Source organism: Phoenix dactylifera, unplaced genomic scaffold (assembly GCF_009389715.1).
Source record: "Phoenix dactylifera cultivar Barhee BC4 unplaced genomic scaffold, palm_55x_up_171113_PBpolish2nd_filt_p 000026F, whole genome shotgun sequence".
Classification (NCBI taxonomy): Eukaryota; Viridiplantae; Streptophyta; class Magnoliopsida; order Arecales; family Arecaceae; genus Phoenix; species Phoenix dactylifera.
The window spans coordinates 957,519-1,245,876 of NW_024067667.1; the positions used below are offsets into that span (position 1 = coordinate 957,519).

General features: G+C 39.3%; 13 protein-coding genes across 21 annotated transcripts; 5 read left to right on the plus strand and 8 right to left on the minus strand.

The window, feature by feature from the left end:
• Positions 1-6,992: 6,992 nt before the first annotated feature.
• LOC103721226 (T-complex protein 1 subunit epsilon-like) lies at positions 6,993-25,571 on the plus strand. Of its 3 annotated transcripts, none has more exons than XM_008811343.3 (9): positions 6,993-7,386; positions 8,097-8,415; positions 12,763-13,111; positions 13,529-13,661; positions 13,751-13,803; positions 17,145-17,247; positions 18,818-18,984; positions 19,064-19,177; positions 25,049-25,571. In XM_008811343.3, the coding sequence occupies exons 1-9, from the start codon at positions 7,188-7,190 to the stop codon at positions 25,217-25,219; spliced, it is 1,608 nt and encodes a 535-aa protein (XP_008809565.2). In that variant the 5' UTR covers positions 6,993-7,187; the 3' UTR covers positions 25,220-25,571. The 3 variants fall into 3 exon arrangements, with proteins under 3 accessions (XP_008809565.2, XP_026665877.2, XP_038971801.1); XM_026810076.2 differs by having other exon boundaries at positions 7,018-7,382; positions 8,126-8,415; XM_039115873.1 differs by having other exon boundaries at positions 7,239-7,386; positions 8,126-8,415.
• Positions 25,572-28,745: 3,174 nt separating this feature from the next.
• LOC103721225 (AP2-like ethylene-responsive transcription factor SMOS1) lies at positions 28,746-37,655 on the plus strand. Its single transcript, XM_039115874.1, has 8 exons — positions 28,746-29,104; positions 29,818-29,900; positions 30,221-30,229; positions 30,339-30,427; positions 32,043-32,116; positions 32,198-32,248; positions 36,399-36,475; positions 36,583-37,655. The coding sequence occupies exons 1-8, from the start codon at positions 28,860-28,862 to the stop codon at positions 37,194-37,196; spliced, it is 1,242 nt and encodes a 413-aa protein (XP_038971802.1). The 5' UTR covers positions 28,746-28,859; the 3' UTR covers positions 37,197-37,655.
• A 16,710-nt stretch (positions 37,656-54,365) lies between these two features.
• On the plus strand, positions 54,366-90,350 carry LOC103721223 (RRP12-like protein). 3 transcript variants are annotated; one of them, XM_008811338.4, is made up of 18 exons: positions 54,366-54,947; positions 59,652-60,198; positions 61,874-62,122; positions 65,331-65,422; positions 68,743-68,953; positions 69,035-69,216; positions 69,388-69,630; positions 75,537-75,727; positions 78,127-78,220; positions 78,320-78,376; positions 78,460-78,594; positions 81,178-81,243; positions 82,974-83,087; positions 83,904-84,065; positions 84,149-84,277; positions 84,388-84,489; positions 89,371-89,450; positions 89,541-90,350. In XM_008811338.4, the coding sequence occupies exons 1-18, from the start codon at positions 54,375-54,377 to the stop codon at positions 89,914-89,916; spliced, it is 3,603 nt and encodes a 1,200-aa protein (XP_008809560.2). In that variant the 5' UTR covers positions 54,366-54,374; the 3' UTR covers positions 89,917-90,350. The 3 variants fall into 3 exon arrangements, 2 of the variants coding, with proteins under 2 accessions (XP_008809560.2, XP_026665876.2); XM_026810075.2 differs by lacking the exon at positions 89,541-90,350 and adding an exon at positions 84,705-84,764; XR_005506938.1 differs by lacking the exons at positions 89,371-89,450; positions 89,541-90,350 and having other exon boundaries at positions 84,153-84,277.
• Positions 90,351-91,965: 1,615 nt separating this feature from the next.
• Positions 91,966-99,485, minus strand: LOC103698525 (sm-like protein LSM5). Its single transcript, XM_008780553.4, has 4 exons — positions 99,344-99,485; positions 99,133-99,256; positions 92,746-92,818; positions 91,966-92,247 (listed from the first exon to the last, which is right to left on the minus strand). Exons 1-4 carry the CDS (start codon positions 99,375-99,377, stop codon positions 92,215-92,217), a joined length of 264 nt encoding a protein of 87 aa, XP_008778775.1. The 5' UTR covers positions 99,378-99,485; the 3' UTR covers positions 91,966-92,214.
• Positions 99,486-100,431: 946 nt separating this feature from the next.
• Positions 100,432-149,739, plus strand: LOC103702580 (DNA repair protein RAD50). Of its 2 annotated transcripts, XM_039115875.1 has the most exons (27): positions 100,436-100,762; positions 100,888-100,974; positions 101,084-101,251; positions 101,355-101,530; positions 104,747-104,861; positions 107,825-108,053; positions 108,577-108,755; positions 108,840-109,010; positions 113,756-113,860; positions 113,952-114,059; positions 114,157-114,368; positions 114,492-114,584; positions 122,227-122,354; positions 127,194-127,308; positions 127,417-127,546; positions 127,674-127,883; positions 130,644-130,852; positions 136,939-137,140; positions 139,933-140,102; positions 140,190-140,514; positions 147,144-147,269; positions 147,356-147,408; positions 147,876-148,026; positions 148,102-148,164; positions 148,716-148,849; positions 148,936-149,064; positions 149,228-149,739. In XM_039115875.1, the coding sequence occupies exons 1-27, from the start codon at positions 100,640-100,642 to the stop codon at positions 149,265-149,267; spliced, it is 3,951 nt and encodes a 1,316-aa protein (XP_038971803.1). In that variant the 5' UTR covers positions 100,436-100,639; the 3' UTR covers positions 149,268-149,739. The 2 variants fall into 2 exon arrangements, 1 of the variants encoding a protein (XP_038971803.1); XR_005506939.1 differs by lacking the exons at positions 148,716-148,849; positions 148,936-149,064; positions 149,228-149,739 and having other exon boundaries at positions 100,432-100,762; positions 147,356-147,424.
• A 3,782-nt stretch (positions 149,740-153,521) lies between these two features.
• On the minus strand, positions 153,522-157,292 carry LOC103702495 (CTL-like protein DDB_G0274487). 3 transcript variants are annotated; one of them, XM_008784947.4, is made up of 5 exons: positions 156,648-157,292; positions 156,244-156,555; positions 155,237-156,148; positions 154,923-155,156; positions 153,522-154,818 (listed from the first exon to the last, which is right to left on the minus strand). In XM_008784947.4, exons 1-5 carry the CDS (start codon positions 156,663-156,665, stop codon positions 154,639-154,641), a joined length of 1,656 nt encoding a protein of 551 aa, XP_008783169.2. In that variant the 5' UTR covers positions 156,666-157,292; the 3' UTR covers positions 153,522-154,638. The 3 variants fall into 3 exon arrangements, with proteins under 3 accessions (XP_008783169.2, XP_026658555.2, XP_026658556.2); XM_026802754.2 differs by having other exon boundaries at positions 156,244-156,552; positions 156,648-157,291; XM_026802755.2 differs by lacking the exon at positions 156,648-157,292 and having other exon boundaries at positions 156,244-156,641.
• Positions 157,293-164,509: 7,217 nt separating this feature from the next.
• Positions 164,510-168,606, minus strand: LOC103702496 (phospholipase A1-Igamma1, chloroplastic-like). 2 transcript variants are annotated; one of them, XM_008784949.4, is made up of 2 exons: positions 167,139-168,606; positions 164,510-165,022 (listed from the first exon to the last, which is right to left on the minus strand). In XM_008784949.4, the coding sequence occupies exons 1-2, from the start codon at positions 168,455-168,457 to the stop codon at positions 164,779-164,781; spliced, it is 1,563 nt and encodes a 520-aa protein (XP_008783171.2). In that variant the 5' UTR covers positions 168,458-168,606; the 3' UTR covers positions 164,510-164,778. The 2 variants fall into 2 exon arrangements, with proteins under 2 accessions (XP_008783171.2, XP_038971804.1); XM_039115876.1 differs by lacking the exon at positions 164,510-165,022 and adding an exon at positions 166,130-166,426.
• Positions 168,607-180,299: 11,693 nt separating this feature from the next.
• On the minus strand, positions 180,300-182,183 carry LOC103702497 (microtubule-binding protein TANGLED1). The gene is made up of 4 exons (XM_008784950.2): positions 182,045-182,183; positions 181,781-181,923; positions 181,585-181,643; positions 180,300-181,322 (listed from the first exon to the last, which is right to left on the minus strand). The coding sequence occupies exons 1-4, from the start codon at positions 182,123-182,125 to the stop codon at positions 180,520-180,522; spliced, it is 1,086 nt and encodes a 361-aa protein (XP_008783172.2). The 5' UTR covers positions 182,126-182,183; the 3' UTR covers positions 180,300-180,519.
• Positions 182,184-184,477: 2,294 nt separating this feature from the next.
• Positions 184,478-215,906, plus strand: LOC103702498 (probable transmembrane GTPase FZO-like, chloroplastic). The gene is made up of 11 exons (XM_008784952.3): positions 184,478-185,126; positions 188,430-188,986; positions 189,112-189,180; positions 195,271-195,468; positions 199,625-199,756; positions 203,281-203,367; positions 203,515-203,952; positions 204,090-204,257; positions 208,423-208,653; positions 211,771-211,886; positions 215,268-215,906. Exons 1-11 carry the CDS (start codon positions 184,637-184,639, stop codon positions 215,548-215,550), a joined length of 2,769 nt encoding a protein of 922 aa, XP_008783174.2. The 5' UTR covers positions 184,478-184,636; the 3' UTR covers positions 215,551-215,906.
• Positions 215,907-227,563: 11,657 nt separating this feature from the next.
• LOC120104572 lies at positions 227,564-231,421 on the minus strand. Its single transcript, XM_039115911.1, has 2 exons — positions 228,198-231,421; positions 227,564-228,005 (listed from the first exon to the last, which is right to left on the minus strand). The coding sequence occupies exons 1-2, from the start codon at positions 231,419-231,421 to the stop codon at positions 227,564-227,566; spliced, it is 3,666 nt and encodes a 1,221-aa protein (XP_038971839.1).
• A 5,002-nt stretch (positions 231,422-236,423) lies between these two features.
• LOC120104564 (protein FANTASTIC FOUR 3-like) lies at positions 236,424-237,959 on the minus strand. Its single transcript, XM_039115905.1, has one exon. It carries the CDS (start codon positions 237,635-237,637, stop codon positions 236,741-236,743), a length of 897 nt encoding a protein of 298 aa, XP_038971833.1. The 5' UTR covers positions 237,638-237,959; the 3' UTR covers positions 236,424-236,740.
• Positions 237,960-255,410: 17,451 nt separating this feature from the next.
• Positions 255,411-257,432, minus strand: LOC103702499 (probable inactive patatin-like protein 9). Its single transcript, XM_008784954.4, has 2 exons — positions 255,993-257,432; positions 255,411-255,904 (listed from the first exon to the last, which is right to left on the minus strand). Exons 1-2 carry the CDS (start codon positions 256,971-256,973, stop codon positions 255,662-255,664), a joined length of 1,224 nt encoding a protein of 407 aa, XP_008783176.2. The 5' UTR covers positions 256,974-257,432; the 3' UTR covers positions 255,411-255,661.
• Positions 257,433-278,745: 21,313 nt separating this feature from the next.
• On the minus strand, positions 278,746-286,968 carry LOC103702562 (probable glycosyltransferase STELLO1). The gene is made up of 3 exons (XM_008785047.4): positions 284,699-286,968; positions 279,835-279,961; positions 278,746-279,738 (listed from the first exon to the last, which is right to left on the minus strand). Exons 1-3 carry the CDS (start codon positions 286,402-286,404, stop codon positions 279,262-279,264), a joined length of 2,310 nt encoding a protein of 769 aa, XP_008783269.2. The 5' UTR covers positions 286,405-286,968; the 3' UTR covers positions 278,746-279,261.
• Positions 286,969-288,358: the final 1,390 nt, after the last annotated feature.

The window sequence follows — 288,358 nt, forward strand, 5'->3', positions numbered from 1 at the left end:
CGGCCGGTTTTACTCATACCCTCCCCACCTGTGGGCCTGGCTCGTTACTTCTCTGGGTTCCCGCACGATTACCTTCCGTGTGAGTACGTCACACCTAGCACCACCGAGGCTACCAGCAGACTAATAAGCCCTCCCAGACCACGTGTCTGAGCAGGGAGCATCCGGTCTCCATAATTTAATGGACGCCTGCGTGTTTCGAATTCGGAACCACTTGGATGGAAGTAAGGCCCAGTTCCACTGAGCTATCTCCTCAATGGCCTTTATTCGGTTTCTTTGTTACAAATCCATGTATCGGTGGACATAGGAGGATGTATTTTTTACTAAAAAATGGAAAAAATGATTGTGGGGCCGCATAAAAAAATTGTATTGAAATAAGTACAGAAAGTAAATAGCTAAGTTGAGATAGTCATAAAATATTATATATATTAATTAGTTGGATAGATTTTGAATACTTATATAAAATTAAGAAATCCAAATAATACATTCTGGCTAGGTTTTTTGGGTGAAATCATTGATTATTATAAATGATATCAGGGCGGATCCGGCCTATAACCTATGTAAACTAGAAAATACTGTAGCACGGATATATTTGAGCTGATCCTAAGTTGATCATGGCGTTTGTGATTGAATTTGAATAGATTTGAATCCTTATCCTGGCGAGGACGCCAAGGCTTAAATTAGGAAAGTGTGTAATGATCTACTAGATCCAAATAATACTTTCTGGCTAGTCTTTTTGGGTGAAGTCTTGGGTTGTTACAATTACAAAATTAGAGATTACAAACTAGAGTTAGATAAGTCAAGTCTTATCTATTTCAATTAAACTTTGATTGTACTTGGATAAGGTTTAAATTTGGATTGTGTCATGAATAATTTAGGTGCATCTTTGGATGGATATTTGATTTATTGATTGGGGTTTAGCTCAACCTTTTGTCTCGTAGAAGAGCTTTGGATTTAAATCATATGACATTTATGTTAGATTTTTAAATTCAACTTCGAAATGGACATGTAAGGCAAAATCCGAGATCAATTTCAAACCAAAATTTTCTAGCAACTGAAGAAATCTATATAGTCTTTCGAAGCCACACATGTTCCCAAAGAAAAGCAATCAGCTGAAAGATTGGTTGGCTTCAGTTATTCCTCACTTAAATATGAGTTTCAAGAACCATACTATTGTGTAAACCCAACTAGCCTATATATTGGCGGCTGTCGGCTGATGCTTATGGTGCTTCTATCATTTGTGCTTAATTTTGAGGTTTGCAGTCATCATATGTACTAAAAGTGTGCCGTAGAATTTGAATCGAGGTGGAAATACGGACGACCTCGAGATCGGCTGGAGACGACTGAGCAGGTTGAGATGTCAGTGTTGGTCTTCTTTGCTGGGTGGCCTGTAAGAAGTCCACTTGCCTGAGAGTTTTCGTTGGAAGACCCTCCAATGCCTAAGTGAAAACAATAAGGCAATAGTATAGAAGAAAGAGAGTTACAGCAAAGGATCGCTTTGGGAATAGGGTTACATGTGTATTGTATACCTGAGATCCCCGGGTTGCTCTCCTTACATAGAAAGCCAGTTAGTCGTTACCTGGGCTAACGTGGCATGTAATGATGGCCAAGCAATGGCTGGTGGTATGGCCGCGGCATAGGTACCAGTCCACGTAGGCGGCAGAGTGTGCTAGTGGAGCACAAAATGTGATGCCACTGCGACTGTGGACCGCTAGAACTGTCGGTTATTGGGAGTGTCAGCCCTAGTCAACTCATGCCAATTGTCTTGCCCGACCAATGACTCCTCGATCGATCGGTCGAGCAGTTCACATTGGATGGTCGGCTGCTTGGCTGTGGCTAAGGTAGTTCTCTTCGGCTTACATCCAAGGTAAAGGAAGAAATCTAGTCTGAGTTCGAGGTACCTCATATTTCTCCCATCACTTGCCCCCACTTCCAAAGCTGACCTCCACTCTGGTTTAGACGATGAAAGTTGAGTGGTTACCTCAATCAAAGGCGACGCCTTTGTTAGAGGCATTGAGTGAGTCATTTGGTCTTTTTGAAGTATCGCCGGGGTCTAGGCTATCTTGAAACATCATCATTGCGGGGAGACTTCGAGGCACCATTAATGCGGTGATTCGATGAATCGCCCATGCCATACCCTTGGTTGACACATGGTGTGATCTACCTGAGAAGATCAATCGGCAAAAATATCAAGGTCGTCTGCACCCCTATATATCGAGTGCTTGAATTGTTCAGGCACCTTGGCGGTGCTCCGGCATCCTCCGTCTCTGGCTTCAGCGTCATCCATGTCTCTTCTTTCTTGGTAGACTTTCGCTCTTTGGCTGCTCGGCCCTTTTCTCGTCTTCTTCTTCTTCGTCTTTCTCCTGTCCCCATGAGCGGGGTTGGGGTTAGTGCCTCGGAGGAGAGTCGTCCATCTAGGCGCTTCTCTTGAGGTCAACAGCCTTCGCCCTCAGGGGAAGCCAAGTCTAAGGTTCGGTCGGGCCCAAGCTATGAAGTATTTGTCCTTACTCAAGAGGAAATAGACCTCATCCAAGCTTACACATCGCGCCCCCCAAGTTCACCTATGAGCTCGTTGGTCCCGATGATCGAGTGACTAACCCGCATCCTTCTTGGCTCGGCTTATATGAGGAAACTCTATGGACCGGGCTAAGACTTCCACTCCACTTCTTTTTCGTGCAACTAATGAGGTCCTACCGTCTTGTTGATGGACCAGCAACAATATGTTGGCTCTTCTTAGGCATATGCTCTTTTTACAATGCAACAACAAAGACATGAATTTTTTTGTCAATCATAAGTCATGATTTTATCCATAATCATATCACACCTTGTAAATAATATCGAAATATGTACAATTTACATACATATAGATTACGTACATATATACTTACATACATATCTGTTGCGGGAACGGCATTCTGCCGGAGCCTCACACAACAGCCTAGCCCACATTAAGCTAGCAGAGAAAGAGGACTGCATTCCTCCCGAGGTATTGTCCGCTTTGGGCGCTCCGGCCCGTGCGTCCAGCGCAGACGGGGAGAGACCACTGCCCTTTGGGCGCTCCGGCCCGCGCGTCCAGCACAGACGGGGGGAGACCACTGCACTCACGGTTTTGCCCTTCAAAAGGCGCCTCGAGAGGAAAGGTTTTCCAACCCCCATTTAAGGCACAGAATCTTCCCGCTACTAACCGATGTGGGACTAAATTCAAGGCCCCTCCCCCTCCCGCAACATAGCCCCCCCAGCGGGAAGGTTATTGAGCCTCCACAGTCCTGAGGGGTAGTCAACGGTCGAAGGAGGCGCCCCTACCTGGCGCGCCATCTGTTGCGGGGACGGCATTCTGCCGAAACCTCACACAACAGCCTAGCCCACATTAAGCTAGCAGAGAAAGAGGACTGCGTTCCTCCCGAGGTATTGTCCGCTTTGGGCGCTCCGGCCCGCGCGTCCAGCGCAGACGGAGGGAGACCACTGCCCTTTGGGCGCTCCGGCCCGCGCGTCCAGCGCAAACGGGGGGAGACCACTGCCCTCACGGTTTTGCCCTTCAAAAGGCGCCTCGAGAGGAAAGGTTTTCCAACCCCCATTTAAGGCACAGAACCTTCCCGCTACTAGCCGATGTGGGACTAAATTCAAGGCCCTTCCCCCTCTCGCAACATAACCCCCTCCCGCATCATTCTGGGCTGATACCTCGAGTGCAGAACCGAGGCACTGTCCCATCGGATCTCGCGGCCTCATCATGGACCTGCTACATCGGATCGCCTCGAAAAGCGAGCAAGTGTCACCCCCGCTCCCCTCATTAAAGGAGCCCCGGGACGCGCGGAGCGCCGACATAATTGTCGCCTCCCAAGTCCCCATTCGGCCGATGCAAGACTAAGTGCGTCCGACTTCAAGCAACTGGCCTAATTCTCAGCCCCGGACGACCGGCTTGGCTTTAGGCCCCGAACGGCTGATCTAACATCCGACCTCAAGGCGTCCGGTTCAATAAATGTCCTCCGCCCAGATCACACCACATGTCCGCCTCGAAGATCGAGACAGCGTACTTATTCAAGAAGGACGCCTCGAATACGGAATCAAGGCACCGCCCCACCAAGTCCCAGGACTCCATCATGAGCTCACCATACGAGATGGCAACGAAGGGTCGAGAGGCGCAACCCCCCGCCTCCCTTCCGTTATAAACGCTTCGGGATGCGTGAGGGCGCCAGCACAGTTCAACTCTCCTCGATCCCTGCCACCATAATAAACACTACTACTTCCCACGTCCGAGCTTGCGAGCAGCTCGAACTCGGAAGTCAGAGGGTAGTGTTGAGGGAATGCAAGTCCCCCCGAGTACATGAGAACCTTGCCGGTACGGAGCCGGATGACGGCCGACCCCGGGCGGCCGAACTTGATGCCCGACTTCAGAACGCCCGACCTCAGAAGTCCGACCTCGTCGCCCACCTACCGCGGTTGCGCCCTTCTGAAGTCCGGTCAGGGGCCATGCCCTGCCACCGCCTCCAGCATTTAATGCGCACGATCTCTGCAAACCCCCTCCTCACTCAACAATTAATGCATATCTCCGATTCACTCAACAATTAATGCATATCTCCGACTCACTCAACAATTAATGCGCGTGGCTCCGGTTATCTACGGATCGTTAGCCCTCCGCGGCAAATCAGCTCGGCAGCGTTCGGTCAGCTGTGACAACTCTATGATCCCGGCCTTACCTCCGACATCAAGACATTAATTCACCTGGTCACGCGCCGACTCAAGCGACGTGCTGAGTCGTACGGCAACCTCGCCCTATCACATCACAGGTAATCCGACCCCTCTATAAAAAGGAACCCCTCCCCTTCAGTGGGGGGTTGGACCGAGGAAAAGGCCCAGCATAATATATCTTCCTCCTCTCCCCTTCTCCAAAATTAAGCCCTCCCTCTGACTTAAGCATCGGAGGGTCGGCGCCGGAAACCCCGGCCACCGGTTTTCTTTTGCAAGCCCCCACGGAGGACGCCGCTCGCCGACGGATCGCCACCCGCCAGTGTTCGCCGGAGCTCCACCTCCATTTCTTGTACATAAATAAAATTACTTATGCATTCAAAAATATATTCAATAGGTAAATGTATTGTATAGATTCTATAGTGGCCACTAAAAGTAACAATATACTACAGAATCTAAGGATGTCAATTAAATTAATATTATATATATGAACTATCAACTTTATTGCAAAATAAAGTTTTATAAGAACCTAGATATATTGAGCAATGACTTTGTAGACATAATGATTTGGGCTGGAATTAGGATATTGAATAGACAGGCAAGGTCTTCATCACCTAAAAAAAATATTATGGAAATAGTGTTATAGTACTCTAAAGCAAAACATGATTTTGTAGAGATGGCTTCTAAACTAAGAAAAAAGTTTAGAAACTGTAGATGACTCTTTTGCCTCTAGCACTCCGATATCCATAGGTATCACGGTCCATGATTAAAGGTGGACTGCGATGTCATGATCTACTATTAAAGATGGATTATGATGTCGTGTAACATGATATTACGATGTATCGTGGACTGCAAGATAAATCTTGAGAGATAAACAGAGAGAGGGAGAGAGTGGGTGGATCGCGATGTCATGGTCTACATTAAAAGGTGGACCGCGATGTCACAGTCTATGTTGAAAGGTGGACCACGATGTTGCAGTCTACGATTAAAGGCGGACCGCGATGTCGCGGTCTGCGATTAAAGGTGGACCGTGATGTCACGGTTTGCGATTAAAGGTAGATTGGAATGTTGCGTACCACAATGTCACGTTCTATGCTGAAAGGTGGACCACGATGCTGTGGTCTACAATTAAAGGTGGACCGTGGTGTTGTAGTCTATGCTGAAAGGTGGACCACAATGTTAGGTGGACTGCAATGTCGCGGTCTACGATTAAAGATAGACCATGATGTTGCGATCTACGATTAAAGATGGACTGCAATGTCACAGTCTATGATTAAAGGTGAACCGTGATGTTGCTTATTGTGATATCATGGTGTACCGTGGACCGCAAGATCCGAGTGCTTAATACAGAGAGGGAAGAGTGGGTGGACCGTGATGCCGCGGTGTACTATGGACTGCGAGATCGAGGTCGGCATTTCTAGCACAAGAGAGAGAAATAGAGAGAGGGATAGAGAGGGAGAGAGTGGGTGATGGAGGACGATGAGAAAGAGGGGGAAAAGAAGATGAAGAGAGGGTTTTGAAAGTAGAGAACGAGAGATCGATTGGGTGATGGAAGAGAGGGACGATGATGAGAAGGCTTTGTCTATCTCCATTACGGATTGTTGTTAATACTATCAGACTCTTTGGGATAAAATGAAGAACAAAGCCAAAAAATTCTCTCCTCAAACCAAAATTAAAATGATGGATAATAAATGAAGGAAAGAAATACCTTGATCACGCGGCATGGGAGAAAGCCAAGGCCGATTAGGTTCCTTATTTGTTGGAATTCATGATTTCTTTCTTCGTGCATTATAATATAAAGGGACACTTTTTATAATTTTGTGATTTTATTATGAGTATTTTGATCTAAAAAGAAAAATTTTATAAATCTAAAACAACTTTCCAATATATACTAAAAATACTTTTCCAAATAAGCTTTATTTTAGAGTTTCTTCTAAGTAGACTTTTTTAGTTTTCTGGCAAAACTAAAACAACTTTTCGATTTTTTACCAAACACTCCTATTCCATCCAAAAATACTTTTGGAGGGTCGGAAAGTAGTTTCTAGTTCACCAAAAACTCTGCTAAATGGAGCCTAAATATGGTCTATAAAAAGAGTGAGATAGTCTGTGTGGTAAGGAGGAAGTCCTGTGGAATAATATTATTAGAGTCGTATCCTGGGCAGAGATGTGCAAACTTTCTGGAACAAAGAAAAACCTAACAGGACACGGAGATCACAACCGTCCGTTCTCCACGTGAGTGGCACGGGATATGCACTAAGCCCATTACAAATGTTTTAGCTTGGGTGCTTGGCTCGCTCAAATTGAGTCCGGACGAGTTCGATCGACCGAGCCCCAGCCCGGTTCGTTTACAGCTCCATCGGGCCGAGGCTCCTCGACAAGAAATGCAAAAAACCCTCGTCTCTTCTGGAACCTACCGCTGCTTCCGCCCGCTCGTTTCCCCCTTGCGGCGGTTGGTCTTCCTCTTCTCCGTTTCCGGTTAGAGGAGGAGGAGGAGGAGGAGGAGGAGAATGGCGTTGGCGTTCGACGAGTATGGGAGGCCATTCATCATCATTAAGGAGCAGGAGCAGAAGAGCCGGCTGAGAGGCTTGGAGGCCCAGAAAGCCAACATCTCGGCGGGGAAGGCCGTCGCTCGGATCCTCCGCACCTCCCTCGGTCCCAAAGGCATGGACAAGATGCTTCAGAGCCCCGACGGCGATGTCACCGTCAGTCAGTTCTTAGCCCATTGCTCTCTCTCTTTCTCTATGTTTGGTTTCTGTTTGTCGTTAGGGCTTTAAGAGTTTGGAAAGAATGAAGGAAAAATGTTTTTTTGTTCTCTTTTGATGCGTATTTAGTAGCATTTTTTTTTCTTCTTCTTCTTTTTAAATGTTTATGTGAATGGATTAGTGATTGATGAAGGAGTTTGGACAATAATAGTGGGATTGAGCGGTACTGCGGAGAAAGATGGAGAGCGGGAGAGACGGTGGTTTTGGGTATTTTGGACCGATCTGGTGCATTTAGTAGGTTTCCAGCTCTAGTTAGGGTTTTGATCGATGGTTGATATTGAGAGGTGGTATTTGTTTAATTGCCACTGATCTATACTTTTTTCTTCAAATGAGTTTTTTTTTCAATTTTTATAGAAAGATTGGTGGATTTAGATGTTAATATGGAGAAATGAGAGATGGGGGTTTGTGGGATGGGTGAGGTGATGGGTTTTGTTGACTGAACTAATGTGACTTGCTAGGGTTTTGTCCCTTCTTTTTGGCAGAAGAGAGGAAGGGAGATGTTGTAGTATCCCTCTGAAAACTTTCTGACTTAAAAGAATCATGAAAATTCGAAAATGTTGCTGGAGTTGTATTTGTTCCTGTGGCAGTCATGACCAGTGGCATTACATAATTTTCAATTTCTGCACTTTCCTGAACACTTTTTTTGTTATATAGCAAATGATGGGGCAACGATCTTGGAGCAGATGGATGTTGACAACCAGATTGCAAAGTTGATGGTGGAACTGTCCCGGAGTCAGGATTATGAAATTGGTGATGGTACCACAGGAGTTGTTGTTATGGCTGGTGCACTTCTAGAACAGGCTGAGAAGCTTCTGGAACGTGGCATTCATCCTATTAGGATTGCAGAGGGCTATGAGATGGCCTCTAGGATAGCTGTGGAGCATCTCGAGCACATATCCCAGAAATTTGAGTTTAGTGTTAGTAATATTGAGCCTTTGGTGCAGACATGCATGACCACATTGTCTTCAAAGATGTAAGCTTGATTAATTATTATTTTTCTTTTTGTTTTTAAGCAGAATGGTTTGCAATGCTCATGTGTATGTTTCATTTCGAGTCTTTTTCATATTTAAGGAATTCGGAGTTTACATTTGGAATATTGATATGTATACCAATATTGTTCTATGAGTATGGTAAAATCTCTCTCTCTCTCTCTCTCCCTCTCTCTCACTCTGGTTTGTGGTGCAATCAGTCAGATAATTATTGCTTTGGTTTGGTTTTTCTTATCAAAGTTTCTTTTAGATCATAATGCCAAGGTATAATATAATTAGGTTAATTTAATTTTATGTTGATGCATTTTTGAGGTTCTGATTTGTCCGAAACTTAAGTCTGATTCATTTTCATCTTTCAGATCATATAAAGAAATCATAGGGACTTTCAGTTATCTTCCTGCTATGGAAGTATGATTTGATGACCAAAGCATACATAGTGTCTTTGTAGAAAATAAAGGATTTGGATCATTAAGGATTATATTCTTATTATGGCAAAAAAAATTAGATTTATCTTAAAAAAAGAAAAAAATACACACTAAAGGAAGAAGGGGCTTGGCGTTTCTTGCTATTGCTGCAGTTATATTGTAATGCGAAAAGGCATTGGACTAATATAAAGAAGGAAAAAACTGGGGTGGCTTCGAGAAGATAGAGATGTCTTCATTGAAGGGAATACCTAATTATTATACAAGAGAGTAAGGTAAGAGAGAAGTATAATGGTGATGCAAGGAAGAAAGATTGAGGGGATGTTGGAGAGAAATTTTATTAAAAACTAAAATTCAATGCCATTCATAGTTCTAGTATGAAACTAAAATTCAATGCATTAAATCAGGTGTTTATATGTTGTTAATTACAACTAAGGTTCACCATCTTGATGCCGGACTCTGTATCGGTACCATTCTATTACAGTGTCGGTATGCGGTACCATATGAGATGGCATTGCGTACCGAGTGTCAGCACGGTACGGGATTGCATACCAATTTAGTACTAGAATGGTACCAACCAGTACAACAAACCTTGATTACAACTGGCATTTTGATTTTCTTTGTTAGATTTATTCACTTTGTAATGGATCTAAATTGTACACTCTGCATAATGACTAGTAATGCCTCAGATTTATGTGCGATGAATAAAAGGGACGAGGTTAATTGACTGATCTTCATGTCCTAATCATGATGAATAAATTTTGTTGGCATTTTAACATTACAATAATTTTAGAACTTGCAGCACTGATAAAGATCTACTTCCTCATCTACACACCAAGATTTCTCACAGAAGTACAATCTATGCACATGAAATGAAGCAAAATTTGATTTCTTAAAGATGTTAAAACTATACTTGGCACAAGAAAAGCTGAAGAAATGCATCTTGCAACAGAAATCAGGAGGGCAGTTCCCTTGCAAGTAATAATGTAAATGATCTACATGCATATAAAAATGTTGAATACAATTAATATGCCTGTATTATAATAGATTTAGATCTTTAATTTTAGTTTGAACAAAGGTTCGACTCGTCTTCAGGCAAAAACACAAACAAATCAAAATTTCACTTTGAATTTGATTAGCTACATCTATTGGAGTTGATTCTATTCCTTTTCCATCAAAGTCAAACTGATTCTATCTTCTTATTTAAATTCCATTCATGTTGCACATAGTTTCCACGATATGGTTCTGTATCATAATTATCATGTTCTAATCCTTTGTACAATAGCGATTGAGTTTCAGTTTGGTTGTCTAGATAAATTTTTTTGTGCCTGAAGATGTGCATTCAGGCACTTGACAAATAGGTATCCAACTCTACATCAGCAGAATAATTCAGTAGCTGAGTTTGTGTATTGATTTCTTATCTAGTCGATGTGTAAATTTTGTAAAGTTGGGTTAGAATCTTAATACGCTTGACTAATAGACATCCAATTCTATGTCATCAGAATAATTTCATTAGCTGAGAACATAATTTGATTGCTCAGTTGACTTGTAAATTTAGACAGTTGGCTCAGTCTTGTTATAGTTAGAAGCCAGGTAGTAATCCTTGTTTGTCACGTGCAAACAGCAACCAAATATTTGAGTTATCAAATATAATTCATGATAATTGAGGCACATAATAAGATTCATGTGTTAACTTAGTAGGCTCTTCAATGTCTCTAGAATCATGCTAGAGAATCTGTTCAGGGCTTCAAACCATAAAATTATGGTTTGTCGTTTAGGCCATGAAAGAATTTGGGCCAAGATTTATCTTGTTTATGGTTTTTTTTTTTTTGTATGCCAAAGGCTTTCAAGGGTCCAAGGCATGGTCTGCCATACCGATCGGTACGGACCGGTACGTATCGGTACCAGACAGAACCGGTACGGTACAACTATATTTTTCGGTTCCGACTATTCGCAACCCGTACCGGCCCGTACCGACCTCAAATTTTATTTGTGGCTTTTGGCCCGAACCAGCCGAACCGGTACAGTACCGGTTCGGTTCGGTATGGTACCAGTACCGTGTGTACCGGTTCGGTTCGGTATGGTACCGGTACCGTCCCAGTATCCACCGGTACTTCAGTACGGTCGGTACAGCGAACCTTGGTCTAAGAGTTATTATGTAGTTATAAGACAGCTGAAATTTCTAGTTTTGAGTGCTTGGCTGGGAGTTCATCTTCTTTTGTGACAGTGTTGTGCCACTAAATCCTGTGGTGTGAATCCAAGGTTGCTCGTCCCAGTTGTGATTCCTTGGGATCCTTATATGAAGATAGGTGCCACATTTCAAGTGTGGTATGAGAGAAGACTTGTGAGATTCTAGTCTAAAGGGACTCATGTGACAGAAATCTGATCGCCCTTTATCTAGATATAATATCTTACTAAAAGCCCATAGGTCATCTATGAAATAATTTATATCTTTCTATCTCTTCAATTTTGTTCCGCTATATATAATTGATTTATAATTTGCTTTTGTGCCAACCCTGAACACCACTAATTGCATTTTCTTTAATATAAATTTGCATCTTTTGAGTCTTTACTAGTTTTGCTTGCAAACTAGTCTGCATACTTTAAAAAATGCGACATCCAAAGTCCGCCGTACCGGTACCGGTCGGCGTACCTGTGGCGGCCCGGACCGGTATGAAACCGGTGGTGTACCGGTCCGAACCGGTCTCGTACCGGTTCTTCAACAGTAAACTACCGGTACCGGATTCCACGCTGATTCGGTACCGGTCCCAGACCGGACCGGTACGTACCGGCCCGTACCGGCCGGTACGGACCGGTACGGCAGACCATGGCGACATCATTTGTGAGCCTTCACTAATATTGTGAGGACCTCTGCGAGCATATATTTAGTTCCACATCGGCTATGCACTAGATAGATCTTGGATACTTATACTAGGCTAAGGAATCTAAATAATACCTTCCGGATATCCTTTTTAGATGAGGTCTTGGGCTGTAACTAATGGTATCAGAGTGAACCCAGTTCGTGGCCCATGTAGATAAGGGGAGACTGCAGCACGGGCCCATCTGGTTGACTATGGGCCAATCGTGGTATTTGTGATCGGATTTGTAGTAGTTGCGAATGGATTTACATGGATTTGGACCTTTAGCCTGGCGAGGATGCTGAATCTTAAATGTTAGGAGTATGTAAGAACCCGTGCGAATGTGTTTAGTCCCACATCGGCTATGCAGTGGGTAGATCTTAGGTACTTATATAAGGCCAAGGAATCGAAATAATACCTTTCGACTAGCCTTTTTAAGGTGACATCTTGGGTTGTGACCAATATGCTGCATCACTTTCTTGATGTTGCTTTCATCGAGTTGTTTAGTGGAGAAAATCTTTGGTCATTGGCAGTTGTGAGTCTTAGTTGCTTATTTTCTTGCTATCTGATAACTTTTCCAACTTTTTTTTCTTGGTATTTACTACTGAAAATTGGAATTGCCATCTATGTATTGTCAGTGAATGCATCTACTTGTACTCTAAGGCACCGACATTGGGTATTGTACCTATTCTTCATAGGTTTTTCAGCTGTATCTTTCATAATCAGGTTGTTTTTATGATCTTTGTAATGCATTCACCATAGGATATATTTGATATAAGGTTATCCTTGATGTATGGTTTATCCATTTTGGACTAAAACTTATCTGTATTTGTGAATTCACTTGTACTATCTGTACCCACAAAGCATATGGTATCTATAAGATTGAGGAACTTGTCCTTTGCTTAAGGAATAGGCCTCATTTCTGTACTAATATTTTAAAGGACAATTTCTGCTTTGAACGATAACAGCCTATGTAATTATTTGTCAGAGTCTTTGTTCTGTCATTCTATGATCTTGTGTGAGTTAGAAGTTTATTTTGGTCATGGTGCAGTGTTAATCGATGCAAGCGTATGCTAGCTGAGATTGCTGTTAAGGCGGTTCTGGCAGTTGCAGATCTAGAAAGGAAGGATGTAAACCTTGATTTGATTAAGATAGAAGGAAAGGTTGGAGGTAAGTTGGAAGATACCGAGCTCGTCTATGGAATAACTGTTGACAAGGATATGAGCCACCCTCAGATGCCAAAGAGAATTGAAGATGCGAAAATTGCTATTCTGACTTGCCCATTTGAACCACCGAAGCCAAAGACAAAGCATAAGGTTGACATTGACACTGTGGAGAAATTTCAAACCTTACGTCAGCAAGAGCAGAAGTACTTTGATGATATGGTTCAAAAATGCAAGGTAAATAACCTGTGTAGTGTATGCCCAATTTAATGTGTTAAAACTAGTACCTACTGATTATGGAACTGATCTGTCTAAGCAACCTTCAGAATCTCAAGGTTGTGCTGATGGTACGAGATTTCTAGATCAAACCATATTTCATCTGTCCATTTGATTGATTATTTCTTTCCAGACTTAGTCAACCTGATCTTGTGCCTTACTCTGTTAAGTTGTTTGCTTCTCCCGTTTTTACTTGACTTTGTTTTTGTTAGAAATTTCAAAATTCAGATTCTTTGATTTATTATTGTTTCCATGCTCATTAATATGAAACAAGCTGTCTCTTAGTATCCTATCATATGAAAAGCTGAATTATTATGTATGTTTCTGCTTTTTAAAAGAAAATTCATTTTTATGTAGTTTTTTTTGTGATACATACAGGATGTTGGAGCAACCCTAGTTATTTGTCAATGGGGTTTTGATGATGAAGCAAATCATCTTTTGATGCACCGGAATTTGCCTGCTGTCAGATGGGTTGGTGGTGTTGAGTTGGAATTGATTGCCATCGCTACAGGTTTGCTGTAGTGCTTTGTTGTTCCTGGGCAGTGAAGTGGTTGCAAAGACAACCATTCAAGTTGACTGATGATTTGTTTATTCCAACAGGTGGAAGAATAGTTCCCAGATTCCAAGAACTGACACCTGAAAAGCTGGGAAGGGTATGCTTTATTTGAATTTTGTAAGCATAAGGGGTTTATAATGTTGGAATTTTCAAAGTTTGCTTCTATCATATCTTGATCAGCTAAAATTCAAAGTTCAGATTAACTTTTTTTAAATAATTTTAGTGTCTTGTTTTTTGTGTCAATGATCAGTGAACCACTGGTCTTCAAGAGGTGGTGCCTTGGTGGAGAATTAAATTGCTTGGAGTAGGGTGAGGCAAAGTGCTATAATTAATTTCTGGATAATGCGTATAAGACTTAGTTAACAGTTTAACTAAATAGAGTGCATAAAAAGACTAGGGTAAAGTTAGTAGGACTCCAGCAATTTGATGACCAGAATATATATCAGTGACTTGTTCTATAATTTTGCTTTCCTATTTTATAGTGCTATAGATATGCTTTTAAGCATATTTAGACCAAGTCAAGGGTAGACTGTGTGGGCATTTGTTTTGGAGCGTTTTTGGATTAAAGCAAATTGAACTCAAAAAGTGTATTTCAAATTTCTAAATAAGAGAAATAGAAATATAGAAATATGACTTTATGGAGAGTCAATAAAGTAATATGAGTTCATGTTTGTGGTCATTGTAGTGACTGGCTAAATTCTAGGTCTTCTAACAATTTAGGATTTAGTAAACTGAAGAGCATTAAATATGTTGGAACACATATATACAAACTTTTTAGATGAAGAATACTTTAAGTAAAATTTGTGATTAAGAACTAGGGTATGTAAAGTCATGGATAATGCTGTCCTAAGCACAATTATATTTATATCTTTATGGCGAAACCAGCAGGCTTTGCTTCAAAGCATGTGGGAATGAAATCAATCTGTTTTTTATTAATAACTTACTGATAGGGCTAGAACCAAAATATTTTGATGTTCATTTCTATGTTTTGTAGGCCACAACAATTGAAATATTTGTTATGCATGTACAGATAAACTCTGTAACTACCAAACATGTTTATCTTGTGTGTCCATGAAAGGGTGTTGATGACATTTTTCACCATGAAAAAATGTGAAGTTTATTCTCTTATCAACCAACTGCACTTGTTCTGCATGATTTTTCATTGAAAAATCTACGCAAGCAATTTATCAAGGAAAAACTAATGTATGATTTTTTGCCAATTCATGCAGAACCACCTATAAAAACTAAAAGTGTAACTAAGACTTCTTCATATTTTTTTTTCTTACTTTTAATTTTACAAACAAAATTTATCACCTATGTAAAAACTTCTTAAGTTGGCCTGGAATTTACAGTATTATCGTTTTCTTGTCATAGCAGTCCAAACTCTTTATTTAAATCAGGTGCATATATATTTAAAAATAAATTTGAGCATATATTATACATACATTATGTACACAATGCACATGCTGATCACTCAGAGTTCTCAGATATATCAAGTTGAGATAGAATCCTGTTAGTGGGATTCAATCTAGAAACCAACTAGTGCAAAACTAATGATAGACCTGAGTAAATAATATATCATGACTGATCATCTATAGCATTCAAAATGCCCGAACCGAAGAGATATGTTTTCACAGTCTCATATGTACTTATTATATGAAAGCACATGGGTGGTATTAAAAGGGCTAGTGTGTCAAAATGTTTCCAGGCCTTATAAATTGAGAATCCACATTGTAGATCACTATCTACACGTTGAAGTGCATAAGAACCAAACTTAAGGAAGATGCTTCTAAGTTGCAGTTCAAGTTCAAATAGTTGCTTCATGCCTCTGTGAGTGTCTGTTCTATGACCAGCCAATGCACAAGTAGGAATTCTATCAAAAGAAAAGTGATTTTCAGACATTTTAGAATGTTATTAGTCATTGTTGATGAGATGATCCATGCATCCATGTTTGTTAGTCATTCTTAATGACTAAGTCTTTAGTTTGGATTGCTCATCATTGATTTGCACTGATAGAATGTGGGCTCGAATCTTGCTTCTAGGGTTATGTTTCACATCTGCATATTATTTGTGTATACATGTAAGCTATATAAGAGATACACTATATTTACAGATATATGGAATCATTATTAATGCAAGGCCCTAGGGTGAATTGAACAGTTCCTATAAAGCTATTATAAAGATGATCCTTTTGCTTGAAGTTCTTTAGGAAGACCAAAATATGAGAATTACACTTACTGAAAAAGGTATATATTTCAGGCCCCATAAATAAACATATAGTCCCGTCATCCCCAGCATTTCATCAGTTGATAACCTTTTATCTAATACTCCTTTATCTTGAATCACAACCCTTGTATGCACAGAATGCATCTCCCTCATGAAAGGAGTGAGAGTTCACCTTAAGATAACATAAAATATGCTATCTATAACAGCATCTAAAAGAGAAAAATTCCAGCACTCAACTTGAGGTCTGTGAGATATGATAGTCGAGTTTTCAAATCATTTTTTCTCCGATTTTCAAATCATTGGACTATTTTATGAACTCATGAGAAGGACCAAAGTTATCATCAAAAATCTTTTCATATTATATTTTTATAAATTTAAGTTACTTCACATTATCTGCTTTATACTACTTTTCCCCCCTTTTTGAAGTTTTTTCTCATTTATAGACATGTTTATGTATTATCTATATTGTTTGTATTTTACTTTTCATATTAGCAATCAACTTTTTATGTCTTTGCTATGAATCATTTTGCCGCTGTTCCTGTAAAGGGCAATATCCAATGATACTGCCCGTTTTACCAAACATTTTCTTACAATTTCTTATGTCTTAGATCACTTAGATGCTGCAATGCTAATGTCAGATCTAAAGCGTTCCATATTTAGATGCATGGGAACAACTAGAATTCAGGTCGCTCTAAATGCTTCCTTTTAAGCTTGCAAGTCAGACCTTCTCCAACTTTTCCAAATCTTATTTTCCCATTTTGTTTGGAGAAGCTTGCTTGCTTCTCATTTTCAGTAGGCTATGCTTCATCAGCTGCTTTGGGTTGTTTCAACCAACTTTTGGCAATTCACCACCGAAGATGTAGGTGCCAATCCAGTTGAATGTCTACCCCTTGGCATGCTTTTAACGTGGATTGTCTGGTAGATAAGACATTTTGAGGGACAACTACCAACCTGACATTTAGACTCAAACAGTGGGCTGATTTCAACATAGAGTTAATATCCACCTGTGGGCATGAGCATGATATCATGCAGCATGGTCCATCATGTGTCAGAGGCATGGGATGATGGTGGATCCTTTGCCATTGCAATGTCTATATGAATCTTCTGCCCTCTCTCTTACATTGTCTTTAAATATTGTTACCATTCATACTTTATTACTTGCATGCATGTGCTTCCTGAGAGAATTGTTTTCTACTTGTTGCGACTAACCAGGCTGGACTAGTTAGAGAAAAATCATTTGGAACAACAAAGGATCGCATGTTGTATATTGAACAATGTGCAAACTCAAGGGCTGTGACAATATTCATTCGTGGTGGTATGTAAATATGCACCATATCTGCCTTTTTTTTTTTCTAATTATTGATGAAACTGAGTGTTGATTTGCCTTGTCGTTTATATAATGTCATATAATTTCCAGGCAAGCATTATTATTGGTTCATTGCGAGTCCAAATTTGGTTTTATCAATGTCTTCTTTGCAGTTTCTTCTTTCCATTCATCACTGATGAATGAATTTATGACATTGGAACTTTCATATTAACTAGTAAATCAGTAAACGTGCAAATGCATGTGGAAGAAAACAGAAAATGATGAGAAACTAGAGATGGATAGCAATACAAATTGAAATGCATTTCAAATTATAATGATATGTTGTCCAAAAACAATTCTATAATTTTTTATACTGCAAAATATTTAGAATCAATCTTGTAATGTCTTAAATCAATTGAAACCAAAATCTGAACTTCTTGGCCATATCATGGTACATTGATCTTTTATATTGGAGAGTGATGGAATGCGTTCAATTAAGAGAATCCATCTCTAACCAGATTAATGGATTAGAAGACTTTTTAATAGGATTGGATGAGTTATAATATGAACAAGGTTGCTGCGAAGATCATCAACCTTGTAAATATTGGATGAGTGCTGAGAGGTCTCTTATCCATTCTCTCCCTCCCTCTCTCTTTATTTTACTGTATCAGGGAAGCAAGTGAAAGAAAGAGGTGGAAGGAGAAGAGGACATGGGAGAGAAGAGGTGATAGAAGAAGAGAATCAGGAGTATCCAGGCTATAGCTTGCTCTTGTCCCTGGGCCTAGGACCCAACTTCATGTAATTTGGGTGACCTAGCTGTGGGCTGGTTGGTCTCAGCCATGCATGCATACACGCATGTATGCATGCATACATACATACATACATTCATATATACATGCGTTCTTACATATATAAACATTGGCTAAATTTTAGGGAGTGCCACAAGAACTCCTCTTCACAGTTGGATTATGCGCATAAGATCAACATGATGTTGCTTTTGTGGTAGGATTCCTATCTTTGTTTGGGATTTGGCACATGGTGTTGCATGCATATGTATGTGTATGTATGTGCAAGCTCAAGTTTATGATGTAAATCTGACTAACATGAATACTTGATCTGATTGCTTAGGCCTTGATGTTGTTCTCAGCTAGTTCAGCAACTACTAGCAAGACCTGTAGCTTAGTTGAACCAGCCCAGCTTGTAGAACTTCTAATGGCATTGTCCATCTAACACTTTGTTTTATTATGTATTTGTGGGTGCACTTGCATAGTACACGTGTATATATATGAACCACTGAGAAATGATTCTGGAGAATAGGTCTCTACATCTTGTGTAGCGGAGTGGTGTGTCTGTATAGGCACATCTCAATGTGCAGGTACACCTTGAAATGTTATATTTGTTTGAAATGCCTTCTTCTGGCCATGGATTTTGAGATTCTGCTCTAAACATATGTTTATGATCCACTTAATGCTTGTCTTGGAAATTAATCTATTTTTGATGTGCAAAATGGTTGTAAAGAAATATAAACTTGAGGAAAGATGCTGCTAATTTATGTGAATTTTCAATTGTGGTTGAATAGGTAACAAAATGATAATAGAGGAAACTAAGCGTAGTCTCCATGATGCGCTATGCGTGGCAAGGAATCTGATCCGTAACAATTCCATTGTTTATGGTGGTGGTTCAGCTGAGATATCTTGCTCAATTGCTGTAGAAGCCGCTGCAGATAGATACCCTGGAATTGAGCAAGTAAATAGCTTTTGGGTTTTTGAAATATTTGTTAATATATGATGATCCTACCTTCACCTTTTTCCGTCTATATCTGCAGTATGCTATCCGGTCCTTTGCTGAAGCTTTAGATTCTGTACCGATGGCTCTGGCTGAGAACAGTGGTCTCCAACCTATTGATACTCTCACTGCAGTCAAATCTCAGCAAATCAAGGTTTGTTGTTAATTTTACTGTTTCTGTATAAGTATCTTTACTGTATGAGAGTATTAAACATTGGGACTCTGAGCCTTTATTAAAAATGGTTTGCTCTGATTTGCTACCCTTGTTTTTGATAATTTATCAACTTGTTATGTTTTAGCTGAAAACCCCATGATTCACGTGTTCTCCAATTTTGATTCCATGCACTTTCTAATTCAAGGATATGAGATACTGTACCAATATAAGTCATCTTTTCACAGTGTAGATCAACCAGTATGGTGTGATTGTTGAGAGCCGTATAATTCTTTTTCTTTAAAAAAAAAACTCAAGCTAGTCCTGGAAAAATCCAGCAAAAAGCAAGTAGGGAAAAGGTAAAAGACTTAGAAAAGACTGTTTGCGCGTTAAAAATTGTCCCCTTTTCCATGTTCTCACTATTATGGTCTACTTTCAAAAAATAATACTTTTTTTATTGGAATACTGGTCCTGGTGTATCAACTATCTTATTTTCCACAGTTGAACAGCATATTAAGTGATTTAAGTATATAAATTAAGAGAATTACTAGGTACCAAGTCTTAAAATTTTAAATTTGCTACCATTTAAGTTGTAGATCTCCACATTGTCATCCTCATGATCCGTAGCTTGGCTTATGTTTTTCCCTTTCAATATTCTGTATATCCTTGGGAAAAAAAGCAAAGCAAAATGTAAGAGTTATAGTTTCCAAAGTTTAAAAATGCACATAAGCATTACAGTAAAAAAAACCCTTCGTAAACTTTTATTTCCAGATGTTTTGTATCATTTATCCATATTATTTTGTATGGAGGAATATAAATGATGTACATGCCCGTATGAAATTTCCATAAGTGAAGTAAAAGATTTTGCTTCAGAAAACATGGACATACCTAAAATTTCCGAGACAGCCTGGATACGTGTTGTGTACTTTTTTTTAAGTATTTTTATTAAATAAATATGGTCTCAAAATATTTTCGATATATGCTTGGGATCAAGGTTTGCAGAACCGTCCCGAACTGTCCTGTTCGGGGCGTTCCGAGCCATGGCGGCGGCGGACTAGAACGGTTTCGGTATTGAAACCGAGACGCTGTCATCGGAGGGGGAGAAGAAGAAGAAGAAAGGAAAAGAGAGAGAGGGGGGAAGGGATGGAGAGGGAGAGGAAGGAAGAGAGGCCGGCCGGCTGAGATCGGAGAGTCTCCGCACGGAGGAGGTAGAGGCCGGGGAGACGTTGAGGTGGGGCTCCGTGTTGGCCCGTAGGGCTTTGCGGTCCCAAACCCCGCACCAAGGTCCAAGGATGAAGATGTTGTTGGGATCGACTTTGATGTGGGTAACGCGCTCTCTTCTTGCTGCCTTTGGAACCACGCCTATGCTATTCCAATATAGGTATCGGCGGTGGAAAAGAATCAAAGTATTGGGGCTCAATATGAAAGAAAGATGACTCTATTCCAAATAGCAATGAAATAACAAGGACTCCTAGCAAGATCGGGAAGGGACTTTGCTTTGCCTCGAACAATCTAAGGAGAGTTGGTTTATCCCACCCTAGTCCAAGCCTTGCGGCCGAAATTTCCACCTAGGGGACCTAAGGAGTAACCCTTAACAAAGAAGAAATATGACAAGATGCCGTGGAAGGGCCCTAATGGCTTCTTTATATAGGCCTAATGCCCTGTCTTATTTGCGGAATGAATTCAAAATTCAAAAGACTCCTAAATCAGCCGCAAGGGGATCTAACTAAGTTTTGACCCCCTTCGACCATGTGCTAAATTCCTTGGACGCACGGGATGCGTTGCCCGGTTGGCCGGGGCGCGTGTCCCATGCGGATGCTGCCACTTGTCCGCGGTTGACCTGATTTGGGATCTTTTTTGGTTGGCTGGATAGGCTCCTGGGATGGCTGGGACGCGGTTCCTGGTTGGCCGGGACGCGGATCCAGCTGCTTGCTCTTCCGCGGATCGGTGACTTGGCATTCTGCCCTCCATCCATCTTGCGGCCTGATGCATCTTGGCCGCCTATGCCTTCGCTCGCCAAATCTCTATGGAAGAGCCTGCGGGCTCCTCCTTTGATTCTGCGCGTGATCCTTGTTTGGCCGTGCGCTTGTGCTGGAATTTTTGCCATGTGGCTCGGCCTGCTGTCTTTGGCCAAGCGCTACTTTGCATAGCTTTACCTTGTTTGCTGTTGCGCGCAGATGGTTGCCACTTGTCCCTTGGCCAGGCTTTTGGCTTGGCCGATTGTGGCTTTCCTTGTTTGGCCTTTGAGCGCGCATGCGCTGGATGGTCCGGGTTCAATGTGCACGGGCTTGGACTGATTATGTTGTCATTGGCTTGACTCGACCCGTGCGCTGGCTTTGGACTCGATTGGCTTGAATGCGCTCGGCCGAATGCAGTATTGACCGAGCCTTGCGCTTGCTGTCCCTTCTGTGTGTGCGCATGGGCTGGTGCCCCTCATTGCTGCCCATGTCCATGCTCACTTCTGGCATGCGTGCGACAAGTCGTGCGTGTGCCGGGTGCTAGCGAGGTGTAGGCTGGCGGCCTGGCGCCTGGGCGTTGGCCAGCCCGACTGTTGATCATGCACGCGGAGGTCCGCGCGTGTCTGGGCGTCGGGCGCGCGAAGGGCCGCGCGCGTTGCTGTGGGCACGCGCTGGGGTCCGCGCGCGGCTGTGGCCGTGCGAGCATGCGGTTTGTTGCTGTTGGCTTTGAACCTCGCGCGGGTGCTGGGCAGGGCCTGCGCAGGGCTGAGCCGGCTGTTGGTGAGCTTGGCCACTGCTTGGGCAAGCCTCCAAGCAGTGGATTTGTCCCGCTAATTAGTCTTGGCTGAGGTTGGCCTTGGCCAATGCTTCTGGATTTTGGCTTGGCGGAGCTCTTTTGCAGCACGACTGTCTGGGGTCCGTAACACTCTGCCTCTGGACCCCTATTTCGTTTGAAATAGGGGCCCGGAGGGGGCCCTTTTTATTTTTGCATTTTTTAAGTTGAGGTCAGCAATGCTTCCGCCGGCCGATCTCTCTTTCTTCCTCTCCCTCCCTCCCTCTCCCACTCTCTCTTTTTCTCTCTCGTTCTCCCTCCCCCGTCTCTTCAATTGTGTTGGTATAGGCCCGACACGACATGACATGAGCCCGTATTGACTCGTCCCGCCGGGCAATTGGTACAATGCTTGGTACCGGTTCCGCCGATGTTGCTTAGGATGCTTTGTATACACCATGCAATGACCCAAGACCTCACCCAGAGAGTCTATCTGAAAGTTATTTTTTGGGTTCCGTAGTTTTATATAAGTACCCAAGATATTCCAATGAATAACCAATGTGAGACTAAACATATGCTTGCATGGTCCTCACATATTTTCTCCATTTAGCCCAGTCGTCCTCGTCAAGCTAAGGATCAAAATCCATTCAAATCTATCACAAGCACCATGATCGCCCCGTAGTCAGCCTCAATGAGCTCGTGCTGCAGTGTCCCCTAGTCCACATGGGCTGGGTTCACTTTGATACCATTTGTAAAACTCAGAATCTCACCCAAAAGGACTAGCCGAAAGGTATTATTTGGGTTCCTTAATCCTACATAAGTATCTAAGATTTATCCAGCGAATAACCGATATGGGACTAGACACTTACCCACACAGGTCATCATATACTCATGTTTAAGCCCTAGCATCCTCGCCGGGCTAAGAATCAAAATCCATTTAAAGCCAATCATAAACACCACGATCAGCTCAAAAATATACCGTGCTGCAGTGTCCCCTAGTTCACATAGGTTATGGGTCGGGTACCTAGGATCTCACTCAAAAAGGCTAGCTGGAAGGTATTTTTTTGGTTCTTTAGTCCTGTATAAGTACCCAAGATTTTTCCGCGAATAACCGATTGGGACTACACACACGCTGCCACGAGTCCTCACACACCTACGATCATGGGAGTCAATGAGCCGAACATGAGCAAGCTAAGCCCTATTCGAGCTTAGCCTGAAATTTGTTGGGGCCAGCTCAAACTTGGTTCGAGCTTGAGATGAGTTAGGAAGGACCAACTTGAGCTCAACTCACTAATTTTGAAGCTAGCTCGAGCTTGGCTCTTTAAGCTTGTTTAAAAAGAAAAAAGGGGAAAAGTTGAAAACCTTTGTTCTTGGATGATCTAGAGAGAGGGGAGGGGGATGAGGGAGAGGATAGGTTGTTGAGATGGTGGTCGGTGGTGGTTTTGGTGGTGTTGGTAGGGGGTGTAGAGAGAGAGAGCGGGGGGGTTCATGGAGTGGTTGGTGGTGGTGCTAGTGATGTTGCAACGGCTGGAAGAAAAGGAGTGAGTGAAGATGGGAGAAGGATGGGACCCTGCCGCCCTCGATTGCCTTCATGTCCACTGCAAGGCTTTCATAGTGCCATCTCACTTGGACTGCCGTCTTCCCGGCAGTCCTTGCAGTGATTAGATCTCACCACCTGTCCTTCCTCTCTGCTTTTATTGGTGGTGTCATATCATTGCCACAATGTTCTCAAAGGCTTTCTCCACCCTACTCTAGCTGACCTCTATACTGCTGCCACCGACAGCATGATGATGGGTGAAGATTGGGGGTGATGGGAAAGGGTGGTGGGTGAAGGTGGTGGGGCTAAGTGGGGCATGGTAACGTGGGAGAGAAACGGAAACTAATTAGGGCTTCTCATTTATCACATTCACCCGACTGAGCCATTGGATTAAAATCTAACAGCTGATTATTTATAACATAAAATTATAGGTAATATATATTTATATAATATAATATATAATAAATATAATATTATATGTAAAAATATATTTGAGCTGGCTCGTGAGCCGAAATCGAAGCCGAGCCCAATGTGAGCTCGACTCATTTATGTTCAGATGTCGAAAAACTGGCTTGAGCTCGGTCTGTTCAATAGTCTAGCGAGCCGTGTTTGAGTTGAACGCAGTTTGGCATGCAAGCAACTTGCTGGTTTGCCAGCCCTAATTACAAGGATGGGGGGGTGCGAAATTTTTTTCCCCCTTTTTTTGATGAATGTTGATCTTTTAATGATGGATTGTTTATTTTAGAGTTTGTGATGTTGATGCTGTTGTATGGATTGCAGTCTATATATTTGATAGTTCATTCTTGGGGTGAATAAATAGAGACTACTGCTACGGGATAGACCAAAACTTCGGGATCGATATTGATGTCATTGCCTGTAGCATGAATTATCAATATTGTGACAACCCATTATACTACATGTTCCTTTTCACATAGAATTAATGTGAGTATATATACCAGCTGTGTAGTATTTTTTTTTTATATAAGAGATTTGTCATGTCTGTATCTAGAGTTGTCGAAGATGTAACCTGTGTCTGTGGCCATCCTTCATAGATTTTGCTAAAGATCAAAGTTCAGCAATGGACGTATATCATCTCATTTCGCTTTGATTCAGATTTCTTTCAGACAATTCTAAGTATATTTCGGAAATTAGGAGGTGTCTGATACCCGGCCTTGGATGTACAAGGCTAAGATGGCCATAGTATCAGGACTATACCACAGAACTGATGGACAATATTTGTTGGGCATTACTTTTTAATTGACAGGCATGCGGAGGGTTGTAATCACTTGTAGGGATTGTCAGGTTGCTGGTGTTTCTTGTATTTTCTGATTTCTTCCTTTGACTCTTTTTCCCTGTTACAATGTCATGATATCCATGTACAGCAACCCCAGACATCTAAATGCCCCTTTGAACCCTCTGTTTGATGCCCTTCTCTGTATGCGTCATATAGGTCTTCATAGTTTGAAGTAGGTATTCCATTAATCAACTCTATGACAGGAACCAGTTGCTATCTACAGTGGTTCTGACAGATTTTTACTTCTACCCTGAATTTTCCTAATTTGGCTCAGAGATGTATGTGGTTCTTAAGCTTTTTTGGATGCTTTCTGCAGGACAGCAATCCATATTGTGGCATAGATTGCAATGACGTTGGGATGAATGACATGCAAGAGCAGAATGTATTTGAGACGCTGATCGGAAAGCGGCAACAGATCTTTCTGGCAACACAGGTGGTGAAAATGATTTTGAAAATTGACGATGTGATCGCCCCTTCTGACTATTGATTGTATTTGAGAGGCCAAAATTTGTGGGCAGGGTCATGCTTTCATGACAACCCATTTAGCTACGTGGAAAAGAAGCTTACAGTTGTTAGATGAGTTTGGTGTCTGAAACTGTTATTCTCTTTTGCTCTGGGTGTAACGCTTGTGCCAAGGTTATGATTTATAGATTGACTTGTGACCTAAAAATTTTCTATTGCCTCTTTGGTGGCTTATTTAACTGATATTAAAGCATCTTTCTTTTCCACTGAGATTTTCGTATGAACTTATCATGGGATGGTTTGTAACTACGAACTGGAGGAAGATTTGTATGCATGGCAAGTAGTTTTTGAAATGACAATCATCTGGTTAGTCAGGATAACCATGGTGCCCATCAGCGGAGAGAGTTATATTCTGTTTCTTGGGTGCTTCAAGGCTATTATCTTCAATCCTGAATCTGTTTCAAAATTGAAAAGCTTTCATGTTTGGATGGCCGATAAAGGCCAAGGTTCGCACTGTAATCAATAGTTCGATTTCCGCCACCGTGTAGTTGATGGTGGCAAAACCTGTGATCTAATGGCTGGTAATCTTATGTCCATAAGTGTTTCTTGCATTTGAACTGTTAGTCTAATTCCCTCTGCATTCTGCGGTCTGAATTTGGTTTTTATTTTTTTTACCTGTATGCTTTCTAGATACGCTTCAAAATGCTCGTATTAGCATGGTGTGCAATAAATTTTGGAGCTAACAAAGTTAAATCCTCTATTTTTCTTTTATGCTGAGATAATCATTCCTGGATCCGTCCCCGAAAGTGGGCTTAATGCACCTTGGATGCTTTGAAGGATCGCCCAAAACTTTGCAGTCATGAAGAAGGGGATATGTTTTTCCAATCATGCTATGCAACATAAGCTTGGAACACCATTTTCAGATCATACTAATATAAGAGTAGTTACTCTTTCGTGATTTATTTATTTATTTTATCATCAGATGGGGCATACTGCAGCCTCATTTCACAAAAAAAAACAATAGTATTTTTTATTTTGATTTTTTTTTGCATGAATAACTTTCTAAAAAATTAAATTTGCATTAATATCTTTCTAAAATTTATATTTATTTCCGTATTTTTATAAAATACTATTTTTTTCACAAATGTTACTAATATAAAAGTTTTCTAACACTGTTAATATAAATTATATTTATTTTAATTTAAAAATAAAATTAAAAAATATTTTATATTTTTAATATAAATATTTTTTTACATCTATTCATTAAGAATATTTTAATTATTTTAATTTAAAATTATTATTTTAAAAAAATAAAATAATAAAATAAAATATTATATATATATTAATTTTGAAAAAATATTTATGCAAAATTTGATATTTAATATGATATGGATGGGAAAAAAAAAACGCACGGGGCGAGATACCAACAAGAAATCTTTGGAGGAGTCTCATCAGAACAAACATTACATTAACCACCTGAGAGATGGGTGGTTCTATATACACCCCCCCTATTGCTCAGGACACCCCCCAAAAATTAAAAAAAAATTAAATACTCTCTACACCCCCCCATTTGCTAAGGACACCCCTAAAAAATTAAAAATTCCTAAATTACCCCCCACCCTCCCCACCCCCTCACCTAAATTGCTCTCTACACCCCCAAACCCCCCCCACCCCGCTCTTCCCCTCCAAAACACCCGCCGGCTTCTCCCTTCCGCCCAAAAAACCTCGCCTCAAGCACCTCGCCGGCGGCCAAACCCCCTCCGTCTCCCTTTAAACTGTTCCGCCCAAAGCACCTCGCCAACGCCCAAAACCCCCCTGTTCCCCCTTCTCCCTCTCGTCGCCGGCATTCTGTTCGGCTGCACAGAGCCGGACAGAACCCTTCTGTTCGGCTGCACAGTGCCGGACAGAAGCCTTCTGTTCGGCACTGTGCAGCCGAACAAAAGAGTTCGGTTGAGGGTTGCCGAACAGAAGGCTTCTGTTCGGCACTGTTCAGCCGAACAGAAGCCTTTTGTTCGGCGATCCAGTGCCGAACGGAGCACGAACCGTGAAAAAAAAAAAATTTCGAAACAAGGTGGAACACGTACCTTTGCGGCCGATTCTTCGTCCCAAATCACTAGTTGCTTGTCCATGCTTCGAATGGGGCTTAAATCTCCTTCAAAGATCGCCTAAACGATGTAAATGGATCGAGGGGTTTAAGGGTGGTTTGAGGGGTGGTTTTTTTTTTTTCTTTTCAAAACGAAACGGAGGAGGAGGAAGGGGGTGTACTGAGAAAATTTCAAGGGCAATATGGTAATTACACTAAAGGTTAGTTTGGGTATTTTATTTTTGGTTTTTGGGGGGTGTTCTTAGCAATAGGGTAGTTCTATATACACCCCCCCTATTGCTCAGGACACCCCCCAAAAACCAAAAAAAAAATACCCAAACTAACCTTTAGTGTAATTACCATATTACCCTTGAAATTTTCTCATACACCCCCCTTCCTCCTCCTCCGTTTCGTTTTGAAAAGAAAAAAAAAAAAACACCCCTCAAACCCCCCTTAAACCCCTCCTCCCCCGTTCCCCCTTCTCCCTCTCGTCGCCGGCATTCTCCCGATCTCCGACCACCTCGCCGGCTTCTCCCGGAACCACCTCGCCGGCTTCTTTCGAAATTTTTTTTTTTCACGGTTCGTGCTCCGTTCGGCACTGGATCGCCGAACAAAAGGCTTCTGTTCGGCTGAACAGTGCCGAACAGAAGCCTTCTGTTCGGCTGAACAGTGCCGAACAGAAGCCTTCTGTTCGGCAACCCTCAACCGAACAGATCTGTTCGGCTGCACAGTGCCGAACAGAAGGCTTCTGTCCGGCACTGTTCAGCCGAACAGAAGCCTTTTGTTCGGCGATCCAGTGCCGAACGGAGCACGAACCGTGAAAAAAAAAATTTCGGGAGAAGCCGGCGAGGTGGTTCCGGGAGAAGCCGGCGAGGTGGTCGGAGATCGGGAGAATGCCGGCGACGAGAGGGAGAAGGGGGAACGGGGGGGTTTTGGGCGTTGGCGAGGTGTTTTGGAGGGGAAGAGCGGGGTGGGGGGGGTTTGGGGGGTGTAGAGAGCAATTTAGGTGAGGGGGTGGGGAGGGTGGGGGGTAATTTAGGAATTTTTAATTTTTTAGGGGTGTCCTTAGCAAATGGGGGGGGTGTAGAGCGTATTTAATTTTTTTTTAATTTTTGGGGGTGTCCCGAGCAATAGGAGGGGTGTATATAGAACTACCCTTAGCAATAGGGGGGTGTATATAGAACCCCCCCCCCCCCCCCCCCCCCCCCCCCCCCGAGAGATGGATTTTGCTCCCATCCCATCAGGATGATGGATTGTGCTCCCATTTGAGTTGCATCATGAGATGACGTGCGAATATCTTAAAAAAAAAAAGAAAAGGCTGACGTTTCATCTGCAGGAAGAAAATTTTCGCATTGCAGAACTGCTTTAACGTGGGACGTGCCGGAAGTTTCCGATGCGTCCGCACGAGTCTGCTCCGTGGACCCCACCACCCCCTGTCCCTTTTCTCTCAAGTTTTCTAGCGGGCGGTCCGTCCGTTTGAAATCCCCCCTGCGAGTCGACTACCCCATCACCGCATTTGAAATGAAATCGAACTGAAAAAAGAATAAAAAGTTCCCCCCTTGGATCGGCGAACTCTATTCTCATGGCGACGGCTTCGTCGTCTTCGGCCGAGCCCGGGCTTCCGAAGGCGGAGGCCGCGGCTGGCGGAGGAGGAGGAGGAGGGGAGGGATCGTCGGAAGGGCGGCGGGGGGCGGCCAGCGACCAGCTGAGCTTCGGGGGAATGAAGAAGGTGAGGAAGGAGAGGGTTTGCACCGCCAAGGAGCGCATCAGCCGGATGCCGCCCTGCGCTGCTGGCAAACGGAGCTCCATCTACAGAGGAGTCACCCGGTAAAAACTAAACCTCTTAAAGTGAAACCCTCGTCTTCTTTGTTCTTTTCCACTCATTGCTCGCGAGTCGAATGAATCCATCCCTTTGATTCAAATGGAGATCCCGGTTCTATATCGTGTTTAATCGAATGCTTGGTAAAAGGAAATTAAAATGGTTGACCTGATCCTGTTAAATTTTTTCTTTGCTGATTTGATACTAGAACTGCACAACTTGGAAGGTGAGATAAGAATGATTATGAAACAGCACTTTCTCGCCTCCTAGCTGCTATAATGAATCAGATAATTCAAAAGAACCATTTCATGGATTTAGAAGTTGGTGAATTTTTATCATGCAGGGTACCGTGGATCACGCTACCACCTTCTTTTATCTATAGTTCTTGGATGTTTTGGTCCATTTCCTAAGCTTCCTTCTGTTATTTGATTTTGCATTATTCGATTCTCTTGCAACGTATTCTGTAGTTTTGTGGTGATTTATGGGGCTTTTCCATTTTTTACTTAATTTGCAATATGATATTGAAATTAACATAATTTGCAAGTTGATGTTGACATAAGTTGACCTCGTAAACTATTGATTTTGGAGGATTGAAACAGCTATTGGATAATTACCTGACTTTATGATGAGTCGCATCTGATCCTTGCAGCAGCATAGCTCCTTTCATTTGTACTACCTAGAGTTTAACTGCTTGCTGGATATTTTCTGTTTCATATAATAGACACAGGTGGACAGGCCGATACGAAGCTCACCTTTGGGATAAAAGTACCTGGAACCAAAACCAAAATAAGAAAGGGAAACAAGGTAATTCTGAAAAAAATTACATTTCTAGTGTGATATATTGCATGGAATACTTGCACTCAAATTGAAAATTATATGAACTACAGTGTTTATTTGTATACCATGTCCGTACGAAATTAAGGTTGTAACAATAAACATTACATTGATGGATCTCGTGCAGTTTTTCTAGTCAATTAGTCTTTGAGGAATGTGGACATATCCTGTAAATCAAATTATTACCTACAATGCAATACGGGATCTTCGTTTGTGTTTTCCTTAAAAGTTCTAACTTAACCTTTCTTATTTTGCATGGGAATTGGTTGGCACGCGAATTGTTTATTCAGTATACTTAGGTATGTCAAGAAACTTTTAGTAGTCAAATCCTTTATATGGTTGTTAACGATTAACTCCTTTGGAAATTTCTTTCAAAATTATTTATTTTATCATTCTGATGTACTATAGGTGCATATGATGATGAGGAGACTGCTGCTAGAGCTTATGATCTTGCTGCTCTGAAATATTGGGGTGCTGGGACACTCATTAACTTCCCTGTGAGATATATAAATCTGCATTTTGATCGTTAATTGTAGGTAGTTTTAGTTAGGGAATTCTTGAGTGGTTGTGGCCACTTGACATCATGAGTGAATGCAGAGTTATGCAGTACAATTTTTCTTTGTTGATAATAACAAGCATCTCTAGCGCTATAATTGAATAATTTGAGTATGTAGATCAAAGTTCAAAATATTGCGCATCTTGCCCATGCTGGTTAGGAACTGCCATACTGGCATAGCATGCAAAACACCTTATCAAGGAAGGCCGAACCGTCCGGCCGATCTGGTGGGATACCAAGTCGGTTCGCCTATTGAAGTCGGTTTCAACCCTGAACGGCCAGAAAAAATTTGAATCGGACCGAATTGGCCTAGAACCAGCCAAAACCATTCAGAACTGGTCAGACCCATTTGAACTCGGTGATTACCAAATGGTTCACACCAAGTCGCCCCGGTTCTGAACCGGGCCCCCTCCCCTTTCCTTTGTTTGCTGATTAAAAGAGAGGGCCTTCCCAACATCATTTCTAAGCTCTCTGGCTTTCCCCCCTTCCCACCTGGCGAAAATCACACTGATTCAGCATGATTGAAGAAAGATCTAAGCCTAAGTAAGGTATGTTTCCTCTCCCCTATCTCATTTTCTCATTTTTTTAGGGGGCTTGAAAAAATAGCTCGAAATTTCCAAAATAAGGGAAGATAATGCCAAATTTTTTAAAAAATTAGTATTATGTATTAGATAAATCAAATGTATTTTTTGACATAAAAAAAATATCTTCATCGTAACGAAATTATCTTTATCATAACGAAAATCTTAAGCGGCTAAGCGACTAGCTTTTTGGATCCTCTCCTAGACGGTCTCCTCGAGTGGCTGTGAGCGCAACTGGTCTACCTTCGCCCTCATCCATAGCAACCAGAGAAACCGTTTGACACATGAGCTCATCAACGACCTTGTATATATTCACTAAAATCTGAGAGAGAAGAAAAGAGAGAACGTTCGGGAAGAAGAAGGAAGAAGAGAAGGAAAAACACAGAAAAGAAAAAAAAAAAGAGAGCGCCCGCATGCGGGGCAGCCCGCCCGCATGGGGGGCGTGGGGAATCGCGCGCCCAGCTCGCGCCCACGCGCGATTCCACGTGTAGGGAACCGCGCCCGCGCATGGTTCTCCAAGCAGGGCTGTGAGCCCACACGAGGCAGCCCGCGTGGGCCATTTAATGCCACAGAGTGGCTTTAACGCGGACGCAGTCAGTTTTTTTTCCTTCCCCAGCCGAACTGGTACGGTACTGATTCGATTCGGTACTGTACCGGTACCAATGCCCACCGGAATGTCGGTACGGTCGGTACGGTGGACATGGCTTGAGATAGTGAAAGAACTCTGCATATAAACATATACACCATTCTACTTTTGAGTGGCAATCAGGTTTTAGATGCTTGGATGTCTGTGACAAAAAGTTACATGGTTTTGTATTTAACAGCTTATTATGGAAGTTCTAAAGGTTTTTGACATATGAACTTGACTTACAAGGCATAGTCATTGAAAAAACTGTCTCTAGGCTTCTTAATTTTGGTGATTGATTTTAGCATGCATCTGCTGATCACAGATTATCCTATAATTCACATATATAGGTTAGTGATTATGTGAGAGATCTTGAAGAAATGCAGACGGTTTCAAAGGAGGAGTATCTTGTGTCTCTTAGAAGGCATGCATCTATACTAGAAGCATGGGTATTCTTTTTCTTTTGTCATTGTTATCACTAACATAAAATGATCAATTCCTGCAGAAAAAGCAGTGCTTTCTCAAGAGGGTTTCCTAAATATCGTGGACTTTCCAGGTATGTAATGTTCATCTAGATTATACATGTTCCCTCAGTTTCTGCTTAGAAAAACCTAGAGTATACCTCTTGGCCTCTTCTTTGCAATTCAACGATTTGTCTGGTGGGCACTAGTCCATGCATATGGATCATATTAGGTTGACTTCTTATTTTCTATCGCTTAGGATGCTATTAGATGATCATAAGTTTTTTGTTATTAAGCAGCTGATGGTGGTGTCTCTGACATTTAGGAAGAAATAAAAGGAAGAAGAAACTAACAACTATTATTATACAATGCCGGTTGAGATCCTTTAGTGCAAGCAGAATTAGTTTAAAGACTACGCATTTCTCTGGGGCATCAATTTGCTGAAGACTATAAGGTTGATTTATGGCTATGAAACAAGAAGCTATATGCAAAAGAATTCCTAGCCTCGTGTTACACCCTATGTAGTTTGTGATGTGAAATATATTTAGCCACGAACTCATCTCAGATACATCTACAATACCATTCATGATTATCAGGTGTCAGGATCAAGGGACTCCATCATCTGGTGCTGGATTCTGAAGAGACTTCTCATGAAGTCTGTTTTTTAAATGCTGAACTGTGGCAGTAAAAGATGTGCTGCTTGCTCAGAAATTTTGAATTTGATTTCGTCTCTCAAAATTAAGGTCTTTGAGTGGCATGTATCTAAAGTTAGGATGTTTTCAAAGGACAATATCATGAAAATAGATATCCTACTCAATCTTACTTGTGTTGTGTGGGGTTCAAGATGGAACATGGAACCAACTTTTTCTCTGGTGTAGATTCATTCTATCACTTTGGTAAAAGCTTGTGGTTGTGTTTGACAAGAAGTTTCAGTGCAAAGTTCGAATGTCTTTTGGTCCATGTGGAGGAACACTAAATTACATTCCAAAAAGGAAGCATTCGGGACAATCCAACACAAACACTATGATTCCGATGTGTCTGATGGAGAGAAATACTACAATGTTTGATCATAATGTCCAATTGATTGAGGATGTTTGGAAGTTGACATGGTTTTTATTCTAATCCTGGGTCTTGATTCAAGAGGACAAGGTATTCCAGGCCCTGGATCAGAGATCTTTGGTGGACATGCTGCTACCATTGTCTTCATCTGTAACCTTGGCATCCCCGACTTAGCTTCTCATGTGGAACCTCTCTTCTGTCTGCCTTTTGATGTCCACCATCTTTTACATCGTAAGCTAAGGGGTTGCATGCTTTCAACTATACGTTGGCAATTTTAAAAAATGGAATGAGGACAAGGAAATAACAGCTTTGAGGAAATGATGGTTAACAACATGAACCATATGTTGCAGTCCTATGCTTACTCAGAAGACAGTAGCCTGTTTGTCTTCTCAAATTTGTATTAGGACCAATAAGAACTCCTAAATCAACTAGATGCTCTGAAGTATTGCAATGAAGTATCACTTGGAAAGGTTTACAATGAAGTATTACGTAGTATAAGATCCATCAATTGGCATTTGGCTGTATACTCAAGATCTACATTAAGGTTGCAAAGTGCAAAAATGCAGTGCCGTGCAAGCAGTCTAATTAGACAAACAACTAAACATTGGCAGAATGGGGTAATGACAGCATCTAGTCACATGCACAACTTTTCCATCAAGCTGAGACATGCTTAAATGAATGCCGCTAGCTCTGAGCTCAGGAATGATGGTAGAAGGAGGCTAACTATCAGCAGTTTCAGGAGGGCAATTTCCGTGATTCATGTTGTGCATAATTGGAGGTTAAGACAGCATTAGTAGTAATTAAGCAAGTAAGAAGAGTGCATTACTGGTTCCTTCTCCATAATGGTAGATGTGCACAGGGCCCATAATCTACCTTAAAGTATAGGGAAATTAATGTTAAGGACGAAAAATGGTCAACTTAACTGACGCTGAAGTGATTGTTCATTATTTAACTATTAGCTAACTCATGTCTTAACAAATAGTATTATTTACATTGAATATAAGAATAACACAAAAACTTGGTTTGACAAGATGAATTACATGCTGTAATAGAAAGAGAAGGGTTGTTGAATCAGTCCAATTGTGAGGGCACCTAGCTAATTTCTCAGATTATATATGGGAACTTATTTAAACCATAAAATCACATAAAGTATGTGATATATGTTCAGATAAGGGGTGTGTTCTAAGTGTGAGAGGAGCAATAAAGCTTGTTAATTACCTAGACAGCCATTTAATCTTGATTGGCACATCTAATAAACAGATTGTGTACATGATAATTTCACAAGTGCTTTATGGTATAAATAATAAAGCTAAATATTGAGGCATCAACTTGATACTTCAGAAAAAGACTCATAACAATTGCATATGTGAAAATCGTGACCCATATTGAAGACACTGATTGCTGAGGTGGCCTTGATGATTCTATTTGAGGTCCATCAAACAATATTTGGGTGAGTAATATGGAATGCATTTAAAAAAAAACCCTTCAAACATGGGGAAAAAAGATTTGCTTCAAGGTCCTTTTGTGTTCTCAGTTTAATCCTCGTTAACCAGTTTCCTAGCAGGAATCCAACAATTACATTCTTTTTATCAATATTTTTGGTCAATGTCTCTTTGGTTTAGGTTGTTCCTCTTAAATACCTACACTAGGAATTGTTATTTTTCCTACTACTATTTTAAAGGATGTGTGAGGAACAACTCATTGTAAGACAGTAACCGAGAGCCAATTAAGTGATTTTTGACAAGGGTAAGTTAAATCCGAATCTGAAAAAAATCAGGTGTATCTGTATCCAGGAGATTTTTGAACTGACTATCTGAATCCGTATCCGGATCCGATCGGACCAAAAAAATCATATCCGAATCCGATCCAAAAGGGATACGAAAACAGATACGGTCGGATATAATCTGACCCGCTTTCAGCCCTAGCAAAACATATGAATCTGATCACATTATCCAACTTATCTTCAGTTACTTGTTAATATAATAGTAATGTGGTTGTCTTGGCTTGTTCCCAAGTTTATTAGGACTATTACATCAAATTGCTTGAATCTCTGTTGGAGGGTTAGACTAATGGAGGGGAAGGTCTAAGTTGACATGGATGAAAGTTGTGTGAATATCTTCCAGCAATGCTACGGACAGCTTGTAAATGATGATTAGCAAATAGGATTGATAATGCTGACCAATAGATGGGAAAAGCCTCGATGGTTACAACTACATTATGCTCAAGGCATCAATATGTTGCAGTAGGAACTTGCAGTCTTGCATACTACTTCTGTATTGTTGTTTGGATGATGTAATTTACTTTCTAGATTTTATTATCATATACCAATTTATAACAGCATTTGGGTATATATATGTGTGTGTGCGCGCGCGCGCGCACGACCATATGAATTTGCACATCCATGGGGCACCACATATTAGTGATGTTGAAGAAATAAATCCTTAGTTCGACCATAAGCTGAGTAAATAATTTTCATGATTATCTTCTTGTCCATTGTGGCATATATACAACATAATTACATATATGGGTATATTTACAATTCTCCCATGGACTAACTCTGTAAGTTGTTTAGAGTGGCAAAAAAAAAAAAAAAAAGAGAGCGACCGGTGCACAAGGCTCCCTTCATTGTAGGGTTTATGGAGCGTTAGATGTATGCAGCCTTACCCCACGTACGAAAAGGACCTGTGACCTTCATGTTACAATAAAGCAATCTTACCATTGCGCCAAGGCTTACCCTTAGTGGCAAATGACAAATACACCCCCATATATTTAGATAGATTTGCGTGTGTGGGGGTACTTTTTGTCATTTGGCTATCGGTGCACTAAAAAGTGAGGCAACCATTGCTGCAGGAAAAAAAAGGGCATCGGCAACATGAGCCAAAGGGCAAAAATACCCCCATGCACATAAAAATATCATGCAGTACAGGGCTCACTTTGTCATTTCTGGTAGAAACAACCTACAAAATTGCTCCAGTGGGGGCATTGTAACTCTCTTACATGCATTTATATACATATGCATCTGTAAATTCACAATTAAAATTGCTGCTATTGATGTATTGCTTGTACTTCATAAAAGATGAGCTAATTTAGCAGCTTGTCCTTTGAATTGTTAGACCTCAATATTGCGTATTTTGTCTTGCAAATAATAGATTCTTCCCAGTCGTTTTACTTCTGTTTTGTTCTTAGACAACCTCAAAGTACCCGATGGGATGCAACCCTTGGACAGATGATAGGAAATGAATATTGCAACAGCTTAAATTGCAGTAAGTCCGTAAAAGATCTACCTTTGATTGAGATTGAACAGGCCTCTTAAAAATAAACTCCAATATTTCAATCTTGTGGATGGATAACTAGATTACTTCCTTGTAAGGTACAAGTAGGGATGTGGCTACAGATGGAAAATATGCTGGTAGCTTTGGCATGGAGAGAAAAGTTGATCTAACAAGTTATATCAGGTGGTGGATTCCCAAGAAAACACGTCAGTCAGAATCAACCTCCAATGCAGAAGGTGCTGCTGGAGAACTCAGAACTCTAGAATGCTCGGTACGACCCACTGAGCCATACCAGTTGCCTTCACTTGGGCTTCCTCGCAAAGGAAAGCCTCATGCACGGGGCGTGTCTGCATGCAGTATCTTATCACAGTCAGAAGCCTTTAAGAATTTTCTTGAGAAGTCATCAAAGACATCAGAAACAAAGGATGATGCTTCTTACAAGGACATGGAACATGGAAAGGCAGTTCCTCGCTTCTTTTCTGGTGGTGGTCTTGATAGATCTGGAGTCAGCTTAGGTTTGAGTGAATTGGCTGTCCAAAGAACTCCATACGCATTTGCTCCTCCTGTCTCTGCACCATCGAGGGCCACTTGGAACTCTGTTGATCCTGTTCCTGATCCTGTTTTTTGGACAAGTCTTGTTCCACCATCTGGACAATCTCTGACAACAATGGTTCAGACTCTGCCTGCAACTTCTTATCCTTCAAATACCTAGTGAAAGTTGACTATTTTCTCTTATCATATATATTGCTAAGTTTTTTATCCTTTTTTATTTACTTATGCATTTTAGGAAGAATGATATAAGTTCTTTATATTCATACAAATGCTTGGACTGAAGCATCAAGGAACTGTGGCAGACACTAGTCTTGCTTTTCCAGGTTTGGCATCAGCAGAGTGATGTTACCTTGTTGCAAGGATACACGCCAGCTGAGATGTGTAGATTAGCTGAAATGCATTTGTGGTGTATTAATGGTAGCAGGTATGATTTTGAGAGTGGCATTTACATCTCCAGTTTACATTCGCAAAGATTTTGACTTGTCCTTGAAGAAACTACAGTCAGCCTGTTTATAAAAGCTGAAAGTCTCAAGGAATTAAAATGTTGAGTAAATAGTCAGTTAAATTCTGACTGAACCTGAGTTGCGCTAGGAAGAGACTTGTTGATATTTTTGGTGAATTCAGTTGTTGGTTCTCAATGACTGATCTGATTTGTTGCTGCAAGTAATGTCCTTGATACTGTGTAACCTTGTCCTTCATTCAGTACCTCTCTCTTGTTCTGAAAGTTTGATGGATCCCTTTGATATACTCCTTTTAGTTGTAATCGCCAACAGATTTTGGAAGATGAGCTTGATTTTCACTGCCTGTTGTTCCGTCTCTGCGCATCAAGAGGTTAAAGCCTAATGGAGATGTTGCAGAAAAAGAAATATTATGTTATCATGTTTGTATAAGAAGGTATTTCTTTTTATCGCCTATGCTCAAATAATAGCAAATGATCCCAACCAATGCATAATGGATGTACATAAAATACAAATCGAAGCGTATAAAATAATTTCTTATAAATGGTATAGGGGTATAACAATCCGGCAAGGATGAAAATGGATTGCTTGGACAAGAAAAGAAAACAAAAGAAAAAAGTGGCTAGTTTGTTTGGCAAATATGAAGATAAAGCGGATTTTCCTTCAAACTTCCAATGATGCTTAGAGGGAGGTTTTCCCGTTCTACTTCACTAGCCAAATTATGCAAGATAAAGGGCTGATTCCAAGAAGAGTAATGGACCTGGACTGAACCCAAGGGTCAGATATGGGTCCAGAGTGGCCCCACAAAAATGTGCAGGTGGAAGTCTAGGTGTAGCAAAAGAACGGCTGCCCTACACTTCCTCCCCTAAATCATACAATGCTAAGCTACGCTGCAGCTTTCCTAATGGATTTTAAGAGAACAGAGAGAGAGAGAGAGAGAGAGAGAGAGAGAGAGAGAGATTTAGCTGGTAACATAAAAAAAATATATATGTTGTTACAATCCAAACCTAGAGTATAATAGATGTCGCTTGACTATATAAGCATACAAGACTACTGATCAAATTATAATAATCTCAGACAATAATAATAATTCTTCGATCCTTGAAATTAATATCACCAAAATTGAATCAAATTATTCTCATAAAAAGATATCCCAAAGTAACATGAGTCAAAATATTCTAGCTAATTATTATTATTCAAATCAAATAAAATATCCAATCTAAACTAAACTAAGTTAAAAGTCCAAATAATCATAAATAGCTTCAAAAGATCTTACACACTCTCCCAAGTCCTGCACAATCATGATTCAAGATTTAAAAAATAGAAAAGAAAGAGAAATGATCTACACCAGCCTAGTAATTAAGCAATATGACACATCAAAGTGGGGTCTAAATATGTCAAGCAAATAAATTAACAAACAGCATGATACCGACTGAGAATAAATTAAATCTCAAATAATACATATCTATTTCTTTTTCAAAAAAAATTAATTTTTCATAAATTGACACTAGACCGAATATTAAGCTGTGCCCACGTAATCTAGTGGCATGGGTCGAATAGTAGATACAAGGTGCACCATATGCCAAATAAGAGATACCATTATTCTAATCACTAGTGGTTGGGGGTCGAAACTAGTTTCTCATATTACAAGATGACAGGACCAATGCATAATTCTCATTGGTGGAGCTAGATCATAGATGTGCTAAGAAAACATAAATATATAACAAATTTCATAATTTATTTGGTCATATTTTCTAAATTTCATCTTACAAGAATATTCTAATAGGAAATATTGTTTTAAAAATAATTATTACCATAATAATAACATGTATGATTCATTTAATCAAATATGAAATAGAGATCATAATTAAATTTAATAAACTAATTATAATCTTACTAAAGGTTAGAATATACTCTTTGAAGCTTTAGCTTACTTACCTTGCAAGCGAAACCAAACTACAAGTCCAAATAATTTTGAAATTGTCTCTCCGAATCTAAGATTCCAGCAAGTGCTCAACTGAAACCTCTGGTGAGCACCGAAAGTGAAGAATGTTGGAAGTCAAAAGGAGAAGGAAAAATAAATTAGCGGTGGTCTAGCGATGGTGATTGGAAAAACTTGTTGGCGGTGAGGCGAAAGGAGACGTAGAGGTTTTTAAATAGCCATTGGAGGCTAGGTTTCCTAGCTCTCATAGAAAATTGGGATGAAGGAGTCCAATCGAACAAGGCTCTTGTTGCTGGAAATTGGACCCGGGGGCCGTCGTGAAGCCGGGGAAGGAGGAGCTCCGCTGCTGCAGGAGGCGGACGGCGGTGCGCTGGCTTGCTGCGTCCTCCGCCGCGGGGGGTGTGCGAGTCCTGCAAGGAAAACCGGTGGCCGGGCTCTCCGGCGCCGGCCCTCCGATGCCTAAGTCAGAGGGGGCAAGTATGTGGAGAGAGCGGGGGGGGGGAGAAAGTGTATGGAGAAGACACAGTATTTTATCAGATCAAGAAGACAAAGAGAATGATGTCATCTATTGTGTCTGTGCTTCCCGGAGGGTTCAGTCTCGGGGATCTGTTTCCGTTTTTGTTGTCGTCCCTCCCCCTTGGTTCTCCCAGGTTCCCTTTTATAGGAGGGGATTACGTTACCTGGGAGGTAACCGGGAGATTTGTCCCTGTCTGTAATAATTGGGCACGATTTGGCCCATTTATGGCGTAGTGGAGAACGGGGCCGAATTAGACCGGAACCAGGGAGTTGTCACGGTCGATCGGACCTGTTGGAGTAGTTGAACCGCCGGCCGTAGCGGGCCTGGGGTCTGTGGATGGTGAGTGCATTTATTACCGAATGAACCGGCGGTCAGGTAGAGCCATGCGCTCTGATGGTTCAGCGATCCGGAGATCGTCTTGGGCCGTGTTCATTAAATGCCTGAGTGCACCGGAGACTTGAGGGAGTCTCATACATTAATGGCAGGTCGTGCCGAACGCCTGCGGAGATCTTATGCCTTAATGGCTTGGAGATAGTGGCAGGTCGCAAGCTGTAGGAGTTGTCAAGTCCCTTGGACTTTAGGCGGAGGTTGAACATTTGGTTAAGGCATCGGCTCGGCAAGGGTGCCGAGCCGAGTTGGTCGCCCAATGGGGCGCCCTGTGGCGGGGCTGTTTTGAGTACTCCTGGTCGGCGCCCTTTAGGCGAGCACCTTCTAGCAGAGCGCCTCGGCGCTGTCTTTGGTCGGCACTTTCTGACTGAGCAGCTTATTTTGGTTGGGCACCTCTTGGCGCGCACTCTGGTCGGCGCCCTCTAGTCGAGCGCCTTCCTGGTCGGCATCCTTTGGCCGAGCAGCTTTCTGGTCGGCGCTCTTCGGCCGAGCAGCTCTCTGGTCAGCACTCCTTGGCCGAGCAGCTTTCCGGTCGGCGCTCTTCGGCCGAGCAGCTCTCTGGTCAGCACTCCTTGGCCGAGCAGCTTTCCGGTCGGCGCTCTTCGGCCGAGCGCCTCCGTGGATGTATGACTTGGGATTTTTCCCCCAACACTATCCCCCGACTTCCGAGTTCCAGTTGGCTACCAGCTGGGGCGCGGAAAGTAGCTTTAATTGGGTCAATTACAAATTCCGAAAATTTCGATTTGCTGCGCGTTTTGAGTTATCGAACGCTTCGAGGTGCCTTTAATAGGCGGCGTCTCTTCTTTCCCGAAAAGCCTCATTATTGGGACACCTTTTGCGAAGCGTCCTCGCGTCGTGGGCTCATGATGGGGCCGCACGATCTTCGATTGCGGACGCCTTTCCGCACGATCCGATGGGGCGCTTCGACGTTCGAAGCGCTAGCCCTAATTAAATGCGTCGTTCTGTCTTTTAGACCGACACGTGTTATCATCTAACCAGGATGCAGCGCCTTTTTCGCTGATCCGGGCCGTTGGGGAGGTCTATATAAACTCTCCCCCGGCCCCCTGTTCTCTTTCTATTGCTTTCTGCTTCCAGCTTCCTATTCTCCCAGTCTTCCTCAGACCGAAGTCCCTTCTCTCCGGCATCTTTCCCAGGTCCCCCTTCTTTTTGATTTTCCTCTCTTGCAATGGGTTCTTTGCCTAGTGAAGTAGTGTCCACCATGAGTGTCCTGGAGGTCGAGATGGCCGAAGAGTGGTTTTTCCCTCTTCGCGGGTTCCGTTTGGAACCCGCCAGGCGAAGGGATCGGTTAACCGATCCTCCGGTAGGCCGGATCGGAGTGCACTCGGAGTCACTCTGGGCCGGCCTCCGATTTCCTCTCCACAGCTTTGTGAATGAGTTGCTGGCGGTGTGCCAGTTGGTTCCGGCGCAACTCACTCCAAACGCTTGGAGGACAGTGATGGGTTTCCTGTCACTATGTTTACTGCAGGGGATTCCTACCTCTGTCAACGTCTTCCGGCGACTTTTTATTTTTAAGTCGAACCCGGGAGACGGGGAGTGGCTCTACATCGCCCTCCGGGCGGGTCGGCCACTTTTTCATGGTGCCCCCTCATCCATTCATGGTTGGAAGGAGAAATTCTTCTTCCTGGGCTCTGAACGGTCCTGGGGGTTTGACCCCAGTGGAGGCCGGCCCAGCTTAAATCCATCAATAGGCTCCCCCAGCTTTCTCCGCGTGAGCAGGAGATCTTCGATACCATCCGCAGCCTTGGGGACAGGATTTTGCTGAACGGCCTCATCAGCGAGGACGCCCTGGTGAACGTGGGCCTGAGCTCGGCACGTCCTCAGGGTAAGGATAGTTACAGCAACTTTTATTTCCTTATTGTTCTAATGTTCTAATTTTGTTTATCTTTGCAGACATCGCAAAAATGGTGACCAAGAGCGAAGTCCTTTACGCCCGCTTCCAGAAGAGGGCAGCCGAGCTCTCGGGGGAGCCTGCGGAGCCGAGAAAGAAGCAGAAGGTCTCGGCAACCTCGACTCTCTCGGCGGCAGTGGTGACCGAGGCGGGTCCTTCCCGCCCTGCGCATCCCGAGCGGGGCCTTCTCAGCCCGCGCGCCCTGAGGCTGATCGGAGAGAGGGCGCGGGCTCCGGGGGCTCGGGCTCCAGAGCCCCGATGGCGCCCCCATGCCCGGCGCCCTTGACGCAGGTCCCTGGTCGGCAGGACGCTCCAGTTGCCGACCAGGGGAGAAGTTCAGCGGGTTCCGTGCTTGCACGCCCCGCTATAGTTGTGCGGCGGTTAGATCGGCTGCTCGCCCGATCCCAGCCCCTTAGCTCCCAGCCGGGGAGCAGTCAAGGAGCCTCGGGGTCGGCTCCACCTAGGCCAGATGGTGCTGGCCTCCCGGGCCCTTTGAGCTCGGAAGAACGGGTGCCCTTCGCACCCACCTGGTCGGTGTTCGAGGGCGATTCGGCCCTTGAAAACCCGCAAGTGGCGCGCGAGGTTTTTCGGCTCGCGCTGCTCCCGGCCGACCGGGCCATGATGCAGTCCATGAGCTACAACGCTTTCATGGACGCTACATGCTGCAACTCCGTCCGGGTAAGTAAAATTTTTCGCCTATGTAATCTGTATAGTTTTTCTACTAGCGGCGCCTTATGTTCTCCTTTTCGTCTCTTTTACAGTATTTGCATGAGACGGAGATGCTGATGCACCTGGTTCAAGAATACCGGGAGAAAGCCCGGAGGTGCCAGCGCAGCTATGAGGAGGCCCAGAAAAGGTACATGGCCGCCGAGGAGAAGTACCAAGCCTCCGAGGAGAAGTACCAGGCCTCTGAGGCCGAACAACGGGTGCTCCAAGAGAAGGTCGGAGCATCCGATGGAAGGATTCGAGCTCTAGCCGCCGAGCTCGATGAAGAGAAGGGCGCGCACGCATTGGCGAGGTCCGAGCTGCGCGCCGCGGAGGCTCGATTGGCCAAGGCCGAGCAGGCGTTGGCCTCCCGCGAGCAGGAGGTGGGGAATGCCCGCCTCCGACACTCGGAGCTCGAGCAGGAGCTAAGGGGCCTCGAGCGGAGAGCTGCTTACCACGAGGCCCGGGAGATAGAGGCCCGGGAGAACGCCCAAAATGCAGTGAAGCTCTTCCACGAGTCGGAGGAGTTTCACGAACTCATGGCTGAGGAGGGCGTGAACGGGCTGATCCAAGGCTTCCGGAATTTCCGCAACCAGTTGCGGCGGCTTCTCCCGGATTTTGACGTTAACCTGCTCCAGCCGGGAGCAGGGAGGGCGGAGGCAGAGGCAGAAACTCCGGAGGCGGAGGCAGAAACTCCGGGAGCCGAGGCGGCCGTAGCTGTCCCCGAAGTGACCGAGGTCGCCCCCGAGGTCGTCCCCGAGGCTACTCCTATTGCTGCCGAGGCTATCGAAGAGGTCCCGGCAGCCGAGCCAACCACTCCTGGTACTGCCGAGGCCGAGGTGGTCGAGCTCGAGCCTTTGATGTAATTTTTGTTATTTCTTGTAAAGTCGGGATGGCCTCCCATACTTGTAAGGGCCAAACCCGGATTTTGTACTTAGCCTACGGGCCCTTTTGAAATGAATATACATTTCTTTTTTGGAAACTCGTCTATCGTAGCCTAAGTTTTTCTGCTCGGATCCGTTTTAGATTCCGAGGATATGGGCTCTAGGGCCTCAGTTTTTCCCGCCACAGGGTTTGAGTTTAAGTTTGCCTTGCCGAGCTCCATTGCTCGGTTCTTCGACTAGTGGTATAGCAACGCTTGTGCTTATACCAAGGGTTTGGGCTCGGAAAGTTTTTCCGAGCCTAGTCCAGAATTCGTCCAAGCCCTAGGGCAGTCGCTAGAACTTAATTCTTAATGCGGCGAATTTCGAATCCGAGCCTCGGGTTGCCGGGGCGAACCGGATTCTTCTCTTACAGATGGATTGCATACTCCTCAGCTCGTGACGGGGATTCACCGGATTTAGTACAGTGTGTCGGTGTCCTGAGCACTTCTTCGCCGAGGCAATCGAAGACGCTCCTCTGTTCGGTGTCCGTTCTTTGAGGACATCGGCAGAGAAATAGATAAAATGATGTAGAAACATTAAATACATGGGTACCTTGTACCGTGTGCGTCTTGGCGCCGAGGCGACTGAAGACGCTTCTCTGCTCGGACTCCGTTCTTGGAGGGCGTCGACAGAGAAATCCAATAATAGGTAATGTAATGTAAAGACATTAAATAGATAGGTACCTTGTACCGTGTGCGTCCTGGCGCCGAGGCGACTGAAGACGCTTCTCTGCTCGGACTCCGTTCTTGGAGGGCGTCGACAGAGAAATCCAATAATAGGTCAGGCCGGACTCGTTGGCTGAAGCCGATGGAGCACGAGCCGAGCTCGTCCGGTCAGAGAGGACCGCTAACTCATCTCGATGTCTCGAGCATCCCTATAGTTGGGGCATCCCGACGTCTCGGGGCATCCTGACCGTGGTCAGGGTAGGAGCACGAGCCGAGCTCATCCGGTCAGAGAGGACCGCAAACTCATAGCCGATGGAGCACGAGCCGAGCTCGTCCGGTCAGAGAGGACCGCTAACTCATAACCGATGGAGCACGAGCCGAGCTCGTCCGGTCAGAGAGGACCGCTAACTCATATCCCGACGTCTCGGGCGTCCCTATAGCCGGGGCATCCCGACGGATCGAGGCATCCCGACGTCTCGTGGCATCCTGACCGTGGTCAGGATAGGAGCACGAGCCGAGCTCGTCCGGTCAGAGAGGACCGCTAACTCATAGCCGATGGAGCACGAGCCGAGCTCGTCCGGTCAGAGAGGACCGCTAACTCATTGCTCGACGTCTCGGGCCATCCCGACAAATCGGGGCATCCCGTTGCGGCAGGGCATCCCAATATATTGGGGCATCCTGACGTCTCAGGGTAGGAGCACGAGCCGAGCTCGTCCGGTCAGAGAGGACCGCTAACTCATAGCCGATGGAGCACGAGCCGAGCTCGTCCGGTCAGAGAGGACCGCTAACTCATAGCCGATGGAGCACGAGCCGAGCTCGTCCGGTCAGAGAGGACCGCTAACTCATTGCCGATGGAGCACGAGCCGAGCTCGTCCGGTCAGAGAGGACCGCTAGCTCATTGCCGATGTCTCGGGCCATCCCGACGAATCGGGGCATCCCGTTGTGGCAGGGCATCCTGACCGTGGTCAGGGTAAGAGAAATAAACCTGACATCATGAGATAATCAGGAAAAATTGGTGAGCTCAAAATGAGTATGCGGACCGTAAGTTTATTATAAAATGGAATTCATAAAACGAGGTTCAATAATTGAATAATGGGAAACCCCTTAGGGTTCTACTGATGGTACACGCGGAGGTTTTCAGAGCTCCAGCTCCGCAGAATGGGCGTCCCGTCTGGGGACTCCAGCTGGTAAGTTCCGGGCCGGCGAACGCGCGTGACTCGGTACGGTCCTTCCCAATTGGGAGCCAGCTTTCCTTGCTCAGCAGGTCGGGAGGCTTCAGCTCTTCTGAGGACAAGGTCCCCTGGTCTGAAAGATTTGACTTTGACCCTGGCGTTGTAGTACTGAGCTGTCTTTTGCTGGTACCTCGCCATACGAACTCGGGCGGCCTCCCTTGTTTCCTCGATCAAGTCAAGGTTACTTCTGAGCTGCGAAGAGTTGGAACTGGCATCATGACGCTCGACTCTTGGAGAGGGAAGCCCAACCTCCAGTGGGATGACGGCCTCCGTTCCATATGTTAGGTTGAAGGGAGTCTCGCCGGTGGGGACACGGAACGTGGTCCGGTAAGCCCACAGGACATTATATAGGTCTTCGACCCATTGTCCTTTGGATTTGTCGAGCCTGGCTTTAAGACCCTGCAAAATAGTACGATTTGTTACCTCGGTTTCTCCGTTCGTCTGAGGGTGCGCGACCGAGGTGAAGCGGTGGTCAATGCCAAGCTCGGAGCAGAACTCTCTGAAGTGGATGTTGTCGAACTGGCGACCGTTGTCAGAAATAAGGATGCGGGAAAGTCCGAATCTGCATATAATGGACTTTCAGACAAAATTCCGCATCTTCTGCTCGGTGATCCGGGCAAGGGGCTCGGCTTCTACCCACTTGGTGAAGTAGTCGATGGAGACGACCAGAAATTTTCTTTGCCCGGCGGCCGGTGGAAATGGCCCTAGGATGTCAATTCCCCACTGGGCAAAAGGCCAAGGGGAACTGATAGAAGTCAAAGGAGCCGAGGGCCGGCGCTGAACATTGGCATTCCTTTGGCACCGGTCGCATCTTTGGACAAAGTCTATGGCATTCTTCTGGAGTGTCGGCCAATAATATCCTTGGCGCAAAATTTTGTGGGCCAGCGCTCGCCCTCCTAGATGGTTTCCACAGATCCCTTCGTGGACTTCACGCAGGGCATAATCCGCCTCTGTTGGGCGGAGGCATCTGAGGAGTGGAGAGGTGAAGGATCTTCGATAGAGCTTTCCCTCGTATAGTATGTACCGGGTGGCGAGGCGCTTGATTCGGCGAGCCTCTCGTTCATCAGTGGGGAGAACTTCATCTTGTAGATAGCTGATGAGTTCGTCCATCCAGCTTGGCTCGAACTCAGCGCAGAAGGTCTGCTCGGGCTCGTCTGCACTGGGCTTTTGAAGATACTCCAGTACTGCCCCCTTGGGAAGCTCGCTCATACGGGAGGACGCCAGCTTTGACAGCTGGTCGGCCCTGAGATTCTCCGACCTGGGAACATGTTGGATGTGAAAAGAGTCCAAGGTCGAGGCGAGATCCCGTACCTTCTGAAGAAACTTCTGCATGGTCGGGTCTCTGGCTTCGAAGTCGCCCATAATTTGGTTGACGACGAGCTGAGAATCACTGAAGGCCCTCAAGTCCTTCACTCCTAGCTCCTTGGCTAGTTTGAGCCCGGCAACGAGCGCTTCGTACTCCGCCATATTATTAGAGGCAGGAAACTCCAGGCGCAAGGCTTGCTCGGCGACCACCCCTTCTGGGCTGGTGAGAATGAGCCCTGCTCCGCTACCCCCCGAGTTTGAAGAGCCGTCGACATGCAGAGTCCATGTCAAACTCGGAGTCTGCTCCATGGGTGGCTCTGGCTCGGGTTCGACCTCGTCCGGTATGGTGCACTCGGCTATAAAGTCTGCGAGTGCTTGTGCTTTGATTGCCGGTCTGGGTCGGTACTCGATGTCAAATTCCCCGAGCTCAATGGGCCATTTTGTGATCCGGCCCGCACGGTCTGATTTCTGCAGGATCTGCTTGACCGGCTGGTCGGTCAACACAGCCACTGTGTGGGCTTGGAAGTAGGGTCGGAGCCTCCGAGCCGAGATGACCAGAGCATAGGCGGTCTTTTCCAGCTTGGAGTATCGGGTCTCGGCGTCCCTCAAGACCCGGCTGGTGTAATACACTGGCTTTTGAAGTTTGCCCTCCTCTCGGACCAAGACCGAGCTTACCGCAACAGGGGAGACAGCTAGATATAAGTAGAGAATCTCACCCTGTTGCGGCTTTGTGAGCAGGGGAGGGGAAGCCAGGAGATGTTTGAGCTTTTCAAAAGATTGCTGGCACTCGTCCGACCACAAAAAATTCTTCGGCTTCTTGAGGGCCGCGAAAAATGGAAGGCAGCGCTCAGCCGAGCGGGAGATGAACCTCCCGAGAGCTGCAACTCGGCCTGTAAGCCGTTGTACCTCCTTGACCGTCCTAGGAGGCGTCATCTTTTGAAGGGCTCGGATCTTCTCTGGATTGGCCTCAATTCCTCGCTGTGTAATGATGAAGCCGAGGAATTTGCCGGAGGTGACTCCGAATGCACATTTAGCTGGATTGAGCTTCATCTGGTACTTTCGGAGCGTGGAGAATGCTTCATTAAGGTCGGCTATATGGTTTTGTGCCACCTTGCTTTTCACTAGCATGTCATCCACGTAGACCTCCATGTTCCGGCCTATTTGATCTTTGAAGATCCGGCTGACCAGCCTCTGATAAGTTGCCCCGGCATTTTTTAAGCCGAATGGCATCACCTTGTAGCAGTAGGTTCCCCCATCGGTGATGAAGGCTGTCTTCTCCTCATCTTCTGGCGCCATGCGGATCTGGTTGTATCCGGAGAAGGCGTCCATGAATGCTAGTAGCTCGTGACCCGAAGTGGAGTCCACGAGCTGGTCGATGCTGGAAAGTGGAAAACTGTCCTTCGGACAGGCTTTATTCAGATCGGTGTAGTCCACGCACATACGCCACTTCCCGTTGGCCTTCTTGACGAGGACCACATTGGCGAGCCACTCCGGGTAAGCTATCTCCCGGATGAATCCAGCTTCAAGGAGTTTGCTGACCTCCTCGGCTGCTGCTTGCTGTCGTTCAGGGGCGGCGCCTCGTTTCTTCTGCCGCACGGGCTTGCTGGTTGGCTTTACTTGGAGCCGGTGGACCATGATCTCTGGATCTATCCCCAGAATGTCTGCAGGCGACCATGCGAAAACATCCATGTTGTCTCGCAGGAAGTTGACGAGGCGACCCCTCTCGTGCTCGTCAAGGCCGGAGCCGACCTGCACGGTTAGCTCGGAAGAGTTCTCACGTAGAGGAACCCGAATTAATAACTCACCGGGCTCTACCCGCTCTTTCTGAGGGTTGACCCGTGCCTCCATAACCTCGGTTGAGGGCTGGTTAGTCGCTGGGGCAGGCACCTCGGCGGGTCGCTTTGCCTCGTGGGTCGCCAGGTAGCATCGCCTTGCCACCATTTGGTCTCCTTGGACTTCGCTGACTCCCCGGCTGGTGGAGAATCGCATGAGCAGATGGTGAGTGGAGACTACCGCTCGGAGGGCGTTGAGGCCTGGCCTCCCGAGGATGGCATTGTAGACCGAGGGAAGGCGTATCACGAGGAAGCTCATCCCCACGGTACTTTCACGAGGGGCGAGCCCGGCCGTGACCAGAAGGTCGATCTCGCCCTCTACTGGGACTGAATCCCCAGTAAATCCAACCAACGGAGCATTCATCCTCCGTAGCTGTTCTTTGGTCATCCCCATTTTACAATATGCACCAAAGTACAAAATATTCGCCGAGCTTCCATTATCAACTAAGATGCGCTTTACATCAAATCTATTTATGATCATGGAGATGACCACGGCATCATCATGGGGAGTTTCAACTCCCTCTAAGTCATCGTCTGAAAAGGAGATGACTTCAGAAGCGCGCGGGCGCTTTGATGAGGTTTCTCCCTCCGAAGCTTCTCCAGCCGAGGCCCCTCGGATAGTGTTGATGACGCCGGCAATGGGCCTGTTGGCATTCGAACCTTCAGGCTGTGCTGCTCCTTCGGCGGGCTGCTTTTCTTCACGCCGGCCTTGCACAAACCGATCGAGCACCCCTCGGCGGATGAGTGCTTCGATCTCATTTTGGAGCTGGTAACACTCCTCGGTATCATGACCTTTGTCCCGGTGGAAACGACAATACTTCCGGTTATCGCGCCGAGTTCGGGTATCAGGCTTCGGAGGTGGGAGCCGGATAGGATCTCGACTCTCGATCTCCATGAGGATTTCGGCCCGAGGGGTGTTGAGGGGAGTGTATTTTTCATACCTCCCTTCGGGTGCACGGGCCTGCAGTGGGAACCTCGGGCGGAGTGGTGACCTCTGCTGTGGCGGCCCCCTCAGTCGGGGTGGACTCCTCGGGCGGGGCGGATTCTTAGCTTGTCGCGGAGACGGGCTTCTGGGCTGGCCGCGCTCCTCGCGGCGCCTCTTCTTGGGGTTCTGCTCGGTCCCGCCCCGCCTGACGGCCACGGCTTCCTCAGCCTTGGCATATTTCCGGGCCCGAGCGAACATTTCGGTAAGGTCCGCTGGAAAATTCTTCTCGATCGAGAAGAGGAATCTGTAGGACCGGGCTCCAGTCTTCAGCGCCGACATGGCGATTGACTGGTCAAGCTCCCGGACTTCCCATGTTGCGGCGGTAAACCGGTTCAGGTACTCCTTGAAGGACTCTCCCTCCTTTTGTTTGATGTCGAGGAGGGAGTCGGATATCCGCCGCTGGGGCTGGCTCGCGGCGAAATTGCCAGCAAACTGTCTGCCGAGCTGCTCAAAGGAGGAGACAGTACTCGGCTTCAGCCCGGTGAACCAAAGCCGGGCTGGTCCTCGGAGCGTCGCCGGGAAAGCCTTGCACATCATGGCTTCCGAGGCTCCTTGTAGGGCCATTAAGACCCGGTAACTCTCCAGGTGGTCAAGGGGATCAGCCTTGCCGTTGTAAGGCTCCACCTGGGGCATCTTGAACCGGAGGGGAACCGGTTCATCTTCAATCTCCTGGGAGAAGGGCGACTTCGTATTGAACTCGAAGTCGCCGTCACGTCCCGATTTTCTCCCGTGGAGTGCCTGGACTTGGCGCTCCAGCTTCTCGACCTTCCTGTCGAGTTCATCATTCTGGAGGATCGCTACAGCGGTTCCTCCGGGTGCAGGTTGCCCTGGAACCGACTCAGCTTCTGAAGGTTGTGGCCAGCCTCCGTGGCCTCTGACTGGGTGCTCTCTCCAGAGGGAGGCCTGGATTTGAGAGTCCTGACCTCGATGAGGAAGCCCGCTTGTAGGGGGCTCCGGTTGAACTGGAGCCGGGGGAGGCGGTGCTGCTGGAATGCCCCTGGGTTGCAAGCTTTGGACGGCGGTAGCCAACGCCTGCACTTGCTGCACCAGGGCATCAAATTGTTCCGGTTGAACTTGAGGTGCTGGCTCAACCGGGGGTGGTGAGTTCCGAACGGAACATTCTGGGCTTGGTGGAGGACGTCGAGAGGCGTTGGAAGCCCCTTTGATTCTTAACTTCATGGCGGCGAACTCGGGCCCTTCCTCTAGCGCCAACTGTTGCTGGAAATTGGACCCGGGGGCCGTCGTGAAGCCGGGGAAGGAGGAGCTCCGCTGCTGCAGGAGGCGGACGGCGGTGCGCCGGCTTGCTGCGTCCTCCGCCGCGGGGGGTGTGCGAGTCCTGCAAGGAAAACCGGTGGCCGGGCTCCCCGGCGCCGGCCCTCCGATGCCTAAGTCAGAGGGGGCAAGTATGTGGAGAGAGCGGGGGGGCGAGAAAGTGTATGGAGAAGACACAGTATTTTATCAGATCAAGAAGACAAAGAGAATGATGTCATCTATTGTGTCTGTGCTTCCCGGAGGGTTCAGTCTCGGGGATCTGTTTCCGTTTTTGTTGTCGTCCCTCCCCCTTGGTTCTCCCAGGTTCCCTTTTATAGGAGGGGATTACGTTACCTGGGAGGTAACCGGGGGATTTGTCCCTGTCTGTAATAATTGGGCACGATTTGGCCCATTTATGGCGTAGTGGAGAACGGGGCCGAATCAGACCGGAACCAGGGAGTTGTCACGGTCGATCGGACCTGTTGGAGTGGTTGAACCGCCGGCCGTAGCGGGCCTGGGGTCTGTGGATGGTGAGTGCATTTATTACCGAATGAACCGGCGGTCAGGTAGAGCCATGCGCTCTGATGGTTCAGCGATCCGGAGATCGTCTTGGGCCGTGTTCATTAAATGCCTGAGTGCACCGGAGACTTGAGGGAGTCTCATACATTAATGGCAGGTCGTGCCGAACGCCTGCGGAGATCTTATGCCTTAATGGCTTGGAGATAGTGGCAGGTCGCAAGCTGTAAGAGTTGTCAAGTCCCTTGGACTTTAGGCGGAGGTTGAACATTTGGTTAAGGCATCGGCTCGGCAAGGGTGCCGAGCCGAGTTGGTCGCCCAATGGGGCGCCCTGTTGCGGGGCTGTTTTGAGTACTCCTGGTCGGCGCTCTTTAGGCGAGCACCTTCTAGCAGAGCGCCTCGGCGCTGTCTTTGGTCGGCACTTTCTGACTGAGCAGCTTATTTTGGTTGGGCACCTCTTGGCGCGCACTCTGGTCGGCGCCCTCTAGTCGAGCGCCTTCCTGGTCGGCATCCTTTGGCCGAGCAGCTTTCTGGTCGGTGCTCTTCGGCCGAGCAGCTCTTTGGTCAGCACTCCTTGGCCGAGCAGCTTTCCGGTCGGCGCTCTTCGGCCGAGCGCCTCCGTGGATGTATGACTTGGGGTTTTTCCCCCAACAGCTCTATCTTTTTTTCCGTCTCCTACTCTAAGTTGAATATAGTCCTATCTTTTTTTTTCATTTTCCACTCCAACTCTTACATATGGGCCAGTCAAATGGACTAGGCCCTGTTTCTTATTAGCAGGGCCAGGTGTTACATACACACACACACACCCACCTTGATAAACAAATGAAAAATATAACATCAAAAAAATGAAGAAGATGGGACCTAGTCCAACAATAAAAGGAAGGAAAATAAAAAGGAGAGTGAAGAAAGAAGAGAGGGGGGGGGGGGGGGGGGGGGGGGGAGGGAATAGAGGTTGGAGAAGCCTTTATAGATTAAAGATCTTCATTGCACTTGAAATGAAGCCAAGCCTTAAAATTTAAGGGCTACCTCCTAAGCTCTAATTTTGTCCTTAATCACCGATGATGACTTTCTCCTAGTTTGATAATATAGAGATAATTAGACTTAGTAAAGAGATGGGTATCTTATGTCTTCAAGGTTTTGGTAGTTTAATTGAGGTTAACATTTTTGGTGGAAGAGGGTTAAGAGCTTTAGGATTATTAAGAAGGCTAGAAGACATAATAGAACTAAAATTACTCAAAAATTTGGGTTTTTTTGTTTAATTTTCTTTTAATGAATGGAATAGAGGGGTTTATATACAAGTGGTTATGAGCTAGAAATACTGCTAGTGTAAAAAACTAACTAGATCGAGTGAGCTTTGATGCATAGTTAGAACTCTGTTCTATTAAATTATAGATATATGTAAATTGGTAAGTGTTACTTAAGCCAACTAAAATAGTGATAGTTGAGCAAGCTTTTAAAAACACCATTTGAATGGATTAGAATACATGGCTAAAATTGACTCGTTTGAATTAAGAGATGGTGACAAGGTAGTGAATGCTTGTCAGGTTCATATAGGTGATAAACTTGAATGGTTGAGTAAAAGTGCGAGGTTAGCACATGAAAATTAGCCTTTATAAATGCTAGTGGACCACATTAGTTTTTCGAGCAATTTCATTCTATTGGATCTGAAAAGCTATTATGAGCTTGATGTTATTATGCTTGTTAATTTAGAATACAAGAGGGGTATAATTGAAGTATGTTTGGGATGGTCAATGAAATGATTACGTAGTTAAATTTTTTTAAGACCAAAATGGTTTGTGATATATCCTATGAACTTAAAGTTTGGCTTAGATAAGAGTACTGGATTGGGTTTAGCTGGGTTGATTATGGGTTGGATTTAATTTCGCGCTACTTTTTATTTAAGGAGAAAATTGTTAGATCAAAAGGAGGTGCATGGTTGCCCTAGAGTATCTACGCTTACCATCTAAACTGCCCCTTTTCAACTATAAATAGTGGCTAATGAGGGCTGGTTAGGAGAGAGAAAGGACAATGTGAGTGGGCTTGTATTTGGAGGAGGGGGGAGGGGAGTTTGTTAAGTGAATTCATTTGAAGACTATCTCATAACTTTTTTTTTTTTTTGAGAGAAAAAGACCTAGTGCTTGAAAACTCAACTCCAACAAAAATATAATTGCTCATCAAAGCCAAGCATATAATACCCAATTTACTTATTAGGCCTGCACAAGTTTGATCCCAAATGGTTCAGAATTCTGCTAATGTTCTTTCAAATTTTTGATCTAGCTCAAAGTTGGACCAGCTCAGCACTCCGAAGGTTTCACTTGGGATAATCTATTCTCGGTCCCATCATCTTTGTATTCTCTTATCATTTTTGATCTTATGGGTTGCATCCATACTCGTTGTGTGTGAGTTACGGTTGTACCAAAAAAAAAAAAAAAAAAAAAAAAAAAAAAAAAAAAAAAAAAAAAAAAAAAAAAAAAAAAAAAAAAAAAAAAAAAAAAAAAAAAAAGAGAAGAGGAGGTTGGACTCGCCCCTTTCCGGGCCGCATATTGAGACGGACGTGACTCCTTGCCCGGATCCAATGATTGCACCAGTTTGAACCCCAAACCTAAACTTGTTAATTGGACAGACCAGCCTTTCCTTCGGCAACATGCTCTTTCGCTCATAAACCCTAAAACCCACCACGTCCGTTTTGCTTCGTCGCGCTCTCCAAACTCATGAAGCGGAGGGCCGAAAGAGAGCCCACGGCCATGGCTGGAGAAGCCGAAGAGCACGAAGAAACCAGGGAGGGAGAAGCTGAGGAAGGCGAAGAAGACGCTGACCTCAATTGTCGTGAGGGTTCCGACATCTGCCAGGCCCTCATGGACCGCTACGCCAAGTCCTCCGCCCCCCAGCATCGCCACCTCTGCGCCTCCGCAGCCGCCATGCGCTCCATCCTCCAAGAAGAAGGGCTCCCCCTCACCCCGCCCGCCTACTTCGCCGCCGCCTTCACCGCCGTCCGCGATTCCGCCCGCGCCGACACCAGCGCCACCGCCGCCCTCGCCTCCTTCCTCTCTATCCTCCTCCCTCTCCTCCCTGCCGGGTCTTTGCCCCCGACCAAGGCCAAGGACGCCGCCTTTGTTCTCGCGGCTTTCCTTCGGGACCCGCCGAGTGGCCTGGCCACTGGGACGGCGCGCTCCTTGGTCAAGTCGTTGGGTTTGCTGGTGCTGCGTGTCGATTTGGAGGACTGGGGAGCGGTTGAATTGCCTTTGGAGACTCTTTTGGCTTTTGCTGTGGACCGACGCCCTAAGGTATCACTTTGCTGCCATTTCTATGGACAATGCTTTTATTACTGTGAATTTTTGGTTATCTGACGCTGAAGTGGAGTTGATATTGTGCAGAATGCCTAATAACTGCTGAAAGCAATGACATTTCATATTAAGTTAGAAACACTTGCCTCTACATATATAAGACTTAAATAATAAGTGATCATACACATGATTGGTGTAGGGAATTCCTAAATTGTAGTTAATGGAGAATTTTCTTTACTTCCTAAATATTTGAGCATGCAGATTCAGCCGTGAGTTGTAAGTAAAAGTGAAATGATGCCTGATAAAATGTAGTTTTCCTGTGACTCTGTTTTTGATTAGGCTTTGTGGGTTTTTTTTTTTGCAAGGATTTTTCCTATATCAACATTGAAGACTTACATACCAAACATTTTGAGTATTTCATCTACATAATTGTACTGATTGAGAGAATAATATATTGGTACAAGCTACCTTTGCCACATGGAAGCCAAGTAATGAAGTAGGCCAAGATTCTGTGTTGGTTTTCAATGCAGGCAATTCTTGCAGGCATTTGCAGTGAACTTCACTACTGCTGATGGGAATGTTGACATTGACATAAGTCCATTGCCAGGAGGAACAATTTGGTGAATGAAAAATAGCATTATCTTGTGAGGTACTGTTGCCATAGGATTGCAGTCACATGGATGGTGGAATTGCCTTGGGCAAAAGTTAGTTGCTAGTGGTTTGAACTAATTCAGGGAGAGGTAGAAATCTCTACTCTCACAAGAGATCGAGATCAAGAGTAGCACGACAAAAGCAAGAGAAAAGCTAACATTAAATTTAAGGGTGCAAAAACAAATTGAAACATTTTGGAATCTTGAGACAAACCTAAAGTTAACTAAAAGTCTGGTACTGCTCTTCCTGTTGAACCGTTGGCCTTATACCTCTACTTGACAAGGCCTTGGTAGAAGTTCACTAGTTTCCTGGTCGAATGATAATGTTGCATCATAGGTGTTTGAGCAGCATGTTACCATCAAGATCTTTAGAGAACTAAAAGGACAAATCTATATTGCTTGATTGCAGATTTTGAATACAAACAGGTTATTTATAGGTGCTGGGCTCCTTAGTTCCTTTTAACTCATTCTCTGTCTCTATAGGACTCAAATATAATGAAAAATCAGATAAAAAAGTTCCTTTTCTAAGCCAAATAACTATAGATTTTAAAAAAAGTTCCCACAAAGCTGAAATCTGGCTGACTAGAGATCTGGAATATCACATTCTTCTCAAAGTGATCCGTGGTGGCATGGTATATACTACTAACCAATTCATCCAGAGGGTCACCATTTCTTTTAACAAAATTGATAGATGCGAAAGAACAGGTAGCACCGGGATTGAAAATAGTATCAGCATACATAGATGATACCCTGATCATACCTGCCAAACAACACAATTCATCTTGTACCCTATCATAGGCCATGCTAAGACATGCAAATCCATTAAAATAATCATTTAACATTTGTAACATAGAAAGAGAAATGAGAAATTGATCATAATACAGGTCATCACAAAGTTAGAAGCCCCTGCGTCCTGTTGGGTGAGTGCATATACTTGTCCATGGGTCTTGGGCTTCTACTCACCTCTCCCTTGCCAAGATCCTGCCTGAGTGAGTTGAGATGCCGGCTGCCCCTATGGATCTTTATCGTTGGGACGCACAATGGTCTTGGCGCCTTGTCGACCACATGTATAATAAGTCCCTCCAGATCATTTGCAGTCTCGCTGGTAATGAGGTCCACCGCATCTGTGATACTTGATAGCACCCTGAGACTGAGCTCTATTTCCTGTAATAGCAGTTTTCGGCCTCTTGGCCTTCAATCTAGCAGGTCTATTGCTCTGGCTTTGAGAAACACTCGGCTAAGATCTCTTCTTTAGACGCCTATCTCTCTCTACTTGGGTGTCATTGAGCCCCTTCTCCACCACTAGGGCCTTGTTGACTACCTCATTGTAAGTAGAGAGCTTGAAGGTTCTAATTCGGGCCCTAAGGCTATTCTCAAATTTTCAGGCTCGATCACTTTTTTTCTCTACTAGCCCTAGCGCATAACTAGCCAACTCCTTGAATTTTATTGCATATTGAGCAACTGTCATGCTGCCCTACTCTAGCTAACAAAAGTCCTAATACTTTGAGTAGCGAACATTGCGGGAAAGAAGCTTCTCACAGAAGGCTTTCCTAAATGCCCTTTGGTGACTGGATAGTATCTGTCTCCAGCCTCTCCTTCTCTATCTTCCACCAGCAACATGTCTGTCCTTGCAGTATAAAGGAAGTGTAGGAAATCTTCTCTATGTCGAAGCACTTCAGCAACTCGTAGACCTGTTCCAACTCATCCAACTAATTTTTGGCTTCCAACAGGTCAGAGGTGCCCTCGAAAGTTGATGGGGCAAATATCTTGAACTCTGCTAGGCCAGCGTGATGCCCTTGCTAGACCTTGCCACTTTGCTATTGCTGATGCTGCCGGAATTGTTGGTGAAACTGTTGATGGTGCATGAGCAGCTACTGCTGTGGTTGCTGCTGTTGCTGCAAGAATTGCCGTTGCTGCCGCTGCATTTCCATCATTCTCATCATATTCATTTTGGCAACAACTTGCTATTACATTGCCCCCATTAGTGCTTGCCTAAGTTGAGAGGGGCGAACTTGTTTTCAAAGGTAGATCTTGGGTTCCCCATGTGCCCCCTGTCCTTTTGGCATTACTACTGGGATTGTTGGTATTCTCCTGTTGGTGCATGCCACTGGCTGGTGAGGATGGGGCACTGACCTGCTGATCTAAGGGGAACTCTCCTTCTCAAAATTGTACGATTGACTTGCATTAGTCAAGAAAATCCTCCGATCAATATTGAAGTTAATTAATTCTTTCAAGACATGGGCAACATCTATAGAAGTTTTGGCATCAGAACCCAAATATCTTGAAAAGAAACAGAATAAATGAATGAGACTAGCCACAAACAGATCATGGCTTTCAACAAAATGCATATCACAGAGCTTACTTGAGTCGAAAGCCCAATTGTAATTTTATCGATAAATTTATAGATGGGTGAGAAAGCAAATAAAAAAAATATAAAATTCAAAATTGATGACCCTTCATAAAGTTTACAAAAGTTTAGTATTTAAAAAAAAAACTATAAAAAGATTTGAAGTGTGGTATCAAAAGGCAACTCCTATTTCTTGGGTTGAACATTAATGGATCAAAATCCAACGGGTATCCCTACATGACTTATACCTATAGATATTTGATCATAGGTCATATATGGAAACTATTACTAATGATCTGGGCCTGGATATTACAGCGGTGTTAGATGTGAAGAAAGTAATGTTTGTTGTTGACAGTATTTGATGTGGTGTAGGAAGCCAATCCAATCCATTGAATCTGGTTTTAGGTATGAACCCGACAATTAGATATTTTGTTGGAAATCAAAAACTTCTAACCTTTGGTTCAACGACCTACCTGAAAAAATGGTTTAAGAATACTGTATGGGAGCTTAGATTCCCAAATTTGTTTTGCCATGATGACAAACAACAGGCAGCATTAACTGGATTTTAGTTTTTCAGAAGTTCTACACTTTGTATACTTGCACAACACATCATAAAAGGACACTCCTTGGAACGACATAAAAGGAGTGACTTGCCTATGTTAGAGGAATTGTCATCACTTGGCCTATCTTTTTGGAGCATCGTTCCGAATTATGATATAGTGAAAGTGTTTGCACTTAGCTCTGAACTATTTGAATTCAAGTGCCATACGAGGTTTTAAAAACTTGTTCGCATTGGATAGCTTGCTGTATGATTCTTGTTGCTTTGCCTCCATATTTGGGTAATGTGGTGCCACATTAGAGCCCAATATATATCTTATTTTATATATTTCATGAGCTAAAACTATGTTGCGACACTTTGTAATGTGTATTAAAAAAACTCCATCCACTTTCTTTGCATTATTGTATTTAATTTTACATATTTACTGTTCTTTTCCTGATCTAAACTCTGATCATATTTCATTTACTGAATACTTGGAAGATTTATATCCCTGTCCTGGAAGATATATTTCTATCAAGTTGGTTGTGTCACACCTTGCGACATCACCAATTCACCATCATAATTCCCATCTAATGCCAAGTGAGATGTGAAATACAAAGGCAAGCAGTAAGCTTTGTCTGATATCTTTGTCATCGCCTGATTCCCGCCGCCGCACCCCCCCCCCCCCCCCAAAAAAAAAAAAAAAAAAAAAAAGAGAGGAAAAGCAGGGAGTCTTTGATGGTCTTATATGTGTTCTTCTACATCATATATGAAATGTTAACTGCAAAACTTGCTCTTTTGTTTTTTTTTTCCTTTTTTTTTTGGGGGGGGGGGGGGGCGTAGCTACTTATTCTGCAACTATGTCTCCTAGAAATCAATATCTGGTTGCTGAAAGCATCACCAGTTATGGGTTTGGGTCTGCATTGTGTCGTGCCTTGCAAAATGTTACATATAAAGGAACAAATAATGAGCAGTTAGCCTTGTCCAATATCTTTGCTATCACTTTTCTTTTAGAGTTTTTAACTGTCTTACACATGTTCTTAAGAGGTACCACAAAACACGCTTGCTTCTGTCACATTAGTCACTTATTGTACATTTATTCCCCGTGACAGAAATTTAATATCTGTTCATTGAAATGGTTATTAGTTATTATATTGTTCATGCTGCAGGTACGCAGATGTGCTCAATTATGTGTTGAGAAGGTCTTTAGAACTTTGAAGAATTCTGATGTTGTTAAAAAGGCAAGCAAAGTGGTGGCTTGTATGTACAAAAAATACATTCCATTGGCAAAAGAACTCAGTTCTATGGAACTTTCAGATGCACCTAAAAGTAAAAAGCTGCCAATACCTGAGCATATGGAACTCCTCCATATGCTAAATGTGTTGACACTTCTCATTCCAAACCTCTCTAAGAAAATCAAAATAAAGATCTTTTCTGATGCTTATAAGCTTCTGGGTTGTCGTTTCTCATTGCTTACAAGACACACTCTCAAACTTATTGATGCACTATTGAGACACTCAGAAGTTAAAGTTCTCATATCTGAATCAGAGAACATTAGTTCTGCTCTTACATCCTATGTGTCTTCTAATGAGAAGAATCCTGTTGACACCATTTTTGCTGCATCCACATTGTCGAAAATTGTCTTGAACAAGCTTCACGATGCTCAGCCAAACATGTGGATACGCTGTCTTCCTCCTATCTTCACTTCAGTTGCAGGTATGTTTAACTGCTATTTTTACTATTGAATTTTGCATTTCATATGAAAGGTTTCAACTTTCAAGTCTCGGCCAGACCAGCTGGAATTTAAAAAGGTATTGAAAATTAGATTTTCGCATGACATATCATGTCAAAAATTAGATAGAACAAGTAAAATAGTCAACCACAAGGCCTCAATAACTGCCAAGGACAAAGTACACATTACATCATATTAACAAGTTAAAATGAATTCAAATTCTAAATTCAGGATCTGAAAGTAAGCAAGGAAGTGCAAAAAGCAACTGTGAGTGTGATATTACCAACATCTAATCACAAATTCATTTCCAAAATTCCTAACAATCATAGAAGTCCTAATTCCTGAACATTACCATCTTCATCATCTTTATGAGTTAACTATGATCCGTTGGTAGAATTTCTCTTGTAGTTATGCCTTATTATATTCAAGGAAGGAAACGTAAAATATATGGCACTAAGGTTTTAAAAATCAGTTCTAGAGGGCATACCCCTTTCTTGAGAAACCAATATGGTAGCAGGTGTCAACATGTGGTGTGGGACTGCATCTCATACTGACACACTTGTACCGGTGCTGTTTTTCTGTCAGATTGGTATGGTACTGCTCGTACCATCTCGTTTTGGTAGGTTTTAAAACCTCCTATGGCACTTTACTGGAAGTTTCTAGGTAGTTATAATTAATATTATGCAACACTCAAGGTATGCCATATCATAAGCTGGGCGGTACGGACAAACCATATTATACCCGTTTGGTATCGGTACACGGTATGGAAGGCATACCGGTTCGGTACCGGTACATGGTATACGAGGTATATCGACAGTCGGTATGCCAAACCGGCCCCTGCACCAGGTGTACTGATATAGTAATAGGGTGGCACTGGTATAGGGCCTGATACCAAGATGGCGTACCTTAGTAACACTTCAATTGAAATAGTTTTGAGTTAAGCGCAATCACTTGCACTATATCATCCTAAGGAGTGTCCTCTTATGATGTGTTGTGCAAGTTTATAGTAGTGTAGAATTTCTGAAAAACTAAAATCCAGTTATTGCTGGCTGTTGTTTGTCATCATGGCAATACAAATTTGGGAATCTAAGTTCTCAAACAGTATTCTCAAACCTTTCTTTTCATTGATCAAATGGTTAGGAGTTTTTGATTTCCAACCAAATACCCAACTGCCATGTTGATGCCTATAACCAGATTCAATGGATTGGATTGGCTTCCTGCACCAGATCAAATACTGTCAACAACAAACATTACTTTTTTAGCATCTAACACACCACTCTATTATTATTCCAGGCTTGGGATCATTAGTAATAGTTTCCATATGTTACCTATGATCAAGTATCTTTAGGTATGAGTCATGTAGGGATACCCGTTGAATTTTGATCCATTAATGTACAATCCAAGAAATATGAATTGCCTTTTGTGATACCAAACTTCAATTTTTTTAGTGTTTTTATCAAATATAAAACTTTTATAAACTTTATGAATGATCATCGATTTTGAATTTTATATTTTTTTATTTGCTTTCTCCCCCATCTATAAATTTATCCATAAAACTACTGTTGGGCTTTGGACTGAAGAAGCTCTGTGCTGTGCATTTTGCTGAAAGTCATAATCTGTTTGTGGCTAGTCTCATGCATTTGTTCTGCATGTATTCAGGATATTTGGGTTCTGATGCCAATACTTCTAAAGATGCTGCGCATGTCTTGAAAGAATTAATTAACTTAAATATTGATCGGAGGATTTTCTTGACTAATGCAAGTCAATCATGCAATTTTGAGAAGGAGAGTTCCCCTGAGGCAGCTGCAGTTATATCTATCAGTTCTCTGTTTAGCGATTTGCTCAGCACTTGTGATGTACCTACTGAGTATATGTTGGCAGTCATTTCAGTTTTGTTTCTCAGTCTTGGTATGTTCCTCCATTTTGCTCAAAAACACCACCCTTTTACATTGACAACAAGTAATAACCAAGATGCATCTGGTGCCCAACACTTCTGGTTTTCCATGTTCCATTTTAGTCAATCTTGTATTTTTGAACTATTTTTTGGTTGAATTTTATTACCAAGCTCCTTGACTTGGGCAACTAACTCCAGGCATCTCCACTCTCTACATCTTTACAGAGAGTTCCATCTTTAAGAAAGGCATCCCTTTTAATTCATTTGTAACCTTATGTTTGCCTTGTTATTTGTAACCTTATGTTTGCCTGAGATTTAGTTATTTTTACACCATTGTTATTATATGCCAGGATATATTATATACACACCAATTAACAGTATTTAGTTGGTGATTCTGCAGCATGACTGTTCCTTAATATGGATTGGGGTTCACGTAATGTTGCCATTTTGCCATTAATTGTGGTTGGAAAGACCAGGAGTAGTGCCTTTGTAAAGTGCGGCATATGTTTTTTCTTGCATGTACGTTAGTACAATGGGATTTAAAAAATTTTCTTATTAGAAAACTGTATAGACTAAACTCTGCCACATATAGAGATAATATAAGTGATAGGCAACATTAAAAAAACTTGTGAAGCAACCAAAGAGCAGAATTGGAGTGAAAAATGATTTCTCAAATTTGCTCCTAACAACTTCAATACATATTAAATAAACTTGACCAAACCCATCAGATATTTTAAACTTTGGATGTGTTAAACGATACATAGATTTTGCACCGGTTAATATTTGCCGATGAAATTACTTAGAAATATTGTTTTGTTGGGTCATAAAAATCCTTAAACGAACTTGGTGTTTTTTCTTTACAATAAATAATTAAAATAGACTCCATTTGTTTGCACTTTTTTAAAAATAAAGAATTCATATCTAATTTGTTATACTTACTAAACATTTAATAAAAAAACTAATCCTTAAAAGGGCAGCTATTTTGGACATTGCATCAATAATATATTGACCATGAACATGTTATTTTTAGGTACACTGACCTTTAAACTTATTTTTAAGTCTCTAGTATCTAAAAGATTTGAGATTAAATCCTTCTCTTCAACTTATTATTTTGAATGAAATAATTACCCTATTGAAGTCCTCGCGCAAATGATGCCTAGTGTACAATATATGCATGCATGGTGGATGCTTTCAGTTGGGCAAGAGTCATGATAAGATGTGTAAATATTACAATAGAATCATGAAAAGATGTGTAATATTGTCTACTTCATACTGAAATTTCTTCCGTCACATGGTTATAATTTACAAACAACTATATTAAGCTCTGGCAACAACATATTATAATAACGAGTTCTTCAGTCATTAACATAGTTAAGATATAGTTAACTTACCGAGCAAGTGTATTAAATATATTTGTATGTTTAAGGTGAGAAAAGATGTCCTTTTGCTTATATATCATCTCCAAAAGTTATACCCTCAATTAAATATTATCATGATAATGAATATATATGTAACATTCTTTTTCTTTGTTTTGTTAAAACTATTATGTTACATTGTATATGTCATAAGCACATTTCTTGGGTCATTATATACATCCCATGTATACTTGTGTTGAAAGTAGTTTAATATTAAAAAAAATAGTAATTTCATTATTGAACATAATAATTTGAACTTTGAAGGAATGAATTTATTTTGACTATGAATACCTTCAGAAGGTAATGGAGGAAAGTAGTAGTTTAATTTTGAATTATATTGCATTTTTTTGGTTTTTATTTTGGGTAGTCCTTAATGTTGGTTTTAGTATCATATTTGATGTACATTTAGTGTGTAGAGGCCCTAGATTGGGTATATATTAGGTTGGACAAATTTAAAGTGACTAGGATTTAGTTTTCGTAGACTTCAGGTGCCTTTCTTTATGGATTTCATGGGAAATTGAATTACATTATTCAGAAAAGGTCTTCGGCGACTCCAACAATGCCGGTCCCAGGCTTCGATGAAAAAGGTGGGGTTTCATGTTATGTTGACAACTAGTCATAAAGAGCATGCCAAACTGTGAAATGGATCAACAGTAGATATTCCTGAATGTCAGGCATCTCCTGTTTTATAACATCAGAGGTAGCCCGAAATAGAATTCTGGTGACTGAGGATCCATAAAGTAGACCTGAATAATTGGCAGGAGGCTGGATGGTTATGGTTTTAAGAAAAAGATTTTGAGCATTTATGATTGGGTGATGTAAGATTTAAGTTCTACTGGACTCATATTGGTAGGTAAAAGGAAGGTCTTTCAATCTGTAGAAAAAGACTCTGGCTGGCTAGTATTTAGGAACTTATTTAAGTATTTATTTAATTAGGGACTGGTTTGAGTGTGGAAAGTTTTAAAAGAATCTTGGTTTGGTTGTTTCTCTCTGTACCTCCCCCCTTTCTCTTCTTTATTCTCTTCTTTTTCTTTACTACTCAGTTCTCTCTATTTTCTCTCTGGCTCTTATTTTTCTGTGTTTTTTCCTTGTTGTCCTTCTCTTTCCAACATGGTCCAGCATAAAACTTTAATCTGTGTCCCAGCCTCCAGGTTGGACCAGAGGTAATCCCACCCAAGTTGCGCACCAAGGACTAGGTGATATCGTTCTCACATGATAGAATCTTTATTTTTTTCTGCCTATGTAGGTTAATTAGCATTAACTGATAAAACATGAAGTCTTCCAATGCTCTCTCCTGATTGACCAGAACAATGATCTGAAGAGAGAGTTGTCTTGTGGTGAAGGCATTCGTGTAAATAGAAATTTTGGAATTTATCTGCGCTTATTATGAAGAGTGTGACATGGGAGATGCACATAATAATAGGGGTTGCTTTTATAGGATGATCATGTGTCATCAGCTCTCAAATGTATGCGAAAGTCAATGATTTGTAAATAATGATGTTGATCAATTTCAGACATCAAGGCATAAGTTTCCTTTAGTAGGTATGATCTCTAGGATTTTGGCAATCCCACATGGTGCTTTCATTCTTTCTATGATTCTATGCTTTTCAAGTTTACTACCCTTTTTATCTTTTACGTTAGTCTTTTCTGTTATTCATGGAATTCTTCTTCTTTAATTGCTTTTATGTAAAGCATATGCCTGATGAAGGTTCTGCTTGCTTTCTTTTACACGGTGCATGCTATGAGCATGTAAATTTATGATTCCCAGATACATCATGTTAATAAATACCATCTGATTTATTTGTAGGTGAATTCTCATATAACTTTATGAAGGAGGTTTTACTTAAATTGTCGCATTGGGCAATTAATGTAGATAAGGAATTGCAAACTGCAAAGCATGTAAGTTTCAAAGATGAGGATACTCGCTTTATGATTCATTGATCTTCGCCTTTTTGCTTTAAATGTTCTTGAGTTGTAGAAATGATAATTATTTAACTCATTTTTTATTGTCAAAATGTCATTCAAATATTCATTTTCCCCAAATTTTATGTAGCATTCAATATTTGTTAGATGAGGCTCGTATGTTTAGAAGTTTCAGTATTCTTTTGAATGAATTCCACTATGTTTAATGCAATGTTGGTGGAAACATCACAAATGAAACTGACTTTACTAAGGCGGTTAGTTCTTGATGGCTTTATTTTTCAGTATGTTACTTTAGCAGTTTAGCCTGTTTTTCTTTCTTCTTGTCCTCATCTATTTAAGCAAGTTTGGATTGGAGTTAAGAGAAGGAAGAAAAAGGAATAAAAAAACCTAATCTTCATCCCAAGCCAAAAGGTGTGCAACAAAGACGATTTTATACTCTATTGCCTCCCTGAGGCGGTTAATTCTTGGTGGCTTTATTTTTCAGTATGTTACTTTAGCAGTTTAGCCTGTTTTTCTTTCTTCTTGTCCTCATCTATTTAAGCAAGTTTGGGTTGGAGCTAAGAGAAGGGAGAAAAAGGAATAAAAAAGTAAAAAACCTAATCTTCATCCCAAGCCAAAAGGTATGTAACAAAGAAGGTTTTATACTCTATTGCCTCCCTGAGGCGGTTAATTCTTGGTGGCTTTATTTTTCAGTATGTTACTTTAGCAGTTTACCCTGTTTTTCTTTCTTCTTGTCCTCATCTATTTAAGCAAGTTTGGGTTGGAGTTACGAGAAGGGAGAAAAAGGAATAAAAAACCTAATCTTCATCCCAAGCCAAAAGGTGTATAACAAAGAAGGTTTTATACTCTATTGCCTCCCTGCATATGTGTTACTCTGGAATCTTGTAGTGATGTGAATAAATTCTAGAATTTCTTGAGCATATACATCATCCTGGGTTCTGAAGCATTTATAGCCATCCAACCACTACCTTAGAATCCATTTCAATCCAAAAGTTTATTTTAATGCCTTTAATACAACTAACATGCTTGAGACTTTGAAAGCTCCCAAGAGTTGAGTGTGTAGGATGTATGATGCCTTGCAATGTCTGCCCATATTAGACATTTGCCTACGACATATTTTCTAGGCTTCAATTTTTAACTCTAATCAAACCACCATATAATGATATAGAAGAACAAGCCAGTCTTCCTGGATTCAGTTTCAGCCACCCTGAGCAGGTGTTCCCTGCTTCAGCAATCCCAGCTATCTAACACATTTGTTTTTGTACTTACTGCTTTACTTTTCCAGCTACATTTAGATAAGTAACATGAAACCATGGTAACAATTCTCCCGAAAAGTTGAATTTGATGAATCTCGGTATTTTTAAAGATTCTTCCATGTCCTTGCCTAAAATAAACTAGACAAAAGCCAAAATCATAATCCTTGCCTGCAGATGGTGACAACTCTTCACAGCAAGGTCAGCTGTAGTCTATATTTCCATTAAAGAAAACCAGAGTAGGAATATTGAAAAATAAATATATTTTTAATTACAGTAAACTACATAATACAAAAAGCAAATGTGATTGTATGAGTGTTCTCAAAAACTTAGAAATCTATTCGCCTTATATTTGATCTCATATAGTGACTCAGTTGAATTACTTTATGCTGATGAGGGATTTGTCTTGAATATAAAGTTATTAAAAGGATTCAGTCATGATGCTATTTGTGGGGACTCTGCAATAACATTGTTGCATGGAAAGATGTTGATATTTTCTTTTTTTTTTTCCTTAAGTTTCTGAAGTTCTGCTCTAATTTACTTAGAAATTACATAAATAGTTGCATGACATTAACTGAATAATAAGGTTGATCAAGCTACTGTCAGTAGTTGAGAGCAGAAATCTTAATATCAGACTATGCTGGTGATTTTGATTGCCATCGGGTTACTCTGATTATTTTGTCATCAAATGCATTTGGCATTGGATTGCTAGATAGATTAGATTTAGTAATCATCTATACTAGGGATTGAATCCTTGCAATGATGTTAAAACTTATTGAGCTTGCTTCATAAATAATTCTGGTGTTATTTATATTTTTTTAAGAATTTTTTTGTATGATATGGAACCTACTATTAGCAGAATTCATAATTAGACTTGTGCATCTACCAGGCTAAGTTGGGTTCATGCTGGGTCTGAGCATACTATTAAGGGTCTAGACCTAGACCTTGTCCCAAGCATGGCACAGGTCTGGCTTGATGTTGGGCTGAAAATTTCAGTCAGAGCCCAACCTGTCCCTCAGGACCCAGGACCTGGCCTGATCTGGCCGACCCGGTGATGTAGGGTAAGCATCCCTTTGGGCAATACAGAGGAGGGGGGAGGTTGTGGAGAGGGAGAGCGGGAGGAGTAGGAGAATGTGCACATGGATGCCATCAGCCTGACTAGTGCGAGGAGGATGGCTGAAATAGAGAGATGGTGGGGGAGGATGGAATGACAGAGACATTTAGAGAAGCACATTAAAAAAGGAATTCATAGGTAGGAAGGGATAAGATTGGGGATTAGGTTTTTACATTTTAACTCGTAATTAAATATATTGCATAATAGTCGGGTTAGGCCGAGGTGTAAGTTATTTATGAGTCAAGCTGAGCCTTACTTGATTTTTGATTGGACCTAAGAAAGCTTAGCCCGGCGTGGCCTGTCTGGCCAAGATGTGCGGCCCAGACTGGCCAATAAACAGGCCGAGCAGGTCGGGCTGGGCTAATTTTGCTTAGGTTTATTCTTAAAGCAAAATTAAGGTTATATCTAATTTGTATTTAACCAGATCACCTCATTGCGCTTATTTGAGTTAGTGGCCGTCTAATACATCAATGTCAATAACTGAATTCGATATCTGTGAGGAAAAAAATTATTGATTGGGCACTACATTTAGGCACAAAGAAATATATATAGTAAGTCTTACATTTATGTACATAAAAATAAATGAGCAACCCTAATGAAAGGTAACTAATAAACCCTGCTTTTTGTGGGGACTCCATACACAACTGAATTTTCTACTCCAATTGTCTAGATTAAAATAGCTTGGGCTGAAAGAAATTAAAAAAAAACAGCTTGGTCCTATGCTCAGCTTTTGTTTATTTAATCTGTAAGTATACAGGTAGAGTACTGCATGAAGGTTGCAAATTTCTACAAAATTTCTACAGTGAAATGAATTATTGGTTATATTTTCTCTATTTATAATGCAAGAATATTTTAGTAGTCTGAGAAGTTGAATTCATTGGACAATGTTATTTCCATTAATTCTAGTACACGGTCTTGTTTCTCTGCAGCTTCAGGAGTGTATTGGGGCTGCTATAATTGCTATGGGACCAGAGAAGGTGCTTTCACTGATACCCATCACTTTTGACAAGGAAAAGTTAACTTGTTCAAATACTTGGCTCATACCTATACTAAAGAAATATGTGGTTGGATCATCATTGCAATTTTTTATGGAGCATATTGTGCCCCTAGCAGAATCTCTACAAAATGCCTGTGATAAAGGTACTGCTGCAAGATTCTTTTAATATTTAAACCTGCATTTATTGACACAAGCTTTTCTAAAATTTTCTTTTCATTTTCCAGTTAAAAAAGCATCTAAGCAGAAAAATCTGAAGTCCTGTGTTCATGGCTTATGGGATTTGCTTCCTGCCTTCTGCCACTATCCAACTGATACTTATCATAATTTTAAGATCTTGGCCAAGCTATTGATGGTGGTTTTAAAGGAAGATCCATCCTTACATGAAGTCATAGCCGTAGCCTTGCAGGTTTAATTGGTTCAAATGTATCACAGTATTCTTGTTAACTCCCTTTATCTATGGAATCTATGGTTTCTTTATCTGTCATTGCCAAACCTATGTAAATATGTAATGCTATAATCCTTTTTATTCATCATACTGAGTTTTCTGACTTCTTGAAAACTTATTGTTTCCTTTCAGGAACTTGTGAATGAAAACAGAAGTATAGTCCAAACAAGTCAAGATGACAACCAGCACGGGGACCTATCAACTAGCCTCATTTTAGAAAATCTTCATGTTGAATCTAGATTTTCACCTTTTCATTACTCCAGGAAAACTGCATCTAAGAATATAAAGGCCTTGACCTCGAGTTCTGTGGATTTAGTTGAGACTATTGCGGATGTTTTCTTTGATTCTCCTCCTGAAAAGCGTGCTTACCTGAAGGTGTGCAATTCTCCACGACATCTTATCCTTGCTATACTATGGAATCATGAATGCTGGTGTACTAATAGAGGCTGTTGATTGATTATTTGTTCAGGTTTTAGCACTCAATATGGTACACTTCGTTATTTTAATTGATCTAGTGTTGTCAAAGGAGGCTACCTAGGTGCCAGTTGATCCTGCATGAGTGCTTTAGCAGCCCAACCACCTAGTCACTGTGGATGCTTAGGAGCCTTAGGCATCTAAAGGCCACCTAGTACTCATGTTGCCACTTTAACTATGGCCTGCTACTGAAGGGCAACCAGTAAATTTAGTTCTTTTTATTTTAATTGCAGGCCTCATTCGGGACTCTAAAAAGAAATTTAAAATACGGAGGGAAGTCATAAGTGCATATGTCAATTAACTGACACAAAGACACATTTAATGAATAAACCTTCATGCTATTTATTCACACTCAGTGAGAACACAACCATTTAGTAGTATGCTCCTTCATACTCTCTTTTTTTTTTCTTATTTCATAGCTGATTCTTTGGAACTTATATGTGAAGTAATAAATTTAGAATACACAAACATATGGGTTTCGTGAAATTGCAAAAGTTTAACTTCAGGCATCTGCTTGACTTTCCGGGATTTCATGTGCATCTTTACAAGGTCCATCACCTAGAACTAACTAGGCGGCTTGACAATGTCGCTCTCTACCTTTTATATCCTCGAGATATCTATAAAACAGATTTTTGTTTGAATATTTTATTACTTAATATGTGTATTCTTGTTGACTTTTTGAGCTTTTCGAGATCTGGAAACTCCTCATAATTAATGGTGTCAGAGCCTCAAACTTTGTCTATAGTCTATGTTATCATGGATTTTATAATGCTTCTTCTACTAGAGAAAAAATAGACAGGTGGCTTGTCAATTTTGAACGTTATGTTCTTTGGGAACCCATTGCCGTAGAAATTTCTATCATATTTTTTAGCTGTAGAAATTTCTCTCTCATATTTTTTACCTGTAGAAATTTCTCTCTCATATTTTTTAGCTGTAGAAATTTCTCTCTCATATGTTTTAGCTGTAGAATTTTCTCATGATTTTCATGGTTTTGTAGAATTTATGAAATAGTATGTCCTTAAAGTCTCATCTGTTTCAGCCTTCTTGCAGTGTGTTGTTCCTAAATTTGGGTGGATGACTGGCATATTAATCTTCATCTCCAATCAATCATTTGTTTACCTAATATACTGCTAGATGAAAAATAAAAACATGGATTGACTTATTGTACTTTTGTCTGTAAACTAAAATGACCATATGATACCATAATAAAACTATTATGGTAAACTAAAAGCATGGAATGACTTCTTGTACAATATTCTATGACATAATGCAAAATCTCAAATTATTCTTGGCTTTTACCTTGGCTGAATGATTCTCTGAAATATTCTTGGATGGAAAAAAATATCAAGAACTCTTCAATTTTTCAAAAATTATACACATCTCAGGATGATTTGTTCATGCATTGTTCATCACTAATTCGATAAACCTTTATGGAACACAAATGAATGATGCGACAATAGTGCTCCTTTTGCTATTGTTTAGTGTTTTTGCCTCTCGTGTATGTGTCATTGTAGGATCTAGTTGTGTTCGTTCCATTATTTGGTCATGCCTGCAGTTTGGTGATTTGCTCAAATGGTCACTATTTGTATATGCTGCCCATAGAATTTGTAGTAATCTTTTTCAGATACTAGAATAAGGACTAAGGACTTTACAGTACCGCTTTGGTGCATCATAAATTATGTATTGATGGATAAACTTAAAACTGGACTGCCAGAAAAAATTATCTTCTCATGTATAATGATCTTCACATATTGCCAAAGTATTAATAAAATTCAATGGCAATTCGATGGTTGGCCTGCACGGTCCATCTTACTTGATCATGTTGGTTGTGGCCTCTTGGTGCACATGTTTGTTACTTAGTACATCTGAGATGCACCACTCTAAGGGGTTTATTAAAAATTATCTTCTCATGTATAATGATCTTCACATATTGCCAAAGTATTAATAAAATTCAATGGCAATTCGATGGTTGGCCTGCACGGTCCATCTTACTTGATCATGTTGGTTGTGGCCTCTTGGTGCACATGTTTGTTACTTAGTACATCTGAGATGCACCACTCTAAGGGGTTTATTAAAGAAATAAAAATCCAATGCTAGTGGGTTCATCAAAGAAGTGTAGATAAATTTATTTTGATAAAGATAAGCATAAAACATTTTTTTCTTTTGCAAAGGTTTCTCCTTGGTGAAAAAATTTCTCCAGCATATTATCAAACCTTTTGATTTAATGGATGTGATACATAATAGTTGTGTGTTAGATGCCCATCATTGTTCATGAGGACTGATATGAGATATATTATTAGTGGAAGGCCTTGAAAGCAGATAGTCAAACCATTTATTTTCAATTTCAAGATGATGTCCTTTCTTGATCACTTATTAGGTGTATAGCGATTTAAGACTTGATAAGTTCAAATATTTAAGATGTAATAAATTCTGCACTTAAAGGCCTTCTATAGGAATTCCAATTTCAGCATACTTGCACAACTATATGTACTAATGGACTAAACTGGCTTATTTTTTTGGCTCATTGACGATTGTAGTTGGTTTGGTGGGACAATTAATGGATTACACTTGTATTTTTTTCATTTTCATTAATTTCATAAAGAATGGTCTTATTTCAGGTAAGCTATTATAAGATTCCTTTTCTTGGCATTTCAACCAGATTGCAGATACCCATAAAAACAAGTCACAATCAAACTCCAATTCTCTGTAAAGATTTGGTTATGCATTTGTCATCATTATATGAGTGCACAGATATGTTACTCATTTACCTGAATTGCCAATCATTAAAAGTATCGCTAAAATATTGGAAATTTGGAACTAAGAAAGCTGCAATATTATGGTAGAAGTATTTAATTTAGTGCCTATTCCCATCTCTTTCGCCTTGCTTAGCGTGGCAGGCATGAAATTGCTTTCAATTCACCAAGAACCTACTATGCTGCAGTGCCACATGAAGAGGATGTGGGAGAGCCTATATAAGAGTTGGACTCTTATATTGTAGCAGGACTACTCTTGTTAAGCTGTCTTAACCGCCTACCTACATTTGGATGTGTTATGCAAGCCCTCGATCACAACATAATTATCAGGGTGCCCATGTGACACAGAATTCAGGATATGCATATTGTGTGTGAAGTACAATGGGGAGTATTACATCCAGATCCCTCCATGTGGAACACAGTTTTGTATGTAGTCACTTTACTAACAATATCCTATAATAGTTCTTTATATTATCTATTCATCCATCCGTCCATCTACAAGGAACTCATTCTTGGTTGAAAAACAGCATGAGGATGGGGAACACATCTGCAATTTGAAAAACATCATTTAAAAACATCTTGTAATAATTATTGCATATAAATTTACTGAAACATGACAAACAGTTCTGAAGATGTTGGTACATGGATTTTCTGTATTATCATATCTTGTGCCTAATCTTGATCCATGTAGCAATAGAATCCTCATTGCAGTTTTACTTCGATTGATCCCTTAATTCAGTCTGTGTGCCCATGGAGGCCTCTGGAAACATTACAAGGGTTGATTGACGCCATCTAAATGGTGACTCTCTAGTAAGTAGATTTTCTAGTCGACCATTCATTATAATTCACATCCCTGTAACCCAATTGTTCATTGTCTAGTGTGAAAAAGGCCTAGAAGATTTAGGTGTTGTCCATGATGCTCAAATAAGTAAGTTCCCAGTTTCATCTAGAGTTCAAAAGTTTAATGTATGGAAACTATTAAAAATCCTCTTAATGTGAGAACTCGTGCGGGCAAGGTTCGCTGTACCGGTCGGTACCAGTCGGTACCGAGCGTACCGTACCCGTACCGATGGGTACCGGTATCGGTACACCAATGTCGGTACGGTCGGTACCGAGCGTACGGTACCGTACCGACACTCGGTACGCCTATACTAGTGCGGCACCGGTACGGGGTTCGGTACCGGTACGGCGAACCTTGCGTGCGGGTATGTGTTTAGTCCTACATTGGTTGGGATTGGGTGATGTATCATGACATTTTATATTTTCAGTTTATGATATAATGTTGGTTGATCAGAAGGGGACATCAATAAATGCTAAAGAGGAAACTCTTGTATCACGAGAATCTTTTTTTTTTTTTTTTTCTGAGGGCTGTATAAAGGATTCAAAATCAGGAGAGCAAAAGAGCAGTATATGGAATGCGGTTTTTGTGAAAATAGAAAAGATGATGCGACCATTGTCAAGATTGGTAGACAACAAGTATAGCAAAAATAATTGTCTTGTCATCTCAGGTCCGTTATACAAAAGAATGGAGATGAAAATGAAGGCATATCTAATAAAATTAGAGCTGAATGTTTGAAGTGAAGATATGCTTCTAGGTTGTTATGTTGACCAACACATGCCTTAGTAACTTATAGGGGAAAAAAGAATCAAATGACAATAAGGCTTGCAATTGTATAGCTTACAATATTTATTATTTACCAATAAAGAAGGTCCAAAAAACAAGACGATTGTAACTGAAGTGAGTTCTGATGCATTTGTTGGTAAAACTAGGAAGGTTTTGAGGCATGAGTATATTAGAGGAGCTTTAGGAGTTCTGCTAGTTATAGTTTAAATGATAGAGAACCAGCTACCATGGTATAGGCACGTATATTGAAGATATGAGGATGCAATATGAAGGAGGGATACTCAAGTTTCTGTTGAAGGATCTAAAAAGAGGAGGAAATGCCTTGTGGTAATAACATGGAAGTCAACCGATAATAGGGCTTGTATCGGCTAGGTACCAGTCTAGAATGGTACTAGCACGTATCGTACTGACTCGAGGCATTACCGGAACTAGGGGTGGAGAGAGGAGAGGGAGGGGGAGAGAGGAGAGAGAAAGAGGCGGGTGAGAGAGTGGAGGGCTTCCTTGAACGGAGAGGGGCGAAGAGAGTGGAGAGGGGGGGGGGGGAGAGGCGAGCTAGAGAGGGCTTGTTATTGTCGACGAGCATGAGAGAGCGGGGAGAATGGAGAGGGTGAGAGAGGCTGAGAGAGGACATTTATCGGTCCGTCGTCATCGTCATTGTTAGCAACGGTGGCGATGATGAAGTCCTAACACTAGCGCAAGAGAGGTGACTCGGGAGGTGAACGAGGGTTGAGCAAAGCCGTGAAGGGTGAACCATCTTGAACTGAGTGGAACCGGGCGGTTCCACGTGGTTTGGCCTAGTTTGGCCCAGACCAATTCGAAAAGCCATTCCATCCTGATAACCGACCGGTCTAGCTTTGCACACCTTGAACCAGATGGTTCAGGATGGTTTGGCCATGCTTGATAGATGTTGTAAAAAAAGATTTTGCAAAGATTGCTATAACATTAGAAGTGGCCCTTAACAAGAATCTCTATTATTATAGTTATGTGAATAATATGGCTTATGATACCATGGATGGGCTGTGATACCTTTACATGTGATTCACCACCATTGAATAGTATAAAATTTGTAAAGCTAGTAAAATTGGAAGATGAAGGGGTGAGCAGACTCCCTAGGTCAAAGTTGGGAAGCTGGGTACAGGGGAAGATGCTCCACCATTTCCTTTATAGTTTATATTGTGTATCTATGTATGTATTTATGTATCTATCTATCTTTCTATCCTGTCTATTTATTCCATCTTTCTACCTATCTATTTTAACTTCTACTAAACTTGCTTTCCCTGGTCCACCTTAAGCAATTGCCATGTGAATTCATTGTTTCAGTTTTCATTGTAGAGCGACTATTTGGTGATATATAGGCTAACCTTAAGCATAAGAAATTTTAACTAAAAGAGTCCTCTGTTTTTATTTTTTTTATTTTTGGATGATTTCAGGAAACAATTGGCTGCTTAGCTTTTCTTGTCGGGAGTGAAAGCATTCATAGCCTCTTTCTTTCATTATTGGAAAAGTTTGATTTAGTAGGTTCTTTAGTTGAATCTAAAGAACTGGAGGATCCAAGTCAAGATGCTGATAAGAAGGAAGAGGTAGAAGAATCAGCCAATAAGGAGAAACACAAAGAAAATAGGTAACAAGCATTTCTTATTCCTTATACATATTCATGAACTTGTTGATAGTCTTCATTGTTTGACCACTTTTTAGTTTTTTGTGTTCTTTCTGCACAATGCATAAGCATTAAGATTGTTTATCTAAACATAGCTAATGATTTTAATGCTCCACATTTATGATTAAAATGATGGCAGCATAGCTATATCTGTTGAATATCCTTTGCTATTTAAGTTATATCTCCACTAGGCACTAGCAATACCCTCTTGTATGTCCCTATGTAATGCAGCTTAATGTATGCATCTTGAATGAGAAGTACATCAGTTCCTGGTCAGTTTAATGATAAAAGCTGCATACAAAAAAAATCAAATATGGTAGTCGATGTGCTGATTTAATGGAAATCGTGATTAAATGGAAATCAGTGGTAAGTTCTTGTCTGAATAAAATGACATTAAGTAGAGCGATGAAGGACACATACCAGGATGAGGACTACTGGAGAAATGAAGCCATTATGGAGAGTCACATCTTTTATTCTATTCTCCCAAGAATCATGGGGATGATGTGTTGTTTTTTGATAAAGTTGGAGTTTGTTTATAGACCTCAAGTTGTCTTTACCAAGGAATATTCATATAATAATCTAAGCCATTCAAACACAAACTGAAGGTATCAGTGCATTTGCATGTTTGTTTCTTTCTGCTTTTCAAGAATTGTAGCCAGACCTCTCTTTTAGATAACAACTATGGAATTGAACATGGAATTTGATTTTATTGTATAAACTCCCTTGTCGCTTTCTTTGATAGTTTAGAGGGAGAGAATTGAAAAGAGCACACATGTAGCAAACATCATCTATTTAAATAAAATCATCAAGTGCATATGAACATGTCTGGTGCTAGGATGTTGTGTGAAAATACACACGAACAACGCAGGCATGCCCTTTAATGGGGAAATCTGAATTCAGAAGCCACATTATTGATATTAAAGGATGCATATAACAGAACAAGAGTGTATTCAACCAAAATTGCCAAGTGCATTTGCTTGTGCCTAATGCCAGTATGTACATATGCACATAGTGCTCAAAACACCCAGCCATATTCTTACACAAAAAATCACATGTTTTACAAAATCACCTATGTACATTCGCCCTCCCAATTCGCTCCTCCCGTGGGTAAGCTTGTTCTTCTGCGATATTTCCTTCTTCGTTTGCGTGGATGACCGATTGATGCTATGTGGATGTAGGTCACCTAGAGACCTTTTGGAGATAGGCCTTATGCTGCTAGGTTTAATTTTTATATGCTTTAAAAGCAAATTGAATGTTTTTCATGTTTCTTACCTATGTATATATTGGATAAGCATCGATCATGTCTGGATATCTGAAAAAACAAATGAACCAGCATTTAAAGTATGGCTGGCGAAATCAATTTATGATTTTATTACAATGCTTGAAAAATAAAATATTAGTGTTAAGTAGAAAACGTAATTTTTTTTAGTGTGAAAGCAACAAATTGAGTCATGTATGCTAAAGAACATGTATGTTAGCAAAACTGATGGTATCTGGGAATGTAGTTATGTTTTAATTCACTATTTTCCCATATTATTCTTTGTACTTGTGCTCTAGTAATCTGTTCGCGTACAAGGTATTGACTTTATCTGAAACTTTTTTTTAAATGCATTTAAAATGCTAATTTCAAACTTGATATGGTTGTCCATCTTAGTTTATGGTTTTTGCCTTAGTAATGATCTGGACTGTGAGAATTATCAGTGATTTCACCAGTATTACATGCATATCTGGTTAATTTTTTATGTATTTGAATCATTTATATGTGTCAGATGAATGATGTTTCCTATTTTGGTCCGGCATTACTCATTTTCAAGAGTAGAAATTTTATAAGTTTCATAAGTATATCTTTGAACAACATAATACTTCAGTTTTTGACATTTATTATAGTTAATAATTCAGTTAAGTTTTAAATATAAAAGGTTTCATGTTTTTAGTTTTGCTATCTCCATTCATCATTCCTCTAAGAACAGATTGCATATGGCTTGTCAAGTGGGTAATAAAGGAGTTCTTGCTCTAAGGATGAAGTTGGAGTGAAAAATAACAGTCTAAGCCCTTTGATACAAGTGAGTCAGCATAATGAAGATTGCCTGTGTGCTTGTGGCCATACGTCCAGGACCTTTGATAGCATTATCTTTTTACCTTGCATGAAATTTTCTAATCATTGCTGTTTAAAATTCCCTTTGAATCTAGCATAATCTCACATCATCATTAATGAGTTCATGAAGTAATGTTTCTGGAAATGCACTTTAGTTTCTGCAGATTTATAATTAACCATAAGATATTTCCAAAGGCATTATGAGTTTATGTTCTTTATTGCTTTAGGGTGCAGACCAGGAGGTTAATGCAAACTTTCTCTAATGCAGGTGTTTGGTTATGGAGCTTGTATCCTCATTTGTTGAAGCAGCTGATAAAGATCTCATTAATATATTTTTTGATTTTGTCAGGTCTTCTTTATTGGTAGTCTTCAGATAACTCTTCTCCCTTTGAAGCATTAGACAAATATTCATTCTGCTATTGCAGACTAATTTATCCATATAATTTTGTATTGCTTGCCAGGTTTGTGATGAGCGTTGTCAACGTGAAGCATACTTTACTTTGAGTAAAATTTTGAAGGTCAAGAGAATAAATTTGGCTACATAATGTTCAAAATGATACCGACATTATGCTTAAATAAACTTTGTTCTTTTGTTGTGCAGGGGCATAGTTGGTTTTGCTCAGCTCGAGTTAATGAGTTAATCGATCTGTTTAATAGTATTAAGGCCCCTGCGGATAGTATGGCGTTGAAAAATCGTTTGTCGTGTTACCATTTTCTATTGGTTCACATGTTAAAGGTGAGAACTAAGAACTTTCTCATTGTTGCCCACTGATGCATGTGTATTCAGGCTTCAAAACACTTAATTTTTGGTTTCTTGATAGTTTTTATGATGTAGATCATGGTTAATAGTATAGATTCTCAATTTAACATATCCATTGTTAATTTGCATTGACAAGATTGAGGCTTTGATCCATTTGAAAGGAGAGTAGACAAACTCTATATGTCACCTTGAACATATGCATGTTGAACTTGAAAGTAGTTTAATCTTAAACAATAAAAACATGAAAATCACCAGAATAAAATTAATCATTTGATATAAAAATAATGATATATGTACCAACTATTTCATGAGCTGATGGAAATCATAACCATCAATCATATCCTGGTTTCCCTTATATTATTTGTATATAACACATGGTAAGATAAAATAATCCATCTCGTTGTCTCTTTACTTCACTTGCATCTGACGTTAAGAAACCTAACATTGAACAATAAAATGATTGTTTTACTTATATTTCTATTGAACTTATATGAGTTATGGATATGTCAAATCAAAATCGTATAATATATTCATGGTAAATTATAGGAGAGTAAGGGTAAAAGAAAGAGAATGGATATGAGATGGCTAACTGGACATAAGATATGGACTTTGTTTATTGTTATTATTTTTTTATTTTAATAGTAATTTTGACCCCCTTGAAATGGGCATACCAAACAATGTATGATAGAGTCTGATATTTATTAAATCGAATGATCAAAATGTATTGCAGTCTACATGGAACCAATAATCTTTCAAAAGGCATAAATTTTTTGCATATAATATATATATATATATATATATATATATATATATATATGTATATATATATATCGGATTTCGATGATCGTAGGCTTGTTGGAAAGGTATTTTTGAAATCGATAGTTGATATCTTACGGACATTGGTGAATGCCAATGTTTTCTGGATTAAAAGTAGCTGAAACTTATAGCATAATTTAATAACAATTTTCTTCCAAACTTTTTTGGGATTTGAAGTATTAGGAGTTTAACTAAAGATGGCGAGGATTTCTTCAGTTAGATTTGAAATCTGCATTCGCCTCTAAAAACAAGTTATATTCATTCTTCTATATGATTTAATACTTAAAATTGATTGAACAAGACATGACAGTCTTCACTAAGGGATACTTATATAATATTTTATTTCTTAATATCCTCCATGCTATAAAAGTTGTTTTATTTAAGATACAGTTACTTAAAATAACCTAACCTGTAACCTATTTATAGCCAAATTTCTGAAGCTTGCCAAGTGCATTTATTGATTATTTTCGAAGTCATGGGAAGCACAAGTGTGAAATTTTGGGAATGTATTAACTGGAGGTAGGAAATCTGGGAGCTGCATCTAGAGAGTCGTCTACTAATTAAAATTATTTGTATCAGTTTTTAACTTGAGTTTGTTACCACTTTGCCTCTTTTCTTTGCCTCTTTTCTTTGTAATGTATTCCTTCTGAGTAACAAGTCTAGAGAGTTGGGATCCATTGCAATGTTTCTAACTTAAGACTTTGTTTCCTGACATGAAATCTAGTTGTATTTTTACCGGCATGGCATGATAGTTCAATGGCCTTACAGCCCATGCTTTTCTATATTCATAATAGTCAGCCTTTTTATTTTCATAATAAACCTTCTAGCAATTTTGTTTTCACAAGCAGAAGCAGCACATCAAAATTGATTTTCACTTTGTTTGACATTTCTATCTAGTTACTCGAAATGTTTTGCATACGGTCCTTCAGGTGATTAGCAAGACATTTTGCGAGACCTGTGCTACCTCGTGCTTTTGTTATTTGTTGGGATTTGTTTTTTCATTTTTGATATTCCATGATTTTGGAGGGAAGGTATTAGAGGATGGAGATTGTAGTATATGCTATTGCTTAAACACATACACAAAGACCTACATCTTGCATGTGTGGGCCATGCTTGAATTCTTTTTACATGCATGATGCATCTGCAAAGTCAAGTTATTTCAGCATGAGTTGCACTTATTATCTTTTATAGAAATAACCTTTCGTGGTTTTATATATTCATATAAAGCCTCGATGATGGATTCGTTAAAAATATAACAACCCATTCTCCTCAAGTTTTAGTTAATAACTTTAAATTCTTAGAATTAGTTATTCAGAAGAAAAGGGATTTTATCAAATGCTGAGGTTTTGTTTGATGGAATATGTATCCACAAAGAGACTTCTTCCACACACACTCGATCCTCATTTAATTCTTTCCCTAAAATTTCCCTGAAATTGAAAGTTGAAACAACACCAAAGCTGCCATTTTCATTTAGTTTTTGAATGTTAACTTTTGAATTCTACTTTTTTGGTTATAGCAACCTCAGCTGTTGTCCAACATGGCATTGTTCATTAGTCTTCTTGACTGCTACATTTACTACACATATACACTCCTGGGTCCTGGCATTATGTTAGTTGTATTTATCTATATGTGCATGGAATCTCTGCGATGCTTCAAATTGTCAAGTTTTCATTTGCAGGAGCATGTAGTTCACTCAGTTCACAAAAAAGCTTCTCTAACCTGTAATTTTCAATTCTTTTGCAGAGAAATGAGGAGAACATGAACACCAAAGCATTTTTAATTCTGAATGAGATTATACTCACACTAAAGGTTTTGTCACTACCCTGCGATGGATAGCATTATTTTACTATTCATACATTATTTTAGTGTTCTCTAAAATTTGTAATTTTCTTTCTTTTATGCCTATCAATTTTTATTTTCTTAGAAGGTAGGCCACATGCGAATCATAATTGCCCATGCATAATCTTTGGGCAACATGAATGTGTCTTTAATGTAGTCAGACAAGTCAACATGGGTCTTACCCCCTATTAACCCTAACAATGGTTCTGTGACGTCTGTCACACATAAAGTCAAAAACTAATAATTTACATACGGATGTTTGGAAAATGCCTGTCTTCCTTTTATGAAAGATATGTGGATTCTTGTTTTTTTTTAAGTTTCAAGTAAAAAGTTGCAATTTGTTTAGGAGTAAATTTGACTATTCTTATCCCACGATTGCAAAAAAAAGAAAAAAAAAAATCTTGACTGATACAAGGATCACCGGTAGCATCAACTTACATCATTTCATTTTTATCAGATTGCAAGCCTGAAAAATATCTGTATAACATGTTGAATTAGTGTGTAACTGCATTATTCATTCCAGGATTGAGAATATGGCCATGCATAATATATGTACAGCCTAACATGCTTTAAGAGGAGAAGGAAGTTAGGCTTAAAGAAATACTGTCTTGCCTCATTTTGCATGGAAACTACAACTGTTATTGTTCACGTGGATGCTCCCTTCTTATTACTAGAGAGGTCATTGTGCCTCACAGGAAGTTTTGAGAAATTAAAACTATTGGCCCCTTTATGAAGATTTGTTATAACACAATAATCTAAAGGCAAGTGCCTCTTATCTGGTTTTAAATGAAGCATATTCACAAGTCATGACAAATCAAGAAAATCTAGTGCTTCATAAGTGCAGTGGGGTTTTTTAATGATAATGTTTGTTTTGCTTTGCATATGTCCAAATTAGCTTGGTATTATCTTGTATTATCGAAAAGAAGAACAGCTTTTTAGAAGTAAACTAAATATTTCATCACAAACATAAATAAATGTCCAAAAGTCTCTCTGTCACCTAAAATTCCAAAGCTTTCATGTATTTCTTTTCTTTACTATGGGCCAGAATTTCTCACCATCTTTCACTCAAGTATTTTGTCCATCTTGTCTCTGTAAAATGCTCGCTAAATGCTCGAATAGCACATGGTCCAATGAGCCAAAGCAGAAACAGGCGATTCACATGAATAAGAAATAGTATCTTAGGTTTGATAATATGTGATTATTAGATTGCAGTTTTCTCACATTTTTTTCTTTTGCTTGTATCCATATTTTTATTCAGGCTTTATGAATTAGAATTTAGTAGCATGGTACGTAAATGTCACATACTATACAAGGTATTTAACTGTGCTCCAGTGCTGTGCAGGCTGGCATTGACAATGTATATGCTGTGGTGTAACATTCCAGTTCTTGGCATCCACTGCCATTCAGCTATGCCACATGCTAGTACATGCCAATCAACAATTTAGTGCTTTGTTATATTTAATCTATATATTATGATTAAGCCATAATACAGGATTAGTGTTTTAGATGAAGTTAAATATTAGCATAGGCTTTGGCATTATTGCAGATTATAGTATTATCCATTTTTGGTCCAAGTCAAATACATATTTGATCTATGATATGCGTATTGAATTTCTTATTGTTAAAATATTTAGTATTATTTCAAGCTATTCAATCTGATATCCAGATCTCTTGAATTTGACTTTCTTAATCTTATGCAGACTAAGAAAGAATCTCGAAAACTAGCATATGATGTACTCCTGACTATAAGTGGCAGCTTAAAGAACCCTCAGTCTGGTGATGCAGAATCAGATCTTCAACGGTTAATTAGTATGGTAATGTTACCAACACTGATCCATCATAGACTGTTAGAGCTGTCTCATGTATATATGCAATTGTGTTAAGTCATTTTACCCTCACAATGTATTCATGTAAAATTGTTATCTTAATTTTTTAAGTCATTTCAATATTTTTTGTGTGATGATAGTTCCGTGATTCATTGGACAGAAGGTACAGATGGTATCTTAAGAAAATATAATAAGAGATTCCTGCAAGAACTTTATAATTAGAATTTATAATTTGTTGAATAACCTTGCCATGGTGTCAAGACTATGGAGTTCTGTGCAAGCCATTTTTTCTTCTTTGGTTTCTTTTTTCCTTTCTAACTGCTAATCTTGCTGTCTTCAGATTTGTTTTTAGATTTTTCCCAATGTTCACATAGATTGTATCACTTGGTCATTTTTGTTGTTATTGTATTTTTTAATTCCATTAGTATCAGTTTATTGTTAGCATTTTCGTCATGAGAAGTCAAGTGTGCCTTATATTCCGGTCTTTAGGAAGAAGCAGATGGATAACTTACCTGCTCTTACATTTAATTGTTAGAACCTGAGATTTATAACAACCTTATGGGCTGTCACAGAATTTAGATGGATCTATTGCTTGATTTATGATTTGTCTAGTGATATATGCGGATAATCATTTGACAAACATGTTTATGTACCAGTTATCTTGCCCTTTCTTAAGCATCTTTTTAGCTACTATAACAAAGCATCTTATCTGTATTGAGGACGTGCCTCTTACATAGCTCTGCATCATAATTAGCTGCTAGTGTATATTTAAGTTCATTTTATTCATTTTATTTCACTTTGCAGGTGATGGGATATCTCTCTAGTTCATCTCCTCACATAATAAGCGGAGCAATATCTGCACTTTCATTGCTTATATACAATGATGCTGACTTTTGTCTGGCTGTGCCAAACCTGCTGCCATCAGTTTTAGTTTTGCTGCAAAACAAAGATATTGAAGTCACTAAAGTGAGTTTCTGCTGCATGTTTATTTCTGGCTTGGGGTTTTATCTTCTAATTCGAAATCTCATATGCGCTATGACATGTGATAGGCAGCTTTGGGCTTCGTAAAGGTGTTGGTTTCCTCCTTGCAGACCGATAAACTACTGAAACTTGTCCCTAATGTTGTCAATGGAATATTGCCATGGTCATCTGTTTCAAAACATCATTTCAAATCAAAGGCATGTGCCACTTGAGCATTGTTTTGGTTCTTTTAATGATATCTGTTGTCAATTTATTTCTTCTCCTGTGAAATCTTGTTACATGATTAAGCAACTACACCAAATTGCAGGTTGCAGTCATCCTTGAGATCTTCATAAGAAAGTGTGGTTTTGATGCCATCGACATTATTGTGCCTAAAAACTGCAAGGCCTTCGTTAAAACCATTAAAGAGGTAGAGTTTCTTTTTGTATATCACCATAATATTAGGAAGAATGATCATAATTGTTTGCCACTTTTGACCAACGCAAAGTGTTCTTGGTAACAGTTGTCCTATATCTATTATATTGTAGCATAAAAGGCTTGTATTGGATTGTATTGGATAACAACAACAGATGTAGCGTATATGCACTCCGTCGTTATAAATTTTAACTTTAAGACTTCTTACAGGTTGCTATTTGGAATGGTTGAGTTCATTCTTGGGAATATAGGGCCCAACTAGGACCTTGGGTAATTCTTTTTACATACCTCCATGGAAAAACTGAAGCACATTCATGCACTGTCTATGCAGCTTAGAAAGCTCGCATTGGATGCAAGACCAAATATGTGGTATTTGTGCTCTGTTAATATAAACTTTGACTTCATATATGTTCATGATTTACTAGTTGGAGTTTGTTGGTTTGCTTTGAAAAATTTGTGGCCAAGAAGGATGCCAAGCTCAAATAATTCCTCTTTATGATGTCATGAACAGACTTAGGCACATGATGCATGCACCCTTCCTTCCAAACACTCAAAAATTCACATGGCTACTCATATGAAGGCATAGATTCTTGCATACCCTTATAAACTATGCCATTACATGAAAAACTTGCATGCATAAACCAATTAGAAGAGTTTATTTATAAATAAAACAAGATATGCGGAATCGACCGAACCGACGTACCGATGAAGACCGGTACCAGTTGGAACCGATACCGAACCGGTTCCGCTTAAAAAAAAAAAAAAACGCGCGGACGGGCGCGTGGACATGCGCGCGTCCGCGTTCGGCCACAGAGTGGCAATAAATGCCACTCTGTGGCATTAAAAGCGGGGCTCGCTGCCCCACGCGGAGAGCCTGCTCGAGGATCCACGCGCGCGCGATTCTCTGCGCGTGGTCTGCGGTTCGCACCGCGTGGAACGCGCGCAGGCTCGAGTCGGGGATGCGTTTCCACGCTTTGCTCTCTCCTTTTTTTTTTTCCCCTTCTCCTCTCCTTCCCGACCCTTCTCCTCCTCTCTTCTCTTCTCCTCTCTTTCCCCCCTTCTCCTGTGAGCAAAGAAGGGGCCGGAACCGCACCGGAGAACGGGCAATCCTTGTCGGCCCAAGGGAGGAGGTCGGCCCGAGGGAGGAGGTAAGCTTCTTTTTCTTCTCCTCTCTCTTCTTCTTCCTCTTCTTTCCTCCTCTTTCTTCCTCTTCTTTCCTCTTCTTCCTCTTCTTCTTCCCCGGTGCTGGTACCGGGCTCGTACCGGTACGCATTGGTACTAGGCTTGAACAGGTGCAAACCGTATCGGTACTGGCAAGGAGCCATTCGGTTCCGTCCCCTAGTACGCATTGGTACTAGGGGACGGAACCAAATTCTGTGGCTGTACCGGTACTGGCCAGCGCTGGCCAGTACCGGTATGGTACAGGCTGAACCGGTCGGCAGCAAACCTTGAAAAGAAAGGATATTTTACCTATTTCTAGATAATGCGGCCTCTAGATCTAATATGTTTATTCAGTGAGGGTTAGCAGGTTTCTGACTTAGGCTAGGCTAGGAGCAAGAGAGGAACAATAGTGAAGAGTTCCAGTGTTAATTTTTTCCTCATCTTTTGCTGCAACTACCTAGATCATCTGTACGTTTAGTCTTTGTTAGGTGGTCAGCACATGAGCTCTATATCACTTGAAGACCTGGCTAGTCAAGTGTTGAGGTGTGAAGCGCAAAAAAAGGAAAACAAAAGCGAATGACAGCATGGCTAGTTGGCTACACATTTGCATAGGAGGTCTTGACTAGCCAGGAATGGGATGGGACCACTGTACAGTACCATTCCGACAGGAGACTGGTTCCCGAGATACCTGTAGGAGACTGGTTTTTGTAAATGAAGATGTCTCAGTCCATTCCAACCATCCCAGTTACATCCCTCTTGAACTTGGGACGCACTGGGATGGACCAGGACACAAGTTTTTTTAGCCTTTTCTTTTCTCTTCTTGTTGTGATTGGCTGTTTTGGTACATTCCGACTGTACCAACCTGGTACTGTACCATGACAGAAATAAATCGGGAAGGGGCCTGGCATCGAAATTTTTAAACCCTTGTGTTTGGATGTCTGGCTGCAAGCCTCTGCACACACATGCATATATGAGTGCACAACCACATATCATGCATGTTGAGTGGATTTGTCATATGTTATCTTTCAGTTTCAAAAAATGTTATTGCATTGCTGTGATAATGGAGATTATTAAAATGTATAGAACAAAGTCAAATGCTTACAGAATTTTAGATGAGTAAGAAACTATCTTATTTACCATTTATATCCAATTAATCCTACTATAGATATGAAGCGACAGCAGACGAGTCTTTATATTCAATATCAGTTTTTTGCAAAGTATCTTTGTGGCTTAAATAAAAGAGTGCATTGTAAGTCAACATCTGGTGGGTTATCGATATGCCTGCCAGCCATTGACAATCGAGACCAATTAAGATGCTAGGGAAGACTTTATGATAATTAGCCTCAACATAAGGTATTCAAACAGGTTAAGGTAATGAAACGTCCCAGGTTCTGTAGGGCTTTGGTTTTCATCTGATTTTGTTGTATTGGGTACTTTAATGAGTGAGTGACCCTTCTGGCCCCCCACAACTTGGTTTGAAACATTTTTTTGGTCAGTGGCAGGGTACCCCCTATTTTATGCTCAAACATTCTACTTGGGATCAAGGATGAGATGGTACTTCTATGGTAGTTAGATCACTCATCTTTCATATGCTAACAGCTGTTTGCACCACTTGTCCATGATGGTTTGCTTCCTGACTCATCTTTTAATTGAGATGACCAAAATATAGTTCAACTTGCAATCAGTGTATATTTGATGAGCATACAAAGAGTATAATGACATACCAAGATATAATGACCGACTACTTTGCCCATGACAAAGCGTATGTGGGCCTTCATGATCTAGAACATTGTCTTCTGCTTATCTAAAGTTCAAGTGACTTTGATACTTAAATTCATTAACTGGAATTGGTAGTTTGTTTTGTTATTTCCATGGGTGATAAGTCCCCAGACATCTGAAATCTTGTTTTACGGATGTGAAAATTAAAAACTTTTTCCTTGCATCTGAAAAACTTTATGATGGAAATCTTAATCCTATCACTTTAGAATGAACTACGGAACATCTAAATTGAAAATACATGCTTCTAAAAAAAATTAGAGCATCAAGTGAGCACAAAGCACCAATGAAGCTAGAATCATAAAATATTATATGATCATTTCAATTGCTCATCCATAATAATGAGACATCTTGAAAAGTCAACGCAAATTGGAATTGATTTCCATGTTTCTAGACCATATGAAATCAAGACCTTGTGTCATGCCATTGAGGTTACATATTTTGAAACATCTGATGCATAGGTAGCAAATCTCCAAAACATATGATTTTTTGCTTCCTAGGATATTTAGATGTTCTAGGTTGTGCTTTTCATCGTTGATCCTGTAATGATAAAATTGGGCTTTAATCCTACTAATAAGATTCTATCTCCCCTGCATGCCAACGACACTTCTTTGTGCTGTTGCCCCGGCAACATTCAAGGGAATTTTATGCTCTATTCCTGCTTAGTAGGAGAAACCGGGCAGGTATCACCATTTTTCTCCCTTCCAATCAAGTGAGAGTGATCAAGAACATACAAGGTGGTTTAGAAGCAAATGCCAAAATTTAGTGTCATCAGACTGCCATTCGCTTCTATTTTATATTCATACTTGTTAAGTTGTCATAAATCTTGTTTGGAACAGTTTATTATAAAGGTTTTGCTTGGCTCACCATCATATTACTAAAGCTTCCTCAATTGGGTGATGTTTTACTTCCACGGCATACCTGCTGTAAAGAGCTGCTGTTCTTGCCCAACTCCCAAATACTTTTGAGTTGATAAATATTGATGAGACTTCTTTGTTCTACAGTGACTTGATATATAAATTACTTTTGTAATGATCATTTTAAGTGCTACTTCAATAGTTTTTTTTTCTTTCTAAGGTGCCTACACTGGAAATAAGCAACTTTGTTGTTTACCATCAAGGAACTATTTGAAATGATTAGAATACAGATGAACAGAAGACTTCTAAATGCATCAGTATTGAGGTTGAGAAAGATCATCAGTGCTGTCTTCTTGAACTCTAAACCAATGCCCTGCATTTTATCATGATAGTAAAGTTTTTTCATGTTCTGATATATGGCAGTATTATTATTCAATGATGCTGCCATACATAGACTTTAAAGTCTTTATTGTTCTAGTTTAGTTTTAAATCACAAGGGTGTCCTTAGGAAGATCCTGCTTTAAACTTGCATCAGAATGCATTGTCAACCTGATGTCTACTGTCAAGAAATTGGTGCTGAATTTCTAGCCAAAGAAATTTAGGCAAGGGAAGGGCTTGGATTGAAAACTATTGAGCTAGTTGGTGGGTAGGGAAATCTCTGTGTTATTCATCACAGCTTAAACCAATCCAAACGAGGAACAACCCTCCAAAATGCTCTGGACTTGGACCCTACTCAGAGGGGTGAATAGTAATTTTGACATGAGGAGTTATGTTCATATCCGAGCAACAAATAAGTCAAAGATGCAGCCCATCGTAGTTGCCAGTTTGGAATTTTTTCCATTGTAATAGCCAATATGGGACTTTCTGTTTGTACAAGTTTTTCACAGTTGAGAGTTTTTGAAATATACATTCTTGTGCGAAACGGTATCCTACAGAAGTGAACTGAGCTTGTACCTCGTGTCAATTTGAACTGCCACACACCATCTTATTGTTGAATCTGAATTACTTATCACCACCCTCTTCTAGATAATGTCCTGCATGTCCTTTGCGCAGCAATTTTTCATGATACTTTTTAACTGCAGGGTCGCCGAAGCAAGAAAAATCCTAAGAGAGTTGCCCGTTCAGAAACAGCAGTGAAGTCGGCAGATTCAGTCACCAAAGGGTATGAGATTCCATAGTTATTTATAAACTATATGTTTTCATGACAAGTTTTCTTAAATTATAGTTGTCATTTGATGCTTTACATTTGCAGAGGGAAGAAAAGGGTACTTGGTGATGTAACTGGATCACAAGAGAAGAATTCCAGGGCAACTACCAAGGATCAGAAAGGGAGAAGAAAGAAACAGAGAAAAGATATTTTGAGCATGAATGAGACTTGTCAAACTGCTGGTAGAAACCAATTGACAAATGGTGCAAATCCTTCTAATTCTGAGAGTTTACTTGAAGCACGGTCAAGAGAGAACAAAAAGAGGAATGTGATTGATAGACCAAAGTGGCGCAATAGAGCAACTGGTGACCATAGAAGGGACGACAAGAAGCCGAAGCATGCCCCAGCACATTCCAAGTTTGATCCATCTGCCAAATCCAACAAACGCAAAATGTCAGGAAATCCACGGGGAGTTAAATGAGTTTCATAAGCATTTGCAAGATGGAGATATACACAATGAGAATCTGCAGTCCCATCTCATGTCTCCAGGTTCATGGGAAGTATGTGGTATTTGCTTGGAGACCGTCTGAGCTTGACATTGAAATTTGACACTCAGCTAGGAACCAGAATTGCTGGAAGAAAAAACACAATGTCTGAAAGTGATATGGAAGGTCAGGTGCTTCAACACATGCTGGGAGGAGGCAAAACACAAGTCATATTTTCTCACCTTGATCACCACGTCAAATTCTGGCCTCACCCATGACAATCTTTTTGACTGTTCTCCCGGAATGATGTACAATCCGAGTTTATTTATTCTTTTACAAAAACATGAAAACTATAACTAGATTACAGTACCTTATTTTCAATGTAAAATCTTGATTTATAAGATAGATTTTCCCCCCTCCCTTCCTTTTTCATGCTGCCTTTCTGTTTAAGTGGTCATGTTGATGCTGGCATGGATTCTATACGTCCCTACGATCACCCAGAGTGTCCGGAGCTTAGAAAATACAAGTATTGGTGGAATGACAGTGGATTTGGTTCTCTTCAATTTGACAAATCAATAGAAAATTTTATTTGGGAGGATCATCCAAATCTAGCTCAATGATCGAAAGTTACAGCCCTACGCATAGTACTTTCTATACGAGGAAACGAATAGGCCACCATCTATTAGAATATCACTGACTATCTAAGTAGATTACGACACAGCCAGCTGCCTAACTGCTGAAGCTTTCTTTTCCTCAAATAGTTTAGCCTGTAGGCTTTATAACAAAGGGCAGAGCTTTCTGCAACAAGTCATGTGGGTTGGACCGCAATGGAAGCAATAAAACTTTCTGGTCCATCATCCGCCTTCAATCTTAGGATAATACAAGCCTTAATCCTTTGCAGCAACGGGCATGTTTTGAATTCTAAAGACGTCTCGGTTCTGCGAAAAGTGACTCCAATCACTTGGTCGACGGCTCGGTTCTGTGAACAGTGACTACAATGGCATGGTCGACGTCTGGGTTCTGCGAACAGTGGCTACAATGAGTTGGGTCTGTTCGGAGGGTGGATACAATGTAAAAAATAACTTCTTCGGAAAAAAAAAAAACCCTCTAAATTAATTACCATTCACCTCTCTTGAAAATCATCCTCAAAAAAAAGCTTCCACGCCACTGAGGTGGTAACTCAGTAATACCATAGCCTTACTTCCAACCAAGTGGTTCCAAGTTCGAAACGCGCGCACGTCGATTAAATTATGAAGACCAAATGCTCCTTACTCGGGAAGGACGTATTGGTCTGCTGATAGCCTCGGTGGTGCTAGGTGTGACGTACTCACACGGAGAATTCGTGCTGGAGCCCAGAGGGATAACCGAGCCAGACTCACGGATGGGGAAGATATGAATAAAACCGACCGGAATGCCCAACATACGGTCATTTCTGCCTACATCGAACATTCTCCTAGCAGGATAGAGGCCCAGTGAGGACTGCCACGCGGGGATGGGCTTGTCCCTTCCCACCCCCTTCCCCTTTTATGTAAAGAAAAAAAAAAAAGACAAAGCTTCCACCTTTGATCCTGTCTATGCTGCTGGACTCCTTAACACGAAACATAAACCAAAATTGTCAAACAATTTGACAGGGATTCGGATGACATCCAACTGCATCTATCCCGAAGTTTCTTCCAAGCTGTGTTGGAGCCACAACCAACGATGGTACCGCTGCCACAAATTGGGCAGCAGAAGCCGAAGAAGCATCAAAGGGAGAAACTCCGAAAGAACTAAACGGATACCGAGAGCACCAAACAAAGAGCAAGGTCCTAAAATCCAGCCATCGGCCAACAAGTGGATCGCCACAAAAAATTTTCATGCCAGGAGGCTAAGAGATACTGCCTGTCTTTCTCCAAAGCTGGTTGAAGCCTTTAGGACTAGAAATGCGGAAGCACATGGATCAAGGGTGCTGACTGGCTGGTCTAAGCGCCCTAGTCCAAGTTAGTTTTGCTTCTTTTTTTTTTTTTAGGAAAGTCCAAGTTGGTTTTTTTGTCTACAAAAGTTCAAGGCTATAATGCAGAGTCATTAGTCATTACAAATGCAATATTTGTCCCGAAAAGCATTGTCGGCGATTGATCAAGGCAGATCAAATGTATCTGTTAAAAAAAAAAGAAGATTTCAATAGAACATAAGCCTATTATCGGTATCATCCTACATATTTGGTTCACAATAATCCGTTAAGATTTTGATTTATATCAGTCCACGAACTTAAAAAAGCCAATAAATCTCAGCTCACTTCAAAAATATCTGTTCTTTCATTCTGGATCGGGGGAACCACCAGGGACCAGCTGCACAAAGCATTAACAAGTTGGCAAGGAAAGATGAGAACTAAAGAATAAAAACTGATCTTTCTAAGCAAATTCTGACATTTATATACATAAGACAGCTAAACTGTTTTTGCTTGTTGCTCAGTACAAGACAAAAGAAAAAAAAATTAAAACAAAAAAAAAAAGAAGAAAGGACAGAAAGTATAGAACTTTCAAAACTTTAGGAAGCATCACCTATGATGAGAACAATTCTGATACATGAAATACCCTACCTATATGAAATATTGATCATCAATCCAATGATTTTCTTTTAACAAAGTTTCAAAGAATAAAGACTGACTGATTCTTCTAACAAATCATATACTACTTACATATTTTTAGAAGATGCATCAGAAACTTGCGCAGATGAATTTTTATTTAATAAACAGATCAGGAATTTTTATTTCAGAAGACTTCAGTCATGGCTTTTTTGGAATTTGATATCAAATTTAAGAGCATAAAAGAGTTCTGCTAACTTACGATGGCAATGTTGTTGCCATTTAGCAGTATCTGATCAAGCTTTGTTATCCGGCGACCTTCAGCTGTGATTTCACTGCAACCAATGTATTAAAATACTAATTAAAAAACTGGAAAATTCACTCAGCATGAAATGCTTGTAGAATTCTTTCTTAACAGATTTTAGATGAAATGAAAATAAAATTATATAAAGATGAGACTGCTAAACAATTTATATTATAAGGGCTGAAGCATAAAGCACATGCAAACATCTTGCATGCACAACTTACGGTAAAGAAACTATCTTCAGAGTCATGATTTCAAATAAACAACCTCCCCCCTCCAACACTCTCTTTCCCATCATAGCTCCCATCTCAATCTGATCCAATCCTCAAATCAGGTATCTAATCTTGCACAAACCCCATATCCTTTCCTCTCCACTCTCTATGCTTCCCTTCATAGCCACAATCACTTCTGTCATGGGCACTCCCTAGCCCCAATCCTCTTATAAACACCCCAACCCTTCATCTATATAGTCAGAAAAGACCCAATCCAACATTTTTTTGCTCTATCTAACTCGGTTAGATGAGACTGGCTTTACATAATCCAACATTAACAGAGAGGCGGGGAGTTATCGAAACATTTGTTTTTTTCCATAGGATGAGGCTTTCAGTTCCCACTGTAAAATTAAGTAGAAAAATAAGACCTTTTCTTGAGCTAATCTATAAAACAACTGATTGCTTTATAACAAAATTTCAATCGTAATGCAACATTATGTCAATTTGACAATTTAAAATCGAATTCTGAAACTAATATGCTCAGGAAAGTAAATCAGAAACTAACCTAGACACAGATTATGAATGTTTAGCACTAAAGATGAATAGTTTGCCAACACAAAATTAGATAATAGCTTATATGTGAATTAATATAGTTTCTCGGGGCAAAGTATCAGAAGATACCAAAGTAAAGTGGAGGGATTTGTGATGATGGTGCTGCATTTGCTTAATCATGTTGCTACAATCACTAACTGGAGTCAGTCATATCTCTAGAAGCCTCTTCAAATCAGATTTAGGGTTCATGTATCGGAAAAAAGCAACAAAGTTACAAATATGAGATTAATTTCAAATATAAAATCTCGAACAACCAAAGGGGAAAAGTTCAAACATCAAATTTAGGATTTGTATTCAGGGGATGTAGACATCACGAGGCTTTATTAAAAGAAGACTAAGTTGTCTAGGCTTGTATGAAGAATTAGAAAAGACTACTGCCCAAGCAAACCAGATTAACCAATAGGTAATCGATCCAATCCAGGCATGTTCTTTCTATAGGCCTGTTTGATGATTGATAATTGCTACTATGTCAGATGCTGTTAGGGCCGAAAATGAAAGGGTCAAAAAACAAATAAAAAGAGGAAACAACAAACACAAGATGCAGAAGAAACAAACAAAGAAAAGATATAGACAAAAGAAAGCAACAATTTCACACCAACTTGATAAAGAAATCCTGCGGCCTCGCTCAGTTTCTACACCTCACATATAGCATCACAAAGGAAAAAGAACTTTGATTTTCTTTTCCTTTTTTTTCTTTTCTTTTAGATAGGTCCAGCAATGTAACATTACTTTTCACATTAGAGTTCCATGAACATTAATTAATCCAAGGTTCACCTCTCGATACCGAACCCCGTACTAATGCCACATTAGTATAGTGTCGGCACGCTTGGTAACCGGTCGGTTCAGCATACCAAGTATTGGTCCAATAACAATGTGGTACGGTATATGCCCAATATGGGGTGGTGCAAACCAGTGCGGTGAACCATGAATCAGCCTTTCACTTTCTCTAACTCAGATATGATTAATATACTTAACTTTACCCATTTTCTACTCTCTCAGTTGTGGATGATCTGGGATGATAGGTTGAGGGATTGCAGACACCAAACCTAGTGGATATAGCCTTTTTCGGCGAGGTCATAAGTTGTTACATCAACAGTAGTAGTAAGAGACAAGAAAAAGGAAGGCTTAATAGGGATGTTCGTAGGCTCCTTATAAGCGTCACATCATCCTGAATACATGGCTGATCTGCATGTCTTTTGGAAGATCCAATTCATAGAAGTATGCAGATTCATTCACAAGACATGATAGGAACCTTTCACGTGCAGCTTTTCCAAAGCTTCAAGCAACCTCTGAGCAAGAGCAATACACCAACTTTATCATGTCTATTCTAGAGACCCATATGCCAATCCCATATTTTAGTTTAAGTCTAGTCATAGAGAAATTATTAGTTATTAATATATAGTGCTTGTTCAGCTATAAATGCCAAATGCCTTTTAGAATTTTTGAGCATCATTAATTATAATTCAAACATGCATCTCTTAAAGATTATAAACGCAGTTGTCGTTTGTATCTTTTGGAAAGTAGTCATGTATTAATGTAAGGTACATGAAGAGTTATGTAGTGTCAATATAAAGCCATAGTAGAATGAAAAATAGGTATTTTTGATTTTATGCCTATTTGAAGTAGTGATGGATTCCACTAGATGAATGATGGTTGGAAGACAATTAGGCATAAGAGCTGTCATCATATAGTTAAAACCTTATGTGAAGTTCTAACTTCATCAATCTTATTGATTCTTTGTTGATCTTGACTTTGCATGGATGAATCACATCTGATGATAGCCATTCATTTGAAGAAATTTCAATTGTGATTAGTTGAGATAGCATCACTTATAATTTATCAATACAATCTTGAATATTTCTTGTTTGTTTTTGAATCCTTCATCTATCTTTATCCTCTATTCTAGCCAAGCTTCTTCATATAGACAAAATAGTTCGACATGATGTTGAAGAAGTTTATAACGCTCGTTGCTATTGCAAGCCATGATTTTTGAAAAGAGATGCCTTCTTAAAGAGAAAGGGTGCGAGTCAAACTAATACTTTGATAAAAATTGATAACAAAAAACATTGGCTTAAGAATAAATGGAAAAAGAAATCAGGATAGAAGAGAAGTAGGAGAGGGAGATAGCAAGTGGAATCCACCACTACATTCAAAAGAGATAAACTCAAATAAACCAATTCTTTATTCTTCCAACATCTATTATATGACTCTGTACAGACATTACATAACACTTAATATTGATTACGTTAGTACATGACTACTTTTTAATAGACAAATACAACAGTTTCCTTTACAAACATTAAGAGACACATGCATTAACTAGAACTAGTGATGTCTAAAAATTTGAAACAATATGTTTAACATTTTCTAACCAATGAAAAACCTTAAGAACCACCAACGATTAGTAGCTAATAATTAATATTTGACTGAACTTTTGACTTAGACTAAAATATCAACTACTCCAAACTATTAATAGCTGATAGCTACTATTTGTGTTGAACCAGCACTCCGACATTAGACTCGATTAGCGACCATGTCTCCTCCAAACTCCTAATACTTGTGATGTGCATCTGTTGTAACTGTAGCTTTCATTTCTCAAAGCTATATTCTAAGTTCTAATACATTGTAGTATGTAAATCATGCATATAAATGCAAATGAATCTGCCAACTCACTAGATCTACATGCAACTAGCAGGCAATCCAATTGACTAGTTTGTTAAGTTGGTTGATAGAAGTCAAGATGAATTTCACATTTACATTAGGTGCTCAAGGAGACTTCCAAGTCTTCCGATTGACATCAACAAATGCTGAATCTTAATGAGAGCTTCATGGACACGATTATAGCTTGGCGGAGTCTAGTGGTTAAGTCTTTGCTTGTCTTTGTCATTTATTTTTATTTTAGTGTTATTTTACGCTTTAATCCTTGTCTTATGTAGTCATAGTGAGAAAGGGGCCAAACTTAAGTGCCTAGATAGCCAACATGTTAATTGGAGAAAGTGAAAGGCCAGTTATTATCTATGGCATATGATATAAAACAGTAACATAATAGATCTGGGCCATTTTAAGACTTCTTTCCTTAAAGTTTTTGTAATGTTATGATGTATGGTGCTATTTTCCTTTTTCCATGACATGGGAATCGGGCGTGAGCCCCCAAGGAAATAGCTCCTGTTAAGCCAGTGTGAGATTGATGGTTTTCTTATTCCCATGTCTTTGTTCATTTGTTTCTTTGGCATTTTCTGCTTATTGTTTTTCATTTCTTTTAGCCTGTTACCCTTCTACTACCATAAACCTATCATCCACCAGCCCTCATAGCATATCACACCATATCGATCATCATCCATCAAACAGGCCCTTCTAAAAAACCAGCTAGATTGCGAATGACTCACCTTTTGTTTACTTGATTTGTTGTGCAGTAGTCCTTTTTGATCCCCATTGCATGCCTAAACAGCTCAATTTTTTCTAATAGAGTTTTTAAACCTTAAACACAAATCCTACATCTGTTGTTTGAACCTTTCCCCTTCGATGGTTCTAGATTTTCATATCTAAAGTTAATATCAAATCTATAACTTAGTCAATTTTCACCACAACCATAAATTTGATTTTAAGGAGCTTCTAGAGTGCATCAAGCGTTCCATTCTCTCGACAAGGCTATGATTCATAAGTCATGCACAATCCAGCATGGCAGGAAACATGACACAATAGATTCCAGATAATGACTGCAGAAAATTGATTAAGCAAACAAAACACTATCATCAAAAATCCTTTGACTTGTTTTTGTAGCTTTATATACTTTTCTTCCAAAAATTTTCCCTGATTTGCATATAAGACCGCATTGAGAAAACAAAAGAGCTCTTCGACGAGAAGCGGTCGAGAGGTCAGTTTCTATTTTCTAGTTTATTTTCCTAAGCATATTAGTTTCAGATTTTAATTTTCTGATTATTAGATTGACATAATATCATATCAGGATTAGGGTTTTGCATCATTGTAAATTATAGGGTTTCATTGCCTTGCATTTAGGGGTTGGGTCGTCCTGCATCAATTAGGCTTCATAAATGATGCTCAAAACCAGCTTCTACAAATTCCCCTGGGTGCTTGACCCTCGCCCTTTTTTCTTTTATGACTAATACTAGTTCAAGTAGGACTTACAAGAGGACATAATTGGGTGGTTGTCATGAATATACCTGTTAATCATGAAATCACCCTGCTATTTAGGCAGCAAAAAAATTGGTGAATAACCCTTAGCAGACAGAGAAATAAATGGGAATAAAATTTCTGAGACAGTCAAGCTCTAAGTTTCCTAATCTAACAGTTAAGCGGGCCCAATGAACTTCTTATGCACTAAGTTTCGGTGCATCCAACAGTTATTAAATTACAGTTTCTTAATCTATTCCATCACATTAAAGTCTTGATGATCTGCCAATATTGAAAAGTTACAATTCAATTATTAGTGTTGGAGTTGTTAGAGAAATCAACAAGGAAAGTATTTAATATAACATATATTAATGCATGTATATTATACAATAATAGCAGAGTAAGGGAAAAGAAAAGGCTGGCCTATGGCAAGGCACGTCAATAAACTGCCCTAAAGCTATTAAAGCTTCCCCATCTATGGGTTCCGTCAGCTATCAGGAGCTTCAAAGTACAACTCCCCTTAAGCTCGCAGCCGGTCTTGATATGAACATGTCCGCATCAAGAAAAGAAGAACAAACCCCTTTTTCCCTTAGTTGCCAAGAAAAGAAGAAAACGGATTTTGGAAAGGAGAGAAATATTGATGGAACGAGGAGCGTGTAAGATAACAGAGTGTGGAGTGTGGAGACATCAGGGCTCTATGTGATGGTATCCCATACACAGGACTCGCATATAGAACCATGTATGATAATGTTGGGCCTCAATAACAAGGAAAAAGATTTCCTCCAACCGACCTCAGGTCTAGCAATAAGCCCACAAATCTCTCAACAACCCACCAGCATTAAAAAAAACAAAAACCCATCAAATAGAGATAATAATAAGACAAAGGAAAAGTTTTGATGCTTTAGGAGTTTGAGAAAAAAACAAAATACTTAAAAAATCGGAATAAATGAATAATTAAATAGATAAGGTCAGATTCAAAGATGAAAATCACAGACTGTTGATCTTAGCATCTTCGCCTTAATTGTTTGACATGTTAAAATTTTAAAAAAAAAGAAAAAAAAATCTATCTTGTTTTCTTATATTTCACGATTCGTTCCTCTCTTATGACGCCGCAGCCAACTGGCAACAACTAGAGGGAGACATATCACCATGAAAATTTACTTCAAATAATCCACCAAAAGCAAGTTGAGGAGAAAACGAGAACTAGAACAAAAACCAAATCCTTCAGATTCCTCTTCCTTCTTCATCAAGTGCATAGAAATTGATGCCGGGTATAACCCTAGTTTCACATTCAGGTCCAGGTGCGAGCCATGAAAAGCAACCAAGAATGGATGATAGCGAAATAAAAATAGAGTGGGAGAGGGTGGAGGGGGTTTAGGGTTTAGCTTACTATTCCGTGACATCTTCGAGGACCATATTGACATAGACATCGAAACCCCTGAGCGTTCCGACGAGCTCCTTGTCGCCCTTCATTATCACCCATATCTTCGATCCGATGCACCGATCGATCAGCTCTACAAACACGCACAAAGAAGAGGAGGGAGAGGATTAAAACAGGCGTCGAGGGAAAAGACACATTGAGAGAGAGAAAGAGAGAGCACCTGAAGGGAGGAGCTGAGAAGGGTTGTGCGACATGTTCGCCTTCGACTCCTTTCCGCTCTTCCTCTTCTTCGGCGAGTCCAAGATTTTATGTGGATTATGGCAGTATTCGAGCCCGCTGCAGCGAATAGGGGCGAGGGGTACCGAGCCCGTTTCGTTGAGATGCTGGCTTTATGGCACGTGCCTTGCACGTGCTAATGTTTCTTTTTTTTTTTAAAATCCTTTTTTTTCTTTTTTTTTTAAATCCAGTAACAAATGTATTAGTGTTGGTAAGGATGGGAAAAGGTGAGGTTTTTCTTGCCCTCGGGCTTGGAGTTGTGCAGTCGTCTTCCTCTCTTTTTCTTTCTTACTCTTTTCTATATAAGCTGGACTTTCTTTTTTGCTAAAGTAATTGGTTGGCTATTTACGTCTTGAGTAATGAACATTGTGGGCACTTGCTTATGTAACGGGTGTGAATTCTTAATTTCTAATTTTTTTTTTTGGAGGTGAAAACGAATATATTAGTGTTGGTGAGGATGGGAAAAGGTTAGGTATTTCTTTTCTTTCTTTTATTTTTTTTATGTATGCTTCGTTGTATAATCTTGGTGTTGGAGTAGACTTGTCCCAATAATTCATCATAGGAGAAGGAAAAAGCTACCTTTCTTTTTGTAATTTCATTCCTACTGCACCACATCTCTGTTAGTATAAATTTGTAATTTCCGTAACCAATCATATTAGATTTTTTTGGAATAAAGATGAGCGGAACTCACCAAAATATCTTAATTTGAGTTCACAAAATTTTGCATCATGTATCAATAATAATTAATTTTGTCCTCTCTACAAGCCTGCACCCTCTGACCTATGTACTTTGCACTCAAAGTTTACTTAAAACTTTTCTTGCAAAAGAATATTATTTCTTTGATATAATCGAATTATATGTTTATATTTTTAGATTAGACAAGTTAAATATTTTGGATGTAAAAAACAAGTATTGATACTTTTATTTGGTTTTCAACGTAAAAAGACAATAATTCTTTTTGCAAAATTCTTTATATTTATTGCGGGCAAATCAGAAGCTAAACACACCTGCTCTATTCCATCTGTTTCCCAATCTCAACGCAGATCCACAGCCTCCACCAGACCAGGTCCGGTCCTGATCGACCACGAGCCGGAGCAAACTAGACTCTCTAAAACCCCTTCCCCCGCCATTTCCCCCTCCATCTCGAGCAAAACCTTCCCAATTCCAAACCCCAAAAAGAATAGAGTGGGCGAGACTCGCGAAGCAAGCGAAGCGAGGCGAAAAGAAGAAGAAGAAGAAGATGAGCACGGTGGACAAGATGCTGATCAAAGGCATCCGGAGCTTTGATCCGGAGAACAAGCACGTCATCACCTTCTTCAAGCCTCTCACCCTCATCGTCGGCCCCAACGGCGCCGGCAAAACGGTATTCTTCTCTCTCTCTCTCTCTATCTATATATTTATATATATTATAATATGTCCACATTTTGGTTTCAATCAATCCGATGATCTCATCTCCGTTTCTCTGTCTCTCTCTCTCTCTCTGTGCAGACCATCATCGAATGCCTGAAGCTCTCCTGCACGGGCGAGCTCCCCCCCAACTCCCGGTCCGGCCACAGCTTCATCCACGACCCCAAGGTTCGCATCCTGTTCCTCTTCCTATCAAGAAAAAAACGCATCTTTAATCGTTTAGGGTGATGGTTTTGGGTCAATTTGTCATCTTTGGGGGGTGTTTTTTGTTCGGAAGGTGGCGGGGGAGACGGAGACCAAAGGGCAGATCAAGCTTCGGTTCAAGACGGCTGCTGGGAAGGATGTTGTGTGCATTCGATCCTTCCAGCTCACCCAGAAGGCCTCCAAGATGGAGTTCAAGGCCATCGAGAGCGTCCTCCAGACCATCAACCCCCACACTGGAGAGGTTCGCCCTTGCTTTCTTCCCCTTCTATAGTTTATGTGGTAATTTGTGATCCAAGACGCTCTTTTAGGTATAGTTTTCTGATGATTGTGGTGGTTGAGTGCAGAAGGTCTGCCTCAGCTACAGGTGTGCCGACATGGATAGGGAGATCCCAGCTCTGATGGGCGTGTCGAAGGCCATCTTGGAGAATGTCATATTTGTCCACCAGGATGATTCCAATTGGCCACTGCAGGATTCTTCAACGCTTAAAAAGAAATTTGATGACATCTTCTCTGCCACCCGGTATTGTTTATCTTCCCTGAACATGTTACTGAAATGAATTGGGAGTTAAAATTTGATGGAAAAGAAATGAGACGTCAATATGCTGCTACCATTTTCTGTTTATTTTCTAATACTCAATTGCTCTGGGGACTGGATTTCTATTTAAGTGCATGTTTTTTTATCTGTTGTTATGGATGGGCATAACTTTTTTGGATTAAAACATAAATGTGCTTATCGAACCTCTGCACATCACGTAATTTTGTTCATGACTCCTCACACTTAGTCCTTCTTGGGTATTCTTAGTCCTTCTTGGGTATTTACCTTTCTTAGATCCCTAAACTTGGCTTGCTTCTATAATAACCAGATTAAATTCTTCCAGGTATCCGAAATATTTTATTTCTGATGCAGTTTTGCTCAATGAATCTATTTGAATGCACATAACATTGGATCTGGAGTTAAATGAATGTTTTGAACAATATCTGAATGGTTCCAAGCCGAGAATTGACAAAATGAAACATCTATGGTCACAGATTGGTGAAAATAGTACCTATCTATCTACTGACGAGACGATTTAGCCATTGAAGGTAACATTTTAATGAGGTTTCTTGTTTTCTTTCTATGAAAATAATGATGTTCCTGGCATGGCGATTACTCAATGAGGAAGCAAGTGTGATGATTGTGAAGTCTTGGTGATGGTTGTTATCTTTCTTCATTAGCAAGTTGCTTGCCACTAAAACACTTCCAAGAACTGTCTGAATTTTACTTTAGTTTGCTGTATCTACCCCTATTTGATCATCTGGAATTGAAATTTCTATTCCGAAGCAACTTGTTGATGTACTTTAATATGAACTACAATTCTTTTATAAAAAAAAAATCAGCAGCTTGTAATATCAGTCCCTGTTGTACAAAAACTTCTGTATAAAAAAAAAATCAGTTCTTCCCTATTTTAGCATACACCTGGCCTGTAATCGGTCTGTAATCCTAAACCCCCAAATCAACAAACCCCTTGTTCCTGCATCACTTATCTTGCGTATGTGGCAGTAGTTTGAGATGAGGCTTGCCAAGGGAAAGTGCAGTTATGGCCTGCACTCTTCATGCTTTGGTTTGAGATTTTTTTTTTCTCATCTCAAGTCCTACTGTGCCCTCCTAAAGTTTAATGTTCTCAACATGTCATTTCATGAGAATTCAGATTCATGAAGTATTTGATTTGACATGGTAACAAATGATATCCATCAGCTCACTACAGTGATGATTTTTGATCATGTATTCATGTTCTTTTTTCTCACTGCATAATTAATTCTAAATTCATTATGATATTTTTATTAACAATTAATACTTAGAATGCTCCTTTTCATTTAGCGCGTAGAATGGGATGTACTAGCCATAGTTCTTATAATCCCAGTCCATTATTTTTTTAATTCTTTTCTCTCTCTAATTACTCCCATTGCATGATGCCATTCACTAATATGTGTTTTTCACACTATAGAAGGTTCTTTTAGTCATCGTTCAGAAATAGCTTGCTTATGGTTCACTTCCCTTGGTGTGTCAAAGCAAAGGCCTCTAATAACTCATGTATATATGGCTTACACATTTTGTAGCAATGCCTATATGTTCTGCAAGCTTGCACCTTATTTCACACTGTTTACCTACGGCATTATTCTAACACATGGTATATATGGCTGCATAATAGTCTCTGCATAGGCAGATGTGTTACTGCACACATAGCATACGTCTAAATGGCCTCCCTTCTCATCCAGTTCTGGCCCATGTGGGAGATATCTCATGAACACAGTAATTGGGCATCTGTACATTCTTTGCAAGTTCATATAATTTCTTAGGAATCCATCCAATATAATGGCTATGCATGTTATGTAAGGAGAGGATTGCTCATAATTTTAATCAAAGTATGATCACTACCCTCACATTGAGATGAATGTGACCTCCTTAGCTAGAACTACAATGGCTAAAACAAAAGATAAGATAAGAACTAATAAATCCAAAGGAAAATTGAGTGGCTATTATCAAAAATGATTTGATGATGAATAGTTCATATTTGTCACATTACGTACCCTGTAAAGTTGCCACTACCCTGGTCAATGCATTCCAGACTGGAGGGCACCAGAGTGTGCCAGTCTCCAGAAATTGGTTTAAGCAATTACCGTAATAATTTGGCAAACTCATCCACCATGGAATATGGTGTTGAGTGCTATAGAGTAGTAGAGCTTATCTTATAACTGCGCAATCTGCTATAACAACTCATTGTAGTGACCAGATCTATATTATGGTAGATTTTGACTAATATCTTAATAAAGGAGTTGGCATCCTTCTAAAATCACAGAGAAGATGAGATCTTTTAAGGAATTATTCATGGTCAGTGAAGTTCTAGCTCTTGCTGATAATTAATAGCCAACAATCTTTTCATGGATGGGGTCAGTTTTTCTGAGATTGTCTGTCTTGTTTGTTCCTTTTATTCACTGATTTTATTAGAACAACCTTGCTGAAACTTTGTTATATAATTTTAATTGATAGATAAAAATATTATATTGGTTATTTTGTTGTTAATATTACAGGGATCAGACCCGTGCTGTTTCCTGATGCCCAAAAATTGGCATTCTATCGTACTTTTGATCCATAAATTTGAGGGCAGAAAAGAGGCGAGCTTTGCTGGAGGATTCTTTATTCTCAATCCTTAGTGTGCATGCTGCTTGTATTCTTTACTCAATAGCAGCAATTTGCTTCCCTGTTCACAATGCTCTCTTAACTTTATAATGATAATTGTATTATATCTGGCATAATTCTTCAATGGATAGATTCAATTGTGTCTATGCACTGTTATAATATAAAGACTCTACCAAGAGCATGACATCCACAATTTTGAAGGCTACCTTAGTATCTCATCTGAGGAGAAGCCAAAGGAAACTATCACACTACTAAAATGCTGATAATTCTTTAACTGCATTTACATTGAATTGCAATATATTATGGCAGTAATCTGTATTTATATAAATCATCTGTTTGAAAAACTTGCATCTACTTGAATAATCTGTTCACTTTTGAATAATATTTGACTATTGAACCATGCTTGCTAGTTGTCAGTTTTGTAAAACTTCCTATAAACATTATGCTTGTTTTTGGTGTTTATCAGTGCTGAGTGTTGCAGTTCTTTTCCCTTGATAACCTTATATGATTCAGTCACTGGATGATCTAACTTTCAGTATGTGTTTGCTCCCTTCATAGCTACACGAAAGCTTTAGAAGCCATCAAAAAACTTCACAAAGATCAAGCACAGGAGATAAAGACTTACAAGCTGAAGCTAGAGAATCTACAAACTCTAAAAGATGCTGCCTATAAGGTTTTCTATCAAGATCTTAAAACCTTTTCACATTTCTGCATCTGACTTTATTTATTGGACATGTTTTTTGTAGTAGACAAATACTTACTCACCGGTGCTATTAAGTAGCATTTGCAGCTCAGTTGCATGTTTCATGTTGAGATTGTTATATTTATATGTTACTACATGCAGTTCGATGCTTGATTTTACCTTGTAATTCTTGTAAATTATGTGATCTGAATATTTACTTTAAGTTTTTATTAAGCGGGATGTTGAAGCACGTCAAGATTTTTAATCCAGTGGTACTAGATTCAGATGAATTAAACTGCTTGGACTATCATGTTTGTTTGGTCAAACATATAATATGAATAATCCCTCTTTTAATTCATGAAAACAAGAAAACGTATTTGAGAGAAGTATACTTTGGTAAGTTACAATTCTGTATGTAAGGTTAATGGAGGAGTCCTCAGGATATCAGTTACCATTCTGAAATTAAATTGTTTATATAAACTATCTTGACATGATGAAATAACAAAGGAAAAATATAATGGTTATGCACTCTTAGGGGAATATTTCTAATTAAAGTTGCTCAGACGTTTTTAATTGATCAAAATAAAAGTGTCACATAGATAGTAAAGTAGAAAGTTCACAATTGTGCCTTAAATTTGCACCATCTTCTTACACACTAACCTGCTAAATCTGATAACTTAGAATGAAAATTGTTAAAATGTCAAGTGCTATTTCATAACTTTTTTAGATATTTAGAATAGATTTACCCACATAAAAAATTTGCAAAGGTATCTTATTAATGAAGGTGCGGGAGCTACCATCTAGTCCTTTTGTTGAATGTGGAGCTCGCTTAAAGATATACAAGACATATGTGGCTTTGTTATTGGAGGTCTTTATGCAATAAATATGACTTTTTGCTTAGAGTTATCGATGACCTGGCTTGCAGAGAGATAACTTTTGGCAACAATTCTTGAAGTTCCATCATGAGATGAAGCAAGGATTAAAGGACCATCTATCATGCCTATTCTGGTCACCGGTAGGGGTGCAAACAAGCCGAGCTGAGCTCAGAAGTCAGCTGCTCAGGATCAACTCACCATGTAACAGGTCTGATCAAGCTCAGTTTGAGCGAGAACCAAGCCGAACAGAAGCTATTCAAGCTTGGCTAGTATGAGCTCTGAATTGAGTTTCTTTCTGAGTCGAGCTGTGATCTTCTGTTAATCCCGCAAACCTTCACTTTCAGGCTTGCTTGTTTACGAGCCAAGCTCCAAAATGTGTTTGAACTCCAGCTGGTTTCCTAGCTGAGCCGAGCTCAAACAAGCCTTACCATGCGCGAAGCTGCTCATGAACAGCTTGGATTTTGCAGGCCTAGTCTCAGTTTGCCGCATGTGACATAACATATCATCCCGTGGGGATATCTACCTTTGGTTATTGGATTGGTCAAAGCATTTTATCTCTACCATTTGCACTTCTTACCAAGGATATAATTCTTTTGTTAAATAGTATGGCAAGTAAGTTTGTGGCTATTGTCAAATCCCTGACTGGAAGTTTCCTTTTGCTGGAATAATTGTGTCATATGTAATGGTAGTTTCGAGATGAACAATCATGTTTGATTGATTATAGGGTAGCTTATATTCTTTTAGGCCATTATCCTTGTGGGAATCATTTGGATATCCTTGAACATTTGTGGTGTTACTGGAAAATGGAAAGCAATCTGGCTTGTCTTATCTGAATGAACAGATTTACAATATCCTTTTAAGGGAAATTCTTCAGGTCATTTTGCAAGGAGAGTAAGTGTCTATGTTTATGTTGCTTGTTGCCGTTATTGGTTAAAAGATTCTATACTAAAATGCCAGCTGGCAATGCTTAGCATGGCATCCATCATGTGCCAGTGCTTGGCATTGTGCAGCGTTAGTGCATGCTGAGCGTGCCAAGGACTAGCTTGCATGGTATGTATTGTGGGAGGGATGGACCAGTATGGCACCAGCATTTGATTCCTCCATTGTAGGTTTCAAGTTAAAGATGATTTAGAGCATATGGGAATTTCGTATTTAAAGAAAGTGATTTTGTCCAACCACCAGTGTTTTCGCTTGACAGAAACCCGACCCCACTGGATGCATTGCCACCCCGACCCCACCGGACGCATTGCCACCCCTTTTTAGCTGGCTTTCATGCCTTGTTTGGTTTTTATGAGCTGGTCCTGGTTAGTTTCCTTTGTGTAAAGAAAATGAGAGAACATCACTTTCTGCCAATCCTGTAGCAATTTTTAACCTGGTGTCCAAATTGAGAGGTAGTGGGTCTGGTTAGTTCTAGCTGCAGTATCATGTGAATATAGCCTAATAATGGTTTTTTGGTCATATTTTTGGACTGGATGTAACCCAACTACTCAATGGGTCTTGGCTGGGTTTGGTTGAGTTTGAGTTTGATGAGCAATACTTAGTATTTCAAACTGTGGCTGGGCCAGAATAGGTATGGTTTTGCAAGACCTGTACATAACTTAGTTCTAGAACCGGCACTAGCTTTTCGGTGCAAACTGGCAAATTCAAATTTTTGTCTCTAGAGATCATTTGCATTCCAAATTTCTCATTTTGATGATCTCTGCAAATTGAGTTAGTAAAATAGCTGTCATGAGCTGGGTAATGATGCTATAATATGCAAAACCTCTGTGCCTGATTTTGATTCCACATGTTGAATTTATGCTGGCAGCGAAATGGGATGACATGCTGTCTTGTTTCAATCATAATACCATACTTTGTGGGGAGAACATTAAGAAGCCACCGTAAAGCTGTGTGTTCTTATATATTCTTGATGAAAGATTTTGAAAGTAATATTGTTATAATTGTGCGATATCCATGCTATTTGTTGAACCTGGATTGTATGATGGGGCGATGAGAGTTGAATATGTTGACATATTTTTCTCTGGTAACTTTGATGATTAATTTATGAATACCAGTAACATGAAATTGTTTTTGATATAGCTTCATGATAATATTGCTCAAGATCAAGAGAAAGCTGAGTTCTTGAAAACTCAAATAAAGGAGCTGGAGAGGGATATCCAAGGTGTGGAGGGTAAGATCCTGCACACAGAAACTACTCTGAAGGAATTGCGGAAGCTTCAGGATCAGATTTCAACTGCTACTACTGCAAGAAGAACTTTATTTAAGCTTCAGCAGACACAATATGCTGCTCTTGCTGAGGAAAATGAAGGTCGATCTACTTACAATGATAAGATTTACAAATTGAACATATAGGCAAGTTATGCTTTTGTATGCAGATATGTGCATTGCATGCCCGGGTTAAAGGTTGTTATTAGGCATTGCTACGTTGTCGTTTCTACATTTTTTAAAGTGTATTTGACATTTTAGTAGTATATGCCTGTGGCTATCTTTTTCAAGTGTAGCTCTTGGTGCATGATGCCCGTGCAAGTAAGGATTGCTAAATCAAGCCGTACCGGCCGGTTCAGCCCGAACCAAGCCGACCCGGTCTCCAACCGGGTCAGTTCTCCGATGGAAAATGGTTCCGGCTGGAACCTGATTGGATGTGGACAGTTCTGTTCGGTTTGACTCGGATTCGGTGCAAACCGGTCAGTTCGCACCGGATCCAGGGCCCCGCTGTGGGGCTGTGGCAATTGCCACAGCCCGGGTCGACGGACCTTGTATGCAAATGCAACCCAGTTATCTTTTAAAATTTCTTGATTGTTAGCATTCTTTTTTGTTGTTTTCTGATTTAGATACTGATGAGGAATTGAAAGAATGGCAAACAAAATTTGAAGAAAGGATTACAATATTAGAGACTAAAATTAGTAAATTGGAGCGAGAGATGAATGATGAAGAGACCAAAAGTTCCTTGCTCTTGCAGACGATCAATGATTCTATACGTGAGATTGGGAAACTTCAAGCTGAAGCTGATGTAAGTTGCCTGAATTATATTTGACCTTTCCTATTTGATGTCTAGTTCGTATGGTGGACTATAGTATTAATATTTATGTTTCAGGCTCACATGTCTGTGAGGCAGGAGCGTGACTCAACCATCCAAAGCATTTTTACAAAGCATAATCTTGGATCCGTTCCTGATGCCCCTTTCAGCAACGAGGTGGCTTTCAACCTCTCAAATAGAATAAAGACAAGGTTGTTGGATCTTGAAAGGGACTTACAGGATAAGAAGGTGCATGCAATCTTATGCTATGAAATTTATTTTTGTTTTATTTTATCTTTATATTGCTAAAGGTTTCTTATTTCAGTGTAATTGATACTTTAGAAGGATGACAATTAAATTTTCTCTCTTTGAAAATCCATTACAAAAATAGCTCTGTGTTGTTATGATTTACCTGTTTTTGTTTGTAAGAATGTGTAGACTGAATGTGCTATTTTGCAAACTTTTGTTGTGCATTTCTTTTCTCGCCATTATCTATGTTTATGTTCAACTTGATTAAGTTATGATCCGAGCAAATGAATTTCCAATGAGAAGCTATACCCTTGCCTGGCTGTGAAACTGATATAATGTTCTTTTTGGGATGTACGTGTCAAAATAGTTTATTTTGGAACTTGTAATACCTGTAGGTGCCTTATTGGATGCAGAGTGCAATATCGTTTATGGTTGAGACTAGGACGGTATCTGATCGTCTTTGAGCCTCCAACTTTCGTTCTTGATTAATAAAAACATCCTTGGCAAATGCTTTCGCAGTGGTTCGTTTTTCATAAATCCAAGAATTTCACCCCTGACTATGAAATATGAATGCCCTCGGCTGTCCCTCTTAATCATTACTCCGATCCCAAAGGCCAACACAATAGGACCAAAATCCTGTGATGTTATTTTTTGACTTTTATTAACTAGCTTGATTTCTCTTTTACATCTACCGATCTCAGCTTATTTATGGGTATATCTATCAAAAATTAAAAAAAGGAAAGAAAAGAGCCTCTTTTCTCCTTATGTGTATTGGCTATACTCTCATTTTTAATGAAGATAGTAGATGTTTGGGCAAAAGTAATGCAATAAAGAACATAATGAATATATTGATTTTCTTAAAGATAAATTAAGAAAATTAGAAATAGTTATGAAGATTTAAAGGAGAAAAAAGTAAAATACCGTTGCTAAATGCTATGTACAGTTGGAAACAAACTAATTAATAACTAGTGAAACTTATAAATCATAACTAAAGTGTTTGAGGAACATTGAGCAATTGGAGTGGTGACAATCCCATGTCTTGACATGCTGAATAGCCTGAACCACCTTACCTAATACTAGACACCCAAAGATATGGTTTGAAGTTCAAAATCAATTGGCTTGGGGTTCCTAGGCCTAAGCATGCTGCTTAATTCAACCAACTTGCATTTAGGATCCACCTAGGCACTTAGTGTTAAGGCATGGTGAACATTGTTGACCCCTAAATTAGCAATTTAATCTTTTCGTTCAATTGCTTAACATGGTATCTTTTCTTGGCATTGGGAAACATGTGCGTAGCCGTTACAGTGAAATTTTTGAAGGACTTCTTGGCTATTTGGTAAAGAGTTAATATGGTGAGACCAAGGAATTGCCAATCACAATGTGCAAACACGAATTCTAGGTTATCGTTTAGAAAGGCTTATTTGAGGCAAGGCTCTAGAAAAAGGGTCTTTAGGCTCATACATGAAAGATGAAACTTCATAATGTGTTGTGCAGCACATAAAGAGGCTTGTGAGGTGCGAATACTCTTTATACTAAATTTATATGGGAGGCATAGTCTATAGGCTTTCATGATGTCCACAACAAATTGAAGGATGTGAAGTTAGACAAGGGCAAAATTTAAGTATGGAGAGAGATGTTTTTGTAATTACTACATTTTTATTCACACTCAGGTATGGAATGTGCAAGTTTTTAAGAAAATCTTGCAATCAAGTCAAACATAAAACCACATCCTTTGTTTATTTTCTCATTTTTCTTAGATTTTAATTTTCAGAATAATACATGTGGCTAGCAATTTAGGTTTTGAGGCTTATGCTGGATCTCCTTGATATTTTGATATGAGGTTCAAAGTTCCCATTTCTGCTGTCCTGTATTTTTGATATATGCTGCATCAGCAAGTCAACAGCATGGCAGAGGGGTGCATTCCTGTAATGTATGTATTGGCATATATCTATACATATTGATTCTTATGAACACATTGCTTTGGTACCTGGTACACACTACACAGCAATACAAGCCAATATGTTGAGGCATGATCTGCTAATTTACTTTGTTACTTAAACCTGATATAACCATTCTCTTTTTTCTATTCTTGATGGTTTGCAAACCTTTCCTATACATTTTTCTTCTTTTTAAGAATATTTGAACTTTGAAGTCTGATCTGCAAATTGATCATGGTAAAAACAATATATGAACCTGGGAACAAAGATTAGAAATTAAAGTACATAATATATCCTATAATAATATGAGCTTTCCATGGTACAAACAGTATATGAGCTTTTTATAGTGTCAAATTATTTTTAGAACATTTAAAATATGTTGTCCACATGCAAAAATAATTACATGCGTCCATGTTATGAATTTTGAGCTTATTGGTCTTAATATGCAAAATAGAAGTACAATTGTTAAACTCAAGATACGCCGTCTCGATATCGGGCCCGGTACTGGTGCCACCTTGTCACTATGTCGGTGTGCCTGGGCCCGGTATCGAAACAATATACTGAGTTTCGGTACACTTCCTGTACTGTGTACCAGTACCAAAATGGTATAGTACGATACATCTTGTACCATCCGGTTTGGTATGGTATGGCATACTATGGTTAATGCATGTGACATAATATTGTGGATGTGCAAGCAGATGTTAAAATAAGGTCTACATGTACTTTTAGCATGGTTTATGATGCTAGCTTTTTATAAATTAGTTGAATACTATCTTAATTGCTTAAACTTTAAAAATATATATACACTAATATGTCATAACCAATGTTTGTCTTTATCTAAAAGAATGAATAGAAGTATAAAACTATGATATCCCATTTGCTAATCTTTGTATGACTTTTGTATCTTTCTATAACTTTGTCCTGGGTGTCAGCATGATAGGTTAGCTAGAAGGATATTGCTAGTACCTAAAAACATGGGCATGACATGTGGTCCTTTAATCCTTAGTTTGAAGACCTGTGCCTTTTCAATTTTTAGGCATTGGGGTCATTACTAAGTCAATATCCTTGCACTAATCACCTAAAAACTTATTGCTGATTTATAGGAGGATTTGTCGTTGTGCATGTCATTAGCAAATGATATGCTGTAGATTGATGAGAAGAGAACAAAGTTATGAAAGAAAAGCTTTTAAAGGTTAGGAACTTAAAAGCCATTTTAACGATGATAAAATACATGGAATGCAAATATAGTGGAAGTAGAAGTTGAATAGATGGACAAGAAGTTCAACACGTACATACATACATACATATGGATAGAGATATCTGATAGTGCTTCTATGGTGTGATTTTGTGTGAAATATTGTAATATGTCGATAGGGCATGTTATCCTTTATAGTCCGAAATGTTTGTCAGCAACAAAGGTTCAAACAAACAAGATGAATATGGCGAGAATAAGAATGTTTTAAGAAATTTTGGGTAAAATTAGTGTGCATAGGTTGAGGTAAGAAGGCATAGGAGGTGCATTGATTAGGGAGAATATGGGCATGTAAAATGTAGATCTAAGGAGGCCACGGTAAGTGAGCTGATCAAATTTGCACTGAGTAGTCTAGAAAAAGGAGGGAAGTCCTTACCTAATAAGGTATGCCAAAACAGGCCGAACTGCCCAGTTCACCCCATACCGAACTGAACTGGTGGGGTATCGGGTCGGTTCGCCCCCCCCCCCTCCCGCGAACTGCCCTAAACTGCTTTGAACCTCTTGTTCGCACCGGTGAGCCAAAGTGAACTGCATTTACCCCGTACCGAATTGATACCGTACCAAACCGGTAGCCGACCGGCGTGGGTCCCGGTACCGGTTTGGCGGACCTTGTTACCCAACATGGACAGAACTTGAAAGAAAGCATTTGTAAATGTTTGTAGTAGATGGTGCTCATAATTAATTGATTTGCAAGATCCAAGAGCTGAATGAAATAGTTGGGAGGAGGCCTGAATCTTGATGGTTACAACAGTGATAATCATTTCCTTGCTATCCATCATCTAACCCATAACTGTTGCTGATGCTTGTTATTGGAGTTTTAGATTGTCATCAGACTGTTAGAACTCTTTCGAGTCATATGTTGACAGAATATTTCCATGCAAACTATCAATTGGAAACAAAATTTATGGACATTACATAACATGATTAAAAACTCTTTGAAATTATTTATGTCTTGCCACTGGTCTTGGCCATCTGATAAAGTCTCTAATTAAAATTTAGACTTTTAACACCTAACCCTGTGGATCCCAAGTAAAGAAGTCATTGTCCCTGAGGTCTCATAGTTATCTGTAATACTCCAATTAAATCTTGTCGACAGGACATGATGTGTTAGTACAAAAAAGTAGGTTAACAAGTTACTGATATAGCACCTCCTGTAAAGATGTTGCATCCAATGATCTACACACATGGGTATGTCTTTTGCTCACAGTGGTAGTTCACATTTTCTTGCTCCAACTCTCAACGTGCTCTACACATGATAGTATCAAAAATTCATCTCGTGGGCACACGATAGGGGCAGCAATATAGTTTCATAAGCTAGTCCTTAATCATGATAATTTTCAAGAACTAGGAAGTAGGAGCTGGCTGTTTTGTTCTTCCATGTTGGCCTGAAACTTTTTCATCTGGACTTTCTAAAGTACAGAATAGGCTACTAAGAAATATGGTGCACGTAATATATTAACCTTTAAATTAGTATTTTTTTGTATAAAAAATGCTGACCGAGTATAATGTTTGTAAATCTCAGTAAACTAAAACTAGCATTTTTTTCGCTTGTACAGAAATCAAATGATATGGAACTCAAGCTTCTATGGGAGCATTATGTTGCATTAAATGCTCGTTGCAGTGAAATTGAAGGTCAGAAGCAGGCTAAGATTGAGTCTAAGGTCTGTAATGAAGTATTAACATTACAGTTGCCTCTCTGATTACATTCCTCTATCAATTGTTAAATATGACTGTTCTGTAAGTGCTTTTCAGGCAGGGATTTTAAAACGCATGAAAGAGAAAGAGAATGAGCGAGATCTTGCAGAACATGAACTGTCAAGCCTTAATCTGTCTCATATAGATGAGCGAGAGAAAAACCTGGTGCTTGTACTCTTACATAGTTCATACTTCATACAGTTACTTTTTCTTTGCAATGTGGATTATACTAACATGTCCATTGCATTTAATTCATCAATAGCAAATTGAGGTTGAAAGGAAGACACTTGCACTAGGAGAAAGGGACTATGAGTCAACCATAAACCAGAAACGAACTGAAATATTTAGCTTGGAGCAAAGGATTAAAGCTCTTTATCGTGAGAAAGATGTCCTAGCTAGTGATTCTGAGGATAGAGTCAAATTGGATATGAAAAAAGAAGAAATTGAAAGCTGCAAGAGGAAAGAGAAGAAAATGTAAATTTTTCTTCTCTTACTTAGTTTGGCGATTTTTGAAAGTTACATATTTTATATAATCTTTTATTGTCTGTTTTCACACCTAAGAATTCTTTAGAAAGTGAAGTTTGTTTTTATTTTCAGAATGGATGAGTACAAGGACAGAATTAGAACTGTGCTGAAAGGGAGGGTTCCATCTAATAAGGATCTCAAGAAGGAGATCACACATGCCTCAGGGTTGTTCCTTATCCTGTTTTCCCCCCTTTTTGTATTGTTGTTGCATGTGAAAGTATTTTAACTTATAATATTGCTCTGCTTGCTGGATGATATTGATAACGCCTTAATGTTTATGTTCCCAAATTAGAAGAAATTTAGTTTATGCTTCCTTGTTCGGGGAAAAAAGGTTTACTTGATGTCATTGCATCAACCTTACTATTTCGCACTATTGCTATAAATCGAACTTTCCTTGTACTAAAAACTATTCCTTGTTTAGTAAAGTTCAATCTTTAAGTCCGATTTTCTGTCTAAGCATCTTATAATTTAGAAACCATTGAAATGGGACTGTACCAAGGCTCGTCGTATTGATATCAAACCCCGTATCGGTGCCACACTAGCACAATATCGGTGCTGTAAGGTACGGAGTTTTTTTGGTGTACCGACACTCGGTATGCCACCCATACTAGGTACTGATACTGAACCGGTACAGTATGCCCCGTACTGTCTGGTTCAGGCTGGTACGGCGTACCATGGACTGTACTATTGGTATCCCCGTAGCATACTATTCTGATGTGAAACTAGCACCAGACAGGTGTCAGGTTTATAAACTAGTTTGTACTGGTATGTACTGGCCATATCGGTGCATATCGAAGGGCCATAGAGATAGATACCAACATTCTTTTTATTGTTTTTGATGTTTTCAGTTTCGATATGCATTATCGGATACCAATACTATACCATTTTGATTGAAAAATGGTATAAGGTTTGGTACTAGTATTTAAAATCTTATTCTTATACTCTTGTCTTGTTGATAAGCATTGTCTTTGCTGCTTGTGCGAGTCAAATAGGACTTTTTATTCTTCATCCTTATCATATTTGAACAGGTACTAGGATATGTTAGAAAGGATTGCAGGGAAATAACCCCAGGAAGTTTTGATAATTGTTTTGGCAATATTTTGGGGATAGAATTTTGATCAGGTTAGATTTACGGAGTCCTAGAATTGTCTCTTAATGTGGTTCAAGTATCTTCAAATTTTGATATTAATGAAAATGTTAAGTTTGTAATCTTAATATGAATTTATTATTAAGTTAAGCAAAGTTATAATTGGGTTCAAACTTCAAAACCACCTAACTTGGTTATCTTATCCTTGGCTAGTAAGGAAGGGGCCTCTACATTCACAGGCAGTAAATGTTGCAAGTGGACATTTGTGTGGGAACATGTGTATTTTTGTTTATGTAGGCAAGTTTGTGCCTGTGCTTGCTGCAGATCACCTGGGGTTAAAGCAGCTTACGTGTGATGGTGGACCCTGAATTGAAGGGTCAGGGTTTTCGATAAAAAGAGCTTTAGGTTTTTATGAATAGGCATGAATCTTTTGAAGGTTTTTTTTCAGGGTTAATGTGGACGGAAAGACTTCTAGTGATCTTAAGTGATTAAACAAATGCAAATATAATCAGATCAAAGTCCAGTTAACAATGTACCAAAAAAAAAAAATTCCAGTTAACAACTGCAGAAAATAAATAGCGGAAATACATAATAGTGGGACGAAGAATATAACAAAGAAGATAGAAGAATTAGATCAAAGAAATTAAGGAGAAAGAAAAAGTAAAGCGGGAAAAATATCCACAACCTATGCTTTCTTCTTACTTTCAATCATCTCAATCAAGATCGGCTGAACTGGACCGAACTGCCCAGTTCGGCCCATACCGAGCTAATTCGGTAAGGAACTAGGTTAGTTTGCCGGTGAACTGGCCGGAACCGGTCCCGAAGCATCCGGAATCGGTCCCGAATCAACCGAAACCGGTGCGAACCAGCCAAAACTGTTTGAAATTGGTGGTTCGCACCCAGTCGGGTTGGTTCGGAATCGGCCCTCTCCCCCTTTCCTTTTGTTATAATAAGGTGTTGGGAAGGCTTGAGAAGTTTCTTAGACCTTCCTAACGTTCATTTTCTTCTAAACTTCTCTCCCTTCTCCCTTCCTCACGACAAAAATCACACCGATTTAGTACGATTGAAGGAAGATCCAAGCCTAAATAAGGTATGCTTTCTCTTCCCTATCTTATTTTCTTTTTTTTTGGGGTCTCCAAATAATAGCTCAAAATTTGCAAAATAAAAAAAATTATGTCAAAATTTTTGATTTTGTCTTGATTTTATGATATATTATAGACTAATGGATGATCTACACAATGACATAAAATTTTTTAATTTTCGGATTATACATAATTTTTAAAAATTAAAAATATATTTTTGGAATTAGAAGCGTATTTAGGGGTATGCAAGCTATTCTTCAGCAAAATTTAGTATCCATTTATTCAAGTTTTGATGCGAACATGCATACCGCGGTCTAAGCCTAAATTTAGAAAAAATTGAGCAATAAGTAGCCTTTGATGCATGCCTACAGGCCTAAAAAAATATATGTGGCATCCGTTATTGCGTTCTGCATGAATCTAAGCTGAAATTATTTTTTAAAATATTTATATTTAAAAATTATTTTTAGCTTAAAAATAATTAAAAATATATCATTAATACTAAAAATTATGACAAATTAGTAGTACGTAATACATATTTTAGAAGTATTTTCTGAAGTAAAAAATATTTTTATGAATTTATGGTATTTAAACATATTTTTAATTAAAAAAATTATTAAAAATATATAAATAAATAAATATAAAAAATTAGTATTATGTATTAGATAAATTAGGTGTATTTTTTGAGAAAAAAATATTATCTTCATTGTAACAAAATTTTGCTATTTTTAAATAATTAATAAACTGACGTACTTGGTAAACCTGCAGGAATGGAACCATCAAAGAAAAAGGAGCCAGAGCATGACATTGGTTGAATCATGGAAAAATACTTTCGGGTCGGCACTATTGGAAGTGCAACTGGTACAACTAGTGTAACATAGAGTTCAAGAGAGGACGAATAACTAGATTGAAGTAGCACTTAGCTTGTGGTTATCTCGATGTATCTATGTGCCGGAAATGCCCACAGGAGGTTCGACAACTGATGAAGAAGCATTAATTTTAGAGCAGCAAAGAAGAAGTTTTCCAAGAAGGCGGAGGTGGACTGCCGAACGGCAGAGCCACCTTCCTATCATTCCAAGGAGTTAGAGAAGGCATCCATCCACTCTTGATGACGAGAAGGCACAGATCCAAACTGCCATTTAGGCGAGCCTAAATCAGTGACAGCAGAATAAGGTGTCAGGTATAGAGCTTGATTTGGCCCTCATACTATGAGTCAGACTCTAGTTCTGCGAGCAGCAGGGTAGATCCAGAGTTCAGGAGGACCTTCTCAATCAGAGAGGCCGTTAGCAGAGGCGATGGCTGTATTACATCTATGCTGGGGGCTTTTGGTAGCAAAAAAAGTCATCTAGAGAGATTACACCATTAGCAGAGGGTTGACAAAATGCTGAAGAAGGATAAGAAGGATATGTGGTGAGCTATTGGATCCTAATTTCACTTCAACCACATCTTAGCGAATGTGGCAGACAATACATACTATAGGTCTGTTATTTTCTCCATGCATGTTGTCGATCTCAATGTAGATTGTTTAGGACTGAGGGACATTCACGGTGAGCTTCTTAATAATAAGGAGGAGCTAGAGAAGTAGATTGACTTATATAAGAGCAAGTGACCCATGTATGGACCGATGGTGATGTGTGATATTTGGATCGGTTCTACCAGGTGGAGTATTATCAATGTTTTGACATATTGTGATACGAAGATTCTTCCATAAGTCAGTTGATGTTTTTGATCAGGTGCATGATGTCATGTACATCCTCAGATTGATGGAGGTGATTGATCAGGAGAAGAGAATGTCGTGCAGGTCATCAATACTAATGGGCCCCAATATAAGGTCATTAGAAAGATCTTGATAGAGCGGCAACCATATATTTTTTGGACGTTATGTGCTGCACATTGTATCGACCTCATGTTGATGGACATTGTGAAGATTCATAGGGTGCAGCAAACAACAGAGACAATCCAAACCGTCACAAGATATATTTATAATCATACATGGGTCCTATCACTGATGAGGAGGTATGTAGGAGGAAAAATTTTGAGATCAGGAGTTATACAGTTTGCTACCAACTACGTTGCACTTGATAGCCTTAATGAGAGAAAAGTAGTCCTACATCATATCTGTCAGTCTTGAGCGGCAAAAAAGTAGATTTGTGAGGACTGACATTGAAGGGAGCACTGTCAAGGACTTGGTGACGAGACAGACATTTTGGCAGCGGGCTGAGAAGATAGTAAAGGCTATAAAATCATTGTATGAAGTGCTTCAGATCATGGATAACGAGAGGTACCTTTAGATAGGCTTCTTGTATCATATGATGGAGAGGGCAAAGATTCAGATCAAGAAGGCAGATCCGACGTATGCCCAAGAGTACATCGACATCATTGAGCGGTGGTGGGATTACCAGATGTGTAGGGACTTGCATCTAGCAGGTAAGCAAGAGCATTGAAAATTAGATTGCTTCTATACTTGTACAATTTTACTAAGACAATAACGAACTCTATTTGCAGAATACTACCTGAACTCGAGGTTTCAATATGCCATAGTTGGAATCGATATGAATATGAATTTCTGGCTACTCTGCATAATGTGATTTACAAGATGGAGCCTTATCCACAGCATGCAGAGAAACCGTCTGGCACAGATGCACTTCAACCAAGGTTCGCCGTACCGGTACCGAACCCCGTACCGGTGCCGCACGAGTATAGGCGTACCGAGTGTCGGTACGGTACCGTACGCTCGGTACCGACCGTACCGACATTGGTGTACCGATACCGGTACCCATCGGTACGGGTACGGTACGCTCGGTACCGACTGGTACCGACCGATACAGCGAACCTTGACTTCAACAACCTTGTATATGTTCACTACAATCTGAGGTTGAGGCTGAAGTGCATTTAGGAGGAAATGGAGCTAAAGTATACAGATTTGATTCATAGTGCTTTCGTTGATGATGAGAATGATCTTATGATCGGATGCCTTATGGGCCAGCAGCTGGAGTCGAATCTTGATGGGCGAGGATTGCCTTCACGACCAGTCAGTTTCGTTGCCAACGAGACTAGGGTTGATATAGGGCAATGGTAGATCGCAATATTCTACGCATCCTTTCAGTATATCAACCACAGCCACATGGGTCATTGGGGAGCTGATCATCACATAACTTTTTGTCCGAGACATTCTCTTAGAGATATGATTGAGAGATGCTTAGACGAGGCTACTATGTTACCCAGTCGACTCAGTCAGGAAGGTGACGTCCATCTTCCTAACATAGCGAGGTAGAGAGGGGCACGAAGGCTAAGCAAGTAGAGAGGGGCACGAAGGGTAAGTAGGCGGATGCTCAACAGATTGAAAAAAGAAAATAAAAGGCACATAAAACCCCCATAGAGAGTGTGGAGGAGCCAGTTTACTCAGATTCAGAAATCAGGAGCAGTGGTTTTGGTTGTCATGGATCTGCTAGCCAGAGAGGGAGTGGAGGACATGAGACCACCGTTTATGAGACGCAAATGCATGGTGGTCTTCGATTTACTGGTGAGTTCCAGTTTACGCATGCTACACAGGATAGAGACTACAATACACGATCTAGTAGAGCTCACAATGATACAATTGCATATAGAAGACGGGCTCTTCGAGGTCATTCAGGAGGACACAATGCAGCAGCAGATGACCTCGCATGTAGAGTAGAATCCATATACGTATAAGATTTCAAGTCGTATACTGGATCCTATTACCTACAGCCACAGGTAACCTATTACTTGCAGCCACTGGCAGTCTGGAGCATCATCTTTTGGTGGCTACTATACGCAGCCCTATGGGTTGGATTTTGCTATTGGCATTATCTGCTGAACCGGCTGATTTTGGCCCAAATCGGCCGGTTCAGCGCGTATCATACCAGTACGGTTCGACTGTGGAAAACGGTTTCGGGCTTCCGGGTTCGGCTGTGGAAAACGGTTTCGGGCTTCCGGCCCTATAGAGGCCGGAATCGGCCAATTTTTGCTGTATATTGGTACGAACCGGCTCGGTTGGCATCGGCCCAAGTGCGGCTTCCTCGCGCGCGAGGCGGGCCCGCGCGGTTTCTCGCACTGGGAACCGTGCCTGCCGGTTCACACCGGCCCAAGTGCGGCTTCTTCGCGCGTGGGGCAGCCTGCACCGCGTGGTTTCTCGCACTGGGAACCGCGCGCGGGCGCGGTTCCCCACACAGGGAATGGTGCCTACGAGCTGGAAGCCGCGCCCGCATGAGATATTTAATGCCACAGTAACATTTAACATGGCACGCCCCCCTGTGCGCTGCGCGTTTAGCGGAAAAGGTACCGATTCGGTATCGGTTTAAGCCGGTACGAATTGTATCGGTACCGGTGCCCATCCGTACGTCGGTACGGTTGGTACGGCGGATCTTGGCTATTAGCTTATTTGGATGGGTCCCTTTCCAGCCGTTTTATTAGCCAGAGAGCATCTCTCAGAGCTAAAGCTTTAGCGAGAGATTCGAGAGTGTTTGTAACTTAGAGTGTGTTTTTTTAGGATGAACATACAAGACTACAATGTCACTTGGTTAAAGAGGTAGATTGATGTACCTCCTGACTATGTTAATGATCTAAATATCTACAAGAGGCATCGTCACTTGACGAAATTTTAGATATCAGTATACATATTGTTTATTAAATCTATATAATTGATTGTATTGTTTTATATTTTTCAACTTACTAGTTGATTTTAGGATATTTCATGTTGCTTCTTGTAGCATGCAATATCTCACTAATCATTTTATATTTTATATTACTTTAAAATAGCAAAATGCATCATTTAGGCTAAACTGGGATCATAGAAACATCAAAAAATGTCAAAAAACAATAAAAATATATTAAATTAGACTTAAAATCATTGAAAAAGTTGGAAAAGATTGATTACCAATTAATTAAATTAGAAAAACTAAAAAAAGTGGGCATGCTATTTCAGAACCGGTACGCCCAAGCGTACCGTGTATCGGTACCATGCAGAACCGCCCGCCGACCAGTACGGGTCTTGAAATCGGTTCGGCGGACCTTGATCTCAATACTATCCCTTAACAAAAAATTATTGCAACCTTTATACAGTCTCAAAAGTCAAAACCCTAAGTCCTAACAATGTTAAACCTTGAACCCTGAATTGAAAACAAATCCTGGTTATCAATTAAAACATAGGAGGAGAAACCTAAAAAAACACAATATCCTTAATAAGTTACTACAGTATGATGATGATGATGAACAATTCGACATTATCACTAATGAAACCCATAATGCTCACTACATTGACAGTGGAGTTACTTGGTAATAGCGAGTTAGAGACATTTTGAACATCACTAAAACTCTTCTGAAAGCACGGACTCTTTAGATCTTCAGACTGGTTAAAGTATAATTGATTGGATAAAAATTAGAGCTTCAGTGCATGCTGGTCTTGTGCCAGAACTGAGATGTGAACCCAAATCAATTTGCTGCATCAATTCCTTTATGTATGTTTTTCATGTATTTATATGTGTATTACCTTTTCGTTTAGTCAGTTTTGTGTAATGTAATTTTATCTGTACATATCTTTCTATTGCTTTGCCAGTATTTCTTTGACATATGTTTATTGCATCACATTATAAATGTGATGTGTTCATACTTTCTAGTTCAGGTATCTAAAGAAGGAGTATGATGACCTAAACTCAAAAACCCTTGAAGCAGAAAAAGAAGTGAAACTGGTGCAGATGAAGACACAAGATGCTAAAAGCCACCTGTCCAAGCTTCAAAAAGATATGGATGGTAAACTCAATATATATTTTTTAATTTTAAGCTTTGGCATAAGGTTATCCTTCTTGTTTAGGTGGGTTTATTATATGATTTTGTGAAAAATGCTAATTTTCTTCTTCCCAGCATTTCTTCTCAGATTTTTATCCTAACCCTGAAATACTTTGTAGTTTGTAGTCTTTCATTTAGTAGAATAGTTACATGGTTATTATTTGGTAACAACCTTGTTGCTTCCATATTGGAAATTTCAATGGTGTTCCTGGATATGAATAATAATACATGGGTGTGAAACAATTTTCTTTGTGCGAGAAGCTTTATTTTTCATTGTTCAAGTTCTGTATTGTAAGTATAAAAATTTTTAAAAGAACTTTGGTGGGAATTTTGTTCTGATTTATCTCCACTTATAATTTATACCTCAGAGATGGAGAACACTAAATATATGCCTTGAGGTGTTTTAAGGGTGGATGATAGTACCAAAGAAAAATAAAAAGGTCAAATTTGTTATTAAATTAGTATCGCAGTAGAGGGATGGGTTCAGAATTGATAGTCCTGGGGAAGATGCATCAATGACATCTTTCAATCCTATGACTATGGTAAATTAAAAAATAATTTTTTTTTTAAAAAAAAAGAACACAAAGCTAGAGATGCTAGTGTTGAACAGTATATCGAGTGCAAATAATGACAAGCAGGGTTGTAAATACTGGTATTGAACCCTGAACTATTTTTTCATAGAAATGTTACAGTATTGATCTAATATCGGTATCGACAGTCTGTATTGATGTTGGCTGCTTCCAAAAACTTGAAAACCTATCGACACACCGACAGGTAAGGTTAGTACCAAGGTTTGCCATCCCAGTCGGCACTGTATTGTACCGGACATATCGTACTGAATCAGTACGTTGTACCATACCGTACTGACACTCAGTATGCCGAGCTATACCATAATAAACCGCATACTGATATTGTAATAGGATGGTATCAGTACGGGGTTCGATATCGAGATGCTGAATTTAGGATAGTATAGCATTACAAGTATGCACCGATATAGATTGGTACAGACTGGTAAAGCCATTATATACTGGTATCAAGGTTTTAAATCTTGTGGAACAGAACTATCTCGATTTTTTCATGGAACGGGATGCGCTGCCGTCCTACTCTGTCCCGACATTTGGGATAGGAGGGGTCCCAAGATATGCTAATTGGGATGCTAGGACAATGGCGGGATGGTCCAGTCTCGATACTCGGGATGGTACCCCATCCCAGTGTCTTGCAGGACATCCCGTTAGGACTTGAGTCCATACTAATATGGCTGTTTCAGCTTCTCAATAGCTATATTGGTGCCGGTTTTATACCGGAATGATACAGTGCTGGTCGTACCATCCTGTTTTGGTAGTTTTTGAATCCATGATGACATGGATAATTTTTTGATTTGGCTCTTTATCTTGTAAAACTGTTCCTGTAAGGTGAAAGAAGTTTCCTATATGAAACCTTGCCTTCTTCACTTTTTGGTCTAATCTCTTTCCAGGTCTAAAGGATCTCAATGTAACATGAGCTTAAACTATGTTTCCAGTGTGGTGCACTTCCAATTCAATTAATTTCTTTATGTTTCGTTGCTAGCCCTTCACTTTCTAAAATTTATGAATTTAACACCAACTCATGAAGGGTTATATATTAGTCGAGACCGAGTAATATAATATTCCAAAACTTTAGCCAATCATATCTTGACTCTTAAAGCCAAAAATTATGAATGGGTGAGGCTTGTTGGTTAAGGGACTAGATGAGTTATTTGGGTCATTGCAAAGTTTAGTTTTGGAAGCCTATTGATTTCATGAGATGTTGATAATAAGATACTAAATGATTGGAAAATTTTTGATGCTAATTTCAATATGAAATGTGAGATACAAACCAACCTTAGCGAAGCTAAACATTTTAGCCATGCTACAAACTTGCAGGAATAGTTTATGGAACAATGATTATGAAAAATGGCCATACTCAGTAGACAATAATTTGGCTATATACTACCAAGTACCAAGATCAAACTTGGACTTTGCTTTGTTGGGAAAAATGGTTAGTTTGGTGAATGTCATAAAGTGATATTTACTCGCTGTTATGGGGATCAAGAAAACTGTCTCAATTTCACATCTGTGGTCAGGAATTGAAGTCTATATTTGTGATGGACTTACAAGATTGACCTATAGCACTTTTTAGATAGACGCTAAACATGAATCTGCCACCGATTCTCGAGATTCCATATTGTACTTTTGATTTATGTAATGACAATTGATAAGATCACAACACTTCGTGGTCTCGCCAATAATTCTTTCTTCCAGCTTAATCCTCTTCCTAATGTTGAAAATTGGAGAATTATGTGGGAAAACCTTAGGAGATAGAAACTTAAAAATATTAGTAGAACCAAAACATCTTATATGGAACATCGTTTAAAGAGTTTAAAATTGAAAATAAGGCTTTGATCAAAGTTGATGTCATTGAAATATTTAGATTAGTTCAATGTATCTTCATAAAGAACAAAAGTGGGGTGTTCTGGAGAGGTGCTTCTGTGTTTATGTGATGACAATACTCCTTCAAAAGTCGAGTGGAAGTGCAAATATTAAGACCAAGTTTTGTTGTACCGACCTGTATCACCCTGTATTGATTGTATAGTATGGTAAGGTGCCAAGGTTCGATTCAATAGGTTCCTTTCTGTTTGAAACCGAGTTGAGCTGCCTTGTACCGCCTATTACCATCCTAAACCACCTGATTTCGGGTGGTACCATGGTGAGGACTTAGGTGTGAGAAAAAAGTTTTGAGAGTCTGTCTCGATATGGATGTATATCATACAATACTAACCATACTGTACTAATACAATTCCCGATATTAGTTTTGCGGACCTTGGTCAAGATAAGTAGTGTTTTATATGAATCCAATTATTGGCTAGTAAAGAAGGTCCAGGCACATTTGGCGAGCACCACGAACTAAGAAATGTCAAGGTGGAAATGTGAAGATCATTGGAATAAATGAGGTTGAATATGAGTACATTTGACGACACAAAGAAGTTGCAGCAAGTTAACCAAAGTGAGAACAATTAGTATTTGTTTGGCCTCTCTATAGCAGATACCTAAGGAGAGGTACGCGGTACCGACTGTACCGATGTACCGGTGGGCATCGGTACCGGTACGGTACCGAACCAAACCGAGCCAAACCAGTACGGTACCGATGGGGCTAAAAGGCAAAAAAAAATTTGGAGCCGGTACGGACCCGATCGGTACGGGCCGGTACGCGTCGGTACGGTTCGGTACCGAAATATATAGCTGTACCATACCGGTAGGGTCCGATACCGGTATGTACCGGCCGGTACCGATCCGTACAGACCGGTACGGCATACCATGAAGGAGGCTCTAGCAAGAAGTATTTACATGTGTTGAAGGGTTGAAAAAGTGAAAGATTTAGTCAACTTCCATTTATTTATTTATTTATCTGTAGGTAACTTGGGCTATATTTCTTAGAAACCGTAATCCCCCCACCTTGCTGAAAGAGCGGTGCTATGAGTCATTGGTACAAGTACAAAGCAACAAGAGAATTTACAAGGAGGCTGGCTTGCAATACTTTTCATTGTTCCTATGAGGCATGTGATCATGTCTCTAATTGCATTCTAGTGCAATTATTGCTTTGATAACCTTTTAGAAGATGAATTTAACTCTACTTGTCTTGCTCTGTTGTCTTCTTATAGTGTTTTCTTATGTACCTCGTAACTTGCCAGTATTATCTATTTTAAATTGTTGTTCCCATGTCAGTAATGCAGTCTTTAAGTTTAATGTCTAATTAGAGAGGCTTAAAGATATGTATATGTATCATGGTCGGCAGAACCATCCCGAACCAGGTGGTTCCTCCCATTTTGAGCCATATTGGTGGTTCACTGGTATGGTTCGGGCTGTAAAAACAACACGTTGCCGGAGCCGGAGAAGGAGAAGAGAAAGAGAGAGCGAGCGGGGGAGGGAGGGAGAAGGAGAGGCGGCAAATGCCGGCGGAGGGCCGCGAGGGGCCTGGCGGAGGCTGCGGTAGCCTAGGCCGCAGCCTGTTCCCCTATTTCAAAAGAAACAAGGGTCCGGCCGCGGCTAAAAAATTTCAAATTTTTAAGTTAAATCAGCAAATTGCTTAAAAATTTCGAAATTTTTTAGCTGCAGCCGGACCCCTGTTTCGTTTGAAATAGGAGAACTGGTCGCGGCCTCAGCTGTCGTGGCCTCTACCGCCTGCCCGCGGCCCTTTGGCATCCTCCGCCTCTCCTTCTCCCCTCCCTCCCCCACTCACTCTCTCTTTCTCTTCTCCTTCTCCGGCTCCGACATGTCCTCTGTCGGTACGGGCCCGACACGGCCTGTACCGAGTCGTCCCGGAGAACTTGTACGGTGCCCGGTACCGGTTCCTCCGACCTAGTATGTATATATGTATCAAGGTTTGAAATCCCATGGAATAGTGATGTCCCGGTGTTTCCACGGAACGAGATGTGCTGCTGTCCCGCCCTGTCCCAACACTTGGACAAGAGATGTCCCAAGATGTGCTAATCAAAATGCTGGGACAATGGTGGGATGGTCTTGTCCTAACACTTGAGATGGTACTCTGTCCCAGTGTTCCGCGGGACGGCCCACCAGGATTTGAGATTGTATGATTGAAGCCCCAGGTTTACAATATATTTTGTGCTTCTTGTTTTATTTATCATTTGTTGATATTTTTTGCATGTATGTATATACTTAGTAATGCATCGATATTTTTTATGCTATCATTTAAAATTCCTGCACTTGCTTGTTTTAACTGGCAATTTGGTATAGCAATGCGTGAGTTACTGTTCTCTCTCTTGTGCAGCAAAGAGAAGATTTCTTGAGTCCAAATTTCATTCTTTGATACTCATGTCTTCTGAGATTGAATCATTTCCTAAAGTTCTTTTAGAGGCTATGGAGAAAAGAGATGTACAGAAAAGGTTTCTGATCCATTTTTCTAAAAATCTTACCTATTATGCGAGGCAGCTAATTTTTTGCTTCAGTTTATCTTGCAAGTGCTGAACACTTCATTCTAACAACCGGTGCAGCAAATACAACATTGCAGATGGAATGAGGCAGATGTTTGATCCATTTGAAAGAGTTGCACGTGCACATCATATATGCCCTTGCTGTGAGCGCCCTTTCTCCCCTGAAGAAGAGGATGAGTTTGTTAAGAAGGTTAGCGCATTCCTGGATATATCTGGCAAACCTTTAAGTTAATTTGTGTGTGGCCCCTTTTTTCTTTTCTGTGCTCATTTGTTTTTTAGATTATCTCGTTCATGCATTTGTCTCTTCTTCATCTCAGCAAAGAGTGAAAAGTGCAAGTTCTGCAGAGCATATGAAATTACTTGCCATTGAGTCTTCAAATGCTGATACACATTTCCAGCAGTTGGACAAGCTCCGCATGATTTATGAGGAATATATTAAACTTGGAAAGGAAACCATCCCTTTGGCAGAGAAAAGTTTGGAAGAATTGGCGGAAGACCTCAAACAGAAAAATCAGGCATTTGATGATGTAACGTTTATCACTGTCTTCAGTTTTTCTACCTTCTATCATTAAATACATCTACTATATCTAGTCTTTTGTCTGCTAAAACATGATAAGTTATGTCAAATTGACCTGTCACTGTTTAAGTATTTGAAATCATCTATCTAACGTGTCAGGCCTGCTCCAGTATCTATCTTTCACACTATTATCCAATTCATGATTACTATTACCTCCAGTATCTATCTTTCTTTACCTTGCTTTCTTAAGATTTAGAAGCAGGTGAGTGGCTTCTTAGGCCCTGTTTGGCAGAGCTGTTGGTAGCAGAGCTTTCGAAAGTAGAGCTTTTATAAAAAGCTATTGGTTGTTTGGTAACTACATTTTTAAAATATTGCGGAGCTTTAATACGTGTTTGGTAAACAAACTGAGAAAGTACTTTTGGTATGACAAAATGACCATAAAGGACATTGTATAGTATTATACAACAGAGTATAATAAAATATAATATATATTAATACATAAATATATCATATAGTATAATATTATTGTAATGTAATATAATATTATTATAATATAGTAATATAATAGTGTATACTATAGCATAATAATATAACATAATTTGATATTATATAATATAACATATCAATGTATTATGATATAATGTAATATAATATTATATTTATAGTATAATACAATAATAAAGGTATAAAATATTATAATTATTATCATTATATATTAATATCTTTATTAATATAGTATTTTTAGGATGTAATTTTTGGGTTTCTTATTTTCTTTGTTGGGACTCCTGCAAATTTTTGTAATATAAAAGAACATTTTCTGTAATTATAATATTTTATCATGGGTATTTCGGTCCAAAAAGGAAAAAAATTATAAATCAAAATAGCATTCCGACGCATGCTAAAAGTGCTTTTTCTTTTCCAGAAAGCTAAAACAGCTTTCCGGTTTTTTTACCAAACACTTCTATTCTACCCAAAGATACTTTTGAAGGGCCAGAAAGTGCTTTCTGGCCCACCAAAAGCTCTGCCAAAGGGGGCGCACTTTCTGGCCCACCAAAAGCTCTGCCAAAGGGGGCCTTAATCATTTGAAGCTGTTATTGTTTTAAGTTGCTCTCTAGGTGTTCCTGCTTACAAACTATCTTTAATCACTTTCTAGTCCCAAATAGATGTTGTGAAAATCAGGGTGCTCTAGATCTTCAGAGTACACAGTGCTAGATGTACTGAAGTTACTAGGCATGTTCTTTGCTTTCTTGCTCTTTTCCTACTTGCAACTTACATCATGTGATATTTAATTGGTTTGAGCGACATGCTTTACAATTGAAATATATGTTTTTCATCCCATGATGGACTCTTGGAAAAAATATCTGGAGCAAACACCCCTTGATATTTGCTTTCTTCTAAACAAGTTATCAAAACATCACATCATGAAACCCTATTATTGAACTTATATCACAAGCACGCATTCAAGTTGTGTGAATAATTCCCTTTACTGTCACAAAATCATGAGAGAACTATATTCTACAGTTTTATCACTACTAAAAGTCTTAATCATTGGATCAATTTTTTAGTATTAAAACCCAAGAACTTGCCATAGTATCCCTTTATTTGGTAATTAATTAATTTAATAATGAATTATGTTTAATAATTTATAAGCTTGAACAATATACAGATGCTTTTTGGGGAACTCTTGTCCAAGAGGGTCTTTCCAGATCTTGGATTTGAGGTCTAGAATTTCTAAATCCCAAGTTTAGCCATTTCTTTTTTATTAAAGCTTTGAATAAGTTGTGAAAATTAGTTGTAAACTTGGGATAGAACTTTTGAGTTGTGGCTGAACGTGGCATTAAACTTGCAGTAATGAACTAAGTCATTTTATTGACCCAGGCCAGAGGTGGTGCTCACTGTTATTACCTCAGGCCTGTGCATACACACGCATAAATGAGAGAGATGAGATTCAGTCTCTCAGATCATCTCACTTCTTAGAGAGAGAAATAGGGAGGTGATTGCGACAATTTTCACCTTCTCAGCATCTAAGCCGTCAGATAGATAGATAGATAGAGAGAGAGAAAGAAAGAGTTAGAGAGAGCCTAGACTGAAAACTCAGCCAGTCTGAGAGTTAGAGACCCAACATTAAGTGGCACACACACACATGCATGGATAGGCCCGAGGGTTGAAAAACTGAGTGTACCACAGTACGATGCTCCCTGTGGCCATAATGTAGCTTGTATGGAGACATATTTGATAAAGTGATAAACAATGTGTAGATATGGGGGCATACCATGGTAATACCGTGCCAAGAAGTGACAGGCAGGCCTCTGTTATTTCAAAGTTCAAACCTTGGATTGGGCATTTGGGATACAAAAAAATCCTGAATTCCCATTTTTAAATTTTTAGTCTCATGGGACCTAGAAGAACAGGATAAAACTGGATTCAGTGGGTCAGTAACATGGCAATTTTGATGGCTGAGTCTGGGATGCAGGCCTGCAGCATGTGCCTCCAGCTTGATGTAAAACTGAGCTATCTTAGCCATTCAACAATTTTTTTTTTATTTTTTATGTTTAGCTGCTTGACAATATTAAACACATTATTTTGAACTGATGATCTGATATTTTGCTGTTTGTCAATGTTCACCTTATGATCTATAATTCTATATGCTCTCTTTCTTTGTCATGTGAAATTGGCATTGTCTATTGATTGTGCCTCGTAATTTTGAACATGAAGTATGTATCACAAACAATTGTTTATTATATCAGTTAGTTATGGTGATCAACTGCAGCTTGTTGGGGTTCTGGCTCATGTGAAGGCAGAGAAGGATTCTGTGGAAGTTTTGGTGCAGCCAGTGGAAACTGTTGATAGACTTCTGCAGGAAATGGATAATTTGAAACCACAGATTGAAGAATTGGAGTACAAGCTTGATTCTCGAGGGCAAGGTGTTAAATCTGTCGAGGAGATTCAGTTACAGCTGAATGCTTTGCAGAGCAAGAGGTTTCATAACCTACACCCTCTTAACATTTACATAGATATTCCTTTCCTAGATACAATATGTTTGTGTGGTACATTAATTAATAACCTAAAGATGCTCATGCTTATCTAATACACAGATGAGAGCAGAAAATAATTGTCTTTATGGATTCTCTTTACACTTTATCAAATGTGTACTGGTATGCATTTTCTAATTATGAAGAGTGTGATGGGTGGATTCTGGATACCTGAATTTTGACCAAAATTTGTATTTGATAGTTTACTCTTGGATACACATATGGATCATCATATGATGTGGTTTGTGATCTGCGTCGAGATCTGGACATAAAAATGATTGTAGGATCCACACCAAGAGCTGGATATGATGTTCGATTCATTTCTTTCTTAGTTTGTGTCTGTGCACATCATGCTTACAGACCATTTACAAATAGGAGACTGTAGCCCACATTCCACCATTTTTGCTATCCTAGAAAGTTTTGGCAATGAATATAGTAAGGAACTAGTTAAGGAAAGGAGAGAAAGCAAAGACAAAAGAAGGTTGACTACAAACAATCAGCTAGGATAAAAGAAAGGTTGTGGTGTGAAGTTTTAAGACAGGAATCTGTACGTACCCTTACATAGTTAATAGTCAATTTTGTAAATCACTAGGTGATGATACACTAATTCAAATTTTGTGTCATACACCTCATCATCTGTTTTTAAGTTTGAAACTCTGATCCGAATTGAAGTTTGAAGCATTTTATGGCCTCCAATTTCATCAAATTGTCTGATTAACGAAACTAAATGCTGTCTATCTTTTTCTATAATCTAAATCATAGTTTTCATGATTTTCTAATCTTTCCTTGCTAATAATTGTGCGCCAAGTTAATTATATGAAACTACAAGGCTAAGTTGAGCTATTTTAATTGAAACTTTATGTCATTGGATTAAAGAGATTCCTTTCTTTTTTTAATCATTTTTTATATGTGTTAATTGCCATATTGCATGATCACGAAAAGTATCATATTTTATGGATTGAAAATGAAATGATTGGTTGGTCAATGAACCACTAACCAGCAGGCATAACAGTTGATCGGTGAACCCTATCCAATGACATTATAGTTGGTAGACTATTGAGCCTGTCACGCTTTGAACTCAGAGCGTAATAGACGCCGCATACCTATATGGCGGACCGTATAAGCATGCAAGGCTACAAATCATATCAAAGTAGTAATAATTTTTGAATATTTAGTTTATCAAGATCTTATTCAAATAATTCTTACAATCGTTCCAAAATGACATAAGTCAATATATGCTAACTATTTATGTAAATCAAATAAAATATTCTAACTAGTTTAAATAGTCTGACTAGAACTTTAATAGCTGAAAGTATCTTCAGAAGATCTAGCGTACTCTCCTAAGTCTCGAGCAATCATGTATCTAGATCTAAAAAGAATAGAGAAAGTATAATGAGCTACACTATCCCAGTAAGCAACATAATACTATAAAGTGGATTTAAGCATGCCAAATAAATAGATAATAGCAAGATACTGACTGAAAATATATCAAATTCAAATAATACATATATTTCTTTTGAAATTGATTATTATTTTCACAAACTGATACCAGAAATCCAACATCATGCTATGGCCACGTAAGCCAGTGGCATGGGTCAGAATACACAAAGTACCAAACACCACTATTCTAATCACCGGTGGTTTGGTGTCCAAATACCACTATTCTAATCACTGGTGGTTCGGTATCCAAACTAGTTTTTCAGATTACAAATCAATAGGGCTAACGAATATCCCCGTTGGCGGGGCTAGATCATAGCCATGCTAAGAATACATACATATAAAACAAATTTTTCATAATTTGCCCAGTTATATTTTTCAAATTTATAACATAGCATATAATATATTTTAAAATAATTAATATCATAATAATAACATGCCTGACCCATTTAACTAAGTATAAAACAAATATCATAATCAAATTTAATAAACTAGTTATTATTTTACCAAAAAATTGGAAAACATACTTGAAAGCATTAGGTTATCTACTTTTTCTCGCTTCAAAATCTTACTCCAGGTAGATAGGTCAGGTTCACCTGTTTTAATATTATTAAAATATCATTAATTTTATCATTATTTTCAAAGCCAAGTAAAGTCAAAAATTAAAATACTGCTGGAAATACAGCCTTATGCCCAAATCAGATTAGTCAGGTGGCAGTGCTCGACTACCCGGGCCGGTCTAAACTGGTCAAGATGAGTTTTGATTTAAGTGGCTCAAAAAGTCAAGGATAACCAAAATCTAGGGGGTATCTTACAAGGCTGGGGGTACGGCCCGGTATGCTGCTTGGGTATCGAGGTGGTGAACGGCCTCCACCCAGGGTCAACTTGTATCTGAGCAAAAAGAGAGTCAGGGCTTTGAACTAAGATCTCTGGGTCTGACTTAGAGGGAGAAAGAGGCTTAGAGAGAGAGAGAGGAAGAAGAGAGAGTCTCAGCCCGGGTTCAGTCAGGGGTCTGGGTTTGGTCTATTGATGGCACGGCCCATTACAACATCTAATCTACAGGCCAAGAAGAGAATAGGAGCTAGGGAAGTAAATCTTTATTTTGAATTAATAAATAAGAATAAAATGGGAAGGAAATAAGAAATGAGAAGCAGAAGAAAATGAGAAGAAAGAGAGGGAAAGAATTTCTGCTTACTTCTGTTTCAAAGTAAGGTTTCTGCCTATTGTTGTTTAACCTCCTACCAAGTCTAGGAAAGACGTGGAAGGTTTCTGCTTGCTTGCATGAACTTAACCTACAGAACCAAGAATTTCTCCCTAACTTGCAACTGGCTTTAGATTTTCATTTACGGTCACTTCGTTTCAAAGATAGCCTAACTTGGATTGATGTGAAGGGTTAATGCTCGGTTCTTAGCCAGTCATTAATGGTTAAACATTTTTTTTTGGATAACAACTTGATCCTTCAAACCAATTTTATGTAGACAAGCTACAAGCGGATGTCTGATGCAACGCATATGAGTGTTTGAGAGAGAAGCAATTTCCTGAGCACTAGTTAAGATGTGAGAATTTTGAAGCAGAGAAGGTATTCCATTTGTGAACCCAAGAATTATAATTTTGTGGGAGCTTCTATTTTTACAATTAAGGAGTGTTTTTCACCCTCGTCTTGGTTTAGTAGCATTACAAGAAGGATGTTAATGTAGGACAACCTAAAGGGGTTAGACTCTTCATGCCGCTTAAAATGATGCCATGCAGAAACAATGAAATATAGATAGTAAAAACTAAAAATAAATAACTTTCAATGTCCTTCCACTTGAAGGTTCTAATATGAAATGCAACCTAATGCTTCATGTCATAAAATGATGCTTAAAAGATTAAAGATGATATCTGATTTAGATTATCTAAGCAAATAAACCACTATTCTTCTGATAGAAAAATCAATGCATAAATACTATTCAAGAAGGTAATTGTGAAATGAGGGTTGTTTGTCAACTGATAGGCCTCTTCAAGTGTAAAAGACATCTCCAAACTCAATCAGTAGTGGAGTACAAAGACGTCCCTTAATCAGCAATCTAGGGAGCTGGTAGCAATCTCGTATTGAAGAACCAAAGTATTGATAAAGGCTTAAACAAGGATGCTCCTGCGAGGAATCACAACAACCCCTAAAATATAGGTTTTATGTAGGATTTGAACGGAGAGAAAGTTCAGTTTTGGGGCTGAGATAGTAGAAGAGGGAAAGCAGTTGTTTAGAATTCAAGGTAAAATAAGTAGGTATAGGACTATGGGGATTTAGTAGTTAGGCTTTTTAGGATTTCTGAAGCAAAGATGGTGAAATAGCTTAAAACAGAAAATAAATGGATAAGAGAAATAGGAGTGGAGAGGAAGAAGTGATAAGAACCCGGAATCACACCAGAAGGCCTCACACCCACTTTGCATCGTATGAAGGAAAAATTCATAGAGAAATCTGATTTCATCCAACCACCTTACATGAGATCTTTTTTCTTTTTTTTAGCAGGGGTGGGGTTGCCACTATTTATAGATAACTTAGAAGTGGCTTAAAGATGATTGGAGTGCTGCTCTTCATTCCCAAGTAACCATTAATGGCCAAGAACTGTGGCTTGTAGACCAGTATCTTAAAATACAATTGAGTGCCATGTGAGATGACTTGCCAGCCAAGTAACATTAAAATAAAAGAAGGCTTGCTTGGCACTCAGACCTAAGTGATTAAATAAAATACAGATAATGGTAAGAAAATACTTAAAAAATACATGGGTCTATTTTTAGAACTCAACAATAAGACTTAAGAACTTTATTTTCAGTTCTCATGGTCCGTGGAAGCTCCCAATCAGCTCTATATAGTTTCATCCTCTATCCATAGATTTTGCTTTCAAGTTCGATGCTGATAATAAGTTTTAAACTCATGTCGATCTCAGTTAGATGTGTGAAGAGGTAGTGTTAGAAATACATTATCTTAATAAAGTTTTCTAGGATGTCTCTTTTTTGTACTATGTTTGAATATCATGTGAAATGGGAGTTTTCTGCACTGATATGTTAGTTTGCAATGAGAATATCATGGTTTTTCCCTCAAAAAGAAAAAAGAAAGTCATGGCTTGACATCTTTAACAAGGGTTCAAGGCTGAAATTGATCTTACACATGTTAACAGCCTGCAAAATTTTTATGGAGTATTTCTTCTAAAGGATATAAAAAAAAGTTTGTTAAAAAAACAGAATAGTGGGATTTAGGAACTATGAATGTTTTCATCCTATATAGTCTAGTAGATCTCCTCTTCTCTTTCCCATATTACGGCACACAATGGGTCCAAGCACATATTTTAATGCCTAATTTTGTGAAAACCACTGCATCACACCCCGCTGCACAAATGGATGAAAATAGCCAACTAAATAAAAGCATAATGAAAATCAATGAAGTTTATACAGCTAGCGTCGTCTTTTTGACTAAGAATGAGAAAGGTTTTGTGTGGTTGACATATAAAAATTTTACATTTTGATACTGATTACTAAATTTCTTTAATGCTTTCTTTCATTTTAATTTGCATTGTGAATTTCTTATTCATGATGTTATTTTTTGATTGTCTGATGCATGTCAAGCCACTCAAACATTTGTTTCCATTATATATCCCTATTACAAGATGTATTGCATTTTAAGTTGACTTTTAGCATAGTTACATATTTTTTTAAAAAACTTGATAAATAATGAGGCTATTTTGGGAAAAATTGAATAGATTTTCCATGTGGCAAATGTGTTTGGTTTTAATTTACTCCACTCTTTTACGAATTGACCACTCTATCTTCAGGAAGTGTTAACTCCTTTTCTCTAGCAAGTAAGAAAAATAAAGAGTAACCAGGGAAAGTTCATGGCAGGATAATTTGATTTTACAACTGGGATTTCATTAATGTTAGCTGTAATCTGAATTATGTTCTTTAAAAGATACCTTCTTCGCTTTGTATTATAGATTTAGGGCATCAGGTAGAGAAACCTTTATAAGTATAACTTAGCAGTTATTTAGATGTTAATGATGTGCACGATCTCATGGAGTTAATTTGTTCTCCAAAACCTGAAACCTGTCACCTGCAAGAAGTTGGAGGTTTTAATTTTTGAAATATGATTTTGTCCTTAAATCAATGTTTTTAAATATTTTGACTTAAGAGGTTTTCTGGAAGCATTTGGTTTCAAAATAAAAAGAAGAATATAAGGTGCAGGGAAGAAAAATTTTACTAACCTGAAGTTCAAGGTTTTTCCCCTGAATTTACTAGACCGACAAACACCTAGCTGTGTAAAATCTTGGCTTTTACAATCGAAATGATGTAAGATCACAAAATATCGTAATTTTATTCAGTAATTTCCTAATGATGTGGTCTGGAGTTGATAATAATTGAACATATTTGAATATGATAACCACTAATTATAGTTTTATATATCCTGATGCCTATTGCTGTTGATGTACATATCCTTTTATCTCGAAACTGACTTTAGCAAATTTGAGGGCACTATCCTAATAGTAATGTTGTTGCAACTTGCAACATAATCTTGTTCAAATACTCTCTATTTTTACTTAATTTTTTTTTGGTTTTTGCGTACAGGGATTCACTGAATAGTGAGGTAGAGAATCTGAGGGAAGAACAAAGATTTCTAAATGATGATTTATCAAACATGCAGATGCGGTGGCATGCTCTTAGGGAGGAAAAGTTAAAAGCATCAAGTATATTGCATAAAGTCAAAAAGGCAGATGAGGATCTAGCTCTTCTAGCTGAGGAAAAAGCTCAAGTGGACTTTGATGAGAAGGTATCAGAAAAGTCTTTCAGTATCTATTGTCTTGCCTTTTTTTTACTGGTGTTTGGAACTTATCTTGAGAGGATTTTCTGTTCAAATATATTAACTATTAGTATACATCCAAAGTTATTCTTTTTTGGACCAATTGATTCTCAACTAAACTATTGTCTTCATATTCGCACAGTCACATACTTGTGGTTATCTCGATCCTTTTAAAGAATCATAACCTTTAACATCGGCAGTCTTTTCTAGCCTTCAATTTCATACAAACATAAATGAGATTGCTTTTCGTTCTGCACCTGACTCCCTGAAAGGTGAGATCGATGAGCTCAGTCAAGATGTGCCTAAATTTACATGCTTAACTGCACTATGATTGTGCTTACTGATATTATCAATTATAGATATTTCTATTTCATTGTAAGCTCAGTATATCATTTCTTCACAATTCTCACCACCTTATGCTATGTGTCAGTAACGGAAATAAATATTTTTCAAATAGATAATGTACAATTAAAAATAAGGAGATATGATGATTATTATTCCTTGTTGTTACTGACCAATGGCGTATAGCTTCTGTAGTGTTTCTTTTGCTTAGATCTTGAACTTGTGGTCCAGAAATAATCTATTCGGATAGGTATCTGAAAACCCTCGAAAGCTGATCTAATACTCAAACCTTCCTTGCTCATCTCATGTACCATATAGCAGTATTTGCATTCAAAACTTCTCTGGCTATACGAATTTAATCATTCATGTTGTTCTCCTGTCAGTATACACCAACCTTTCAATCAGTTCATAACTAACTCATTGCGATACTATTACATCTTCGAACTTGCCGCCATCATTGCTCTAATGAAAGCTGCCCAATATCTCTTAGCCTCTGTCTCAACACCTTAAAATAAACTGAGGGAAAGGAAGCTTCCATAGCAAGCTTCCTAAATGCCTCCATTCTGAATGTTTTTTCGAAACTCACTTCCTGTACCTGCTCCTGCTTCAAGTAACTAAGCTCTGCATACTGTGAATTATACTATAATTATAATTAAATTCATTATAATCATCAAAGAAGACAAGAATTCTGTAGTCCTCCTTAATAGTTACACTTTGTTTAATCTGATAGAGGAAGGAGTTGAAATTTCAAGTTTCATAGTATTTTCGGATTTCTTTTTTGGTCCTAACGATCTTGGGATTGTATTTCCTATTGTCAGGAGTCCAAAGTTATAACAATGTTTATGTTATGGAGTTTTAGGTTCACTAATAGTTACTTTTCATGTCTTCTGTTAATTGAAGCCCTCAAGCCATAATAGGTGAAATGAGAGTCCTTCTAGGAAGTGTTTTCTAACTTTTTAAAGAGAGAATTTAAGTTATTGTGATTGATGGAAGCAGACGTCTTAGCCTTTCTTCCCTTATTTCTTAATTCTTCCCTTATTCTCTATATTTTTTCTTTTTCTACCTCATTATCTTCGTGTTTACTTATTTATTTTTTTCTTGCTATGCACATACTTCTCTTAAGCTTGGTTTGGTTTTTACCCAGGATAATGAAAGAAGTGGAAAAGTAAATCAACGGAAGGAAAGATAGAAAGGAGAAGAAAAGAATATTGGGATTTTCTTCATGTTTGGTTTGACCAGAAAAAGAAAGTTGTAGGAAAATGCCTTCTGTTGTTTTCTCAAAATTTCACTACCTTTTGAAGAACATAACTGTAATTCTTATAGAGAAACTTTAGTTATTTATTTTCTCCTTTGTTTGAGAATTATTTCATTTTCAAACAGTGGAAAGGCTGCCTTTAACCTTATTTTCTTACTTGCTTTTGACCTTATTTTCTCACACTTTCTAGCAACCTAATAACACCTTAATCTAATATATTCACAAAACAGATTTTGTGTCATTTTAAAATCCAACTTGTTTCGTTCCTTCTTGATTATTTAAGGCTTCTAATAGCTATGAGATCCAATTGCAAGCCTTAAATATCCTAGTATCTTATTTCCGATCCAAGGTCTTAAGTACTAGTATTTAGTACGGTGCCAACAGTAACCTATCAGTATGATGGGTTTGGACATGGAAACCAGTTCAAATTGGTATACACCGCACGTACTGTTCTGAACCGGCTAGCGCAGGCTAGTACCAAGGCTGGTTTAGCCAGTATTTGAGCCTAAACCTTTTATTGTGGCAATCACGAATTCACGGGTGCCCTTGGGTGTCTTTTGTCCAATAAAGAGAGGGAAAGAGTGTGTGTGTGTGTGTGTGTGTGGAAGGGTGAGAAGGGAAGGAGGGAGCAGTGGCCTTCCACCCACTGTTGGCCTCCTTGATGTTGGATTTTGCTAAGCTTAGGTGAGTTTTCTTTCTCCCGCCCGGCCACTAATTTGCTAAATTAGACCAAAATAGGTGACTGTTGTTGCTGCACTCCCCTCTTGAAGCCTGCAATCTCGATATCACTATCAGCCTTCAGCATCACACCTCACCAAAAAGCGCTCAAACATGAAAAAATAAAATATATTTTTTCTGGCACAATGAAAAATTGAAAATCACTTAATATTCAATTTTGAAATCAAAAGTTAAAAATGCAAAAAAATAAACAATGGTCTCTTGGTATTGATCTTGGTATGCAACAACATACCATGAACCCTATAATGTGAATTGGTACCATACTGAAAGGCTACAATATAACCCTCCCTAGACCCCACATTGGCAAGAGTCTTGTGCACTAGGACACCCTTTTATGTTATGTTCCTCTGAATTATGTTAACATAAAGGTATGGCTAACATTTTGCTAAAGGCTTTTGATTGAAATGATTTTCTGGGAACTTTCCAGCATTTAGCAGAGGCACTTGTACCCTTACTGAAGGAGAAACAGAAGTTACAGCAAGGGCACACAGATTTGAAATTGAAACTCGAGCAAGAATATGATGAGCAGGCAGAAAAGAAAAGGAGCTTTCAACAAGAACTTGAGATGCTTTTGACACTCAATACTCGGATTAAAGAGTAAGGTTCTTGTGGAGATGAAATTCTATCCATGATATTCTTCTCCCTAATTTCAGCTACAATTTTGTACTTGCAACATCATGTTAGGTATCTTAATTCCAAGAAAGTAGAAAGGCTGAAGGATTTACAAGACAAGCACTCGTTAGCTGAATCTCAACTGCAGAAATGTGAAAGCATGAAACGGGAGATTTCAGCTGAATTGAACAAGAGTAAAGAGCTATTGCGTAACCAAGATCAATTAAAAAGAAATATTGATGACAACTTGAATTACAGAAAAACAAAGGCTGAAGTAGAGGAGCTTACTCATGAAATTGAGTCACTAGAGGAGAAAGTTTTATCTATTGGAAGCATGTCCACCATTGAAGCAGAACTTAAGAGACATATGCAAGAAAAGGAGAGACTTCTTTCAGAGGTAACAATGACATATTAGTTCATGATTAATGCTTTCCTTACCAATTAACATTCCAGAGATACTGCTCGGTCTTGTGTTCAAATGGAACCAAATAATGGTTTTCGCTTTCTCTGTGTCCAAAAAACATATTGATGGACTAATTGCTAACCTTGTGGAAAACAAATATTCTAAGTTGTTTACAATTTTATATTGTTTGTGTTTCATAAGCCATAATTTGCATTGATTGGTACACCATGGATGCACAAGTTAGTCGACAAGAATGCTTGTAACTTTGAGGCTATGACTTTTAAGTTAATTTGGAGGCAAACCTCTATTAACACAAAATTGGAAAATCATTTTATGAACACACTCTTAACACTTTGCACTTCATGCTTATCCAGATAAAACTTACTGCAAGATCTTGAAAGACAAAAGAACAAGGACACAAGGTGACTAAACAACTAAGGGATCTCATAGGTTTGCCAACAGATCTCATAGGTGCCGAGCATTTGTTGTGGAGATTGTTGGATGTTATCCACCAAAAAGGTGCCTTGGGCTAGCACCATTTGGCTTGCCAAATACATTCTAGTATTTTTGTTTGCAAGTTAGGGCATGTTTGGGCAGTAACAAGTGGACCAAAGTCACTTCTTGGGCTTTGGGCTGAAAAAAGTATAAGATGAAAGTTATTGTAGTCCCTAAAAGTGACTTTCATCTAAAATAACTAGAAGGAGAATAAAATGATTTTAGACTTGAAAGTGGAGAGTTCGATTTAGAGAGAGGACGCACTTTTTCTTTGATCTTGACTTCGATCATATTTTTAGTATAAATATTAAATAAATTAATAAGAATATTATTATTTGCTATTAATAATAAGTATGGTCCGCCGTACTGGTCCGTACCGGCCGGTACGTATCGTTCCGGCCTGGAACCGGTACCGGATTAGCCTGAAACCGGTACCGGTAGTTTATCGTTGGAGAACTGGTATGTACCGGTCCGGGCCGCCACCGGCACGCCGACCGGTACCGGTACGGCGGACCTTGATAAAAACTAATGTTAAATAACTAATTTTAATGCTATTTAAATATTATAAATATTATTATTTTATTCAATCCTAATTAATAATATTAGTAGTTAATAATATTGTTATTATTTAACTATAATATAATAATTTTTAATATAATTATTATTTGTTTATTATTAATTATATTTAATAGTGAATAGTTAGATTACAAAGTTAATCATAAAATAATATTATTTTGTTCAATACATAATAACTACTAATATTAATAATATTCTTATTCATTATTCAAATAATATTTGATGAGTAATCATAATATTCCTCAAGTATTAAAAAATAATATTGAATAACGCTCCATTGTGACAACATTGCAAATTTGAAATGCTCCATTGTTGTCCGAATAGAAGAATTATATTGAATAATGCTCCATTGTGCAAGCTCTCCCATCCGAACAGAAGAATATTATTAGTGTGGGATAGGAGGGCTCTCCACCAGTAATGCTGCCATAGGAGAGCCAGATTTGGCCACCACCATACTCACCATTATAGTGGTGAGCCAATTCAAGCTCGTTGCGACCGTCAATGCTTCTAGTCATGGCTCATCGCCACTCATCGCCATCTAGTTCGGAAGAGAAGTGAGGAGAGAATGAAGGGAGAAAGAGAAAATAGAGGACCGGGGGGTGGGAGGTTGGAGAGGAAAGAGGAGGGACAGTTCTTGGCAATGAAAGGCCATAGGACCCGAGCATATTCACTGGAGTTTCTCTTTAGAGACAGGCTAAAGAACCCTGTTTATGTTCATCACTATAGTGCATGTTTTAATCTATATCCACAATTCAATGTTTAAGGAGACTTCATGTTATGAACATTATTATGTAGGAAAGACTTGGAAGGTGGTGATTTTGAGCTTTTACTTGAGTCTAGGATGTCACTTGGGTGGACAAATTGATTTAAATAGGAAGAAGGAAATAGAGTTGCTAGGAAGAAAGGGCAGAAGAAAGAAAGAGGAAATTAATGCAATAGCCAGACTTTAGGAGCCCACTCGGGGTGGTCAAATGACCACAATGCCTCTTACCATACTTGATCCCATGTCATTGTAACTTAAGAACATTACCTATCATGCCAAAGAAGACCAAATCATAGACTAAGTCCTAATATCGGTGATGACATGATAACAATTATTCTACTAGTTTGGACAAGGGGTAAGACAGTGGATTTAGGACCTAATTTGTCTCGGTTTATCCTGGCCATCTCAGATTGAACTAGTTAGAGATTGGGTCCTGGGACGACTAGGGACCCTGGGTCCATATGAACTAAGGCATCTTGTTTGTCTTTGGTTGCTTTCAGTTGAGCAACTTTGTTGGTGATGGGTAGTTTGGAGGTGTAATAAAGTGGATTCAGGACCTAATTTGTCTTGGTTTATCCTGGCCATCTCAGATCGAACTAGTTAGAGATTGGAACCTGGGACGACTAGGGACCCTGGGTCCATATGAACTAAGGCATCTTGTTTGTCTTTGGTTGGTATCAGTTGAGTAACTATGTTGGTGATGGTGTTAGCCCGTACCTATTGGGACAAAGATGGAACCTAGTGAAAAAGGAGCCCGAGGCTTTATCTCTTGTTTTTGCTAGTGTTACTTGGACACTCGCATCCAACTTCAAAAAGTAGATTCCGATATGTATCCAAATCAGATGTGACAGGTACTTGGATACTTGTAAAATTCTTTATTTGCAGCTTTTAGAAATTTTTGGAGAGTTGGATCATATCAATAGTGAGTTAGAGCCCTCCATTTTGATGTTAGAAGGGAGTAGGTTAAGAAACATGTATATTGAAAGACCTTATGAACAGCATCTTTTAATTTAATAGGTGTTTAATTTGATAAGCTTCATGTCTCTTTGTAGTTAAGATGCTTCAAGTCTTAAATTGTTTATTTTTATGCAGACTTCCAAAGCTTCTTGAACATGGTGCTGATGTCATTATATGTTAATGTTTTTTGTAGTCCTGGTGATTGTAAGATTTACTTGGCCAAATGATATGGGTCACTCAGTCTATATAACTTCTGTTAATATAACCAAAGGGAACATAAATTTCATTTCAAAGAATAAACAAGAACAAAAACAAATAACGCTAAAGGATAGAGATAGATAAAAGTTATTGCATAAGGCTCTTTGAACAGGATACTTGGAGTCAGACTGAGTGTTTTCAAAAAGGAGAAGGCTTCATTCATTTATATTAATAAGATTTTGGGTCTCTATGAACATCTAACAATCCTAATTAGTTGATGGCCTTTGGACAGATTCAAGGTCATAAAACAAACAAGAAATCAAGTGAATATTGGACCATAAGGGGTTGGTCCGACTTTGTGTAATTAGCAATCCCAAACTACAAGGCTGTATGCACTGGCCATAGGATGCTGAACAAGCACTGCATTCAATTGATATTTGTCTTGAGCCGAAACTACTATCTACTAAATCTGTTAAGAATGCAAGACATTCATCAGAGTTGGTTTCTTGAATACTGCACTTGACTCAACTTTTAATCAGATTCATTGCATATGGATAGCATCAGATAGTTGGTGTTGATTGTGTATGAGATATAAAACTACTATTTTGCTGATGATTTTATTTGAACTTCTAATTCCCACCACTTAAAATATTCAATCATGCACAGGCTGTTTAAAGCATAAAATTTCAAATGGTAAATACAGCCTGCCTCACCACTGTATTATTATCCAGCATCTCATTTTCCCATCATTACAATTTGAATGTTATAAGTTTTGTGGTTCATGTTAAACAAGCATTTGTCAGACTCAAGGCTAACTTGTTCTGAGACTGCAAACATACTAATGATGCTTAGAAATGAATGTTATTCATAACTGTTAATTTCCTGTACTGCACTTGGACTTGAAAATTGACTGCATGCTCATGGATACATTAGGTAGTTGCATGAGGCTTCCACATTCGATTTAAAACTACCAGTTTACTGTTGATGCCTTCTGGACTATGTAGTTATATGCAGCTTGTCTAGTCTTGCTGTTGATGCTGCTGGGACTTTCAATTCCCTTCCTTTTGAGCATAAGATTTCCAAATATGCATAAGCAGTTAGAAGCATAAAATCAGTAATCTGGCAAATACAACTTACCTTTGTCAATTAAATGTTTGATTTTATGGTGTATTTTCAATTCATGATTAATGAGCTCAGATAAAAAATTGTGCCATCAGAATTCTAATGTAACTTTCATATTGAAATAAGGAGAGGCATTAGCTCATTGATCAGCATCTGTTGCATTATTTTGACCTGGTATGATGAAACATTGTGATCGTCACCATTTAATGCTATAAAGCCAACTAACAAAAAACCAGTCAACAAGATAACCATAAGCATTACTCTAATTTCTCTAATTTTCAAGCTTTTTTGCCAACTATTTGGGCTTGGCTTTATAAACCCTCTTTGGCCAAGCATTCATAATCAGGGCTACCCTGGATGTTATTATTATATATAAAAATAGATGTATCATTATTATAATTAACTTCCAAGAATAGATAGCATGCTAGAAGTTAAAATACTCACTAGCTGGATTAAGGCTCTTTTACCTAATATATATGCAAAAATGGGCAAATGTTGTTTGGAAGCTTCCATGTTTAGCATCTGAACCATGGTCTGATGAATCGGCCCATACTGGCTGGGTCGGACCGGTCCGGCCTGTAACCGGTACGCCGGAGCAGTGGAAACCGGTACGGGCCGAACCCAGCCGGAGTCGGGGAAGACGAAGAGAAGGAGAGAGAGAGCAGGGAAGAGAGGGAGGGAGGAGTGGCCTCCGCCGCCTGCGGAGGGCCGGGGGGGCGGCGGAGCCCGCGGGGGTGCGGCGGAGGCCGCGGAAAATAATATAGGAATTTGTAAGTAAAGTTGACAACCGATTTGCAGACTTTACTTAAAAATTCTCAAATTAAAAAACCGTGGCCGCGTCCTCGGCCTCTGCCACGCCCCTGCGGGCTCCCCTGTCCTCCCCCGGCCTTCGCCGCCCCCCCGCGATCCTCCGCGAGCGGTCTCTCCTCCCTCCCCCCCTCGCTCTCTTGTTCTCTTCTTCTTTTCCGGCTCCGGCAAGATAGAGTGTTCCAGTTCGGTACCGTTTAAACCGGTCCGAACCGGAACTGTGCCGGTCCAGTAGGTGACCAATATGCCTATCGGTACCGGTACAGCAAACCTTGATCCGAACTCTCATTTATGTCTAAATTTTGTTACTTAGTCTGTTCAAGTGTACACAAGGTATCATTTTTAGATACATAGGTTTGATGGAAAATTAATAAACCCAAAACTAAACAAGTTAGCCATATTGTTCAGCTAGAATTAACATCTCGTTCGAACAATTGTTTGTTGGCATTGAATTCCAATTTTGACCAATTTAGTAGAGGATGAGCCTTGGCGCAATAGTAAGTTTGTTCCATTGTGACCTGGAGGTCATATGTTCAAAACACGGAAATAATCTCTCCGCACATGGGGTAAGGATGCATACATCCAACCCCCCCTCCCTCTAACCCCGCAATGGTGAGAGCCTTGTCCATTGGGAAAATCCATCAGGATTGGGCTAGATTTCTTGTTGGATTCATGGATTGGGCAGCCCATTTGGGTATGGCCCATATCAACCCATCAACCCCCTACTCTGAATCTTGTTGGAGGGGGTAAAAGCCCTCCACAGGTCCTTTTCCTTCCTGCCGACCAACAAGTCCCCCTGCTGGGATTTATGCTAGGACTTGGGCAGGCTCTTATAAGACTGTAGGTTGGGCAGGCAAACGGGTCTGATTCCTGTAGGATATTCCTGCAGGAATGCCCAAACAAGCCCTTGGTGTGAAACAAAAGCTCATGTAAGTGCACTTGGTGGTTTAGGAAAGCATGTAGTCACCATAGATCATGATAGCTAAATAATTCTGATGCCTAACCTCACCACTGCTACTAAATGTAAAGCGTTGAAGGCATCCAATCTTACATGGCAAATGCCCTATATATTGCTGTAGTTGACACACTTTTTCTAAGAAGAGGAGTTGCTGGGTTCAAGTCTTGGGTAGCACATCCACGAGTATTTGAACCTGGGGAATTTACACCTTGCGGCTCCCACTCCCTTCCACTCACCAAAAAAAGGTTGCTAAACCTTCCTGCCACTTGGATATTCTGAAAAATTGAATGATCATGTGGCCACTTTTTATTTGACCTCAAGATCAATACGTGACACATACCCTTTATTGTTTATGATTGTGTTTATAGAAATACCCATGATATATTTCAGAATATATCTGAAATTACAAAATGGTTTCAAGGGCATATATCTAGTCTGACTTTCTCATAGTTTTTAGGAAGGAAAACCTAAAATGAGGAAGTAATCATCAGTCTCTGATGCACTAGATTTTATGTAGCTTATTTCATGAGTCTTCTAGAATCTGTGTTTGGTTTCTCTGATCTATTTTCATTGCATAACTTCATTTGATAATGGCAATATGGTGCATGTTACAAACTTCTATTGCTTTTATATGACAATATTTCTTTCAAGTATATCTTTGTTATTTTATTGTTTGTGATAGTAATTTCTTATATTGTCACTGGTCCACTTCAAAGATGGTTTTGACTTACCCTGTGATTTCTACAGCTGAATAGATGTCATGGGACACTTTCAGTTTATCAAAGTAATATATCAAAGAACAAACTTGAACTCAAACAGAAACAATACAATGACATTGACAAGAGATACTTCAATCAGCTTGTCCAACTTAAGGTAGATATCTCCTTTTATATTTTGCAATGCTTTTAACTTCTCAGGTTCTTCCATTGGAAGCCCTTGACTGATTGATTCTGTTGCAGACAACTGAAATGGCAAATAAAGATCTGGATCGCTACCACAATGCACTTGATAAGTGAGCACTCAACAAGGTTTTTCATGTTTTCTATGCTTATAGTATGTAATGTCTGTCTTGCGTGATGGTTTAGAGATCAAAATATATATGAACTTCCATTGCAATGCCATTAGCAATTAGGGGCTTCTTGCTATATTCTAGATTAAAATTCGGGTCTGCTTATCACCGTGAAGGTTTGCTGTTCCATTTTCATGTGCAGACTTAAGACACTGAAATTGGTATACGAGGATCTGTCACTCTAGTTTCGACTGCAAAAATTCTAGTTTAACTTTTTTGGGGGGGTATTTGTGAGTTCCAAATAGCTAGTTCTGGTATTCTTAAGATTTCTGTAAAGCTTGATTATATGTGCTGACAGATTCTCCACGAGCAATAATATTCAAAGCCATGCACAATATCCCTTGCCTTTTCCCATAATTGTTCTTCTGATGCAATCCGGCGGGCCTAATGACTTTTGTGGTCTGTCTTAGGGCGCTAATGCGGTTCCATACTATGAAAATGGAGGAAATAAATAAGATAATCAGGGAACTATGGCAGCAAACATACAGAGGGCAAGATATTGATTACATAAGTATTCATTCTGATTCTGAGGGTGCTGGCACTCGATCATACAGCTATAAAGTAAGTAAAAAGAATTATAACTTTGCACAAATGAGTTGAGCACATTACTCATGAATCTGATGTCATGTTCTTCAGGTCCTAATGCAGACTGGTGATGCTGAGCTGGAAATGCGGGGAAGATGTAGTGCCGGTCAGAAGGTAAGCGTCAAGGTCCGCCGTACCGGTACCGGTCGCCGTACCGGTGGCGGGCCGGACCGGTACGGTACTGGTCTGGTCCGGTACGTACCGGCCGGTATCGGTACAGTACCGGCCGGTACCGCGAGCCAAAAACCACAGCTCCTCGCGCTGTGGTTCATAAAAAAAAAAAAAAACCGGTACCGACCGGGTCGGCACTTCGTACCGACCGGTACGGGCTTCGTACCGGCCAGTTCGTACAAGAAAATCGGAGATACCGGTTTTCTTGTGGTTCCGGTACTAGTCTAGGACCGGACCGGTACGTACCGGCCCGTACCGGCCGGTACGGCATTCCATGGTAAGCGTTAATTAGGTCTGTATTAGCATGGTTTCTTGCCCATAGAATTTTGTCTCAAATGGTACTTTGATTCGATTTGATGGGTACTGTCTTTTTTCTCAAAAAAAAGAGAAAGGACACTTATCATTGGAATGCACTCTTAATTGTGGGATGAGATTCTGTGGCTTGAGTCAAATAGCATACCCTATGGTGTTAACTGTACTTAGGTTATGCTCAGGTCCTTGCTTCACTTATAATAAGGTTGGCGCTGGCAGAAACTTTTTGTCTGAATTGTGGAATCCTAGCATTGGATGAACCAACCACCAACTTGGATGTGCCAAATGCAGAAAGTCTTGCTGCAGCTCTCTTAAGGTAATTCTTTACCATATCTTTTATCATAAATGACAAAAAGCTGTATCTGCTATTAAATTGAATTTTTTATTTCTTGCTTTGTTTAGAATTATGGAAGACCGTAAGGGTCAGGAGAATTTTCAGTTGATAGTAATTACTCATGATGAGAGATTTGCTCAGCTGATTGGTCAACGCCAGCATGCCGAAAGATATTACCGGGTCACAAAGGACGAACAGTAAGTCTCGGCTAAATCATTTATCTTTCACTTGTATTATTTTACCTAAATCCACCCTGGGTCTCTTTTCTTTCACTTGTATTATTTTACCTAAATCCACCCTAGGTCTCTTTTATTCTTTTATCTTTTATCTCATTGACCGTTTTCAAATCTTGATGTCCAGTCAACACAGCATTATTGAAGCCCAAGAGATATTTGATTGACAGAATGAGACTCAAAATTGGGATAAAGGTTCTCAGCATGTACAAAAGGAATTGATGCGGATGCTGCGCCGATCTATTGCCCCCTTGTATGAGCAGCACTAAGCAAGTTGCTTTGTTGAAATTCCTACATGACCAGAGAAAGACCATATAGGGAAAATGCTTACTGAACTACACCCTCTTTTGGACAAAGTAATGATCCCAAATTGTAATTTAAATGTATCCGGAAGGCATATTCAGAGCGGCATTGCCTGAAATTTAGTTTTGTGAATTCTGTATACAGACAGTCCGACCAGTCTTGCTCATAGATCGATGGCTAATTACTTTTAACAGTAACAGGGTTCTCTGCTGAGTGGTATGCGTTTTGTTTAATATAGTCAGGCCTGTAACGTTGATCAGCTTATTTGATCAGCATGATCATATTAAATCAAGTTGAAATCAATTGAGATTAAATCAAGCTTAGTTCAAGTTTAAATGAAAGCTTGCTTCTTGATTTCATGTTTTGGTTCAAAGTTTAGCTCAGGTATAAACTAAAATTTATTTGTTCCAAAGTGAAAAGAACACCAATTCAAACTTTCATTAAAAACGTATTATATATGATATATATATAATTTAAATGTATTCGAGTTTTTTCTAGCCGAGCTCGATCAAGCTGGGTCAATTATTGTTTCGTATTGAGATTAAATTCAAAGCCATTTTGCTAGCTCAAGCTTGATTTGTTTAGCTTCAAATCGAGCTTAATTTGAGCATTTTGTTTCAAGCCAAGCCAAAGTGGAGCTCGGCCTCTACCAGCACCATCTACATGCATGTATGCATTTGATAATAACGAAATTCCAGGGTTTGGGGATCCAGGGTTTGGGGATCCATGATCTCAACCAATTTCCATCTATTAATTTTGCATTCAGTACTCTTGCAGTGCTTGTGATATATCTATATTTTGTTTTTCCAATTTCATATTAGATCTGCAATTTGGTTGACGACTTTGTGTCCTGCTGCTCGTTTGCATGTACTTCACATTTCGTTGCTCTTCTGAAGTTGATTTTGTCCCTCGTAGTTATTCAGCAGTGCATTTTTCTTTTGATATGAATAAATGCACGCATGCACCTACCAAATTTCTGCTACATAATTTTGGGTTAGAGCCTCAAAGGCGTTGAGATCATGACACTGCCTTCTCGACAATGCGGAAATATTTGATTTGGCATCTTCATGACTTGATGCATGATTTCGTGACCGTTGACTCATGGCAAGGTCCCTAGTTAGAATCATTTGCTAATCATGACTAAGATCAGTATTTCCTGTTTCTTGCATGAGGTGGATATTATCATCCAATTTTTGGATGATACAGCCCCATGCTACTCTAGACAAGAGGCAGGGTTTGATTCCATAGAGTGTTAGCCTTTGTTTCAACAACTATTACACTAATAATATGTTTGGTTGGGGAGAGTTGAGCTCTGAAATGAAAATGAAAATGAAAATAAGTCACTCTCATTCCAATCATTTAGTTAGGAAAAGTTACATTCCGATTCTAATTTTGAAAAAATAGGAATGCCCCAATCCACCAAAACCGAATTCTAACTTTTTCTCAGTATTCAAATCCTATTTCGATTATAGTTATGAACAACATATATCGAAAAATATGATCATTCTGATTCCGATTTTAATTCTGGGCGTCAATTAAATACACCTTAAGTCTTGATTTTCTGTGGAGGGCTTGGTCAACCCATGGTGCATTGGTTTCGGCCTGGATATATGGGGTGGAAATCAAAGACTCATTTGGTACTAGTAGTCTTGCTACAGCCCAGATATTTGTAGCTCTAGCTCCACATAAAATATTTTTTTCTATTTATTAGTAAAAAGGCACTCACAGCACAATTGAGAGGGCAATTGTGTAAGAACATTACCTGTCCAATTTGAAGGTAAGATGAATCTAGTGACAACATTTTTCCTACTCCACTATATCAAGTATAATCATATAAATTAATCCCAATACGTTTTATGCTTCAATGGGCAATGAATGTAAATTATATGTCACCTTTTGGCATATTCCCTTTGTCCCATGCCAATCACATCTCCAAAAGTAAGGATCAGGAAACATCACACATGACATCATAAATGCACGTTGTATATAAATTCAATTTCTTGCTGCGTGCGCTAACACGCCTACCATATGCTTTCGGCTCACGTCAGCATGGGCGCATGAGCATTGTACTTTTAGCATAGTAGAGGAGAATATGAAATAATTAATAGTAGGATATCATTCCGCATGGGATAAGAATATATTATATAGAAATGTTATAATTTTAATATAATGCATATTAGCTTATATTTTTTTGGATAAGTAAAACTTCCAAATTAAAAAAAAAAATATTTAGAAAACTTTTATTTTGGTAGAGAAAGAAATATTTTTTCATGATAAGATTAGTTTGAAATTTATAATGCGCTTGCCTAGTTTTTGGATTTTTTTCTGAATTTTAGAAAAAGACTTTCTCCTATCATTTAATAGATATAGAAAAAATAATTTAACTTTTATTGTATCAATTATAAATATTAAAATAGCTTTTTAGAATTCAATTTTAAACATCATTTTAGTTGATATAATTTGGTGACTAAGAGGAAAAACATGATAGTATTTTATTCAAAATCAAATATGTAAAAGCTATACTTCTTTTAGCTATAGAAGAGGTTTGGGCAGAATTTTTTTGAAATTAAAAGAAAATTGTACATGAATGTTCTAATTATTATTGGCAGAGCTCAAAATTAAATGGAATTTGGTAATTCAAACGAATGGGTGAGAGTTGCGGTTCGAGATTTGTTGCTAAAGTTACATGAAACTTAATCTTCAAATTATCCTTGATCTAATTGATTATACGGTAAGGTGTAACAAAAAAGGTCAAGCTTCATATAGACCCAAAAGACCCTTCAATGTTAGTTCACATGAACTAAAAATCATGATAGAAACAACTAGTCCCTGCCGAATTATGATTTGTTGCTTAGGGCAAGGCCTAAACTAACATATGTTAGGTTAGAAGGTAACGATAATCAAGCAAACTCTAGGATCTTCTAGAGTGATAGATTGAACACGTAACATGACAAGTTATATTTGTATTCTACTTCCATATTAGATATGAAAATAAAGATTGTTATACAAATAAAAATATTTAGTTTAATTTAAACATCCTCTTAGTGGTTATGTGATCCGCTTAGACACTTGGCTTTTGGATTTTCGAATCCTTGGTGGTGCAATCCCAAGAATTTAGACCTAGGTAATCATTATACATGTTGGTCTCCTTCCCTCGCTCTCGCAAAAAAAAAAGGAGAAAAATCTTAATATTATTATTATAAATTATATAAGAATAGATTTTACAAAAAAACAATATGTAAGTATTGATTTTACGAAAACAATGAATTTCTTTTGCAGATTAATGATTGTATTTTGGAATCCTCAAAGGATTATACATGAGTGAAAATAAGGAAAAAAAGGGAATAGAATAGAAGAAAGAGGAAAGCAAAATCTTTGCAGAGTTATTGCAAAAAAAACAAAAAAAAAGACTCTTAAATCTCAAAAACATATGTGAAAAACTATTTGTAAAAAAATATTAAGGACTCATTTGGTTCATAAAAAAGAAGAAGAAAAAGTGTGTTTAATGAAAAAACAAAAAAATATTTTTTATTTGATTGGAGTTTTTAAAAAAGAGAGATAGGAAAGTAAGAGTAAGATTTCTATGTTTTATAGAAAAGAAGACTCCATGGCAGATATGAAAAGCTACTTTTTCATTGATTGGATATTGAGATTTTTTTTTTCCAAAAGTATTCTTAAGTTATCAAAAATTTGAGGGTATAATAGGTATTTCATATAATTTTTTTCAAAAAAATAGATACTCAACCAAATATAAGCTATTCTGAAATGTATCATTTTTTTATGATCAACCAAACATACCAAAATCATTTTTTCAGGCATTATAGTCTTAGGAATCGTTTTTCTAGAAATGTATTCCATTAAAAAAAAAATCAAATGGGTCCTAAATAGCCCAACACATAAGCGAGCTAAGAAGCTGCAGCGAAGCATCTTTAGCACGAGCCCAAAACCGATTTATTTATAAACTATGAACTTCAGATTCCACAGCCAGCAAATCATATACCGAACCCTCATTCATGATTCACCTTGCATATTTTAAAGTGAAACATCAACTTATACCTTCATTAATTATATGCCTCGCAAGCATACCAGATACCAATAAATAAAACCCAGGCATCACATGTCCGTATCCAAAAAGATAGCTATAATACCAACTTTCTTTTGTTTAAATCACATCTTATAGTTTTTCTCCATTTACATCAGCAAACATACCTCCACTTGCTACACAAACGACACCACAAAAAACTTTTATTTGCTTTGCGGACATCATCTCCCACCCTGGAATCAAAGGTGGACCTTCTCCCACCACCCATGGTAAAATATAATGGCTTACATGAGAGTAGCCAATCACGCAAGAGTTCCAAGGCCTTCTTCCCTTCAAAAAAAAAAAAAAAAAAAACTTCCACAGTAAAAAATAAAATAATACCAAGAACTCACCATTCATTTGGTAGCAGCAAGAAGTGGGAGTCGCCTTCATCCCTTCCATCATCTCTCACCATTAACGTCCCCACCATTAACTCCACCACCCCAGCATTAACCTCTCACTCCCAAAGTTCCAAAGCTCATCCATCCATCCATCACTTTCCTCTTTCTCCAAAGCTTAGCTCAGAGTTGTTGTTGTCGTCGTCGTTGTCGCGGCATCGTAGATTCTTCTTTCGATTCCAGAAGGCACCACTTTCGTAGCAAAAGATGGAAAAGTCCACTTCCAAAGTGGGCTTCCTTTTCCCGTGCAACCTTTCCACCTTCCAGTCAAAAGCATGGCGTACGGGGCAATCCATCCCCCACCGGTGAACGGTGCCGCCGGGTGACCGTATTTTTTTTATATAAAAAAAACAGCAATTCACATAGCCCTAACATAAGTACATCATGCTAAATTTAAAAAAATAAAAAAAATAAAAAAAAAAAAGTAAAACTGTCAATATCGTCCAGATGAATTTTGCGGAGTGCCAGACTACAAATGAAGCGACCCAGTCTGCTGCTCTGCTCGTCTCCGTTAACACATATGCTGCCTGAAAGGAGGTAAATTCTTGGGCCAGTCTACGAATCTCATAGATCAGAAGGTGGTCAATTCCAAACCTGTCCATTCTCCGAATCCAACCAATCACCGTAGAGGAGTTTTCCTCGAGACACATCCTGTCAACACTGAGAACGCGTCTCGCATAGAAGATGTCTTGTACGTAACTTCGCTCGGATAACAGTCAGATCGCAGGTATGCCGACACACCCTAGCGAAGCCGGTTCAGGTCCTGGGGACGCGCCGAGGGAACCGAGGCGTCGACACGACCGCTTCCCGGCCAGTCTCGATCATCTTGAGCCGGTCCGGGATGGTCGAGTCGAACAGCCTCGAACCGGGGTTCTCCGCGTAGCACACGTAGTAGCACGCCACGCACGCGTGCGGCAGCGCCATCCCAATCCTCGTCTAATCATTTCACGACACCCAAACTCTCTAATTAATAAATACGTCTCTTCTGGGGGAAACAGAGAAATTAAATACTTGCCATTAAAAACGAAAGTATAACTCACCATGAGATAACCTACGAAGAAGACGAGGAGGGAGACGGTGGCCGTGTACTTGCGGTAGGAGGAGAAGGTCCAGGAGGCTGCGAATATTACGCAGATGGCGCCGCTGCAGACGCCGGAGAGGAAGCAGATCGCGCTGGTGATGTCGGAGTCCGCGAGCTCCTCCATCCTCTGCCTCTCGAACAGTCCCCAGGTGCTCCGCGACGCCTCCACGAATCCCTTCCCGTACGCCGCGATCTATATAGAGGATGAATACGTGAGTAAAGAGTATGGGAGATTGGGGGAGGATTAGATTCAATGATGTATGGATTACGTACATGAACGAAGGCCCAGCTGTTGCCGTTGCGAAAGATGGACTCCATGACGTGGAGGCAGCAGTGGGCGCAGGAGAATAAGAACTCGTCCTCTCCCTCAAGAAGATTGAGGCCGCGGGCGATGATCCGGAGCGCCTCGATGCTCGGCACGAAGAAGGAGCCGAGAGAGGCGCTGCCGAGATTGATGGAAATGGCTCGCTGGAAGCTGAAATTGATGTCGGACTGCATCCCTCTCAGGTAGTAGAGAGCGATCACTCTGCTGACGGTTAAATTGGCTACGTTTCGCATCACCTCGGCGGTCCAGGCCAGGCTGACGACCAGAGCGATGATGGTGAGGGGAGGGTAGTAGAAGTTGAGGGCGCCGATGACGGCGAGGCACCAGAGGGAGATCCAGAGGAAGCCGGCGGCGAGCATGAGGTAGGTCGGGCCGTTGAGGTGCCGGAATTTCGCGGCAGGGAGGAGGGCCAGGTGGAAGACCCGGGCGGTGAAGCCGATTCGGCGGGTGACCCAGCAGGCGTATAGTCCGGTGCCGATGGAGAAGCCGATGAGGGCGACGCCCATGCCGGCGGTGGAGGGGAGGGAGAAACAGAGGAGGAGGATGCCGGCGGACATCGTGAAGCCGAAGGTGGACCACAGCACGAAGTGAACCATCACCCCCGGCCATAAACGAACCGCCTTCTGCCAGGCGAAAGCCAGGATCATGCTGAGCACGGCGGAGCACTCGATGGGAGGGAGCCAGAACTTGAGCCCCCGCTTCTCCTTCCGGGCGGTGTCGGAGCCGACGTCGACCACCCCCTGCACCGCCTTGAAGACGAAGAAGCACACGGCGGCGGCCACCACCACGAGGTGGAGCACGAACAGCGCGAGGCTGATTCTGTTGGTGTAGGCCCGCGAGTTGAGCGACGCCAGCGCCACCTTCTCGACCAAATTAATTTGAGGAATCGAATCAAAATCCCATCGTATATACGTTAATCCATGTGCCACCCGAAAAGAAATCGAGTATTATATACCTGAGGAGGGGCTCGGGTTTGCTGGAAGGCTGCGGCGGCGGCGCCGCCGGCGGTCGGAGGGGAGGCGCCGTGGGGGACGACCTGGATGGGGGTAACCGGATGCTGGGCTTGCAACCTGGTCACGCTCCTCTCCGCCGGAGGCTGAGACTGGGCCAAGGACTGAGAAGCCTCCACCACCACCTCCACCTCCTTCTTCTCTCCTTCTACCGCTTTAACGGCATCCATCTCTTGGCCTTCCTCTATCTTTCGGTCTCCTCCTTTCTCCTCCATGACGCCCATCTCTTCTTCCGCTGCTCCTCCTTCGATTACCTGCTAAAAGGACGGGGAGGTTGGCGGTGGGTTAGCTTATATAAAAATATATAGTAAGAGAAGAAAATCAAGAGGACAAGGTGTTAGGTTAGTACGGAGTCTGGAGTTTTCATCCGGGGGGAGGTTTCTTCTATGAGTCGGAGATGGCGGCCGGGGTCGTTGACGGCGTCCGTGCGGTGTTTTTTTTCTATGGTTGCAAGGTTGGGTCACGATGGTGGGGGGATAGATGGATGGATTCCTACCGTTGATGGCTTTTGGGTTCTGCTGCTGCTGCTTTTCTCTGGCTTCTCTCTTTATCTTGCCTCGTCAGCATTGTCACTAAAGAACGTACTAGTTTATTGTATTTTTCTGATTCACATTTGTCATGCTTTTATTTACATTATTTTATTTCTTTTTGGACGGTTCGGATTCGGGTTGGAGAGGACGATGGGGCCCAAGTCTGGATTAGGGAGCCTAAACAAGACTTATCTCGTTGGTGCGTGTGGGGTTCTCCGAGGGAGGTTCTCTTTTTTTTTGTTTTTCTTTCTTTGATGGTGCTGTCACGTAGCGCGAGTTGGGTGGTAGGCCAGAATTCCGTAAGAGTCGAATGTTGAATGGTGGTGACCGGTAAAACTTTGACAGTGATTTGGCGACCAGCTGCGGTCGAAGGAAGGAGGCTGAGAGGACCGGAAATTCGTGACCGACTTCGCCTGGCACATTTGGTACTACTCCGGTGTATATTTCATGGAGGGATGGAATCCTCTTTTTTTTTCTTAAATATGGTAAGCATGCTAGCCATATGACCCATAATTTTTTTTCAACTATTTTTGAAATATAAAATAGTAATATAACAAATTATGAAAAGTAAACAACTTCAATAATTAAATTTTTTTGTTGTATATTAAGCAATTAAATTATAATTATTAATAATGGTACACCGGCATTTATATGACGAATGAAAAATTCTACGTAGGCTACGATTTCATATAGAAACATTCATCAATAATATTAGCATCCCAATGCTATGTGGAGTAAAAAAATTTCTCCTTATTTTAAACTATTTTTAAATGCAATATAATAATATCATATTAATATGATAAATTATAATAAATAGAAGGTTTTAATAGATAAATTTTAATTATATATTATGTAATAAATTTTAATAATGGCTAAGCACATTAATATTGGCATCATTAATATTTGTTGCATATTAGAAGCACATTAGTATTAGCTCCTTGATATATATTGCATATTAAGTAATAAACTTTATTGATGGATAAGTATATTAACGTTAGCATTATTATTACCAGCATCCATGTAGTGAATGGAGATAGAATCCGTACATTTTAGATATATATTAGCATATAACCCACACGATGCATGAGATACGGTTTTTAAAAAAAAAATTTCTTAAAATGCAATATAAAAATATAATAAAGTATATTAAATAAAAGGCTCAATAGCCACCTTTCTATCATACATTAAATAATTAAGTTTGAAGATGGTGAGCAGAAACTCTTGTCATTAATACTAATACTATTAATATCGATATCTACATAGTGAATAGACAATTCTGCATAAGGTGAGTCTTCATGAAAAAACTCTCATCATTAATATTGACATCATTAATATCAGCCCTATGTGCATGTACAACTTTTTCTCTTTTTTTCAAATATCCTTGATGTGTCTTCGAACCGACCACAGCTCATGCGAAGGGCCGGCCAACCAAAGATCACCATGAAGTCTCTGAATTGATAACTTAAGCCCGTCATATGGCAAGCCTAGAAGAGAAGAGCGTGGCCAACTTCGAATTTCAAAAATCTCCTATCTTGAACAGTCCTTGAGATCAAACCAACCAAACGAGCAAGATGTGATTCGTGTGCGAAATGCATGTACCGGATTCTCAAAATATGCAGAAGGCCTGCCAATCTCGACCGAGCCACATGACTGAATTTTGGGGCGACAGGTGCTCGCCTTCGCTATACAAGCTACATTCTGAAGGACCTTCCAAGTAAGTGTTCGGGTGTCCTGACAGACCACTAAGAACATTCTATATTCTCAGAGTATCATCCTAACTTAGGCTTCGGAGAGCCTCCCGTCAGCCACACTCCAGCAAGAGGACTTCTTCAGCTTTGTTGTTTCATATTGGAGCTTACTCACGGACCACGACCCTGGCTACAACCATCCACCATGAGTCGTAGCCCTGCACGATCTGAGCAGCTCATTATCGAGTCCTCCAACATCTCTCCCACTCGGTGCTTGGGACAGGCCAGTGTTGGAGGACCATGGATGAGGTAGGGTGTCCCTGGTTCGCATGGTGGTGAAGATGGACCCAAGATGGCAGCTTCGACGGAGGAGGAGGGGTCAGTTATAGCAAGGGGTCTAGTGTTCAGGCCGTGGCTTGCGACGGCCAAGATCTAGCAACCTAGAAGTCCTAAAAGTGGAGCTCGACTGAGGAAGATAATCGAGTCAACCCTGGAGTCAACCTCTAGACTAGGCTCGTCCCAGTCTAAGCCGAGTTCTTCAGGTTTGCCACTGGACTCTGATGGCTAGCAGAAGCCGGCGAAGGTGGCTCGTTAGTGGTCTCCAGAGAAGGTGTATCTTATCTTGGACTCGACTCAGAATGGAGGGAGAACAAGGCAACTCGATTCCAAGCCGAAGTTAGGGGCCGAGTCACAGAGCTAAACGGATCAAGCCTAAAGTAAGAGTGTGGTGGATCGGGCCAGTGGGCCTGGATGCATGGATGTGGCAATGCTAGAGGCCAGTTCTGGCTTGGGCCAACTTAAACGAGCCAGGAGCCCACCCACAAAATAGAGGCATGTGAGATGAATGGTTGTGGACCCGAGGGGCTGCAATTGGAAAAAGGATTATGTTACCATCAAGTTTTACTAGCAGTTCGAGATATATGATTCGAAATTATCAAAATTCAATAGCTATTTGTAGATAGCATGGGAATTTGGATCTATTTATCATATTTACTTGCAATGCACAATGGCCGGATATTCATGCTACTTTGAATCTAATTCTTGGTCAAAGACCCGAAGATAGACCGAATATTGTTAACAGGGTTTGTAAAATGAAACTTGAGGAATTGATGTTGGATATTATGAGAAAACAACATTTTGGAAAAATAGTTAGAGGTATGAAGTTCTTTTTTTACAATCAATTTTTCTATATATATTTAAGAATATGATTGCAGTTGATATTCTAATATGATATTTTTAATATTATTTGCAGCTTTGTACACAATAGAATTTCAAAAACACGGTTTACCACATGTTCATATCTTTCTTTAGTTAGATCCAAAACATAAATTTCCAAAAGCAACAGATATAGATTCTGTAATTTTTGCAGAAATACCTGACAAAATTACTGATCCAATTGGATATAAAAATGTTGTTAAGTTTATGATGCATGGTCCATGTGGATTAGACAATCCTAAATCTCCATGTATGATCAAAGGACAATGTTCAAATCATTTCTTGAGAAAATTTCAAAATGAGACAATGGTTGATGAAAATGGATTGCTATTTACAGGAGAAGGAATCATGAATGATATGTTATGAAAAATAGGGTTAAACTTGATAACAAATTTGTTGTTCCACATAATTTTGATCTGATTATACATTATCAGATGCACATAAATGTTGAATGGTGTAATAAATCAAGGATGATTAAATATTTATTTTAGTATGTCAATAAAGGTGCAGGTAGGACAAGAGCTGTTATAACAGAAAATGTCTTGATTAATAGTGACATTAGTGAGCAGTGATATGAACAAGTTGATGAAGTTAAAAGCTATTTAGACTGTAGCTATTTGTCAGCATATGAAGCTATATGGAGATTATTTCAATTTGATATTTATTTTTGAGAACCAATTATTGAGTGATTGGTTGTGCATCTCTCATGTATGAACAGAATCACCTATCATGGAAGTCAAGTTCATCATTCGTTGTTGCAAGAAAAGATGTAGAAAAAACAACATTTACCGAATAGATGGAAACTAATGAAATTTTTAAACATGCTCGAAACCTAACCTATGCTAAGTTTCCTACAAAATAGGTGTGGAATTCTAAGGACAAGATTTGGACGAGAAGAAAACGAAAAAGATGAATTGGCAGAATTGTTTATGTTCATCCCAATTCCGGTGAATTATATTATTTGAGAATGCTTTTAAATGTAGTTCAAGGACTTAAAAATTATGATAAGATTAGGACTGTAAATAGTATTATCCATCCTACATTCTAATCTGCATGTAATGCACTTGGTTTATTTAGTGATGATAAAGAATGGCACAGAGCATTGGATGAAGCTTCCCATTAGGCAATAGCATCTAAATTGAGACAACTTCTTATAACCTTCGTTGTTTACTATGAAGTAGCAAATCCAAGTAAATTATTGAAAATGCAGTGGAAAATTCTCGCAAATGATATCATTGGTAGATAAAAAAAAAATATGTTAGAAGTGCCTCATCCACAAATCCCAGAATCACAATTGAAGAATTATGTTTTTCCTGAACTAAAAAAATTGTTTAACAAAAATTGTTGTTCTCTTTTGTATTATAATCTTCCAATAATAGAATTATAGCAGAAGAAGTAAATAATAGACTATTGAGAGAGGAGCTAGATTATGATGTATATGAACTACAGCAAGAACACTTGGTATTATTCAACGGGCTGAACGAAGAACAAAAAATTATTTATGATGCTGTTTTGTATGTTGTAGATGAAGAAAAAGGTGGATTATTTTTTGTATATGGTCATGGAGGAATAGAAAAAACCTATCTCTAGAAAACAATGGTTTCAAAAATTCAATATGAAGGAAAATTATTTTGACCGTTGCTTCTTTTGGTATGGCATTGCTTTGGTTATCTAGTGGACAAACAACACATTCAAGATCCAAGATACCAATTTAGGTTGATGAATGTTCATGTAAAATAAAAAGGGATACTCAGCTTGCAAAACTAATTAACTCTGAGAGTTTAGTATTTTGGGATAAAGCTCCTATAAATCACAGAAAATGTTTCGAAGCGCTTGGTAGATCTTTAAAAGATATTTTGGAAAAAGGAGATTCAAGTACTGAAAAAAAATCAATCGGTGGAAAAGCTGTGCTTCTTGGAGGAGATTTTAGACAAGTTCTTTCTATGTTGTTGGAGGAAGTAGAGCAGAAGCAGTTGATGCATCGATAAGTCGATCATACTTATGGAATTACTGCAAGTTTTTTATTTTAAAAAAAATGTAATTGTTGAATAATAACTTGGATGAAGAATCCAAGATATCAATAGCTAATTTTGGTAGATGGATTCTGGATGTTGATGTTGGTGATGGAAAAGCTCCTACTATTAAACTAGAAGAAGATGAAGAAGAACCAACTTGGATAAAGTTTCTGGACAATCTACTTATAAAAACTGACAAAGATTATATTTAATATATTGCTTCTGCAACATATCCAAATTTTGAAGAAAATTGTGACAATTCTATGTATTTATAGGAGAAAGCTATCATCACACCTAAAAATGAAATTGTTGATGAGATAAATATGTATCTACTTGCTTTGGTGTTGGTGAAGAAAAAGTATTTTAAAGTTTCGATACAATATGCAGAATGTCGATAGATGTTGATGCCAAAAATGTTCTTTATCCTATTGAATTTGTAAACTCTTTAAATTCAACGATATTCCACATCATGACTTGAGGTTAAAAAAAGGTGTTCCGATAATGTTGCTACAAAATATTAATCAGAGTGCGGGCCTTTGTAATGGTACTAGATTAATAACGACACAGCTAACTACAAAAGTAATTGAAGCAAGAATCATCAGTGGTAGTCATATTGGTACTAAAGTTTACATTCTGCGTATTATTATGCAAGTAATAGAAATAAAATGATCGTTTATTTTCAAGAGAAGACAATTTTCAGTGAGACTTTGCTATGCCATGATAATTAACAAAAGTCAGGGTAAAATATTGAAAATAGTTGGATTATACCTGCCTAGGCCAATGTTGCTGATGGTCAGCTTTATGTTGCACTTTTATGAATTACATCACATATGGGGCTTAAGATTTTGATAAAAAAATGAATGTGCAAATCTTCATAATTATACAAAAAATATTGTTTATCGAGAAATTTTTTCTGACTTACTTTCAGGTAATATTTTACTACATATTAATATATTATGAATTATCAAATGTTGTTATTTTTTTGTCTACTTTCGTAGTTCTATATATATATATATATATATATATATATATATATATATATATATATATATATATATATATATATATATATATATATATATAACACCAGCATAACAAGAGATATGGAATACAATTTGTTACCTCATTTATTGCTGAAAAAATGCAATTGGAAAATAAAAATCAGACTTGCAAGGGTTTGGGATTCAATAAATCCCAACATGGGCAACCAACTGCTGAGTGTTGATTATATCCTGATAGATGAATAGGTTATCACGACAAGTAATAGTTGCTTATCATTTTTTTATTTATATATGCATATATTGCCTTTATACTTTTGACAATTTTCTTTTATGTAGGGAACTATAATCCAAGCATCAATATGTAAGGAAGATGTTGTTCAATTCCGTGGCTTGCTAATCAAAGAATATATATATTTTTTCTTAAAAAATTCAATATTTTTTGAACAAAAAGAGTTTCAAAGCTGCTATGCATCGATATATTATATACATTAATAGATGGACAACCATCCAACAAATTGATAGTAATAGTAGCTCCATACCTCTGCAAAAATTCAACTTCATTGATTTTGATGTCCTCCAGCTTAGAAATTATAACGATCTTCATTTGGCACGTGTACATAAATCTTAGCCACCATTGCTTATTGGTATTAAAAAAAGAAGGATACAAATTTGCTATATTGATGCATTTAGTTTGCAGATGTCATCAGTCATATTGTGACTGTTGGATCTCTTGATCAAGTATTCGTCGGACAAAATTTGGTTTATTAAAAAAATTTAGAGATAGAAAATCTAGAGTAACATATATTTACTCAATTGCTTTTTGATTATCATTATACAAAAAATATTTTGTTCTCTTTTATTTTTTTCTATATTTGATTATTATGATGTTGTCGAATAACCATAAATCTTTAACAATCAAAAGGTGGTCATCACCTTTTGAGCCAAATTTGTTGAAGAGTTTAATCAAGACATTATTCGTGAAAAAGAGAGAGATGGTTCAGTTGTTATTATTTTGACTGGCTTGACCGTGAGAACGTATAAATGTATTTTTTTAGCTACAATATTTTTTGCTGCAAAAGTCAATATTGTAATTCTTAAAATACTTTTTCTATTTTGTATCTATAGAAAAAATATTCTTATCAACATCTTGGGCATCAAGATATTACATGGATATGCAAATGTTGGAAATACTGGAGTACTAAAACAGGTTATGACATAATATGAAATAAAATAATGTATTCAACAAAAAAGTTAGATTTATCCACTATGATCTAAATATGCCTATGAATTTGTATATAGGATTAAAGCATCAATGTCGATCCCTTATTAGATTTATGGAGCAAAAGCAAGAAATTATTATTAGCCCTCAATAAGGAAGTATTGCCAACACAAAAATAATTGAAGAATTGCTGAAATTGGATCCACATGATTATCAGGTGCGGTTTAAAATATGGTTATATCCGATAATTTGCTTGAGCAAGGATGTTCAATTATTTATTTATTTTAGGGGGTGAAATTTACGTGCAAGGCAACTTAAAAAATCGATTGACACCTCCTATGGTTAAGGGAAAATAATTATTAGAAGTCGGGCAAGAGGTTGAAGCCATTAAAAGTAGCATTACCTCCTACCGAAAATCCTCCGGCAAGCAAACTTTTTGCAGGCCATCTATCTCCACCTTGGCCAGCCGGTTCAGCTCAATTCTTGCCGACCTTAGGGCCATCCGAGCTACGGTTTGACCTCGGTCTGGATACAGCAGCAATATATATAAATCCTTTGGTTTTCTCTAGTGAAAAGACATTAATTTTCTCCGGTGAAAAACACACCAACTAATTACAATCCAGGATGATAATGGCTAAGACAGCATATGGACTCCTCTCATGAATTCAACAAACACACCACGCAAACACATCGTAAGAACCAAGTGATCCTTTGACTCACTCTTGTATGAGATTAGCCAGGCAACCAGAATTAATGTGATCAGCTCTATCTTTTTCTAGTCTCTTTAGCTCCTTGCCCCATTCCCCACTGGCTTAATGGTCTTTGTCGAGGCCCAGCCGTCGGAGATGATGGTGCATGTCCGGCGGGTGGTCATCTAATTTCTGCCTCTCGGGCTGCACCCACCGTCCATCGTGAGCCCTGATCATGCCCTTGTTCTCGTCCTGCCTCCAAAACGGTGGAACCATGAGGTGGTCCTTGAGGAAGTCGCACGCCTTGTTCACCAGCGCTGGATCCCTCTTGCTCGCCAGGTAGAATCTCACGCCACTGCCGTGGTACCTGTAAGTTACCCCAACAAGCTAGCACAATAAGTACTCACCAAAATGATGAGAACAACAAGAGTTTAATGACTTTGTTTAATTGTTTTATTATGATCACAATGTGTGTGTGTGTGTGTAAGTATATATATATATAGGGAGAAAGTGGGGGAAACAACTTAGCAAATAGATTTTTTTGTTTGACTGTCATGACCTTTTTGTATTTAATTGTATGTATTTCAAGTGATATCATATTTGTTATGGTGTGTGTACATCAGAGATTGATTAATTATAAGTATAAAATAATCATTGAAATCAAATAATAATAATAATAATATGAAATTTTCAGTCAACGGAAATTAAATATAAAATGATGCTCAATCTAGCACTGAGCTTAATCGCCTAATCTAAATAGATCTTAATTTCTTTTTGAAAAAATGTGTATAAAAAAAAAGAGTAAAGGCCTACTAAATTTAATGACTTAGTAGTCCAAGAATTTTGACTATAGCTTTTCAGTCACAGCTACATAATTTTCAGACATGTTCATCCCATATGGAGAAATTATATCCTACACTCCGAATACCATATAGCGGTACATTACATTTATTATAATTATTTGTTTTTATAGCAGTACATCAAAATAAATATTTGATAAAATAGAATTTTTAGAAACAAGCTGTCATAGTTGGCGTTGTGCGGCACCATGCATGTAGACTGATATATGTGGTATATGATATAATTTTTTTATTTTATTAAGTTATAAATGAAGTCAGCACTGAACGCTAAGTTTGGTGGATCTCATTCATCCAATTTATATCTCCGTGCACCATCATAAAAATCAGTAATTGTGACTGACTTCATGCAGGGCCCGTGCATCTAATAAGTTCTCCATATGAAGGGGCCCATCCCGGGCCTCTGAGGACATGATGATGGGACTCGTGACGTGTGACTTTTTGTCAGCTGTTTGAGAGGAGACAGCCATGCATAAGCCCCATCGTCACCTAATAGTCTCCTTCATCTTCACCCACACACGCATGCACACACAAAAAAAAAACAAAACAAAGACGAGAGAGAGAGAGAGAGAGAGAGAGAGAGGAGGAGCCGTGTTGTCTACGCAGCAGACAGAATATATCATAAAGACACAAGTTTAGGACACCCATCTGTGTCATCCTTATCCGCCAAAGTAACTAGGTAATCTCACTCTGCAAACTAAAACACTGAAACAATGCCAAACTCCACGTCAGCTTTGGAGTGACAGAATTGATTACCAAATGATATCCCTAGCATTATTGCCTCTAGATGTGGGACGTACCCATCTGAAAGGGATCGGCTACCCGACCAAAGTTTTCACCAGGCCTTACCATTATTTTTTGACTTTGGATTCCTTCTTTAACCAGACTTCAACACACCATCCCTTGTATTTCTCCTGTACACACTTATTTTTAGTTCTTTTACACGGTTGTATTCCTCCTGTACACAATTATAATGTTTCTGTACAATGCATGGTTATTTATAACTGTATGCATATTGGAGGATAAGTATGTACTCTCGCTAGAGAGTAGGGCTAGTTGAAGGAACTCTGAAACTTAAAGTGGTTATTAAAAGCCCAGCCTTTCATGGTCTCTAAAACCACTAAAGCAAGCTCATTTTGTAACTCTTGGGGCTTGTTTGGTTCACGAAAAGCAATTTTTTTTTTATGGAAATATGATTTCTAGAAATCAAATTTCTAAAAAAAAGGATGCTTGAAAAAGTACTTTTGGCATGTTTGATTTACCATGGAAAAGCGACAGATTTTCAGAGTGTTTATGTTTGATTGACCATCCACTTTTTTGAAAAAATTATATGTAATTCCTATTATACCCTTAATAAAAATTAGGTCTTTAATGCTTTGGATCAAATAAGAATAGCTGAAGGGCCTTTTTGGTGAAAAAACTGTTTCCTGGCTTACAGAAAAGTAACTTTTCCATGAAACGTAAAAATCATATTTTCATGAAAATACAACTTTTTTCGTCTCTTTCTTTTGAAAACTCTAATCAAACAAGAGGTATCTCTTTACTTTTCTGCTAATCATACTTTTTTTCTTTATTTTTCCGCGAACCAAATGAGAGAGAGAGAGAGAGAGGAGCAAAGAGGCGTACCCGTCGAGTAGGTGCAAGTGGGCCTCTAGGTTATGAGAGCAAGAAGGGTCACCGGTGTCTTTTAGAAACGGCGATCTCTTGTGGTCTAAAGCCAACTCCACCCCGACATGGCTGTAACTCCACGGCAACCCCTCGGCGAACTTCCTCACAAACGCCGGTACGTGCTCGTTGACCAGAATCCCCGGGACCTTCGGCACCGTGTCGTGCACGTTGACGACCCTCAATGCCTTGACTCCCAAGCTCTCGAACCTCTCCTTAAACCTCCCATTCCCCACCCTCGGCCCCGAGAACGAGAACACCGTTATCGCCACCTTCTCGCCGTCGACCCCGACGTCGAGACCCGTCTCCGCTATGTCGTAGGCGCTCAGCATCGCCAAAGCGCTCCCCAAGCTGTGCCCCGTCACCGTTATGCTCACCGTCTCGCCCGCTTTCGTGCATTGCTCCACCAGCCGTCTCACCTCCGTTAGCACTTGCTGACGGGCCGAGTACTTGCAGAACCGGCACGTTGGATCCTTGTCGGTGTAGAGGTCAAGGAAGCCGGATTCGACTTTGACTTCCGGGTCCGAGCAGGGGATCCCCTCAGACGCCGCTGGCCGGAGGAAGTCCATGAGATCGGCCACCCACTCGAGCCTCGTCACCGTGCCCCGCCACGCGATGACGATGTCTCTCCGGCCGAGCCGGGCGGTGGCGTCGTCGTCGGACACCGCGATGTAGCCGATCCAGTTGGCCTTCTGGCTCCAGGTCTTGGAACCCTGGGTCTTGGTGAAGAAATTTGATAGATTTATGTTGGAGGTGGCGAAGAGGTACCGGGTGATTTCGTAGCCGGAGCTGTCCATGCCGAGGCTGGCGAAGAACTTCCGACGGTTGTACTTGCAGCTGCCGCAGTAGCGGGAGAAGGGGTCGTAATCGAAGGCGTCGTAGCACGCCTGGGCGAACTCGCCGTAGCGGATCAGCTCGGAACGGAGGAGAGGGTCCATCGGGTCGAGCAAGCCGGCCCAGTCGTCGCTGCCGTGGATCTCCCGCCACCGGTCGGCGAGCCGATCATCGTCAAGACGGCGGAGGGGGCTCCGAAAGAGATCTTCCTCTTCCTCGGCTTCTTGCTCGACTTCCAGCTCGGTGATTATGGAGGACAAGGAGTCATCCTTGGCGGCTGATGGCAGATAACTCTTTGATGCGTTGGTGGTCCTTAGTGTTCTTAGTATTGGATGTGGCGAGGTGAGGGTGGTAAAGAGAGAGGGGAGAGCTTGTTTTGGGGGAGGAGGAGAAGGGTGAGAGAGGGGGTTCAAGGATGGGGGGAGTTTGGGGAGTGGTATGGCCATGCGGGGAGATGAGGGAAGGCCGGCAGGGAGGGGTTGGGAGTAGTGAATGATCACAATAAGGATGGGAGCTTGGAAAGTTGGAGAGATCTGGGCTGCTTTAGGGTGTGGGAGTCATGATGATGGATGGGATGATATCAAGAACTTAAAATGGGACAAGGCATGTGATATAGCCAATGGAAGCCAGGTTAGTTACTATACTCATGAGACCATTACATAATTCGATAAAATATAAAGTATTTATTTATATAATAATGAGTACAGATATAGGTCACCTTTCAGCCGATCAAAATTGACGCACGGAGTGGGGCAGTGAGGGTGGATTCGTCATTATGGGCCCGACCTTCAGTGCAGTGACAGCAGGAGAGGCTGTCAGATTTTCGATACCTCGGTTTCTAAAGCAGAGCTGCGGACAGCCTGAATGGGTATATGCTACGCGCGATGGATACTTCAGGCAAGCTTAGTCATTTTAGAAAGTGACTCGGCCACGGTTATCAGTTGGATCCGGTTAGCCCGAACAGTATCGGCGGAGTTCATCCCTTACTCCGCGATATTTGGATGATGGTGAGTAAGGGTGTTACAATTCAGGCTACGTACGTATATTACGAAGCTAATGGAGCGGCCGATTGGGTGACGGCATATATCGCGAGCCACTTTAGAGGCACTCTATGGACTGAAGAAAGAGGGATGCCCGAAGCTTTTCAGAATCTTTTGTTTTTTGATTCGTTTGGATGTGTTCGTACCTGTGTTGTATGACATGCCTATTTTAGCAAAAAAAAAATAAATAAATAAAAGAAGAAGAAAAAGAAAAAAAAAAAAGGAAAGGGAGAGGGACCCAGGCTTGTGGACTAAAATAAATCCTCGTCCCTAGAAATAAAAGCACGAGGAAGGTGAGCAAGGTAGACAATGATAGCTGCCAGAGAAAAAATGCTGGAGATGACCATTGACTCAATATATTAATCAAGGGTTGTGTAATTTATACTGTAGTTTCGTGGCCCGAGTCCTCTTTGACTCCCGAGGCAGCAAGCCACTTGGCCCTCGCATGTTATGCGTGCTTCCAAGCTTAGATCTCAAGGTTCATCAATCCTATTCCGCTAAGAGACAAAATAAAATAAATACTATAAGAGAGGTGGTATTTTATTTTTCATATCAAATTATTGAGTGAAAAGATAACCTGAAATTATATGAAAATACCTCCATTTACATTATATTAATATTATATCCATCATCTTATATAATTAATATATTAATTATGCATATTAATAAATATATTCATCATTAATATATTAATAAATATAATAATTTTAGTAAATATATTAATTATATATTATTAATGTTAACTGATATATTTATTAATTATTTATTATGCTTAATAAATCATTAATAAATATTTATTAATTACTAATAAATCTAACATGGAATTTTTTAATAATTAATGTATTTATTTATTAATAAATATATGTACGAAATTTATCCTTAGCATATTTATTAATATAACAAAATATACTAAATTTTACTTATAATAATAATTATATTTTATAATATATTTATAATTAATTTAGATATATTAAGTAGGCCATAAATGGGCATCAAATGAACTGGATAAAAAAATATTATTACTTGAATAGTTTATTCAAAGATGATGTTGAAAATTTTAGTAATATTCACATATAATATTATCTTCAACCATCCAAATATGGTAAAATCTTTTCAATACTATTCTTTAGAATAATTATTTCACCAACCTGATATAATAAAAATTATTTATTATTATTTTTAAAAAATAAATAGTTTTTAAAGATAATCAAATTAATCTATGCACCCCAACCCAAGGAGTTTTTAAATAGTTTTTAGGGTGTTAAGCCTTTTTTTTTTTTTGCCTTTTTTGGGTATACCTCCATGCTATTCTGCAATCAGCAGAATCAAAAGTAAGAAAATGATAAAGTGATGGAGGGGCGCCTCCCTTCGAGTAAAGGTGTTAAGCTTTTACTGGCAGGACCCTGGCCATCAACTGGATGACACGAGGTGGGCCACAATGGGTGGCTCAAAGAGGTAAAAGCTGTAAATGGACTTTGGAACTAGTACAACAATAGAGGGAGAGGGTCTCCACTTCATAGCCTAGTTTCGCCAACCGGGGGATGAACCAAAGATAGAGCATATGCTATTATGATTGTGCTCCTAGAGGAGAGAGATGGGGCATATGCTACCATAATTGTGCTCCTGGAGTAGAGCTGATCAAAACTCGGGTCGAGCCGGGCTCTACAGCATAAATTAGGCCCGATGGCTATGCCCAGACCCGGCCCGGCCCAACTATCGGGTTTAAATTTTTGTCCAGACCCGATCCGATTTTATAAATCTGGTTCTAGACCCATCTAGCCCGGCCCGATCCGATAGGCCCGATTTTTTCTTTGTTTGGAATCTGGAAATGGGCCAGAATGATCCGACCAGGCCCGACCTGATTTTTTTGGTCGGGCTGCAGGGCCTTTTTTTAATGCCCAAGCCTGAAAAATTTCGGGCCGGGCTGGGCGGGCCAGAAGGCCCGTAATCAGCTCTATCCTAAAGTGAGAGATAGTAAAATAAATAATATTGCTATATATATATTTCTAAAAAAATAAATTATATATCATGAGGAGGACGATATTTGTTTTTGCATATTAGATTACCGAGCGACAGTAATCTAAAAATATCATTTCCTAATAAAAATACCCTCAGTTATATTTTAATTATATTATATAATTAAAAGTTTTTAAATTAATATATATTATATTAATATAGTAAATATTTATTAATTATAAAAAATCTAACAAAGGATTTATTAATAATTTCTATATTTATTTATATGCCAAAACATTCTAAAATTTATTTATAATAAGAAATATATTTTCTAATATATGTAATTAACTTAAAAATATTTATTAACTAGCCTATGTAAATATTTGAAAATTTAAAAATGTTACTAATTGAATTGTTAATTAAAGAATATTGTTGGAAAGTTTGGCAATATTTTTATATAAGATTATCTCTAACCAAATATAGTGATCTCTTTCCGATATCATTTTTTCAAGTATTTTTTTACTAACCAAATATTATAAAATTTTTTTTCTTTCGTAATTTTTTTTCTTAATATTCCAGCCAGACGAATCTCAAAAATTGCGACATCCAAAGCATCATTACGTTCTTTCTAGTACTAGTAGTTCCAATATTTTTGTGTCCTTAAATCTGCAACTTGCGTCAACTCCTTAATCCTTATTTCTAACAACCATTTGACCTCTTCAAAATTTAAGAAGAAGAAAAGAAAAATAAAAAAATTAAATGTAATTTTCCCAAAAGTTATGTCATGGCCAGCAAGCATCCTCACTAGAAAATGCAATTCGTAAGTATTACATATCCTCTTGCTGTTTCACGCATTCCATTCCACGTCTGGTAACAAAATTTTTAGTTCTGCAAGCAAAAGAAGAGTTAAATATTTTGCCCATTTTAGGATGAACAACTCTTTTAACAAGAAATAATATTGTGTTGATATGAACAACTTAGTGATGGCAATTTATGTGAATTAAATTGGGGCTTTTTAGGCTTCTTAGGGTTTTCGAACAAGAGCCTACTTAGACTTTGCCTAGTATGCGAATTTATTCAAGCTAATGTAGAACTGAACAATAGTATTTAATCTTGGTTTGTCCCTTAAATGATTAAAGTTGTTATCAAGATATAAGCCCGAGCTTCTATTTATTATTGTAAGCATAAAGTATCCAAGCTCGACTTGTTGATGAGCTTCATTTGGAATAAAATTGAGTTTGGCTCATTTTTCTATTTGAATATGCTCAACCAAATCCATTGTCGAGCTAAACTCAATTTGTCTATAGTTTTGCAGCCATAATCGCTATCAAGATTCGTGCATATCAAGAAATAGTCTATGGAGATTGAGAATAATCGTTTCCAAGATTCGAGCATATTAGCTCTGGACTCTCTTGTTCAGTTCTTAGGATCGTGCCACCTCATCAATCTCAGAATCTCTGCCCTCAATGAAATGGGAGAGAAGTCGTGTTAAAAGTCAATGAAGCCACTACGAGCTTTTCCTTAACAAGTTATTTGTGATGACATGGATTCTTGTTGCAGAAAGCAACCAAATCCTTGGTACAATTAATAGTTTTCACTACTATGACTTTTAGAGATTCTTTCATGACAATAGGGAATCTCTTCACAAAAGCAACAAATTTGGGTGATAGCATTACGATCTCGTCATAAAAATTTATCACTAGAATTTTGAGTATGACAATCTTTCTTTTGACCAAAATATGGTTTTATGAAAAGAAATTTTGTTTTATGATGACAATAATTGGTGTCAAATAAAGGTTTTAGTAATCCATAAATAACCATCATGATGAGTATGTTATTACTAAATAGTGGAATCTTGTTGCTATTTCTAATACTGAAGTAGATAGATATATATTTTATGTGGCAAGGTATGTCACTACAAAAGAAATAGCAGTTGCCGGTGCTTTTTACCAATGCCTATGCATCGGGCAAGTGGGGGTGGGATTATTTTTTTTTCCCGATGCTTTTAAGCGTCGTCTATTTTGGAGTCCACCGACGCTTATAAGCGTCGGCCAAAATCGAAGGTAGGAAGCGTCGGCCCGCATTGGATTCCGCCAGTGCTTATTAGCGTCGGTCTATTTTGGTTTCTACCGACACTTATTAGTATCGGTGGAGTCCAAAACGTGTTAGCCTTCCGCCGACGCTTAAAAGCATCGGCCTAAACTAGGGCCTTTGCTGATGCTAGGCCAGCTGTGCCATGCCAGTTTTTTTATTGCCAATACTTAAAAGCGTCGACCTAAGTTAGGGCCTTAGCATCGTCTACTCTTCGTACCTGCCGACGCTTCTACCTAGCGTCGGTAGAAAAAAGTTGGAAAAACCTCCTTTTCTGTAATGTGTTTTAGGCTTGAAAGGTCATAATAGAAAGCTTTAAAAGGATAGCCTTTTATCGTCATGGAAGTTTTGGTGGTGGATGTATATGTGAAGACCTTGTGACGGCCAAAACCTCGCCACTAAAATTTTTAACGATGATATTTTTGCTTTCGATTACGACTTCCATCACGGAGAATGTTTTCTTGCAATAAATAAAATGTTTAAATCTCTCACTTTCTCTCTCAAATATCAACATTATTACTTCTCGGCCATTCCACCTCATTTATAAGTTATTTCTCAATGTCACCCTCGGCCAACCAACCTGTAAAATAAATCTAAATGCATGTCTCCATCATGGATGGGTGGATATATACAACTTGTATATGGCTCAGCATCCAAAGATCGCAGGGGTGGATTACATGAAGTTATATGTGACAAAAGTTCGCATGTGAGGTGTCACACCTCGAACTCAGAGCGTAGATCCAAATTCAGAGTGTAATAGATGCCGCATACCTGCAGGTAGACCATGCAAGGCTACAAATCAAATCTTAAAACAATAATGATAATAATTCTTCGATCTTCGAAAACTAATTTAATTAAGATATAAACAAAACCATTCTCATAATCAATTGTTTCAAAATAACATAAGTGCAAAATATGCTAACTAACTATTATTATTATTATTTAAATTAAATAAAATATTCAAACTGAACTAACCTAATTTAACTAAGCTAAATTTGAAATCCAAATGATCATAAATATCTTCAGAAGATAGCGCACTCCTCTAAGTCCCGAGCAATTATGGTTCAGGATCTGAAAAATAGAAAAAGATGGAATAATGAGCTACACTAGCCTAGTAAACAACATAACATCCCAAAATGGGGTCTAGGTATGCCAAATAAATAATTAGTTAAACAACAAGATATGGACTGAGAATAAATCAATTCTCGAATAATACATATATCTCTCATGAAGTTTAATATTATTTTTATAAACTGATACTATAAAATCCAACATCAGGCTATGGCCACGTAACCCAATGGCATGAGTTAGATACAGAATGCACAAAGTGCTAAATACCACTATTCTAAACACCAGTGGTTCGGTGTCCAAATACCACTATTCTAATCAACGGTGGTTCGATGTCGAAACCAATTGGCTGGGCCAAATCATAGCAGTGTTAAGAATTCGTACATATAAAATAAATTTCATAATTTGCCAAGCCATATTTTCTAAATTTCATAACATAACACATAACATAATTTAAAATAATTACTATCATAACAATAACATGCCTAGCCTATTTAACCAAGTATAAAATATATATTATAATCAAATTTAATAACTAATTATTATTTTATCAAAAAATTTGAAAAAATACTTAAAAGCATTAGGTTACTTACCTCTTTTTGCTTCAAAATCTCACTTCAATTAGACAAGTTAGGTTCACTTGCTTTAATATTATTAAAATATAATTAATTTTTATCAAAATCTTCAAAGCCAAGCCAAGTCAAAAATTAAAATATTATTGAGGATACGGCCTCATACCCAAATTCAGATGAAAGAAAAGCAAGGTTGATCCTATGGTATGGTGCCCAACTACCCAAGTGGGTCCAAGCAAGGTGAACTCAACTGGTCAAATTCATATATGATTTAAATGACTTAATGAAAATGAATAGTAGCCGAATTTCAAAAAGATCTGGTAAGGGCCGAGGTAATGGGCCGGTCAATCGCTTGGGTACCAGGGTGCTTCAGGGCCTCCATACTAGGTCAACTTAGATTTGAGCAAAGAGAGTTAGGACTTTGAACTAAGATTCCTGGGTCTAGCTTAGAGAGAGAATCTCAGTTCAGGTTCAATCAGGGGTCTAGGTTTAGTCCGTCATAGTGATATAAATTATTACTACAACTGGCCTATGGGCTAGAAAAGAGAAATTAACAGCTAGAAAAAACAACGTAATATATATATATATATATATATATATATATATATATATAAATTAATATATAAATAAAGGAACCTAAAAATGGGAAGAAAAATAAGAACTAAGAAGAAGAAGAAGAAAATGGGATGGAAGAGAGGAAAAAGAAACAAGAGAGGAGAGGGAAGAGGAGAGAAGAAGGTACAGTGGTGGGTGCCAAGGTTCCGGCAGCTAGTCACGGTGGAGTTGGTGGCGGAGACGGCAACGACTGCGGCAGCAGCCAGCGGAGGTGGCAAGATCGAGAAGAAAGTCTCGATTTTGCCCAAAAATAGGAGTATGGGGCTCAATTTCAGGTTTGCTCGTTGGATAATCATATGGAGAAGCCGAGGGGTTCACCAAGGGTGGTGGTAGCCACTGGAGCTCGGCCGAAGAAAGCTGGTTCCAGCGGTTTTTGTGGCAACGATGCTCGAAATAGAGGAAGAAAAGAAGAACAGGGCAACCGGGGAAGCTAGAGAGAAAGAGGAGATCTCGGGTGGCAGCAGTCGATTGAGAAGGCACGGTAGTCGCCGGCGACTAAGGAGAAGTAGGGAGACGGCCCGATGATGGATGAAATAGAAGAGAAGAAGGGATTTATACATATTTTGGATGAGGATTAGCTTGGCGGTCATTGCACCCGCTCGCGATCATGGCGGTGGTTGGGCACGACCCAACGGCCAGTGGCTATTCGAATGGCCCGCGGAGTTGTCACCAACTACGACCCCGCAGTCTTATTCTCTCAATGGTTGGCGGATCAAGCAGGGGAACGTAGTTTCTTTGTTCCAATCCTTTTTTTTTTCGAATTGAAGCCGGTGGGTGTTGCGAACTTCAATCCAAGATGGGCCCAAATAGGCTGGTTGTGTGTGACCATGTCAAGCTTTATTTGAATTTGAATATGACTCAAGAGAACCCATCTCCTCTCCATAATACCTAAACTAATTTGCACCCACTTCTCTCACATATCATTTCCCCTCTGATCTTCCTATACTATCCCTTGGCAACCTACTGTGTTTATCCAGTGAACCACAGTAGCTTAGATGACTTATTTTTCTATTATTTTTTGTTTGACTATATATATTCTTTTTTTAATAATTTCATCATGATGAATCCACAAGAAGATATTTTGCATTTGAACCCAATTCATCTGGAGATGCAGCTAATAGGTATTAGTTCAAAAGATAGTAGAGGTTATACATCGGTTGGACAATTCCTTTATCTGGCTCTTTTTATTTTGATATCAACCTAGGTCAACTATAGAAAATTTGGACAAAGTGCAAGGAAAGCAAGGAAGACTATTTTTTTTAAAATTAGTCGAGTTCCATGCATCTAAATGAAGTAGGGGAGAGTTGGCATCGTGATGGCGAGCACTACGATCGGATGTAATCATGAGAGTATTACAAGCAATTTGGATGGAGATAGATGATTGTAGCCATAATAAGAGGATTTTTTGTAGTTCAACAAGGTTTGTACCAAAAGAAAAAGTTCAATACTTTGGTGGAGAACTGAGAGATAGGGTGTCTCCTTGGCTATTCCTCTAGGAGATCTGCCAGAGGGTCAAGAGTCACCGAGCTCTTTGCCTTACTCGGGTCCTTCATCACGTCCAAGGGATACAGGCTGGGTTTGGAGGATTGGTGTTCAACCAGGGGCTCGTTTGGTTCGCAGGAAGCATTTTTCCTCCTAGGAATATGATTCATGCGAAACAAATTCCTAAGAAGAGGATGCCTAAGAAAGTACTTTTGGCATGTTTGGTTGACCATGGGAAAGTGACAAATTTTTATAGTGCTTATGTTTGATTGGCCATCCACTTTCCTATGAAAATTATGTATAATTCCTATTATGCCCTTAATAAAAATTAGGTTTTTAATGCCTCTTTAATGCTGAAGGGAGTTTTTGAGAAAAAGTAAAAATGGAGTGATTCCCACCTCATGGGAAAGTAACTTTTCCATGTTTCTCATGAAAAAGATTTTTCCATGAAATGTGGGAATCATATTCCTATGGGAATACAACTTTTCCTTCTCTCTTTGAAAACTCCAACCAAATAGGAGGCATCTCATTACTTTTCCGTTGACCACACTTTCATTCCTTCTTTTCCCGCAAACCAAACGAGCCCTAGGAGTCTAGGAGTGGTACTTTTCCTCTAGAAGGTGGTGTGGAACCGGTTTCCTGCAAGAGGGGTTTCCCTGGCGAGTTCATTAATCATAGCTTCACCTACTCAACTATTTGATACTAAATTATTTTGAGTTGGCATATCTAGATAGATACTGACTCAATTTGATATCTAATATTTGCACAACAAATCATGGATTTGCCAAATAGTTCCATTGGGCAAAAAAGTGAAAAGGAGTAAGTTAACTTAAATACCTCTACCTACCTCTTAGAGATCAGTTAACGTCCTAATAATTTCTATTTAGTAGTCTTGATACATACATATAATGCTCATTTCTATATATTTCCTTCACATGCATGTAATAGTATGCCAAACCTGCCCAAGCATCATAACTATTGTGATAAATTTGGGGACATATTTTGAGAAATGCTATAAAGAGACCAACATTAGAATTTGAACCCTGGACCTCTCCTATTAGAGAAGGATGTCAACTGACTAAGCATGGTTGGCTTGTCAAATTTGGACTTTATAGTGAAATATCTCGAAACTGATCATAGCCGACGCAGCAAACTGTCCATAGCCGACGTGGCGAATCGACCATTGAGGGCTTGCCACATTGTTGTAGGTTAACAACTCAAAACTTGCCATGTGGCTGATCTAGAAGGTATGCAGAGAGTCCTTCATATTTTAAATTTTTTCCCTCGGCGGCAACAACTAGGTCATGATCATGATCGACTTCCAACAAACATCATGCACGAACAATCTACGTGGTCGAGAAGTGCGGGCATGTCATGAGCGAGATACACAGGTTGTTACTATAATAGCCAGCGCTCACGCTCGAATTGCTTGATGACAAGCTCCAGTCGTTGCCTATATATTGTGTTCCTAAGAGTCCTCAGATGAATTCTTTTTCGACTCTCCAAAGCTACCACTTTGCTACTCTTAGGCCTCCTTATATTCTTTGAGAGTCGTGTCTGACTTAGGCATTGGAGGTTCTCCGTTGGACATGTTTTGCTGGGTAGATTTTTTTATCTTTATTGTTTCAAGTCAGATCTAGCATTGAAGCAACGATCCGAGCGAGACTCCTACTATCCAATGTCAACTTAGAGGTGTGCAGCGTCGGAGACATAACCACTCGAGCACAAATAGCCGCCAGACTGCCATCATAAAGGCATAGTGATCCCCTAGCCGACCTTCCCGATATGCATGGCCAACAAGCCGAGCACTCCAACAACCCTATCAGCTCGGCGTCTTGGTCGGGCTAATTCCCCACAGCAATACATGGTACACTCATTCTTTAAGTTCTTTGGATCTACATTAGAACTTTCACATTAATGTTGTAGTTGTCTACACAACTACAGGACCTGTATAGGAACTCTGACAATGATCATTGGCCTTCGACCATACCCTAAAACGTCATTAAACAATATAATTAAGCAGCAAGTGTCGTGTAATTTGTCAAGGTCTATACATTCAGGGAGAATAATTATGTCAAGTAATGGCTAAATGCCACAAACTATCACAAAAGGTTGCAGTAAGTAAATAACCAAACTGGCTACTTTGAATTTGACAGGGGAGAAATCAATGATTCTCACATAACATGTGTTTAATAGTGAAAAATGTGGATCTAGAGCTGCACCTCTATACTTGTCATGATGTATGGTATTCAGCTTAGCAATTATGACCATAACTTTTATCATTAAATAGGCCCTTTCACCAGCCCATGGGTATTTTTTATCTTTTTACTAACCTTTGTAGTACTAATTGATCTATCTCTTATGGCCCCATAACCAAAACTTTTCGTTAGTTCATTTGGATAAAACAACTCCCGCTCATGCACCTTTGGATGTGAGCCCAAAGTTTGCAGCCAAGCAGCTTCTTGATGAATACGCAAGGCATGTCCTCTACAATTTGCTATTGATAGCTTTCTATGATAAACTTACTCAAGTTCATGGTTAGTTCAGACACCACAGGAGATCGGGCCCATCGAAAAATGGTGAAGATTTGGATTTGTATTCCTATTTGATCTAGAAACAATTTACATTCAGAAGATCCATCATTGTTCATTACAAAATGATGGGGTGGAGGTTTCAATCTAACCATTTACTAGTTGGGCCAATCTGCACCTGCGCATGTTGCATAGGTTATAGGGCTGCAAATGAATCGAGCTGCTCATGAACACCTCAAGTGTATCTAATCAAGGGCTCATTCAAGCATGGTTCAGCTAGAAAACAAGCCAAACTCAAACTTTTTCGATCCTCGACTTAATAAACAAGATGAGCTTATACCTCAAAGGCTGCAAAATTGAACAGAAGCTTGGCTCAGTGTTCAAGCTCAATTGAAAATTTGAATGATCTAATCTCTGCCAAGGTTGGCTCGAGCTTGATTATCCGTTTCGTTTATAGAGCTAAGCCTATGGACTCCGCTTTTCGGCTTGTCTGCAAATTTGGCCCCATTAGCACTATGATTCTCCATAGTAGATTAACTTCGAGCCTTCGAGAAGTTCAGATGGCTCATGGGTTATGAACTTTCCGAATTAGAATCATAATCACAATTGCTGTATCGAATCTATTTTCTTCTAATGAGAATTCAAAGAGATGAATAAAATCATCGGGCTTTCGCAATGTGTTTAGATAAGTCATCATTAAAGCAATAAATAATATCTGAAAGTATCAAATTTGCTTTTTCCTTTTTTCCATGATCATATGGACTGCCTTCTCAGAGCACATTTGTATGACTCAGTTTTCTGGATTTTCTTCATTTTAAAATCTTAAGCCTTTTTCCTCCAGCTATATCTCCAGCTACAAAACTCAATTGATTCTTTAAAAAAACAAAACAAAAAAAAAAGCATGGCAATATTTCTTGCTATCTATTTATTTTCTGTAAGGCAAGAAACTAAAATTTTATGTACCCATATTTCATACCCAATAATACAATCTAAATAACTAGACACATGCAGACATCAACTAAAAATTCCATTTCTTTTCCTCTTCTCCATTGCTGTTGCTCTGCTTTCCCTCATTGGCCCAATGAGGTTCCAGTTCCAGGTGTACCTTTATGAGAAGAATTATGAGCAACTCTAACTTCAGTTAGAATCGCTCTCAAATCCTTCTGGTGGAGGAGATCCTCACAGGAGTACTAAAATTGGGCCGCTGTTTCAATCCACTCATCAACCCGCCGCTGCTCTTCTGAAGGGAAATTCTGGTCCTGATTGGAGACACCAATCTGCCGGCCAACTTGGAGGGTGAGAAGGAGCACCGCCGGGCCTTCGGCACCGCCACCTTTTCAGCATGCGAGTTCGGAGCCATCATCGCCGGGACTGCCTTCTTCGTCCTGAGCTGCGACTTCAGTGATGTGGGTGGCGACTTGATGATGAATTTATGAGGGGTCTGCTGCCTTGTCCTGGCAATGATGGGAGACTTGGTCTTGTAGAAGCTTTGTTTGTTGGAAGATGAAGGTGAGGAAGAGGAGGATGGGAGAAAGAGAGGATTGGGGAAGAGCACTGCTTTCTTAGCCCAAGGTCTGTTCTTCGGCGATACCCGGTTAGCTGTGACTGAAGGCCTACCACCATTACTTCTTCTGTCCTCCCTTCTACTGAGAGGTGAGATTGATTTGAATCTGATACGGGATCGAGCCCTGGTAAGCTTTGGGGAGCCTGATTCTGATCGAATGGTTTTCAGTACACCCTGTTTCTCCTTCGTTCGCCTCGCCCGCAGCCCGGAGTTCTCGCAATGCAGCTTCTTGTTTCTGTGCATGGCGTCAGGAGTTCTGGGATCGGCAGTTTTGGTTTTGGGAAGCTTGACAGCAGCTGCAACCACTTCCTTTGCGAAGTGGCTGGCCTGAAGGATCTCTACAACTGTTTCTCCTACTAGCATTGCAGGCAGTGACATTCGCCGCCATTCGCCTGTATGTATTCATTGTTTGTTCATCATGATCGAATTCAACACTCAAAAAAAAAAAATGAAGTCAAACATCTCTAGATAATGAAAGGAATGCAGGAGAAACAGATAATTAGAACCCCAAAAGTTAATGAACTCCAATATGGGGATGGATCGCATGTTTCACAAAAATGATAGCAATTTGGCTAGAAATGTCAGGTAATGAACAAAAATGGACATTAGGGGGGGAAAGCGTTTTGGAAAAATTAATAAAGCTGAAGTCTGTACCATTAATACTCCCTTGAAATTTCCCTGCTGGTGATTTCCGAGCTGGGGTGTTCTTCATCCTGTATTAAGAATCAGCGATAATAAGGGACGAAAAACTGAGTTTTGCTGCAAGGAGAAGTGCTTGATTTAAATAGGGACAGCAAAATGCTTGCCAGGAAGGAAGAAATATGGATGAGAATGGGCAAATGAAGCAAACCTTAAGGTTTCCTGCTTGCATCGAAGGCTGGTTCTGAGATACCCTCTCGTGCTCCGGGGGCTGAGGTTGACACCGGAGACCACCTTGGCGCCGCCCGTCACCGTGTACTGGAGCTCCTGCAGGCGAGCCATGCACCTGTCCACCTTCGCAACAAAAGGGGCAAAATGAGTTCTAGGCTTCAAGATCGCATCGAACTGAAGAAGAAGAAGAAGAAGAAGAAGAAGGGGAGGAGGAGGAGGAAGGCAACAAAGGATTCATCAGTACCTTCTTTACCGTTTCTCTCACGAGAATGGGGTTGACTGCAGCAGCCATTCTCTTCTCCTTCGTTGGAGTCTTGGCCACCATCTTGGGTTCTCTCTCTCTCTCTCTCTCTCTGAGCCTGGGATCTAAAGTGAGTCACCGGAGTTTGAACTGGAACTTATGTTGGCCCGCAACGGTCACTTCCATCTACTTAAGCAACGGCTACTTTGACTTTTGTACGCTTTAAAACTTCTGTACACAAGATAGGAGAGCAGAACAGTAAAAAAATAAACAGTAAAAACGAAGTAGACAAAAATAACTAGCATCCATATATCTTCAAGAGCAAAGAGAGCTACTGAAAAATAGAAGAATCTACGTACAAATCAATAAACAAACCAAAATCTGCAAGCTAATTAGCAGCCTGATAATTGGCTTTCTTACCTTCTTTTTTTTTTTTTTTTTACCTCTCGATAGCAGAGAAACGCTTGCTTGAGTTCACGTTTTATACCCCCTAAGCTCTCTAGATCAGGAAAATTTTCATCGAATCAAAATAGAACAAGTTATTCAAGCAAATAAACGGTGATAGAGAATAAGTGCCTAAGATATTGGTGACATCTGAGAGGATCTTGGTTGTGTCCTTGCGTGAAATAAGGATTCATCTCCCTTCGTGCCAATCCGCCGCTGGATCATGCACTGCACAGCTGTTGAAGCAATATGAAACTCCATTCATCTACCTGCACAAATCTCAAAGCAAGCAGTGTTCGATCCAATGGTGGATTTGCGTGAAGGTTTACCTCATACTTTCCCTCCTCCTCTTCTCAAACCAAATAAGTCCCCAGTTCTAACAAAAGAAACAAATCAGGCTTTGGGCCAGTTCTAAGCCCAAAGTTTTTTTGGTTTCCAGCCCAAGTTTGAACCTAAGGTCGACTGGAAGCCCAAGCAGTCCCCTAGCGAAGGCTGTCACCGTGGCCATTCCTTCAACTCTAGCGAAGGCTCGCATTTCCAACCTCAGAGAGAGAGAGAGAGAGAAAGAGAGAGAGAGAGAGAGAGAGATCGTCAACCTCCGTTCAAGGTAAATTTTATGGGCTTGGGATTAATGATATATGGGTCTTGGGTTAAAGTTTAGCGGTTTGGGTCGGACATATACCCAGTTGTCAACCACATAACTTTTCACTGGCTTGAAAGACTAGTGGCTCACTATATTAAATTTATTAAAAAAATTAATAACATAACACTATATAAAAGCAGCTTCATTTCTTAACATTTCAATTTCCAAAATAACCTTTTATTAGATTTCTTTCTTAGAGTTTTAAGCCATGCTAAAGTTCTATAAAAGAAAAAGACCTTAGGACTCTAAATGGTTCAAAGAGACTTTCCTTTAAGTTAGAATTTCTTTTTAAGGATCTCATGTCCTTCAAAATCCAAATTTAATTTTTGACAGAAAATAAAAAATTAAATCTGTGCTAGTATCAAGAACTTGACCTCATCTAGATTAAGAACATAATGTACTAAATGGTAAATAAATCTTTAAATTTTTTTCCCAAAAACAATCATAAGCAATTTCACAAATGAATCAAATTAGCATGTAATTCATACTGAAATCTTTATTATTAACCTGTGCAATCCAACGTGCATGTAACTACTTGAAGGAGAAATATCTCTTAAGTTCAAGAGAGTTGTGAAATTTGCGTTATTGTTAGGTGCCATTTGGCATATTTTTTTATTTTTAGAAATAAAAAATAGAAAAATTGTTTCTATTTATTTCTAAATTTTTAAAAATATAAACTTGATTGGTATAGTACATTATTTTTAAAAATATAAATATGATGATGATTTAATAGTAATGGTGGAAATTGTCTGGATCAAAATGGTAATAATAATGATGATAATAATGGTGGCGGAGGCACCGACATTGATAGAGTGACAGTGGTGATAATAGTGGTGATAGAGGTAACAAGTATGGTAATGGTAGTAGTGACAACAATAGCGGTAGTGGTAGAGATGATGATGCAACGATTATAGTAATAGAAACAAGAACAATATTAAAGGCGACAATGGTGATAACGGGAGAGATGTTGGTGGCGATTGCAAGAATAATGGCAATAGTGGTGGCGGTAGAGACAAAGATAGTGGATGGTAAAATATAAATTTTTTATTTTTGAAAATAATAAAATAAGAATTTTTAAATTTTAATTTTAAAAAATAATAAAAAAGAAATTTGTAAAATAAAATAGAAAAAATAATATCAAATACTTTTCTTGATTTTAATGATTTTTAAGTAGCAAAAAAATAAGCGGCGCAAGCAAAGGCATTAGTTTCAGGATGTTATTGATTGATTTCTCTTCTAATTGAAACTCATCATATTTTTCAATATATTATATAATCGGATTTGACCAAATTATTTTTAAATCAATTCTAAGATCGCAAGCGGCTCAAATCGTCCACTGCCACATTTCTCTGATAAGGTTTTTTGTCCTTCCCTCTCCGCCGCTCTTTCCGTCCCAATTCGTCTCTCCGGACTCCTTCGCAATCCGACCTTTTCCTGCGCTCCCTCACTCGCCCCTTCCACCCTTTCTCCACACCGTCCCCCAGATCCTTCGCTCTCCTCTCCTTCCCATGGTCTCAATTCCCTGCAACTATACCGTGGCTGCTCGCCGCCCCAAGTTCCCTCTCCTCCCCAAGCGCCACGTCTGGAACACCTTTCCCCGAGCTCCACCCTCCAGATGCCGAGTTCTTCGCCACCCCATCAACGTCATTGGCGCCAGTTCCGCCTCTTTTGATCCTTCCGAGCAGCAGCAGCGGCAGCTGAGGACCTTGTTTCCCGGTGGCTTCAAGCGGCCGGAGATAAAGGTGCCGACTTTGGTCCTCCGACTAAGAGCCGAAGAGGTTCTTAGAAGGGAAGGCTCTATTGCCGAGATCGATGTGGCGGTGGCCAAAGGAGTGGGGATGGTGGTGCTCGATTGCGGGGATGAAAGTGGCGGCGGGCTGTATGAGGCAGCTTGTAGGTTGAAGTCGGTGATTGGGGACAGAGCTTATTTTCTTATCGCCGAGCGTGTCGATATCGCAGCCGCTGTGGGTGCAAGCGGGGTGGTGCTATCTGATAAGGGTTAGTGTCAAAATGTGATCTTTCTATCTTCTAGTTTTGATATCTGTCTGTTCTTCTGGAATTTTTCTTCTACTTTTGATGTTTTTCTGTTTTTCTGTGGTTCATACTCTCCCTACTTCCCTGTTTTTTTTATATTTTTGTGTTGCAATACTGCAAACTATGATACTTTGCATCCAAGACGTAACTTTTTTGCTTTATGTTGCATAATTTGACCAAATGAAAGTTATCTCCGACAAATCTAAGAGCTTTCCTAAGAATTTATTTGATGATATATTTACTGTATCAGTAAAAATCTACTTTGTTTCACAGTTGCATAAACAAATTATTGGCCACACACCAATTCTAAAGAAATTATTTAGTTGCTGCGAAAAAAAGAGAGAAATTATTTAGTGCAAGAACATTGCAAGAATTTGAATTTTGAATACTATGAATATAATATGCTTACCTATTTCTCTTCAAAAAAATAGCTTACATTGTTAATTAATAGATCTATCAACATTACGACAGAAACTCTGATGACTTGACTCTGCTTTTGTCCATCCATTCTTCTGTAAATAAACCTTTTGTTCTGCATATACCCCTCTTGTTTCAAATTTCATTCTTTTCTGAGAGAAAGGGAGGGGGATTCACCTGCTCTGTAATTATCCAAGTCTCGATTTTTCTCTTTTCAATTAATTAAAAGAAGCAAGAACAATGCACTATGAAAAAGTGAGGCTGCATTTATCGACTTGGACAAATAATTTAAAGAAATCTATCATAGATTACAACCATCCATCTTCTCCACACTGGCATCAGATGTACCAAATGCTAGTGGATAGCTGAGAAAAGAGAGAAGAGGCAAGAAAACTTGAGAAAGGCATATGCATGAAACAACATTAGTTTTCTTTATTCTGTGCAATTCTGCAATCTCTATCTATTATATTATTTTGAAAATGCCAGCAACTATTAGCTTAGTTGGTTCGCACCTCTTCTATAAGGACTTGCCCCTAGAGGAGGTCCAGTGTTCGAATCCTAGATATTGCTTAATAAAAAAATAGAGTATCTCTTTAACACTTCCCAACAAGTTGGAGGCCTGGAGCATAGTTATATGATAGCCCGATAGTAGGATGCAATATACACAGGAAATCTAGTTGTGGCCTGATATGGTCAATATCTCATTTCTCTTATTTTTCTTTTCTTTCCCTTTCCGTTTTATGTGAGCTGGAAATTCTCTACTGGTCACACTCCTCCTGCCCTTGGAGTACGCTTTGGTTTGAGTTCTGAGTAGTGTATCCCCAGATACTTGGATTTTGGTCATTCAACCGGGCTAGGTCTTTTCCACCCTCTCCCTCTTTCAAAAGAAAAAAAGAAAATAAAAATAAAAGAAATCCACCATTTGCTCTTTGATCATGCATGCATGTATAACAATTTTTCTTTCCAAGTATTGGTGCATGCTTAAGGATTAAGGGCTTTCTTATGCATTCATAGTGTTGCATATGGGGTTCACCCACAGGCCCAGGCCTCTGGTGATTGCTTAAGTTTCTGCCTTAGTTGGCCTAAGAGGTTGGAATGAATTGGTTTAATCTATAATGTCATGGGTTTCAAGCAGGCTGAGATTGAGATTTACATGTTATCAATATATTCTTAATTGATACAGTTTATCAGATATCTTTGGACCCTTGCACCTGAGTTGCAAGTGCTATGTAGTAAGAACATTGCAACTAAGTCCTCAAAATTGGAACTTCATGATATAATCTCTCCATATGATGATTCAACATTTTGCTTGTAGCCTTCTTTATTATATCATTATCTCGATAGCATACTAATTCACAATCTAACCTTGACCAACATGAATGTAGAACATTCTTTATTTTTATCTTTATCAAAAAGAAATTGGCTTTTTGCATACATACCCTTGCAAATATAGATTATTGCATTTTTACCCTTTGAAAATCATTCTCTGCATATATACCCCTCAAAACTTCCTTGTTTTTACATGGATACCTCTTCATTAGATTTTGGCCAATGATGTTGAAAAATGACTATTACCATTTTGCATTATTATTCTTGAATTTTTTTTTATAAAATAGCTCTTTTTAATACAAACTGAATGGTAAATTTTTTAGGAGTATTAATGTAAAAGGGTAATAATGCCAAATGATACCCGAAATGGTTATTTATAAGCACCGTGAGCCAAAAATCTAACAGGCAGGGTGCCCATGCAATAACAGGATAATTTGATGGTATATATGCAAATAGTGATTTTGGAGGTTAAATATATAATAAGCCATATTTACAAGGGTATATGTGCACGAAATCAAAATATATCTACAATAGCACTTTAAGAAAATGACCAACATTTGATTTTACTGTCTGATCAATCCTCCTAACCCATACAGATATGATTTGCAGCCAACTAATAATCCGTTGTATGACTAAGAAGGCTCAACAGACATCTTAGTCATGAACATGTGTACAAAAATATTATCACGTATAAAATATGCTCACAATGTTCTCAAAATTGCTAAGCTGAGAACATCAAACATCTTGACAGTATGCTAATGAGTACTCATACATTATGTTTCATGTATGCATTAATACACATTGAAACTAATAATCAAGTGTTGTACAATTCCCAACAACACTACTGCTAGGTTAAAGTCAAGTCCAATGCCTAGTATCACATGATATATTTCGCTACTGCTCCAAGTAGTCTAAACATTAAAAAAAAAAAATCCAATAATGTAGGTACATTCGATATAGGATCTGAAATACTTCTGATGACGGTTAATTTAATTGTTATCCTGAATCGTTGTGAGTACAACCTATATAGACCAGTACTGTGCATGTGCAAATGTGCATAACTTTTAAAGAGTCCAATATTGTGTGTGTGAGAGAGAGCCCCTTTCAGAAATGTGAAGTTAAAAATTAGCTCCGCTGGGAAGGAGTCCCGATACTCAAGAGAGCATGTAGCAGGCCCTCTGATCTGGAAAAAATATTAAAATGGTGGAGTCCAAAATTGAGGTGAAGTTCAAACAGGAGAGTTTCTATTCTAATAGTAGATTTTTTTGTTTAACCCCATTAGTACTGCATCAGAGTAGATAATCTGTGCTTGTCTTGTCATTTTTTGTTATATGATACTGTTCATCTTCTCTTTCTAGGCATACTCTACTTTGCTGTCACTGCATTTGAAGCATTTTGAAGGTTTATTTTTTTTCCTTCTTTATCTTGATCCTGCTTTTGCCCAGATATATTGAAAACTAATTTATTGAGAGTAATAAAGTGAGGAAAGTTCCTTTTTTTTTCTTTCTGTTTTGTATGCAGGTATTCCTGCCATTGTTGCAAGGAATATGATGATGCAATCCAAACCGGATTCTGTATATCTCCCTCTAGTTGCAAGGACAGTGCAGACTGCAAACTCTGCAATTAGTGCATCAAGTTTCGAAGGTGCTGATTTTCTTATAATGAGTATGGAGAATGACAATTATGTTACAATACTGGAAAACTCTGTTAACCAGCAAGTCAAGGTGCCTGTATTCTTTGCCGCAATTGAATTACTTCATGATGAATTACCTTTCAATATGGCATCAAAGTTACTCCAGTTAGGTGCATGTGGTATTGTCATCACTTTGGGTGATATGAAGCTATCCAGTGATGATATTCTGAAGGCATTTTCTAAAGAAGATGTGGTGAGTAGAGTCTCACAAGATGTATATGCAAATTCCAGTAGAATGGATGTGGAGGGTGGTAGTGTCATAATCAATGGGAGGAACAGGGTTGCTGGATTTATGAAATTAGGTGACAGAGAGATAAAGTTGATTGAAGCTGAAAGGATGTTGTTACATGAGGCGGTTGCAGTTGTCAAGAAAGCTGCACCAATGGTGATCTTCTAATGTTAAACATTTGGTAGTTGAAGATGCCCTTCAAATGATTTCAAATACTACTACTACACATTCTTTTGCATATGCTTGACATAAAACATATAAATGTTTACATTGGGTGGCAGATGAAGGAGGTTTCACTTCTTGAGGATGCTGCTTCTCGTCTCAGTGAGCCCTTTTTGCTGGTTGTTGTGGTAAATTTAAAATTTAGCAAACTCTATTGTGAGAACTTTATGTTTTTTGTTGGAGTGGACTTATATATTACATATTAAGATACAGTAGTAAGTCTCCGATACCTTAGTGCTAGATCAATACATATATTCAAGTCAGCATGATACGTTATCCTTTTGCTTTGTTTAACTATATTTGAAATATTCAATATCTCCTTCATTCTTCACCTGCTTTGTGCATGTTTCTGCATACATGCCTTGACCAAGCATGATTATTTTTAGGGTTTTTTTTGCATATATACTCTCAAAAATATATAAAATTGTATGAATACCCTTGTAAAATTGCTATTTGCATATATATCCTTATAAAATACTTCTTTTGCATGTATACCCTTATTTTACTTTTTTTTATATATGTACCCATGCAATCTAACACCGTTAAAAAAATAAACGATTTAAAATTGAAATGACTGAACTACCCTTACGGGTAGACATGCAAATTTTTTTTTATATGGATATCAAGGTCAGAGGAGCCGGTACCAGACCCTGTGCTGGTTCTCCGACGGGATGACTTGGTACGGGCCTGCGCATGCCATGCCGGGCCCGTATCGACACAACGGAACAGACAGGGGAGAGGAAGAATGAGAGAGGAAGAGAGAGAGAGAGCGGGGGAGGGAGGGACGCCGGCGCCGGCCCCCTTGCAGTCTTCGTCGGGCTCCGCTGGCCCTCCATCGGCGTCCTCTCTCTCTCCCTCCCTCCTCCACTCACTTTTTCTTTCCTTTTTCCTTCTCTGGCTCCAGAAACGCGTCCCGTTTTCGGAGCCGGAACTGTGTGAGCCACCGTTATGGTTTGAAACGGGCGGAACCGACCCGAACAGTTTGGGTCGGTTCCGCTGACGTTGATGGATATACATGTAAATAGCAACTTTGCAAGGGTATTCATGCAATGAAGCATATTTAGGAGGGTACACACTTAAAAAAAAATCAATAAAAATGATCAAAATCCACTAAAGATAATTCATTAATAAAAAACGATAACAAAAAAGATTAAATCATGTTTAATATCAACTCTTATAGAATATATCATGTTGCTTTTACTAAATTCTTGCCTCAAAAACAATCAACAACTCAACATTTGCGAATCACTAAAAAATATTTTGCTAATATAAGCATTTATAATTAATTTAAATTTGATATGCTTTAATCTTTTAAAAATAATAAAAAATATGTAGATGTCATAGATTCAATGATGATAATTATATCAAAATCAAATGGAGAATAGTATTACCAAAATGATCACCTAATATTCCAACTTGATTGAGTCAAGATCTTAAAAAAGAAAATTGATAATATAACTCGATCTTTTTTATGACTTGTCGATCCAACTTGGCAAATTTCAGCCGAGTTTTGATTTTTTTTAATGAATTTTTTGAATGTGTACCCTTTTAAATATGAGAAATTGCATGTCTACCCTTATAAAGTTGTTATTTGTATGTATACGCTTATAACTTTTTTACATATCTACCCATAAGGGTATCTCAAATTTTCAATCATTTTAATTTTAATCCGTTTATTTTTTAACGACATTAAATGGTACGGGTACATATGCAAAAAAGAAAAAAAGAAGGGTATATGTGCAAATAGTAATTTTACGAGGGTATTCATGCAATTTCGTATATTTAGGAGGGTATATATGCAAAAAATCCTTATTTTTACTATTTATATTCAAACTATTTTTATTTTTGTTAGAGCAGTAATATTTTTCATTTTTTCATTCTGCTTGTATGATTGCCTATTAAGTAGATACTACTTCCTCTACCAAATTAAATCTTCTACTTAATCGGGTTTATCAGCTATTTACTTCCCCCTTTGGTGGTGCTTCTTAACTTAGTCGTTTATGGTTTATCGAATATTTTCTTCGCCTCCATGTGATGCTTCTTGCCTTAGTCATTTATGCTTTCTTCACCAGTAGAATTTCGGACCATTGATCTCGCAACTAGGATTGAAGATACTACAAATTTGATTCATTTTAATAAGAATTTGATATGTGATATCTGTATTCACTGATTGGAAATAAGTTCCATATAGTGGGCCATTGCCATACAAGTTGGTCAATATCCCCAAATATTGGAGGAAATGTTTTGTGGAAAATCTTAGCATTTGATTTGTAATAAGAATATCGTAGATTATAAAGCTGCGAAGGATAGTTTTGCAGTTTGGAAGGTTGTTGGTGATATTGAAGAACATTTTATTCACCAGGGATATGCCTACTAAACTTATATGATTTGAAATCAAGTACACTCTGCTTATAATTGGGGTGACTATTATTTTGTGGATTGAAGATTTCCTTTTGCATGTGAAGAAATTATTTTGGAAAACAGAGCTTCTTTTTAAATTATCTACTTCAGATCATTATAGAAGGGTAATGATGGCTGGGGGGAGGAATGGATTAGGGTCGAAGTATCTAAAAGCACTTTATCCTTTTTCTTTTCTTGGCGATTAAGAGGTGCGTTTGTTTTTTTTTTTAAGATGCCATCTTAGTATCTGAATGATGAGCATTGTATATTGGCCCTGTATTTTTAAGTAGCATCCCTTATTTGACCTTTGTAATCAATATGCCAGAATTGCTTTATTTAATTTGTTAAGCCAGGCTATTGGTCTTGGAAACTGTTTTTGAGCTATATATTGTCTTTAACCTTATTTTCTTAACTCTGACCTACAGATCTGGATGATTGCTTCAATTAACTTCTTACAAGTTTTATGGAAAAAAAGGCATGTTTCACAGCCTGTCGATAAAAATGCTATTAATAAAGAGCACCTGGGCATAAAGAAGAAAGTGAGGAGAAACAATATGAAACCACATAACTACTGCTATTAGGCAATCATTTGCTAAGGAACCACTGAATAAGTCAATGAACAGCAATCACCTAATGATGCAAAATGTAGCCAGGGATATCAGGACATGAACCATTGAAAGAAACAGCCAGCTTCAAAAATTTTATTAAATAATTATTACGTTTGTAACTTTTCAAAAATTTTCCTTCAGTGTATGTATGGGAGGAGTTTCTTGAGTAGTTGCTAGTCAAGTTTTATTGTAATATCTATGCATTTAGTTTTCCTGTTAATCTATCACAAATCTGAAGATATTTTAAATATATCACGCTCCAAACATAATAGGAGCACTTGTTGGTCTTCCTACAATTTTTTCAGTAAACAATGTGCCTTCATATTTTCATTCTCACAATTCTCTTATCTGGTATTATCTTTCCCTCTTCTACTTCTCAGTATCTGGCTTTGTTGACAACTAAACCCCTACACTATACAATTTGGATCTCTAAGTGCAGGTCACTGAAAAGAGCTGGTGGCTCATTTGCAATTTAAAAATGTATTAGTTCTATCCAACTTACTGCTCCAAGCTTTTTGTTTCCCTTTACTCAGATAGCCTGATGAAAAGTTTGGTAGCGTACTGTATTGTTAGCATTCTCTCTTGACACTTAAAGCAATGACAAGGGCAGTTGCAGTTTTGGAAAATTTACTGGACATTGAGTAATGCCTTTGGATAGAAACCAACAAGATTGAAACGCTCTTGTGAACTCACTAGCAAATTATATTGGCATTTTATCTAAGCATTCTTATTTTATATGATTTTCCTCTTATATTAATAAATACTATGGAAAACATTATATTAATAAATAGTACACAAAACATCATTTATTCTTCTATGACATGTCTATTTTCTTGCAAAAGAGAGAGAATTTTCTTACCCCATCGAATTGCTTGTTGCTTCCTTCTGGATCATATGTTAGAAATAAAACGCTTTCCTATTTCAAAGTTCAACTCTTATTATTAGTTTCCCGCTTTGCGTTTTAGTGTCAAATTCGGTAACTGTGGTTCTTAGATAAGGAATGCTGAACCGGCCCGTATCGGCCGGTTCGCCCGTATCGAACCGATTTGGTTCGGCGGTGGAAAATTGTTCGGGCCCCTATGGGGCCGGAACCCAGCAGTATTGGGCCAGAACCGGCCGATACTAGATCCGGTTCCGTCCAGTGTAGCTAGGAACTGGTGCGAACCGGTCGTTTCGCACCGGTTCGCCACATCGCGCCGCGCGCCCGCGCATACTGTGTTATGCAGTCTGGTTTGGTACTGGTCCGAACCGGTCCTGAACCAGTCTGAATCGGTTCGAGTGCTGACCGGTATGCCACCTAGTAACGATTTGGCAATCCTTGTTCTTAGATGCATGGCATAAGTCATATTAGCAATAAATTAAATGTAAGTGCCTATTCTTAAAAACAAAGCTCATGCTTTGTTTATTGATGTGTCATGCTCCGAACCCGTCACCCAGGTCGGCCACGTGACACAGCCGCATACACCCTAGGGCAAGGCCTGAAAATTTATTACAACTTCAATATCACTAAATAATAATAATAATCTCAATTCATAAATAATAACAAAACTTGTAAAATTACAAAATTCATTCATCCAACTGGTAATAATGATGCTCTATCTATTCGTCCCTTCCTCCTATAATCTCAACTATAGCCAAATACTACGCAACTCTGAAAAGAGAGAAAGGGAGTTGTAAGCTTTACAACCTAGTAAGAATCTCTGCACATTTACACCAATATAATAATATAGGCAACTGGTTTCCATTTTATGTCTTTTCTAAATCTCCTCCAGCTCTTGCACAACTTTAAAGTTAGGATTCTTGTTGCCAATCCATTGAACCTAATTTTTGTATTTGGAAGTGCAACTTTATCAGCAAAATTTTCAACTTGAGCCTCCTTAGCACTTATGATTGGTGGAGGACCTTGACCTATAAGTGCTACAGGCTTGAATTGAAAATTTTGCTGATAGAGTTGCATCTCCAAATAAAAAAATTGTGGTTTGATGATTGACAAGATGGATCATGATTTTGAAGTTGCCCAAGAGTTGAAACAGATGAACAAAAGACATAAAAATGGAAAACAGTTGGCTTATACAGGTACAAGAGAAAAAGTCTTTTTAGACTACTAATTAAATATTAGTTTATGTATTCTTGTTATTGTATATTTTTGTGCTATTAGAAGCAGTTGGATATTGAGGAGCAATTGGCAAGGAAACAAGAAAGATTTGATGGAGAATAGCAAACCAGGACGTAGGTATCTTATATTTTCAATTAACTATAAATTTACTTCCATTAAAACAGGCATGAGCTGTAATGTATTTTGGTTCAACTGTTTTTGCTACTGCCCTAAGGACATAGATGAGAAGTATTCTGTCTGATCACCACTTGGTTCCAAATGACATATAATAGTCATTCTTTTTAAACCATCATAAATAGAACCAGACTCAAATTTTAAGTTACAATCTCTTTAATAACAGAAGGCTTGCGATCTTGCATTATCTGTACAATATTGTAAATGTCGTGGTTTTGGCATACATCACAGAAAATGAACTTATCAGATCATTGATAATGACTCAATTGCATTTTTATTTGCTGGTACCTGGACTCGTGTAGTGCATGGTTCAGGGAAGAGGGAAGGGAGACAGGAGGACTGGATATGTATTAAGTCGAATAAGAGAGAGAGAGAGTCTGATCTGTTTGGGAGTTGAATCAAAGAGAGAGACCCTGTTTGGGAGTTTTAAAAAGGGGTCTCATCTGATTGGGAAGGGAAAGAGAGAGCACACACTAGTGATTGTTAATGCTGGGAAGAGAGCGGGTGGGCTGGTTAACATATGTTTTAAGATAGATATGAGAGTATTCTTGATATAAAAAGATGATAGATAGAATCAAAAATGAGTATTTCCTGATTTCAAAATTGTCATTTTAGATATACTTTAGGTAATAATAAGCTTGATCTATTTTTGTCCAGGTCTTTGAATAACTGCACATATTTTCTAATTTATTAATTATTTAAAACCCTTTTCAGCGCACCTGTTCTGATGTTGGAGGCTCTCCTCAAGGCAAAAATTGCTTGCATGGCAGATTTATCTTATTCTGTTACTTAATGCAAATTAAGATGTGACTTCTTATGGCTATCTGAATTAAGTTTTCTTTCATTTTTTTAAATACAGTTTAATAGTGTGAATTTTTGATATTAGCTTCTTGTATTTCATAATTATCTTATATCATCAGGGTGAATTTAATTCTGGGAAATCTACTGTTATAAATGCTCTTCTTGGAAAGAGGTATCTCAAGGAAGGAGTAGTTCCTACGACAAATGAGATCGCTCTGCTTTCACATTCTGATATGGAGTCTAATCAGCAAGATCATTGTGAAAGGCATCCAGATGGCCAGCTCATATGCTACTTAAATGCACCAATACTCAAGGAGGTTAGTAGTTTTGATTTTTGAATCACTAAATGGTTATATTCCATTTTTATCCCCTTAAGCGACCAATTTGGTCATTGCCACTACAATTCTCTTAGTTGCTGGTAGTATCTCCCATGATTATCTGACATCTTGTACAATGTGATGGAGATCCAAGTTCGTGTGATGTTGCACCAGATTTTATTAGATTTAAATTAGTTATCGTTTTTTTGTATTTTTCTTTCATTTTCTGGTTATTATCAGTTTTAGTGGGTTATCCTTCATGTTTTAGCCTGAGAATTGAAGTCACTTTATATGAAGAAAATGACTAATTTTGGTTCCAAACTTCATTTAAACTATCAAGCGGTCTTGGCTGCAATGCATGATGTGATGACAAAAGAGGGAAATAAAAAAAAAAGAGGAAGAAGAAAACTGAAGGGATATATGGGGTTTGCCATAGACAAGCACACACTTAAAAAAAAGAGGAGAAAATTTCAAAATTTGTCACTTTGTGGAGACTCATAGGTACTCTATGTAAGGGCATCAAAACAACTATAGCAGACTTTTCCAGTTTTCTTTTTCAGTACTCTCAAATTTTCATAATAGTAACCTGGGATATCATAAACATTTGATCAAAAAGTAGCATAGCACTTCGTGATATTAAAGCCCAAATAGCCTTCTTGGTAAATAAGATATTGAGCTGTCAATAAACAATCTAGGGTCCTTTTGAACTCTTTAAAATTTACTGTAGAAATAAATTTGAAAATATGACGTAAATTAAAGGTAGAATGACTTCTTATTGTTTTCTGTGGTAGTAAGAGGTGCGATCATGAGAAAGAGAGAGAGGCACTTATTGGCTGCTATTGAGATGTAGGAGGATGAATAGGTGATGATTATGGTTGGGCATGGGGGTAGGTAGATTTTCAAGAGCATCCATTTTCCTCATCTATATTATTGCTGCTATCCTTTTAATGGTCGAGAAATGGTTTAAGCTTGTCATCTCTCTCTCTGCGTGTGTGTGTGTGTGTGTGTGTCTGCGTGTCGGCGCTATGCCTATATTCTTTTAATTAGCAGGAGTTTTGTAGGAAAGATTTCCTTTATTGTAATAATTGCAAAAACCAGCTGGAATTATTTTCTTAAGAAACAGCCTCTTTTGAATTTGAGGAGAGTTGTGAATATATTTCACACATGTGCAACAATCTGATTACCAGAATGTGTGGATCAACTAGGACATGTTCGCAACCATCTGGTTCCAGGGTTATCCTGGTCTCGTGATGTTCAAAGTAAATTGTTTAAGAAACAAATAATAAGTGGTCCCTTTTTGCAAATATTGCAAATAAAGTTGTTTCTTTTACTGCAAAACCTCCTCAACTAGGTGGCCTACAACAATCTTGAACCTAAGTGAATCAGTGATAATGGTACAACACTACAACCAAATGGTCAGCCAGATGACTACGTTAGTCAGCTGTTATGATAGTTTCTTTTCTCCATGTTGAAGACTCCTTTATCTTTTGTAGGCAAAGAAGCAATTGTCTTTTGCTTTAGGGCTGAGCCCATTTAACCAATGTTTTTAAAACCGGCTTGGCCAACCGGTTAAACCGGTTGAACCAGAAATTGGATGCTTGTCTAGTCTGGTTCAAAGGGCATTTTAAAAGTGGTTAAAACTTGGTTAAACCTAGGAGATTCGGATGAAAGGGTTAGGCCGCCTGGTTTGGTCTGTTTCTCACAAATTTCATTTTTTTGTGTCTGGCACTCCAATCTCGTCCTTGACCTTGATGCCCTGCAAACCCCCACAACCGATCTCCAACCGCCGGTGCCGGTTGCCGTGGAGGTGACAAAGGGTGGCGGGGAGGGCGGGTGTGGCATCGACGATGGAGGGAGCTACGACGGCGGTGGAGCAGGTACTGATCATGGTGGACGAGGAGGTGGCGGAGAAGGAGAGGAGGGAGGAGGCAGCGAAGCAGGAGAGGATTGGGAGTCAGAAGTAGGTGATGCTGTTGAGGTTGGGGTGGCGGCCAACGTGGTTCTCGCTATCGCACTCAACGGGACACTTGCTAGTGCAACTGGGGGAGAATGCCCCTTGGCTCCCTTGTTATACTTCCTGCGGCTCCTGTGGTCTACGGCTTGAACACATGCAGGATCGGTCGGGTCTTGAAGCGACGATAGGTCAACAATGTGGGGAACGACACCCAATCGAGCAGTGCAGTGAGCTTGTCGAGTGTCACCCTTGAGGTCATCCCATTGGTGGCCGCTGCAAAGAATTGACAGATGAAGGCATTGGTGGCAACGCCAATGAGGTTGATGTAGGCGGACATTACACTATGCCTGGCGGCAACGTGGGGGAGCTAGTAAGTGAAGGTGTCAAAGAGGATCCAATCTGAAGGAGGGGAGGTGGTGTCGAGGAAGCGAGAGAGGGGATCCTGGAAGGCTTTCAAGTTTTGGTCGGTAGGGTCGAAGTCCAGGGAGTTGATGGGGACAAAGAGGAAGACATCCCGATCGGACTGGTCGACTTGGGAATTGGATAGCTTGCCGGCTCGCTGTTTGGTTCGGTTTTAAAAAGTTTGCAGTTAACATGGCAATTCTCTTTGCCATAAAGCTACTCTTTTCTTGCTGCATTTATGGCTGGGGTTGCTTGGTTTCCGACACAACTTAGTTATGACTTATGACAGCTAGAATGCTATTTAGATGGCAATGTGAATAGCTTATGATGAGAGAATGTAGTAATTTAAACAATCATGACTTTGTAGACAGTCCCATTTGCACATATTTTCTCACTTTTCTATATTTGATCTGTTAATATTCTTGTGAGCATTTTTGTTATGGATAGTGCTATACTTCTAGTTGTATTTTGAAAATTCTTGCTCTATAACACATGGTAAGCTTGAGGGAGGGTGTTGGAGGTTTTAGGTTTATGTATGTGCTGCATGCGCATAGACCGCATGCTCATGTATCTTTTTTGAGGTGTCACAGCCTATTGTTTTTGTATATGTTGGGCTAATGCTTTTCATTTGTGGGTTACTGCATTATTGTATTCTCATCTATACTTGCTCCTCCATTCTAATGTAAGTTAACAAGGAAAAGTATTGAAGCTATTTAAGTGAAAGAATTTCTCGGTCATCTCCATCGAAAAAGTTACAAATTTATCTTAAAAGGTTATAGACAAGGATGACCGAATTGTCTCGAATCGCCCAGTTCAAGGCATAGCGAACCGAATTGGTCAGTTAATGGGATAGAATTGCTTTTGATTCGGTTCAGGTTCGGGTTTTATATAACCTGCTCACTTACCTCGCTTGCCTTTCTAGCTCGCCTCTCTCACTTCCCTCGCCTACTAGGGCTAGGGTTTTGTCATTGCTGCCATTGCCAACGATGATGATGATGGACTGATAGGTATCCCTCTCTCGTAGTCTCTCTCTCTCTCCCTCTCCGTTCTCTCTCACTTGTCTCTCTCTCCTCTTTCTCTTGCCCTCTCTATTGGAAGCCCTCCTTTCTCTCTCTCACTCGCTCTTCTCACTCACCTCTCTCACTAGGGTTAGGGTTTCATCACCGCCACTGCCAATGATGACAACGATGATGATGACGGACCGATATGTGTCCCCCCTCTCTCAATCTCTCCTTTGCCCTCTCCATTCTCTTCGTTCTCTTTATCCCCTCCCTCTCCATTTCCCTCTCCCCCCTCTCCTTACTCCTTCTGGTTCTGGTAAAGCTCGGGTCGATATGGTATGTACTGGCCATATCGAACCAGTCGCCGATTGGTACGATTCCGGTATTGGTTTGGTGAACCTTGGTTATAGATTTTAGCTTTGTATGTTGCTTTGTCTCTTTGATTTAGCCTAAAGTACACCCACATCTAAAACTTAAACAAGGATTTGGTATCACTCTCGGACATGGCACTGTAAGAAGAAATTCTTAATTATTGAAAGGGTCTAATGCTTAGACACAACCCTGTATCTGACATATGAACTCAAATCCATATAATGCAGACCTTTACATTATCAATAATGCCCACCTTTTTTTTTTCTAATCTAGAAAGTGGTCATCTTGTTCATTTGCCAAATTCTCTTCATTTGATATTTGTCTGCAGTTCTATTTTTTGACTTAATTCAACCTATGTATGTTATATATATATATATATATATATATATATTAACAAAAGCTAATATATGCTCACTTGGTGAAACAGATGAACCTTGTTGATACACCAGGTACTAATGTCATTCTCCAAAGGCAGCAACGCCTTACTGAAGAGTTTGTGCCTCGCGCTGATTTAGTTCTTTTTGTCATATCATCAGACCGACCACTGACTGAAAGTGAGGTATGACTTGTTTGTTGGAAGTTGGAACCACTGAAATATGTTAGTTATGCTATGATACATATATAAATACATACATGCATGCACACATCCACGCATGCACGTAAGTATGCACATTTGATGTATGCAGATTATGCAAAAATAATGAGAGGACGAGAAGATTGTCTTTAAGTTTCTGCAGTGAATGCAAATACATTTTTGACCTGAACATTTATGAGTCTATCCATGAAACAAATAAATTTTTTTGTTATAAAGGTTCAGTTTAAGCATCCCATGAACTAAGATCATTATCTGTGCAATAAATACGGCAAATATGTTAAAGTTTTTCTTTCTGATAACTACGACAGCAGGAAGCCCAACCAAAATTGGGGTGATAGTGGGATTTGAATCCAAGTCACTCTATCCAACACCTAGTGACTTTAGCAATTGAGCTAGTTAGCACCCTGAATATGTTAAAGTAAAATATTCTTAGAAAATCTAACTTTCTCTGTACATGATGTCTCCAATATTAGACAAAGAATTCTATGAAAACAAAGTAACTAACTGGGTAACTGCTTCTGATTCTCTTTCCATGCTATCTCTACTTAGTTCCCAACCAAGTGCTGTAAACTTATGGACTAGTTATTAATTAAATTATTAAACCTTCTATGTGATCTCATAGGATATACTATTTTTTTTTTTTTTTGAAAAAAGATGTCAGAACTTGCCTGTGTCTTTCTATCTCATTAGCTTTTTATGTTTATAAGGCTTCTCTCTAACAATCATTTGCATAATTCTATGATTTCATGAGAAATTATTTAAGGGGCTTACCTTAGCCACAAGAAATCAAAGTATAAGGAAAAGACATTTGGGTTAAGTCTTTTTATGGCAATTTCTATGTGGTCACATGATTATATGACTCAGTGATGATTTCATGGTCTAGTTGATAGTGATGTTCATTTAATAGAAGTGGGTCATGGTGGCATTCATGATAGTGATGTTCATCTAAATTATACCTTTAATATAAGAAATAGGTATTATTCATATTCCCACTGCTTATCCAAGTGTCTTGTAATCTCACATAGATGATTATGCCTATTCCTTGTTTCAGCCACATATCCCTATGGATGTATGGTAATTTATGAAGTTGAAACTAGTTGTACATATAGTTCCTACGCTATTACTAGGAGAAGTATAATCAGGCTCAAGTTAGGCATGGTGCCATAGCTTTAATGACCTAGACCTCATCTAAAAAGGCTAGCTAGAAGTTGTTACTTGGGTTCCTTGGCTCTATATCGGAGTACTAAACATAGTGATACATGCTCTTATAGGTCCTCACATACGCCCTCCATTTAAGCTTTGGTGTTCTTGCTAGGCTAAGGGTTCAGGTCCAATCAAATCTTATCACAAGTACCATAATTTGCCTGTGGTCAGCCCCAAAAGGGCACAGATTGCAATGTCATTAGTCTAATGGGCCATGGGTTGGGTCCGCTCTGATTCCATATGTGAACCTAAGAAACCTAAAGAGGCCATGCAGAAGTTATTATTTGAGTTCGTTGGCCTTATATAAGTGCGTAGAGATATCCCAGCATACAACCAATGTGGGACTAAACACACGTTCTAGGTCCTCAAAAATAGCTATACAAATGGTATGTGAAATGTTAGACTGAAGTATTAAGGGGACATGTGTAGTTTTTTTTTTAATGTTTGCGAGGAGAGTAATGCAAGTCTTCTTTTTGTCTTAGTTCTGTTTTGCATACAATTCATTCATAATTAAATGATTTTAGCAAATCTGGCCTCTGTGCATATCTTAGTTAGCATCTTTTAGTCTTCCTATGATGGGGTAGGCTTTCTCTGTGATGGTCTACACTTAATTTTTAATTACTGCTAATCTATTTTTGTTTATTCAGTACGATAAAGTATATCCTTTGTTAGTTTTTGTGTTTGTATTGTTCTTTACTTGTATTGGTTTCAATAATTCCAACATGCTTGTTCCAGATGTAAGATATTCAAAATTTCAAATGATTCAGTCAAGGGTTTCAATGCCCCAAAACATGTTTGTCAGTTATTTGAAAGAAGAATTAAAGTATCATGTATTGTGTTCTTAGTTAATGCCTGGCATACTATGTATGTGCTGTGACACTTGGCACATGCTGCCAACTAGCATGTCATGAAATGCTACTTTATGCCTTTTTATAAATATAAATCAGTTTTAGTTGCTTTGTACCAGTGTATTATGTGTAGCAAACAAACATAAGTTTTAATAACCTATATAAATCTAAGTTTAGAAATTACAGTAGATATTTGTTTGAATTGCAGTTTTAGAACATGTATGTAATTTTAAGTAAGCTGCCATACAGATAAGCATCACTCCAGTAGCCTACAAATTAGTAAAGTAAATAAGATTAAACTTCATGATGAAAATGATAGGAATTAAACAACATATTTTATGCACCATACACATGTTGCTATCACTATGGGAAACTCATCTACTAAAAGCCAATATGATATTACTATGAAAAAATTGTATGTTGTATGTACCTTCATTTCTAATTTTTGATCCAATGCAGAATAATGACTTTATGCTATGATGTCTAATGAGCTTTGAAAGCCTCATCAAAGAAAAAGAAAGTGGTGCAAAGAGTTCCTAAACCCCTAGAGAAACATAAGCTTCTCTTGATGGTCAGTTCCATCTAAATCAGATAGTAGGACACAAGCCAATACTGCTACATATCAGCATTTATGCATGCTCAATGAAGAGGTAATCTTTGGTATGGATGGATACACAGCACAAAGGCACTCACTTATGTACTTTGCTGATAGGCTGCAGCCACAATATGTGTCACTAGATATAATACTTTATGGGTGGTTACTTCAATCGATCAATCAATGTTAGAAAGACGTTAATAATAGTCTGGATTAGAAGTCAGATGGTTATTATAGCATTTGATTGGCTTATTGTTGACGGGGATGCATCCTCTCTAAGCAAATATTCACCACAATTAAGCACAATAGGAGTCATTCACTGTGAAGCTGACTGATGCTGGAATTATACACATTATTGTAATGCTTTTCATTAGGTTGGCCTTGACTAGATGTGACAGGACATTATGTTAATTTCTCATCTTGTTCTTTCAATAAATTTAGTCTTGGAGAAATTTCATAATCTTTTTTCAATGACTCCAGCAATTCCAGCATTTTAGTGTATAGAAAATGACATTTCATTTGTGTAATATCTGCAACTCAACATAATTCAAATGCAAATAACACTCCCTTGTTGTTATGTAGCATCCTCATCTTAAAACGTTGCTACATTACTAATGGTCTAATATGACATTAGTGATGTATCCAGCAAATGCTTAGCTTCCCAACAATGTTTTATATATATCTAGCCTCATTCTCTTATTCCATGTTTTAGTTCCGATTGATGCTCTCACCTGGATAGAGATTCATCATCCAATACTCTATCAAGCAAGCAATTATATATTTAACTAATAATTTTCTGTTGAAGTAGCTAACCACACTTGGTTTGTCTTTGCAACTTCTAGGTTGCCTTTCTCCTATATGTACAGCAGTGGAAGAAAAAAGTTGTGTTTGTATTAAATAAACTGGATCTCTATCGGAATGCCAGTGAGGTTTGATTTAAAATGTCTCTTCCGTTTAAATTTCTCAATTAGTTATTTAAAATGTTGCTGGGCTATTTGTTTTGTCAGAGCATATAATTTGTCGTATTTTCTATATGAATCTTTTACTTATGTTTCCATTTTCGGATTTGGATATAGCTTGAGGAGGCGACAACATTTGTTAAAGAGAATGTGCAGAAGCTACTTAATATAGAAGATGTAAAGTTGTTTCCTGTCGCAGCACGTTCTGCACTGGAAGCAAAGCTTTCTTCAGTTTATGATGGAAGAAACTCTGAAGAAGTTTTGCTTAATGATCCTGGTTGGATGAGCAGCAGATTTTATGAACTTGAGAACTTCCTCTTTAGTTTCTTGGATGGATCGACGGACACTGGAATGGAGAGAGTGAGGCTAAAGCTTGAAACACCAATTGGAATTGCCGACCGTTTACTGACTTCTTGTGATAGATTAATGAAGAAGGAATATGAGAATGCCAGTGAGGACTTGATATCAATCAAGGAAGTTGTTAGCAGTGTAAAAGAGTATGCTGTGAAGATGGAAGGTGAGAGCATTTCATGGAAGAAACAGATTATATCTCTGGTATGTTTCCTTTTAAATAGTCATAATTTATAGTATCTTATTTTTCCTGGCTTCTACTTGTGTAAGATAATTTACTATGTATCAGTCTGTTATTTTCTACTTTTTTGTTGATAGAATTTATATTGATACTAATGCAGATTGAGACAGCAAAAGCCCAGGTGCTGAAGCTTTTAGAGTCCACTCTTCGGTTGTCAAATATTGATCTGATTTCGACATATGCTTTCAAAGGAGAGACATCCAGTTCTGTCCCTGCCACTTTGGCCGTTCAAAATGAAATTATTAGTCCAGCTCTTTCTGATGCCCAAGTATTTTTTCCTGTCCCTATTGACCTTATCAATTCTGTGTCTAGCAACATAAAACAATAAATTACTGCCATTATGTCTTCTTTTTTCAGTTAAAACTAAAAGATAAGTATTGGGTCGTTGTTATTGCAATTCAATCATTTTGTTATAGGGAAATCTAGTCATATCAATGCAATATCCATGGGCTAGTTTACTCATGTTGTAGTATCCGAGCACTAGACATATACATGAATTTTATTGAGATATACATACATGATCGACAAAAATACAAATGTAATATTCCATACTCAACCACTCCTATCAGACTTAGCATGGATCAATCATTGATAGATATGCGATAGGTATTGCAAAAAGTGCCATTGTTAGTCTTAAGTGAAGAATGAAGAATGGAAGGAGGTGATATAATATATCCTCTGTATGCTCATAAAAGTCTTGGTTATTGATAACCTATGTTAGGTGCTAATTATCATAATTGAGGGGCTACAATTGTAAAGGGAACCCATGTCAAAGGTAAGCTAGCGACACCCAAAAGCCTCCATGGTGTGATGTTGCACTGTTATATTCAACCTTGACTAAGGTGAGAGCAATTCACTGTTTCTAGATTTAAGAAAATTCTTGAGAGCATGGTATATCGTATTGTACCGAACCGGACGGTATTGGACGGTACCGTACCGGTGGCATACTGAGTGTATCGATGGCGTATCGACACTCGGTATGCCAAAAGAATCTCGTACCGTACCATACCGATACTATGCTAGTGTGACACCGGTACGGGATTCGGTACCGAGACGGCAAACCTTGCTTGAGAGTGGTACATACTAATAGATTTTAAATCAGCAAAGTCATCAACACAATCAGTGTTAGTGCAAGTATGAAGATTTACTGCTTAGGCAGAAGAGCAGAAGTAATGGTTTCAGAGATATTGATAGGATGTATCATAACATAGTGGGTTGAGCGAGGAGCATGATCGAGATAGTCCTTACCTCGCATGAACAATGCTGGTCTCATAGGCTTGAAATGAATGAGGCAACCCATGAACTCTTGTTATCTATGATCTGAAAGAAACACACCATCCTTGAGATGAAGCTTCAGTTGGAACTCCATTAGGGTATCAGTGGTTTGAATAGAAGTTAAGCAAGCAGATTAGAGTTAAATTTATTTTCTTATAATGTCTTGAAAGACTCAACTCATGACCCACAAAATCACAGGATGAGCCAAGGCCTCTCTCTATCTATTGCTGAAGCCTGAAGATGCTGTTTCTAATAGGCTGATGGTAAAAATATCTCCATCCACATAAATGGTGTCATTGACATACAGCATAGTTGCACTGCCACAAGAAAAGCACCAAAACAAAATTATAACTCCTAAATTTCATCATGATAATGACATGCTTGAGATGTAAAAACTGGCATGGCTAGTCAGTTTGAACTTATAATCTGCTTTATGATGGCATCAAATGCTACTTAGGGTGTGAGAAAGGTTAAATGGTGGTTACATGGGAACTTAGATTATAGCAATTCAGGGGTATTATCTTTGCTGTTTGGATGAAGATGTTGCCATAATTTTTATCGGTACTAGAATGAGCAAATGATATATAGCGCACGTCACAATCATTGGAATATCTATTTTGGACACCTACTTGCGGCAAGTGGTAATGTAAATGTCATGATAGAGAACCTCCCAAGGAAGGTTCACTGTCTTGGTATTGGATCCCGTATAGGTATCGTGCTGTTACAATGTCGGTATGCTTGGTTTGGTTTGGTACTGGTATGATATGGTATGCTTGGTATGGGGCGGTATGCACTGGTACAACCAACCTTGGTCCCAAGTGTACGTTCTCCTTGTCCATGATGTTATGCCATTCAAAATGCTAAAAACTGTCTTGATGAAATTGGGACTTACAGTTAACAGTAAACACTAATGGCCGCAAGGAATGACTGAAGCTTGAAAAATAGACATCAGTCAGAAACCAAGCAAAGTGATCATAGGTAGATTTGGCTGTGATGGGCGTGGGTGGCAAAAGATTTATAAAATGAGTGTGATTGGACAAGATCATGGAAGAAAACAAGGAGTGCCTCTAAAATATGATTTGTCTTGAAAAAGATAGGAGAACTTGTGGATTGAGGAATGCTTGTTCTGTAATAAGAAGCCTCAGAGAGTGTGCGTGAGTGATAGGAGAACAAATAAAGAATGGCTTCAAAAAAACTCATGGAGTAGGTGGGGCTATAAGGAGATCCATAAAAGATAAAAAATGATCAATAGTGGAATTTAAGGGACTCCCTGATCCATAGATAATGTGCGATGCATAAACATGGGGTAGAGGAATTATGATATTGATAGAGAAGTGCATTTAACTGACTAGAAATGAGCTTAGAGCATTCATTCGGAGGAAGAGGAACAAAGTAGGTGCAACCAAAGAAGTGGAAATGCTTGCAAGCAGGAGGAATATAGGTGCTTATAGGGCATGCACAGTGTAAGGACTAAAATAGGGAGCATAATTAAGGAGATAGTGGCTGTCTAGTAGTTGTAGTCTGCTGCCTAGGGTGTTTCAGTCACTTTGAAAACTCTCCAAAGTCACGCCGTTGCTCACACCTGCTTCCTAACACTTTATCTCCATATAACATTTAATATCTTGTACTGTTGTAGGTATATTGTTAAAATAGATCTTAGTTCAACAACAAACGTATATGCATTCTCTGCTTTTTCTGAATCCCACTTCATGCATTTCGTTCTAAAGCAATAATAATTTGAGTCATGATAATTACTGTTATTTTATGCACAAAAATTTTTAGTGCTTCCATAATCTAAATTAAAGTTTCAGTTCTTTAATCCCGCACAAGCTCCAGATTATGGCAACTTAGATTGCAGCCTAAAACTTGCTAGGTATTTAAACTGAAATAAGTGTCAGCAACAACTGGCTAGAAAGTGATGATGCTTCATATCAGATGCATCATCTGGCTTGAGACTCTATAACCGATGAGTGCGATGAGAAAACCATGTTGCCAGTCTTGGAGCAAGGATTATCACATACATTATAGAAACAAACGGCTTTATTGGGCTTGAGCATGACAATCAGATTTTCTTTAATGCGGAAATATTGGATTGTTGACAAACAAGATGGGCCCAATAAAAATGTGGGCAGTTAATAAGAATGAAAAAGGTGATCTTTGCTGAATAACCATTCATCTTAAGGACAACTGCCCAAAAAACATAGAGCATATTTAGTCTTCTGGGGAACAAATAACCTCTGATCACCTAAATTCTATGATAAGATACATTCTGATGGTGAAAATTGAAATACATGTGTGAAGGTATGCTTGAGTAGTGTGGGAAGTGAGGATCACATTATGGTGGAGATTGGATATTGGGTGCACAAATCTTGCAGTGACTTTTGAACTGTTCATAATGAGCCTGAGGTAATGCCGATGACTCTGATAGCATGAAAATTGGGGTGCAACTGTGCAAGTATTGGATGGTTTCTCATGCAATGCGCTAATCCGCTAAGGTAATGCTACCCATATAAAACAATAGGTCATGGCCCTGTCGTCTCCACAGCACATGTAGAAGAATGATAGAAAAGTTTAAATGTTTATCTAAAATTTGTTTCCTTTAGTTCTAGCATGTATTTTTTTAATGTGGTTGTACTTTTCAGGATAATTATTAAAGACATGTCATTTTAATAAGAATGAGTATTATTAATAGTAAATAATGGAAAATAAGAAAATAATAAAATAAAGAACATGGCCTTTACAATAAGTAAAAGTTCTTTGTAAAAGTTGATTATACTGATGTTCTATGTCACTTCTGATTTCTAACTATTGGAATGTGTTTGCATGCATTAACAAAGAAGAATATAAAAGGGAAAAACATGACATTGTTACCTATGAGGCTGGCATGATCCTCCTGAACATGCTCCTGCCATCATTTTGGTTCTTCAGCAGGCTGAGGAAAATGCTTATTTATCTTTTAGCGATGCCTAAAAAAATTGTATTCCGTGTTCAATATTTCTTGCGTCTTCTTACTGAAGACTTGTTAATTTTTATTACAGTTCACCTGAAGGCATACTTATGGAAGGTTGTACTACTTTATATTGTTCTCTTCCTTCTTGCTCAAGTCAGTATCATTTTAGGTTGAGTTGTTTGTGACTTCTACTGATTTTTTTCTCCAGAGATTACTTTGGGATTATTCAAAATGGTTACAGTCTAAGATTGCTGATGAAGGGAAGCTGTATATGGAATGCTTCAACAAACAATGTCAGGCTTTAGGCAATGTGAAGGGAATGGGTCTTTCAGAACCATATGGACTCCTTGTTAATGAAGAGGAGCTCTGTATGAAGGTGATAGAAAAGTTCAATGCTAGCACTGCTGCAAGACTTATCGAAAAAGAAGTTCGTGAAGTGGTGAGTTAACTATTAGCTAAAGTTTATAACCAAGGAACCCTGAATGAGCTATTATTTTTTCTTTCTCATTCTGCGGTTCATTCTCTTAGTAAATATCTCTATATGTATTGAACTAAGCTACCAATGCTTACTAAGGCAATTGTTGTTGAGCCTGATGTATATTATTGACCCTTTGCCTATCAGCTTAAGCTTTTGAGGTTAACTAGTTAGTCAATATTAGTAACAGAGCTTAGGTTTGCTGGAGATATGAGATCAAATCCCCTCCAGTTCAGTTATTTATTTATTCCTCATTATATGTTATTCTGACTCTAGTTTATCCTGCCTTCATTAACCCTCCATGTGCATGGTCCATAATGCACGTTAACGGTGATGTTAATCTTGACATAAATTGTTAACTCTTTTCCTATCAGCTTAAGCTTTTGAGATGAATTGGTTAGCTAACAACTACATTTTTTTTGTACCCTTGCAATTTAGATATTTTCTTCTAGGACATTTGTTTCTATTTTGGTTATTTGTTCTCGCCTGTTTGGGTCATTAAATCTACATGTATAAAAAAAAAAAAAATGCACATCCAAAAGATTTGAGTTAGGTTCTGGTATTGAAGTTGCATTTTGAAAGTCCTCATACTTTTTTCTATATAAACTTTTATGCCCTGATTTAAAATCCATTAGTTTTGGTAGAGTTTCAGCCAATTTTGGATAACTATGTGATTTGAGCTGATATAAGCTAAGCTGGAAGTAGTTAAAACTGGCTGAAACGACCAAAATTAATTGTTAAAAGAATAGTGAGCAGCGAGCAAAAAATAAGACAAATATGAGCACTATACTTTTCATTGAATTTTAATCTGAAATTAGAAATATAAATTTTGGTATAGATATGCTTAAGCACTTGTAGTTACATATATGGTTGATATGTTTCATGAATACAGCAACTATGGGCACTATAATTTCTTAACATTTTCCATATCATTTTTTCCTTCATATTCTAAATTTAAAGATAGTGGAAAAATCTAGAGAATCTCTATAAAAAATTATCAACTATGACACTAAAAATGGAACATGATATATGACACTCAGTAATAACATGAAACATGTTTTTGTTGACATGTAATTTTATTATTACTGCTATTTTTTCCTTATTCTGAAGCCAGCAAAATTATACACAGATATTATCCAAAAGAATGCATTCATATTTCAAAATGTGGATGTAATTTGTTTTCTAGCTTGTTTTAATTTGGTAGTGGTTTTTTTGAATATTTTTTTTTAACCTTTCAGCAGAAACTGTAAAACTTGGAGCGGAACTGCCAAAAGTGCAGAAACTAAAGTTCTGAGAAAAGGGATGGAACTGAAACCAATATCTCAGACCTTGAATTTATTCTTTCCTTAGACTCGGCGAAGATTAACTCTGCAAGACATGACAATTCACAAATAGATGATTGTGGAAGCCACTATTAATTTTTCATAACAAATTGAAAAAATGAACTTTTATGCTTGTTGATTGCGGTCACAGAAGGTGCTTTGGATGACACGACTAACAGCTTAAAATTTGTGCTTGTCATGGGAAAATTCTCTTCAAAATTCAGCTTTGTATAATACAGGCCAGGTCTCCATTTTAGTTTCCTCTAACATTTCTGCTTCCTATTACCAATGTCCTGACTTTTTCCCCTTGGCTAGGAAGACAACCATTTTATTGCTCGTAAAATTGGCATTTGGTTAAATTACTAGTTTATTTCTACATTTCTAGAAAATTTAGCTAGAAGTTATCCACATGGAATCTTTCTATAAGATAATCTATGGAAGATGCCATACTTTTTTCCTTTTCTTCCGCTCAGGTGACTAAGCATGCTACCACTGACTGTAATGTTGGCTAGAGCTTGTAATTAGAGTTTGTTGGCCTCATTCATAGGAATTGGAGGGGATGGTAATCTAAGATTGTTGTGGATTTCAACGAGTCAATAAGGAAGATGGGAATGATAGTATTTTGTCTAACATTTAAGATTTATTAGTTTCTAGTTTCCTTTGTTTTAGTTAAGTGTCTTAGCTCTTTGTTGAATCCAAAAAGAATGCACTAAGATTGAGGATGAGATGGGTTATGCACCACCAATTTCCCTTTTGCATACTGATTTTCTCACAGAAATGATGCAAGTTACTGTTTAAGTTCTTTTCTAAGAACCCCAAAATTATATTTTCTGGATGTAGCAAATGATTGTACCATGGAGTGAATTGCAAGGCTATCTACAATAACAATGATTGTAGGAAAATCTTGTCTTTGTGCTTTACGGGGTAACAGTAACAGTTCTGTTATATGGCTAGGGAGAAAGGCCCACTGATCATTATTTCAGAAATACTCAAACACTTGACATCTGGAGTTTATCATGGCCTGTTCCTAAACGGATTCTTAATCTTATCAATGTGGAACATGCCCAACTTAAAATGTTGACTCTTCATGTAGTACTTTTATTGTTAGTTCGGTTAAACCACTGCTTTAATATTTACCATGGTCTCAAAAACCACCGGAATGGGACGATACAATTGGTACCATGGTACGCCGTACCGAACCGGACGGTACGGGGCATACTGTACCGTATCGGTATATGGTATCGGTATGCTGAGCAAGCCCCGTACCGACACAATGATAGCCTGGTATTGGTGTGGACCTTGGTGCCGAGATGGCATACTTTGATCGGTACCTTATTGTTCTGGCATGAAACCAACACCAGTACGGATGCCGAGACGCCAAAATTCTATACCAGTTGTACTAATATGTACCGGTGTAATAATGGTACCGTATTGGTGGGTGCCAATAGTTTTTGTTCTTTTTGAATCTATCAAGTTTGATATGTACCATCAGTACCGCTGCAATACCATTTCAATAAAAAATAGTACGGGTTTGGTACTGGTATTTAAAACCTTGATATTCACTTTTTATAATGAAGAGAGTTTCTTAATACAATATCAAGTTTAAGCAATTGCCATTTTATAATTATCTTAAATAATGAGGTTAATTCTTTTGATGTTGATTGTATTGACGATGTCTTACCTACTCATCTAGTTACGTGTATGAACTATTTTATTTTCTGTTTATTAGATCAGAAACTGATTAATCATATTTGCACAGGTTTTAGGAACTTTTGGTGGGCTAGGGGCAGCAGGACTTTCTGCTTCTCTCCTGACATCTGTACTACCAACCACAGTGGAAGATCTTATTGCTCTTTCTTTTTGTTCTGCTGGCGGGTAAATATGAATTTTCCTCTAGTTTTCTTGTGAACTTTATTTTCCTCTAGTTTTCTCGTGAACTTTACGACGCTATCTTAGAATTGAGCTAACTATTTAAATTTATATGTTCACATTTTGATCGATGCTGACATAAGCTGAATTGTTAGCAAATCGTAGAACTTCCCACATTTGAAGGTTAAAAAATTATAAACAATTCGCATATGGATAATGCAATATGTCCATGTTCAACTTGGAAAAAGAATTTTCTTTTGCATAAAAATGCAAATAATGATGACTACCAAATATGTTTCCTGTGTAGAGACAAGTGAAAATAAAAGCAAAAACAAATATGTTTTCTTATTTTCACCTATCCTAGTACTACTCTTATTCAAGCATGCTTAATTGTAGAGCTTTAATGGGATCCGGTACTCTAATGCTGGTATGGTCACCCCCCCCCCCTCTCAAAAAAATAGACAAAGAAAAAAGAAACAATGTTGGTCCTATACCGACACAAGAAATTGCAACGTGAATCAAATGCAAATAAAATATTTATTTAATTGGACAAGATTTTTGTGGAAGGAAATGAACTTGAGCCTAGAAACTTTGTTTTAAACGAAACCTATAATATGTTCATGCAACGTTTCAAAAACAGCTACCGGACCTCATACCTGTTTTTTGTCTAAACATTAATAGGATTGGGTATCGATGCATGATACAGGACCGTCTTGTACCAGTACACTGTGTATTGGTGCCGGAAATCAGCTGGAACTGTACAGTACCATTTGTACCATCCTTTTCTGGCAGTATTTGAAACCTTGAGTTCATGCAACATTTGAACAACTTAAAGATATAAACTTTATCTGAGATCATGTATAATTGTTGTGTAAATACACTATATGAATGAGCCATCTCCCTCCATTATTGCATTGAACTGTACGGTACCATTTGTACCATCCTTTTATGGCAGTATTTGAAACCTTGAGTTCATGCGACATTTGAAAAACTTAAACATATAAACTTTATCTGAGATCATATATAATTGTTGTGTAAATACGCTATATGAATGCGCCATCTCCCTCCATTATTGCATTAATGCGACAATGTAGTAGATGCGCGAGTTAAAGAGTGTGACTTTGTCAAGAAATTAGAGCTGGTCTATTAAAAACATCTTGCAAGTAAAGTTTCCTAAATAGATAGTGGTGATAAGTGAAACATATCATGCATGCAATGCATGAATATTTACATGCATGCGTGTGTATCACCATGGAATATGAATCGCTACCTATCGGAATGATGATTTATTTATCAAAATAAACCTGCATAGGTTATCAAGTGAGTTATGCTGTCAAGGTCTCAAAGGCAGATCGCATTGACAAGAATTGACAAAGGTATTATCCATTATCCATGATGTAACTGTACCCTGCTTTATCAGTCAACCATGCAGTATGTCTCTATAGTTGACAAGGTAGCCAATAATAGACTCAAGGTCCATCTTGTTACCAGCCGAATTGGCTGAATAGGCATGAAGCTGAAGTAAAAAGGGGACGAGAGGAAGGTATCCTGCCATGGTGATAATTTCATCATGATATTGAGCATGTGTACTGTAAAAGATTGTAACATATGAGTAGTTAATGGAACGACAACAAACTGGCCTACATAATAAACAGGCAATTCCAGGATCAGAGTTATACAAGGCAAGCAGCCTTTTTATTTGTAATGAGGCATGAGGTTTGGTATGCATTAAGGTTTACTTAGGACTATCGGCCATCTCAAGCCCAGAAAAGTAGCAAAGAGATCAAGATCCTTCCTGTGATTCATCCAATAAAGATGCTCCCTTTAGTAAATGATTTTGGAAGTGGGCAGCAGGATAAATAGACATAGTTTAATTACGTTTACCATGAATGAAGCAGTTTCTATGGTCACCTAAGTGAATTTCTTATACCATGCCTCTATATGAGACCTTTAGTTGCCCGACAGAGATGATTGCATTTTTGATGAATAAGGAAGGCCAAGAGGACGCATATCAGCATCCTTGCAAGGATCACTATGAAACAAAAAGCTCATTATTTCTGGTGCATGTGGAGGCCAGTAGTAAATATGGAGAACTATGGAAACACTTGCTGTGAAGATATGAACCAGTAATTGACTTCCAAATCACGTTTTTTCCTACTTCCATGGCATTTGTTATCATGTAAATCATGATCAACTGTTCGGATCCTCCATCTAGACTGTCCATTGTAGATTTTCGGTTGGCAGGACAGAGGCCACAATCCTTCAGGAAGTAGAGTACTCCATCTCTGTATGTTGAAGTGGCAGATTTTGCCTGTGGCACACGGTTAATGTCGTAGGGGTTATGTTCGTGGATCACTAATTCTGCCTGATCGGTTCCTTATGAAATTGCTTGAAGAAGATGATTAGTCAATAGGTGAATCAGAAGAGATCCTGGATAGGTTAAATTAGTTGATAAAGGACCAAATGTTCATTGCATAATGAAAACATTTTTATGCAAGTGATCCTAATCACAATCTTCATGGACCACCACCAGATACTTCTTTGATCAACATTCAAAGATCCTGACGGACAAAATTTGGAGTGAAATAAGCATTGCAAGGCACAGAAAAAAGTCTTTCATGTCCATTATAGCCTTTGCAAAGACGAAGACTTTTACGCGACGTCTGTAACATTGGAACCTCCACTATCCTCATTCACTAATTTTAGCTACTTATGGCTTGAAGGAAATGTGCTGAAAATTGTTACCTCAATGTGAATTAGCTCTCCTGTGTCGGTGTTTGTGTTCTTGCTCGACAGCCTTCTTGAGATCGTAGATGCAAATGTAAATGAAAGGACCTTCGTGATGTCCACGTCAAAATCTTCAACAGTAATCTTCGCATTGTATAATATGCACCAGTTGCCTTTCTGTGGTACAGGGCATGAGCTGCCTTCAACTTGCCCCATCATCATTTTATGGATTTTAGTCTTTGCATCCGTGCCCACGGCAGAACTACTTGAAGTTTCAATTCCTATCGTAGGATCAGTTGATATGTTACCAGATATTCAAATTAGTTAAGTGTGAGAGGTATGGTATGGTTAATTAGGTCAACCAATATGGTAGATCTTTTTGATTTAGCTCAGGCTTTTCAGTTGGCAAGTAACACCTACATAACTGCACCTGGAAAATCTATTTTCTGTCTTTGGTTGGGAAAAACAGCCCATGACAATACAAATAATGCATATCTAAGGAAGATATATATTTTTATCTTGAATGTTTCATATTTTCTGTTCCAAGAGGACTTCCGTAAGCAAAACATACTTATTTTCATTAGATTTTCTTGTGGTGCTGTTGTTGTCTTTAAAATAATTGTCTGATAGCTGCCACTATTTCACTATCTTGTCATATAGGTGGTTAGCAATATCAAAATTTCCTGCCCGTCGTAAGGATGCGATAGAGAAAGTGAGAAGGGTGGCTGATAGTTTAACACGCGAAATTGAAGATGCCATGCAGAAGGATCTCCAGCATAGCACTGAGAAACTAACTCATTTTGTCGAGATCATCAGCAAGCCTTACCAAGAGGCTGCTCAGCACAGAATGGATCGATTGCTTATGACTCAAGGTGAGTTGACACATGTTGCGCAAAAACTCCAAGCTTTGAAAGTTGAGATCCAGAATCTTCATGTATCTTGAAGCAGTTCTACACTCAAAACTCTGCATAATAATATCTATTGTTTCGATTTTGAGGTCCATGAATTTTGTGGGCATTGGTTGCTTTTTTCGGTGTATGTCACCGAAGAAAAGAGTTATTGTTATGCAACGGCAAGTAGTGTTCTAGTTTGTGGTGCACCATGTTAAAGGATAGCGCATTCATGACAGGATTGTTGTAGCATTAAGTTCTATCTTTTCAATTTATCTTTGTGTAATTTTGCTTGCTCCGTGTAATCTTTGACCATACTTTACTGCCCAGAAAAACAAGTCATTTCATTGAAAATGTACATTTTTTTTTGTTTATATTCCTATTATTCAAGTATCTTGTGTTTGATGCATCAGAACAAGATTATCAAACTTTATAATGTTATGCACCTGTTACAATTATGTTATGAGCAAAATGTGATCATTATCTTGGATATCTAGCACATGAAGAAGCAAGGTTCGCTGTCTCGGTATCAGATCTCGTACTGGTATCATTCCACTACAATTTCAGTATGGAGGCTAGTTCGGCATACTGAGTGTTGATACGTCTTCTGTATTATGTACCTGTTTGCTACTGGTATAGTACTGTATGGTCAATATGTATTGGTACTGACTGTTATGGCAATTTTGTAAAGAAGTATTGTGCATGCAACATAGCTTGTTCACTCCCCTTGTGGGAGATCTCGGAATCTGATGTTCAGGGGATTTTGGAAACTAATGCAATTTTTAAGAGCAGGCTACTCATTCGCTTTTATGCGTGTTTAGGAACATTTTAAGCTGTCGTTGGGCGCAGTTTGTGGGCCAGTTGGTTCTTGTCTTTCCTGGCTGCCTGTGTATTGGGTTCGTGGGTTCTAAAGTCACCAAGGTTCTGAACCCCTCCAAAACAGGATCTCAGGCACCATTAGGAAGCATAGTAGTCCCTACAGGAATGAGGGAGAAGCTGGACCCATATTATATTCATAGAAGGTCTAGTGTTGTTAACAGTGCTAGATTTTCTGTTTTTTGGGGTGTGGTTGAAATAGCTACTGCTATAGAGAGAGAGAAGACTACTGGGACGAACTCTGTTGGTTTGGTTTTTGTGGGAAGTTATCAGCTGTCATCTTCTCTTTGCATTGGTTTTCTTGGAACTTGCAGTTATGAGTTTCTCTTAGAGCAGCCATTCTAGGGTTCTCTTTTCTGGGTATCTTTTTTGTGCTGAATTTCTCATATGTTTCACTAGGTTAAAATATTATCTTTTATTGCTTTTAGTGTTAATGATGCATGCATTATCAATGTGCAAATCACTTGAATTTATAATATGAAAAATATCTTATTATTATTAATTTAAAAATTTTAAATACCTGATAAAATATCACTAGTTATTTATGGCAATCTAGCATCCAGAAAAGTCAAATAAAGTAGATTATGATAAAACGTTGCATTTCGCTAAAATAGTATAAAAATGATATAAGAAAGAAGTAGCATCAAGCGTTTGCAAATATTTTCATGACATATTATATCTAAATAAATTAATGATTATCCATAAAACAAATAAGGCTGTTTTTTTTGACTATAATTCATAATTAGGATATCCTAGTTCTTGAATTTTTTGGTGTAAATCTGACACTGTTTATAATCATGGCGATTGAATAGGTAAGCAACCTATTGGTATTAACAAGGTTCAATGCAATAGTTATGTGGTTTCCAGATGAAATTAGGTCATTTTAGATGGATGTTTCTTGGTTAAAAAAATTATATACATATTTTTTGGTTACTTGTATATTACTGCTGAATTTACCAGTTTACAGGAAAATCACTGATTGGTTGATTGGTACCTGACCTGATCATTGTGACTTCCTGCCCATCGAATATTGCGCAATCCTCGACTGCCACATAGGACTGGTGAACGGGTAGTCTGTACAACAGTTGTTCTGTACTCTTTTTTTTTTTTTTCATTAGGTTTTTCGAGGACTTGTTTTGGCCTTGGCTAATCCAAATTCTTGAGTATGCTTTACACAAAGCTTGACTGCAATAATTACTCCAATAAAATCTCGATCTACTAATTACAGGGCACATATCTAAATAAGTTTTTATCATCAATATTTGTTAGATTGTATGTCTCCATACCTTTTTCATTGACTACTCTTTTATCAATGTCAATGAACCATTTCATCTTCCATCTATCAACAGCACATCTACAAGATGCACAAGTTTGGATTTGGGTCTCTTGATGTCAGATTTGTTCTATGTCGCACCTTTTTGTTTTTGTTGCCCAACCTTTCAAGTGTTTAGCAACCCTTTGATTTTAATTAAGTCCATGATCTCTCTCTCTCTCTTTCTCTCTTCATGAACAGACACAGAACCTACTTGGCCATTGCAGATGGAGAAAAGAAGTTACTAAGTTGTTTCTTAGCACACAAGATGACCCTGAAAAGAGTATTGCTTCATACTGAACTCTCTTTTCTGCTTATGCATCAAAGTGCATACCGGCTTCTTAGCTTTTTTAATAGGATACCAATAATAGTCCTTGTCAATGTTCATAAATCCAATAATAATTTGATTATATCAAACCAATGTTGATTCATAAGAGATGCAAATGGTTCTCCATAGTGCCAATATATATAACAACATGTCTACATATATATATATATATATATATATATATATATATATAATCTATTTTCATGGAACATTTGATGTTATCCATGAATGAATATTAGCAACCTAAGTTCTACTAAACTAACCGAGTGATCAGTAACTTCCATAATCTCAAATAATGTTATGGATGGTATCAGTGATCACCAAAATGAAAGAAAGAGGCTTTTTTTGAGGGATCACTAAGAGACTTGCATCGTTCGGTTCATGAATGACACCTTATTCCTTCTTTTTAATAATTGTGGGGACTTTGTATCAAAAAAAGAATTGTGGGGACTTCTATACCTGAAAGGATGCATGCTAAAGGCTGCCTTTGGTTGCCTCACACGTACCTTCAACCATTTTGACATGCACTAGAGCCACTTGACCTTGTAAAAGGAATGTGGTATCAGTTTAGCGTTGGCACTAATGGAAGCAAGTTGTGTTCACCTCAAAATGTATGATGACATGCAATGCACGAATCAGTAGAGATAAGGGAACTCGCACTTTTTAGAATCAGATTCAAGAATTGGCTGCCTGATTTGTGCAATAACTATTCTCTTGGACAGAAAAACAAGGAACAAATACCTTTGTAATTCCAACATATGAAGAAAGATTATACAAGAAAATGTTTGAATGGAAGAGATATGCAGTCCTAAATTGGCGTACTTCCCGTTCGATGTTTGTAAAGCTTTTCTGCTTGAAACGGACGTTCTAAACGCATATCCGTTACCACTTTCATTCCCAACTGTGATCGATAATTTCAGCAATCCCACAAGCCAATCATTTTGCTATATGACATATTTTTGAGCAAGATCAATCAAGCTGGTAAGTTAGGCAATAGCCAATAATATTCAGATAGCCTTTCCTTTGCCGAAGAAAGAGATTATTTAGTCGAGGTTGTTAGAGGATCATATTAAGCTGGTAATTTAGATGGTAATCAATAATGTTCAGCTAGCTTATTTACCATTAAAGCTTAGGGTCATGGTTGTTTTCCTAGTCCCTCATGGTTTAAAGACATGGACACTATCATCATATACTCCCTTTTGTAAGTCATGTATGAACTTGGTTGTTATAAAATAATATCTGCACTCCTTATCATCCTAAAACCAAATTTGTGGGTTTAAATTTGGAACTAGTTACCTCATTCAGATAAATTTGACAAGAAACTATCCCTATTTATAAATAAGGTGCACTTGAGCTAGTGTTTGGATCCTCTTAATTTTCAGATGAGGTTTTCAGATGATATTCTATTTTTATATAAAACCAAATTTTCCCAATAAACTTTTGCAAGATAGAGTTGGACAGCCAATAGAATTTGCCACTTAATTTAGGAATCTACAACTAAAAGTTGTAGAGGAAACTCCTGTGATATAAAGACCACCATTTTGTTCGTTTCTGGATTATCACATTGACCTTGTGACATCATTATGATTGTTCATCTGCAGGAAAGATAAACAACTTTGTCATTTTGCAGTCATAATATTTGTTACCTGTTACTTGAGGGGGATGTGGTTGTTTTGACATTCAATCTTCTTTGTTAATCTTAGGACAGTTTTATCGTTTAGAAAACAATGAGCTAGTTTTTTTTTAGTCACTTGGCTTTACTTACTTATTTATAATGGTCATTGTATAAGTTACTATTCGACTCCAAAGCAAGTACAAATACAATAAGTTGCTGTTTTATCTACAAGTTACTTTTTATTTATATGCTAGTTTTGTTATTAGAAATATAATTGGTGTTCTAGTGGCAGCAAAGATAAGTCTCTTTGCTTGAGACGACAGCATCAATGGTTGGGTTACGTGCTGTATGAAAAAGGATTGAAGTTTGCATGATGCATCTGAAGATGGTCACTTAATACTTTAGGATGCTGCAGACCGTCAACAACTGCAACTAGATTCTATCTAATACTACGTGATTGTTGGGGAGTGCATGCTTCTCTTCTATCTTGTGAAGTGACACATACTTTATAAAGAGACTAATACTACGGTTGATTGGATGAGCATATATATATATATATATATATATATATATATATGGTTAATCATATGAGAATAACTAATGTAACAAATTTCTTCAGATTTTTTTTATATTTTATTTTTTGATGGGCATGGATGTATCATTACTAGGTTGGTTTCGGAAATCCGATTTTAACCCCTCCCCCACAAAAAAAAAAAAAAAAAACAAGACCCAAGTAACCATGCGCAAACATTGGAGCTTGTCCAAATAAGCAGGATCCTCATAAACCTCCCAATCCCCATCTCCTCCCCAAAACTGATACTGCTGTAGCTCATCTCATTCATCTACATACCAACAACACCCAAGTAACCCCCCTCTTCTTCCTCCTCCTCTTCTTTCGCCTCCTCATTCTCCAACTCTCCTACTTCTATGCCGTTGGAGTGGAAAGGCTTGCCGCAGTAGAAACGAAGGCGAAGTCGACCGTCGGTCCTCTCGGCTTCCATGACGGATGGCTTGACAGGCAGTAGCAGCAGCCTGCCATTCTCCCTCCTGCTCAAGATACGAAGGCGGGACCGCCCCAACAGCGTGGTCAGCGGTGGAGGAAACCCGGTCCTCCTGCTCCCCTCCTTTCTCCTCATTGCCATTATTTCTTCTTTTGGACGTCCGGTGTGGCCGTTCTCAGCATCAGCTTCAAAGTAACCGACAGGGCATACTGCGCCGGTCTCGCAGCCTAAAGTCTCTGTGCACATTGCCAAGTTCTTCGTCCCATGGATCGTTCGCTTGGTTGCTGGAGGCGGAGAAGTCTTGGCGATGGGCCATGACATGTCTACGGCCTTTGGAGGGCTTTTCGATGGACTGGAAAAAGAGTATATGGGACTCCGTTCACCTTCACCACCACCGCCGCCACCGCCGCCGCCGCCGCCGCCACCATTATCTTTCTCCTCATTGGCTTTCTTGGATGTTGCATGATCTTTGCGGGTACAGGATGGCAGAACCCCTCTGAGGATTTGTGACTGCTTAAGTTTCGAAGGGTGGTGCCCTTGGCACACCGAGGATGGCAACAACATCGACATCGAAGGCGTGGCGAAGAAAACAGAGAACAAGAAACAGATGGAAACAGAGCAGAATAGTGCCGATCAAAGAAACAGAAGTAGACTAGTAGGAAAAAGAAGAACAAGAAGAGGAGGAAGAGGAAGAGGAAGAGGAAGAGGAGAGAGCAAACAATTCTTAGGCGAGTGCTCAGTCCTGCCACTAGTTTATATAGGGAGTGGAGAGGGTTAAAAAAATATTAATCGTGACCAACTTAAGTAAGTGAAGAGTTATCGTGAGCAAAGTTAAGTAAGTGAAGATATCCTGACGGAAAAAACGGTTAAGGGAATCATGACCAATTTAAGTAAGCGAAAACAATGAAGAGTACTCGTGACCAAACTGAAGTAAGTGAAAAAACTGAAGTAAGTGAAGATATCCTACGATGATGACTAATAGGGACCAAATTTAAGTAAGTGAAGAGATCCAGATGGTAATTTTTTTGTACATAACTGATCATAATTTAGGCAACAAGGGAATAAGGTTAGTATAAATTTAGGAACCACGTAATAACCTACATCATCTAGAATATTTTTTTTTATTTACAAAATCCTGCATTAATTTTTATTATTTTTTTTATTAGCATAATTTTTTTAATGTGATTTTATAGATCACATGACAACCGGTATCACTCATAATATTTTCTTTTGTTAGTATGGTCATATATTAGCTTATATTATTTTTTTTATATAGAGTAATGAGTATACATAATCCATGAGATGTACCAAATATGAAAAAATATAGATATAATTTTTTTCTCTTTTTTTTTGTTTTTTTTCTTCTTCTACAAATATTTTAATATGGTATCAGAGCTACTGATTTCCTAATCTGCTACCACCATCTTTTCCACCTTTGCTGTGGTCGTTGTTGTCATGTCTAGAAGCTTTGAAGACCCTTATTGTTAATCTATCGATCTCTATTTCTGGGTAAATAAGCACCCAAAGATTTATTATTTTTTGGTGGATCCGCAGATCCTCTGTGATCATTATTTTTTGGTGGATCCGCAGATTCTCTGTGAGGAAAATCTTGTCCTTGTGCTTTACAGGGTAATAGTGATAGTTCTATCATATGGCTAGGGAGAAAGGCCCATTTACTGATCATTATTTTAGAAATACTCAAACACATAACATCTGGAGTTTATCTAATCAATGTGGAACATGCCCGACTTAAAATGTTGACTCTTCATGTAGTACTTTTACTGTTAGTTCGGTTAAGCCATTGCTTTAATATTTACCATGGTCTCAAAAACCATCGGAATGGTCTCAAATATTAATTTTTGAGATGCGAAAGCGATGATGAGTAATCGTGACCAAACTTAAGTAAGTGAAGAGATTCTGACAGCAAAAACGATGATAAGTAATCATGACCAACTTAAGTAAGCAAAAATGATGTGAGTAATCGTGATCAAACTTAAGGGAAGAGATCGTGATAGCAAAAACGATGATGAATAATCGTGACCAATCGTGACCAACTTAAGTAAGCGAAAACGATGATGGGTAATCGTGACCAAACTTAAGTAAGTGAAGAGATTCTGACAACAAAAACGACAATGAGTAATCGTGACCAACTTAAGTGAAAACGATGATGAGAAATCGTAACCAAACTTAAGTAAGTGAACAGATCCTGACAGCAAAAACGATGATGCGCAATTATGACTAAACTTAAGTAAGTGAAGAGATCCTGATAGCAATTTTTTATACATAACTGATTAAAATTTAGGCAATAACTGAATAAGGTTAGCATAAATTTAGGAACCACATAATACCCTGCATCACCTATAATATTTTTTTTATCTACGTGATCCTATATTAACCTATATTATTTAATTTTTATTAACATAATTTTGTTAGAATAATTTTAGAGATAACATGACAACCTATATCACCTATAATACTTTCTTTTATTAGCATGATCATATATTAGCCTATATTATTTTTTTATATAGAGTTATGAGGATATATGACCCCTAAGATGTACCGAATGTGAAGAAACAAAGGTATAATTTTTTTCTCTTTTTTTCATTTTTTTCCTCTCCTACAAATATTTTAACATGGTATCAAAGCCACTGATCACCTAATCTGCTTCCACCATCTCTTCCACCTTTGTTGTGGTCGTCGTTGCCATGTCTTTGGTACCGGTATTTAAAACCTTGATATTCACTTTTTATAATGAAGAGATGAGTTTTTTAATACAATATCAACTTTAAGCGGTTGCCATTTTATAATTATCTTAAATAATTAATGAGGTTAATTCTTTTGATGTTGACTGTATTGACGATGTCTTATCTACTCATCCAGTTACGTGTATGAACTATTTCATTTTTTGTTGATTAGATCAGAAACTGATTAATCATATTTGCAAAGGTTTTAGGAACTTTTGATGGGATAGGAGTTGGACTTTCTACTTCTCTCCTAACATCTGTACTACCAACCATAGTGGGGAAGATCTTATTGCTCTTTCCTTTTGTTCTGCTGGTGGGTAAACAGTGATTTTTCTTTTCTAGTTTCCTTGTGAACTTTATGAGGCAATCTTAGAATTGAGCTAACTATTTAAATTTATATGTTCTCATTTTTGATTGATGCTGACATAAGCTGAATTGTAAGCAAACCTTAGCACCGCCTATATTTAAAGGTTAAAAAATTATAACCAATTCGCATATGGATAATGTGATATGTCCATGTACAACTTGGAAAAGGTATTTTGTTTTGCATAAGAAGACTTGTGACGAAGTTTTCCATTTTTTTTCTTTCCTTTTTCTTCGCCTATTATATTTTTTGTAAAATGCAAAATAATCGAGACTACCAAATATATTTTCTCTATAGGAACAGCTGAAAATAAAAGCAAAAACAAATATGTTTTCTTATGTTCGCCTATCATAGTGCTACTCTCATTCAAGCATGCTTAATTGTAGAGCTTTGGTGCACCCTCGCAACACCCCCCCCCCCCCCCCCCCCAAAAAAAAAAAAAAAGAGAAGAAAAAAAAAGAATGTTGGTCCTATATTGACACTAGAAATTGCAACATGAATCAAATGCAAATAAGATATTTATTTAATTGGACAAGATTTTTGTGGAAGGAAATGAACTTGAGCCTGGAAACCTTGTTTTAAAACAAATCGGTAATATGTTCATGTAAGGTTTCAAAAGCTGATACTGGACCTCATACTTGTTTTTTGCCTAAATGTTAATAATATTAGGTATCGCGCATGGTACAAGATTGTCTTGTACCAGTACACAGTATTTTGGTGCTGGAAATCGGCTAGAACTGTATAGGACCATTTGTACCATCCTTTTCGGGCAGTATTTGAAACCTTGAGTTCATGGGACACTTGAAAAACTTAAACATATAAACTTTATCTGAGATCATATATAATTGTTGTGTAAAGACACTATACGAATGAGCCATCTCTCTCCATTATTGCATTAATGCAACACTGTAGTAGTTGTGCGAGTTAAAGAGTGTGACTTTGTCAAGAACTTAGAGCTGGTCTATAAAAAACATCTTGCAAGTAAAGTGTTATAAATAGATAGTGGCGATAAGTAAAACGTATCATTCATGCAATGCGTGAATGTTTACATGCATGCGCGTGTATCACCATGGAATATGAACAGCTACCTATCGGAATCATAATTTAGCTATCAAAATGAACCTGCATAGGTTACCAAGTGAGTTATGTTGTCAAGGTCTCAAAGGCAGATCGCATGGAGAAGAATTGACAAAGGTATCATCCATTATCCATGGTGTAACTGTACCCTCCTTTATCCGTCAACCATGCAGTATGTCTCTATAGTTGACAAGGTAGCAAGTAATAGACTCAAGGTACCAGCCCAATTGGCTGAATAGACATGAAGCTGAAGTACAAAGAGGACGAGAGGAAGGTATCCTGCCATGGTGATAATTTCATCATGACATTGAGCATGTGTACTATAAGAAATTTCAACATATGAGTAGTTAATGGCATGACAACAAAGATGCTCCCTTTAGTAAATGGTTTTGGAAGTGGGCAGCAGGGTGAATAGGCATAGTTTAATTACGTTTACCATGAATGAAGCAGTTTCTATGGTCACCTTTGTGAATTTCTTATACCATGCCTCTATATGAGACCATTAGTTGCCCGACAGAGGTGATTGCATTTTCGATGAATGAGGAAGGCCAAGAGGACGCATGTCAGCATCCTTGCAAGGATCACTATGAAGCAAAAAGCTCATTATTTGGTGTATATGGAGGCCAGTAGTAAATATGGGGAACTATGGAAACACTGGCTGTGAAAATATGAACCAGTAATTGATTTCCAAAACACGTTTTTTTCTACTTTCATGGTATTTGTTATTATGTGAATCATGATCAACTGTTCCGATCCTCCATCTATATTGTCCATTGTAGATTTTCAGTTGGCAGGATAAAGGCCACAATCCTTGAAGTCTTTTATGCGACGTCTTTAACATTGGAGCCTCCGCTATCCTCATTCACTAATTTTAGCTACTCATGACATGAAGGAAATGTGCTGAAAATTGTTACCTCAATGTGAATCAGTTCTCCTGTGTCAGTGTTTGTGTTCTTGCTCAATACCCTTCTTGAGATCGTATATGCAAATATAAATGAAAGGACCTTCGTGATGTGAGTTAAGTCAAAATCTTTAAGAGCAATCTTCACATTGTATCAAGTTGGCCCATCATCATTTTAAGGATACAGTCTTTGCATCCGTGCCCATAGCAGAGCAACTTGAAGTTTCAATTCTTGTTGTAGGATCAGTTGATATGTAACCAGATATTCAAAATATTACTCAAGTGTGAGAGGTATGGTATGGTTAATTAGGTCAACCAATATGGTAGATCTTTTTGATTTAGTTCAGGCTTTTCAGTTGGCAGGTAACACCTACATAACTGCACCTGAAAAATCTATTTTCTGTCCTTGGTTGGGAAAAACAGCCCATGATAATACAAATAATGCATATCTAAGGAAGATATATTTTTTTTTTATCTTGAAAGTTTCATATCTTCTGTTCCAAAAAAGACTTCCGAATCCAAAACATACTTATTTTCATTAGATTTTCTTGTGGTGCTGCAGGTGTCTTTAAAAGAACTGTCTGAGAGCTGCCCCTATTTCACTATCTTGTCATATAGGTGGTTAGCAATATCAAAATTTCCTACCCGTCCAAAGGAAGCGATAGAGAAAGTGAGAAGACGCCATGCAGAAGGATCTCCAGCATAGCACTGAGAAACTAACTCATTTTGTCGATATCATCAGCAAGCCTTACCCAGATGCTGCTCAGCACAGAATAGATCAATTGTTTATGACTCAAGGTGAGTTGGCAAATGTTAAGCAAAGACTCCAAGCTTTGAAAGTTGAGATCCAGAATCTTCATGTATCTTGAAACAGTTCTACACTCAAAACTCTGGATAATAATATCTATTGTTTTGATTTTGAGGTCCATGAATTTTGTGGGCATTGGTTGCTTTCTTCGGTGTTTGTCACCGAAGAAAAGAGTTAAATGCTATGTAACGGCAAGTAGTGTTCTAGCTCGTGGTGCACCATGTTAAAGGATAGTGGATTCATGACAGGATTGTTGTAGCATTAAGTTTTATCTTTTCAATTTATCTTTTTGTAATTCTGTTTGCTATGTGTAATCTTTGACCATACTTTACTGCCCAGAAAAACAAGTCATTCCCTAGAAAATGTATAATTTTTTTGCTTAAATTCCTATTAGCCAAGTATCATGAGTTTGATGCATCAAAACAAGATTATCAAACTTTATAATCTTATGTACTTGTTACGGTTATGTCATAAGCAAAATGTGATCATGACCTTAGATATCTAGCACATGAAGAAGCAAGTTTCGCCGTCTCGGTATCAAACCTCATACTAGTGTCATCCCACTACAATTCCAGTATGGTGGTAGTTCCGTATACTGGGTGTCGATATATTCTTTAGGGTACAGTCGGTACATATTGGTACCAACTGATATGGCAAATTTTGTAAAAAAGTTTTGTGCATGCAGCATAGCTTGTTCCCTCCCCTCGTGGGAGGTCACGGAATCTGACATTCAAGGGCTCTTGAAAACTAATGCATTTTTAAGGGTAGGCTACTCATTAGCTTTTATGTGTGTTTAGGGACATTTTAAGCTGTGTTGTTGGGTGCAATTTGTGGGCCAGTTGGTTCCTGTCTTTCCTGGCTGCCTGTGTATTGGGTTTGTGGCTTCTAAAGCAGTCACCCAGGTTCTGAATCCCTCCAAGACAGGATCTCAGGCACCCATTAGGAAGGACAGTAGTCCCTACAGGAATGAGGGAGAAGATGGACCCATTTTATTTTATTTTATTTTTTATTTTTTTTTTTTTTTGCTTGAAACGGGTTGTTCAGACAGCGCGTGTCCGAATACACCCAAGAACATCAAAATACAAAATCTCGCGTAGTGCCAATGGCAACTCCCGCTCTCCTGCCCACAAGGCATATCCCGAATGGTGTGCTGCATATGCAGCAACCCAGTCGGCCGCTCCGTTGGCCTCCCTGAATACATGCTTGGCCTCAAAGGCCACAACGTCCCTCATCATCATCCTAATATCCCGGATCAGAGGATGGTCAATGCTCTCCCGCCGAATCCACCCAATAACAGTGGATGAGTCGCCCTCCAAGATGATCGAGCTAGCCCCCAGTACCCGCCGCGCATGGCAGAGGCCGGCCCAGGCAGCTCGCAACTCCGCCGCTGGCACTGATGTGTCGAAAAGCCGGCAGCCGCCCGCTGCCACTACCCGAGAGTGAGGGTCTCGTATGACGAAGCCGGCACCGCCTCGTGTACCACTGTCCAGTACTGAGCCATCAAAATTGACCTTGAGGAAACTCGGGGGTGGGGGCTCCCAGGTGAAGAACACCGTCCGAAGAGCTGCCTGAGCAGAGAAAGAACCCCAGGTGTCCCGAGCTATCAAGGTCGTATCTGAAGGGCTGGCAGGTCTGAACTCCATCGCCAATGCTCGAGCGGACTCCGCAACAAACCTCGGCGACATCCGACGCTCGCCAAAGGTGCGAGCGTTCCTTGCCAACCAGATCTGGTGGGCGGTGCAAATCGCTCGGATGGCCTCCTGACATGTCCGCGGACTAGTCAGCCACTGACGTATCATCTGCAAAAACAGTCTCCTCTCCCGCCAAACCTCCTCTGGGATACCCGTCCACTGCCATGTCTGCCGCGCCCACAAGCATCCAAATAGTACATGATCAACTGACTCATCCGCACCGCAGGCCCCACACTCCGCAGGGATCCCCAGACCACGTCGGCTCAGCACAGCTCTCGTCGGAAGGCGGTCCCACATCACCTTCCATAGGAAAAGTGCTGCTCTCGGGTGGAGCCTAGACCTCCAAATCCAGGCACCGTCCCATCCACTCTCATGCTCGCGCTGAATCACCCGGGCCAGATCACCCAGCCTCACGCTGGCCCTGCACGAAGTGCTCCAAACCCTGACATCTGGGCCCTCGCATCCTGGTACTGGCATGGCAAGTATCCTCTCAGCTAGATGTGCCCCGAACAACTGGTAGAGTCTGTCCACGTCCCACTCTGCCCTCCCTGGTGCTAGGAGGTCGCACACCCGGAGCCCTACTGCTGCCTCGAAATCCACCGTCGTCGGCCAATATCTCAAGGGAATGGTATCTACCCACGGGTCATCAGTCACAACAATGGTCCGGCCATCGCCCATCAGCCACCTGGTATGAGCTAACACGGTCGGCAGGTACCGCCCAATCTCCCGCCACATGAAAGAGATGCGGCGACCGCGCCGTGCCGCCTCGAGGCTCCCTCGGCCATATCTGGCTGCCATCACCCGACTCCAAAGCCCATGTGGCTCCAACAAGAAACGAGCTGCGTGCCGTGCAATGAGTGTCTCACGCCGCTCCAGAAGGGACTGAACTCCCAGACCACCCTCACTGGTGGGCCGACATACCCGCTCCCAGGCCACCAAATGTACCCCACGACCCCCACCATGGGACCCCCAGAGGAAGCTCCGGAGAAGACGTTCAATCTTCAACAGAGTCGTCTTAGGGACCACAGTGTTGGCCATGAGATATACCGGCATGGACCCAAGCACCGATCTGACAAGGGTCAGCCTCCCCATCATGGATAGTGAAGATGCCCTCCATCCCTCCAGCCTGCTCTCGACCCGCTGCACCAACCCCGAGCACTCCGCCACTCGTAGCCTCCGGCCCGTGATGGGAACTCCCAGGTAAACCAGAGTCCCCTCCTGCTCGGGCATCTGCAAGATACTCCTGATCTCCTGTCGGACTCTGCTCTCTGTGCTGGGGCTGAACTGGATAGCCGACTTCGTGAAGTTGATTCTCTGTCCGGATGCCGCACAGTAAGCTGCCAACACTCTGCGAAGTACACGTGCCTCCGAAACCCGCGCTCTGGACAAAAGAAGACAATCGTCAGCAAAAAGTAGGTGAGAGACAGGTCCCGCCCCCGGTGTTGGAACATAGGACTCCAGCTCCCGGCTTGCACACGCCCTCTGGAGGGCACGGGACAATATATCAGAGCAAATGATAAATAAATAAGGGGATAAGGGACATCCCTGTCGCAGCCCCATGGTGGACTCAAAAAATACCGAAGGTGTGCCGTTGACTAAAATAGAGAACTTAGGCCCCTGGACACACCCTAGGATCCATCCAATCCATCGCCTGTGGAAGCCATAAGCCTCCAGTACCCTCCGGAGAAAACTCCATCTGATCCTGTCATAAGCCCTCTCCATATCCAGCTTGACAGCCATCAAACTGCCCCGCTTCGATGCCCGCTGGAGATCCCACATCATCTCCTGAGCCAGCATGACATTGTGGGAAATGTTCCTTCCCGCAATGAAAGCCCCCTGCTCTTGGCTGATAATGCTTGGCAGTAGGGGCTTCATCCTGCCCACCATGATTCTCGCCACAACCTTGTACAAGGTTGTGCATAGACTGATGGGTCTAAAGTGACCCGGCTCCACTGCCTCTTGGCGTTTCGGGATGAGTGTAATGAAAGTGGCCTTCCAATCCTCAGGCATGGCTGCCTGGGTGAAGAAACACTGGACAGCCTCGATCACAGCTTCCCGAATGATACCCCAATATCTGCGGAAGAAAATAGGGGGGAACCCATCTGGTCCTGGAGCTTTGTCCGCTGCTAGCGCCCAGACTGCCTCCTGCACCTCCTCCGCCGACACCGGCCGAACCAGGGTCATATTCTCATCATCAGTAATACCTACATCAGCCCGCGGAAGGTGGTCATCAGCACCAGGGCCTTCATCCTCAGTCCATCTGGCGCGGAAAAAGTCGAGTAGAACCTGTCCAACGGCAGGCTCACCCTCCACTCGGCGGCCAGACCCATCACGCAGTGAGTGGATCATACTCCGCTGACGCCGAATAACCGTCGTCCGATGAAAAAACCTAGTGTTGCGATCACCCTCGTTAACCCATTGGACCCGAGATTTCTGTCGCCAGAAAATCTCATGCTGTCGTAGCAGTGAGTGGTGCGTCGCAAGAAGCCCCCGAAGATGAGACATGTCATCCTCCGGGAGTGCACCCCGTAGGTCTTCTCTCTCCTGTAGTGTCGTAATCTCCTCCTCCACCCCCTCCAATCTCCGAAAAATATCACCCACTACCTCGCGATTCCAACGGCGGAGCCGCCGTTTGGTCAACTCGAGTTTGCGTGAGACTCGCCGCATCGCGTCCCCCCGCACCGGAACACGCCACGCCTCTCGAACAATGTCCCAGGACTGGGGGTACGACAGCCAAATCTTCTCAAAACGAAAAGGACTATGGTGACCCGATACCGACGAGGTCGAGATCAACAAGGGGCAATGGTCCGATGCAATCCGGGGTAAGTGGCTAACTCGGCAGGTAGGGAAGCGAAGGATCCAGTCTGGGGAAGCAAAGGCCCTATCTAGCCGCTCCCACACCCTAGCACCGCCGGGCTGATTATTGCACCAGGTGAACCGTGGCCCCGAGAAGCCTAAGTCCACCAAGCCATTTAGCTGCACAAAGTCGCGAAACTCCCTCCTATCAATCCTATCAGTGAAAGGCGCACCTCCCCTCTTTTCATCCGCACTTTGGATACAATTAAAATCACCAACTGCCACCGTTGGGATACCCTGGGCAAGCAAGCTGGTAATCTCATGCCAAAGGGGTCTCCTGACCCTGTAGTCCGTGCTCGCATACACACCGCACAGCACCCAGGGGTCCGCCTCAGGTTCCGAAACAACCATCACTACCTGTTGAGAGCAGTTGTGGAAGGCATCAATCTTCGCCACCCCCCGCCTCCACAGGATCAAAAGGCCACCAGACAGCCCCTGGGACTCGACTGCATAGGTCTCCCAGTCCCTCCCCAGGCGTCGCCTCAGTCGACCGAGCCCATCACCCGACAAACGTGTCTCGCAAAAAAAACAAATCTCAGGACAGTGGAGCTGCACTAGCCGTTTAAAGGAGGACATGAAGGCCGGCTTGGCCGCCCCCCTACAATTCCAGGCTAGAATCCTCATGGATCAACAACTGCTCGGTCGGCCTCAGGTACCTCCTCCCCCTGGGCCTCGGGAGCTAGCTCAGGCTGGCGGCCTACATCCCCCAGCTGCTCGACCTCATCAGATACCTCGCACATGACTGCCGCCCTGATGAGTCGCACGACAGCTGGGTGGTCCCCCTCTGCTGTAGCTAATCCCGTGGAGCAGTCACCACTGGCATCTGCCTCCGGGAGACCCTCATGTGGCGCCTCTCCGAGCGGCACCCCTGTCGCCTCATCACGAAGCGTCAGGGGCTCTACCGAACCTGCCTCCAGTGGCACCCCTGGGCTAGCCAAGTGCTGCTCACCCAAAGCTTGGGTCGGAGTACCAAAACGGTAGACACCATCGGGCCCTCTCCCAGAACCCACAAAAGAATCCCAAGGGTCCCGCCCAGGAGGGGTCTGACCAACAAGCAGGTGGGTCCCCTGCACTGGGACAGGTCCTCGACCTGGAGACCTATACTGGAAAGGGCCAGCTGGCTCCACGAGATCCCAAGCCGGATCATCCTGGGCCTGCACATCCTGAAAGTCCTGCGCAGCCCCAATCCCCAAGCACTCAGCTGACTGGGCTTGTAGGCCCCCCGCTGAAGATCCACTAGGATCCCCCCCTAATAGAGCTAGCGGGCCCCGTCCCTGCAGCAAAGGCCGCGGCCCAGATCGACCCAACCCGCGTAGCCCACGGAGAGCCCGCGCCAGATGGGAGTGACCCATCGCACCCCGTGCACCCAGCTGGGCCCGCACAGCCCCGGTCCGTCGCGAAGCCCGCGGACGCGGCCTGCTACCCGCGCGCGACTCGCCAACGGCGCGGTGCGCGCCATCGGCGCGGGGCGCGCCTTCGGCGCGGGGCGCGCCTTCGGCGCGGGCAGACGCGCCATCGGCGCGGGGCGCGCCTTCGGCGCGGGGCGCGCCTTCGGCGCGGGCAGACGCGCCATCGGCGCGGGCAGGCGCGCCATCGGCACGGGGCGCGCCATCGGCGCGGGACACGCCGTGGGCCCCGCGCCGGGCTCTGAAGGCCCGGGCCCGGCGGCCCAGCCCAATCGATTGGGCCTGCTTGCCTGGGCCCCTTGGCGAACTAGGGCCCACCGGGGCCCTGGCCCGCTTGGCGCAGCCCCGACTCGGCTCGCTGGGCCCAGAGACGACCAGGGTCGAGTCCGCCGCTCGGTCGACCTCGTCGAGGTCATCGACCGAGTCGACCCAGAGCGGGATCGAGAGCTCTCGGTGCGAGCCCTCGCCCCCACCCGCCGGCGATCGTCGCCTGGCGACTTTCGTCGGCTTTTGCCAGCCTTCGGTGTCCACAGGGGACACCGGTAGGGCAGCTGGCGATGGCGGTCGAGCGGCAGGCGACCCAGGCCTCGGGTCAGACGCGGGCATCTCCGGTCTAGCTACCGGAGAAGGCGGTCGGGACGGCCCCGATTCAGGCACTGGTGGAGCCTCCTTCGGCCGTGGTGGTCGGGACTCCCGCGGCGGAGGCCTCCGCCGCGTCGCCACCATCCAGGGACCAAATACCAGCCCTGGGTTCTCCTCCCCTACACCAGGGGGCGCCGAAGCCGACCCGCCACCAGGGTCCACCGCCACAGGTGGCGGAACCTCCACCCCAGAGGCCATCGGGAACCGGCAGGCTGCCTCCATGTGGCCCATTCGCCCGCACCGGGAGCAGAGGAGAGGTAAATTTTCGAAGACGAAGGGCTGCCACCGCACCTTCGTCTTCCCCTGGATCCGGATTCCAGGTTTGAGGGGTTCGGATGCATCGACTGCAACCTTCACCCGGGCGAACGCCATCGCCCGTCGCTGCTCGGTGACAGCGTCCACGGCGATTGGTCGGCCGGCCCTACTTGCAATATCCAGGATGGTCGCCGGTGTCCAATACTCCGGCGGCAAGCGTGGAAGGCGAAGCCACACCTCCACCGGCGCCGCCGTCTCCTCCCCTGGCTCAAAATCGGGGACCCAGGGGGAACCCATTTTATTCATAAAAGGGCTAGTGTTGCTAACAGTGGTAGATTTTTTTTTTTTTTTTTTTGGGGGGGGGAGGGGGGGGGGGGGGGTTGAAATAGAGACTGCTATAGAGAGAGAAAAGTTATCAGCTGTCATCTTCTCTTTGCATTGGTTTTCTTGGAACTTGCTGTTATATGAGTTTCTCACAGAGCAGCCATTCTAGGGTTCTCTTTTCTGGCTATCTTTTTTGTGCTGAGTTTCTCATAAGATTCACTAGGTTAAAATATTATCTTTTATTGCTTTTAGTATTAATCATGCATGCATTATCAATGTGCAAATCACTTGAATTTATAATATGAAAAATATTTTATTATTTTTAATTTAAAAATTTTAAATACCTTATAAAATTTCACTAGTTATTTATAACGATCTATAGCTTCCAGAAAAGTCAAATAAAGTAGATTATCATAAAATGGTTGCATTTTGCTCAAGTAGTATAAAATTGATATAAAAAAGAAGTAGCATCAGGTGTTTGCAAATATTTTCATGGCATATTATATCTAAATAAATTAATGATTATTCATAAAACAAATAAGCTACATTAAGGCTGATTTAATTTTTTTTTTTACATTAATTCATAATCAATATATCCTTAATCTTGAATTTTTTGATGTAAATCTGACACTTTGTTTATAATTATGGCGAGTGAATAGGTGAGCAACCTACCGGTATTAATTAACAAGGTTCAATGCAATCGTTATGTGGTTTCCAGATGAGATTAAGTCTTTTTGATGAATGTTTCTTGGTTTTAAAAATTATATACATATTTTTTGGTTGCTTGTATAGTACTGCTGAATTTTCCAGTTTACAGGAAAATTGGTTGAATAGTACCTGACCTTATAACTATGACTTCCTGTCATCGAATATCGCACCAATCCCCGAGTGGCACATAGGACCAGTGAACGGGTAGTCTATAGGACAGTTTTCTATACTCTATTTTCTTTATTTCATTAGGTTTTGCAGGACTTGTTTTGGCCTTTGTTAATCCAAATTCTTGAGTTGGCTTTACACAAAACTTGACTGCATCTCGATCTACTAATTACAGGGCACATATCCAGGCCACTCCTTATTTTCTATTGTAAATTACTTTGAGGCCTAAATAAGTTTTTGTCATCAAGATTTGTTAGATTGTATGTTTCCATACCTTTTTCACTGACTACTCTTTTATCAATGTCAATGAACCATTTCATCTTCCATCTACCAACAGCACATCACAAGATGCACAAGTTTGGATTTGGGTCCCTTGATGTCAGATTCGTTCTATGTCGCACCCTTTTGTTTTTGTTGCCCAGCCTTTCAAGTGTTTAGCAATTCCTTGATTTTAATTTAGTCCATGATCTCTCCCTCTCTCCTCATGAACGGGCACACAACCTACTTGGCCATTGCAGATGGAGAAAAGAAGTTACTGAGGTTGTTTTCCTAATCCCTCATGGTTTAAAGACATGGACACTATCATCATATACTCCCTTTTGTAAGTCATGTATGAACTTGGTTGTTATAAAATAATATCTGCACTCCTTATCATCCTAAAACCAAATGTGTGGGTTTAGATTTGGAACTAGTTATACCTCATTCAGATAAATTTGACAAGAAACTATCCCAATTTATAAATAAGGTGCACTTGATCTGGTGTTTGGATCCTCTAGAACTGAAGTTGAAGAAAATTCCTACAAGTTGGGAAACTGGCAGATTTTGACATCCCAAAGAGGAATTCAGATGAGATTCTATTTTCATATAAAACCAAATTTTCTCAATAAACATTTGCAAGATAGAGTTGGACAGCCAATAGAATTTGCCACTTAATTTTAGGAATCTACAACTAAAAGTTGTAGAGGAACCTCCTGTGATATAAAGCCACCATTTTGTTCGTTTCAGGATTATCACATTGACCCTGTGACATCATTATGATTGTTCATCTACAGGGAAGATAAACAACTTTGTCATTATGCTGTCATAATAGTTGATACCTGTTACTTGAGGGGGATGTGGTTGTTTTGACATTTCAATCTTCACTGTTAATCTTAGGACAATTTTATCGTTTAGAAAACAATGAGCTAGTTTTTTTAGCCATTTGCTTTTACTTCATATTTATAATGGTCATTGTATAAGTTACTATTCGACTCCAAAACAAGTACAAATACAATCAGCCAGTATTTTCTCTTTACAAGTTACTTTTTATTTATTTTTTATTTGTTTGCTAGTTTTGCTATTAGAAATATAAGTGGTGTGCTAGCGGCAGCAAAGAGAGTCGGTTTGTTTGAGATGACAGCCTCAATTGCTAAGTTACGTGCTGTATGGGAAGTATTAAAGTTTGCATGCATCTGAAGACGGTCACATAAGACTTAAAGGTGGCTTATTGATTGTGGTTAGATGGTTTTCTAGACAGTCAACAACTGCAACTAGTTTCTATCTAATACTACATGATGATTGTGAGGTGACACATCTTTATAGAAAAACTAATAGTACGATTGATTGAATGACCATATATATATATATATATATATATATATATATATATATATATATATATATATATATATATATATATATATATATATATATATATATATATATATATATATATATATATATATATATATATATATATATATATATATATATATATTTATATGAGAATAACTTATTTAATAAATTTCTTTATATTTTATTTTTTGATTTGCATGGAGGTATTGTTACTGGGTTGGTTTAATAAATCCGATTTTTTTAAAAAAAAAAACAAGTACAACCATCCACAAACACTAGAGGTTGTCCAAAGAAGCAGGATCCTCATAAACCTAACCTAATGCCCCTAAAACACCATCCTCTGAGTCCGTCATAAGCCTAGCTTGCCAAACGGCAACCACTTTGACTAACAAAGAAGAGAGAGAGAGAGAGAGAGAGAGGAACTTCATGACTTTAGAGAGACAAAAGATAGAGGAAACTATATGCTCTGCTATAGATAGCTGGATAGAATGGAGAGCAACGTTTAGAAAGCACTATGAGAAGCTCTTCCTCTCCTTGAAACCATGGCAAGCTTTCAGGAGCTGGCGACCCAGAAAGCCTCTGCCTCCCAGTTGAGCATCACCTTGCTGCGGCTTGCCATGCCCCCGTGCCCACCACCCTCTTCCTCCTTACAACCACCAGGCCTTCTAAACCTCCCAATCCCCATCTCCTCCCCACCACTGATACTGCTGTAGCTCATCTCATTCATCTCCATACCAACAACACCCAAGTAACCCCCCTCTTCTTCCTCCTCTTCTTTCGCCTCCTCATACTCCAACTCTCCTACTTCTTTGTCATTGGAGTGGAAAGGCCTGCCGCAGTAGAAACGAAGGCGAAGTCGACCGTCGGTCCTCTCGGCTTCCATGACGGATGGCTTGACAGGCTGTAGCAGCAGCCTGCCATTCTCCCTCCTGCTCAAGATACGAAGGCGGGACCCCCCCAACAGCGTGGTCAGCGGTGGAGGAAACCCGGTTCTCTCGCTCCCCCTCTTTCTCCTCATCGCCACCATTTCTTCTTTTGGACGTCCGGTGTGGCCGTTCTCAGCATCAGCATCAAAGTAACCGACAGGGTATACTGCGCCGGTCTCGCAGCCTAAAGTCTCTGTGCACATTGCCAAGTTCTTCTTCCCATGGATCGCTCGCTTGGTTGCTGGAGGTGGAGAAGTTTTGGCGACGGGCCATGACATGTCTACGGCCATTGGAGGGCTTTTCGAGGGACTGGGAAAAAAGTAGATGGGACTCCGTTCACCTTCACCGCCGCCGCCGCTGCCGCCGCCACCACTATCCATCTCTTCATTGGCTTTCTTGGATGTTGCATGATCTTTGCGGGTACAGGATAGAAGAACCCATCTTCGGATTTGTGGCTGCTTAAGTTTCAAAGGGTGGAGCCCTTGGCACACCGAGGATGACAACAACATCGACATCGACGGCATGACGAAGAAAACAGAGAACAAGAAACAGTGCAAGAAACAGAGCAGAATAGTGCCAATGAAAGAAACAGAAGAAGACTAGTAGGAAAAAGAAGAGCAAGAAGAGGAGGAAGAGAAGAGGAAAGAGTAAACAATTCTTAGGCCACAGGAAGGGATGGCGACTGCTCTTTGTCCTGCCACTAGTTTATATAGGGAGTGGAGAGGGTCAAAAAATATTAAATTTTCGAGATGCGAAAACGGATGATGAGTAACGGTGACCAAATTTAACTAAGCGAAGAGTTCCTGACCACAAAAATGATGTTGAGTAAACGTGGCTAAACTTAAGTAAGTGAAATGAACGTGACAGCAAATACGATGATGGGTAATCGTGACCAAACTTAAGGTAAGTAAAGGGATTCTAACAGCAAAAATGATGATGATTAATCATGACCAAACTTAAATAAGTGAAGAGATCCTAGCAGCAATTTTCCATATATAACTGATTAGAATTTAGGCAACAATTGAATTAGGTTAGCATAAATTTAGGAATCACATAATAATCTACATCACTTATAATATTTTTATTTACATGCAAGTATAAATTTTTATTTTTTTCTCTGTTAGCATAATTTTATTAGAGTGATTTTAGGGATCACATCGACAATCTGTATTACCCATAATATTTTTTTGTTAGCATGATCATATATCAGTCTATATTATTTTTTTCTTTATAGAATTATGAGTATTTATAATCCCTGAGATGTACCGACTGTGAAAAATAGAGATATAGTTTTTTTCCCTTTTTTTGTTTTTCTCTTCTTATCTAAATATTTTGATATGGTATCAAAGCCATTGATTATCTAATCTGTTGTTACGATCTCTTCCGTCTTTGTTGTGGCCGTCGTTGCCCGGTTTAGAAGCTTTGAAAATCCTGATTGTCGATCTATCGATCTCTTTTTCCGTGTGAATCAGCACTCGAAGATCCTCAATTTTTCGGTAGATCCACAAATCTCCTATTTTCTAGTGAATCAATTTTCAGCGATCTAATATTCCTTAGTAGATCTAGCTATCCTCTATTTCGGTGGATTAATACTCGAATATCCTTTACTTTCTAATTGATCCGCAGCTCCTCTCTACTATTTTTTCTTCTTAGATTCAGATCTTTGGTCATCTCTTCTCACCGTCGCTCGGCCCATTTCTCTCCATCACTTGTTTTATTTTCTGCCTCCAGCTCCTTCACCATCCGATTCAAGGTCTCTTGCTATCCTTTCATGGTGCCTTCATCTATAAGGATCGTCGACCTTCAGTTGCTTTCTTTCTGAGTTCTATCCTTGCTGCAACTATTATCTCTCATGTGTCTTCTCACTGCCACATCATCAGACGAGTCAATCACCTAATTGCTCCTCTTCCATGGTTCCTTTGTCTAAGAGGATTGTTGACCTTTGGTTGCCTTCTCTCTGAGCTTGATCCTTGCTACAAATGTTATTTTCTATGTATCTTTTCGATGCCACATCATCAGACTAGTCAATCAGTTAAATCAACAGACACGTTAGTCAGATACATCGAGAGACATTGTTTGCTATATTAGTCAGTCATATCAGTGGACACATTAGTCTGCTGTGTTAGTTTGCTATATCAGCATTGCCAAACATATCAGTTTGCTGCATTAGCTTTTTGATCTGTCGCATCAGCTTTTAAGATGCTATATCAGCTTTTGTTCTATCATATTAAATTCTAAATTGTCACATCAGCTTGACACATCAATCTACCATATCAGCTTCTGAGTTATTATGTCAACTTCTAATCTGCTACATCATCTTCTGAGCTACTATAACAGCTCGTGTTTTGCCACATCAAGCTCTGTGCTGCCTCATCAGCTCTTAATCTACTACCACGTCAACCTTCGAGCTGTCACATCAACTTTTAATCACCACCACGTCAGCTTCTAAGCTGCTACTTCAGCTCTTGATCTAGTATATCAGTTTCTGGGTATATTTGTGAACTAGTTTCCAAACTCAAGTTGGCAACTACAATGCCATCTTGAGTTTGAGGGAGAATGATAGTATAATTTTAGAGATCACATAATATCCTGTATTACCCATAATATTTTTCTTTATTAGCTTGATCATGTATCAACCTATATTATTTTTCTTTATTAGCGTTATATTGTAAGAATGATTTTAGGGATCATATGACAACTTGTATCACCTATAATTTTTTTTTTTTTTGTTAGCATGATCATATATCAGCCTATATTTTTTCTTTATATGAAGTCTGTACACGAGTGTATATAACTTCTGAGATATACCGAATTTGATAAAATAGAAAAATAAAATTATTTTTCTCTCTCTTTTTTTTTGTTTTTCTCTTCTTCTACAAATATTTTAATATATTGTATGGGCTGGACGACGATGTGATACATAATTTGATACAATTGATGACATGGCAAAGGGTCAAGCCTTAAAAATAAGACTCCAGATCTTCCATGGAGCAATATTTTCTTAGTGATTAGTTTTTTTTTTTTGATAGTAATCTTTACCTTCTATCAAAATTCAAAATCATAGCTATGTTAACATATGTTGCCATGTATGTATGGACCCGTCATGCTTCACCTCATTCATCTTTGTATGAAAATATGGGAAGGCAAATGCGTAGGAGCTGTTGGATTCAGCGTAATTTTGTAGCTATGCTAATTGGGGGTATAAGTGGGTTGAATCTAGCAGGGCTGAAAATAAATCAGGTTAGATTGGAGCATGCTTAATCCTAACGCAGCATGATTTCATATCCAGGCCATGATTTTAGATGCGAACCTAATCTATTAGCTGATCAAATAGAATCAAATTGGGATTAAGTGTGATCTGGATCCAATCCGAAATATTTGAGTTTGGGTCTGGACCAAGTTAGATTAGGTTTGCAGTTCGAGCCAAGCATCTAGACATTCTTTTATAGCTAAAATATAATAATAATATAAAATTATTAAAAATTAAATAAACTAAAAGAAGCCCACTTGGACCTGAGTTTTGTTTTAGAAACTTTAAATTTCATCCAAATAATTGATCATTCTTATATTTACATACTATAATTTTTAATATATATATAGACATGCGCGCGCGTGCACTTTTGAGGGATTTATAAATAAAAAACTACTGAATAAAATAATGAAATATGAATGTCTAAATATAATAATGTCAAAATAGATGAGAGGAGATATAGTTGTTGGGATGAAAATATGGAATTAGTTTAATGTAAGTTTATTAAATCAATTGGAAAAGATATTTAAAGTTAGGAGGATTATATGCTTTGGATTTTTGGATCGGGTTCGATTAGCTTTGGGTCTATCAGGTTTATTATTTGTCGATTCATATTAGGGTTAGATCGAATTGAAAAAAATACAATATTTGGATCTAACCTAAAATTTAGATAATGTCCAATTTTTGAGCCCAACCCAATGCACCGATCATCAAATATGGACCGGGTTGGGTCTAATTAGGTCGAGATTGGGTTGGATTATGGGTCGACATGACCTATTTGCACCTCTAAGTTTAGATTCAATCTTACCTTGCCTCTACTGTGAGTAGGTTTTGGATTATATTGGATGAGGCCAAAATTGTCCAAGTCATAGTCAAACAACTCAAATTCAAAGGTTGGATCTCTCCAGTCCCCTAAATGAGTAAAGAGGATCCTATTCATTATTTGAATAAAAAAGCTTACATCGACTTTTGATTTTTTGCTTTTGTCTGTAGCTAGCTTGTGTTCTTGCTTTTTTTGTAGCTAGTTTGTGTTCTCAAGTCTTATATTTTTCAAAGATCTGATGCACATTATAGACTTAGCTAACATATTTAACTCTATTCGTATCTAATATTGACTAAAGGAACAAATGGATTTAACCTTGGATTCAAGCCCAGGTTAGTTCTAGAAGGCTGTTATAAATAAGGAAAAGTCTTGGAAATCTTATCTAATCAAGTGATGTCAAGATAAGTTGGAGAACCAATCTAATCATGCGACATTAAGATATGTTGGAGATTTTATCCAATCAACCACTATCAAGATGAGTTAAGAGATTTTATCAAGAGGCATATCACAGGAAATATTCTTATCTTTCCTTATTTACAAGAAATAAATGTGGGCATCTTTATGGAAAGGTTTAATGGGTTCTACCACAATAAATATGGGTGCTTAACCCACGTAAGGAGCATTTTCCGTTTTGAATTGAATGAAATTTTTAGGTTTTTTCTCTATTAGTCTGTGAGAGTTCTTTCTTCTTACTTCTTTCTTCTATCTTGCTACTCCATTCTTGGATAGGTCTTCTTCCTTGAGGAGAAAGGTCACCTATGCACTAAGATTTGATATAACTAAAAGGAGCAAAAAGCGTGTTTGATCATTCAACTCATCACACTCTCATCTTTTTTATCACCATGATAGAAAATATCACCACACATTTCATTAGAAACAAAATGGTACTAGAGATGAAAGAGAAAAACAAAGAAAAGAAAAGTGGAGACAAACTAGCCTGACCAAAAAAGCAAAGCCATGAACAAAAAAAACATTGGGCTCGTTTGGTTCGCAGGAAAAAAAGGAGGAAAAGTGTGGTCAACGGGAATGCAATAAGATGCCTTTTGTTTGGTTGGAGTTTTCAAAGTAGAGAAATGGAAAAGTTGTATTTCCATGAGAATATGATTCCCACATTTCATGGAAAAGTCTTTTCCATGAGAAATATGGAAAAATTACTTTCCCATAAGGTCGAAATCACTTTATTTTTATTTTTTTCTAAAAAGGCCCTTCAGCATTAAAAAAGTATTAAAGATGCATTAAATACCTAATTTTTATTAAGGGCATAATAGGAATTATATATAACTTTTCCATGAAAGTGGATGGCCAACCAAACATAAGCACTTTGAAAATTTGTCATTTTTCCATGGTCAACCAAACATGCCAAAAGTACTTTCCTAGGCATCCTCTTTCTAGAAATTTATTTTCCAAGAATTATATTCTTAGGAGGGAAAATGCTTCCCACGAACCAAACGACCCCATAGAGATAGCCCAACTCGCTTGCTAGGCTAACAAGAAAGGGGCCCACATCTCATATTAAGTTGATGGTGGCTAATTTCCCTAAGATCCTTCTATGTCTCTCCTACTGGCCAGTTTCCCTTCATACGCATCTCTTCCACCATTCTAGCATCATCACTGAGCTTTACTCTTGCCTTTGAGACTACTTAATCCACTATTTTGGATCCAACATGGCCTCCACTCGGTGCCACACCATTTTTTTGGCATTTTAGCCCCACCATATCGTATTACCCTGCTACAAATCCGACACTTGCACCACTTTGGTTCCAACATTGACAATTTATTACTAGGCTCCGCTCTGCCTCACCCATGCCATTAAGCCTCCTCAGGCACCTCCATATATTTACTTGGCTGTAATGGAGTATTTCAAAATTCTAAATCTGTTTTTCTTTTTTCTTATGTACTTTCTTTAGTTCTACATTGGAAAGAGATGAAACTCAAATGATCTTTATATAGTCTTCAGCTTTTTAACTTGATGAAGCAAAGGAAGTAGGTAGCTCACGCACGCACGAGCCCAATGGAGATCCAAAGCAATATTGGTAAATTCGATCTGAAAACGGATTTTTTGAATTTAAATTTTAAACGATTTTGGTTGGTAAACATCGTATCCTTTTAAAAATACCTCTTCTTTCTCTTTTTAAATCCTATCAGATCCGAGGATTCATAGAAAAATATTCATATTCATATCTTCCTCTTCATACTCTCTTTCTATTTTTCCGAGCGATTCTGGGTTGTTCGCTAGTGTCACTGCATCTGCGAGTATACGCTTGAGTGACCCGGTTGTTTTTCTGAGCGATTCTATTTTAACTAACATAGAGATTTGAGTTTAAAATATTAATGTTAAATAATGTTTGGTTAAATATCAAATAATAACCATTTTACATTATTTAATATATCATGATTATGTATTCTGTGTCCTGGTTGAGAGGAATTTGGGAGGGCAATTGGGAGGTGTACAGGGTACCAAATTGCCACCTAATTGTAACTTATTTAGATATCGGAATACTGTTTCCCATGGATGTTAAATTCTCATAAAAAAGGATAAAAACCATATACAAGAGGGGGCTTGGATATGATGACAATTATATATATATATATATTAAATTATCAATATTAATTACTAATTAAAAATTCTTATATTATATTATTGATATTAATTATTTACCAAAATAAAAATGTAGTAATCTATTATCTAATATTTATTACCTATTAGATACAATATTATACATTATGTTACACTATATATAATATAAGATTTTAAATTAATTAATATTTTTATAATAAAAATGATATTATTTTTTAGTATTAATAATATTAGTATAATATTATAATATTTATAGGAATATTATTATTAAGTAATATTATTATATTAATATCAATATTGATACACTAATAACTGGATACTAGCATATAGCATATGTGAATCGTACCATTCTGTTCTTAGTCCCTTATTTAGTTTAGAAGAAACAAGAGTTGGGGCTAGTGTTCTATTCTTAACCCCTTATCTAACAAGGATGAAAAATTAACTGGGGCTGGGCTCGCTAATTGATGTTTCATGTACGTTCTCTTGAGGGAAACCTTGACACCTTGGCTGCTCTTTTATGCCTCGATCCTTGTGCAATGTGTTGGGAACTTTGCTGGAAATTAAAATGCTCAGTTTTTTTATTTTTTTTTATTTTTTTATTTTTGCTTAAGCAGGCTGTTCATATCACTCAGGTACAAACACATCCAATAAAATCGAAAAATAAAATGTCCCGGAATGCCCTATACAACACACTCTCAGTCGTCCACAGCGTGCCTCCCGTGTGGTTGGTCACATAAGCCGCAACTCAGTCCGCAGCCTTGTTTGCCTCTTTATATCCATATTTGGCCTAAAGGCTATCTCATCACTGCCCATCTTCCAAATGTCTCGGGTTAGGGGGTGGTCCGTCCCCATCCCGTTCGAGCCCCCTTAGATCCATCGAATCACTGTGGCCAAGTCTCCCTCCATCAGGATGGAGTTGGCCTTTAAAACACATTGCATATATCGGAGGACGGCCCATACAACCCTTAACTTCGCACCAGGGACCGAGGTATCGGATAACTGACAGCTTCCAGCCGCCAAGACCCTCGCTCTAGAATCCCTGATGACAAAACCCACTCCTCCTCTATCCCCATCATCTAAAATCGAGTTATCAAAATTGTCTTGAAAAAACTCGGAGGTAGAAGCTCCCAGGTGAAGAACGCTCTCTTCACTTAGCCATTTATTCCTAGCTACATAAAAATTCCTGTGCTATGGGCAATACATTGGGTTCTTCACTGAAACATCGATGTCTCGGGGCCACTCTCAGCACCTGACAAAATTCCTATACTACTGCATGATCCGCCATTAGATTTTTGTCTATGTAACACCATGATAACTTAATATTTACTTTTACTCGTTCGCAAGAAGGGTAATCTAGATGTTAATGACCAAATACAACAATAGTTTTCTTTTTTTTTTGAGATGTGTTTGGAGGATAGACCATAAAGAAGTTTTACAGATGGTGATTGGAGGATTCTGCATAATTTCAATACTGTACCACTCTCGATTAACTTGCTCTATCATTGACATGGACGTCCACGTAGCAAATGGAAAGCTCCTTACAAACTAAACCTTTATTTTAGATATATATGATAAATAATAGACTAATGAAATGTGTTGATCCCTAGTTCAACATTTCCAATAGGCCAATATCAAGATGGTCCAACAAATAAACTCCAATAGATAATAAAGAACCATGTTAATGATTTTACTAATATAGGCATCCATAGGGCGAATAGAAAGCTTAGCATAAGCTAAACCTCCATTTAGTCATATTCGCATGTGTAGTTTTTTGTCTTTGTTCCAAATTCTTAAAATGCAAAATAAAATTAATACAATGGAATCGATAATATAATAAAATAAATAATAGAATAGGATGGAATAGATCTGAGAGTTCTATTTATTATCTAAAATAAAAAACTGTATTAATGATTTCATTAATATGGGCATTCAAAGTGGTGAGCAAAGAGCTCATCATCATAATCTCAACCTCCATTTCACTATTTTTTACCAATTTTGTTTCCTCTCCTAAAGATTTTATCTATAAGTGGAACTAATCATTCTGGATGTTTTCAGAAAATAGATTTCTTATGAATTAAAAATTATTTCTGCCTGTTATTCCTAATATCCAGCCTTGGCCTTTATAAAACTGTTTTAAATTACTCTTTTTTAAACTTTACCTTAAAAAAAAAAAAAAAAAAAAGGGAGGATGGGGTCGCCTCACCCATTTGCAGCCTTTTCGCCCAAGGGTTCTGACTTATGATAAGCTGAGCTGTGAGATTTCCCTCATGGATTTTGAGACATGATCTTCCAGTGTATCAAAGTGGAACCCACCTATTTCCCTAGCATCCAAGACCCTGTCGTGAAGATATACCAATAGATTTCATTCTTGTCTTCTTCTGGATATAATTAATTTTTCTGTCAGGGTGCCCCCCCATCAAGTTGACGTTCCTACGTTCCATGTCTCCTCCAGAAATTTTGCCAAAACGGGAAAAAAAAGTAAATATGGTCTCATCAGTGATTTGGCTTCGTAGCCTTGCGATAACTTTCGTTGGGGAAACGCATGGAGATGAAGTCAGTACTCGAACAGCCTTAGAAGCTTTTTATGGTTATATATGTACGAATAATAGTCACTGTTTAGAAATTATTTTATTGCACTATTCAGCTTCTTCTCCGCTGTTTTGTGAAGAGTATTTTACTATTATATTACGTAAGCTTTTTATTGTTATATATGTAAGTATAATATTCATTATTTAGTAATTATCCTATTATAATGACTAATAATAATATTCAAACCATTTTATTCTCAACCTTGAAGATGTGCTCATCAGTTCGTTGAATGAAAACCCAAAGCAAGTTGACTTTGTTTCGTGCTTAGAGACAGTTTACCACCTTGATGGTTGGAGGATGTTCTGGTAAAGCCAAGAAAATGGCTGTTAGGAGCAGACCTAAAATTCTTTCTACGGCATTATTAACGTTATGGATGGAGCATTTGACTACTAAAGCAAGTTCTGCTAAATGGTATTTGGTTGTAGAATAAACGAGGGATATTTCTCAAAGTGGGGGATGTAAAAAAATCAAGAACACGTGCACGCAAATCTTATCACATACGCATATTCATATGCAGCAGAATAATAAATAATCATGGATTCACTAACCTCTGGCCATCACTATTTAAGTACGAAGTGGTCTCACTAGAGAGAGAAGAAGAACAAACCTGCAGGACACAGAGAAGATCCGGAGCTTCCAACCTATGCAGAACTTGAGTGCTTTAGGTGATGGATCCATAGTCTATTTATAGTGCTAGGTTAGGGACCCAAATCCTTATTCTTAAAGTTTATCTCTAATTAGTTTCTATCCATCACAGATAAGATAAACTCTGAATAACCTCTAATCATATTGGATTAAGTCACCATTTAAACGAGGTTTATCTTGATATGGGATAAGTTTGATCAAGTGGGCCACATCAAGTCTCCTAAAATCAGGAGACATGCTAACAGAGGATAGCTTCCCAAATTGTTACCTAACGGCAAAGAATAGGGGCATACATGGGTGGGATATCTCCTCCATAGTATAAGTCAATTCCAACAAAACGGTGGAATAGATTTATACCATGAAATGAGCTTGTTCTTATTCCTTTTGATTATCGGTCTACCTTTATCCACTCTATAAATACTCAAAAAAAAATATGAGTATAGTTTACTCTTTGCAATATGATCCAAATCATCCCAAAGTGTAATCTGCATTAAATGTAGCTTTTTCCCTATACTTAATCTTCAACCAAATATCAAAAGATTCCTATTCTATGGAATAAATCTGTTCCTCCAATGGAGGTATCTCGCATCTCATCATTTGATCTGCAATGAGAACCATCTTCAAGAATTGTAGAGAGGGAGAAATAATTCTCACAATGTCACCGAGTAGATTCTCCATCACATCAAGAGCTCCTTTATTACGACTCAACGGATCTCTGGAGCTTTTGAAGAGGATTCTTTTGTATCACTAAAATATGCAAGCAGGCTCCAATATCGCATGAGATGCGAGAATCCATGGTGGTGCACAAAGTTCCAACAAATGTTTAGGTAAGTCATCACCACTTTTCTTGTGTTGATTGGTTGGATGGGACGATGGTAACTGTTCTCTCTGACGTCAATCGCCAATGAATGACCCATGGGAGATTTATGAGGGCACGGCATGGCCCATTCTCCTCCACTCAGGTATACCAATCCTCCAATGCTTGGGGTAATTTGGAATTCTCGTCCTCTTTATTAATTTAATATATAAATATAAGAAAATGCATGTAACAAGTATTTTTGTTTGGATGGTATTAAATTGTGTGGGTTTGTACAGGGATCATGGCTCCAATCCCCAGTAGATGTACCATATAAATGTACCCTTTGATAACATTATTAAGAGAAACAAAACTCCCTGATGTAATTTTAAGAACCAAGATGGTGCTCTGTATAGAAAATTTCATAATTTATGAGATAAAAACATGATCTGCAACAAGGGGAACTCATCTGTTGTTGAATATCCTGGATTTTGAGGCATGGGACTTAGAAGAAGTCTCCTGTAGCTTCTCTGATGATGATGATGTGCCCTAGCGATTTGGCAAGGATCGACAATTTCATAATGTGGCCTTTAAGGCGGGGAGTTTTGAGGTAAGCTTTTGCAGCTATTATATTAACTTGCATTGGTATTAAAGCGTTCTTCTTCTCGCCTTCATATACATTATCCTACCGGTCGAAATAATTATTACAAAAAAAAATCCCCTCCATTGGTTCCTGCTGATTGGATCATCGGTAGGACACTGTCGGCATATCGGTTGGTGACCAAGTGACAACATGCAATGGCAATGGCTGGTGGTGGCAGTGGATGGAGGGAGCACACCATAGTGGTCAAAGGCGCGTATATAAGGATGAAGGAGGCAAGTTTCTTAATAGTTTTGGGATCATAAATTTCTAATCCTACCCATTTTTATATTAGATCTTAATCCTATAACCAATTAATAGTTGTATGAGCGAAATTAGACTGCTTTATTGTTGGTCAGGTTGAATCGACCCTAATTTTTCATAATTAGTCCAATTCAACAAGTCTCAAATTGTTTCTAATCTGATTAGGGGTTGTTACTAGTTTTCTATTATTAGATCTTATGAGGGAAATTGACCTTAATTTGACATTCAGGCTATTACAGGGAGCTGTTATTAGTTTCTGTTGACAAGGGTCTACTTGTAATACTTTCTATTTTCTGTATTTACAAACAAGACAGTAGGGGGCTTATTTGTGACAGCATGTTATTATTTTTTTTCTATCTTTTGAAATTTTTATATTTTTTTATGCGATTTGAGTTTTCTTAAGACAAGCTCATAAGATGTAAGAAAGATTATCTAATATTTGCTCATGCTTAAATAGCCTTAGAATCCTTCTATTCACTATTTAATGTGTGTTAATGAGGATTTTCTTTGTAATGTTCTCTTGATTTTATTTGTTAGTAAATAAAAAATTGTGTTTATCCCAAAAGTTGAGAGATGATTATATAATTATTATCTCTTTAGTGAAATTTTTGTTCTTATGATGTAGATGGCCAGAGTATCTTCAAGGGGAATGTAGCAAAAAAAAAGTGCTAGGAGTTGATACCTAACAGCCAAAGATGCGCATGGATCACAAGGTGCTCACTCATGATGTTCTCTATGTGCCTAGAATTCCACTAAACTTGCTCTCAATAGTAACTTGATTAGGACTTGGTTTTTCCTTTTAGTTTCTGTGGTCTTAGGGTTGACATTTACTTGATAGGTATTTATAGGAATATGGCTACTTGTTAGATGGTTTATTTTTATTGATCTGGATGGTACTTATTATTCTTTTTTTTATATAACTCACTACAAGAATTTACACATTTAGCCACAAAAAATATTTGTTACTAAAAAATAAATTTTGCCGCTTACAGTATTTGGCAACAAAAAAAAATTCATTGCTAGGTTCGTAGCCAATGCCTCATTCCTAAAAGTTATCTACAATGAAAATAGTAATTCATCACAAAATATTCAACATTTTATGACAAAACGGATGTTGTCATTACCACATTTATAATTCATGACAAAATAATTCATCACTAAAAGTGAGTAAATGATATTACCTGAACATCTATTTTGTCACTAGAAGTTAGATCTAAGGATTGCTTACATTATTTTTTGCTATAGAAGTAATTTTTTTCTTGATGAAATACTCAACAACTATGACAATTTTAGCTTGTAATTAAAAATTATAGTTTATTATGGTTATTAAAAATTATTCATGCCATAAAATGTAATCATTTCAAATATATTATGGTATTTCACATTTTAATAATAATTAATTTTATATAATTCAATCCTTTTCTTTTTAACAAAAAATAAAAGTTCAATAACTTTGTTTTATTCTTTAAAATATTTTTATGGCTAATTAATTTATGGTTAATCCTTGACACCTTGACACATTTTCACCATGTTTTTTGTGCAATCTTTTTATGAACAATGTCGATGATCACCGATGACCAATGTCATCGATCCAATTTTGTGAAATCATCTCTAGGCTCTCAAAACTTTAATGTTAAAAAACCAAATCAAGCACACAAAGCTTAGAGTGCTCCCCAGGAGAACACAGGAGCCAGATTCCAAGTAGTGATCCAATCCAAGAATTTATCATCAGTTGGTCCAGGTAAATTGTCCACCACAAAAACAAAGATAGAAAAGGGAAGAGTCTTTGTTCTCCAAACCATGGAAACACATCAAGCTCAAATGGACAAGGAGACTTGTTCCTTTCCTCCTTTGAAATGTGGATAAACACATGGCCACAAACACAATAACATATCCTGATCCATCTGAACTCGTCTGCTTCTACCATATTAATAGGTCTCAGCTCTTCGAGAAGAAATTATTGATTAGACCAGATCCACCAACTCAGCAATGAACTAATTCAACCACGAACAAACATGCTCAAAGATGGACAAAAAAGAAATAAAAGAGAAAAATTTCATAGCTGGTCCATAGCTGGACTGCTCCACCAGCTCAGCAATAGACCTAATTCAACTAAAAATTTCATCCCTTTACACCCACAAAAAAGAAATGCAATAATCGACGTTGTACAAGATCATATTGGTACATATGGTATAAAGTATAATTTCTCCTTCCTTTCCCATCCTCGTATAGGACCTTTTGTGTCCACTACCATTGTGTCACCAAAACACCATCCAGTACAAAAGGTATGGTGGAAGATGGACCGAGGAAAGGTTGAAGGACCAATGGTGTCAGACTTCAGGAAGGGCCCATTTGAAGTACTTGTTTGATTGAGGCTACGAGACGCTGTTTCCTGTCTGTTTTACATCTCTGAGAGTAGATGAAATGGTTCTCTTCAATCTATTCCAAATGTTTTAAAGGCGAAGAAATGGCTAGACTTTGGAATTGAATGATGTGGATGGTTGCTTTGAAGTTGTGGATCCAGTAACGCCAAAGGTCAAATAGATGAAGAAAAGCAAAGCTCCAAAAGAATGTGTATCAATATATTCCTTTTCTTAATCGTGAATAGATTTTTCCTACCCAAAAGGAAGCACGCGCTTTTAGTGAAACATGTTTCATTACTTCACTAGTTCGTAACCCATTGGCAGAACAGAGTACGGTTAGCTACCAGTCAAGTTGAAGGAAAGTTTGCAGAAAACTTTCATTTTATTTTTATTTCTGAGAAAGGATTAAAGCAGAGCATCATTTTGCTACCTGCAAATGAATGGACATGTTATCCTAATTAGCCCATATATACATGCTGGTAATGATTCTTTATAACTTATAAGTTGATGCAGGCATGTTGTTTGCAGATGCATGTATTTGGTTCATATTAATTATGCACCGAAAATTTTTAGGTATTTATATAGAAGCGAAAAATGTAAATATTATTTTCTAACTAGCTTTTTAAATGAAGTTCTGCATTATTACAAATAGTATCGAAAGGGATCAAGCTTGTGACCTATTTGGACTAGGAGATACTATAGCACATGCCATTTTGGGGCTGACCATATATTGATCATGCTACTTGTGACTGGATTTATGGTTTTTGAAACTGGATTTAGATATTTAGCCTAGCGAGGATAGCAAAATTTAAATAGAAGGAGAATGTAAGGGTGCATGCGTACCTTCATTTAATCACACGTCGATTATGTACTGAATAGATTTTGAGAACATATACAAGGCCAAGAAACCCTATACCTTCTAGCTAGTCTTTTTAGGTGACATCCTCTATTGTTGCATTAGGTTTATTGTAACTATGGTAGATAGCCATACTATCATGCAAGCAAATGCAAATTCCAAATGTCTGCATGTTGGGAGAGAGGATAGAGGATACTAGCGAGGTCACATATTTGTGAGCCCATCTAGGTTACAGTCTAGAAGGCAACAACAAATTCTAGTGAAGAGAACCTAGCTTGAAGGGAAGCATACGAGCTCCAAATTTAATCTGGTGGTGTAATTTTCCAGGTTTTTAACCTAGGTAATTATACTAGCATGGTGCTCTCAATGTTATCTTCAGAAAAATAAATGAGTAAGAAACAATGCAAATAATTACCATTCTGATTAGGTTTTGCTTACCTAGAATTTGCCCATGCTTTGTTCCTTGGATCTCATCAGTACCCACATGAGATAAATAGATAAATAATTATCTCATGTCCATGGTGGATCACCTATGATTCTAATATTTTGTATATGAGAGTTTTTTCCCCTTATAAGTGATTCCACCTGCAATAACTTGAAAATACAGAGCAATTCAATTGCAAGCACACTTATGAAATTCTTTGAAATTAAGTTAACAGAGAGCTAGAGCAAATCTCAAGTCGTTTCTCTTTTCTATATCCCAATAGTTCCATAGCTTGAGCAAAACCACAAAAAGTTGAAGAGATTGTGAGTTCAAGAAGTGTAATGCCTAATTTGTTGGTGGTTCAGATATGTTCAGTTTGTAAGGCAAATCAAAGGATCAGCTAGCATGAATGAAGGGTTAATGAGCTGCATACCCAGCAGCCAATTGGGCCTAATGAGGGGAGGGATGTATCCACAGCACACTAACAATCAGGTGATCCAACAAAGAAAAAAGAAACCAAAATTAACATCCATCTGAGTTTGTACACAAGGATTGGAGGGGAAAGGAAACAAAGATCATATTCACTGTCATAAGGAGTGAGAGATATTCAATCCTCTCTACAAAGTAAGCAATAGTAGAGGCAGTAACAAGATGTGCATTCCAACATGGTGCTAAAAAATTCAAGGTACTAATTCAATGGATCATGAAAGTATTGCTGCAGCCTGCACGTTTCTTAAGGTAAAGGCGAACCGTAAGCACATTGCGATATGTATTGAGATGAATGAAGGTGCGTACTACAGTTAATATAACGAGCATCGTTAAAGTGTGCACCTCATTTATCTTAGTATGTATCGGTCCGCAGTACAATCTGTATTAGCGTCCATTGTAGTGTGTATCGGCATCTTTGCATGGTGGAAATTTTTTTCGAAAAAAACTTAATATAGGATCTGAGATATGCTAGGGTTTCTCCTTGGAGAAGTTCAAGCCACACCAACAAGCATAAGCTTCAGGCTTAGCTTTGCTACATGATGCTCTTTGTATTAGGCCTTGGGAGGGCTGACCTCTCTTGTGTAAAGAAAGCCAAGAGACTAGAAGCAATCCAAATGGGTCAGTTCTATTGAAGATCAATCATGATAGAATAATATCGCCCCAATGATAAAATATTCATTAACACCTGCCCAATATATAGCTATAAACGGTCAAAAATGGGTAGTCAAAGAGTTGATTCAAGTTGTTGGGCTTGTTAAGGCCCAATGATAGCTAACAAATTAAGGGTGCATTTAGTTTGCCACTGGAATCAGAATTGGAATTGGAATGGCTATACCTTCCGACATGTTTAGTACGTGACCAGAATTGGAATCGGAGTCGGCATAAAATTTGAATACTATGGGAGCACAAGGATTAGGTTTTGGGAGATTGGAGCATTCCTATTCTCTTCGGAAATCAAAATAGAAATAGGAACAAGAGTCACTCATTCAGATTTCCATTTTAGAGTCCAACTCTGTCCAACTGAGCATATCCTAAACTTAGAATTCTTTGATCACTAATGATCCAATAAAGCCATGCCAATAAGGAACGAACCAAATAGATGGTAGGTTGGAGCCCAACCCAGAACCTGAAGGCCGATCATAAGTCCGACTCGACTCAATCTGGTTCAAAAATAGAAACTGTAAATTTTAAAACATATGATCTTAAGAAATTTAAATCATGAGTCCAACTCGACTCAATCATCACAGATATTGATCACTCGATTCCTAAGAAAATTTATTTTCAGCCCGCAGCTCCCAACAATACAAACCAAGTTTCAAAGTTCTAAGAAAAGAAGGTTGTGCTCTCACAGAACAAAATTTCATCCCCATAAAAGGAAGAGGTGATTTCTCAGAGAGACCTTTGAAGGCAGTTCTCTGCTTGCTTTGGAAATAATTCTGCCGGAAATATCAGCAATTAGAACAAATAAAGCTGCCAAAAGAGGGTCTCATTGTTTTAAAACCTCTCTCTCCATCAGAAGTCCATCTAAGAACTCCCAATTGGCTTCATCATAGACTTTTTCAAAGACTATTTCACAAAGCATCCCATCGATTCTTTCTTGCAATAACAAAACAATATATGAGGCCGTAGCAAAACTTTCAAAACCAAACCTTCCTTTAATAAAAGCAGATTGATCAACCTCTACAAGCTCATCAATACTCGCCTTTAATCCGTTAGTGTCAACGTTCAGAAAGATCTCAACTATTGAGAAGACCAATCTACCTGCAATCTAACATGGCTCTACAATCCCTTTTTTGTCACAAGACTGATGTAAGTGTAATTGAAAGAAGAAAGATCACTGGTGCCAGAGAGAATGCCCTTGAAGAAGCTTAATAAAACCTTCTTGATAATATCATAGCAAGGCTGATAAAATCTTAAATTAAAACCACTGCTTTCTCAATCTCACCCTCTGCAAAAAGTTTCACTCCAACTTGCAATATTTAATGGACTAGGTTTTATAGGGGCCTCTTATCATAAGGATGGCCCCTGCGCATGCGCAGAGGTCCGAGCAGCTCGTGACACTCCCAAAGCTTGGCAAAGAATAAAAAAATTGATGCCTTTGTCCTCAAAAGATACACATCTACCACCTTTAGCCATCTAAAACACTTAGCTAGCCAAATATCCTTGGCAAATGCAAGAGCAAGCAAAGGAAGCAGCCTCTTAACCACTATGACAACGCAAAGATCATCCTGATTTGGTGGTTATTTGAAGGACTTACTTCCTATAATTACTTCTTCATTACAAAAATAATCAGACAAACCACATTCAGACATTTTTTTTTACTTCAGGAATCAGGAGGAGACCCTTTACATCACCAACCCATATACTCATGGGCAATGTGGCAATGTGGTATTGTTTTTGAGACATTTTTAGCAAGCATATCATTATATTGAACAATAGATGCAGTTAGAGCTTCCTTGAGGGTTCCTCTGGTAGTTCCAATTACATTGATCAGTTGGACACTGCATCCTCCTTCCCCTTCCCCACAGAATCTCACAGAGATAAAGAGATAAAGAGATAGAGATAGAGACAGAGAGAAGGATGGAAGGAAGTACTATAATTTAATTTTCAGTAACTGCACCCTCTGCAAAGGGAATCAACAGTGAAGCAGGTAACAGTGAATTTTCTTATTTTACTGCTAAAGTTGAAAGAAGAAAAGCCGGTTCTTATTTGATTAAACTAGCGCTTCTATCATCAGTTGGTCAGAGCTTTTAATGCAAGCTCCTCATCTGACTACTGAACCAGCAAAAAGGAGAGAAGGGAAAAGAAAAAGAAAAGAAGACTAGCTAAAATTAACGGCCATCTGAGAGCTTTGTGACGGTGGTTTCCTTGAACCGGCTCAGTGGGATGTCGTTTGCGAAGCCACATGCAACGAGCCGTTTCACCAATACCTCGATACGTTCGCCGTTAGACTCCGTCAGCAACCGTTTACCTCCGAACGGCAACGACTCCACCCCCCTCTCCTTCAGCATCCACTCTCCGGCCCTCCTCGGCCCCTCCTCGCCCTCCTCCCGCTCCGTCTCCCAGACGTTAGCCTGTATCCAACGCCGTCAGTAACGTAACGGAATTTTTTTATTTTTTCATAAATGGGAAAAGAGAAGGTGTTTTTTTATTAAAAAAAACCTGAATACGAATGTAATCCGTTGGATTCCAGCAGAAAGCGTTGGCGAGAAGCTGATCGATGGTCTCGGACACTCCGTCGAGCACGATCTCCATGACCGCCCGCTCCGAGCACTCCCCGGCGGTCGCTGGCCGCTGGCGCGGCGGCGGGCCGCTGCCGAGGGAGAGGAGGAGGAGGTCGTCGACGCCGGCGACGGCGGGGAAGTCCCGCTTGTTGTGGAGCACGTGGGTGACGGCGGCGGCGGCGGGGTTGTTCATCACGAGCCCCCCGTCGACGGCGACGCACGCCGTCTTCCCATCCACTGACGCGAGCTTGCACGGCGAGAACAACCCCGGGGTGGCGGCCGTCGCCCGGCAAACGCTCCAGAGCTCGAAGTCAAAGCTCGGCGACTCGACGGCGTCGGCGCGGGAGAAGACAAAGGGAGCACTGGTGTTGAGATCATAGCAGGGGATAAGAAGAGGCTTGCAGGTGTTCTTTAGAGTGAGAACGCGGCCCTCGGGGCCGCGGAGGGCTTCGCGGAGGACGGCCTCGAAGCTGCTGCCGGAGAAGCGCCGCCTCCGTCGCCGGAGGAGGAGGCCGGCGGGACGGAATAGGTGGCGGCTTTTCGAGGAAAGATACTCCACGGCGGCGCTGGCGGAAAAGAGAGGTCGACCAGATTCGTCAGCAGCTGTGAGCATGGCGGCGAGGACACCGCCAATGCCGGTGCCGGCGATGAGATCGAAGTAGTCAGGGATGGAGGCTTGAGGATTAGATGTCACGGATCTGATGCAATCCTCGAGATGGATCAGCGCCTGCCCAGCGACAAGACCTTTTATGCCACCTCCGCCGTCGATACTCAAAATGCGGGTCTTCTTGTTCTTGGCCTTCTTTTTGTCGGCAGTGGAAATGGGAGAGGACCAAAGGTTTCCAGTATTCTCCCACTCCATCAGCCACTTCTTCTCTAGCTTGGAGAAGATCTCCATCGTTATCTTGCTCACGTCCATCTCTCTTCCTCTTCCTCTCTCTCGCTCGCTTAGCAGAGACGAAGAAATTTAGGAGGGGCTGGTAGGGAGAGTTATATCGCAGTTCAGATGACAGGGGGAGTGATGGAGTCCGTGAGGGACGATAAATATGAGGAAGAGGAGGGGGTGGGCGGGGGAGGGGAGGAGGAGAGGGGATCGCGTTCAGAGATTCGCTGGAGTGAAGGAAAAAAACGAACACAGTGACAGAGACAGAGAGAGAGTGTGGCGTCACGGCGTATGGTTTGGAGGCATTAAAGCGAGGGGCCTGAGATGGCACACTCTCCCATGCTCGCTCTCTCTCTCGAGTCTCTTAGGAGCGGGCTATCTTGGAAGTGAGGGAGAGAGGACGGGAGGTTACAACTGTCTTCGCCCGTCTCTCCCGGCTCTTTGCCTCCTTTATAGGCACGGGCCCATGTACCTTTGCTATCCCCTTCTTCTTCACTCTTTTATTCTTTTATCTCGCCTCTCTCTCTCTCTCTCTATCCCCTTCTTCTTCACTCTTTTATTCTTTTATCTCGCCTCTCTCTCTCTCTCTCTCTCTCTCTCTCTCTCTCTCTCTCTCTCTCTCTCTCTCTAAAAAGAAACATTGGCGTTAAACTTTCGAGGGACTTGACTACACCTACCAACTTTCTTATACTGTTGTCATTGGCCAGGTATGTTTTGGTCTATTGTGGCCGTTTGGGTGTCCACTAAATGTTTGGTGAGAGGGCTGAACCACTACGAGCCATGAACGTAGTACGGTTGATTGGAAGATGGTGTTGTGGGAGGAACAGGGAATCCGTGTCTTGGGTCGGGAAACTGCCGGCTGGCACGAGAGAGATGGGCTGCCGGGAGGGTGCATGCGTTCGGCTTCAGGAGGTGGGCTCGCGCGCCGAGCCTCGCGGCTCTCGCCTCCATGACAGGGCGCTCTGTTATTTTCTATTGGTTTAGGACTTCTTGTAGGTGCGTATTACCATATTTCGTGGAGACCTGCACGGTTGTTTAGGGTTGTAGATGTGGGCTGCGTGGAGTGTTCAGTGGTATTGTTTTCATCCAATCTGTAAAACTTCTGAGAGCAAAGATTTTATGTTTTTATATAAAAATGAAAACAAATAAAAAGAGTGGAAGAGGTTCTATGCACGGTGCTATCACCAAATCAATTTTCATGTTCTATTTCATTGGTTTATAAGAAAACGTAATAAAGGCAGTGATGCCAAATAAATTCTAAATAACTTGAATTTATAAAACTAATTTAACTTTTTGTTGATATTTTATATTTACAGTATCTTCATTTCAGTTCTATATATAAAACCACATATCATGATTCAAGAAATTTTAAAATTTAAACTTTAATTTCCAATTCTGCACATAGCATAAATTTAGAATTCAATCATAAGAATTCATTTGTTATTTTTTTCTATCTTTGTATCATCCTAGTTATAAACTCTTATACATTTTTCACTATAAATGTATATGATTACCATCTCCCAATATCAATATAGGAAAGATTTCGACAAAATTTTTCTTTCTCCCATCTTTCCTATAAAATGTGGAGGGGAAATAAACCCACCAAAAAAACCAATAGCTATTTATTTGGTTAACTATTAATTTGTATTATCTTAGTCAATTATATGTGACATGCATTACTTGAATGCTTATATGTTACTTAATTGCTTAGTTCATGGATAATACAGATTATGATGGGAGGCAAAATGGATATCATCCTACTCCGGCCTCCGGCCTTGCGGGGCCGAGGTCTGACCTGCTCAGCTCTGAGATCTGCTCGATCGAAATTGGGTGACTCCATCTTGAATGTTAACCACAAGGTTGGAGGTTCAAGTCCTTCCTCTAGTGCCAAATGTTGTGATTGAAATCTGACCTAAGAAGAAGGTCGGCTTGGCCTTCGGGGAGGTTCGAGGTCGGTCTAGCTCTTGGCGAAGCCGAGGACTGGTCGGCTCGGCTCTGAAGTCTGTTCGACCAGAATTGGGTGATTGCATGCCGAAGTAGGACGCTCCATTTTGCCTCCCATCAGATTAGATTTGGTTTGTACAGGATCCAGACTGAATTCCACCCACACTTACCAAAGCCAGGTCATGAGTTCATGAATGGTAGACAGAAAAATGGTTGGAAGTTTTTCTTTTATTGAGAGTTTGCAAATTCACTTTCGTTAACCGTACTATCCGGTAACAACTTGTGTAAATATGCATCGTAATGGCTCCAGAAACTTTGGCATGGTTAAATGTGTGAGGTATCGCATGCAAAACTACATGTGACTTGTTAGGCTCCAATGCCTACATAATAATTGCATGCGCATAATTTTTCAGTAATCAAATAATTACAACACTGTGTCAAAACAAAGCTAATTTACTATTGGCTAGTCAGGTTTGTCGAGAAAGAGACAGAGAAAAGATGTCCGATGCTTTGCTATAATGAGCTGCCAATATGTTCCACCATCTACATGTATAACTTGTAATTTAGGCCGACAACAAATCCACTTCGAATCACTCCAGCCATGTTTGATAGGTCTTGTCAAGATTTAAGAGCAGAATCCACCATCTTAGAAATCTAATCATGCATATATAAACCATCAGGGGCCACGACTTCCTCGTTCAACATTCTATCAACATGATTTTTTTTTTCCTAAAAAAAACATGTAACTTCTTGATATCTATAATATTAGTCCGTCCGCCCCTAAGATAGCATTTTGTATGGTGGTGCCGGTGATGCGGATGGAGGTGACGAGATTATTGAATTTGGTTGCACCTTAGTGATCCTACATGTTACTAATCCTTATGTTGAGTATGTCTTAAGTTTACAAATTCTAGAAGGTCGACTTCATATCAGTTCTAGAAGGCTGACTTAGGATACCAGTTCAAGTCCATATCAACTTAGGACACCAGATATACTTAACTTGATTATTAAAGGAATACCAGTTCGAGTCTAAATCGATTTACTCTATTACATATATTCCATATAACGCCAAAGGAAGAGAGCAATTGCGTATCTTAGAGATCGAATATATTGGGGGCTAAAGTTTGTGGGGTAATGTTGTAATCTGCAGTTTTCAATTTTTTTTATGTATTGTAAAGATTTTGCATTGTCTCTATTTGTGGACGTATATTGTATGCTCTTATTCTTCTCTTGTTCTTTTCTCTTTTTCTTCTTATTTCATTATTCTCTCTTCCTATCACCACAAGTGGTATCAAAACCTTGGACTTTTCGATGGGAGTTTTGCAATGATGATTGCAAAATTTAAAATTGAGAAGTTCAATGGCACAAACGATTTCGATATATGGCAGATCTTTTGGTGTGATAAGGAATGTGGAAGTCATTGGAAGGCAAGAAGAAGTTACCAGATAGCAATACATGGCCAAGTCACTGATAAATAGATTATACTTGAAACATCGGCTCTACCACCTGTATATAAAAGAAGGTATGCCCATGAAAGATCATATAGATGAATTTAAGAGGGCTATTTGGGATTTTAAAAATATTAGTGTTCCAATTGATGATGAAGACCAGATCCTTATTCTATTGTGTTCACTACAACCCTTGTATGAGAACTTAGTTCATACCATGCTATATAGTAGAGAATCACTTTTAGTTAGTGATGTAAAAGATGTCCTGCAATCTAAAGAGTTGAAGAAAAATGTGTCTAGAAGTTATGAAGAGAATCAAGAAGGCTTACCTACTATAGAGGTATGAGCAGAAAATATGGTTCTAGCAGTAAGGATAAGTCTAAATCAAAATCGAAACATAGCAACATCTGTTGTTTTTATTTTCATAAGGAATGGTATGTTAGAAGTCTTTGTCCAAAGAGAAAAGACAAAGGTGAAAAGAGAGTCTGTCTCTAAAGCTAGCACTAGTGTAGCACAGGAAAATTCCAATGATGTTGTTAGTGAGATTTTGTCAGTCAATGTCACTAGCTCTAGGTGAGAGTGGATTCTTAATTCTGGTTGTTCCTTTCATATGACTCCTAACAGAGATTGGTTTTCTACCTATCAAACTAGAGAAGAAAAGGTTCTATTAGGAGAAAATAAATTCATCATGGTTGTTGGTGTTGGAGCAATTCGAATTGAGATGTATGATGGTAATGTAAGTGTTGCTGGAAATTGGACCCGGGGGCAGCCATCGGCTGAGAGGGTGGAGCTCTGGCGAGAACTGGCGGACGGCGATCCGTCGGCGGGCGGCGTCCTCCATAGGGCCTACAAAAAAGCCGGTGGCAGGGGTTTCCGGTGCCGGCCCTCCGATGCCTAAGTCAGAGGGGGGCAAAAGTATGGGAAAAAATGTATATCCAGAGTTTCAACGTCTAGCCCTCTCTAAGGTAGGAGGGTTCCCCTTTTATAGAGGGGTACTGGATTACCTGTAATATGACGGGGCGGAGTTACCGTATGATTGAGCATGTCGTATGAATTAATGTAGGATTGTGTGAATTAATGCCTTGCCGTAGGAGATTAGGCTGGGGCCAAGGAGCTGTCATGGCTGATCAGACACAACCGAGCGGATTTGCCGTGGAGAGCTTGAGATCTGTAGATAGCAGGAGCCATGCGTATTAATTGTTGAATTAGCTGGAAGTCTGCAGAGTCCATACGCATTAATTGTTGAGTAAGCCGGAGGTCTACAGAGTCCATGCTCATTAATTGTTAGGGGCGGTGGCAGGGGATGGTCTCTGGTCGAGCTGCAGAAGGATGTGACCGCGGCAGGTGGATGGTGAAGTCAGGCTTCCGAGGCCGGGAGCTCTCAGGTTGGGTGTCTGAGGTCCGGCGTCAGGTCGGGCGTTTGAGGTCGGGCGTTTAAGGTCGGGCGCTTCTGATCACGTGCTGGTGACGTACTCACGTGCTTTGGGGGGACTTGTATTTCCCTCAACAGTAAGGATTTAAGAAGCTTGGTATATTCCAGAATTGAAAAAGAACCTGATTTTTTTAGGTACTCTAAATTCTCAAAGTATATTGATAAGAATAGTTTGCTGAAAGTCTCTAAGGGTGCCCTTGTAGTGATGAACAAAAAGTTGGTTAATTATTTGTATCACTTACTGGATAAAATAATAATGAGTTTGCAGTGATTTCTTCATCATTGAGGTTATCAGATACAAATGCTACTCAATTATGGCATATGCATTTAGGGCATATGAGCAAGAGTGGAATAATGATTCTATCCAAGGGAGGCATGTTTGATAGTGTGAAGATAGAAAAACTGGATTTCTATGAATATTATGTATTTGGCTAGTAGTGTATTGATGATTATTCTAGAAAGGTCTAGGTATATTTTCTAAAATATAAGGATGAAGTGTTTGTCAAATTCAAGCAGTCGAAAGTCTTGGTTGAGAAGCAGTCTGAAAGAAGATTAAAAAGCTGATAACCGAAAGCTGATAACCGATAATAGCTTGGAATACTATTCGAGTGAAATTGACAAGTTCTACATGAATGAAGGTATAGTGAGACATCACACTATTCGAGGAACACCAGTTCAGAATAGAATTGTAGAAAAAATGAATAGGATATTCATGGAGAGAGCTCACTATATGCTCTCAAATGTTGGACTTAGAAAAAGTTTCTCGGCTGAAGCAGTTAATAAAATATGGTATCTGGTAAATCGGTCTCCATCCACCGCAATTGAGTGCAAGATTCCACATGAGGTACGGTTTGGTCACTCTGTTAATTATTGTGGCTTAACAATATTTGGTTGGTTGCATATAAATTCATATGAATGATGACAAACTTGAACCGAGGGCAAAAAGATGTATATTACAAGATTATATAGATGGGGCAAAGGGATATAAATTGTGGTGTATAGATGATTCTAGATCACCCAAAATTATTATTAGCAGGATGTTACTTTTGATGAGTTTGGTATGTTAAACCAAAAAAGAAGAATCTGTTGACAGTGCAAGTATAGACCGCAATGTCAGAAAATAGGTGAAGCTTGATGTTGAATCTCTAAAAAGATGTCACAAAACTCTCCAGTTCAGTCCAATGAGATAGAGATGCAGAATTCTATACAAAATTATGCGTTGCAATAATAGTAGTACTACCATGTTGCTACTAATAGGGAAGGAAGGCAAATTAGACCACCTTCACGATATGCAGATATGGTTACTTGTGCTCTTTTAGTAGCTGAGAGTATTTTGGATGGAAAATCTTTATTATATCAAGATGCAATTAACAACAAAGAATCTACAGAATGGATCACAACCACGAATGGAGAGATCAAGCCACTTCTATTTGACAAGTTCAAGCATTGCTTGAACTTGATTTGTTTTTGTAGAGGTTGGTGCCCTACGGGGCAGGCATGGAAGAGATGGTGAGAAAGGTTTCGATATATTTGACTTGGTAAGTTTCAAGCTAAGGTGGAGATTTGTTGTGTATGTCTTAAATTTACAAGCTCTAGAAGGTCGAATTTACATCAATTTTAGAAGGTCGACTTAGGATATCAGTTCAAATTCACATCGACTTAGGACACCAGTTATATATTGGCCTAACTTAATTATTGTAGGAATATCAGTTTGAATCTAAATTGTTTTACTCTATTTTATAGGTATCCTAAAGAAAGAGAGTAATTAAGTATCCTAAAGATCGGGTGTATTGGGGGGCTAGACTTTATGAGATAATCTTGTACTCTATAATCTTCATTTTTTATAGTAAAACTTTTGCATTGTCTCTTTCTATAGATGCTGGTCAATTGACCGAACTGCATAAATAGTGTTGTTCTTCATTTTTTTCCCTTCTTATTTCATTATTCTCCTTTCTTGTCGTGATACTAAATCACCACTATCCTCTAAAATCACCACTAACCTAGTGATGTCAAACCTATCTTTGATGATAAGTTTTCAAAATCATCCTAGGATAGTATTGTTAGGCTGAAGTTTGGCGATGAAAATACTCGGCAATATATCACATAGAAAAATTATTTCAAAAAATGCCCATCTTTGGAAAAAGGTTCTTCAATCTAGGAAGGATTTGACTAGGAAGGTTTGATAATCTAGGAGTTACTTTGATAGATATTGATTAATTTTGGTCTTATTGAATTGATCTGGAATGATTAAATTTTGATTTATGATCATGAGTGTTTTTCTATGATTTATTAGTGAATTTTGTTTAATAGTTGCAAAATATATGGAATATATCCCAAAATGTTTTAGTATCATATGGTAAATGATTTTAGATTTCCATAGCATACCAAATAGATTAATGGTAGATATTCGAGAATCTTTAATCACTAAAATATAGCATATCAAATTTGGTTATCTTATATCATCAAGGATCAAATTACCCTGTGATCAAGATCACTAATAATCTAAGATCACCATAGTGATCTCGTTTGGGCTACCAAATGCCATCTGAAAGGGTTGATATATGCAGTGATGAGGACCATATGATGATGTTTAGGTCCCTAAACAAGCTATTCGAGATTCAAATTTTTTTTTAGAAAGGATTTTGACTGGAATATTTTATAATTGGACATAATTAAGTGGATTGGCTAAAAATAAATTAATATACAAATCAAGATCTAGCTGCAAAAAGATTTTAAATTTTCAAATTTATTTTTTACTAGTTATATATCTATTTTGGAAAAGATGTGCCATCTTCTAACTCAAGTAGAAATCCAACCCAAATTTTATAAAAACAGCCTTCACTATTATAAATAAAATTATTGTAATCAACTCAGTCATATAATTAATGAAAGAAGGGGGACCTACGACCCTATTTTCGAAATTTTCTTAGTTTGAGAGGTCCGACTTAAGTAGGTTGAAAAAAAATATTTTATCTCTCCAATCGGATCAACTTGACAAGAAAAGTACTTTCTTAGTAGAGGGTGATATAGATCTTGTTAGGTGAGGTTGGTATGGATGTCTATTTGATGTATGACTCTTGCATGTAAAAACATTGATATATAACACATAATATATGTTTTGCAATAAACAAGAACATAGTTTAGATAGTCTAAAACAAACAAACGGTAGAATTAATTTAGAAAACAGTCAACACAATTCTAATCCTAATTACTTTTACAAAGTGCACCAAATAAAAGAAAAATTCAATTCCATCCGAATGGGCCTATCGATTGTAAAATATGTACAATTAACCAGTACTGCTTTCTTGCGTTACAGGAGATTAACTTACCATAGCTTGCATGAGGCGATGGCTTTTCTACAATTTTGTATAATGGAAAAGTACTGCTGGATTATTGGATTGGTCTTTTGTAGATGGGAAAGCAAACCATTATATACAGCCAAATACTATTCCAAAATAAACACTGCCTTGTAGATGCAAGCAAACTACCACTGACCTTTCTCGGGAGCGTTCATCTTTCTCTTCACATTTTTTATAACTCGATCATAGAATAAGCAACGCATGCATAACTACCTGGCTCTGACCTCCAATACGTTACTTACGTTACATTAATTAATTATATGGTATCTCGATCGCCGTAGGATCTGGGTCTTTGTGGGGCTCGTTAACGCTCGTGGTCATACAATACTCAACACTAATAAACTATTTGCTTCCTCACAAAGAACCAAAAAAAAGCATCACATGATTCGATCACGCTCACCATCCTAGGTGCGATAATAATATTTCTCAAAGAAAGGTGGTGAAATAATATTAGAACATGGTACATAAGACCAAAGCTTATCTATTCTTTACCTAGGACAGCTACGCAGGGACAAAGCAAGGCCACGTCAGAGACAGGCATTATAGTTTCTTTTAAAGGCACGAGAACTGGAGACACTCGGGGAGAGAATCCACAGCAGTTTAGATCTCCAAAGTCCAAACCCAGTCTTATTTGTCCAATCCTGAATCAAAGCATGGAAACCGCAAGGAAGGTCGATGTACACATGGTGAGTGACAGCCAACAGGAGCGTTTTTGCTGTCGAGAATGATGGCTGGCTTCGTTAGCTAGCGGCGATACCAGCTTCTATTGCTCTTGGATCCACCAACTGCCTTGAGAGAATCCAGTGCAAATGTTCAAGACCCATGCAGTATCAGTCCAATGCCTTGCAAATCTCCATGTCATCAGCACACAACTTTATAAATTATTACAAATTAGTATAAGATTGTCAAGATCAAATATATTGCTCATTCTCTTTCATTTTAGCACTAGATCGCTGAGTATAAACTATTGTAATTTTGTGTGATGAGTTTTAGCGGATCAAATTGTTGGAGTTTTAAGTAAAAAAAAATTAAATTTTCTTATCCCCTAACTTATAGTTGTTTTAAATGCTTTAAAATACTTTTTGTGAGACGACTTTCAAAAGAGTATGTTGGCTTCCAAAAAGATATAGTGTTCGGAACCATCGCATCTCTTTGATCTTCGGATAGAATTAATTTTATTACAATCCAATCTCTCTCACTAGTACTCTATCTCCTAAAAGTTTATTTCATTTTGGCATTGGATTGCTTAGTATAAACTATTGTAATTTTGTATGATGAGTTTTAGTGGATCAAACTGATTATGTTTATATTAGACTCAGGTTCTTAAATGACTTCGAATCATATCTATAGGGATGCCATACATCCTGCTCCAAGAATATCCTGAGAAACCTGAAAAGGTGTCGAACCAATGACCTCTTTGTTGACTAGGAACCAGCGTGACAGCGATCTACTTTATTGGAGTTAATGTTTATTATAATTATTAGAAGCTTATTCACATTATACAATATAATATTTATTTAAAATTTGTTGTGATATTTCTATTTTGATAATCATTTATTTTCATTAAAAAAAAAAGCAATCAGTTTTTCCTTGTTATTAAATGAAATTAAAAGGCTTCATTATATTCTTTATGATATTTTCAGAACCATTTTATTTAAAATATTTAAAAAAATCTCTAACTTCAACATATTCCTATATTTGGATTTTTTTTTCTTATAAGTTCTTTAAAATATAGGTATTTTTTAAAATATTGCAATTAAAGAGTAGCAGTGGTAATTTAAATATAAATTTTCAATACATTATGTTACATATAAATAATTTATTATAATTTATTTTAAAATCTAGCCAAATCTGGGATTGAAACCTTTGGCCAAATTGATATTAGGCATCCTTATTTGGGATCAAAATTGAATCCATAATTAATATATACTTTTAACCAACATTTTTGCCTTGTGTCATCTAATCATATCTTCAAAAAATATTTCTCATTTATTGGTAGAAAAAATAAAGACGAGCTATAAAATAATACCCCGTAAATTATCATACATATAGGGCAAAGCATTATTCCCTAGTTTTTTTTTTAATTTAAAAAATCACTATAATAATGCCAAAGATTTTAAGCTAAAGATGAGTTGCAAACTAATATTCGATAATTTATCCTAAATTTTGAGAAAACAACATTATTTTCTAGTATTATTTTAAAATATTATTAAAATAATATCATAAAGTTTATGATAAAAGATGAGCCACAAACTGCTATCTGAAAATTTACCATAAATATGATAAAATGCTGTTTTTTTTGCTGATTCTGTGGTTTTTTATAATGTATACATATCGAACATATATTTTTGGCAGCACCGTCACTATAAGACTGGAGATGCCATTAAAAAAAAAAAAAAAGTTAAGCAAGTTTATTTGAAGGAATTAAGTTGCCGAACCTGGATTTTGACACGTAGGACGCTCATAAATAGCGAGACATATTACACGTGTGCAAGTTGCTTTAGGAGTCGTGCCCCGATGCCATTGGTCCTCCATGCTGAATCCCAAGGTGCACTGCAAACGGAGATCCGAGCATCAATGTAACGTCTCTTTTAACTCTTCTACTGTCTCTTTCTCTTGCTGTTAACCTCTCTAACTCTTCTATCGTCCCTTTCTCCTACAGTGAGAATGAGATACTCCATTGATTTCCGAGGGAAGCTGGTGGAAAGTCACACATAGATATAAAACTTTCAGAACTATAGAACCTTTGCTGGGAAACGGCTCTACTGCACTGGGCTCTCGTGTCCCTGACATCAATCTAATCTTTTCCTGCGACAGTGGTCAGTGGGAACAGTAACCACACAACAAAAAAAAGAAGTTCATAAAAGGAAAGTCCTAGTAACCCATTTACTGCCACTTACTTGCGTAGACCCTTCGCTCTAACTGACCACATAAATGTAGCTAACGCAAGCCAGCTGGATGTGTCACGGTACACCAAAAAAAATAAACGGATCTTTGTCCGTGTTTTGCATTCTGATTGCTCGTGGCATACCCACATCCAGATATAGTAAGATATAGTAAGACGCCGATATACCAAAAAAAAAAACAAACAGGGATTCTAGGGCACAGCCTAATATTATCTATCTCCACAAAACCAACATTTCTTGTGAATTATATCCTACAAAGATATGCACTGTATGATCATGCATACTGCTAAAAATATGTACTTAAGTTCGTAAAAATGAGCAGCTATAATTAACAGCATTTATAGTCATACAGTACATACCGTATAGAAGATAATTTTTTAATATTTTTATCCTGCTGTTTAGTCTGGTCGGTCCTACCTCAAATCTTTAACAACATCGTCACCTTGGACTAATAATTTGGATTATTAGCTTAAATAATATTAGATTATTGTATTATTGGGTAATACTGGGGGTTTCTGGTTGGGTTAGGAATGAGAATTTTTCATGCCACATGGTACGATTGGTGTAAATCATGAAAGATTAATTTCATATAACAGAAAAGAAAATTGGATATTAAATTGTCGAGCTAGTATAGTTGATCTAATTAATGAACTTTTGATGTCCACATAACAAGAGCTATGAAGTATATATATATATATACCAAAAAAAAATGTATATATATATATATATATATATATATATATATATATATATATATATATATATATATATATATATATATATATATATATATATATATTGTTATGTTAACCCTATTGATGCATGTAACTTGCATACTGATTTTTCTTATTCTTTTGAGCTCCAACCTATTTACGCTAGCTAGTTCTCTCTCCTGTTTTGGTTCTTCTTAAGCTAGGTATAGACTTTGGCCATCTTATATATAGGCTCTGGCAACCAGACATTTATGATAAGTTCAGTATAATTTCGATGCATCATGATATCAACCACGCATGAGATTTCTATGGTATAATGAACCATTTTACTGACCACGGAAGCACAGCCAAGAGGCCCTGCTCCATTTAGATTCAAGAGTTTTTGGTTGCAGTATGCTGAATCCTATGATATTGTGGCAGAGGTGTTATGGTGGATCGTCATGTAATGTTTTGGTGTTAGAAACTCGAGTCCCCTGATTAAGCAAGCTCTCAAGAGCTAGAATGTGATTGGCAGTATTTTTCACCTAGCCGATACTTTTGCGACAGTTTAGAAAGCATCGGCAGAAAATTATTGCTGGAAAAGACAAGTTTTTTTGTAGTAAGAGAACCATGGAAGAGTTTGAGCAAATTATTGCATAGTTACAGTAGGAGGAGGTTGAGAATTGTGTTCTTTCAGTTGATGATCTGCATACTGTCACAATCTTCTTCGAAAACAAGAGAAGCTGTGGCTGCAAAAGTCCAGAATTAAGGTTAGAGAGGGTGACGGCAGGCGCAAACACAACCATCTCTCTTTTATTGCCAATGATCATGGAGAGCAGATCGAAACAAAGCACAAAACAATGAACAACAAAAAGATTTAAGAAGATTGAGAGAGAGAAAATACAGCACTGTCATTTTCTTCGAAGTTACTCATGTTCTTTTAGAATTCGACAAATATTGGATCATGGATTAATAAAGGTGATCCAAGAAAATATTGTAGCAGAAGTTGAATCGTACTAATTATGTTGAGTAATCAATAAAAATTTCAAGAAAAGGTTCTAAAACAAGATCCAACTTTAGGCATATTAACTCCAAACGAATATAGCATTAATGGTCACCTTGGATACCAAACAAATTGTCGGGTGAAGTGAAGCCCACTTGAGATATATGATTGAAAGATTTCAAGCAAATGCACATTATTTGGCCGTGGCGGATATGCACGTAGCCGGATAGGTCACTGTGAATGGTCCCTACCAAAAACATGCCATCTTGGAGCGTTGTGTAGGCTCCAATCTTGCTAGAAAAAAGAGAGCTTTGGCCAGCTTGCTTCATTGATATGTTTTTCACTTATATATTTAGCTAATTTTCTTAGATATAGTACATGGATCACATGCACTTGTAAGGATGTCCTTCTGTGAGCTCAAGGACTTGCAAGCCATGGCACCATCCGAGCTACGTTTTCTAACCCCAGATTCTATGAAATGAAATATGTGTAGTACAAAAGATATAGATATACATCTTGTAAGATCCGTGCGGGCTTGTATTTAGTCACATATCGGCTATACATTAGATATATCTTGGATGATTATGCAGAGCCAATAAACCCATATAGCATATTCTGGCTAGCTTTTTTTTGGGAAGAAATTCAAGATTGTAATAAGTGGTATCAGAGTGGATCCAATCCATGGTCTATGTTGACAAAAAGACACTGCAGCACGAGTTCATAAGGGCTAATTAGGTTGGAATCTGTACTATTAGTTGTCAAAGTTTTTTATATCTAGATACCTATAGAGCCGAAGGTTAGATTGTGGTCCACATCGGCATCTTAGGATCGATGACAATAGATATCTAGTCTGGTGTTGGATTATCTAGATTTAGTCATTTTACTTTTTCTTATGGATCATGCCGCTTCACTTGAAGAGGTAATGGCTTTGTGGCTTGACTCATGCATTTCCAAGTATTTGAATATTAAATCAATTTTTAATATGGTGATTGTTACACGTAGCACCACCCAAGAGGAGCCAGAGGGGAGGGGAATAGGAGAAAAAAGAAATATATCAGAGAATTTTTCTTTCAGTCCAATGGACTGCAAGTGAACAAATAGCCTCTGTTTGCCAGGAATTGTTTGCTCAACAAAGATGCAAGTCTCAGACTTCGATGAAATTCAGCATAATGCAGTTTCAAGAAAGATCTTTGATTTCATATGTTTTGTTTGATAGGGAGAGAAATCTCGAGGAATTAAAAATCTAAGCCACTGTTTTCCTTCGGGATTTCATTAACCATCAATCTATGACCAGGTTTCTTAATTTTTAGGCAATGTACGCTGTGTAAAGTAAATAGATGTTAACTTGAAAGTTATGTGCATGGTTGTTTTAACCTACATTAAAAACACTAGCGTGCGAGATACTACGTACAGGAAAAAGTTAATTTGCCGACTCTTGCTTGCCAACGCTAGAAGGAAGCATCGGTAATTGGCTGACCGCGCAAAAACATGGCGATTCTTGTAAGCGCCACCAAGTATGGACAGGCAATGCTCATTCTTCTAGGATGGAGAAAAGGAAGGATAAGTTGGTGGAAGCAATAAAACTTGTGATGCAAAAGAGAACAGCCATGGAGGTGCATATGATGCTAAGTAGTTCGCCAAAGATGACAGTAGGATTGGAGATCCGAATGCATTGGAACTCTCCTGTCCATATTGGAGAAACAACAGCCGGATAGCTGGTAAATCTTCAAGGGCTATGAGTGATTCTTCTCCTACATGGGCAAGTGGCTGCAAAAGAAGAGGCAGGACTACAACTTGGAGTATAAAAAATGGGACATCACACAAGTCATCTTTGAGTTCTCCATCAAGAAAATTGCATCTGGGCCTGATCATGGATATATATATATATATATATATGGGCCTTCAACCACATAAATCTGTACTTTCTCCTTCACAAGCTACTCCATTTGAATCTCTAAGGCAATATATTCAGCTTTGCCAACACCATGTCTAGCCTTAAAAGAGTATTCTAGGCACTGAAAAGGTCAAGGCAGAAGCATGGCTGGTGAGCATCATGATCTCAACTTCTAACTATTTGTCATGAAATTTTCTTGTTTCTTGAAAGAAAGGGAAGGGTAAGTGAATTGCTACTTGCTGGTAGGGGTGGCAAAAATCGAACCCAATCCTGCCAACCCACGTAAACCCGCTCGGCATAAACAAGCTTGGGTGGTGCTATTTATAATCGAGTCGGTTACAGGTCGACCTAATATCGAACCGATTATAAATAGTTAGGTTTAGCTTCAGCCCTTGGACCTGATAGGTGTTCCAGATTAACTTGGTCGAGAATGATGGCTCACCTAGGGTGTTTTGGCAACCAGATTTCAAATATAACATAGTTGATAGGTTCTAATTCTAATCTCTCCTATTGCTCGGTTCGTTTTAAAGAAAAAAGTTATAGCGAGTGATGGACTAGATGGCCTATAAGATTGCATTTTAGCTAGTTTTAGCTTTAAATTAGTTCATGACTGTCATATATCTTGAATTTTTAAGTTTATTGTGATTATGATACTATATTTGAAGCTCAATTTAATTTATTGTTTGTAATATCTGAATACAATGTTTTGCTTTATTTTTTTAATTACATGTATGATTCATGGGTGAAAACTATGATGGGTTAGTACATGGATATCAGTTTACATAAAATAAATTGGTTGGGTGTAGTGTTTACATTTTTTTAACCTGATTATAAATGGGTTTGGTATGGGTTGAGATTTTTTTTTGTCTCAAACCTACTTCGATCTGATCCGAACCTAGCCCTTAATCTATGGCCACCGTCTAGTTGCTAGGAAAAAGGTCAAAGGTCTGTTTTGGGTTTGGATCCTAATTTTGGATGGATTATGTGAAGAAATTGTGCTTCAGGCACAAGATGTTTGGAGTAACTTAAGCTAGGATAGTCTTCGCAGCTCGTTCTGCCGATAGAAGCAAGATTATTTTGTATTATAGTTTGAGGTGATTTTAAAAAAGATATAGAACAATTTGGACTTTTTCTTGAAAAACAATTTAGCAAAATTATCAATGACCAAAACATGACTCCTGCACCTAATAGGAGATGTGTTGTGTAGAACCGCATGCTACCCGATATAGATCAAACTTGCCGCCCTAGGTCCAAAACGAACACCAATTAAAGCAAGCAATAATGGTGAAAAAAAATAAAAAAATAATTTTTTCAAAAAAAAAATAAAAGCCAAAATAATAAGATTAACTTCCTTCTCACTCAACCATTTTTAACATAACTCTCTTTCCCTTTAATAAAACCACACACTCTTCTTCTATTAAGAATAAACTCTAATTTAACCCCCTCAACCTCCCCCCCACCTCCACGCACCACCCCCCCCCCCCCCCCCCCCCCCCCCCCCCCCCACCCACCCAGCCACCCAAAAAAAAAAACAATACATCTTAATCTAACCTAACATGGACCTAAATTCTAAAAGTTATTAGAACTAATAACCAACTAAAAAAAATTAATAAGATTAGAACTTGGAAATAAATCTCAACACTCTCCTTCATTACAAAGTCTACACCGGCAATGTTGAATTTGTCAGTGATCTGTAATGCCACAGCAACCATTATCATTACTATCATAGGAACAACAACAGACGGGTGACTTATCGAGCCAAATACAGGTTCTTTATTAGCTCATTCTTTTTGATGTATGTGTTAGAGTTGGCGATGCCCTCCAACATTTTCTCTTAGCAATAACTCCATGGTCATATTGCCGAGATTCTATCGAGCATCCAACTTATACTAATGAATATCAAGTTGCCAAATATAGACACTGCTCACCAGAGCATGAACCATTACCTTCATATATGTGAAATCAGTAACAAAGTATTGCCTATATTCACATGCCTTCAATTGAGTAGCTCTATATATCTACATACAACATGCTACTATATATGAAATCAAATCTTTATACAAAGAATTTTCTAAATATTTGAACTTTGAAGTAGCTAACTAGTGCACCAAAAATTTTGTCAAATTCTAAGATGCAACATGAATCATCTACACAAAGCATATCTTGTTGCTACTTGATTGGAATCCATTTTAAAATTAGTCAGTTGTTCATCCTCATAGTTGACCAAATCTCCAAAAAAAAAATATTCATATCTTGAAAAGTTTCAATATAAGACTCCTCTACATGAATTGACTCTTCAATGTGAATCTCTATGATTAGATCAACTATAGCATTCTTGGGGCTTTGCTTGAGCAATCTTAGAATCATCCAATTCTTCGATCACGATCTCTTCTAAATTTTATATAGTATCCATCTCATTAGGCTCTCTTTGCTCCTAATCTTCTAACTAAATTAATTGGCAACCTTACCAGACGCTTGAGTTTTCCGAATTTGATCTAGTCTCTAAATGATTAATCTCTTCTTACTCAATTTTGCTTTTATTTTGGTTTTTTTGGCAGGAACCAAAACCCACTCTTTAGATAACTTTTATTTAAGATATCTCATACTGATGGATCTTGAGTGGACAGTTGCAAGAATATCTTATACTTTTTTTGGCTCCTTTGCATCATGGATATGGAGAAAATTCTCTCTATCAACTATAGTTTGGATAATTCATATTATCTTTTAGGATTTCAGATTTCACTTTCTTCTCGCAACCTTATTGTTAAGAGTATCTGGTAGCATCGTCTCTAACTCTTCTGGTATATCCTGCAAATCTTGTCCCATCACATATTCTTTGACCATAAACTTTCAAATTGAATAACAAGCATTGATCAACTTACAAAGACAAGTAGTACCAAAAGCAATCATGTTGATATTTGTGAAATCATCCATCGTGATCCAAATATTGAATCACAATAAAGTCTACACCTTGGAAACACTTATACAACGAAGTATTAGAAAATCTAGAACCATGCCGAATAAATAATTTCAAAATCATCAACAATCAAGTTGCTACTCTGAAACCTTTACTCCAAAAATTGTGCTTTAAATAAATCTAATTGAAGTTGCACACCACTTAACAATACTCCAACCTTACTCTAATACATTATAAAATGTTGCTCGATGTAGATCAAACATGTTGGCCCATGACTCAGAATAAATACCAATTAAAACAAACAACACTAGCCGAAGAAAAAAAAAAGAGAAAAATAAATTTATCTAAAAGAAAATAAAAGTCTAAATAATAAGTTTCGCTCTTCCTTTATAAAGAAGCCTCAAGCCTCAAATCTCTCAAAGATGCCTCTTTCTCTCTCTCTCTCTTAACTTTTTTTATGTAGGTCTTTTCCCTCCTTAATAAAATTACACACTCTTCATTTCTTCTACTAGGAAACAAAAAGGTCATCTTCTTCTAAAAGACGAAAACATGACTATCTCCCATTAGAAAACAAACTCTAGTATATTGAGCTTGAGGCTCAACCTAACTTAATGTAGACATGTATCCTAAAATTAATTAAAACTAATGACCAACTTAATAAATTATAGTAATATAGACGAAAACATGACTATCTCCCATTAGAAGTTGGTAATGGATCTCTACAAGTTGTTGGTGAACCTTTCTAGTCCCTAGTGTCTCCATCCATTTTCCAACCAATACATGGCATGTGCCTTCCATATGACATTGTAGTATAAAAAAGTATAGCCAACCTGCTCATCCAAGGAACACAACCACTACCATGTCTTCCACTATTTATTGTCCCTCAGCATGAATGGGGTGTTTGGTCACATATCTCAACTCCTTCCCCATCAAGTCCGATTCAAAGGCAAAACCCACTCCCCATCCACCCATTTGATCCCCCTCAGCATGCTGATGTGTTGAGTGGTCCCTGTTGCACATCCTTCCCCTCGCAACCGACAATTAAAAACCCTGAAACACAGTTCCCACCTCCTCGTTTCAGTTTCCTTTTATCATCCCTTGTTGGTAGCCATGAAGAATATGGAATCCCTCCTAGTCTAAGTTCTCCCTTTCCCCTCTCTTCTCTCCTCCACTGGATCAAACTAACCACAATTAGAACAAGAGAGAGAGAGAGAGAAATATATATAGCACGATCCTCTGATGTATATGGTGCCGCACAATGTTGTGCTGCCACGGATGGCTGCCATTAAGAGATGGATGGCCATCAAGAAAGGGAATCCATAAATACATGCTATGTCATACATGGTGTACGTTGTTTAGAAATATATAGCACGATCCTCTGATGTACATGGTGCTGCACAATGTTGTGCAGCCATGGATGGCCATCAAGAAAGGAAATCCATGAGCGCATGCCATGTCATACATGGCGTGCATTGTTTGATGGTCGTTCATCTCCTAATGACAGCCATCCAGAATGCACAATACTTTGCGGTGCGTGGGTCATACCGTAAAGGATCTAGGTTTATATATGTGGTGCGTGTGTGTGATTTCTAAAATTATGCTAACATATCGAGAGTTTGAAAATTAGCCTGTAAGCCAACTCATTCTTTCAACTCTTATGTCAAAATAGAAAATAAGATCTAACATCAATATATAAATGCTAATCATGAATCATTATCAAGAATTAAGTTTCACCTGTTGTGTTACAACAGCATATTATCACTCTCCTCGGAGAAAAATAAGTTACAAATGAGTGTATCTACTAAAGTATATGATGCATGTATTGCATTTTCAGAGATTAAGATATTATAGACTTAGTGACTGATTGGTTCATATACATGTCATCTATCCATGTAATGTTTCACAATTGAATGGAAATTAAATGAGATAAAGTAGGAGGAAATATAAAGGCTTCCAAAAGATCAAAGGATGGCAAGATCGGACCCAGGATCCTATGCAGTGTGCTGTTTGCACTGTAGAGTCCAGTGTAGTGCTCGATGGCTATCAGAAGATGGACGACCATTAAACAAGATGCATTGTTTATGATACATAAGAATGCTTTGTTTGGTAGTCGTCTATCTTCTAATGGTGGCCATCGCATACTGCATCAACTCTGCCATGCAAACTATACACTGTAAAGGATTCATGCTAGGCAAGATCAAAGGCAAGTTACATCTGTCTCCTTTAGCCATCTTATGTATGGAGCCCTTAAAAAGTGAGACTAAGGGCTCCCTGCACTAAAATAGTAGCTGTGCCATGTCATGAAGAGAGGCCTGCATCAGTTATAAGAGGAGCCATGTGCCATATATTTATATATATATATATATGGATGCACAAGGAGATTGGACCAATTCAAGTAAGCCCATCATAATGTGCCCACATCAGTTCCATGTTTACAGGGGGAAATTGTGAGATGGCTGAGAATAAAATATGCTCTATTTCTCTCTGCCCTAAACCGAGGATACCGAGAGTAGAACTATCAAAAAAATGCGTAGTGCTTTCATTTGTTTCGAAATTTAAAATTAACCTGCATTGAATCCACCTCACATGGGTTCAAGTCAATCTTAAGTAAAATAAAAATCAACGGCTAGAAGGTCAGATCTACCATGGATATAGAGTGAAAAGAAATAACTTTTCTTCCACAATTTCATAGAGGAAGGGATGAACTTCCCACCTAAAATTGTAATCTCAAATCCGAACTTCAAACTTACACGCATAATTGTGGGGAGGATAAATGGAGATTATCCTGGGTGTTGTCCCGCCAAACGCTCAAAAATGATCATGACATAGAACCTACTTGGATAGATCCGAAAAACTGAAGTTAGTTGAATAATTTTATTCTGTCAAATAGCGGAATAGAATTATTCCACAGAATAAGGAAAATTTATCCCTCCCAATTACAATTCTGTCTCTATCCATTTTTTAAATAAGTGGAAGGGAATAAGATTCAAATAATCATGACATACCCTTACTTTTTCCTCCACTCGCACTTCCAAAATGCCAAAAAAAAAAATCTTACTCTACCAAATAGACTATCCGGTCAGTAGCAGTCATAGTTTATGATAGTTTGTATCATGCTCAATTCCAATTCTTAATCCAGAACTCGTGGACTTGATTTCAATAGAGTTAGAATTTAGGAGAACAAAGAGAGTGCACAATGCAACAAACCATTCTAACTTTTTACGACTAAAAGCACACCAAAAGAGATCAAACTGTAAAGTAACAGCATCTAATTAGAAGTTAACTTGTTGTCAAGGTTCACAGATCTCGTCGCCGTTATCACTTTCCATCGCCGAAGTCTTCTTCTGACTGGCTTGAATCATGCATCGATGACGAACACGGAACAGGAGACATCAGCTGTGGAGAAGACATGAAACCTAATCCTTGGTTCCAAAATTGAATCAGCTACATTGGTTTCTGTCTCCTGAGATATGTGAAGCTCTAATCATGGGTTGCTTATAAGGAACAATAGCGCCATATCTTTTTTTCAGTTTCTGAAATGGCATGAAATCGACTAATTTTATGCTATTTTTATTAGATAGGACAGTCTGTGAGAGGATAATATAAATGTTATATCATTATCTTTTAAAACGCTCGAAGAATTATATAGTGTATGGAATTGAAATTATATTCTACACCACATGTATTATACGATGGTGCACCCCACCGCCCATTTTATCTCATTTTTAAAGACTCTATTCGTAATGCGCTAGACTCTATTCATAATGCGCCCGTCGTGGATTGCGTCCGTCGTGGTGCCGGTAGTGTAGGATATAATTTCTTGGATTCACTGTACAAGCACCTTACTGGTATGATACCGCATGGTTCAAACCGATCAAAATCTTTCTGTGCCACCTGATTTCCATCAACACTCTGATAAAAAGTAAAAAAAAAAAAAAATCTAAAATTGCCTCGATATGGGATGCATATTGCACCATACTGAACAAGTTACATACGAGTATGATAACAGATACTGAAATTACAGACATTGTTCTAAAATATGCATTGTAACCTTTTTGTATGGAATTCATCACGCCATTTCTACAAGAGATCTGCAAATTTCTTTCCAAGATTGCATACCCTTTTGTTTGAAAATTTGCTGCAGCAGATAAAATGAAAAATCACTTTCTAGCATACTGAACGAAGCATACAAAGAACATAAGGAAATGGTCAGTTCCATGTGAAAAGAAATGTTTTATTTCCAGCATCACACCAGCTTGCAGTCAAACAAACCCTAAGGTTTTACTTAAGAACATGATACAGTGGTTTCTCAGGACAAGGAGAAGGCACAGCTCACTGTCAGTATGCTGCTGCTGCAGGTAATGGTCGAGCTCTCCATTCCTGTGGACTGTGATTCTTTTCTGATTTTGATGAGAAGAATACGACATGATTTCCCTCACCAAAAGCATGTCTCGCTAACTTCTCATTTTTGCTTCACACATGGAAAATTATCAGACATGGAAAATTACAATATATATTACGGAGAATCTGCCCTGACTTATATTGAATATTACACATACATCAATGAGAAAAGGGGAAAAAGAGAATGACTAAATTATAAAAGAAAAATAAAAGAAATGTAACAACAACCTCCTACTTTGTAAAGTTCGAAACTCTGATAGAACAAACAAAAATGTTGTTTTCCCATCCCCATCGTAAGTGTATGCACTTCGATAATTTTGCCGATGGATCATACCAGCTCCATCAGGAGAGGATCTCCTGCAGCCATGATTCTTATTAGCTTTATGAAATCAGACTCAGTGTGCACCTCCAATGGATACACAGCAGGTGCTTGAGCTGTATAATAACTGAAGAATGACTCATTAGCTGACAGTCTTGGCTTATAAACAACTTTGGCGAGAACACCAGAGTCAAAATTTTGTGGAGAATCCATTGCCATGAAAAACATTGGCACTGCAATCTTGTGATGAATATCTAAATCTCCAACTAGTCCCACAAGATCGATGAAATCACCCACAAATCTTTGAGGAACATAGAATATCTCACTGCCACAGATGATGAGCCTCTCTTCGCTCATGCTTTCTTTGTAACTGACCTGGAAATGTACAGGAAAATTGCTCACGACTTTCTTCACCATTGCTCCTTGATCTTTAAACCATTGCTCGCCATTGTCATCAATGGCAATAAAAACCCAAGAATGAGGGACCTGAGAAAAGGGGAAAAGGGCAAGTTTTGCTTAGTGCATCCTTGAAGGATAATTCAATGGAAAGAAACAAGGAAAAAACTAATCGAAGATAAATACCTTGTTGGTTATCCACAGCTTTGTCTTGTCCGCTTGCAGGAGATTCCAATAATTAAGAATCATATTATCCTGAACAAATAGAAATCCCTCTGCTCCCTTATATTGGTGAAACACCTTTGGTAAGTACCTGTGAAACCAGAGTCCAGATGAAATAGGGCATTAGAAGATTGAAAGACACTGTCAACTAAATGACTAGTGAAGATTCTCCTTAGAAATGCACATCTAGAATCAGAAAACAATAGTTCTATAGAGAAAAGATATGGGTATCCCAATCTATACTTACATAACAAAGTTGTAATTTACAAAGTAAAAGGGGAAGGGAGTTGGGGCAGGCGAGCAAAGAATACAAACAAAGGCATGCAAATAGTAAATGCAAATAATTTGTTCTGGATATTTTAAGAAAATAGGTTTTTTATTGCAATGATGTAGGTATATGATGTCAGATATTATGTATAAGGAATCTGCATGTTTGGAGATTTTTGAGAAGGCACTATAACATTTCCCTAGGAGAGATTCCAGACCTCCTTGGATTTATTGGAAAACAGCTAAAGCTTTGCACCTCCAAAACAATACAAAGAAGGAACGGTACCAAATGAACCCCAAATACTAATCTTACCAAATCATAAATCCATTTAACAGCATTCCATGAAGAACTGTTTCACCTGAAACAGTATTACAAGAATATCCTTCAAAAATATGATAACATTTCCAATGCCTCTTATGTGCCATTGTTTGTGTATGCAACCAACTTTTTGGATGGAGGGAGCCAGATCCTGACGGAAAGTGACTAAAATCATATCGTAAAGAAATTAAGGAGACAAAGAACAACTACACTTGGTATGCTATGAGTAGACGAAGTATCCCAGCATGTTGAGAGGACATGTGGAAGCCCAATCTTAGGAAATACTGACTATAATATGACTCCACATAAGATATTAAAGTCTTCAAAATTTTTGAAAAGCTTAAAATAAGAAGTCTGGTTTGTGAATAGATACATGACCTGAACCATTGTATGACAGCATAGTCATTATAGAGTTAGAGGTAAGGACTGACAAATGTGCTGGGTATTGATTAGCTATGATTCATAAGGGTTAAGTGAATAGAATCATGTTTTGCAACCAACCTCATGATCTACGAGATCAACTATTGGACAAATACCTTGGTTCAAGCAAAAGTGCCTATCTGAACTAAGACTTCAATGACTCAACTAAGCTAGCTTTCAGTTTTGGAAATATAAATACCATCTCTTATTAATTTATTATCCAGTTCCAAGGCACAAAATAATGCCCCGTAGCTTTTTGTATGATGCCACTATCATATAAAAATCTGAAATATAGATCTGGTTGCTACAGAATTTATTAGTGGAATAGGAAGCCTTCTAAATGAGCAAGATGCATTACTAAGAGATTATGCAACCTAATGGATCATGACTTGGCATCGGTAGTTTGCTAAATTTCTCAAAGAGGGGGAAAAGGGATGCCCTTGAGCAATGGAAAAGGTACATGTTGAAAATTGACCCCCATCTATAATCTAGCAAGCTGACTTGCACACATGCATATAACAAATATGGGAAAGATTTACCCTGTCGCATGGAGCTCCACCAAGAGGGCAAAGCATACAGAAGAAGCCCAACAAAAGATGAAACTAACCATTGGATGATTATATTGTAACATCTGGATTTTATACTTGCAAATTAGTTAATCTGGCAGTAGTAACAACGGAATAAAGCGGTCGTCTCTACCAGTTGATACCATCGTATAAGAAGGTTGTGAAGCAGTGAAAAGAAATTGAAAAAAATAAGCATTCTTTTCCAGATGTATAAATTAGTTGTATCCAGCATGATTCAGGTAAGAAATTGGATATTCCCAAATTTATTCTCCAAAACCATGACCGATCTAGAAACAACTTAACAAAAAGTTCTTTCATTCTGGTGCATCTTTTCTAGTGAGCAAATGGTGTAAAGGGGTCTACAGCCTAAATTTTTCTAATTTGTCATGATTTATTTTCTAAAATTAATTTTTGTAAGAATTATTAAAAATGAAAAGGTCTGAAAAAATTAAATATTTTTATATCAAATAATAAATTACAGTGTCTTTATGCTGCATAAATATTTCAAACTAATAATCATGTCAGAAGGAATTATTTATTCATTTCTTATATCTTTCATACAAGTGTTACACTTGCTATTTCTCAGTATTTTCCTTGATTAACTTTAAGTATACTTGTCTTATTAAAGTGTAGATTTAGTTCTGTAATGTCGCTTTGTATGAGAAATGCTTAAAACCATGCAGTGCCTGTGCTCAATAATAACCAGAATTTATAGATCTCATAGGATGATTTATAAAACTAGACTTGTAAAATTTAGATAGAAGTTATATTTACATGTTCAAGAAATATCCATTCGCTACTATAAAGCACCTAAAAGTCATAGCTTAATAGGAAAAAAAATTTTGAACCAAGTATATCTCGGACAGCATATCTCGGCTAGTGTGGCCAAGTATTGGAACCGATAAAGCAAGGAATGACCACCATCCCGATTTTACATGGGCTATAAAGTCACACCTAGGATTCATAAACCAAATAAAGAGACGTGTTCAACCATATGCATGACAAGTTATCCTAGAAAATGTTTATAATTTTTTCTAGGAATATGAAGCAAATCCTAGAGCAAATATCTTGTAAATTAAAGGGAACATCTGCTATTGCTCCAGAAAGGGCCTTCATGCATGCATCTGTGGTGGCATGACCAAGTTAAAATTAATTCCAATATAAGGAAATACCATAAACCAGCTTCTAAGAAAAATTAGAAAAACTTCTTTCTAACTTTGCTTGTAGATTAAAAACTTTTGAGTTAGACTTGCTTTGAGCTTAAATATCAGGTATTTTCACATTTCCAATGGAAGTTTATTTATGCCAAGTAATTAGATTCAACCTTGATGCAAAATGATTGAAATCCAAAGTTAACTTAATAGCGATTTAAGGGTCAGCACAATTCCAAAGCCCAGACCCCAAATCTAAAAATCATTGCAGCAAGTCTAGCAAACTAAAGCGAAAGCCAAAGACAACTGAAGCAGATTCAAATGCTTCAACGTACATGGTTAGACCCATATAATATAAACTTATCCAAATGAATTCACCTATGTAGGCTGGGTAAGTACCTGATATATACAAATTTAAAATGCTTAACCAAAAGCAATCCAGGTTATATCCAAGTCAATGAACTCAAATAGCACCCACTTGCACCGAAACTTGCACCCTAATGACTCATAAAAAGGCGCTTTTACAACAAAGAGTTACTAATAGATATACAGAAGTATGCCTATGAAAGTGCTTTTTGACAAATGATAAAAGACACTCCATGTAAAGATAAAGCTTTTAAATCGAAAGTCCTACTTGTGTATTAATCAGTCACATCTTCTATAAATAGGTTTTAACGATTTTGAGAATGTATATATTTCCAAGGATCAATAAAAAACTTGAATGGCCATAGTCTTACATTGCTGGATCCAGTTCGACATAGCATTACTGATCTAAAATGACTCCTTTCGTATAAGAGAATCAGGTCAACTTAAAGGGCATCCCAATGCATGAAGCTCCCACCACTATGGGTCTGAGAAAGGTCAGATGTATCGTAGCCTTACCCTTACATATGGACAGACTATTTCTATGTTTCGAACCAATAACACCCAAGTCACACTGAACCAACCTTACCACTACACCAAGGCATGTCTCTAGAATCAGGTCAACTAGGACCACCAAAATCAGTTTTAAGTTGTGAGGTTTACTAAGGTTACCATAAATAGAAAACAATAGAAAAATAATACAACCAAATCAAAACTCTATGATATTCTTTCATATGTTTAGAAGGTTACCTTGCATGAGATAACCCTCTATGATATTCTTTCATATGCTTTAACAAAAGCCATCAAAATGATGGGAGCATTCAATTTGCTTAATTCATCATCTGTAGAAAGAAGAGGATAGCTGCAATTCGAAAATTTTACTGCTTAAAGCCAACTTTGATGTCACCCATGATCATATAAATATAACAATATTTCACTGTGTCGTTCACCCTCTCTTCTAAATCTATCGCATGGTCACAAGATTAATGCCGTAATGTTGTGATTTATTAACTAACGTTACCTCATCCAGTTTTCATGAACTCTATCCATAAGCTTTAGGTGGAATGCACCTCTGAATACAAATTTATCAGATGCAGTGCTTTTGCTCCCTTTTACTTCCACTGTTTTCTGGGCCTGTTTCATTTTTGTAACTTTTGGCACAAATTCCTTTCTTGCCACTGCCATATATGACTCTTTCCGCACATGAATAAAGCATCCTATTCACTATTTAGTTCTTCGGCAAAATAGCAACTAGTCATGTAATGCCTATGATTATCTATAACCATTAGTTACCTAGTTTTTCTACATATCTATTTAAACAAATCCTAGTTCTTTGTTACCCTCACCCAGTGTACCCGCAACAAGCCCAAGTCACACTAGAATGTGAAGAACATACACCAGTCTGAAACTGTGTACCATCTACAAAAATAAATCTATGTATCGTAATATTTCAAATGACTGCACAGGTCCTAACAACCCACAAGTGGCACATGAGAGCTAACATATTGTGCACATTGATACCAGAAAGAATGAGGTGGCCAAATACAATAACGAAAGCAGGAACTAGAAGCAGCATTGGGCGTTGATTACACCAGTAGGATAGAAATTCACCAAGCTGCAAGGTGTGCTAAATCAAAGTGCAGTAAGACAATTAAAGCTAGTTATACTGTGAGGAAACAATGTATCAAAACCAAAAAAAAAAAAAAAACAGATGAAAGGAAATTAATGTGGCAGGCACTTACTTGTATGCTTGCTCTAACTGGCCTTTCTCCACAGCTAGATCAGTATTGTTATGCTCTGATAGAATGATCACAGTTTTAAATATTCGACCATAGAGCAACCTCCACTCCAGGGCCGTGCGGTCCACAGGCGCACTGCAGTACATAACGAGCACAACATTCCCAAAGTTCTTCCTCCACCGTATAAGGTTCCCGATCTCGTAGCTCACAGTCCCAGACTCCTCCACACCAAGGTGCACAGATGGTAGCCTCTTGGGGATGAACTCCTTCCTATCTCCAAGCCCAATAGTTGCGCTCGGCCGGTCCAATTCCAACGACATCAGCCTTGGCTGCTGGTATCCGACAGCAAGCAAGTCCTGCAGCCAAGCGGCGGTGAACTTCACATCCTGCTCAGTCCAGAACCCCTCCTCAGCCATTGCATAGCTCAGATGCAGGATCCTCTCAAAGAGTGTCCGCTTCTTCGATCTCCATTGAACCAAGAACTTGATAAGGCGGCCGACATTCACATGGAGGTCCTTCTCTTCTGCAAAAGGGTATGCCTGCGCCTTGTCCACCCGGCGGATGGTCGGAGGATAAATCGCCACATAACCCCCAATCTCCCACAGGATCCTCTGCGCCCAGTATCCTCTCAGCACATCCGAAGCCATCGAGCTGACCGACACCGGCAGCATCAGTCCCCAGAATGCCTGCGCGTGGAACATGGTGTTGAAGGAGTTGACGGGCACCATCATGCCCTGCGGCAGCGCAACCTTGGGAGCATCCTCATCAAAGCGGATGTCGAACGCCTCCAAATTCGACGACTTGCGGGTGAAGTAGAACACGGAGTCGACATCCGGCAGGCCATCGGAAAGCCCCTGCTGGATGAACTGCCGGCCGCTGAACACCTCGGTGTAGAACTCCTCATGCCCGACCTCGCCGACGTTCTCCAGCGGCAGCCCCCTCGGCCACACCGAGCGCTGCCCAAAGTGCACGTACGGATTGACCACCATCCTGCTGGGGTCGGCATGGCTGTACTGGAGGAGGACCGGGTGCTTGGTCGCATGGGCCTCGCCGGCGAGGTCGAGGTCGAAATGCTCCCCGAGGTCGGCGCCAAGGACCTCGGCGCGGTCGTCGGCATCGAAGATGAGCTTGGCGCCGTGCTGGATGGCGAAGAGATACCCGACGGACTTGCGGAGATGGGAATTGTAGGGGAGGAAATCGACGGTACGGAAGCCGAGCTGGGCCTGCTGCTCGAGGGAGAGGAAGATGACGCCCTTGAGGGACCAATCGGCGGGGGTGTGGGAGTTGCCGACGGCGAGGAGCTGCCACCCTTTGACCCGGGCGAGGGCGCGGAGGGAGTCAGAGGGAGGGGACGAGACGGATACGACGATCCAGCGTTCGGAGCGGAAGGCGGCGAAGGGGCCGAGGGGGGGGATGGAGGGGATGGCGTTCCAGGAGATCTCGGGGTAGACGATGCGGGAAGGGGGGGCGGCGCGGGTCTTTTCGAAGCAGAGGAGGGCGGCGGTGTCGCCGGCGCTCCGGAGGAAGAAGAGTGCGGCGGCGGTGGCGACAAGGAGGAAGACCGCGAGGATCTTGTAGAGATTATCCGACAACCAGATGGAGAAGTCAAGATTCTTAGCGGGATGGAGGGCAAAACGGCGATGCTCGCCGTTGTGGTGGTTGGTGGAGGGTTTCGGGGGTTTGGGGTGGGAACGATCTTGGACGAGCATTCCTTAACGATGGTGCTTTCAAATTGTTCAACAATTGGATGGAATTTGCAATGGAAATGGAATTGAAGTACAGTTACTAGATCTCTTGACTTGAATTGAATTGAATTTGGAGTGGAAATCAGGATGGAAATGGTGATGGCAGATCCTTGAATTCTCTTCTTTCAGCTCTCTAATGCTGATGGATGGCTTCGTTTTGCATAATTTTTTTTGTATGGGTTGTGGGTGGGATGGATGAGGGAATGCGGTGGGTGCTGCCGACACGCCAGCCTTCTCTTTCTTTCAGTTTAGGTTTCGCTTTCCTGCTGCAGAATTAGGCCCATGAATGGATCTAGTTCAAGGGCTGGATCTGGGGGTGGCTTTCAGTTGAAGGCTTTGAAGGAGCATGGTTTGTTTACTGTCGTAAGGGAAGAGGACATGGTTAGGTTCTGGTCGAGCAGTCGTCAAGCTGGAACCATCCAGTCGGAGTTACTTGGAGCAGTCGTCGCTGATCCACTCTACGGCACCTCATAAAGTATACAAAGTCGCAACCTCACTCAGAGTCCAAGAATTCACGCAAGCACCAGCGGACTCCAAAAACCTTCTACAATTATTTAAGACCTGGAAAATATATCAACCGAGACATCCGAATCACGGTGGGGAGATGGTCTCGTGTTTGGAGCACATGTAGAGACCGTAAGTTGGATGGTCTCGTGGTCTGCTGATCATTTTAAAAAATTTTATAGATCGAAAAAAAAAATAGATGTACTATTTTTTTATTTTTTAAATATATTCAGATTAAAAATATAATATATACGTATATATATATATATATATTAATTTTTTAATATTTTAATTGTCTAAAAAGAACTTTCCGCTTATTAAAATAAAGGAAAAGTAACACGACCTAATGCTGCCTTAGGCTTAGGTCCTGGTTTTGCCGATGCGTAAGGGTGGCGTTCTCGTTTGTAACCAAACTTTTTAGAACAAAATTGCCTCAACTAGAGTAGAAAGCTCCTGTTGAAAGGATTCTCCCCAGGGTCAACTTCGGTTTCACCTTCGAGTTTCATCAAGATCAATTTTGATGGCTGTCTTGGATGGTAATAGGAGAGATGGGGTCGGATTCGTCATTAGAGGTCCGAGTTCTGATGCGGTGGCAGCAGGAGGCTGTCAGAATTTTGATACTTCGGTTCCAAAGGCAAAGCTGCGGGCGGCCTGAATGGGCATATCCTATGTGCGGCAGGTGCTTCGAGCGAGCTCTATTTTTCTGAAGAGTAGTTCGGCCACGGTGATTAGCTGGATTCGCAGGGGCCCGAATAGTCATGGAGGTGCTCATCCCCTACTCCACGATATTTGAATGATGGTGAGGGAGGGTGTTACATTCCCGACTATGCATATATATCGTAAGGCCAATGGGGCGGCCGACTGGGTGGCGGCATATGTAGCAAGCCACTCAGAAGGGCTGGGGAGAGAGAGATGTCCGGAGCATTTCGAAACCTGTTGTATTCCGATTCTATTCGGTGTATTCGTACCCGTAATGTATGAAATATTCGTTTTAGCAAAAAAAATATATAAAAAAAAATACTCCCCAAGCAACTTGTACTCTCCCTATTTCTCTCCCTCTCCTCCAACCTTCTGCGGCTCTTCGTTTGAAGGCTTAGCAAAGGTAGTAGTGATGAAGGCTTACCCAGCTATGTGAAGGTAATCAAGCGCCGCAAGAGCTTTAGATAGGACAAAGTCCGTAAGTCCGTGACAAACCGCAATGGTGCCCTCGGATGCTTAGGAATAACACTTAAGTTGTGCATTGACTAGTAAACCATTCACTCTCTCTCATAAAAGACACTCCATACTACACACGTCTAGGCCTTTTTCTTGTCATTTCTACTCTAAAGTAAAGATTTGTTTTGCTATAGGGTTTCTTTTGTTTATCCTTTTCTATTTGTGAATCATTTTTTTAATATCCTTTCAATCACTTTTA

What these genes read in the sequence shown, in the direction of transcription:
- LOC103721226 (XM_008811343.3), top strand. Translation starts at nt 7,188, where the DNA reads ATGGCGTTGGCGTTCGACGAGTATGGGAGGCCATTCATCATCATTAAG. An exon ending in ATTGATTGCCATCGCTACAG is followed by an intron (nt 13,662 to 13,750) that starts GTTTGCTGTAGT and finishes TTATTCCAACAG; the next exon opens with GTGGAAGAATAGTTCCCAGA. An exon ending in TCAAATCTCAGCAAATCAAG is followed by an intron (nt 19,178 to 25,048) that starts GTTTGTTGTTAA and finishes TGCTTTCTGCAG; the next exon opens with GACAGCAATCCATATTGTGG.
- LOC103721225 (XM_039115874.1), top strand. Translation starts at nt 28,860, where the DNA reads ATGGCGACGGCTTCGTCGTCTTCGGCCGAGCCCGGGCTTCCGAAGGCG. An exon ending in AAATATCGTGGACTTTCCAG is followed by an intron (nt 32,249 to 36,398) that starts GTATGTAATGTT and finishes TTTTGTTCTTAG; the next exon opens with ACAACCTCAAAGTACCCGAT. An exon ending in TTGCAACAGCTTAAATTGCA is followed by an intron (nt 36,476 to 36,582) that starts GTAAGTCCGTAA and finishes CTTCCTTGTAAG; the next exon opens with GTACAAGTAGGGATGTGGCT.
- LOC103721223 (XM_008811338.4), top strand. Translation starts at nt 54,375, where the DNA reads ATGAAGCGGAGGGCCGAAAGAGAGCCCACGGCCATGGCTGGAGAAGCC. An exon ending in AATTGCAAACTGCAAAGCAT is followed by an intron (nt 65,423 to 68,742) that starts GTAAGTTTCAAA and finishes GTTTCTCTGCAG; the next exon opens with CTTCAGGAGTGTATTGGGGC. An exon ending in GAGAAACACAAAGAAAATAG is followed by an intron (nt 75,728 to 78,126) that starts GTAACAAGCATT and finishes TCTCTAATGCAG; the next exon opens with GTGTTTGGTTATGGAGCTTG.
- LOC103698525 (XM_008780553.4), bottom strand. Translation starts at nt 99,377, where the DNA reads ATGTCGCACAACCCTTCTCAGCTCCTCCCTTCAG. An exon ending in CTCGAAGATGTCACGGAATA is followed by an intron (nt 92,819 to 99,132) that starts GTAAGCTAAACC and finishes CATTGGTTGCAG; the next exon opens with TGAAATCACAGCTGAAGGTC. An exon ending in ATGGCAACAACATTGCCATC is followed by an intron (nt 92,248 to 92,745) that starts GTAAGTTAGCAG and finishes TGCTTTGTGCAG; the next exon opens with CTGGTCCCTGGTGGTTCCCC.
- LOC103702580 (XM_039115875.1), top strand. Translation starts at nt 100,640, where the DNA reads ATGAGCACGGTGGACAAGATGCTGATCAAAGGCATCCGGAGCTTTGAT. An exon ending in TCTTGCTGAGGAAAATGAAG is followed by an intron (nt 108,054 to 108,576) that starts GTCGATCTACTT and finishes TTTCTGATTTAG; the next exon opens with ATACTGATGAGGAATTGAAA. An exon ending in CTCAATACTCGGATTAAAGA is followed by an intron (nt 140,103 to 140,189) that starts GTAAGGTTCTTG and finishes ACATCATGTTAG; the next exon opens with GTATCTTAATTCCAAGAAAG.
- LOC103702495 (XM_008784947.4), bottom strand. An exon ending in ACAGCTGGGCCTTCGTTCAT is followed by an intron (nt 155,157 to 155,236) that starts GTACGTAATCCA and finishes TCCTCTATATAG; the next exon opens with ATCGCGGCGTACGGGAAGGG. An exon ending in TCTTCGTAGGTTATCTCATG is followed by an intron (nt 154,819 to 154,922) that starts GTGAGTTATACT and finishes TGAAATGATTAG; the next exon opens with ACGAGGATTGGGATGGCGCT.
- LOC103702496 (XM_008784949.4), bottom strand. Translation starts at nt 168,457, where the DNA reads ATGGCCATACCACTCCCCAAACTCCCCCCATCCTTGAACCCCCTCTCT. An exon ending in CACTTGCACCTACTCGACGG is followed by an intron (nt 165,023 to 167,138) that starts GTACGCCTCTTT and finishes GGTAACTTACAG; the next exon opens with GTACCACGGCAGTGGCGTGA.
- LOC103702497 (XM_008784950.2), bottom strand. Translation starts at nt 182,125, where the DNA reads ATGGTGGCCAAGACTCCAACGAAGGAGAAGAGAATGGCTGCTGCAGTC. An exon ending in TGAGAGAAACGGTAAAGAAG is followed by an intron (nt 181,924 to 182,044) that starts GTACTGATGAAT and finishes TTTGTTGCGAAG; the next exon opens with GTGGACAGGTGCATGGCTCG. An exon ending in ATTTCAAGGGAGTATTAATG is followed by an intron (nt 181,323 to 181,584) that starts GTACAGACTTCA and finishes GAATACATACAG; the next exon opens with GCGAATGGCGGCGAATGTCA.
- LOC103702498 (XM_008784952.3), top strand. Translation starts at nt 184,637, where the DNA reads ATGGTCTCAATTCCCTGCAACTATACCGTGGCTGCTCGCCGCCCCAAG. An exon ending in ATGCACCAATACTCAAGGAG is followed by an intron (nt 195,469 to 199,624) that starts GTTAGTAGTTTT and finishes TTGGTGAAACAG; the next exon opens with ATGAACCTTGTTGATACACC. An exon ending in AGAAACAGATTATATCTCTG is followed by an intron (nt 203,953 to 204,089) that starts GTATGTTTCCTT and finishes ATACTAATGCAG; the next exon opens with ATTGAGACAGCAAAAGCCCA.
- LOC120104572 (XM_039115911.1), bottom strand. Translation starts at nt 231,421, where the DNA reads ATGGTTGTTTCGGAACCTGAGGCGGACCCCTGGGTGCTGTGCGGTGTG. An exon ending in GAGCGTCGGATGTCGCCGAG is followed by an intron (nt 228,006 to 228,197) that starts GTTTGTTGCGGA and finishes AGTACTGGACAG; the next exon opens with TGGTACACGAGGCGGTGCCG.
- LOC120104564 (XM_039115905.1), bottom strand. Translation starts at nt 237,637, where the DNA reads ATGCCGTCGATGTCGATGTTGTTGTCATCCTCGGTGTGCCAAGGGCTC.
- LOC103702499 (XM_008784954.4), bottom strand. Translation starts at nt 256,973, where the DNA reads ATGGACGTGAGCAAGATAACGATGGAGATCTTCTCCAAGCTAGAGAAG. An exon ending in CGGATTACATTCGTATTCAG is followed by an intron (nt 255,905 to 255,992) that starts GTTTTTTTTAAT and finishes CGTTGGATACAG; the next exon opens with GCTAACGTCTGGGAGACGGA.
- LOC103702562 (XM_008785047.4), bottom strand. Translation starts at nt 286,404, where the DNA reads ATGCTCGTCCAAGATCGTTCCCACCCCAAACCCCCGAAACCCTCCACC. An exon ending in CAGTTAGAGCAAGCATACAA is followed by an intron (nt 279,962 to 284,698) that starts GTAAGTGCCTGC and finishes CTGGTTTCACAG; the next exon opens with GTACTTACCAAAGGTGTTTC. An exon ending in AGCTGTGGATAACCAACAAG is followed by an intron (nt 279,739 to 279,834) that starts GTATTTATCTTC and finishes CCCTTTTCTCAG; the next exon opens with GTCCCTCATTCTTGGGTTTT.